This window comes from Barbus barbus (genome assembly GCF_936440315.1).
Source record: "Barbus barbus genome assembly, chromosome: 13".
Classification (NCBI taxonomy): domain Eukaryota; kingdom Metazoa; phylum Chordata; class Actinopteri; order Cypriniformes; family Cyprinidae; genus Barbus; species Barbus barbus.
Window position 1 is genome coordinate 7,110,939 of NC_136741.1, and position 236,637 is coordinate 7,347,575.

The 236,637-nt window shown below is 38.5% G+C and overlaps 6 protein-coding genes across 21 annotated transcripts; 3 read left to right on the plus strand and 3 right to left on the minus strand.

Moving 5' to 3' along the window:
* Positions 1-17,220: 17,220 nt before the first annotated feature.
* LOC306878871 (E3 ubiquitin-protein ligase Zswim2-like) lies at positions 17,221-23,392 on the plus strand. The gene is made up of 10 exons (XM_079431447.1): positions 17,221-17,571; positions 17,657-17,733; positions 18,068-18,108; positions 18,806-19,031; positions 19,353-19,491; positions 19,586-19,698; positions 20,262-20,346; positions 20,576-20,658; positions 20,790-20,967; positions 21,062-23,392. Exons 1-10 carry the CDS (start codon positions 17,422-17,424, stop codon positions 21,746-21,748), a joined length of 1,779 nt encoding a protein of 592 aa, XP_079287573.1. The 5' UTR covers positions 17,221-17,421; the 3' UTR covers positions 21,749-23,392.
* On the minus strand, positions 22,257-29,370 carry LOC306878870 (protein FAM171B-like). Its single transcript, XM_079431446.1, has 8 exons — positions 29,013-29,370; positions 27,258-27,491; positions 26,762-26,854; positions 26,399-26,554; positions 25,809-25,979; positions 25,211-25,324; positions 24,902-25,025; positions 22,257-24,723 (listed from the first exon to the last, which is right to left on the minus strand). The coding sequence occupies exons 1-8, from the start codon at positions 29,185-29,187 to the stop codon at positions 23,505-23,507; spliced, it is 2,286 nt and encodes a 761-aa protein (XP_079287572.1). The 5' UTR covers positions 29,188-29,370; the 3' UTR covers positions 22,257-23,504.
* Positions 29,371-31,269: 1,899 nt separating this feature from the next.
* LOC306879474 (E3 ubiquitin-protein ligase MARCHF7-like) lies at positions 31,270-61,909 on the minus strand. 5 transcript variants are annotated; one of them, XM_079432449.1, is made up of 12 exons: positions 61,823-61,909; positions 57,692-57,882; positions 44,722-44,917; positions 40,467-40,613; positions 39,930-40,086; positions 39,626-39,808; positions 36,714-37,821; positions 35,391-35,560; positions 34,763-34,866; positions 32,691-32,792; positions 32,500-32,548; positions 31,270-32,056 (listed from the first exon to the last, which is right to left on the minus strand). In XM_079432449.1, the coding sequence occupies exons 2-12, from the start codon at positions 57,787-57,789 to the stop codon at positions 31,956-31,958; spliced, it is 2,415 nt and encodes an 804-aa protein (XP_079288575.1). In that variant the 5' UTR covers positions 57,790-57,882; positions 61,823-61,909; the 3' UTR covers positions 31,270-31,955. The 5 variants fall into 5 exon arrangements, with proteins under 5 accessions (XP_079288575.1, XP_079288576.1, XP_079288579.1 ...); XM_079432450.1 differs by lacking the exons at positions 57,692-57,882; positions 61,823-61,909 and adding an exon at positions 47,706-47,785; XM_079432453.1 differs by lacking the exons at positions 57,692-57,882; positions 61,823-61,909 and adding an exon at positions 47,706-47,745 and having other exon boundaries at positions 44,722-44,911.
* LOC306879471 (bromodomain adjacent to zinc finger domain protein 2B-like) lies at positions 59,889-141,729 on the plus strand. 12 transcript variants are annotated; one of them, XM_079432434.1, is made up of 37 exons: positions 59,889-60,298; positions 72,661-72,704; positions 102,923-103,090; positions 109,654-109,854; positions 110,538-110,693; positions 111,015-111,220; positions 111,364-111,576; positions 112,444-113,040; positions 115,887-116,478; positions 116,819-117,109; positions 119,122-119,182; positions 119,915-120,023; positions 120,939-121,155; positions 121,243-121,335; positions 121,420-121,481; positions 121,663-121,728; positions 122,567-122,632; positions 125,066-125,110; positions 125,509-125,541; positions 127,962-128,027; positions 128,299-128,439; positions 129,587-129,838; positions 130,161-130,384; positions 131,355-131,429; positions 132,043-132,271; positions 132,385-132,447; positions 133,267-133,411; positions 133,511-134,289; positions 135,386-135,653; positions 135,825-135,980; positions 137,116-137,276; positions 137,363-137,664; positions 138,181-138,316; positions 138,418-138,564; positions 138,792-139,078; positions 139,169-139,312; positions 140,294-141,729. In XM_079432434.1, exons 3-37 carry the CDS (start codon positions 102,925-102,927, stop codon positions 140,448-140,450), a joined length of 6,906 nt encoding a protein of 2,301 aa, XP_079288560.1. In that variant the 5' UTR covers positions 59,889-60,298; positions 72,661-72,704; positions 102,923-102,924; the 3' UTR covers positions 140,451-141,729. The 12 variants fall into 12 exon arrangements, with proteins under 12 accessions (XP_079288560.1, XP_079288571.1, XP_079288564.1 ...); XM_079432445.1 differs by having other exon boundaries at positions 137,363-137,559; XM_079432438.1 differs by having other exon boundaries at positions 125,509-125,535.
* Positions 141,730-145,512: 3,783 nt separating this feature from the next.
* Positions 145,513-158,382, plus strand: LOC306879033 (WD repeat, SAM and U-box domain-containing protein 1). Its single transcript, XM_079431711.1, has 13 exons — positions 145,513-145,543; positions 145,852-146,282; positions 147,949-148,136; positions 149,059-149,148; positions 149,234-149,327; positions 149,795-149,828; positions 149,949-149,989; positions 150,075-150,181; positions 151,182-151,196; positions 151,527-151,556; positions 153,358-153,537; positions 157,201-157,335; positions 157,420-158,382. The coding sequence occupies exons 2-13, from the start codon at positions 145,885-145,887 to the stop codon at positions 157,569-157,571; spliced, it is 1,464 nt and encodes a 487-aa protein (XP_079287837.1). The 5' UTR covers positions 145,513-145,543; positions 145,852-145,884; the 3' UTR covers positions 157,572-158,382.
* Positions 158,383-163,467: 5,085 nt separating this feature from the next.
* On the minus strand, positions 163,468-228,464 carry LOC306879477 (protein TANC1-like; the record flags this gene model as incomplete). Its single annotated transcript, XM_079432457.1, has 25 exons — positions 163,468-165,439; positions 167,628-167,728; positions 168,447-168,593; positions 168,898-168,989; positions 170,830-170,962; positions 171,048-171,223; positions 171,778-171,901; positions 171,980-172,113; positions 172,741-172,822; positions 173,152-173,316; positions 174,255-174,491; positions 176,693-176,815; positions 176,911-177,019; positions 180,993-181,600; positions 183,363-183,529; positions 185,200-185,431; positions 188,761-188,894; positions 189,148-189,435; positions 189,844-189,969; positions 193,772-194,044; positions 196,068-196,278; positions 199,062-199,183; positions 211,641-211,733; positions 217,001-217,222; positions 228,401-228,464. The coding sequence occupies 25 exons, from the start codon at positions 228,462-228,464 to the stop codon at positions 164,251-164,253; spliced, it is 5,352 nt and encodes a 1,783-aa protein (XP_079288583.1). The 3' UTR covers positions 163,468-164,250.
* Between the last annotated feature and the right edge of the window lie 8,173 nt (positions 228,465-236,637).

Genomic DNA, 236,637 nt, shown 5'->3' on the forward strand with positions numbered 1-236,637 from the left:
GGTGTACGGGCCCAGAGGGAAAAACCCTCCCTTGTCATCAGCTCTACTGTCAGCAGATGAATTGCACGCACAAGGACCTGCAGCAAATGCAGGCAAAATAGTTAATGTTTTTTTTGGCATGTAAATTAATCATTTTAAATGAATTGTTGAGGGAAAAGATCAAAGATAATCTATAAACCTATAATAGAAATATATTTTCTTTGTTTGCCCTACTGAAAAAAAAACCCTGCTTAAAATACCCTGAGCTGGTTTTCTGGTTTAAAAAGGTCTCGCAGCCTGGCCAAGCTGATCTTTAGCTGCTCTAGCTGGTCTCTGACCTGGTTTAGTTTTGTGGCAAGCTCATCTCTCAGCTTGACCCGCTAAAAGTGCCTAGGGTGTCCATTCGCATCTGTGGAGTGATAAATAGGCTACAAAGTTCTGGCATGAAACTCTATGAAACGCAGTCCAATATATCTAACTCAATATGACATAATGACATCATTATCACATGTCACAGCTGATTGGTTCTCTTCTGTATTGGTTGCCAATGAGCTCGCTGCTCAACATTCATATACTTAGCTAGTGTTTGCTGTAGCAGTAGCAGAGAACTTCAGAAACCCTCCACCTTCCTTAGCTCCACCTGTATAGATCTGCTATCAGCACAGAGAAGGTTCTTTTCCATTCTTTAATCAAATCTTTTGGCAGAGAACATCACTTCCCTTTTCTATAAGTGTACTGTGTGAACTTCTGCACCCATCCCACAACACTCTGGTTTCACTGGGCCAACAGTCTTAGACATACCAGCCAACAGAAAACAAAGCGATTTTAATGATCTAAATTAATTTGTGAATTTGCTGTATGTCAAGAGTCTACTTATAGATTAAAAACAACAGTGAACAGCTCATCATCAAGTTTGGCTGATGGCTGAAATATTTTAAAATTATTCATTGATTTATTGTAGTGTTCTCATTCTGAGAGACTTCCAAACATTGTAATCCAAATACTAGAAAATGTCTAGATAAACCCACAAACAATCATTGACTTGTTTCCTTCAATATGAGTGTTTTTTTTTTTTGTTTTTTTTTTGTAGTTTCACTGGAATTGTTCAAATATTTGTGGTATCATTTTTTCAGACCAACACTGTGAATCCATTCTTGCTGGTCTGAGTAGCAGGATAGTACTGCATTCATAAAGAATAGTGACATATTCTGAAATTCCCTTTGTGTTTTTATTACTCATTATTAATGAATGATTGAGTAATTGTGAGGATAAAAGTGATATGACAAAAATAAACCACAAGTAAGTTAAGCCAAAAGTTGATAGTGATCTTCCTCTGATTGTGTGTGCTTACTGGCAGTCTGCTCTTTTTTCAAAGAACACTGATTACTAAGCACCCACCTCATTGTTTGCTTAAAAGGATTTAGAAGTGGTCAAGTTTCCTGCTGCGTTCTTAGTATTAATTAATTAATTTGTGGTCCGTGCGCTGAAGCACTGTGCATTTCCCATGAACCTTGAACAAGGTACACCAAAGGCATTCATCCTAAAGAAACTTTCTCATGTAAAGTAGCACATTTTGTTCAAGGAAAAAATACAAAGTCACACCTGAAAAAGGATATTATACTCAACAACAACAACAACATTTAATTCCATTTTCTAAATTGCCAAAGTAAATATCTGACTTTACATGAGTAATATATGGGAGACTGGGGCAATGTGTCACAAGGGTTTTATCTCAGTTAGTTAAAAGCCAAATAATACAAATGTATATATATATATATATATAGGCCTACAGTATATGGTTGAAAACCATGTTAAATTGGGACAAAATATGCCTTTTTCGAGGTTTTTAATTTTGTAAAATGTTATGTTGTATAATGTTATATATATAATGTTAAGTAATATATCTCATTGTTATATATTAAACTTTATAATTGTAGTCCTTTCAGTAATTCTTTCATTAATTGTTTAAATAATTGTGCTGTAGAATATTTATAAAATAATATACTGATTAAATAAATTTAATAAAATGAAAACTCGTGACAGCTTGTCCCAATTAAAGGTGGTTTTCAATTTTGTGTTTATAATTGTTGCTGTTGCATTAATTGTTTTATTGATTAAACTTAGATGAAAAGCCTCTCATTGTGACAATGTACCCCATATTGTGTGGAACCTTAACGGTAGAAAAGTTCAGTAGGTTTTTTTTTTTTTTTTGACCCAATCTCTCTATATATAACAAAATCTGCAAACATCATGAAAACCAATCACAAACAACATACGTTGATGCCAATGGACTGTACCAACCAACCACACATCTGGAAAACCCAGTGCAGGAAAGGAATGGGATTCCAGCACTAAAGAACAATGGCCCGTTTTCCAAGACCAGGGACAGGCCACATTTGGCTCAAGGATGAGGACAGCTCAAAGACTCCTGCTGGACTTGTCAGTTCCTGATGGACATTTGTAATTCCTTTCTTGCCAGGAATATTACTCCAACACATTCTACATTTGGCTTCACATGCTGCTTGCAAAAAATGATGCCTTGGAACAGAGAAGAGATTTACATAATAGATTAATAAATAAATATTTCAAGAAAACACAATGACATAATTAACTAAGTAATGAACTAAAGCATCAGTACACTGTACTGTAAATTTCTGAGAACAAAAACTTTAAAAGCACAAAAGGGACTGCATGTGTGTTCTGCTGTTCATCAGGAAACGGAATCTTAAGAGCAGGAAGTCCTTGTCCCAGTGAGCGAACAGGCCAGTTTAGGCACATGCTGTCAGAGGCCCATGATGCACCTCTCATTTTCTCCACTCACCCCTTTTTCTGTATTAGTCTCTCTCTCGCTCTCTCTTTGCTCTTCATCCTTTGCTCTCTCATAGGTACGCCTGTAGTGTCTTCTAGAGAGAGCACGTTTTCATCATTTGCAGTTTCCTGCGATTGTTCTCTTCTAGGCTAGCAGAGCCCCACCAGGGCCGTGGCGTTATCTGGGAAAAAGGTGGAATGTTAAATCACAGCCTTTCCTGTCTGTCAGCGGGAACGCCAGCCAAACACCACAGCCATAGACGGGGCCGCCCATGAACTCTGACCTTCACAACGAAGCCCAGGGGAAGAGGCTGGTGCGTTTGGATCGCAGACCGCAATAATCCACAGCTCTTAATAATTCTTCAACCAGGACAGAAGATGGATAAACGAGCCAGCAGAATCAATTCTTTGAGGGATTCACAGATGCGCAATGGACCGCGCATCCTTTTTAGGTCAAACTGGTTGCGTTGTTACCGATTGCGACAAACGCTGCGGTCATAAATAATATTAACTGTCTTTTTTTTCTTTTTTTTATCAGACATGTAAGCACCATCTGGTGAGAGAGGAATTCTCTAACGTTGTGTGCGGGCAGTTTACAAACAGCTGCGGCGATGGAAAGCGGCTGTAACACATTTACGTCTGTGATTCTTTCGCATGCATACATTTATGGTTGGCTAATATCAAGAACTCCACACCATACCATCTATTTTTTTTCTGCAATTAACTGAAGCTTTACTCACTGTGTGAGAATTTCCCACACTGCCTTTGGAGGAGAGTAACACGCACAAACATGCTCCCATAACAGTTTGGTTTTTTCATACAAGTACAGTTTACATATGCTGTCTGCTCTTTGTCTTTAGCACCGTTGTTCTTTCAAGACACTGGGTGGTAATAAGTCAGCAAATTATGTAAGATTCGACAACCCTGACGCATTATTTGTTTTCATCATTTAAGAGAAGACAGATGTTTAGAACTGGCTTGAGTTCAGAACTCTTACAACACAACATATTAAATGTTTTGAGCTCTGCAGCATGGCTCGGAAAGGAGAGCATCAAAACACACACTGCGCAAGGTGAACTCCTTGAAAGGGTGGGAAAAAATCCTTCTTAGAGTCCTTCAGGGCATTCAGAGTCAGGAAGGATAAGGAGGGTAGCTGGGAAAGGTTGAGACGCTACAGACACACACACTTGCACGCATACACACGCACACCGTGGCATGATGAAGGAGCCTCCTGCCAGCGTGTTGCCGTCACTGTGGGCGAGGCGTGAGGAAGGTCACGGGCCTGGTGGGGTGACTTAGCCCGCACTGGACGGCCCGTAAAGTCTGCCCTGGGAATCGAGCGGAGATTGAACAGATTTAGCCGTGGCTATATTCGCTTCCCCGGGAAACTAGAAATATTTACCTCCCTGTAGGGCAGTTGGGGGTGGGGTAGAGAGGGGTCTGGGTGGGGTTTTCACTGGAGACGGACTCACTGACCCACAGCCTAGCATGTCTGCTGAAGTCGCCGCTACCTCGAGCAGGCCGTCATCCTCCCAGATCCTTCAGGATTAATTATCTCCATCTCTAACTGCGCTTACCATATGTTGCTTCATGCTGCGCTTTTATGGCATCCCAGCAGTCATTGTTATTTGCAGGACTTTTCAACGATCTACTTTGATTTATTTAACGAGAAACACTGGTTGAGCCGTATTGGACAAAAAAGTGGAAAGTTCAGTCTCCCACATCGCTGGGATCATTTCTGCACTGCACAATGATCTAAACTGTCCACAGTACACAAGACGCACACCACTAATTTGTTATTTAGCTTGGGCTTTATTCCACAGCATTTTACAGTGCAGCATTTTACTAACCACCCTGAAACAAATGAACACCCACACACTGTTTTGGCTAAAATCTTCCTCTTTCTTCCAGAATCACAATTAAAGAGTTAGCTCCCCAAAAAGGAAAATCACCCTTGTGTCATTTCAAATCAATCTTTCGTTAATCTTCAAAATGCACATGAAGATATTTTAATGAAACCCGATTTCCATCCATCTCCCAAAACTTTTGTGCTTCAAAAAGTTCATAATGAGATTGTAAATTCCTCAATTCTTATGGATTTCTTTTACGATGTCTTTCAACTGAGTTTTCATTTGTATTTCAAAGCTGAGCAACTAATTGGTTTTGAACAACATGAGGGTGAGTATTTTTGGGTACTTTAAGAATGGAAGAGGGGTGATAGAAAAAACAACAGCCTTTAACATTGACAGTGTCATGTATTGAAATTGCTATATTCTACAGGAAATAAGTGTAAAGCTCTATAAAATTAGAAAAGGAGCACCGCATGAACATAATGCAATTGTCAGAGAATTTAGACAATGCAATGGAATGAAAATTGTAATTAAGTAACTTTATCTTCCCTGCTGAAAAAACAGCAAATGCTGGTTAGTTACGAAGCACGACTTACGAAGCCATGCTTCAAAACATACCTAACCTGCATATACTGTTTTTTTTCAACAGGGTTGTGAATGTCTGTGATGTGTATTTTATCCCTTCAGGGGTAGTATTTTAGGTTTCCTTTAAAAACAAAAACAAAAAAGAAGTACATTGAAAAAACAGTGGTTTCACCTAATCTTTTTCATACATCTCACAGAGCTGTGGCACACTTATCCCAACATTTTGTGTTCATGCATGGGGAGCCAAACTTGAGTCTGGCCTGGGTCATGTCATTTACATTTATGCCAAAACAACCTGCATTCAAGATACACTTCACTTTATGCATTCCCAGGAATCAAGCCCATGATCTTGGCATAGATCATTTTGGGACAGGGTCCTGTTCCTAGTCCTGTTCCCCTTCTCTCTCCCTGCACCCAGCTAACAGTGAACCTTCTCAAAACTTTGGCTAACATTCTGGCAAGGTTCTCTCAAAGTTACAAATAAACATTCTTTCAGTTATGTTAGTAGAATGTTTTTCATTCAGAGTTACTTGGTCTTTAATAATGTTTCAGAACATTACCACAAAAACTTTATTGATTCATTGTTCGTTTGTTCATGGAACATTTTCATGGAACAGGTTTATTTGGACATTAATTAGGGTCCAAGCCACTATGGCGCAGGGCCCTCTTGTTTTTCTAAGGATTTTTTTTTTTTTTACTATTCAGGGGTTTTTAGGGGCTTAACGTGCTCAAAAACTCTTGAAAATGGGCACACACGTTGGAATCTGCTCCCATTAGGACGCCGCAGAGATCGCATAGATGTGACTATTAGGAGTCAAAGTTATAGCACCACCAACTGGCAGCAGGAAGTGTGTCATTTTCAAAATGCTTTGAATTCAGCATCTTATTTTTACTCGATTTGCTTCAAACGTCATCAGAATAATGACAAAACACGGCTGATGTAAAACTGTTGAGGGGATATTCATATCTAATTGAATATTCCTTTCCAGTGATTTTAAGGCAGATAACATGCTTAGATTTTCATGAAACGCAACACACATATCAGTATTAATGATAGATAGACACTGGCAAAAGCTCATAAAAGGGCGTGGAGGAGGCACTCTGTAGCGCCACCTTTTGACAAAAGTTGGGGGGTTAGTTTTAGCTACAATCACCAAACTTGGTACATACATTGTTCTCATCAAAGTGGACAACTTTCTAATTTACACTTATTAGCTACGACCAACAGGAAGCCGGCTATATTGTTTTTTATGTAAATTTTTGGAAAAATCAGGCAAAACTTCAAACCAAACTTGGTCAACATGATGCCAATATACTGAAGATGTTAAATTGCGAACGGATTTAGGATATCTTGAACAGTGTGGCAATGATGATTTATTAAAGTAACAGTAAAAAAAAGAAAGCAGTAATTTTATTGTTTCTTTAAAGTGCAGCTTCCAAACACTTCAAAAAAAATGTACATACATCATTGTGAGGAAATATGATTAATTTCATGAATATACAATACACTATGGATAGCAGAAAATTTAAAAACTATCAGACATCTGATGCCACTCTGTCTCTGTGTATGTGGGGGGATGGATGAGTGTGTGTGTTGAGTGTGAGGGTGAGGAGGTGGGTGAGAGAGAGAGAGATAGAGAGAGAGAGACTTTTAAACATCTCTTTAATCACTAGAAAAAAAATCAATCAGTATTTTAATTTAATTTTTTGCATTACAGCTTAATAAATCTCTTAGGCCTTATCTGTTTCTGTCAGTCTTAGGGACAAAAAAATAAAATCCAAGAACCAGTTCATTTGTAGGGCACTGACAACATAATTGTATATAATTAGGTTAATAATTATGTTAATTACAACATTAAAAATCTAAAGATACATACACGTGGTCTTATAAATTTTTGTGCTGCAAATAATACAGGGCCTTTTCAAAAAATTAACATATTGTGATAAAGTTCATTATTTTCTGTAATGTACTGATAAACATTAGACTTTCATATATTTTAGATTCATTACAACACAACTGAAGTAGTTCAAGCCTTTTATTGTTTTAATATTGATGATTTTGGCATACAGCTCATGAAAACCCAAAATTCCTATCTCAAAAAATTAGCATATTTCATCCGACCAATAAAAGAAAAGTGTTTTTAATACAAAAAAGGTCAACCTTCAAATAATTATGTTCAGTTATGCACTCAATACTTGGTCGGGAATCCTTTTGCAGAAATGACTGCTTCAATGCGGCGTGGCATGGAGGCAATCAGCCTGTGGCACTGCTGAGGTGTTATGGAGGCCCAGGATGCTTCGATAGCGGCCTTAAGCTCATCCAGAGTGTTGGGTCTTGCGTCTCTCAACTTTCTCTTCACAATATCCCACAGATTCTCTATGGGGTTCAGGTCAGGAGAGTTGGCAGGCCAATTGAGCACAGTAATACCATGGTCAGTAAACCATTTACCAGTGGTTTTGGCACTGTGAGCAGGTGCCAGGTCGTGCTGAAAAATGAAATCTTCATCTCCATAAAGCTTTTCAGCAGATGGAAGCATGAAGTGCTCCAAAATCTCCTGATAGCTAGCTGCATTGACCCTGCCCTTGATAAAACACAGTGGACCAACACCAGCATCACTGACTGTGGGTACTTGACACTGGACTTCAGGCATTTCCCTCTCCCCAGTCTTCCTCCAGACTCTGGCACCTTGATTTCCGAATGACATGCAAAATTTGCTTTCATCCGAAAAAAGTACTTTGGACCACTGAGCAACAGTCCAGTGCTGCTTCTCTGTAGCCCAGGTCAGGCGCTTCTGCCGCTGTTTCTGGTTCAAAAGTGGCTTGACCTGGGGAATGCGGCACCTGTAGCCCATTTCCTGCACACGCCTGTACACGGTGGCTCTGGATGTTTCTACTCCAGACTCAGTCCACTGCTTCCGCAGGTCCCCCAAGGTCTGGAATCGGTCCTTCTCCACAATCTTCCTCAGGGTCCGGTCACCTCTTCTCGTTGTGCTGCGTTTTCTGCCACACTTTTTCCTTCCCACAGACTTCCCACTGAGGTGCCTTGATACAGCACTCTGGGAACAGCCTATTCGTTCAGAAATGTCTTTCTGTGTCTTACCCTCTTGCTTGAGGGTGTCAATGATGGCCTTCTGGACAGCAGTCAGGTCGGCAGTCTTACCCATGATTGCGGTTTTGAGTAATGAACCAGGCTGGGAGTTTTTAAAAGCCTCAGGAATCTTTTGCAGGTGTTTAGAGTTAATTAGTTGATTCAGATGATTAGGTTAATAGCTCGTTTAGAGAACCTTTTCATGATATGCTAATTTTTTGAGATTTTGGGTTTTCATGAGCTGTATGCCAAAATCATCAATATTAAAACAATAAAAGGCTTGAACTACTTCAGTTGTGTTGTAATGAATCTAAAATATATGAAAGTCTAATGTTTATCAGTACATTACAGAAAATAATGAACTTTATCACAATATGCTAATTTTTTGAGAAGGACCTGTAATTTGACACTAATTTGATACTGACCTTTGACATCCTGTGAAATGATATTCTTCTGAATTTACATCATCTCATGAATGTAACAGTAAAACAGTTCAGCTCACAAATGAAGACTAAGCTGCAAGCAAAATATTTCACAAATGCTTATAAATCAATAAAACCTTTAAAAATGCTTATAAATCATTAAAGGTTTAGGTAACACTATATAATAAGGTCTCATTTGTTAACCTTAGGGAATGCATTAACTAACTTGAATAACTAATTTTCTCAATGATGTATGAATGTGTAGAACCATAATGAAAGCTGCATCATGTGTTTTGAACAACTATAATGATTGTACTAACAACTAAACTGTGAAACTATGGGTATCTTGTGTGTGTGGGTGATCTAAAGTAATGTTCTTATGATATTTCATGATAAATTAGTATTTTGAACCAATGCTTCTGCAAATGCAAGGCTTCTTTAAAGATATGAACACAATATGCAAAATTTTGAACATTGGATAGCCTGTGTTAAAAATAATGACTGTTTTGAGTTTTGTGTTTAGAGTTTTGAAAAATGACATGAAGGTTCTATTACTGTATTAGTGCAAAAATTATTGTAAAAACTGTAGTAAAAATAGTCGTGTTCAAAAGATACAACTTTAAATTTTAATAATGTATTAATACATTTTGGACTTAATATTAATTAACATTAATAAATGGTATATAAATATTGTTGATGTTAATTAACAGTTAAATAATATAGTTTTTTAACATTGGTTAATTCACAACTAACATAAACTAAATATGAACAAGATATTTTTACTTTATTTATTTGTGTTAGTAAAAATTATTCATGTTAGTTCATGGAAAAGTAAATTGTTAAAAAAGGCTTATAAATCATTAAAAGCTTTGGTAACACTATAATAATGTCTCATTTGTTAACATTAGTAAATGCATTAACTAACATGAACTACCAATGAAAGCATTTATTAATGTTTGTTGATGTCAGTTAATCAAAATGTTAACTATGTTAACGAAATGTTAATGCATTAACTAATGTTAACAGATAAAACTTTAAATTTTAATAATGTTTAAGTTTTGAATATTAACTAACGTTAATACATACTAAATACTTACTGTTCATGTTAATTAATATAGTTAATGTTAAAAACTGAAATCTTAACACATAAAATTTGTCAGACCTAAAACACATTAAAAAATATATATATATTTTTTTTTTTTTTCTCTAAAGTTTTCTACAGACCCCCAAACACTCCTCTACCCCCAGGTTTAAAACAACTGCCGCAGGCTATATCATATCAATGTCTTGTGCCAGAAGCCACAGGCAGCCTTTGCCTCACGAGTCGTCTGTGTCAGTGGGTGGTTGAGTGGGTGTGTGGCTGCTGGGTTTACGTGACCTGAGCAGCGCCTGTGCTCTGCTCCGGGATCTGAGAGGATGGAAGGGGGCCAGATGACTTGGAGTGTCTGAGCTAGATGTCCAGATGTTCCTGCTTGTCTCTGGTCCTCCTCTCTCACCTCTTCAGATAAGAACAACCATCTGAAATCTTTGTAAGAAATGTTCCTCTGTGAATGGAGAGATGATTCCGAGTCGAAAGGGATGATATGACTAAATATAAACAATAAATTGAAGGATTAGTTGTCAAGCCTTTCTTTATGTACCATTTATTCAATTAATTGTGACAAAGATGGACATCCCAAAAACATTTTTGTGAAGCATAAACTGGGGAAGTCCATTCCTGCAGATATATTGTGACCAGGAAACAATAGGAGCAGAAACATAGAGAATAAAAAAAGATGAGCTGATGATCCACCCGCAGGCCTGTTCAGGGATGGGGCAAGTTCAAGACAAGTTCATACAGTGGAAATTTCCACCTTGATTTAATCTGTATGGAGAATTTTCTGTCAAACCTCAAGTGTTACAGGTATTGATATAGCTGCTCTCTGTGATTCTATGGGCATGTATCTGCATTAGACCTTAGCTTCATTTGAAAGAGGCCAAAGAAAATGAAAACAGGCAATGAAAACTCTGAGCAGCGCTGTAGGGCCGAGCTACTTCCTTTGATTCAATAATACTATTCTCTTGTGTTTGCTCTGGGCGAAATGGCACCTTGCAGCGGGCGTTTGTTCAAAAGGTTGTTCACACACTCCCCTGCTCTTGAGGGAGCACTCAGGAAGTAAGCATTCCAGATGGAAACCCACGACTCACGAGCACTTGACGATCCATCAACGTGCGTCAAACATTAACACGAACAGCCATTTCTTGCAGATAAAAATCTTGTGCCAGTGGGATTTTGCCCATTTCTTTTTTTTTTTTTTTGCAGAGAACTTGTAAAACATTAAAGAACCTGTTTTTAATCACTTTTAACATTTTCTTACAATAGATTTTTGACATTATTTAAATATTTTATTTTTTTATATGTATGTATTTTTTCTAAAATGGCTCAAAAACATTTTTTTAAAAGTAAAACAACCACTTTTTTAACTAAGAAGATTCAAATCTTTTAAAAAGAATCAAGGCATGTGATCTACACTAGCTGCTTTTCACTAAATTAACACAAAGAATATTTATTTGTTTTTATTATTATTTATATGCACCAATATAACAGCACAAAATAAATAGCAATATTTATCCACATCAATTTTTAATAAACAGTTTTTCTAAATGTAAAGGGTGGGGACTTCAGTTAATATTGCAGCTATATAAAAATGATTCATTGAACCTGAATTAAACTGATTTATCAAAATGGACAGTTTGAACAGATTCACAGAAATTAATAAAACTTTACAACCATATAATATAATATATTATATTTTATATATACTGTGTGTGTGTGTGTGTGTATATATATATACATACATACAATCTTTATCATTTTCAATGTTGTAATTGTACAGTACTACACCCAAAATAAATGATTAAAATTTTTTTTTTTTTTTTAAATATTATAAACAATTAGTAATGATTTATATAGTTCATAATAATTCAAATTTAAATTACATTTTTTGTATACCATTAGTCGTAAACCAAAGTAACCAATTTTTACATTTTAAATTTTTTTTCTCTCTGAAATTTTCTATGTATGCCTGGAATACATTTCCAATACAGTCTGAATATTTCAAGCTCTAATGCTTGTCTGCGCCTCGGTAAACACGCTAACAACAAAACAAAGCATTATTGTGCACAGCGATGCTGTTTAGAATCATAATCTCTGTGTTACATTTTGAGTCATTCCAAAGATCGCTACACTGATCTGTTCTCATGTCCCTAATGTTAATAGTGCACTTTGCCAACATTTTAAATAGACCAGGATTCTAAAAATGTGTGTGTGCCTGTACAAGAGCCCATGAGAAAGCAAAGCAGAAACTGAGGTTTTTGTTGGTGCTGAATGGGGTGGTGACCCTGTAACATGTGCTGAATGAACCCTTACCCCTTTCTCTTCCTGTGCCGGTCCTTCCTCTAAAAAAACAGAGATCACACCATGTAAGAAACGAAAGGTGAGGAGAAGAAAAATAAATAAACATAAGCCCTCGAAAGGTCACTTTTCTGGGTGTAACCGCCAGCGAGTCTAAACGGCGCTGTTGGTTTTGCCAGACCCAACTTATCAGAAGTATTATCAATATTTCACTTGAGTATATCAAAAAGTGAAGGGTTCAGTAGTGAAGGCAGGGAGCTTCTCACACAGTCACACACATTTTCCATTTCAATCCCTATTTTAAAGACTTCAGTATAAAAATCGTGGCGAGCTCAGTGTGTGTGATTGGAGGGGGTGAAATGGCTGTGCTGGGAGGAAAGCTCCATTATGATCCGCATGATTTAGAGGCACTGATTTAGTGTTCACTTACAGCATGGCTGACACAAACAGGAATCAGGGATCACAGCTCTCTTCCTGACCCTCCTCTCTTAACTCTTTCAGTACTTTATCTCACTGTCGCTCTCTCTCTCTCGTTCTGTTGCTCTTCTCCTCTCTTTCCTGCTCACCCCCTCCCAGCATTTTAATAGTGGCATGATGAAGCTACAGTCTTTAAATATTAAAAATATTCAATTTTACTACATTTTTCAAAAATATGATGTATTCACCACGAGTGAAATAATCTAACCATTTTAATAAATATTGAATGGATATTATGTATATCAATTTGAAACAAATTGGCCTTTAGCTCTATCATTACCAAGATTTTCCTCTAAAAAATTGCATCGTTTGTTTGTTTTTTTACAGTGTGAAGATCATTCTTCAAATGGAATATGAGATGTGTGATGTGTGAAGAAAACAAACAGAAATCAAGGTAAACAGAACATGCAAGCATAATAATTTTATTAAATAATTTCAATCAAGCTGTAGTTTTGGCAAATTATTCTAAATAAATGAAGGATACTTAAAATCTTAGCTATGAAATTAGCCTTAACAGGGCAAAGGAGTAATCCTTTTTAAATCTGAAATATTTCCAATTTAATTTCCACCGCAGATTGCTATTAAACACTGGAAATGATTGGAAATGTTCATGACTTTCAGAACAAAATTATATTGATATCCACTGTTATAAACCAGTAGTGATTTATGATGGAAAGCCAAAGAAAGGCGATGCTGCTTCAAAAATGGGTTGTTAGATGGCATAAGATATGTGTGAGACTTCACCTCTATTGTATCTTATTTGATGCAAAGTTTCTAAGGCTTCTAAATCAACAACATATTCAAAACATTGCTGAAAAATCTATTGTACACAATCCACTACATGCCTTCTGCCATCTGATTAATATTTACTTAATATTCTAAACAAGACCTTTTAATATAATTAAGTAAACTGAGGAATACATTTTTGATATTGTTTGCAATATTTCAAGGCATACACTTGCTTGACTCACTAGAAGGTTTAGGTTTACTTGATTGTCCATACATCAATATGTCAATGCACTGATGGAGATTGTTAGTAGACAAAAAAAAATACTTTAAAAAATGTGTTTTAAAGGGAGTTTATTTTCTAAAACTCACCTCGGCCAAGAGTGTCCACAGTTTTAACACTGGATTAGCTTTTAATACCCACTTTTTACTCTGGGTTAGCAATGACACCCCCAATGATCAAGTCATCCATTGTTGTTACACTTAAGTCTCCAAGTAGACCCAGAAAGCTCTCAGATGCAGTCCATTTCAATATAATTTCCCAAGTGTGTCAGCAAGTTAAATATTCCAACTAATATCCAACTATAAGTCATCTAACCACAAAGTGTCAATGTGCTTGTGTAGACCAGTGTTGGGAAAGTTTATTGAAATCATCCCGTGTCTGGTTCAGAGGGAATAGTGTGATGTCAACACTTTTTATGTACGCAAGCTGCGTCAGAGGTGATGAAAAGACTGTACTACAGTTTTGGAACAGGCAACTGTTTCACTTCAACCTGCAGATTAAAAACCAATGTGTGGCAATAGTATAAAACAGTATAAAATCATGGAGTTTAGGGTTTAGGATGTGTGTATTCTTGAAGAGCCATCAATCAGCATTGTCATGATGTCAGGTGATTGATTCAAAATGTCACCAAAATATCTGTGCCAGTGAGCAAAGATTTTTATATACTTTACATTATCATGCTTACAAAAATGTGTATATACTCTAATCAGATTCAGTACTATGCATGACCAACCCATTTGAGATGATAATTCTTGGCTTAGCAGGGTCTGTTTTTTTTTTTTTTCTGACAGGCTTTGCAAAAACAGCCTGTTTTTAGACTGGCTTTGCAGTGCAAAGACCAAACGAGATCCATTGGTACATGCCAAAAACACTCTGTCCTGTTGCCATTGGGTATTTACAGCACAACTACCAAATGTAGGCACCTCAATTTTCTGTCGTGCACACAAATTCAAGCTTCCCATGTCACATTTCATTTACTGTATAATAAATTCCATGTCATATAAATGAAAACACGTGAAATCAGTGGACAGATGAAGGACAAAAGGGTACATTGATTGAAATGGATGGGAATCTCACGGGCAATAAAAACAGGCGTTGTCACACTGAAATGCCTGAAGTGATATGTGCATTATGAAGCATGCATGGGTCAACAGATGTTTTGATGATGTAATCCATTACAAACTACTTCACGTAGGGGTGGAATCTGCAGAGTGATTGGAGAGCAGTTTGTCATGCTCCAATGCAATGATGCATCAGCAATGCGCAGTTTGTTTTATAGGATTTACTTTATGACTGTATACAGACACTGCAAAATATATACAGCGTGTTCATACATATTTGCAATCCTTACAAAATCACATGCAATAACTGTTTTTGTATACATGTAAATGGGAGGATAATACATGGTTTGCTAGTATATGTGTCGATGCAGCTTTAGTCTTGTGCCACATGTGAATTGTCTTATGATTTATGATTGTGCAACAGAGCAGCAGCTTTTATGCAATATCAGATCTTTTGTACCATATCAACACATATCGCATACGCAGAAGCGCACATGATAGACTGAATGTTCTGCACACAAATCATGACCTCCCACTGCAAGACTCTAATATGAACCATGCAGTGATGATGTGGGATGCAAGGCCAAGGAAGGCGATAGCGCTTCAAAAATGTGGAAGGCATCACTCTCACTAGTAAGCTGAACCCCAAGGCACATGGTGTGTGTTATGGATTTCAGAGGGCCTTTAGATGACAGTAGATATAAGGGGGGAAGTCGTGGCCTAATGGTTAGAGAGTCGGACTTGTAATCCAAAGGTTGCGGGTTCGAGTCTCCGGCCGGCAGGAATTGTAGGTGGGGGAAGTGAATGTCCAGCGCTCTCTCCACCCTCAATAACACGACTGAGGTGCCCTTGAGCAAGGCACCGAACCCCCAACTGCTCCCCGGGCGCTGCAGCATAAATGGCTGCCCACTGCTCTGGGTGTGTGTTCATGGTGTGTGTGTGTTCACTGCTGTGTGTGTGCACGTTGGATGGGTTAAATGCAGAGCACGAATTCCGAGTATGGGTCACCATACTTGGCTGAATGTCACTTCACTTAATAAGTGAGAATCTAAAGACCAGCAAGAGCTACATGTTCAGGCAGTCACATATTTTGATGATCATTATCTGTGTCACACTGATTTTGATTGAAATCAAAATAATCTGTTTGCTGTTTAAAAAGGGAGTTCACTGCATGATACTAATGATAACAGTCATGTATTGAGGCCAGTTCCCACAGATCAAAATTTGACCAAAATACAGAAAGCGATTACCATTATTATACCCAGATGTCTTGAACACTTGATTGTGATTGTTCGATCTCAGCATTCTGCTGTCACAAGCAGTCAACTGGTATTTTTGACATATAATAAATTTTAATTAAGGCTTGAGCCCCAGTGCCCAGTAAAATATTACTGATAAATGCCTGTCTGAAGATGGAGATTATCATATATATACCATCCTGAAAATTATTTTCCTTGATATTCCAGTAATCATGTTGCATGTTTTCTATCAAGTGTTTAGAATCAGAACTAGTGACGTCAGATAGTAGTGACGTGAATAAATCACTCTTTTCACAATTTACATTTTTGCAAAAAGGTCTATATTTGTTCAAGGTTCATTTTCATTCATTTGGACAGTTGTCACACTGAAATTGTAACGGGATATTTCCTCCTTACCTCAGCCAGAGCACTGAAGATGGGTCATGGATGGGTTTTCCAGCATGACAATGACCCAAAACACACGCCAAGGCATCAAAGGAGTGGCTCAAGAAGAAGCACATTAAGGTCCTGGAGTGGCCTAGCCAGTCTCCAGACCTTAATCCTATGAAAAAAAATCTGTGGAGGGAGCTGAATCTCCAAGAAACAGCCAAGAAACCTTAATGGTTTAGAGAGAATATGTAAAGAGGAGTGGACCAAAATCTCTCCTGAGATGTGTGCAAACCTTTTGACCAACTACAAGAAACGTCTGACCTCTGTGATTGCCAACAAGGGTTTTGCTTGGGGATCAAATACTTATTTGACTTACTAGAATGTAAATCTTTTTTAACATTTGTATTCTGCTTTTTTCTGGATTTTTTGTTTGATATTCTGTCTCTATCACATCTACCATACAAATGATAAACACTTATTTATTTTTTTAAGTGGGCAAACTTACAAAATCAGCAGGGGATCCAATAATTATTTTCTCCACTGTATGGTTTCCAATGATGTATGGTTTGTTAGGATAGGACAATATTTGGCTGAGATACAACTATTTGAATATCAGGAATCTGAGGATGCAAAAAAAAAATCTAAAGATTGAGAAAATCGTCTTTAAATTTGTCCAAATGAAGTTCTTAGCAATGCATACTAATACAAAAAATTAAGTTTTGATATATTTACGGTAGGAAATTTACAAAATATCTTCATGGAATATGATCTTCACTTAATATCCTAATAAAAATAAATCTACAATTTTAACCCATACAATGTATTATTGGCTTGGGTAACTGCACACACTTGGGTAAGTGCAGTTATGCGCAGGAGACAACAGAGACTCAATACCGCCATCTAGCGCTGATACGCATCCACTGTTTTTGAGCGGAGCTTGTTGCTATAGAAACACCAGATACAATAGCAACACCTGATTCGAGACAGAAAGTTTCAGACTGCCAGCCAACGCGTTCATGTAACGACTTAACGTTTTTATGAAACGTCTAGAAGCGTACATTGTTAATTTAAAAAGTTTACTAAACATATACGCGCATTTTTGAACGAAATTGGGTTAAAAATGTTCCGGAAAACAATGTGGAGGAAAGCAGTGAGTGATACGGTCAGCTCTCATCAACACCGAGCCCTCAATACCACCATTTTTATCCTCAAAGAGTTTGGACCGATTGGATTTCTCCTGAAAGAGGATGGAGACAGCAAACATTATAAAGTAAGCTAGCATGGCTTTGTTGTTGTGGTTTAATTACATTTTTAATATTTTTTGTGCAAATTAACAATGCCATTTCTTATTTAAGGTTTGTTTGGGCGATCCACACACGTGTACCTGCCCTATGTTTCAGAAAGAGAAGGATCTTTGTACACACATCTGCTGGTAAATATGCTTTGGGTTGAACATTGGGTTGAATAGATGTTTCTTCAACAATGGGCACGTTTTACCTAGTTTTGTTTTTAAATGAAAGTGTAGGTCTTGCCATCTGGGGTAAGGGTAACGTACAACAATAAAATCTGCATGACAGGTAGCTTAAATAAATAATCTAGGCATTTTATAACATGTCAAAGTTTTAATGTTACCTAATCTGTTAGTTTTAATAAATAACAACCCATAGGACAGAAAAGTGCACATAGTTGAAGAAACACATATACAGTTTGGATGTTGAGATATCATGTAAATTTATCTCATACCTTACTTATCCACTTCATTCTAGGATTTTAATGCGTAAATTTCGACTGCCACGAGATCATGAATGTAAGTACACAAACTTTATAAGGTGTAGGCGTCATCAAACAATCCGTTCCAATGATATCTTGCAAACATATGCACATAAAGGCACATACCACCTGTACATTAAAGGGATAGTTCACCCAAAAATGTTTATCCAAGATGTAGGTGACTTTGTTTCCAACAAAGATTTTTAACTCAAACCGTTGCAGTCTGTCAGTCATATAATGGCAGTCAATGGGACCCACGGCTTTGAGAGACAAAAAAAACATACACAGACAAAACCAAATTAAACCCTGCGGCTTGTGACGATACATTGAGGTCTTAAGACACGAAACAATCAGTCTGTGCAAGAAACCGCGTTCACAACATCTGGCGCGTGACGCATCAACATGCTCTGGCATAGTAGAAGCATGCGTCTACTATACCAGAGCCTCAGTGACCTCAGTTTATCGTCACAAGCCACAGGGTTTAATTTGGTTTTGTCTGTGCATGTTTTTTTGGACTCTCAAAGCCGTGGGTCCCATTGACTGCCATTATATGACTGACAGACTGCAACAGTTTGAGTTAAAAAATCTTTGTTTGTGTTCTACTGAAGAAACAAAGTCACCTACATCTTGGATGCTTTGGAGGTAAGCAGATAAACATCAAATTCATTTTTGGGTGAACTATCCCTTTAATGTTTGAGCTACAAGTGTCTTTCTGGTCATTTGTTCTTTTTCAGACTGTTTTCAGTACGGTCTTGCGGAGAGACAGATCCTAGAGCTGTTACAAGGGCTTCATGTGACCCAAACTACGTCTCCTAATGACAGGAGGAGCTCAGAGCCATCATGTCCTGAGCCTAGTGAGGAAGACGGAAGCATTAGACAGAAAGGCATTGAGAAAGATGATATATGTCCAATCTGTCAAGAAGAACTTTTGCTGAAAAAATTGCCTGTAACCTATTGCAAGTAGGAGAACTTATTTAGAATTAATCTTATTTAGAATATTAAATGGATACTCTTTGAATATTTATCTAAAATATGTAAATATATGTAGAATTTAATGATAAATATTGTATTAAACAGCAAGTGAATATGTTCCATAGCTGAAACATTTGAAATCAATACATTTTTAAACATAGAAATGTAGTAATTTTGCCTTTTCTCAAACGCATCACACTCACCCAAGTTTCCATTTAAACTCAAAAAGCTATTAGTGCTCCTCAATGACATGAAATTTCTATGCTGTGGTGGTGACTGGTTGCAATGTAATTATGCATAATTTTTAAGGTTCAGTTGTGGAAACAACATCCACATTTCCTGCATGAAGGTATGGGCTGATCATCAAACAAAGAGGGACCCACGTGGCCTGCTTAAGTGTCCACTCTGTAGGGAGGACTTCGGCACTTTTAAGCAGCTGATTGAACAGGTACGTCTTTCCAAGACGAAGTTAATTAAATTTTCTTTACTACCCTTTATTTAAACTTAAATCATCTCGGGTTTAAATGTGTTATCTTTGGCAGGTGAAAAATGCAGGTGAACTGTTAACCTGCTATGAAAAGGACTGTCTGGACAAACATCTGGGTGTTATGTGCAACAGCTGCAGGGTTTGTCCAATCATCGGCAAATGTTTCAAGTAGGCATCTGTTACACAGTACAGACATATGCTATTGTTCAGAAGTTTGGGGTTGGTAAGATTTTTTTAATGTTTTTTTTGGAAGAAGTGTCCTATGATCACCAACGCTGCATCTATTTGATCAAAAATACAGTAAAAGCAGTTGTACTATGGAATGTGAGTTTTCAGCAGCCAGTACTCCAGTGTCACAGGATCCTTCAGAAATCACTGCAATATGCAGTTTAAAAAAAAAAAAATTAAAACAGTTAAAATAAGCAATGCTTATTATTCCTGTGAAAACTGTGATGCATTTTTACAGAATTCTTTAAGGAATAGAACATTCAAAAGATTATAATTTATTTTAAATAGAATTTTGTTTTGGAAACAAATTTGTAACTGTGTAAAACTCTTTGTTTTGGTCAGTTTAATGCATCTTTGCTGAATAAAAGTATTAGTATTGATAAAACTTTTCAAAAGAAAAAACCTGCTGAGCCCAAATGTTTGAACGGTAATCTATATATTCTGATTCTGACTAATGTTGGATTGGAGTGTCATATTCAGTGTCTTAAATCTGATATTCATAGATGCACAGACTGCAGTTATTTTCATCTGTGTGAGGACTGCTTTAGGAGAACAGTACATCCACAACATTGCTTCATGGTTCGAATGGTGAGATTTCAAGATTCACGTGAGCAGGACACATGCTATTCATAACTGCAGAATGTAGTTATTTATAGCATAAATTGTGGCACTATCAAACGATATAATGAACAGCATTATTTTAATGTTTAAATGGATGTTTAGGTTGTTACAGTGATTAATGTGTAGTAATGATTTATAGAATTACTGATAGAATTTAGTAATAAAATTGTATTTCTTTATTGTTGTAATTGTGCAGAAAAGAGGTCAGCCATGGCAGACAGCAGAACCTCATGCCTCTGAGGACACACAGAAAATGGAAAACCACTCAGTGGGCAGTAGGTTCGTCTGCTCCATTCTAGATTCTGTGCAACATAGTTCTTTTTTTAATTCCAAACCCACTTTAAGGAGTTTTTTTTTTTGGGGGGGGGGAGTTATTGGAACATATTACTCTATTTTATTCTACATTACAGCTCCAGCAGCATGTCTGGTGTGACGTGTGATATCATCCCAAACTATGTAATGAAGAGTTTGCCGATGGTGAGAGTTCGAAAAGAGTCCAGACTGCTTTATCCAGGTGTTCAGTGTAGAATCTGCCTCTCAAGATTTCAACTGGGTCAGCATGTCAGAACACTTCCCTGCAAACACAAGGTAACATCTCAAGTTCAGCTCATTCAAGGTGTGTTGAATACTGATAATTAATATATTTTTTATTATCTATTTTTCTTTCCTGAATCTGACCCAGTTCCATACTGGCTGTATTGATCCATTGCTCCGCAAGTCTAACTGCTGCCCACTGGACTGGCACGTCATCTACAATCCTCTTATGTGGAATCCCAAAAGCGGCAGAAAAGAAAGATCCCTGGCTCCATCTAGTGATGATCTGAGCAAGCATACTGATGACCAGATCTCAGAGTTCTTTCTACCAGGTATTGGCTTGCACGTAAAAAGAGATAGTGCTCCATCTCGGTTGAAAACAGTGACATCTGAACCAGGGTATTCCAGTCCTTCCTCTGTGGATGCACTCAGTGAGGGTTTTCGGGATCTCTGCATCAATAGTTCCTATGTAGAACCATATAACAGAATGTCCAACATAAAGCAGAATTATACAAATAAACGTCATAGGAGCTTATCAGTTGGGAAGGAAAAAGTTGCACAGAGGAGAGAGTCCGTCCCAAATAGGCCCTCAGCAATTAGTCTAACTTGTTTGAACGTCCAGTCAGCTTTAGCCAGAACACAAACTGACCAGGAAAGACTCACTGTGGACATTAATGGGTCATCCAGCATGACTCCAGCTTTCGGCAGGATCAGACCACTGAGGAATGGTCGCTTAAGACAGAGACCAAGGCCAAACATGGTGGATGTGAAGGATCTTCATCTCTGGATGACAAACAATCCTGTCAAAGTTATACTTCTGAGAAAACACAAGTAAAGTGAACAAAAATGCAATCAAAAAATAATGGTATTGGGTGTTTGGATTACCTCCACAGTCCAGGTACCAAGAATTGAAGACACTCAAATGTGTAATATTGAAAAGCTTTAATTAAAATGCGGCTATAATATTAAAAACCAGAAACACTGTGAGAAAGGCTCTTTTTAATGTTATTGCCCTGTTTTAAAATGGGCTTTTTAATGTTATACCTCATATGAGTGCCTTAAATTTCTTGCTTTATAAAATCAAGCATGTTAGGTTTTCTTGTATTTAGCTATTTCAGAATCTTTAAACTCAAAATTAACAGTGCGTGATCTTTGCTGAAAGCAAAAGCAAAGGCAAAGACGGGCCATTTTTGACATTTATGTTGGTATAAGAGACAGTACTTTTATTATTGCCTTTTACATTTAAGTATTTAATGTTTATTTATATGGTTAAAATAATCAAGAATGAAATGTATGCTTTCATTAATTCTAGGTACATAAAACTCGTGAGTATTTTTATTTTTGGTCAAGTACCTTTATTAAATGTGCACAAAAAGGCAGATTACAAGTTGTACTTTAAAGCATCCAGGAATGGCTCATGAGCCATTTAAACCAGTGTGTTGAGAAATCATTCAAATATATTACAATTAATTAAATAATAAATGCTACAATACAACATAAATTACGTAAAAAAAAATTCAGCTGACACAATGCAATCTCTCCTCTGTCATACTTCATTTAAAATGTCAAACCATCTTAGTTCAAATTTGCTGCCTGACAACAAGAAGCTGGGTGTTTTATTGTAACTGTCAATAAGAATTAAACAGTTACAATTAACTGTCCAAAATAATAAAGCTAAAAAAGCTCCAACACATTCAATACATGAGTTGATAATGATTTGTTGTCAATTTGTGAAGAAATATTTCACACACAAAACACATTATCACAAGAAACATCTTAATATGCTAGGTTTATGACCTGTACAGCTGTGCTTCCAGCACTGGCCTTGGTAAGGTAAACCATAACCTGAGACATATCGTTGATGTTTTTGGGTACTACATTCTTAAACAGGAAAACATTGAATGATAAACGCATCACAATGGACGGCATGCAAATGTGACTAGCAATAATACATTAAATAAGTACAGTGTGTTAAAACGGCATATGACCTCAAAGGCCTTAGTCGCTCCCTCAGAAAACTCTTTGCAACGCACTGGTGCTCTTTCTGAATTGGAGAATATATAGTGCTTAGCTTAACAGTGTTAATTTTTTCCACAATTTATTTTAGAATTGTTTATGGCAATGTGTGGCAGCTCCTTGCATTACATTTTAATGTCTGTAGAACTGAATTGAAGATCAAAAACTGATTCCAAGCAAGTCGAGATCCAAATTGATAGCATTTAAACAGTTTTTAATACTCGCTAGAAGAGCATTGTGGGTACAAGCATTGTGCTCACAGGGCAACAAATATTTAAAAATACTTAGATATATAGATATATACATACTTTTACAATGTACTTTTGAAGGTAAACAAATATGTTCTGTCAAAGAAGTTTGTAAAAACATTGTATGTACAATGTACATACATTGTACACTGTATTGTGTGGTTGGGAAATTGTGTACAAATAAACTGCACAATAATTGACTGAGCTACGGCAGGTAAGACAGGCATTTTTGTTTTATTCATTCTTCCTGATGTTTATGTTGTAAGGCAATTTGATCAAAACCATTTTCAGACACCAAAAAGCTACGGCTACACGCAGGTTATTCAGTTAGTGTTTCATTTGGGGTCTCTCCTCCCTCATGTGTCGAGATGTCTTCTTGTCTCGAACCTTCCGCAGTCTCCGTGGTGGAGGGGTGGATTTGGACTCGCTAGAGGTGTCCCCTCCATCCCTGTCCTCCGGGATGTTGGGAATGGCTGCACTACTGCCTTCCAGGGTGTTCCTCAGGGATGTGTCCTCGGGACTCCCAATTTCACTGCTGCTCAAATCCTGCTCTTGATTTCCACTTATTTTAGCCATGCTAGAGCTTGAAGCTTCCTTGCTTTTCCGCAGAGGCTGCTGCAGCTCGTTCATGTCCACTCCAGAGTCCAAGCTTGTGTCATTGCTGCTGCCTGGACGATGTCTTCCCTGAAGTTCAATCACAGAGTGACGAACCTGGGCTGCTGGTTTACCATCAAGAGACACAAACCAGGCCCGGGGCGGGTGAATGGACGGCTTACCCTTGGAGAGCTCCAGCAAGGTTTGCTCTGATATTCCCTGGAGTTCCCCCCGGAAAGGCCCCATTCTGGCTGCTTCGTTCAAAGTTCCTGGGACAGATACGGATTCCAGGAGATGACTGTAGCGGCCCCATAACCCTGGGTTTGCAGCAGCAGCTTGCGCTCCTTCCAGAGCCTGCTGCTCGTCACTGTCCTGCTGGGGAACTTTAGGTAATGTCTGAGTGAAACTGTCTTTTAAGTTACGCTCTGCCTGAGCTCCATGCTCCATGCCATTCCGTGGGAAAGTGGCAGATCTACTTCCAGATGGGTCAGCTTGTCCCTGGGAAGTGAACAACTCTGGGGCCGGTACAATTGCCACGGACTGGTTATAGATGTGGAACAACTTGTCTCTGAAAACTACATTCTCCGCACCATTTTGGCGTGAGCCATTCTGTTCAGATTTTTCCTGTAGCTTTGCAACTTCGTCACTATTAACATAGAGATTAGACACTGGGGCTCTGAAGCTTTCTAATCCCACAGCTCCAATATTCTCATACAGATTGCCCGCTGGCCGGCCAATATTTTCCACATAAATGTTGTAGTTGGCTTGGTGTCGTGGGGAGTCTGATGCATTGTGGCCGATGCCTCTTGCAGCCAGAGAGTAAGACCGATCCCCATTATGAAAGAAAAGTTCTTGAACCTCATCAGAGCTGGTGGAAGTGGTCTGGTCTTTCTTCAGTACAGTGAGCCTGGTGGAATTCCATCGCTTTCTTCCAGCCTCGTAGTTTAAATCTCTGTAAAACAAGATAGGAAAGGACATATTTTTTGCTACAGATTTTGATCATTGCCATTCACATGAAAATATGGTTAAGATTAAATATTCAAGTTAGGCAATTCAATGTTGCTCATTGGTGTTTTAAAAAGTTTTAGAAAGTTATACAATGATGTTTGCATGGCTGAATAAGCTCTTACCTGCAGTGAAATACAATCACAAATAAAAATCCAATGACTATCACAAGACTTCCTCCCAAGATACCCACAAGAAGGTATGTGTGGTAGGAAATGAAATCCATTGAGCTTGCGAGTCCCATATAACCTAGATTTACACAAACATAAATCTGGTTAGAGGGCTGCACATGAACATAAGAAGATACGGATTTCAGTGTTGAATTAAGTAATGAAAGTGGAATGCATTTGGATTGACAAATAGTTTGATGGGCTGAGTAAGAGAGATTTTACAATACGTATTTTAATTACATCTTAAATATGACTGATTCCTACCTGATGATGGTGGTGATGCAGCAATCCAGTTACCAAGTTGAGGTGCTACGTAATTCCAGACTAGGCCGTTTGTCTCCATCTGAACAGTGCCTATACCTTTATTTACCCAGGTACCTGTGATAAAATATATCATTAAGTGCTTCTATTGGACACAATCACAAAGATCTCCAAACCTTGATATACATGGTATTGTGTAAAAGCATGGAGCTTCTACTTGAAGTCGTTTAAAATCACTAGGACCCATTTCTCAATAATTAGGTCACTTTTTTAAAACTCTACACATGGTTCTCCTAATCAACTAAGCTTGGTACAGCAGTTAATTTCACATTCAGTATACACTAAAACTTCATTGATGTCTCAGATCAAGTAATTTTCCATAACACTAGCAAAGTGTTGTCACTCAACAAACACACTTCCATTCAATGTCATTTCTATGCATCTATCCCCCATTAGGGTCCATTAAGTGTTAAGTGTTGCTTAAGAACTTTAATGATGATAGTTCATAGTCCCCACTTCAAGAAAACAGTGGAAGATCTGACAAGCTTCTTCTGAATGGGCAAGTTTGCAGTCTTTAAATGCTGAAATGTTTTTCAATCACCTATGGTCATGTCGAAGGTCCAAGCAGGCAGCGAGTCAGACGGTCGGATGTGGGTGTTGTAGGGAAGTGGTATTTTGAGCTGAATGGGTCCTTTGACATCAACCTCTTTTCCATTAGACACTAACTGGGCACTGATCATAGCCAAGGGGTTTAACTTGACATTCCTATAACCTGTAATTGGGGATACAATTATAACTGAGATTCATTTTATCATCTGCAGAAAATACATTAGAAAACTGTGTAAAGGTGTGTGGTTTCGAGGATCGATATTATGTGTACAATGTGCCATCATGTTAGCGCTTGCTTAAATCTGGTTATCCTAGTAGCCTGATATTGCCTAATCAATAACATTAACTAATCAATGCAATATCGAGTCTAAACAGTAATGGAGTTTGTAGCTTTCATTGACTAAAATTGCTCTACAATATACTCCCCTCACTTACAGATCATAAGCATTCAGTGAAACACAAAGGGTTAGCATTCACTCAATGATAAGATGTGATAAGGAATAAGACAACTGTTTAGATTTGCCTGCACCACCATGTAGTCAGATGCAAAAGAATTTATCCTTTTTTTCAAATTCATCTTACCTCCTTTACCGCTCAGGTTTAGAGTAAAGAAATTTGAGTCTTTTTCTGTAGGCAGGGTTGGAACTGTCAGATAGGCTGATAACATGGAGATGGTAGTGTTCTCAGACAGTTTGAGGAGACTTTTGGGAAACTGTACACTCGGTTGAAATGACAGATCTGTAATGTGAAAATATATAGATAATACAACAGTAGAAATTTTGTGTGTTGGTATTATATTCCGAGTAGGGCTCCATGCAGCAGATGTATATAGGTACTGCATTAAATTATAGATTATAACATTTTTAAAACTGCTCTCAATGTAAAAATAGCAGTATGGATAATTGAATAAAATAATAGGTAATAGGGTTGTTTTATCTGACATACCAGATGCTTTTCGAGTTATCAGCACAGTATCATCAAAGAGCCAGATGTTCCCTTGTGTTTGAGGGCGCAGGGACATTGTAATAACAGAAAAAACTAGGAAATAGCATAAAAACAAACACTCAAACCTCATTTCAGCAGCCAAGTTTCTCACATTAAAGTGACAGTTGTTGTTCTCCGTATGTTTGAAGGTAATTTCTTTAGAGCGCTAGTTGGGTGTTATAAAACAAGCCAGGGCCAGGGTGAGATCACATGGTTCACAGCTTTCTTGCTGCCTAGTCATCTATTCTCACTATTTATTTATTTTATCTCATTGAGGTGTTTATTGAGCATAACTCGCTAAAATATAGAGATTAAAAGTAAACTTAAAAATGCCATAAAAAATACATAATTTATTACATGCCTATAAAAATATCATAGCCTGATGTCATCAAATCATATAAAATACACAATAACCTAATAAATTAAATAATATACTAAATTCAAGTTATGAACTTACTGGGCATCTTGGTGGTTTTCCAAGGCAGCTGGGTGAGCACATAACCCTCCATGCTGGCCACCAGAGTGAGGGTCAGGCCAAGGTGGTATGGGACAGTGACCGTGACCTCCCCATTCTCCAGCGTCTGGCTGGAGTGAATCTGGGATCCATTCAAAAACACACCCACCAGAGCTCCTTTCAGGAACCTCTGGCTAGATGCATCTTTAACCCAAATCTTCAGGGTCAGGAGCGACTCTGGAGAGAGAGAAAATGTCAGATTTTTGTGGAAATGAAAAAAAAAAAAAAAGTGCATAAATTTATATTATGCATAAAAATGAACATAGGATATTATGGTCATTTTAATGCTAAATTTTGCCTCAAGCACTTGTAATATGAGTCAAAGAGAGAACTATAAAAAAAAAAAACAATGAAACTAATTAAATGGATTTTAAGGTTAACCACATGCATGTTTATAAGTTTGTTGAAGAAACTGAATTGTAATTGCTCAACGCATTAAAAACCAATACAGCCAGCACTGAAAAAAATTGGTTGGTGACAGTAAAATCTTTGCCTTGAAATAGTAATGACCATTGGACCCACGGCTCAGGCAGAGCGACTTAAAAATAGATCAAAGTGCCAAATGTCGGATGAGCACATCAGTGAAAAGCTGAGGCTTGAGAAACCTTGAAAATCTTCTTTGAAATGTCTCTCAATACTAAAAAGAAGTCAATCTCTTGTTCTTCGCACGTGCAGATCCTCAAAACAACAATATAACCAGGATGAATCAATGGCAGACACAAAAGTTAGTCAAATAAAGCAGATTTATTTTTCTTCAAAATGCTTTGGTCTTAATTTCAGGCCCTGATATTTAAACAACATTAAAAGATCACCATTACATATAACTAGATATATAACTATAACACAACCATGACCTGGTACTTAACCAGACGTGTAACAGGAAATGTGCTACTATAGCACTGTAACATTGATTATGAAATTAGGTGTTACTCTTTATGCTGTTCTAGAGTCTAGAACAGCACAATGAGTAACACCTAATATCATAATATAAAGAATCTAGACCCATCTGTGAATGGCAATGGCAGGTGCATTCAAGCTGAGGTCCAAGAATCCCCAGCGGTCAGCAGAAAATTTAGAGGAATTAAAGGTTTAAAAATAATCTCAATTATTAACATTTATTTTGAATTAATAATCTATAATTTATTTTGATCTATGTGCAATGTAAATGGCAACTGTTAAACATGTTGTCTTTGCAAAATCACATACTATTTTTTTTTCAAAAGCATATATATATAGATATATATAGTGGCCTCACATTTTAGGATCATTGGCATCAAAAAGTTGAAAATCCCTGACATTAAAAGCCTAATGGATTTGATTATACCATCTCAAACAGAAAGGTCTTGGATGATTCTAGCTCTAAACTAATCCCACCTTAAATGCATAACGACTCTGTACATTCAAGATAAACATCGTAATGTTGCTCCACCATATCAGCTATTCACCTTTAAATAATGTAGACATGGCTGTCCTAAATAAAGTCTGAAATAGGTGGCCTTACTGCGCATGGCCCTGTAAAAGCGCTCCGCACTCACAAATAATAGACATAATGAACGCTTTTTTTAGGCCAATGTTATGAGACAGCAAGCACAGCGGTCAACAGCGCACCCCTGTCCTTTGTTGTCATGTACCCCATCATGAAAATATCCCTATTATTCACGAGCACGCAGCATGCGGAGCGGGTGCCATGACTGTTACCTGATGGAGGCACCGTCGCATCCCCCTGTCCCTTGAGCGAGGACGTCTGTGTGTTGCTGGCATTGTCCTCCTCCGACAGCGAGCCGAGCACCCCACCCTCCGCTCTCCTCACGAACCCATCCTCGCAGAAAATCAGCAGCGCGGCGAGGAGCACACACCCCGAAAGATCTGGCATGGCGTCTCAGACATAACTGCACTCAGTGACACGGAGAAGGAGAATGTTGTTGTCTTTCTGTCTTTAGGTGGCTGTGTATGTCACGGTCACATCATGCTTCTCGGGTGGAGCGATGGATATCTGAGGGAGTTGCTGGAGTCAGACTGGTGCGCGTGTTGCGTCATAGCTCACGCGATGTCATCTGCTGGCTCAGTGTTTTTCCTCTTTGTTAAAGCGCACGCAATTACGCAATGCTCTTTTCATGCGTAGGTAAAAACTATTTACCAAGATATTTCAATTGGTTTACATAATATTTTAAAATATGTCTCGAAAAAATAGTTATCGTTAAAAATCGTCAATACACACATGTGGACATTGCATAGACTTCAATTAATTTTCTATCAGGCTAATGATGTTTTCTATCACCTAACTCCTGTTACCCCTAAATTTACCCATCACAGAAACATGTGCAGAACATTAGATTTATATAAAAACACCATTTGGCTGGATTTATAAGCCTAAACCAGTGAGGTAAAATGACCAGCAAAATCCTCAGACCTCAGTCATAAAATTATTAGGACATCCTCAGACCTCAGTGATAAAATTAAACGGTGTCGTGCCTCAGACTGAAAGGCTTCAGGTGTACATTTTAGGACATCCTCAGACCTCAGTTATAAAATTAAACGGTGTCGTGCCTCAGACTGAAAGGCTTCAGGTGTACATTTTAGGACATCCTCAGACCTCAGTCATAAAATTATTCGGTGTCGTGCCTCAGACTGAAAGGCTTCAGGTGTCAGGAAAAACGACATCAGGTCTCATACAATTAGGCATCAGGCAAAACGGACTCAGATTAAAAGGCATCAGATTAAAAGGCATCAGGCGAAACGGACTCAGATTAAAAGGCATCAGATTAAAAGGCATCAGGCGAAACGGACTCAGGTAGAGTGTGACGTGTCGCGCTGCCCCGCCCCATGTGACGTCACACGCACGCGGTTCAAAACAAGTGGTGTGGAATGGTTGAGGATGGCGGAAGGAGGTAAGCCGCTCCTGATATATTCTAACAGTTTCAGTTAAATGTTAAACTAATGGGGCGGGGCGAGGCAGCGCGACACGTCACACTCTACCTGAGCCCGTTTCGCCTGATGTCTTTTAATCTGAGTCCGTTTCGCCTGATGCCTTTTAATCTGAGTCCGTTTCGCCTGATGCCTTTTAATCTGATGCCTTTTAATCTGAGTCCGTTTTGCCTGATGCCTAATTGTACGAGACCTGATGTCGTTTTTCCTGACACCTGAAGCCTTTCAGTCTGAGGCACGACACCGAATAATTTTATGACTGAGGTCTGAGGATGTCCTAAAATGTACACCGTAGTACGACTAGTGGGTTGTCAAAGGGAGGACATTTGTGACCCTGGACCTCAAAACGGTCATTTTTTTGAAATTGAGATTTAACATCATCTTAAAGCAGAAAAAAAAAATAACCTTTCGATTGATGTATGGTTTGTTAGGATAAGACAATATTTGGCGGAGATATTTGAAAATCTGGAATCTGAGAGTGCAAAAAAAAAAAAAATATATATATATATAAATAAAAATATCGAGAAAATTGCCTTTACGGTTGTCCAAAATGGAAGTCCTTAAAGCAGATTACAAATAATAATAATAATAATAATAAAAATAAAAAAAAATCGATATTTACGCTAGGAAATTTGCTAAATATATGATCTTTATGAACTATCCTAACGATTTTTGGCATAGAAGAAAAATCGATAATGTTGACCCATACAATGTGTTGTTGGCTATTGCTACAAATATACCCGTGCTACTTCAGACTGGTTTTGTGGTTCAGGGTCACATTTGGTTCTCACAAGTGGTCAAAACAAGTACTGTACACACACCTAAAGCCATCAAATTGAAGAAATACCACAAATGGAAGTTAATGAATTATGCAATGACAAAAAAAAAAAAAAAAAAAAAAAAAAAAAAAATCACATTTATCTTAAAACAAAAAAAAAAAATATATAAAAAGCCATTTTAACTTTCATGAACAGAATCATTGATCATTAGCTTTAAGACATCTGAAGGACAAAGCAGGTTTTTTTTTTTTTGAGATACTGAAATACCTCCATTTTATTGTAATAATTCAAGCGAATTACACCGTTATAATGTACAACATACAAACAGACTGTGGAAAAGGTCTTCTGAAAAGAGAGTCTTGAAAGAAAAGTGATCACATTTTCCGCACTCACCCATTCTCCAAAAACAAAAAAAAAAATAAATGTATTAACATAAAACCAGGAAATTAAGGGTCTTATTTTTTTTAAAATCATAAAGACATTGAAAACAGACATCTTTTTAAGCAACCCTATACATGAGTGGATGAACGTTCCTCAACTGCACCATGTAAGAGTACGAATCTTCCAAGATCCTCTTTTTCCCTAAACCAGCTTCTAAGCATAGTTAAAGCACTCATGGTGGTCATCAGTTCACCAGACTTTTTTTTTTTTTTTCTTTTAAACTGAATAAAGCTTTAGAGTGCTCACCAACCTGATGCAGCAAAAAAAAATGAAAAAAAAAAAATGAAATCATAACAGGAACCAAACAGCTCCCATAAACTTTGTAGAATTATCTGCATATTATGAAAGCCTTGTGATAGGCTAAGAACAGTGGTTACACTGCCAATCAGACATTGGCTAAAGTCACTTCAAGCAGGAGGACACAGGTCAAGAAAAGCAAGTGGGAGGAGACGGAGACCGACTGCTAAGCCATGCCTCCTTCCTCCCTGCCAACACATTAAACCTCCTCTTCATCATCATCATCATCCTCCAAGTCACAGAAGTCGATGGATGGTCTGCTGTCCTCCGCCTCATCTTCATCAGATTCTGCGTATGAACCTTCGAGTCCAAACATAAGAGATATGCAGAAATATTAAAAAAAAAAAAACCTGAAGGGGAAGAGGGAGGAAGAAAGCCAAATGCCAACTTCTGGTGGAGAATTAAACATAAGCAAGCAATTTTAACACCAATGAGGCACTGGTTATTCCTTCTATGCATTCAACAACCAATGACGACTCCGTTCAATAAATAAACAGATGTAGTGAATGCCATGCAAACAAATCGTAACATTTGCTTACACTTTAAAAATCATCCAGTTTTTTAAAAACAAGCACACATTTTTGCTTAAGTAATACAAACTCCAGAAGAAACGATGGATTATCTATACTTACCTATGCATATATGTTGATATCAATTATATCAAGTTTAATATTCATGAACTAACAAGATTTAGGGGTTTTATGATGCAGTACCAAAATAAATGGAAGTAATTCATAACGTACTTTCAAGATTGTCCATGTGCTCGTGTAGAGTTCTCGCCAAGTTGAAAAACTGAGCGAGAGAGGGGAGAACGTTTTGATTTTCAAATCACAACAGCTTATAATGAACACTTTCATATTGACTAACGCACCGAGTCAATGCACTGAACTAAAGGACAGTGAACAAAGCAACAGGAAAGATGTAGAAGTCTTACCCCAGCATCATTTACTGCACCCAGGACATCAGAAAACCTCTGCTCACACAGGTGCAGGAGCACCACCAGATACAGCCCACAGCTGATGAACTCGTACTCCGACTGAGGAATCAAACACACGAGCATGAAACTAAAGATAAAGTTAAAAATATAATAATGTAACTGATAGATATGACATTGCTTGCTTAAAGTCTTTGAAGATGTTCCTTATTCCACAGACTCAGTAAAGAGTCTGATCAACAGTGATGGGATTTTAAGCAAATACTAGTTCTGATTCATTGTTTTTCTATATAAATATGCTAGACAGATGTGGAGCTCAAGTTAAAAAGTTAAACATTTCTAGACTAGCATTTTCCCCTGATGCCCTGACCCTGTCTCTCACATTTTAATGCAAGAATGCATTCTTGGTGTAAACAGACTTTTTAAGAGCCATTCACAAAAGACAAACGCTCAGTGTTACAATAGACATTTTAAATGGACTACTAATGCGTCTGATCAGGACAACTCTAACATTGACATTAGGGGTGTCGCGATATACCGGTATTGACGATAACCGCATTATTTTAAATGAACAGGACTGATAACACCACATGTAAATACTCCAGCGCCAGTACCTGGTTGACCTCCAGGTGGCAGTATTGACCTTTAACCCCGACACCTGTCAAACAAGACGACGCAGCGCTCGCAGCTACTCGAGAAGAGTCATGCTCCGAGTAAGTTGCCATTATTTTACTTGTCATAGAATGGGAAATGTTACATTAACCTGAGGTTTTCTGTGTTCATATATTTAAGAAAAGGCTGATTATTTTAAAAAGTACCGCGTTTTCTTTACTAGTCTTATTTTTGTATTTGCAATCAATACGGCCTGTGCGTAGTAACATTATTTCTTTGTTCAAATCTGTTAATAGTTACACGATTAAAACTGATCTTGAAAAACTGAGCGACCACATTAAACTTTTACTGCATGACTTCAATGACGCCGGGGTTAAAGAGCTTAAAATACGGGTACGCAAGTTAACAGGTTAAAGTATCAGTTCAGATGTTAATATGGCAACACTTTACTATAAGGTTTATTAGTTAATTACATTAGTTAACAAGAAATAAGAATGAACAATACTTCCACAGCATTTATTAATCCTAGTTCATGTTAATTTCAGCATTTACTAGTGCGTTATTAAAATCACAAGTTGTGTTTGTATACATTAATGCACTGTGAACTAACATGAACGACTATTTATCAACATGAACAAAGATTAATAATTTGTGTAATAAGTGTATTGTTAGTTAATACATTAATTTTAAGAAATTACATCTTATTGTAAAGTGTTACCATTAATATTTATTACTCTTGAACTTGACAGTATTTTCTCTCGTTATTTCATAGGAGCTCCAAAGAAGACAGAAAGCCAGAGTCTTGTGCCCTGCGTTTATCAGTATCCTTATGTTCGTTGGGTGAAAAAGAAAAACTCAAAGTAAAAAATAATTTGACTGATATTCCCCCCCCCCCCCCCACACTTTATAACATGCAATTCTGAGGGATAAAAAAAAAAAAAGTCAGAAATTAGAGTTTAAATCTTGTAATGGAGTTTCTCTAATAAATAATTGCGAGTTTAGATCATGCAATTCTAAGAAAAAAAAAATTGCAAGAAAGAAATTTAAAAAAGCAGCAATTAAAACTATGGTGACGCTTATGAAAAGTTGAAAAATTTTGCTAAGCGACAGTGAACAGCAGAGGAAGAATCCAAAACGGATTCCTGTGCCTCTGAACTGCTGTATTCAGCATTGTTTGATAAACACCATAGCACATACACAAACCTCAACATCTTTTTGAAAAGATGTCAATTCTGTTTGACTTCCTTTCTTCTTTGTGAAAAGTGAGAGTAATTGTCAGAAGTGCTGCTTTTTGGTGTGAACGGGCCTTAATTCCATGTAATAATTCTTGTTCCTTGGAGATTCTTTAAAAACCATAACCACACAAACTGCAAATTAACTGGCAAGTACATTCTGACCTTAAAAATAATAGGTCATCTATACAATGTGCTTTATTGTATACATATTGGGTTGACACTTACCCTTTCATGAGATCTGTAGAGCTCATTGATGTCAAAGTTCTCAATGTTCAAGTGCAGTTTTTCCTTACAAAGTTCACAGGTAGTGATGGCTTCCAAGTTAGAACCTGTGTATGAAAGCACACATACTCAATATGAATGAAAAATAGCTGCATCTCTTATTAGCAAATGTAGCCCTCAACGTGTTTTTGAAATCCAGTTTGTCTGTACCTTGGTAATACCATGTTGCTTTTGGGAAATGGTAGAGCCATAGTATTCCCTTAAATATTCTCAAAGTAAATACTTTATACAGTTCAGAATGACTACCATAATTATGTACCAATGGCACTGCCACAGCATTCTTCCATAATGGCTTGTAGCCTTCTTAATGTCAAAAGTTATTCAGAAAAGTAAAAAAAAACAGACAGTTAACAAATGAGCTTTTTCACGACTTCACATGTCAAACGTGTGCTTTTTATCAGTCTGCTTTCACACTATGTTATGCATCAGTAGTCCTGCAGGAAATGAACCCCAAATCCTCCTTGTCAGACTGAAATTGAAAGCAGTTCCTTTCTCAGTGCACATCAAACAAATTAATATACACTATATAAACACCTAATTTACTCCTGCCCTCAGGAAAAGACATCCATACCAGAGCTGATTTTGGAGCGAAGCCATTTCTTAATGCAGTCCTGGTGCACATACTGCAGGCTGCCGGTGCACTTGCAGGGTTCAATCAGAGGGTTGGAACTCGACTGCTCCCCCATCTGACAAATTCGGCACAGATCACCTTCCTCCTCATCAGAGTCCTCCAACAGCAGGCTAAAAGTAGGAAGGTGCGGTTACAATCAGCAAATTAAATTATGAACATTTGTTCCTATTACACTAAGGGTGCCCAATCATTCAGAATTTAGACCCATTTCTACTTGACCACAACTGAAGAAGCCAATCAATTTTTTTTGGTGAAAGATGCACGCAGTTGTTTTGGATGGCATTAAAATGAATAGCATTATTAAAAGTGGCATAAAATCATGCATGCATGCATGTACTGAAAGTCCAAGTGCTAATTCTTGAATTAAAGAGTTCACCTTAAAATTACCATAAACAAGAAAATTCTGAGTTAAGACGGTCACATTTACCATTGTTGAGTTGTTCTTTTCATTAGTAATTTACATGATTATGCGTGAGGGCAAAAGATTTCCCCAAGCAGATTGCGCAACGGATTCAAGTTGCTGCACTGACCAACAGAAAGCTGCTTTGTTTAAAAGCGACTTCTGCAGGAATTCATACGTCGCTACATTCTTGACAACAGATTTTTTTGTCAATGTAACTATACCTTTATATAGGGCTGGACGATATGGCCAAAATTTATATCACTATACATTTCTTAATTTCGGTGGATACGATATAATTCCGATGTGACTATGAACAATATAAACATTTTTTAAGAAAGCCTCAGAAAAACTGCCAAGAACTCCCTCAATGGATGTCTCTGTACATACAAACTTCTAAAACATGAATTTGCCAAGTCTATGAAACCCCCTCCTATGAAGCCATATAATATTTTAGAAATTAAAATGGTACAAATAAATGTTCAGCTTTTATTTGCATTTAGGCTGATAATTCTTATAGATTGAAACAAAAGTATATGATAAAGAATATGAAAAGTGCTCAGAGTTGCAGCAGCAAAAAAAATAAATAAAAGATAAATAAAAAAAACGTCTGGAAACAGGCTTATTGAACATGCAAATTCATTCTCTGCCAGCAGGAGGCGCTTTTGGAACGGCTGTACACAAAGTATTGGTAATGTATATAGAAATATCAGAAAGGTTTAAAAATCATTTAACCCTTAATGAAAAAAAATTTATATATTGCTTTATATATTGATATTGAATTATTGTCCAGCCCTACCTTTAAATGTAATTTTTCTCTCACCACAATAACTAAGTTAGAGAATTAAAAATCACCCTCTGACCTCTCCTGAATCTTTCGCAGTCTCTCTGGGTCTCTGGAGGGGGCAGGCTTGTCTTTTGCCTGCTCATCAGTTTGACTCCTCCCTTCTGCTCCCACTCCTACGCCAATTATCATATTCTCAGGCATACGGAAGAGCGGGGTGGTCATCACCCTGCCCATGCCATGGCTCCGTCCCACCAGACGGGCTCCACCCTGCAATATCGACGCAGAGAGACCCGAGGCTCCAACAGAAGGCGCTGCCGTGGCGCCTTCTGAGGACTCCTCTTCATCATCATCATCATCATCATCATCTTCACAATCCGTGCCCCGGTCAGGTGTTTTTTGGCCATCGCGATCACCAAGAGGGAATTGGGGTGAATGTTGAGGGCCCATGCGGGCACTTTCGTCACGCCCTTCCCTCCTGCGACGAGAGAACAGCGGGGTACAGCGGTTCCAGTTCAGCCAGGACAGGCCTGCTGGAGATCTGAGCGATTCTTGTCCGTGCTCTACTAGATCAGCTCTCTCCTGGACAGGAGCAAGAGATGGTCCTCGTCTGCGCAAGAACGAAAACGCCTGAACGGGGTCCGAGTTCCTCAGCTCTGCTTCCAAATTTTCTCTGCTGACTAGAGGAGGGACTTCAGAGGGCGGGGCTTCATCTGGGCTTGAGTCAAATGACCGAGAATCAGAGGCAGAGCTGACAGTAGAGTTTGATTCCTGACTGGAGCGTCGGGAGAAAAGCCGAGATAGCAGACGCCTGGTTGTTCGCCTGCCATCTGAGTCGCCGCCATTCTGAGTAGGAAGTGGAGTGGGAGCGGGGCTGGAGGAAGGTGGGCTTGAGCTACAGCCAGTAAGTGGTGTGTAAGGTGTGGAGCTCCAGGATGAGAGCTGTGATGGGGCAGAGACAGAGGCAGAAGTTCTGGTGGAGCTAGAGCTGGAGCGTGGCGTATCACGAGAGAATGGACCAGACTGGTAATCCGAGGTCAGCCTGTGGGAGCTGCGCTCCAGAGGAGAAGGAAGGTACTCGGCTGAGATACGCCGACTAGATGAACCATTCTCTCTGTGGGATGAATACTGGCTCTCTTTGGGTCGAGCACCTTGTGCATAGGTGGAGGTAACACGCTCTGAACGGTCTGAAGCGCAAAAAGAAAGGTAGAGTTACCATGATGGGCAACAACAATGCATTAGATCAGTGGTTTTGGACCAGAGACCATTAGACCACAGTCTCTACTAATGAGCTGATCAGGTGTTTGATTAAGACGACACTTAACTCGTCTCCAGGTACAGGGCTGAAAGCCACTGCAAAAGGCTACGTCCACATTAATTTGACTATATCAAGTCACGAAAAACAGCATTTTTGTTTCAAAATGCCCTCCAGTTCACACTAGAATTTTTAAACATTTTCCGAAAAGTTGCTCGTCCACACTGACACGTCTGAAAGCAAGTACAATATTCTTCCTATCAAGTCATCATTTTAAAATATCTCTATTTTCTCAGTCCACCCAACAACACAAAAACACGGTTTATAAAATTAACCACTTGGGAGAAAGTCTTCAAAAACCTGTTTTCGCTGGTAAAAATGTTGTCTGTGTGTGTGACAAAATGTAGAAAAAAAGATGGATTTTCAAATGTATCAATTAATGCAGACGTATTCTAAGGCTAAGGATGACAATGTTAGAGGAAATGCCAAGACAGCAGCAATAAAAAAAAAATAAAAATTATAAAAAAAAAAAAGAAATTTTGTAACTATAGTTTGCAATAACGCATCTCCATCCCAAGTGTTCATAAAATTTAAAGGGGTCATCGGATGGCCATTTTGCTCAAGTTGATATGATCGTTTAGGGTCTTAAAAGTCTAACATACTTGGGTTTAAAAAGGTCTTTTTTACACTACCATTGAGAAATTTTAAACAGTCAAAATCAGCTCTGTTTTTAGCAAGCCATTTTAGTCCATGTTGCTTTAAATGCTAATGAACTCTGCTGACCCCGCCCCTCTCTTCCGTGGAGTGACGAGCAGTACTGTTTACTTCAGCCGCGAAACTGGCTAACTAGTACATTATTAGGAAAAGCGATTTGCAAAGAATCATAAAAAACCCTTATACTCACTTCTTCTGTAGGTGAGGCTGGATCACGAATGATTCACACAAACAGACGCATTTAGGCAGATTGGGGATCATCGCATTCACTTCAAAGCGAAATTAACGTTAATCCTCTGCATCTTCAGTGGCTCAGATGTCGGGAATAAATGGCGACTGCTATATTCATTACTACATCCAACAACAAAACACCTCAATTGCTTAATCGGAGACATCTTGTCCTCCCCTGGCCGGAGTCGACACAATGGCGGACAGCTCTCAGCTCGCTCAGGACGGGTCTAAGGTAAGACGGTCTTGTCAATCAATTATCGTGGGAGCGGTCTGTACAGAACTACGTCATTCTGACAGGACTCTCAGAACAGCCTGATTTGAGAGAGGGGATTTTAAAATGGGGATTTAAAAAAAATAAATAAAAAAAACACTGGGTGGATTGTTATCATAGGATGGATGTGTACACACACTTCCAACACACATTTATGTTCAAACAACTTGTAAAGTGAATTTTGCATCCGATGACCCCTTTAAAGCTATTGGCCCAATCCAATGCAAAATATTCAATCACTTTAAACATTTTTTTGGCTTTGTACTGAATTTTACATAACTTAATATTAAATTATGAACAGAATAAATTATAAAGCTCAAGCAAGCATTTTATTCAGTTTTCATTCAGCATTTTTAGGCAATATCCCAACTTTTTATAAAAATACTTGAGTTGAAGTCATCCAATCATGCCTAGAACCAATCAAAGAAAGAAAACCAGAACAGAAAGTGAACTACAACAGCAGGGCTAGACTGGTCGTGGATGACTGTGTCTGTGTAAATTTGAATGTGTGCACACATACACAGTGAAGATGTCAGCCCACTAGGCCGGTAACTAGACTCCCCCAGTGAGGTCAGTCCTGAATCCCCCCTCTTCTCCAAATCTCTGCGGGCCCAAAGACCCTCTGATGGCGTGGTCGAAGATGAAGAAGAGGAAGAAGAGGATGATCTAGACAAAGGACCGATGGAGGACTTCCATGAAGAATCTAAACACAAGAACAAGGTGTTAATCCACCATATCTCCAAACATTGAAGAGATACCCAATATTAACTATAGCATTTTATCATTTTTAAATATTTTTGCAATTACTCATTACTGTGACATACTTCCTAAAGTGGAGTAAGAGCTGGCAGGTTTAGATGTGGAAGGGGATCTGGAATATGCTGCTCTATTGGTGTAGGAAAGTTTTGCTCGTTTAGACTCGCTGTCTTGGGATGTGCCAAGAAGTCCACAGTAAGTTCCCTGTTTTCTCTCGGAGTCGGTCTAAAATTCAAACACACAAACAGATGTGATGCATGCCTGGGTTGGTTTCTAAACAGCCTCTATGATTCTTGGACTGTTCATGTCACAAAAGAGCCCTCAAATCAGATTTTTTGTTAAGGTTTTTACATAAAAATGAAAGTATGTACACATCACAACAAATTTCATACTTAATACACAATTGTGCTGTGCAACTTTATAAAACTAAAAGAACTTTGGACATCCAATCTTTGTCTAATGCTACGGCATAGATATCCTCCTCATGGTTTAAAATGTATGTTATGCAATTAATGTAATAATTCTTATTACTACTACGACTACTACTACAAAACCCCTTTATATAACTTGCATATACATATCAAATTTATACACAAAATATTTACAAGTCTGCCTCGTCCCCCACTGGCAGATCCGGTCCATGTTCGATCACAGGAAGATGAAGACAGAGAGACAGGAGTGGAGAACTTCCAGTTGGAGTGACGGCTTTCAGTTGAATTGTAACCTCTTGTTGAGCTGAGCAGACGGGAGCTCTAGAACATGAACACAACATGTGAACGTTAGAACATGTGACAGTAAGAGATGCAACAAGAGTCATTTAACTACTGTCTGTTCTACATCATTAAAGAGATACATGGGCCAATATTCAAACAAACAACCAAGCACAAAGCAAATGGTTTCCTTCCTAAAGCATATGGGTGGTTTGCTGCTTTGTTATGTTGAGAAATCCCCTGTGGCAAGCCATCTACGGATGAGCTGACGGTGGCTAACATTTTTTAATGTCCACTTCAACACTGACTAATGTAGTGATGTAGCCAAGTTCTCAGATGTGATCTTCAAAACACTCTTGGAGTCAAAAACAACTCTGGAAGTTTCAGTAACTTTTATCTAGCAAGACAGATCTTGACAGTTTGATGGGATACACCAAGGCCAGGAATCTAGTGTGCACTATAAAAAGCCCAGTGAGCCAAATCAATGTAACACGAAGACCTTTCCAGAGCCCCAGCAGTGCTGCGGAATATGAGATGCTAATAGAGATAGCACACTGATCTCCATAGTCCCTCTCTCATGCTTCGAGAATCTTCATGAAGTTTTACTGACTGAAGGGGGTGGAGAAAAATCAACTTACACAGTAATGTAAAAAAAAAAAAAAAAAAAAAAAACTATTACAATTGTTAATAATAATAATAATAATAATAATAAATATTAACATCAATACTACTATTGATAATTCTCAGAGATCTAGCATAATAGAACTGTAATGCTTGCATAAAGCAATCAAATACCTAATTTTCACTAAATGTGGGTAAAAACTACACATAACAGTAGGTGACACTGAAATTTATCTACACATCTGGTGTGGGGGAAAAAAATTAAAATTGCATTACTAAAGTCTACTTTACTAAAAATTATTAAATTAGCAAAACAGCACTGACCAGCTGATAAATCAATTATTTGAGAACAAATTTAACTAACTTTTCTATTCCATCATATACATGTCTATCAACTTAAACTAGCCAAATATCAAATCTCAATCTGGAAAAAAAATAAAATAAATTGTGTGGGTTAAAAGTTTGAAATATTACACAAATTCTATACCCTTTATAAAAACGGACAAATGTGAAAAAACAAACTATAATGCATAAGTGATGGCAAAATATGCATCCGAGTACAAGAGCAGCATTTTGAGATTTGATGTTTGGCTACTTTTTTGCTTTACCATCTGGCTTTTTATTTTTTATTTTTTTTGTAAACCTGGCAACCCTGATGTTGGGCAAAAAGCCAGCCTATTCAATAATTGTTACAAAAATATTCAGAATCTTTTTCAGCTGTTTACTAACCATTTTGTCAAGTCTCTCTCTTTTTTTTTTAATTAAACTAAAATCCCCACATTATATTTAAAATATGCTCGTTATAAAAGTGACAGTATTTGAGTAAGCTCGAATAATGAACCTTCATTATTTTTCATGACCATTCTCGCTGTTTGAAATATTCAAATATACAGGTGCATTTCAATTAGAATATCGTGAAAGTGTTTTTTTTTTTTTTTTCTTATTTCAAAAAGTGAAACTTTGATATTTTCTAGATTCATTACATGTAAAGTAAAACATGAAAAAAAATTGTGTTTTCATTTTGATGATTAGAGCTTACAGCTCATGAAAGTCAAAAATCCAGTATCTCTCTCAAAATATTAGAATATTTGAGTTTCAATAAGTTACCATCCCTACAGTATAAATTCCGGGTATCTCTTGTTGTTTGAAACCACGATAATGGGGAAGACTGCTGACTTGGCAATAGTCCAGAAGACGATCATTGACACCCTCCACAAAGAGGGTAAGTCACAGAGGGTCATTACTGAAAGGGGTGGCAGTTCACAGAGTGCTGTATCAAAGCATTTTAAATGCAAAGTTGACTGGAAGGAAGAAAATGGGTAGGAAAAGGTGCACAAGCAACAGGGATGACCGTAAGCTTGAGAATACGGTCAAGAAAAGCCGATTTAAACACTTGGGAGAGCTTCACAAGGAGTGGACTGAAGCTGGAGTCAGTGCATCAAGAGTCACCACGCTCAGACGTCTTCAGTAATAGGGCTACCAAGCCACTTCTGAAACAGAAACAATGTCAGAAGCATCTTACATGCGCTAAAGAGAAAAAGAACTGGGCCCGTATTCCTAAAGATTCTAAGAATCATTTTAGAGAGCTCCTATTTTAGCTTAAAAATGTCTAACTAGGAGTCTTTGCTTAAAAGTGATTCAGGACCAATCTGAGAGCAACCCTGAGCGAGGAAAAGACAAAAACTTTTATCTTAGTGAGGAGGCGGGGCCCCGTTGCTAGCTATGACAGTCTTTTGAAGACTGTGATCGGTTGGTTGTCCAAGAAGGAAATAAAAGCGCTTTTAAAAGTAGGGTTTATTATAAGCCTTCACTTGTAATTTTTCCTGTTTTACCATACTCCCTCTCTCTCACACACATTATATATGTATATATTCTTTATTTTTATTTACCATGCTGTCATACGTAACGTATTTTATAGGAAATGAACAGAGACATAGCCTAATAAGTGCTGTAACAGAGCCAAATCATCACTGATGCATAGTTGCATTTTTCCAGTTGCCAAATATGTTAATGTAGTGATTACGTCCATTCCTGGCGCTATGGCATTTCAGTGCGGTGTCGGAGATGTTAGCATGTCTTTAATAAGATCGGTCACAAACATGATCCCTGCACGATCTAATGTGTCGCGTCTTATTAACTCACTGTCATGCATTGCGTGCAACATTTCTTCTCCCTCTTCATGTTTCGTCCATTTTCTCCGCTGCTAAAGAAACTCTTAAGCCCCTTAAAAGTCCTCGTCATGGATTCCTTTTGCATTTCATTTGGAAATCAAGGTCTGGAGTCTGGAGGAAGACTGGAGAGGCACAGAACCCAAGCTGCTTGAAGTCCAGTGTGAAGTTTCCGAAGTCAGAGATGATTTGGGGTGCTGTGACGTCTGCTGGTGTTGGTCCATTGTGTTTTATCAAGTCCAAAGTCAATGCAGCCATCTACCAGGAGATTATGGAGCACTTTATGCTTCCATCTGCTGACAAGCTTTATGGAGATGCTGATTTCCTTTTCCAGCAGGACCTTAGCACCTGCCCACAGTGCCAAAACCACTTCCAAGTGCTTTGCTGACCATGATATTACTGTGCTTGATTGGCCACCCAACATGCCTGACCTGAACCCCATATAGAGTCTATGGGATATTTTCAAGAGAAAGATGAGAAACAGTCGATCCCACAATACAGACGAGCTGAAGGCTCAATAGTGCCTCAGCAGAGCCACAGACTGACTGCTTCCATGCCATTCCTCACTGATGCTGGATTTTGTGCTAAAGGAGCCCCGACCAAGTATTGAGTGTAGAAATGAACATACTTTAAAGAACTTGAACTTTTCTGTTTGGCAAATCCTTTTTTTTTTTTTTTTTTTAAATGGATCTTAGGAAATATTCTAATATTTTGAGATACTGGGTTTTTGACTTTCATGAGCTGTAAATTCGAATCAAAATAAAAAAAAAAAAAAAATTTTTTTTTGAAATGTTTCACTTTACATGTAATGAATCTAGAAAATATGAAAGTTTCACTTTTTGAAACTTTTTCACGATATTCTAATTTTTTGAGATGCACCTGTATGTGTTCTGCATTATTGTGAATGGACAACTTGGGTGACATTTTGCAACCCCAATTGCACATTGCTGTATTTTGCAATGTTTTTCAAACCGTGTATCCAAATTTTGCCTAAAAATTTTTTTTTTCCTAAAAAGACAGGTTTAAGAGCGGGGGGGGGGGGGAGGGGGTAATATAGATACTTAGGTTTTTTAGGGATACATATCATTGCCCCACATACTTTCTTTTAATCTAAAAGACAGAGTCAAATTTATTTTCTGAGGTAATCAATATTAAACCACAGATGTTGTCGATTGAACTACAAAATATTGAACCTAAAGCACTCCTTTAACTATGCTGGGTTACACAGGAAAATAATATGGATTTCTAGGTGACGGGTTCACGGATTCAAAGATGGCAGTCCTCTACCGAGAGAGACTTAAGCTGCACTACCTGTGGATGTGAACGCAGACACTACGGAAATGAATGTGTCACTGTAATACCTGATAGTCTGAGTCTAATTTGACAGAAGCTTCTCTGCTAAAGCGATCTCTTCCCAAGACGCTCCCTCTGCCATAGAGCAGACTCGCACTGAGCGCTGAAGATGAGGAGGAGAGGGAGGTGGGCGATGACAGCGACGAAGAGCTGGAGACAGCAAATGGAAAGCGACGGGACTTCGAATCCATCTCTAAACTGCACCTTGAGAGACAGAGAGAGACACAACGTTACAGCCATGACAGCAATCACCGCTAAATTCCACTTAAAAACAGGACTGGTAATGAGATGTTTCAGGCGTGTCTTTAGTCATGTACTTCCATAGCCTGTCAAGCATTACAAGTTGCCTCCAGCAGTATGAGACATAGTTCACCAAAAAATGAAAGTGTGTCATGTCCTCAACAATGCATTGCTCCAAACCTGTATGACTTACTGCTTCAGACGCCCTTCATCATAATTACATGTTAAAGAACTATTAGCACATTATTAAAGGTTTAGTTCATGCAGAAATTAACATTCTGTCATCATTTACTCACTCTCATGACGCTCCCAAAGCCTATAAGCCTTCCGTTCACCTTTGATATATTAAAATATATTATTCTCTCAGCAGACCATGCAACAAAAATTTGTATGCTTCAAAAACGTACACCATACAAATAGCTTACAGCACTTTAATCTCTTTATTTGAGGAACAGATTTTAATTTAGGCTTTTAATTACATATAAACATTGATCAACGCATTGAGCACATCAAATATGGTAAAAATAAGCTCAAACATTGTTTAAAATGTGAAAACCAATCAAATTTGTTCTTGTGCATCACACAAGCAAGCCACTGTGGTTGAGCTTCCGTTTACCATATTTGATGTGCATTAAACAATGTCTATAAATAAAAACCAAGAGACTTACACCGCTCAATTCATTTGGATTAGTTCTACAATCTCGATGTACTTAAGTGAGCATATTTTGGTTGCAGGCTTTCAATGCATGGACAACAATTATGTATCATTTGTAAATAATATATTCATTTATATTCCAAAGTCTTATGGGCTTAATGATATGGTGGGGAGTAAATGACGACATCTTAATTTTTGGGTGAATGATTCCACTTAAATAAGCAGCTTTATCCTCCTGTGTTTCGTAAAACAAAGAAAGTCACATGGGTTAGGACATCATTTACTCACCAGCACAAGCGAGTAAATGTCTACGTTTTTCAATGAATTAATCTTCAAATTGGCCCAGAGCACAGCCTTAAATACCTGACAATAATCAGTAACACAGGGGGGGGTCCTGGTCCATACACAGACAGTATGGACCAGGACCACCTCAACCTTTCGTTTTCTATCATAGCACGTTCCAATCTGCATACACATCTTCCCACAGCACCCTTCATCAAGCCCTCTATAAATACCCACCCCTCTACAGTAGAGTATCAAAATAGCACCTTCCTGCAATGAAAGCTCTCTGCTGTATGTCAAGCTTTTTCCAAATCATATTTGCCAAGTGAGAACACTGCTAAACTTAACCTGGAGGCACTAAAGCACTGCTTCAGTCAGGTGTCAGACAGAAAAACAGCAAGTGAGAGAGGGGCTATTGCAGGCTTAAGCCTGTACTTCACATATATACTCGTTTAGACACAGAATGTTGTTGAGAACCTATATAGCAGGCCTCAAAGTTTAGACACTTAAAAGCAACAATTTTATTGCATCATATCATATGAAGTGGCTTGCTGCATCTCTTGCATCATTTTAAACTTCCTTCTGAATAGCTGTGCTGCTCTCTTCCATACAGCAAAAGCGGAAAAAAATTATACTGCATTATGGCTCCTGAATATTTGGAATATATGACGGCTTTGTTTGAGGACGAGACTGAAATTTGCCATGAGCACGATTCACATTCATTTTATGGAAATGAAAAGCCAAGACAGGCTGCTGGAGAACTCTTTTCTGTTTGACAGAAGCAAGAAACTGTTTCGAAAGACATGACTGTGAGGAAATAAGCATCCATTTTCTTTCAGGATGTTTTTCATAGATCAACATTTGCAAAGGTACTAAAGGTGAATGACAAGCAGAATAAGAAATACATTAACATCAGGGCGTGTATCATATGTAACAAGAGAAAGAGCAAAAACACCCGTGTGAAACCCTCTGGCTTTGTTTGGCAAATATGCAACCAGTGCTGGTACATTTTGTTAAACCCAGGCTTGTACACGCAACACAAATCCCAAAACACACTAATAAAATGAGACGACATTTTAAGTTAATGTCTCTCTGCAGCTTCCTCATCTTGAGGTTTCTAAATGCGTTTAGCACATATTTGCTCTTCCTTGATTCCACGCGCATCAGTTAGTACTTCAAATATATTAAGTGTAAACGGGTGTAAATTTGGACTATTTTGAAACAGATTGGAGATTATATTTATGGTCCACATTTAAGATTATAATATGACCTATTAAATGTTTCTCCGGCCTCCAGGTCACAATGTTCAAGTCCTTTTTGTTGCACTTGCATGAACTTTAGAGCACACAAACAGCAAAACTTTGATTGTAAACCACAGCTGATGCATATCAAACAGGTGAGATGTCAGGGATTTGCATTAGCTCAGCACAGCTCTCGGGTTACAAGCACATTAAAAAAAACAAACGGCTCGCAGAGGAGGTAAACACGGAGTATTTATCCTGAACAAAAGCTTTCACTCCAATCAGACGGATTTAACTCAATGCGTTCAAAAAAGGACATGTTCATGACATGCGCCACTGACCCGTTAAACTAGACGCTCTAGGTTGCATGTGATCCCAGGAGTCAGTCGCATTAATAAACCAGCACTCTGCCAGATGTCTAGGCCTTGTTTTTGTTTGCCAGGACACTTCGGGTAATAGAATGCAATTAAATCGTACGCGTTTATATTAACACTTAGCAAAAGCTAGCCGTTAAAACGCACCAATTTCTCCGTGTTAAAATGCTCCGATTGGCATCACTTCCGTGTGAACTCACCTCTGATTTTCCGTCTCTCTGCCTTTAATATTAATGGCGTCCGTGTGTTGATATAGGGAGGGTCACGTGGTTTAAAGTGTAAGCGGACACCCGCGTACGTTGCTCACGGCGGCTGATTGTCAGCTGCCCCAGCCAATGAATGACAGTGTAGCGAAATACGCCCCGCCCTCTCTCTCTCTCTCTCTCTCTCTCAAGATTCAAATAGCTTCATTGGCATGGTGAAATAAATCTTTACATTGCCAAAGCTTTAATAACACTATACAATAAAAATAAATAAATAATAATGAAAAAGAAATAATAATTTTTTTTATAGAAGTGCCTCTAGGCATATAGTGGTAGTTGGTATTTCTGTCCCGCTGGAGGCTCTTTCGTCGTGACAGGACCTCACATACCTGGCGGCCAGGTTTGAGCTTGCTGGGCCTTCTCCTAGCAGGTATGGGAGTTTGTCCATATTTGGTTTCTGAAGGAAGTCTTTGTGGTGAGTTGTGAAATGGGGATAGAATGTGTCCCTAATTTGTGCATATTTAGGGCAGGATGTCAGGAAGTGTAGTTCTGTTTCCACTTCATTTCCTGTGCAGTGGGGACACAGCCAGTCTTCTTTTGGTAGCCAGGTCTGTCTGTGTCTGCCGGTCTCTATGGTGAGATTGTGTTGACTGAGTTTGTACATGCTCAGGACTTTTCTCAGTTTAGGGTCACTCACTGTACTCAGGTATCCTGCCAATTCATATTCTCTATTTAGGGCCAAATAGCATTCCAATTTACTTTGTAGGGCTGTTGCGTCTCTCCAATGTTTTAGGTATTTTTCTTTTTGTGTTTTAATTATTTGGTTTGGTCTAGCTAAGTTTTTATTCTCAGTCAGACATGTTGTGGTTTGTGTAGTCAGCTCTAAGACCAATTGGCTGAGGGTGTTTCTTTCTGGTGTCAGCTCTTGGTAGTTCAGGGCTTTGTGATGGAGAGCCTGTTTATCACTATTTTTTAGGTGGGCATGGAATTTAATGGCCCTTTTTTGAATTGTGATTATAAGTGGGTATAATCCTAATTCTGCTCTGCAGGCATTATTTGGGGTTTTGCGCTGTACTCGGAGCAAAACTTTGCATAGTTCGGTCTGCAGAGTCTCTATTGGGTGTTTGTCCCATTTAGTGAACTCTTGGTTTGTGAGTGGGCCCCAGACTTCACACCCGTAGAGTGCGATGGGTTCTATTACTTATTTGATTATTTTTATCCAGATTCTGATTGGGATGTCAATTTTGATATTTCTCTTAATAGCGTAAAAAGCTCTCCGTGCCTTGTCTCTCAGGTCGTTCACAGTTTTGATAAAATTCCCTGTGTTGTTAATATTTATGCCAAGATAAGTGTAGTTCTGAGTGTGCTCAAGGAGCATGTTGTCTAACTTAAAACTATGATGTTGGTCTTGGTTGCTGGCTCTTTTTCGGAAAATCATTATTTTTGTCTTTTTGGGGTTAACTGACAGGGCCCATGGCTGACAGAAGCTGTGCAGGAGTCTAGATGCTGCTATAGACCCTCTTTAGTGGGAGACAGCAGCACCAGATCATCAGCAAACAGGAGGCATTTGACTTCAGTGACTAGTAGAGTAAGACCGGGTGCTGCAGACTGATCCAGAGCCCTGGCTAACTCATTTATGTATATATTGAACAGTGTAGGACTTAAGCTGCAGCCCTGTCTCACTCCACGACACTGAGGGAGGAATTCTGTGTGTTTGTTACCAATCTTAACAGCAAATTTGTTGTTTTTGTACATTGATTTGATGATGTCATATGTTTTTCCTCCGATGCCGCACTGAATTAATTGAAGAAAAAGACCTTCATGCCAAATGGAGTCAAAAGCTTTTTTGAAGTCAATAAAGCATGAGAAAATTTAGCTTTTGTTTTGGTTGATTTGCTTATCGATTAAGGTATGGAGAGTGTATATATGTTCTGATGTGCAATATTTTGGTTGGAAGCCAATTTGACACTTGCTCAGGACATTTCTGTCTCTAAGAATATGGGCTAAGCTGCTGTTTAGGATGTTGCAGAAAAGTTTGCTGTTTACACATGTCTCAACAGGTCACATGTCTGTTTACACATCTCTCGCTCTCTCTCTCTCTATATATATATATTTTTTTTTTTTTTTTTTTTTTTTTTTTTTTTCTAAATTACATGCATATAAAAGTAGCCTAAATTTACTAATACACAACTTAGGGTCTTACTAAGTGAAACCAGCCAGTAAATTGACAATATTAACACTTTGGTTAAAAAATAAAACATCAAGGCCTGGTTTCACAGACAGGGTTTAGACTAAGCCAGGATTAGGCTATAGTTCAATTAGGACATTTAAGTAATTTTTTTATAAACGTGCCTTAGAAAAAACATGACTGGTGTGCATTTTGAGACTAAATAAAGGCACTGAGCTAATTTCTCTCAGTTGAAACAGCTCAGACTTAGGTTTTAGTCTCTGATTAAGCTTAAGCCTTGTCTGTGAAACCGGGGGCAATACTTTAAATATTTGTGAGCTTCATTATTTAAATAGTTTACTTTGCTCAGAATTTTGTCTGCATGTTGCGTACTTATTCTTGTTTTTTTTTTTGTTTTTTTCTGTTAGTTCTTACTCAGTGTTGTATGATGTTGTTCACTGAATAATTAAAAAGTTATGCTGTAAAATTAAAAAAATGCAGGTGGCATACAAAGTCAGTAATGTGAAATGAATTCTGGTAGATAATTGTACTTTTTTAGCGGCATTCAAATAAAATTAAAATACCAATCCAATAAATAAAACACTAAACTGAGCAAATTGAAAAAGATGGCATTTGTGAAAGAAAGATTTATGGTTTTTATAGCTGCTATTTGTTTATGTGTCCAGTAGAGGGCGGCATAATGCATCTGATCCAGTAATAACCGCACCGTTTCACTCGTGTTTGCTCACAGCCACATGACATTTGTTCTGTCACTGTAGTAATTAAAATATTTCGAAGTGTAATAAGACATTAATTTGAACAACGCAAACAAAAATGTTGCTTTACAATTTACAATGTCTTAAAATACACTAACTATATTCATATAGCTATTTGATTAACTGAAGCAAACAATGTCATTATGCACACAAGCTTAGAAAAAAAAATCAATTTCTGAGTCTGGGAAGACTGATTGCTGATACAAAATGCGTTTTCAATTGCATCCATTTTTTGAATGAACAGTTAAATTAATTAAACAGCAGGCTTTTTGACTTTATTTCTTGAGAATATTAAATTAATTCTTTATAATTGGGTCATTGATCATGGCCAGAGATAAGCTACATAAGAACTATACTTTATTTAATAACTGGTTTACTTTACAGAAGTCCACCACTGTGTACTCAAATCCATTTTTAAAGAGCAGGATGAGAGGAAGCAAATATAAAAGATCACTGCCACATGCCCTGATGTGCACATATGGAAGAGTGTTTTATTAGGAGATAGATTTGAACCCTGCCTAACAGAGGAAGAGCTCTCTTTCACTCTTAATCCTTGCATGGTGACAAAGGCCCTATAATGAAGAGGTCACCATCAGAACAAAGACGGAACACAAGCACCACCCCCACCCGTGTTTGCCTTGGCCGTCTGCTGTCATGTTCGGCCTCCCACCGTTGGATGACTGGATTAAGGAAGGGTTCTGAGGTTTATGTTTGCAAAAGAGGAAGGAAGCACTGCACATGGGTGCCCGGCATTGAAATCTCATATCTTTTTCGAGAGCAAGGACATAAGTTTCCACTCCCTGCTTGATTTTTTTTTGGTAGCCTACTTTAAATCCAAGCACAGAAGTTGAAAGGGGCTGATTCAGACCCAGTCATGCTCTTGTATTAGGAAACAAGAGTCTGCAGTCACCAAATAAAACGTTCACAGCTGAGTTTTTCTTTTTTTACTGATAAGAAAAAAACAACAGAGAAGCAATCAAGGGTAGAAGTCAGCAGCTTCAGACATGGCTGAAAGAATGTCTCTTTCTCCACAGATGTGTAATCACAAAGGAATGCCTGCAGACCACCGGCCTCCGTTCGCCAGTTCTTCAGTCGCTTTCCCACGCCTTCCCCTGGTCTCCAGCCTCTTGCAGTTTTCTTCTTGTTCACAGCACATGAGCGTACCTCAGAGGGCCATGCTTGCACAAAGGACACAATGCCACTTCAGTCAGCAAAGCAGCGCACAGACCCTAAAATAGAACTGGTTGTGAGAATAAGTTTGTCTGCCCTCCCATTCATGTGATTGTCGTTACTCACTCACACTTCCCCAACATCGAGAGTCGCTCTCTTCTGAGCATCTGTTTGGTGCATTTTCCATCCGAAATATCAGTCTGTGAAATTAGCAGAGGTTTCAGCCACTTTTGTTTGCTCTACGTGATTGCAATTGGGATAATCAAGAAGTGTCGCAATCCAAAACGAGCAAAAACACATGGTGTAGTTTACTTTCGTTTTGAAGCTCACGGACGTTAATCCAGCACAAGTGCATAATGTGGTGTATTCCAGCTAATTTTCTCTTGATTAATGTAATATTGCTGCGTAAACATTCCTTCTTTTCCTTTTTTCTCGAGTGCCTGGGAAAGTATAGAGAACTGACGGGAAAAACTGCCTGTTTGTTGTTTATTGTTTTCCAGTCCTCCAGGTGTATAGTGACTGCTGTGATTATCCGTGCTCCACCCAAAACCACCCTGCTGAGTGGAGATGGATGGCTCATGGGGGATAAAAACACACTTGAACACACACTCTCGCATGTTGCTGATGGCCTAGTTTTGATCATACAAAAAGGAGGTTCCTCCGAGTGTGTGACCCCGCTTGCCGCCTGGAGCACAGACAGCAGTGAGGCGAAATGACTAATTAAAGCAGACGTTGTTTTTGCATAAATCAAGGTTTGATACGGACTGACAGTTGGCGTGAAAATGGAAATAGATTTCCTGAGAGGGAAAAGGGAGAACAAATGCGAGCGTTCAGTTGGCATTATGCAATTTGGCGTTAGCCAAACAGGAAAGGGGAGGTCCGCAGGAAGGTGTTTTGAAATGAGATCATTAAAAAGTAGTTGAAGGTGAAGAAGACTGAGGAATGCTTATAGCTTTGTCTCTTCGTTTGGGGTTGTCAGATGTCTGTCTTTGAAGGCGCACAACAAAAGCCAAGCTATCGTTTTTCAGGTGGAACCCAGCATCGGCTGCATGGGCTCTACCTGATCTATCGTCGCACTGCTCCTTTGCACATTCTTAAATTGATTCAATAACATCCCTGTTTTCTATGTCCTTGGCACCAATGCTCGAAGCCATAAATAGCTTCCGTAGGACATTCGTAACAGCGCATATATGCGCAATAAAGCGCCGTGCTAGCATCGTTCCATTTGAGCAGAATGTAATTGAGAACAGCGCATCAAGGCCAGGGAGAATCATTTATGCACACTCCTTTAATTTCAGAATAATTCTTACAACTGTTGTTTAAGGCGTAATTTTTTAAAGGGAATTGATGTTAAATATTTCCATTAGCGCCTTGCACTGTAGGCAGTATGATAATTTAAATAGTCACCCAAAAGGGTTATTAAATAATATTATCTTTACAAATGGAAGTGGGCACAGCCGCTGAAAGCTAATCTCGGGAAATTGATCAGCCGCACGGGCTGTCCTCTGTTTTTCCTTCCTTCCATCCATGAAAATGTACCTCTGTCTTTTTTCCCCACAGGATGGATGTTGCAGGGTTGCTTGACAGATCCTATTTTACTGATCTTGGTGAACACTCAATCTATTTTCCTCCCCCCCTTTATTAATCCTCCTAATGTTTTCTCTCCTCCTCCGGCGGGCGATGCACTCTTTGGTATATCATTGCTGAAGGGAGCGAGGGAAAATGTCAATTACGACTGTTAAATGTGAACATTTAACTACTGTACGGATGTTGGAACCGCTGCTGTAGTTTAATAAGAGGGCTGGTGTTGGTGAAGAGAACGAAAAAGCGGATAATTTTCTCGGTTTATTGGTCAGGTTAAATTGAACCCTGCTACCACTTAAGGGAGCTACTCTCAAATAAAATCTAAAAAGTACCCTTTCCCCCTCCAAACAGTGCTTTAATGATAAAATGATGTATTTTGTCTCCTAAATGGAGGAATTAAAAGCTTCATTGTGCGGTTCTCCTGTGAGATCTGCAGCCTGACTCAGACCCGTTAGGAATGATTGCATCTCTATGAGAAGATACTCCATTTTAAAGCCATGACTGGATTCGCTTTTTTTCCCCCTCACATTAATGACCCCTTCCTGGAAATGAGTGTGTGTGGGGAAGAGAGAGATGGAGAGAGCAAGCGAGCGAGCAAGAGAACAAGGGCTGATTTCAGTGGTCTGTCACCCCTCATGTGGTTATCCCCCGTGGGTCTGCCACTCCATCACTTCCTATCTGTTTACCTCATCGCCGCCATATTAACAAGACTTTCCCCACATAGGGATGATGCACCTACAGTAAACAGCGAAAACAATTAGGTTAGCATCTGTTGGCATGCCTTTGCAGGAACATTACATCCATAGGTCAAAGGTCAGCGCATGTGCAGCCATTATGATAATGATGCTATAAGCACTAATAATAATGGCTGGGGTGCAAAATTTTGGCTGACATTGAAACTGCATCTTGCATTATTTTTTATTTTATTTATTTTCACTATAAAAATGTGGCTTTTTTCTTTTACTAAGCAGGTTGTGTTGAAGCTGTCAACAGCACCTGTCACAAAAGCAATTTTCTTAACATATATGTTGTTTTGAGTGATTAATGCAGGGAATATTCCACATGGATTAGAGACAGGAAAACAACACAGGGCTCCAAACTGCGACTAAAATGGTCGCATTTGCGACCAAAAATATTAATTTGCGAGTGAAGTTTTTGCTGAGGTCGCCACTGGCGACTATATATAATTTGCATGAAAGGACTTTTTTCCCGATTGTTTTGCGCTCACATCTTTTGTTATGTTCACGTATTAAACTTACATAAGACGATGCGCATCAAAGTTTTACTGAAAAGAGTTTCAAACAGTCCTGGTCTCTGCCGCACACAGTCTGCTGAACGCAGTGAGAGAGACCTGAAAGGGCCTGTTTACACCTGGTCACTTCATGCATGTTCTCTGATCGGATATCTATACGATTTGTTAAAACGTTTCCCCATTTACACTTGGCCACATAAATGTGTCTTCGCACAACGGATATAAATCCGTTCTTCAATTCCCGCTTCATATGCAAATATAACGGAGTTCACGTCAATGAAAGCAATGGATAATTTTATTAATTATCAGCTAATTTCAATATCACAGATCTTCTTATCGAGACCTTAGTCTATATGCTGTGTTCTGTTAATGCATGGACTTCCTGTTATTTGAAGCGCACTTGCCATCCAGTAATCGCAAAAAGCTTTGTGCTGTCTTACTTTTTAATAAACAAAGTATCAGCTTTAAAATGCTACAAAATTCAAATGATGCGGTTTGGGTGCTCTTTAATGCGGACCACAAGCGCACACTTTCGGTAATATAAACACCAATACCCCGCGTCCACACGGTCCGTGTATGCGTCCGGATCGCGCGAGCGGAGAGTATCGCACTTAATGCTCAGGCGCGATCTCTTTAGCACCTCAGTTAAAGCAGCAAGTGAACCCATTATATATTTCGATTTACTACTATAGTATGAAATGAACATGATCAAAAGGTAGGCAATAAGAAAGCCTATAGTACAACTTACTGAAATGTTTTATGTAAAAGCTGTGTTTCAGTGTTTCAAACTGAGGAAATGTATAAAGCTTGTAAACATTGCATTGTAATACATTTACCTCAGAATAACCACTCAGTGTCCATAAACTCATCAGTCAGCTAGAAAAATAACTATAAAGAGAAGCGGTTTGCTATATTTATGCGCTGTTGCATATTAATATTTTTACTTATTCTGTTGTACATGATTCAACTCCTCCTATAAAATTGCATTTTACTAATGAAGAAAAACAGACTGAATGTGTGAAAGACGTGACAACATTTATAGGATGCACTGCACTCAGTTGCCAAGTGATGCTTATGGTCCATGATATTGGTACAGATTCTGTGTAACGAACAATTCTTTGTGACTGTATATTTCAAGTTGTAAAAGACATTTAATTCACACTTTAAGTGACCCTTAGTCCCCCGGTCGACCTGCTCATCTACAAGATGGATTAAAATGCTGATAAAGCCTAGAAAAGATAAGACATAAACACATGACAAAATGATTGAAATGTTAAAATAGGGGGGAAAAATAAAATGATAATAATAAAATAAACCACTTTTATTCTGTGGCACCTAAAAAAATAATTTGGCGCCTAAGTTTTTCTTTTATAGGAGCCAATGGCTCCTTACTCGATTTTTTTGTCTGGAGCCCTGCAACATATGTCCTAAATACATTTTCCACCAATATAAAGACTCTTGAGTTATTTTCTTTAGCAGACGGCTTGTAAGCGTTTCATTTGAATCACACACTTACATCAGTAAGGTCAGACTAACATTCAACCAGTCAATTAAAACCATGTAATGTTGCAGTTTCTGATAAATTTACCAGCTAACTACAGAGTAATCTGTTTTAATTTTATATACTTGTAATGAATGATGTAATAATTTGTAACCTGATGAGCTGCACTGTAACCCATGTTCATTTTAAAAGCCAAAATTACAGTTTTTATGTCTTCTAAATATAACTAAACACTTTCTAAGTGTTAAAACTAGTCTCTCTAAATATATATGCTTAATCAATGAGTAGGTAGAGGAGACAGCCTCTGCCCCAGTCAAATATAAAAATAGTTTTCATTGCTGACTCACATACAGGTGTGTGTATATCACACCAGACAGCCTTTAACTCGACTATGAACCATAATCAAGCAGCTCGCTCTCTCATTTGGAGTCAGATATATTAAGAATTTATGGCTGTATAAATTATGTAAACATTTAAAGGTCATCTTTTATTTATGGATACAAACAGCAGCCCTGACAGAAGAACAAACAGCTTGAATACCTAACAGAAACATTTCTGGTCGCATCGGTGTTCGAAGCCATTCTAGTCTAATTATCAGTTTCTGGCGTGAGCGTCAGTTCTTCCAAAGTCAGTCGGAAGAAAAACGCTCTTTACTCTTTTAAAACAGGCTAATAAGGCAAAGCGAAGAAACTATTGTCTCTTTTGTACTGATTAGCTCTTTGCCTAGCGATTTTATGCAAGACTAAGTGAGAGGATCGCAATTCAATTATTACAGAAAGCAAAACCTTAAGGCCACCAAATTGCGTAAAGACACTATTTGAGTCTCTTGGAGAGAAATTTGTGTCATTGGAAATTAAACGCTTTTGTGGCGCTGGAAGGTTAGTGTTGTTAATGGTATTAGGGAATGTGGTGTTCTGAGATTATTAAAATCTGTGTTGGAGAGAGAAAGAGAGAGGGGTGAGAAAGAAATCAATAGCTGCAAGCACAGCTCCCGCTCTAGATGGACATCTCCTCTGTCTTTATGCACCCTAATAGAAAAATAACAATTAAATCCAAATCGCCACATTAATTTGGTTTCAGTCAGTCTCAGGGGAGATCATCTTTACCAGTTATTATTCGCTAGGTTATTATATCTTCTAATCAAGCCCCTTAAGAAAAAAAACAGTCCAATGGAAGAGACAGGCTGTGTTCCCTCCACTTCCCCCCTCCCCCAGCAGGCTTGCATTGCACTCATTGTACTTGTGCTTATTATGTTTCAAATGACCGAGGTACGGCTGACATTCTGGCTGCATGCAGAGAGGCCCAGCCTCCGTTAATGACGCAGCTCATAGTCCTAAGAGCCTCAGCTCCTCACCCACCCACGCCCCAACCCCCAACACATACACACACACACACACACACAGGCTCTAATGAAGAACCACCAACACAATTACAAATCCCGGTGTGCCTCTGCTGGAAGAGGGGAGGAGGTTATACACATAGTCACTCGGAGGGAGGAATATTGCCATCACACACAAATATACACACAATTACCGTTTTCTTACTGTGGCCGGGGTGGTCTGACGATCACAGATAAACATGGACTGTATGCACACATGTTCAGATGCACGTCTTGCACACCATCGTCTCATTTTGTCCTCCCACTCTCCGGAGCTATGATCCCCGGAGGTCTGCCTGCCTGTCCGTGTCCCTCCATAAGCATCCCTTTTCACCCGGCTTCATCTCTACAGGTAAGGAGGGGGTCAGAGAGGATCAATGAACGCATGCATAAATTGGTAAACGAATGTGTGTGTCCTCTGTATGCTCTGATGCTTCCAAAAAGACCGGTGACTGGTTCTCCTATGAACAATCAAATTTAGTTTCATTACACGCACATTAAAATGACAGCAGCGGTATTTAGTGGTAAAGTCACAAACTGTCTGCAATTATAATCAGGATTAGCTCATCAGTTGTAATTACACGACTATAACACTAGTACTTTCTGACAACAGAGTAAGGTTAAATTATTAAAAAGTATAAACATGTTAGTTATCCACAGTTTTTCTCTCTAGCATTAACATGTTTATATCCCTCATTATTAGGGTTATTATAGGCTAGTTATCTAAAACTGAAAGTCAAATTAAGACCATCAAAAAAACATTTTTGTTAATGGAAATAAATGTTAACTGAAATAAAATAAAATATAAAATCTTTTTGTTTCAGGTAGTTGTCAAAGCAAACATTTGATTTTAGTTTAACTTCATATACTAAACTACAACTGAAATAAAAATTAATAAAAGCTAAATAGATGCATATAGAAAACAAAAACTACTAAAAAATCTCAGATGAAACTAAAATGAAAATGTAAAACAAAAATTTAATCTAAATGTTGTCTAAATAGATTATATTATATTAAAAAAACACTACTCATTTTTACTGTAGTGAAACTTACAAAGAGAAACCAAAACTGGCCAAAAAAATAATAATAAATATATATATATATATATATATATATATATATATATATATATATATATATATATATATAAAATATATATTTGAATAAATACAAAACAATTATTTTTTAAATGTAAATTCAAATATTTTAATGAAAATTAAGTGTACACATAAACACATGCATATTATACATATAAGCATACATATCTGGTCTCAGTGAGAAAAGCAGCTTTCCGCTTAACACACAAAAGTAAAACCTCAATGCACGCAAGTCTCACATAATCTGAAGCGTGAAGCTAAACTCCAAAGAGTTGCCCCACTCTTGCTCCTCTTTCCCCCTCGTGCTACTCCCCTCTCCCACTAAGGAGTGGCAGCATGTCTCTCCTCGCCCCCCTTGTTGTTGTTTTCTTGCTCAATGAAATAATCTCCCACCCCCTTCATCCCTCACCCCATGCCACCCCCCCCTGGCCCAGTCTAGGTCAGAGGGCCCCCCTCAGCCTGTTGCTGATTGTGAGTGCAGCGGCAGGGAGAAAAAGCACACAATTAGGCACAGATGGCTGTCTGCCTCGTGGTGCCCAGCTCGGCTCCTGCTGCAAAGGGCCATTCTGCCGTCATACTAAAAGTAACAGTTCCAATTATTCTGCCTTTTATTTTCTGTTCCTCCTGAGCGTCACGGGGGCAGATCCTCTTTTTCTCTTTTCACCATGAGACGACATCGGCTCAAATGATGCCACTATCTTTTGGATTACGGAAATTCTGTTGTCAAATCGGAACGTTATCACCTTGTCTCACTCCCCTGATGATTTGAGGGGAAACAGGGTCAGATTAGCCAGGTTAATCCATAATCCCTGAATTTAGCTATTGAGGTAACTGGAGACAAATGCAATCAAGTTTGATCAAGCATCGCTGACTTGCGGTTTATCTGACAGCTTTTGAATGACATGTAACCAATCTTAGAATTAAATTTCTAGGGCCCCATATTATCAGATTTCCACTGCTATTGTACAGCATAATGTCTTCACATTCATTTGCAAGCACAATCTCATTAACACGTGCTGCCTTGTAACTTTTATACACTACGATCACATAACATGATTAAAAAAAAGTTTTTCAGCCCAGACGATTTTAAAACAATGCTCAGCCATGATGCAAATGTGAATTATTAATATCAATAACGAGTAAAAACTGTTTGCACTTCTGAAATCGTCTTAAATGAGAGAGAGAGAGAGAGAGAGAGAGAGAGATGACATAACACAACAAAACACAACCAAAAGCGTAAAAAAAAAACAGCCTTACAGCGTTTTCGGCTCTTCGTCAATGACAGATGTTTTGTAAACAGTAAGCGTGCAATGTGCATAATTCGGGCACTTACACACTTTTGCCTTTTCACGGCGAATAAAAGTTTTATCGTTTAAGTATTGTCCGCTGACGTCACTTTGATTCCTTGAAGTGAGGCAGAATAAACCTTGAAAGGACTCTCCTTCAATCTGCTGTTCGTAACTAACACACACACACACAAACACGCAGTCACTCACTCACACACACACCGAGACTCAATTACTGCCCAATTCCCTTCTTCATCATCTCCTGCTACACCGGCCTCTTCCAAAAGCAAATCGAAAAAGGAAAACAAAGAGCAACGTTACCTGAAGTGATACTTCGAACCCGACCGAGGCGGAATTACGCGAAGTGTCAAAAATAAGGGTAAGTTTTGAATTTATTGAGAGCTGGATCAGTTATTTAATTGGCGAATCAATGTTGTGTCGCGGGCTGGCTTGATTTCTTAGCGAGGGCAGCTAACTCGATAGTTTCTTTAGGTTGGCTACGCGTGTCCCTCGAGCGCAAAAAGCGCAAAACTTGTCAAAAGCATTTCAACGGCGTTGTCGGGAAAAGCCGATCGAGAGAAATATTCCGTTGCGACTGCGAATATCGCAAAACTTTACGAGCGGACACAATGTTGCGCGCGGGGGTTGTGACTTCATAATAGGAATCTGCCTTTGTGCCATCTCGCGTGCGCTTTAACTGCTACGTTTTTAAATGTAAACACTCCTTAATGTATCCAAACGTGTTTCAAAGGAGCAAGCGCTTCCCCGTCGTTCGTTTGGGTATGTAAAAATGTAACATTTGATTTTAGAGGGCTTATTTGATGCGGGAGAGTCACTTGGAGGAGCTGACGCTACCTTTGGTCTGTTTAATGTCCGTCTCTCAGATGATGGCAAAAGCTAACAGCTCTTCATTGAGACAACATGATAAAAGCATTTACTTTACAATTCCTTTTGATAAAAGCTGTTAAAAGTATACGGTTTCGTATTATCGATGGGGAAATCGCCTGCTCAGTCGGAGCGGGTCGCTGGCGTTGAGTTGGAGCGTCGCGTTGCTCTTATCTTTGTTGCTTCCTTAAAGAGCAGCAGCTGCCGCCTGGCCGAGTTGTTGAAATTTATCCCTTTGTGTATATTACAATATCCTCCATTTTTTCTGCCCTCTAAACAACAAGCCTCACGCCATCTTGGTTAATTTGAACTGGCGGATCCGTGTATTCTTAGGACTCGACCTGCTCGTCTCTTTACAGGCGGAAAGTTTAGAAATGTCTTATGTGGTAGCGGTGACGTCATGTGAAGTTTAAGTCAAATGTGATGTTTTGCCAAGAAAGCGTCGAATTTGTTATCTCGCTTGACATTGCTGGAAAACTCTGCTTTTCGGTTAGTTTTGCTGTCGGAATGACTCCGGATGCATAAAAATAAACATTTTGATGTGATCTTGATCTTGTGTTCGCGATGTTTAGTGATTCGCTGTTTACAGGTGGAATGACATCAGCACGTAATGATGTCATTTAGTGAGGTGAACTGTTTATTGTCTTTTCTTTGTCTAAAATTGAGATGAAATTTTTTAAGTTTAAACATTTCATAATTCCCATGAAGCATTTCTTAAGAATGCTGTAATGATGAATCAGTGAACTATGGTTTCACATCCATTTTCCTGGAATGAACAGAATCGCATTTTAATCCTTTCAGACATATTTGAGTTTGTCACATGAATTTTTATTGCTCACGAGGTTAATAATTATGGCCTCACTGTACAGTCATTTCCTCATTTAAAAGACTTCAGATGTTCTAGTTAGATCATGATATGCATATGTAGCCTACTTTTGTATAGATCCTGTGTGTTTTAATTACACGCACGCACGCACGCACACACACACACACACAAAAAAACTAAAGATAGTTTTACCTCAGTAAATTTGTAGTGGTTTGTGAATGAACAGTCCTCTCCACCTTCAAAAAAAGCAAGTGTTACATATTTGAAAGTTTCTGTTATGCAAGTCATGAACTTTTTACAATTAGTGGTCAGCCATGCAAAACCCGCAGGCTCTCCATAGGCTGGTTAAATGGCTGGTCTGTGTGTTTTGTATCAGTAGGGCTCTGTCTCATCTAGCCCAGTGCCCTAGTCATTATGCATGGAGCAGGCTGTTGTTTTTACAGAATGCCTCAGATGGAGAAGTCAGTGTTTCCACCTCCCATCTCTTTGTCTGAGTATGTGCTTCTGCTAAAGCCATGAGAGCAGGGGAGCAGATGTTTAGCCAAACATCCTGAAGCGATGCGTTTCTCTTGTGGGAATGCCGCCTTTTCCTCCCTGTTCCCGATGCATCATCGCCTTGACAGCTGCTTGATTTCATGGAACCGCTAAGAAGCCATTAGCGGTATCAGTGAATTGAAACGGAACAGTCTCACCCACTCTCTTCTTCCATTAGAAGTGACTATTGTTGGGATTTTTTTCCCCCCCTTTTTTTGTGAGAGTGTTTGTGTGTGTGTTTGTGCTTATTGTAAGCACACAGAAGATCTCTTATAAACTTGTGCTGTTTTTCTTACCATGAATTAGAGAGAGCAAATCTGTCAGGGCCTGTTTGTGTTGTTGAGGTTTGAAGGGATCGCACACTGTGCTCTCTCAAGCACACCCAGACCACTGGATGTCTGTAGCTGCAAAGACAGAAAAAAAGAACTTTGCTCGGGGTTAGAGTGTCAGCCACACGTTTCTGTCCAGGATGTTTGTTGTTTTCCCAACAGGATATGGGTTAGGCTTGTGAGAAGATGTTCGTATCTAGGAATTAGTTTAATTTGGGATCTTTAGAAGGATCTTGTTTAAGCTCTGTTTGTATGTCTTTGTTGTGCGTACAACAACAAATGATTGTGGTGTAATGAGCTGATTACGAGAAAATGTGGGCTGTAAGAAATGGGTCTCGAGTGCAGAAGCTGTCGAATGCAAGTTTAGCTCAGGCAATCCCAAATGCACGAGTTTGGGTTTATAATCACACTTCCTCTGAAACCGGGCACTGATCAGCGTTGTTCATTTAAAGATGATTTGAATTTATTGGATGTTCCACTCATTCTGTTACATATGAATGACTGGAGAGCAGTTAACACACACAGCCCTGCCTGTGTCTCATAGTCTAAATGGCTCTATGGGGTTTCATTCTACATCTTATTGGATTAGATGATATTATAGTCAACTGCAGTGTATAACATTGTGCTTTCACTTTAACAACTTACTTGACACCCTTTCTAGAAGATTACTTATGCCTTGGTTATGTTTGATAAATGAACCCTCTATTTTTAGCATTGTAAAACCCAATTCAGATGATTTCAAACCTTTGCAATGATTTAAATTATAAAATATATTTAGATACACATATATATATATATATATGTCTGTATGTTTTTGCATTGGCACAAAAACCACAGCAAGGTGGACTATTGAAAAACATAGTTCATTCTAGATAGAGACATTATTTGCAGCATCTTCCGTGATAACCCATTGATTTAGGTTTTTAAACATGCATCAATCATTGCGCCATTAATGGCAAAATTGATTTCAATGAACTTTGGAAAGCTCAGCCTAGAGTTTCTAGATTGTCGTTTGATTTAACCGTCCTATAAAAGTCAGAGGCAGCGAGAAGTTCTCACCTGATCATAACACCTGTCATTTAAAGAGCTAGAACGCAAGTGCGGACTTGATTATACAAGCTCTGGTGTGCCACATGTGTGGCCACGGCCAGTAACTGCCAAATGAATCAGCCCCGAATACTCAATGCTGGAAGGTCAGCGGTGAATTTGTTTTGCGAGCAGGTTGTGTCCTTGCACTCATAACGACTTGGCAAATCACCTTGTAAATACTGACAGATACTCTTCCCCGAGCTGCTTTGCGAGAAGACAGTTGGCATGACGCTAAACGGTATCGTGGATAAGTGCATCTCTATCTTGACTGACTTGGCTAATGATTTATTTTGTCGTTAGCAAACAGCTTTGATTGTAGAATTTCCTCTCAACAGTTGGCTCTTACATAATAGCGGGTTATGTGGGTTGCTGTTTAGCGTGAACATTAGCGCTCAGGAGACAACTGTTTGTGTCAGCAGAAGCGCAAGTCGGTCGCAGCAGACTTGATAATTGTGTCGCAAACATGATCTTCTTTACCTTTAGCCTGCCGGTCCGTGGTAACGAGGCAGAGGAGCTGGAGATTCGCGTTTCGGCAGACAGTTAAATGAATGGGCTTTTCTACCAGCAGCTGAAGCGGGTCACACCAAACTGACTCTGTTTTCAGATAAACACAGAGAGGACACAGGGGCCGAATTTCAGAGGCAGGCAATTAGCTGCTTTTTGGTTCAGTGTCCCTCGGGCCTCTGTTTATCATTCAATGTGAGAATATCCCTGATGAAACTCAAGGTTATTTTTGTTGGGCTGTCTGAGCGCTTGTTTTTTACAGACAAGGTGAAAGGGTTGGTTTTTCCCTCAAGAAAGGCTTCATATTGAGACTTGAGAAAGAAAAATCTCCTTTGCTGTAACTTCACAGTAAGGAATTAAGCTTCGGGAAGTGTATATTCAGAATACGTGTGTATCTTTCCGCCAGCCTCTGCTGTTAATCAACGAGGCCGATCTTGTGCTCGACACCTGAAGGTCGTCATTCTGAAACCTTTCTGTGCGCCTGTTGTTCTGCTTTCCATCTGCCCCCCCTCTCTCTTTCTTTCTATCTATCTATCTCTCTCAGCTCCTCTATGAGGGTTTGAGTGCATTAGTGATTCCGGGCAGAGGAGTATTCTGGAGAGATGAGGGCTGTTTTTTCCACCCTGCGCCGGTTGTGTCTCCGGTGTTGTTTGCCCTCCAGGAGACTGTCATGTTGCCTGTGCTGTGGGTTGCCACTGCGGTGCTCCATTCCCCCCGCTGAGATAATGGAGCCGTGTTTGAAATGCCAGTAGTTTGGCCTATTTGTTCTAGTGCTTATCGCTATATTTGCATCCAGAGTAGAAATAGCCATGATTTCAGGAATGGCTGGAATGATGCTCCTCTTGTGGGAGAGGGCAGAAGGGAGGCTGGGTGGGATTTGGCGAGAGCTGTGGGATGGGAGAGAATCTACTGCACTGTGACAGCTGACTGCAGGACATGCAGCATTTGACCCTCGCACACACATACGCACTCAAAGACATTCAGAGATTGTGCTCAAGCAGCCCCCTCTTATTTATTGATCTCGCTGCATTTAAAATCTGGTCACTGCCACCACAAAGCCTTTTCATTTTAGCTGTGCTGGCAAAGAGCACCTCAGCGCAGCAAGAATTTCTAAATTTTTAATTTGCGCAGAAAGGCCCACGAAATGACAAGGATGAGATGGAGACAGAGAGACAGAAAAAAGGATTGAAAATAGAATCGTTTCAGCTGACACTGTAATGTGCTTTAGAAACCGAAGCCCTTTTTGTTTTGTGTAAATTTGCTTGCTCTCACATTTTACATAAGCTTTTATTTAATCTCTTAAAACATTAACATGGATAGTAGGGCAGTTTAGTGAAGGACACCAGCATTTAACCCTGACATGACACATGAAGAAGTAAGGTTTTTGTTTTTCAGTAAAACAATCTAGCCTGGTTTTAACTAGGTCTTGAACAGTAAACGAACCAATGTTGGATTAGCTGTGAGGTTTTATAAAAAAGATCTCCAGATTGAGAGAGCTGGATTAAGTGTTCTAATCTGCGATCGCGTGAAGGTGCATCATGGTGTGTTCCTGGAGTCTACAGACGCGGGATTAGGCGCTTCAGTAGGCCTCATGCCTGCCGACCCGCAACAAATGTGTGTGCGTGTGGGTTTTTTTTGGGGGGGGGGGGGGGGGGGGGGGGGGGTCTGTCTCGGTCATTAGAAATTAGGCTGAGGCTGCTTTGTTTAAGGTTGGAACGGACGGGTGATTCTTTGTTTAAATAATGCAATCAGTTGAAGAGATAAGGTTAAGGACTGCAGGTTGTTTAGGTAGCAAAAGAGTGTTTGTGTCATCAGATTGTTCAGTGAAACAGTCTGTGGTGTGGTTGTTTCACATGACACACAAAATGAGAGGAAAAACACTGCATGTGCTCTGTCTTTCTCTCAGTTTCTATCTCTCTGTATTATCTCTGTTAGATGGGTAGAAAGCTGTGAAACCCGTCTGTAATATGAGCAGTCAGTAAACTTACAATAGCACTAGAAGAAGCCTGATCCGGAGGCTTCTGTATGTTTGTTCTGATGGCAAAGGATCATATGGACGCATTCTAGGGAGAAGGATGAAATGAATGGTAGAGTGAGCAGTGCATCCTTATTTGACCATGGTGTATGTGTGCGAGCGCCTCCGTAACCGAAAGCCTTGTTTTGTGCTCTTAGGGTTTTATCTGAGTTTGTGTTAGTGTGTGTGCACATGCATATGGGTGACTGTGCATCTATGTGTGTTTGTGTATGTGTAGAGATGGAAATATCCTTTGCTCCTGCAGGCTAGAATAAATCCTGTGTAAGATGCTCCCTGGTGTAATCCAAACACTGCCAGCTAATTTAAGCGTGCAGCAGGAGCAACAGCATCTTTCGTGAAAACAATGCATTCAGTCTAGAGCTCATCTTCACTTCCTTCAGTCATCTATTCAGCCATCACCTTGACTTCAATGTTACAGCTCAAAACACAACCCAACACAACTGCTCAAAACACCACCACACCCCAACAGAGCAGCTCAACACGCCACTTTATTGAGCATTCCAATAACATAGCTCAACAAACCACCGTACTACCTAATGCTACCTCTCAACATACTATCATAACCCAATATTACAGGCCCAACACTACACCTTAACATGCCACATTGACTGAAAATCCCAACACAATGCTCAGTCCACCACCATAACCACATACACTTTAGCTCATTGCAGGCTCAACACACCACCGGATGAACATACTATCATAACCCAACATACTATTATAACCCAATATTACAGGCCCAACACTACACCTTAACCTGCCACTTGGCAGAACATCCCAACACAATGCTCAGTGCACCACCATAACCCAATACAGCTACAAACCACCACACAACCCAACACTACAGCTAAATATGCTACCGATGACCTGAAATAACAGCCCAATACACAACTTGACTGAACATCCTAACAAAAGTCTGAACACACCATCACAGCTCAACACTGCATCTCAGTACCCAACAGACACAGCAGCTTAACAAACTAATACACAATCTAATAACTCACCAACTATGTAAGTATAATAGAGTTGAGAGTTAAAGAGTTAAGTATAATAACTTAACTCACCAACATTGCCCAACGTTCCACCAGGTGATCCAACACCTCAACATGGCACTTGACTGAACATTCCAACACAATGCTCAACACACCACCATACCCCAATACTGCACACCCAATAGACCACCACACAATGACCTAATACTGCAGCTCAACCCCCCCCCCCCCCACCACCAAAAACACTTAAGCCCAGCACACCACCAGGTGACCCAAAATAACAGCTCAATACACCACTTGACAGAACATCCCAACTACATGCTCAACACACCAACACAACTCAACATTATCTCTCACACAATCTCAGAACAACAAATCAACACCACCAGATGACTCAACACAACACTTGACTAAACATCCAAGCACCATAGCTCAACACAACACCATAACTTAGCAATACAGCTCAACTCCAGACCCGATTACCCTCCGCAACAGCTCAATTCACCACTTTTGTAAACATCCCAAAACCATGCTCAGCACACCCACTACAAGTCAACACTATACACTTAGCAAAGCACCATGACTTGGCACAACAGCTTAAATCACTACCACAACCCACACTACAGCTCAACACGCCACTTGACTGAACATCCCAACTCCACCCTAAAGGCCCCGATATACTTCAAACGAAATCGAACAACGAACAGATATGACGTCATTTCGAACAAAATCAGGCCGAAACTAAGTTTGTTTTGAGTTTGTTTCGGCAGTTCGATATAGCTCGCCAAAGCGAACTTTCTGGTGAGTTCATTTGGCTCCTAAACACCTTTGAGCTACCATTGGTTTGTGGTGATTGCGCATTCGGTGGGTGTGTTCTGGAACCCCACCTCCTTTGACGCGCAATTTTTTTTTCCCTCGGCTCGTTTCTCATTCAACAATGGTCAGGCAGGAGAACACCATCTCCAAGTCACTAGCAACATAATTACACTGTGTCGAATAGCTGAGCTGCCACAAATATATCTGCACCTGTACAATCACTTGCGGGGAGACTTTAAAGATTCAGAGAAAGCATTTAATTCCTAGAAAGAAATTGCAACGAAGCTTGGTGTCGACGACCCAGAGTTATGCAAAAAGTGATGTAGAGAAACATCGGATGCAAGTTTTCCAAAGCCATGAAAAGAATTAAACAAAAGTGTGAAGATAAAAGGTATCAAGTCCCAAATACATGCGTTTCAAATAAATGTTACACCATACTGCTGCTGCTGTTCTTTCAATAAGTGAATTTAAAAGGTATACAGTAAATGAAATGCCATAACATGCAATAATAAACCTTTGTTTTTATCAAATTAGGACAACACAAAATATAAAAACGTGTTATAATTTATCCAGTTTAATAAAAGACCTAGATACACCATCATTGCATCGTTGTTGTGTTTAGGGTAAACGCGCGAGCGTCGCAACACGTTTACGTTAATCAATACCCCATCTCCAGCAGCGCAGGGGTGTTGGAATGTTCAAAAACAGTATACCGTCGCTCAGTCTTTTCTAACTTCTTTTTGCCCCTAAACGAAGAACGAAAACGAACTTTGTTTGAAGTATATCGGGGCCTTAACCCAACACTACACATCCAATAGACCACCACATGACCCAACACAACAGCTCAACGTGCCATTTCTAACATCTCAACAAACTACCATAACCCATGACCCCAACACAACAACTCAACCTACACCATGACCCCAAATTATACCCAGCTCTACAGCCCAAGGGATAGTCCACACAAAAAGGAAAATTTTGTCATTTACTCACCCTCATGTTGTTCCAAACCTGTATGGCTTACTTTCTTTTCTGAAAAACGTTAGGAACCAAACAATATTGGTGCCCACTGGCATTGGCTACTCTCATTTCTCAGAATATGGCTCCACAGAAGAATATAGCTAAGTCACACAGCTTTGAAGTAACATGAGGGTGAGTAAATGATGACAGAAGATTTACCAGAACAACAACTGCAATCACCTTCCTCAGCATACTTTAGACCAAGTGACATCATGTCCCTAATATATTGTAATATTTGTTGGAAACATATTTCATATTTATTTTAAAAGGCAGGCATTTTTTGTCATTGTTGCTGCTTCACTGGATTGATGTCAGGTTGATGGCGAGAGCTTTCACGTTGGGTGTGTTGAGCTTAGGGATGATAGATGACTATCTGGTTCGTTTGTGTGTGTCAGTGTGTTTGTTCGTATGTGTGCGTGTGTTTGAGAGGAAGGCGTGACAGCTGCATAGGCAGCAGGATTGACCTTCACACAGAGAAATCTCAAGGCCTGTTTGATTACACGGTATTCTGCTGCTTCACGTTCTTTAGCGCTTAACTTAATTCGTGGACAGCGTTTAATCTGTGATCGGCTTCTTTAGACTGCCAGTGTTATTGTTCAGGGCTCTCAATTAGGGTACATGTTGTTCAAATAATATGGTCACATGTAAGGCTGTTATCTTTGTTTTATTAAATGTTGGTATTGTGCCAGTATATACTTGGCTTGATATAAAGTGGCCTTAAAGAGTTTAAAATGATGTTTGGACATTGTTTATTTTATTTTTCATAAAAAAAAAAAAATAAGAGCGCGTAACAATGCATTTACAAATAGATTCCACAAAACAAAATAATAACTGAACTTACTCAAATAATTACCTTGTTTCATAATACCATATGTTGCCTCTACAAGCATCAGTGACTCTATGTACACTTAATAGTTGTACATAAGTCTCTGGTTTGTTCAGGGAAGTGAAAACTACCCACTGTTCTTTGCAAGTTCTTGGGTTTCTCATCATGGATTGCACATTTGGCTATATGATGCTTGAGGAGTCAACAACAGATGATATTAAGAGCAGGATGAAACACCTTACATTACCCTTTTTTCTCATATTTCCTTTAACATGTTGCACTTATAACTTTGTAATATCATCATAGAGACAATTAAAAGTGTGTGTGTGACAATTCTCAACTATCATTGAAATGTTTTAAAATATGACATTGGACTGACTAGTGAACAAACCTTTCAAGTGTTCTCAAAATCTCTTGTAAGGCTTTGCATTTCACATGCATTTTACAGGATTTCACTTAAAGGCTAACCTAAAGTAAAGCCTCTGATCATTTTGCCATTAGTTTGTTTGTTTTCATATCTGGGAGTGCCTAAAACATGTTTTCTGTTCCTGCCGTGTCTGGCGATGACTGCAGAGCTTCAGAAACTTTCCCACATGTTCTACCTTTGTTTAAAATGCGCTCCATTTCATTTTTTTCTCTCTCTCTTTCGTTCACTCTTGTTCTTCCTTTTGCTTCCATCTGGTCTTCATTTCCACCAGACTTCAAAGGTGAAGGAAATCGAGGATAGGAAATGGGTTGAATATTAATTTGAGTTGCTGTGTTCTGCACAGATGAACTTTTACCACAAATGTAAAGTTAAATTACCGCAGTGTTTAGCAATCCGTTCAAAGATGATTGCTGTGTCCTTGTGTTAGAGAGAGCGACTCTTTGTGTGTGTGCGTGTGTAGCACGGTTCTTCCATTAGCGTGTGAGTGATGACCTCCTGTGTGGGCAGTTTAAGTTATAGCGCACCCCCTCCCCTCTCTCAGATGGAGCTAATTGTCTAGTGGCCATTTTTGAGGAAGTGTTTCCAGGTATGAGGGAGTTTTTTTTGCCCTCTGGATGGCCATGTCCTTTTTTTCCCTCTTTGTTTATCTTTTTTCCCATCCCTCCTTTTCTCCTGGATAAACCGCAATCGGCCTAATGATGAAAGAAAAAGATTATCAACAAGAGAGAAAGAGATCTGGTCCAAGGCTGTTTTTTTTCGCAGTCACAGAACTCACAGATTCCATTTTGTCAGCTTTCAGCTGGGCATAATACAGCGATAAAAGACTCTGCCCTGCAGCCACACTGAATCATAGAGAGCAAAGAGAGGGAGAGAGAGCAAGAAAGACATGAGAAAGCGAGAGAAAAGGAAAAAGAAGTCTCTTTGTGCTGTGTGTGCTCATATTGTATGAAAAAAGATGAATCACTTCTATTTAGGGATCAGTTTCCTGAAACTGGACGGGTGAGACGATTCCACAGGAGATAGATTGTCGGGACTTGCCTGTTTCTCTGAAGGGTTGGAGCTAAACGTCTGCAGTCGTGGCAAGGTGCTCCCTAAAGGACCGGCTCCTCCGACAGGAAGTATCAACCTGGAGCAAAAAGAACAAAAAGGAAAAAAAAAACTCCCCTCCCGTCTTTCTCCTTGCACACCATCCTCACAGCTGCGCACACTTTGCAGTCTATCCGAAGGGGGTGCGTTATCATTTCATCTAAATTCCTCCCCCTAGGCAAGTCAATAAAAAAAGTAGCGTCAAGACGTTTTTGATTAGCTGGTCCTCAGGATAGATGAAGATGTTTGGGGAGAGCTCAGTGCTCGCAGAGCGAGCTTTGAGTCACTACGCACAAATTCTGGCCTTCGTTTGCAGTAGCGCCGTGTTATTGTGGTAATGATCAGGCCGTGTCGTATCGTGTAGGAAATGATCAACCCCACCAGCGCACTCGCCATTATCTCAGACTTCGTCTCTGCGAGCTGTCATTACGGCTGAACCCCCCCCCCCCCCCCCCCCCCCCAGTGACATCAGCTCTAACGCCGCGCGTGTCCTTGGCCAATGTGGCGATGGAGCGCCTCCACTGTAGACGGATGAGTCGGATTTTGATTGACGTGCGGATGCTGTCAGTCACAGCCTGGCTCAGTGTGTAGCAAACAGTGGTAAACTGTTCCAGACATCTAACTCTGCCCAGATGGAATTGTTTTAAAGAAATAAAAAGAGGAACTAACTGCCCAGCCACAGATTACTCGGAGTGCGTCTGCTGTTTGTTTGTGGTGGTAATTTAAGTTTTTTTCCTCATTGTGCATGTGGTGTTTGTTTCTGAGCAGTGTGTGTATGTGCAACTTGTTATCTGTGCAGATTGAGGAGATAGGAAACCGAATCTGATTTGTGTGTCTGTTTCACCTTTGTCTCACTGCTGTGATGTTCCTGATAATTCTCTCACACACACAAACAAACAGACAGAAACGCACACAAATGCTGTGAGAAAACTGGAGCAGGCTGGTTTTCTGCACAAGACAGTGTGTGTGCTTAGAAAAACGTCCCACACACCCTGGGTTTTAAAGCCGTACTGTAATTCCAACAGGTTTAGCAGGAAAAAAGAAGGAACCGGGTGCGTGTATGAGCATTCACACATTTATGTGTTTTTGCTTTACTTGTGTGGGCATGTGAAAAGTGGTTGTCAGTGTCTTTGTGTACGTATGCGAGTGTTTTTCTTACTTTAAAACCATTGGCAGCCACAGGTTGGGTGTAAACACACTGTATTACTCCAGCCGCAGCGCTGAAACTATTCCCGTTGACTTTTTGCCTTGAGGCCGAAGCTTATTATTAAGTGTAATTTAGGACAGTTTACCTCAGTTTTGCTTCTGTTTAGTGACCAAATGTGCCATTAAAACACTTTCCTTTCTGTTTCTTTTTCCCGGTCTCCTATAGGTGGACAAGCAGTGATGTCACACAGCTGAGGACATTCCCACTCAGTGAGTATTTGCTCCATAATTCTCACTTTTTGTTTTTAAAACCTTCCTGTGACTTTGCATTTTTTGCAAGACCAGTTTTCCAGTTTTGAAGTCATTTGTCACGGTTATGCACCTCTGTGTTTGTTTCGGGTAATTGGAAGCTGTAACCGAAAAGGGTGAACACAGATTCAGCCGATTTAAACCTAATTTAATTTCATTCTTAGGATGTGAGCCCCTCTTCTCACCCCTCTCCCTCCCAATTAGCTGAAACAAAGCTCTCCAAAGGCAATTGTTAGGTTGACATTTCTTAAGCGTGCTTTGTTTTTTTGTTGAATTTGTTAAGATCTTTAATTTGGCCATTCATTTTCACAGCCGAGTCTCTCGAACGAACCGCAGCCGTGGAGAGAGCTTGTGCTTTGGAACAAACAAATCAGCTGGTTTCTCTCTCTCCCTGTGTGGGCTCAGGCTAATTGGTAGCGCGGATGCTGGTCGTGGTGTTAGTGGTGACGCTAGGCGGGCGGCAGCCTCTCAGGGCTCTCTGCTCGGCTGCATCGTTTCATTCCCCAGCTCCCTGGTGGTTTCAGAGAGTGACAGAAATACAAGGACGTTTCTTTCCACTCTCTTCTCCCTCTCATTCTCTCTGTCTATACCACTAACAAGTGACAATGTAGAGTTTGAGTTCTGGAGTGCTTAAAGACTGAGAAACGGACTGCAGCTGCCTCAGGTGAACATGCAGCTGTGTGTAGACCAAGTGCTTCCTCAGATGTGCGTGTGTGTGAGAGAGAGTGCGTGTGTGTCTGTGTGGTGGCTTACAGATGACTTTTATTAGAAAAGCGTTCCATTCACACTCCAGAGGAAACTATATATATGGAAAGAAATATAAGGATGGCAAGAGAGAGAGAATGAGATAGGGAAAAACAGAGACAGACAAAGACAGCGAGACAAAGACAGGCTCTCAGCTCCTCAGCTACACATCACTGCGGCCTCTCGCATTGGCAGCAGTCTCAGCCATCAATAATGGTAATGGAAGCTCCATCCGAGCATTGATTTCTGGGAATTGTAGGAAGGCGTGAAGGGTCATCAGTGCTCAACAGCTCTGCTCGTTTAGTGAAGGCGAGACGGGTCAGGATTTCAGCATGAATCACACTAACATTCCTGTATGTCTGACTTACAAGGTAATCATGCTTTGAGGCAGCACCGTGCACGTCTTTTAATGCCAAGGCATTGCCCTAGAAAAACAAATTGGAGAAAAACTTGTTTTGGGGGCTGTCAGTTTAACACCTTCATTTACTACAATTAATTACAAAAAATAAGGTGTTAAAAGAATTGGCACATTTAATCATGCCCTCTGACTTACAGGCAGCGTGCTTCATCAAACCGCATTAGCAGGTGGCAATGAACAACTATGAAACAGAGATACGTCTATAGTAGTGTTGTTACTATAGTAGTAAGCATAGCATAAAACTGTTTAAAATAAATATAGAAAAAAAAATTAAAGATGAAAAACTTTAATTAAAAATAAGAAGTATAATTTGAAGTAAACTAACAATAAATTAAAGCTGAACAGAAATAATAATAAAATAAAACTAATAATAATGACAAAGCACATGGCAAAATTACTAAAATGTAAACTGAAATTTGAATGACAACTAAAAAGAAATACTGTACAATTAGAGAAATAATAAAATAACATTGTTCTTTAAAAGTCCTTATGTCTAGTTCAGACAGATTGGTGACTTAATTACAGAATACATCTTTTTTTGTCTCTTCAGTGGTTTACTTATCTACCACAATAATTTAACCTGTTTGATTTATTTTAATTTGGTAACTTTTCTCAGCAAATATTGATATATGCAGTTAATTGTGACATGTATAACATGTGACAGATTTATGATCTCCATAACATGCAATCAATTCATTTAGTTTATTTTATGATTTGATGTCATTAAAAAAGGAAATGTTACTAGAATGTAACTAGAATGTTACATCCAGCATTTCAAATTAAGGATATACAGGTTTAAAATTTGAGATTCGAGAAAATGTAAAATAAGTTGCTTAGCAAAAGTCTCTGCCAAGTTCATAAAAGTAAATATAGTGTTAACTGATAGTAGAAACTAAACAAAAGCATACTGAAGCCTCGCAAGAGCATCGGTTATAGGGATGAACTTTTGTTTCTCATGAAAAAAAAGAAAGGAAGGAACAAAACAAAACACTGCTTGGACACCCAGAGGGAATTACAAAAGTTTATGGATGGAGAGAATATCAACCAGTCTCTTTGGAGAGTTGAAATTGTAAAGTGAAATCAGGTCTGTCAGGACATATTGCGGAAAAACACACTCCTCTATCCTTTTCGTTTTGAAATGGAGGTTATAAGTTGTAGTCACTGAAAATGCTGGAGACTATACGGAAGAGAGAGAACTGAGCTCTTGCAATCTTGCCCAGGGGCAAACCGGCTCTTTATTAGCGCACATGTTAAACCCTCTCTCTTCAAAGCAAACTTTCCTCCCAGCCTCCCACAGAGGGGATAAGAGAATAATAAAGCAAAGGAAATGGCATTTCTCTGCACAAAGTGGATATGAGTGTGTTCAGTGTAACCAAGTACTCTTTATTTCGAGTAGAGAAAGAAACGGAAAATAAAAGCAAAGGAAGACAAAAGAGGGTGGTGAAAGGGAAAAAAGAGGCAAGAGAGCATGTTTGAGCATAGATCATGGCCAGGCAGTGTCAGGCTCCTGGCCTCTCTCTTTCTCTTTCCTGCGTCCCTTGGGACGGCTCATAGCTCATACTTCCTGCTGGAGAGATCTTGAGCAGGAATCATGGTAGAGGGGTCTGTTTTCATTGCTGGTGCTGTACAGTAGGAGTGTGTCTGTACTTGTGCGTCAGAGGCAAAACATACCGGTTGTTTGATACAAATAATGCAGGCCTGCTGGATTCTGTGTGCGCACGTGTGTGTGTGTGTGTGTGTGAAAGGTGTAATGGACCCCTACCTGAACTCTGCTGGGCCCTCCAGATCCCCGGTGAGAGTTATTACCTCAGTACAAAATGCTGGACACACACACATATGCACCCACACAGTGAAGGAGAGAGTTTGAAATGGGGTGCCTCAAGTGTTTGTCATTGGCCCTTTTTGTTTTCTCTCTCTCTTTGTCCCTCTGCTTGGCATTTGTAATTTTACTGTTCCTTCTTGCCTTAAATATTTATGCCCGGCCAGGGTACGAGGCCATGCTGATTCCAAATGTTCTGGAGGATACAGCAATAAATACTGAATCTTCCATAGAGAGAAAGAATGAGTCAGTTATGAGTGCAGTTAATATTGAGAGTACATCATAAACATAATCTCCTATTATCTTGCCTTAGCCAGGCCCCCCCCCCCCCCACTTATCATCTATGGCTTTACACACACAATACACATATGCAGGTTCTACAAAGTGGATAGACGCTATTAATTTGCTGTTGTCATTGTGTTTTAAAGTGGCAGCGCAATGACAACATAAGCCAAAAATAACAGGAACATGTAGGCACTCCTGTATCCATCACAACTAGAAAGATGGATAAATGAATACAGAAAATAGAAGATGGGGCTGAGAGAGCGGAAGGGAGAGAGCGAGAAAAGGAGAGGGGAAAAACATCCAGAAGGTCAGGATCAGCGGGTGGCCATCTAAGGGAGCGACATGGAGAGACACCGATTGAGTTTCACCCGCCCCGTTACCGTGGAGATCCATCCAGTAATACCACCCTATCCACAGAAGAATCAGTATAATACACTACACCTACAACAGACTGACAAATAGTGCACTGGCTAAACTGAGACAACCACAGCAGGCAGTGCTCAAATCTGAAGCAATATCTCGCTAATGCTCCGTATGAATCCACGTATTTTGCTTCAGCAGCACAAATGTTTTAACTCGGCCCAACCCTAAGACAGGTGTCCTTTTGAAATAATGAAAACTACCTATTTGTTGGTTGTGGTTCAGCTAAACATGGTGGAACCATGTGGGAGTGTCAATGTGGTTACCATGAGCCTTGGGGCTTTTCAGAGCAACTTGGCATAAAAGGACAAGCGCTTTATCGGCACTGCTCTTACAAACATACTGAAATGGCTCAAAATTAACCAGCAGTCACCTTCAGGCATTCGCCACGCGGCCACTTATGCCATTAAGCAAGCAACAGTTGACTGAAAAATATCTGATTTTGAGTAATTTTCCTCTCTCCTGAGTGGGTAAATGACCATTCGCTGCCACCGCTGTCTCCCTTTAAATGGCTTTTCCTTAGATGAAGATGAATCATGAAAAAGTCATTTTAAAATGTTTTCAAGTCAACGACAAGTTGAAATGGCAGATACTATCTTTTAGATGCTACTTACACCACTTTGTAAGTTCTTTCAGGCCTCTTCCAAAACTTTATCAATGTTAAATAAATCTTCTCATGAACAATACACATTGAAAGTCATTAGACAATAATACGTTCAAAGTACCTAGTCAACACTAGACCAGATTAAAAATAGGATCCATGAGGCCTAGGTTCTGAGAAAGACCATATAATCAGTGAATCATCTAAAAAAAATAAAAATAAATAGAAAACTAAATGCTGAACTCTGTACAGCTTAGGACATTTCTGGGACTTTCCACAAATAGGGCTTTTTTCAGTAAATGCTGATGGAGGTTATCTTCAGAAAGTGATTGTAAACTTTAGGAGGTCTAACTAAACATTATACGAGTTGTTCGTTTTCATTTCATTTTGAATGAGGTTTGCAATTCTTGCAACCATGATATCAAAAATTCTGGTTATGTCTAAATGCAGTTTAAAACCTCCATTAGTATGAGTTTTTTTGTTTAGCAATAACATTAAATAATCATCAAAATAATATAGTCAAAATGTATAAAATAACAACATACAAATAACAGTAACATACAATACGAGTAACAGTGTTCAAATATGGCATTTGTGCCAGTTTTTAATGTTTTTTTTTTCATGGGTCAAATGCACTGCATTTGTTAAAAGCGCCATAGAATTCATGCAAATTCTTTGCAATAGCAAAGACCTTAAGAACACTTAAGAATACAGACTTATGTATTTTTTGAGACTTGAGACTGAGATCAAGGGCTCAAGACCAAGTGCACACGAGACCCCAACTCTAATATATTTTCATTTATGCAATTCTACAATTATCATCCCTCAAAACGTCTTGACTTTAGCACGTACGTGATGTAATTAGTCTGGGCAAACTTATTTCCGGAATCAGCAAGTAGGGTTTATTGTGTCATTTGTAAAGACAAGAGGTTGAGATGATTTGGTAGATGGGCGAAACACATCGAACATAGCTACTTTCTTTCTAATGCTGGTGTACGTGTTTGTGTGTATGTGTGTTTTGCCGTGCTGACGCTAAAAGCGGCGTGAGGACGGATCTGAAGGAGTGAACGCTGGAATACTAATGAACACACAGAAGAAGAGGCTGTGTGCTCCCGTCTACCTCTCTGTAGTGGGCTCACTCACTCGCTCCTCTCTCTCTCTCTCTCTCTCTCTCTCTCTCTCTCTCCCTTCATCTGCACCTCTCGCTCACACAGAGGATAAACTGTGTACATGATGACATTTACACCGCAGTTGCACGCAGAGGGAGTGTGTGTGTGCACGCGTGCATGTGTGTGTGTGAGCCCTCTCATTCCTCTCCCCTCTGTTTTTTCCCTGCTCTTCCTTCATTTTGCTCTGTGCTCATCTTCTCTCCATCTCTCCTTCTCTCGCTGTGTGTGTTCAGCACAGGATGCGCACCTCAAGGGAGCACACACACACACACAGGCCATTATTTATGTCTTTTTTGAAGGGCAAATATAAAAAGGAGTGGCTTTACTTTATTGCCACAAATTTGACGCGCTGACTGTGGTTCCAAACACACACTTACGACTCTTATTGAACAGTAGCCATAAACTCTGTGTGTGTGTGTGTGTGAGAAAGGAAAAGCAGCATCACAGCTTACATGCTTTACTCTGTAGGGTTTATGTTCCATTTAGAGTGTAAAAACGTGTGTGTACGAGGTGCAATGAGGGGGGGTGTGTTTTTGAGGTGGGCCGACGGGCGTCTCTCCCTTCTCTCAGAGGAATCGGGCGGTTAAGGGCAGTTAGAGGGGCTCTTGGGGAGTTTGGGGCCCTCAAAGAAGGTTAAAGAGATTCTATTGAATCTAACTGCCCCCCTTTCTCACACACCAAGATTTGATCCCTCATAAACACACCTTTCACACCAACCACACACTTTCTCACACCTATCTCATTCACACTCCTAGACATAAACACACACACACACACACACACACAAGCCCTAGAATAGCAAGCCACCCAGGGGTCTCCCTCCCTCAACCCAGGGTATTTAGAGAGAACCCGCGGTAGGCCCTGAGCTCAGAACAGGAGCCGAGACGATCAGGATCCAAGGTGGTCCGGGGAGATTCTCTGAGCATATCAGGAGCTTTTTGTATTCTGGGTGTCCAGGGAGAGCTCATTACGCTGGGTGTGCGTTCACAGAACCTCCCTCACCTCTTGGAAATAGAGAGAGCTGCGATACTGGACCTCAGGGAGGTCATTACAGAAAGAGAGGCTGAGATAGAGAAAAAAAAACAGGGAGAGAGGTAGGTATGAAGTCTTAGAAACAGAAGTGATGAAGTTTGCTGATTCGTGCCCACGGTGGAGGTCTCTGAGTGCGATTTTGGGCTTTTTTGCAGCTTCTGTTGATAGCGGTAGTGGAGAAAGGATGCACAGAAGAAAGGAACAGGATTGGCAAATGATGTCAGGCAGACTCAAACCTGCATCATCCACATGAGCACCAAAGCTCAATGGCTACATGCACCCAAATAGTAATCAGATTGATGGCTCAATCTTCATGTAAACGCCTCAGTCAATCCAATTGATCTCAATCTGAATGAAATGTAAACCTGAAATAATAGGATCAATTGGAAGAAAATGAGCATGTAAATGCATGAATCTGGCTGACTTCTCAATTGGATTTAAAAATGCCTTGTCACGTTTCTTTTTACATATGTAATCAAGGTAAAACGACAAGTAATTACGTATTTGTGGGACACGTTATCACTACGGCTTTCTTGTTTTGCTACACCATGACACTGACTCGCAGGATGAGGTTTCAGAGCAATTTACAAATATATGCTGAAATTTGCTGATTTATTTCACACAACATTGACTCCAAAACATTAAAAAAGTGCTATTTAGAAGTGACACAAGGTAGAACTTCAACATGATTATTATTGGGAAATGGCCAAATATCGTCTGATTTATCTGTCTGTCATTTATCAGGGTGGTGGTTTAGAGCGGTTGATACAACAAGAGCGTTTCTCAGTCATATCTGGCTATTGTTTACAGCTCACAAGGGTCTTGAGTGTCAGGGGGGAGGGACGGATTGTTTGGCGTGCAGATGGTCTAGGGAAGAGGGGGGCATTGTGTCTGTGTGTGGGTGATGTGCAGTGAGATATTTAGTATTTTATTGGTCTGTTCCAGAGGACCCAGCTGCTAGGTCATTCCCTGCTGGCACACCCGGAGAGGGAGAGGGATGGCGAAAGAAAATACAGAGAAAGAGGGGGCATTAGTGTAGATGTCGATGTGAGCAGAGAGGATTTAAAGCGCAGAGGAGAGAAGAAAAGTGAAAAATCAGAGCTAGGATGAGAGAGAGAGATACGGAGAGGAAAAAAGGGAGGGAAGGAGTGGGAGAGAAAAGAAAAGAGAGAGGAGAAAAAGAGGGAAAGAGAGATAAGCAGCGAGCGAGTGAAATGTGTCCGCCGTGATCCATCAGCCCTGCAGCCACACTAATCACAGGTGGAATTCAGCGAGCTCTTTAAAACGCTGCCTCTCATTTCAAACCCTGCCCTCAGGCTCTCTGTGTGTGTGTTTAGAAGTGTGTCAAAATCTCTCTGCTTGCCCTATTTTGTGTCTGTTTGTGTGTGTATTCTACAACATGTGTGTGTGCGCTTTTTAAGAGAAAGACAGGGATCTCACGAGACGGCGCGTGTAGGTTTGTGTGTATGCGTGCATATTTCTGCATGTGTGTGCACCTGTTTGTGTGTGTAAATCCCCCAGAAACGATATCTGGCTCAAACAGCTCCAGTGATCACAGATTGTGCCGTTACTCTGTGCGTTTGTGAGCGAGCAGAAAAGAGATGGAGTGCAGAGGAGAGAGGTGTGAGTGTGTGTGTGTGTGTGTGTGGGAGAGAGGGCAGAGCGTCTTTGTGTCTCTACCTATCCCATCATCCCGTTCAGCTCAGCAGAGGTGACACCAAGGTGAGCGTGAGCGCTCTCTCTCCTTCTCCATCACACCAGCACTGCCTCTTGCCCTCCCTCCCTTCCTCCTCTCCTTCTCTCTCTCTCTCTCTCTCTCTCACTGTGCCTCTCTGCACGGCTCAGTGGCAGATGGAGGCTGTGTCAGCAGGGAGAAATGGCCATTCACACACTCCTTACACACACACTCTCCCTCTCTCTTGCTCTATCAGGATGAAAAATTTTGGACGATACGGATAGCTGATAATTAACTGATACTGAAAAAAGAAAAGACCTCTTACATTGGCTGATATCAATATTATTTGTCTGTATATCCATCTCTAGATCTGTCCGTCCGTCCATCTGTCTGTCTATCCGTCTCTCTACCTCCATTTATCTGTCTGTTCATCCATCCATCTAACTGTCTGTCTATCCATCTCTCCACCTCTATCTATCTATCTGTCTGTCTGTCTGTCTATCTGTCTGTCTGTCTGTAATGAATAAAAATACTTGTAATTAATAAAGGCAATTATTTAAATGTTGTGGCAGATGTTTAGTTCTTCTGAAACCTACAAACAAAGATTATACTGTTCGAAATGGTAAAAATAAGACCTGACATCATCTGTTTTCAACGTCCAGTCAGACCAGTGCACTATATATGTGGCTGATATCAATATGTTCACCGTTACATATCTGTCTATCTGTCAGCTGCTTATAATTAGTTGGTCCTTGTATTAGTGGTTGGCTTCTTTTGGTTTAGCAAACATTAGTAGATACTGTCACATTTTTCTTAGTTACGTCACTACAGTCACAGCGTATCTGGGTCTGACCTCTTTGCACAGGTGTGTGAGTGTGTCACGCAGGTCAAAGAAGTGGAAATGTGCGATCATCATTTTGTGTTAATACAGCTATTAAAACTCAAGGTGAGAGCAAGATAGAAAGGTCGGAAAGAGTGGGGGAGAGGGAGACTGAGGAGACGGCAGGAGGAACAAACGATGCACAAAGCGAGTGACAGCGCAAGCTGCTTTAATATGTATGTATTGCAGGTTGATGGTTGATTTCATTAGCAAATCTCATTGTTATGCATGGATTGTTCTCCTGCAGCAAAATGAATATTGCATTCACGCCGCCCGTAGGTTTGGACAAAAACGTTTGGATTTTTAACTGCAGCCTTAAGGAAAAAAACAAAACGTGTTTTATGAGGTTTTCCCTCCGTTTTTCTCTAGATCCAATTGATGGCAATTAAAAGCATTTAGCGCGTTGTCATTCACTATAGATGAGGCCTTGCGTAGAGAAAGAGGGTTTAATGTGTTTGCCCCTGGTTTTCTGTCTCTGACATGTTTAATTGTAACCAAATGCCCGTCTTTGTCTTTCAGTGTGTGTGTATATGTGTGTGTGTGTTTTGCTCTTTCAGCTAGGTGTTTCTATGGAGGTAGTATGTGTTGTATGCCTGTTTGAGATCGTGTGAGATAAGGGGTTGATGCTAGTGCGTGTGAAAATGTGTGATATTAGAGTGTGTGTTAATGACAAGTCTGTATAGCCAATCTCAGGTTGTATAACAGGACTTTTGAGCTGTGCTCGGTCTCTGGTGAATATAGAGGTCTGTGTGTGTGTGTGTGTCTCAGAGGTATTAATAGCCTGACCAGGCACAGGAAAAAAAGACGGTTTTTCCATCTGTTTTCACAGGAAACAGTCAGGACGGATTATCTTTTACACACACACACAAACACACACACACACAAACTCTCTTTCTCTCTCTATTTTTCTTTGGGCTAATGATCTGATGTCTATTGCAGCACATCTCTGGTTTTCTATGTGGATTATGGAATCGTTTGAAATATGGATGTTACACTTTCCATTCGGATATTCTGGTTTCTCTGTCATATTCATCAGAGTGATTCAAGGAGAAATAAAATCATTTCTGGACTGATATTTTCTGCAAATCTCAGTGAAGCTGATCAAACTGATGGAGGTCTGGAGTTCGTGGATCAAAAGCACATAACGGCCACACACACTCAAAACCACCATGTTATTTGCTTTCAGGCAAAACACACATTTTTGTTTGAGAAATAAGAGAGAGCTCAGACTCTCTTTAGCCACTCTGACTAAAGGTTAGTCACGCACTCAAACAAATTCACAGGTGGGAATACAGAAAGGTGTGTGGAGATGACTGTTCACTGGGTGAGTAAGCACACCCAAACAGACACAAGAACATTGTGTGCACAGGAACACACACACAGAGAATGGGCTTAATAGTCTGTGACCACAAGTAAAATGCTTATATTTTACAACTTTTTGAATTGAGTGAAATTGTTACTGAAATCACAGTTAATCACATACATTTACTGAGAACAATATTGATGCAGATTAATGCATTGACTGCAAAAAGTGGCTTCAAAATTAATAATATAATTTATGTTTGCATAAGTCGATAACTGGGCTTGTATTCTCTCTCATTTTAATTGTTGATTTTGTACATACTGTTGGACACCTCTTGCTATTACATCACATCCTGTTGTTTTTAGGGTCTTGTGCAATGATTGACACTTAAGATTTTTTTTTTTTTTTAAGATTTAAAAATTATATCATCATTATAATAACAATCAGAGAGAAAAGTTAAATTGTGAGAAAATTAACATGAACTTAATGAGAGCAGCACTAGAGCTGATAATCATGATTTGAGAATGATCCAAAGAGCATCTTGAGCTTCAGCGGAATCAAGAACATCAATTTTGCTTCATTTTTATTAATGATCTAGAAATAGGCTAGTGCGAAATCTAAATGTATCTTCATATGTTGTGTAAAAAAAAAAAAAAAAAAAAAAAAAAAAAAAAAAAATATATATATATATATATATATATATATATATATATATATATATATATATATATATATATATTCCCAGGGTTAAAAAAAAATCCTATATTTTCAGTGTGGTCTCAGACTTTTGGACTCCACTTTAGATACACAGACTCTCATTGGTCTGTTGATATCTTTTGCAGAAAAGGCGCAGATTGTGTCCAGCCATCTGCTAATGAAAGAGCACATGCTACAGTGTCTGTCAGTGCATGTGTTTTAGAGCTGAGCGGAGAAATAGAGAGAGAGACCTGTCACATGCAGCCACATTCAACAAACCCAGACACTTTTGCTTCATATTATTTGAACAGTTTAGCAGATGAGTGTTTTTTTAAAAGTGATCGCCTGTTGCTTCATAGGACTCCAGCACCTGTGTGTGTGTGGATAATGGTCTGTGCCATTAGTGTCTCTCTGCGTGAACAAATATACACGCATTCTCAGTTTCTCAGTGATTTGCAGCATTGTAGCAGTATACAGGAAGTGCAGAATCCACTTGCGGTCAATAGTGAAAGTAAATGTGTGTGTGTGTGTGTGGCAGGTGCTTGCTTTGCTGTACTTAAGGTAAAAAAAAGAAGCCAAATCAAACAAAACCATACCTTGGGGTAAGCTTAAAATCACTGATAATTAATAAATAATAAATTATGGTTACACTTTAGTTTGGGGACCAATTATCACTATTAACTACTTTTAATGACATTAGCCTCAATTAACTCCTAATTTGCTGTTTATTAATAGTTTGTCAATACTAATACAACTAGTTAATACATTTACATTTAATCATTTAGCAGATGCTTTTATCCAAAGTGACTTACAAATGAGGACAATAGTGAGAATTGGTATATACTAGTATAAACAGTTTAAAATATAAAAGCCCGAAAAAGGCCCAAAAATTCCTGGATAGTAAGAAGTTTGTGTGTGTGTGTGTGTGTGTGTGTGTATGTGTGTGTACTTACACCTTAACCATATTTTGGGTTCAAATATTTAACCTGAAGTGGGCTATGTGTAAAAACAGTGTAAAAAGAAAGTAAATAAAGTTTTTGTTTTTAAGTTGTAAAAATACAGAAAGTTTTCTGTTAGGGTTTGGGTAACGGTTAGGTTAGGTTACAGTATTTTTAACTTGCTGTGTATAAAAACAATAGATGTCTTTGCAATGTCCCCATTTAGACAGATAAGTAAAGGTGTGTGTGTGTGTGTAGCATTTCAAAGCCAGTCATTTTTTGTCAAATGTACAGAGACTAAACACTCTGTCACAATCAAAGCAGGAGACATGAATACCGTTGTAAGCTGTGTGTGTGTGTGTGTGTGTGTGTGTGTTTGTGAGATAGTCGTGTGTCATGTTCTCTGATAACGTCTTGAAAGGATCAGCACGAACTGAATGTTTAAACAGTGAGAGAATATTTACAGGTACATCTGTAAGACACACAGCTGCAACCGCTGTGTGTGTGATGGAGATGTGGCTGTTTGGCTGTCAGGGGATTTAGGAGACCATTAAGGGGTGTAAACCATCAGCTAATTTTACCACCACAGTCTATTACATTCATTAAACTACATCAGGATGATTCAATCAAATGCATCAAACAGGTCCATCTGTGGAGACGAGTGTGTGTGTGTTTTCTCTTCCCTCCTGGTGCTGTGGTTTTTCGCGAGGTATCGGGTAATAGTACACTTTAAACTAACAGCAACCTGCGCTCTTCCCCTGATCTGATCGTCTGTAATGGCAGACACACACTCACAGCTCTCAAAGATGGCCGCCTCCTCGAGGATGACAGTGCGTTTGTTGATCTCGCTCCGAGGAGATTGGAATGTCAGGATACGTGAGCCGAGCAAGAGAGAGAGAGAGAGAGAGACTGCTGTGTTTTCTCTCGCTCTGTATCTCTGCAGGCTGTCTTCCTGGTTGTGAGTGAGGCGTGAAGGATGTGTGCTGCCCCTCCCCTCCTTCCCCTCCTCTTCCTCCCGCCCCACACTCGTCTGATTGGCTAAAGGGACAGAAATGGAAACATTATTCGATTCCGTCTCCTCAGAGGTCAGCGACCTCTCTGAACGCTCTAAAGACTGAGCTCAGCATTTGGCTGTGGGACGGCTCAATGTTAATGAATGTTTAAAGAATAGCTAAAAAGCTCAGAGAGAGAGAGCTAGGAGACAACAGAGTCCAAGTTAAGTAAAGTGCAAAGAAACCTGTCTGTGTACGAAATGGAACGCAACCCTTCTGCTTCTAGATAATGCACAGCACATACTGTTTACTGTCTAATAACATTTTAAAAAATATATACGAAACTGTAGTATTGTAATATTTATGAGAGGTAAATAGCTCTGCTTGACATGGGGGAAAAAAACTAATTGGTAATAATTCCTGATTTTTTTTTTAAGCTCCAGATTTGCTGTGTTTTTGTGTAATGCTGCACAATTATTTCATGTGTATTTGCATACTATACATGGTATACTGACTGCATCCTACAGAAATATCAATGCTGTTCTGAACATGTCGATGTATCCTGTGAGCTTTGCAGGATTCATTTTAAGTAACAGCTGACTGGAAAAGTACATTGCCTGGTTTAACCCCATACAAGATGTGTTACGTCTTCTAAAAGCAGAATAGAAACAAGTTTAATCCCCAGTACATAACACAGGAGCAGAAAAGCCAGAGCCCTGCTCTGTGGCCGTTTTACCCTTCAGCAAGGATTTTAACCCCAGGTTTCTCCAGTGGGACTGTGGCTGTAATTAGTCTACACTTTGGATAAAACAAGTCTGCTAAATACACAAATTTGGTATTTTATGCTTGCCCTTCAGGTTTGCTTCCATACCTCATTGGGGTGATGTGGAGTATAGGTTAAAGATCTGGGCTAGTAACCGAAAGGTCATAGGTTTGAACTTCTCAAGAGGTGATCCATGAGATATTTCCAGTTTATAGCACTGGCGCTTAACCTCAGGTTTCTCCAGTGGGACTGTCCTTGTAATATGACTCATGTCAACATTACCAACTCTACACACTTTTAAGGTTCTTTATTGACATCTGTGGTTCAGTGGAGAACCTTTAACCTCCATGGGACCTTTTCATTCCACAAAATGTTCTTTATAGTTTCTAAAAGTTCTTTAGATTAGAAAAATAGTTGTTTAGGAACTGTTCTTTGGGGAACCAAAAATGGATCTTCTATGGTATAACTGGGAAACTCTTCTTTTGGAACATTTATTTTTCAGAATGTATGGGGTGGTGCCAGTATATATATATATATATATATATATATATATATATATATCAAGATCTGCCATCTGACTTCCATTTTGTCATCTGCTGGGCATGTCTTTAAGCTAAGTAATAAAACAATAATAGCCTAAATAAAGAGTTTCACTAATGTTCTTACGTCATTTTTGTGTATGACAATCAGAAATTTTTACCCATTCATAATTCTTTGTTGTGAACTAGACTGACTCACATGGTGAACTAATCAAACGTCGTCAATCAGTCAGTCAGCAGATCCTCGTTCACAAACGAAACGCCCCAGTTCATTCAGTCTCGTTCAGTGCCGCTCTGAGACAGAATCAAAACAGTGAAGTGGGCATATTTGTTTAGTTTGTCTAACCCAGGGCTGTCCAAACTCGGTCCTGGAGGGCCGGTGTCCTGCAGAGTTTAGCTTCAACTTGCCTTAACACACCTGCATGGAAGCTTCTAGTATGCCAAGTAAGAGCTTGATTAGGTGCTTCAGGTGTGTTTAATTGGGTTGGAGCTAAACTCTGCAGGACACCGAGTTTGGAAAACCAAGACCGAGTTTGGACACCCCTGGTCTAACCAATAAAATGTGCCTTCATAGCCTGTTTGCTGAAGTCAGTCAGTCTACATAGGCAAGAAAGCAGGGAGTGAAAATTTGTTCAGAAACACTTATTTGTATGCTGTATAATCATTTTTTGCACATTATATGTTCTATGTAAATTAATAAATAATAAAATAACCCTTTGATGTCCAAAACTTTTCATGTGGAGGGAAAAGTGGGGTGTGATCCGAGGTGCATTGGTGTCTTAGACACTTTGGATTATAGCGTCTCCTAAATGGCTACTTGCCTGCAATGGATCATATACTGAGTACATAAGAAAGCAGGTCTGAATATGGCTGGTGTTTTTTTTGCTTTTTTGTTTTTTTACATGGCCAGGGTTTAGAGCTCCTTATCACCTCACATCACCAAGGATTGATTGGGAGCAGGATTTGTTTGGGGCAGGATTCGGTTTAGTTTGGATTAATTCATTTGGAAATAGATAAAACAGGCCAATAGTAAGTTCTTATGGTGCAGTCCACAGCAGAGAACGTCTGTTATTCCTCAAATTGAATTCTAAGTGTCTTGCTATCGCACAGAGAGGAGCTTATCAAAACTGTGTAGATGGACACAATGTATGAACTGTGTGTGTGTGTGTGTGTGTGAGAAAGGGACGACAATGTGTGTTTTAAAGAGAGTGTGAGCATTTTAGCTATTTGTTGTTTCCAATGTCACACGCAGCTGCTTCAAGGTTTATTCTCTCGCTTTCTCTCTCTCTCAAGCCTGAATTGGGTTCAGTGTCCACATCTGTGTGTGGCAGCTGTGAGGGACCTTGATTGGATGAAATGATCAGATGAGAGGGGGAGGACAGGGAAATAGTATATAGAAGGAGGGATGAGGAGTAATCAGAGGGAACTCTTGTCTGTTTCTTTTGATTTGTCTGTCTCTCACTGTTTCTCCCTTCAGGTAAAGCTCAGTGTAAAATCATTTTTAGATTATATTGACCTCAGCTTGATTTTCCCTGCTGGTTTGTATTTGGCTCCGAAGGCGATTTAAGTGATTCTTCGAAAGAGAGAAATATTGTCAGAGCCTTGGCTTGGCAGTTAGCGCACATAGGCATTTATCGGCTTGCATTTCCTGAAACTTGCACCTTTAGAGGCCATTTACACATTTTCAACACAAAAATGCATAATGTGAGCAGTGGAATGAAAAAATGCAGAAAAAGACGTGAGATGTGAACACAGTGGTCAAATATGTCCATCTACTGCATGCTTATATAGAAATAATGGAAAAGTAATGCAGTGGAATGCATTATCTGTGTATATGCTTTTCCCATGTATATTAGTGACAGCTATAACAGATAAACTCAATAAACATGACAAAACTATATTTGTAAAAAGTACAAGTAAAGAGTGCTCATGTAATTCAGAAGTGGCCGAGTCTGATTTGACGGATGTGTGAAAGTGAAAGGTTACCAGTTAAAGTGTCGCTCCATTGGTTGTTTTGTAACGATATAAACTCGATAAACTTCACAACCGAGTCACACAGTCCGCTGTTTGAGCAAGAGTTCCCTGAGGATAATCTCTCTCCCAAGAGAGAGATAGACGGTCGGATTTCCGCTCGAGTTTGTTCAGATGCAGACCTTCACTTGTTAACTCTCTCGTATTTGAGCAGAAACAGCTTTCATGTCATCCCGCGCTGTGGTTTTTAGCTCTCGCAGGAGGACGTGGTGGATGCACGCAGTGTGTTGCGCGGCCTAGATTTAGCGTGTTTGTGTGTTTACCTCATCTGTGTGTGTTGTCTTACCTCTCTGTGTTATTGTTGGGGGCTGTGAGTCACTGGATGTTAATCATTTCCCACACGGGCAAAGTACACACACACGATCCCAAACACACACGCTCACACGAACAAACTGGCAGGATCAGCCGTGATTACTCATTGCTACACAGGGCTAGTTTTATTAAGAGCGTGTTTACAGCCTGACTTTTAGTCATTAGTCTATGCCTGTAAACACTTCAAAATCTCATAAACAAACAAAGAGTGATTGAACGGCCGTAAATTGTGTTAAAGAAAATCTTTTTTGGAGGAAGCTTTGTAATCGGTCCAGGATTATTTTTAGCTACCATTAAACCAATGAAACAGCGTAATGCTAATGCTACCGTGTTTACATTTGGTTAACAAACGTGTACAGGCAAAGAGCAGGTGCCAATGAACCGGTGAGGGGCGCCTGAAGATCTCTCTCCTCCACGGCCCTCCGAGGGTTTCACACCGGAGGAGCTCCTGATAATTAAAAGACAATTTTGTGAAATTGATTAGATTATGCTAATCAGGGGAGATAATATGTAGAGAAGACTGCGAGTGTGTTAGTGTGTGTATGAGTGGGTGGATAAGTGTGTGTGTGTGTGTGTGTGTGGATTTGAGTGATTATGAAGAGATGGCAGCCTGGTCGCCATTTCAAACCCCTGAATCCACCACACTTGTGTGTGTGTATGTGTGTGTGTGTCTGGAGATCACGCTCACGCCGCCATTTCACACAGCTCCGCTCGGCTGTCTCTGCTGCTCCTGAAATGTCAGAGCGATGTTCCCTGGACTAGGCGTGAGGATATGACAGCTGGCTGCTCACCTGCTGCGTGTGTGTCCGCATGCTGGGTGCTTTCAGCTGATCCGGTGCCTTTAATGCATTCCATCGCTGATAGATAATCTCTGTCTTGAATAAAAAAATAAACCGAACTGAACGGTGTCCAGTACAAATTGTTTGAGATGAGGCAGGTCATTGTTGCAGACTGACACTGGAACGGCCAATCAGATTCAAACTCCCCAAGCTGACTGTCAGTGACCTTTGACCTACTAGATTTGGAAGAGGAACAGGAATTTTTTCGCAGCAGCGGTCTTGATCAAAAAGTATTCATAGTTTCAGAGTTGTGTATAAGTAAACGACAAATAAATAAGCAACATTCATCTCATTAGATGCACCGTGGGTGTCTTTATAACTTCACACACACACACACACAGATTATGACTCATGCATGTTATCATAAGAGATGAACGGTCTTGCCTATATTTGGCTGGCAAAGCCACACAAACGTCACATAATTGGCTTTCTGTTGGGAAGGAAAGAGCCGTGCGGAAGAATGCATAAAGCTAAATGAAGACTATCTCTTTAAACGAACGCTTAATTATGCCATTACATTAACTAAAGAAAGAAGCTCTGTTCTAAAAAGAACAAGGAAAAACAAAGACAGCATTTTAGGTGGAGAGAGAGGTGGATGGAAAAGTCCGAGACAGAGAGTGAGAGAGATGGTGCCTTCAGGCTTTATTTAGCTGGGACAACAGAACATGAGCTCATTACACAAATACACTGCGGCTACTACACCTCCAGCGCACAACTACACATTTAATATGATCTCTCTGTCTAGGCTTTTAGACCCTCTCCTTTAGCTCGATCTCTCCATCCAGATCAGCACATCTTTGATGGAGCCTTGCAGTAACTGATCACCGTAGCTCAGTTTTAAAACCCTTTCTGCCTTGCTATCTAATGTCTGAATAGGCAGCTGCATTCTAACAGAAATGGAACCTCGTAAGTGGCTGATTTGGACAAATCTGTTCTCTTGGCTGCCATACACTCTCAGGGAAAGTGTGTAAAAATTGTACCTTAAGGGCATAGCAGCTTGTCACCGGGGCAGTACCCTCTAAAGAACATCTTTGTACCATATTTATCCCTAAAAGGTTAATCACAGTAGTAATTTAATACTACTAATATGCACCTTTTAGGAGTAGATAAGGTACAAAGTTGTCCCTTTAAGTGTACTGCATCAGTGATAAGTTGTTGTACTCCTAAAGATATAATTTTATAATTATTATTTTATTTTTTTATGACAGTGTGAATGGATAGCTAATAACTACTTGAATGGGGTAAGACCGAAATCTCCAAAACTATTTGTCAAATTTACTATTCTAGAATTTTATATTGGCGATTAAAAACATTTAACTGAATCACAAATTTAGATTATCCAGTTCCAAAAACTTAATTAATTAAAACAACTGTATGTGTTTCAGGCTAGTCATACTAGTTAATGCACATGCACAGTCTAGTACAAATAAACCAGCGATTGGCTCTTAACTATAAGCTTGTACTCAAATGGTTAAATGGCTTCCAAGATTCCAAAAATACATGTGACAGACATTTTACAAAACCATGGCACCACTAGCGAGGCTTCTGATGTTGTAGGTTACATGCTAGCAATGCTATGTCTGGATTGTATTTATAACACTAACACACCTCTGAATACTTATAGAACACTTTTTTTTTAACAGTTCTTTATCATATGCACTACATACAAATTTGTATGCAGCTATTTTCTTTATTTAGTGTTAGCATGGTGTTAAGCACACACAAATATTGGGTAAAAAGTCATGAAATGATTATCTATAATAAACATTTCTGTTGACTTATCTGTCATGTTTTTAGTGAGCTTGTCACAATCCATCAGTTACACACTTCGGTATCACGGCAGAAATGGTAGGTTATCGGGTTAGGCTTTCCTTTTCACCTCCTGTCTTTTGAATACTATGAGTTTAAAAATACTACTCATTTCACATAGTATTTTTCACCTAATATATGGAAGTAGGCGCATTTGCACGCAAGTCTAGGTAGGCAGCTTACTAGGTTTTGGAACAAAGCCTGTGTGTGTGTGTGTGTGTGTGTGTGTGTCTGTTTAGGATTGAAGGATTTGGGCCAGTCCAGTCTGCTTTACCTCAACTCACTCCTGCTGTCCCACTCAAACCACGCAGCCCACAGAAAAATCACGCAAGGAGCTATTCTCATCTTCTCTCGCTATGTTTCTGTCCTTTCCGCCCCTTCTTGTTCTTTCTACTTTCTTTCCTGTCAGCTTCTCTTTCTTTCTCTGGAGGGAGAGAGGCTGATGCAAACGGGTGGGCTGTGGTGTAATCCAGGGCCTGGGAAGGTCTGCAGATCAAAATCCATGTTCCGTATCCTCCACGTGTCCCTCGGCCTTGACGCCCCCCGACCCGCCTGCTAGCCTGCAGTCCTTGACGATGCCATCATACCCTCATAAATTCCGACCGCATCCTCCCTGACCCCGCGGCTGACTCCTCCCACACGCCGGATGATTGACAGCTCGCAGCAGAAGCACTGATTCCATTTAGTCCTCACAGATTAGTCGCGCGTTCGCCTCGTGTGTACACGTTTTGTACATGTGTGTGGGATTCCTCACAGTTTCCACGGCTTAGCCTACCTTTGTTTTAAAGATCAGGCACAGTGACGGCGTAATCCCACGCCTGATTGTCGCCAGAGCTCTTGTTAATCGTAATCGCCTTGAAATATTGTTGCGGTTGTCGCCATGTGTTCATCCTGGCACTTGGAGAATTCTCTGGAAGGCTGCCGGTACAGTCAAACAGGCCCAGACTCAGAGATGGGCGGCAGGGAGCATGTTTGGGTGCGCAGATGTGGGCCGTTTTTTAGACTGGTCTGTCTGAGGAGGTCACGGCTGAATAAAAGGATCATATGACAGGGGTGTGATGCACAGAGCGGAGGAGGAAACTTCAGTGTGCATTCTAAGCTAATATTAGGCAGATGGTTAGACAGCTCTGGATTAAGTCTGGAGGCCGTAGAGAGAGAAAGAGAGAGACAGGGTGTGAAAGAGAGAGTGACAATATTTAAAACAAAAATTGCTCAAGCAGCCATAGTTCTTGTTTAATTTGCAACTCTGTCTGCCTGTCTCTGAGACTGTATTCCTCACCACACACACATACCCTAGAACAACACAAATGACTTGAGTAAATTGAACTTGACTGGTATTTAATTACGTGAAGTGTCACTGTTTGTTTGTGTGTGTGTTTTGATTTATAGACAAGGGGTTGTACTGAAAGAGTCTAGGTTTACCTCTAGTTGACGCTTGGAGCCTGTGTTAACTAGTCAAGGCCACATGACCTCAGTGTCAGTTGTTTTATATGGTGACAGCAGGAGGAAAATTCCCCTGCCTGCAAACTTTGTCCCAGTGTCTTTGTGTTTTTATCTTTGTATGGTTACCCGTCCAAAGGTCTTGGACCATATTGAAAATCTAGGGAAAAAAATTCCCTTGCATTTCTCCCCCAATATCTAGATTAAATATTTTAGTGTTTTGAAAAAAGAAGAAGAAATAAAAAGATTTAGCACTAATCAGATTTGTGAAATTGAGCATATGAACTTGTATGGAAGAACATGATTCTGAGTTTGCATTTCACTGTTTTAATTCATTTTGATGAATACTAAATCTGTTTTTTGCGAGTGGGATGAATTCATTCACATTAGATCTATAGTAACAGCATGCTCACACAGCGCACTGTCAGTCAATAAATGGGGAAAAAGTAACTGCTGTTACTTTTTTGAAAAAGTAACTCAGATATTTTCTTGTAAATTAAAAAGTAGTGCGTTACTTTACTAGTTACTTGAAAAAAGTAATATTATTACGTAACTCGTGTTACTTGTAATGCGTTAACCCCAACACTGCTTGTATGTCAACATCACAGCAGACTTCTGAGATGGAACAGAGTTCATTTGGTATGTTCACATACAAACAAAAACTATAGAGAACTGCTCTGAGATCCCTAACATAAACAAAAATATCATGCAAAGAAACTGTTTTTAGCATTGTCTGTAGGGCTGGGCAAAAAAAAATTAGATTTTTTGAGTAATCGTTTTTTTTAATAACGTCGAATCGATATCGATTCTCAAAAGGCGCGAATCGATATTTTCCAGTATTTATTTCAGCATACATTTAAAACGAGATCTGATTAATGTGATTCTTATCATTAGTTTTCTCCACTAGATGTCACCATTATTTACCGTGCGCGATGTTACAACAGAAAGCCTGTCATTCATTCAGTGCTTATCATGGCGGAGATACTGTTGATAAGAACCAAAAACAAAGCCATACTCGTGATTCGTAATGCTCAGGTGAAATGCTATAATACTATAAATCTGTGGAAGCATTTGATATCACGCATAAGGCGCCATGATTTCCACAATGAATGAATGAATGGTGGATGGCGCGACGCACTGTTGTGTTTACTACACACATACTAAAGCGCGGACGACGCTCGCGGTGTTTTCATCTTCTGCCGTCTCAATATATGATGATATTAACACACGATTATCATCTCCAGCTGCTCTGAGAGTCATTTCATTAGCATTTTACCGTTTAATTTGAGAAAACTACCGTCATATCACGATTACACAGCAGCTGCAAGTTCCTCACGGCAACCCGTCAACATAAAAGTTTAGTTTAACGTTAAGAAACTGTTCGAATATTACTATTTAGCAGTCTTAAGACTCAATGCTACTACTACTAATAAATATTAATAAATCTTTATTTTTAAAGGAATAATCCCATTTGTTTTCTTTTTAATTTTAACCGTAAACCTCTGTTGTGCAGCACTTTGTTTGCCAAAAAAAATAAAGGGGTTTAATTTTCATTTGATTAGGATAAATTAATGTTTTATGTCTTCATATGATTACCAGAAAAATTAAGAAGAACATTTTATAGGGCCCTACTATTGTTTAAGAAAGGACCCTGTACAAAAAAAGAATAGGTTTAAAATACAGGCCTGTGGTTCTTAATTTCTTTTTATTAATTCACCATTTGTAAACTTATGTTCACTATTCATTTTTTAGAAATATCAATAGGTTTTGTATTAAAACTATATTCACTGAATGTAATAAAAAAAAAATCGAGAATCGAGAGCTCGAATCGAAATCGAATCAAATCGGCACATCCGAATCGATATATGCAAGCTTTCATGGTTCACCTTTCCAACTTTTCTGGATAACCATCTGTTTGCTGTTTTTCATGAATCACTTTGCTCTTTTTTTAAGTGCATTTTTTATTTTGTTAATGATACAAACATGGGATTTTATTATTATTATTATATAACTGTTATGTGTAGTCTACAGAAAAAGTAATAAAAACCAAAAAACCTTAAACTTAAGGCATGATCAGTGGTTCTCTCTATGGGCCCACAGCAAACTTCCAAAGGGGCTGTAGAACGGCATAAATTCTAAATATTATATTATTAGTATTATTATTAATATTAATATTAGTTTTATATTAAAATACAAAAAAAGATGTTAAGATGTAAAATGAACTAATATTGTGACCCTCCCAGCTTCTGTTAATAAGATATTATAGTTAATTATATTCTGTCCTAGATAGATAAACTTACAAGATGCTAGGAGATGTGAACGATATGAATTGCTCACATCACTCATACCTTAGAAAGTTTAACTTTTTTTTTTTACTCGCTTTTGGAACTTGGTGTAAGTGTGACGTTTGCAAGGACTGGAACGTTTTGGTGTAGTAGGACTGGCGTCTCAATGCATCACCTCATACACTCTCTCCCCTCTGTCTTTCTCTCTCTCTTTAGCTGAAAATGAATCTCTAATTTCACAGTTATCATCATAACCCCACAATGAATAATGCAAAGTTATTCAAAGAACCAATCTATAACTTATTAATTGCTGCCTTTTCTCATTCAGTTTTCTCTCTTCCCACAGTCTCTCTCTTTTTACTCCTCTCTCTCTCTCTCTCCTTTTGCACACTTTTATTTGAGATGCCACTTCCATCACCCTTTCCATGTAGAAATATGATGACTCTTGTGTTATAGTACTGACACGCTGATTTTACTCCCTTTTGAATGTTTAAATCATCCCTAGAGCGAGACACTGTTATACACACACACACACACACACACACACACACATTACAGAGTCTACGGGGAGAGTGGTGCGGAACTGCACGCCTGTCTCGCCAATCATGGCTGTTTTCTTAGCTGATGGTTGTTTTGCAGTGATCAATAGAAGATATTTCTGCTCTGTCCGATCTGAAACAGGAGATGGATTTTCTCATCAGGTTTATGCTTTTGTCAATGTAAACACACACACACACACGTACAAACACAGGACATGAGGGGAGGGCAGGATGTGTGTTCCTCTTTTGCGGAGCTGTAAATCATGTTTATGAAGGTAATACAGGTATAGATCAGTGTGTAGATGGAGAGAAGAATTAAAGTGATGAAACCGTATGTAGTGTAATTATGTTTCTGTCTGTTTGTGTGCATATGTGTGTTGTAATGTGAACGCTAATGGATATATGAATGCGCTTTTGTGTGTGAAGACTTTTTGGATGGAACATGTGTCCGTGTGTGTTCATTTGTGTAGATTTTCTGAATGTGTTTGTGTAGATGTTAATGGAGATGGTACAGGGACATTGAGCATGTCACACACACACACACACACACACACACAGCTCTCTCTGTAATGGAGTGTCTAAATATATCCGGTTTTTGCCGGATCCGCTGCCTCCGGAGTGAATAAGAAATGGGCTTCAGTAAAGGACAGAATATCTCTCTTTCACTCACACACACATTCACACTCACACTCTTTCTCGTCTTTCCCTCTAACACTGTCGTCGATGTATCGCTGCTCACTTGCAGTGTATGACAAACCTAGATCAGTAGTTTTTGTGAAAACTAGAACGATCTAGTTTTGTTGGATCGCTTGCTTGTAGATGGGATGTAAGACACCTGCACACACACTTATATTACAGCACAAACATATACACACACACTTTGAACGTGCTGTGGCAAGCTAAACATCTAATGATCCTCAATGGTCCCACTGGGATCTTGCGGAGGTCAAAGAATGCCGCTGAATCCTGTGAGACACTTTACGCTTCTCTGAACTGACCAATCAGCATGCATGTCTCATTGGTGGTCAGCCAGCTGATTATCTGTGCGTCAGACTCATATTTTGTAATAAGAGGTCATGCAGTCATTAAGTAGACAGGAATGGAACTCATAAATTAACATTGATCTTTTAGTTCATCGCAGACTGTAAATACTTTTTTGTGTGTTTCCTAAACAAATGACTTAGTATAGAGAGAACAGGAAAACGATGGGGTGAAGAGGGGCAGATGGCATAGCAGGCTTTTTCAGTGCATCCGTGCAAGTGAGAAACCGATTGTGTACAAGCTCCAAAAATTTGATAAAGCCTGTATCAAGTATGCAAGAGGAAATCAATTGCCTGAAATTGTTTAACATATTTATTAACACACAAATTTAAATTTGACATTTTTCTCAAAGCACTTTCTTTGCATGCATTATTATAAAAATACATAATTTATTATAAAATAAATGTATAAATTATATTTATTATAATTTATTAAAATATAATCTTTATACTTTTAAAATAATAAAATTGATAATTCTAAATAATTTTTATGTAACTTTTTAATTAGTCTTGTTCGGCATAGATTTGTAATAAAATACATTATTAGAAAATTACTTATTTTCATAAATTTACTTTATATTAAAAGACAATGTAAATTTTCATAAAAATATCATTTATAAATAAAACTAAAATTTTAAGTTTATATATTTTTCTGAAAGCATTGCATACTAATATTAATATTATTATTATTATTATTATTAGTATATGATAAAGATATATGATATAGATATATAATAAAAACATTTAAACGTATAAATTTTTCATTAAATTGTATTTATTTTAGTTTAATTAATTTAAAATATAATGTATATAATGATTTCTAATTTTTGTAATGAATTCTTGTTAATGATATATTTCAAAGCTTTTGTTTGCATAGCTGACATAGTAGAAATGCCATAGAAGTAAACTGAATTTAAACTGACAGCAAGTCATTCTTATGAGTACCATAGTTCAATGTGACAGACCATATGTACCAAAACAAAATAGAACCTGTTTATTTGATAGATTTATTAGTTCTTAAACTCATAAATGTATTGTTTTACAAGGCAGAGGGCAGTGCTGTTATAGTAGTTCAGTGTGTGTGTGTGTGTGTGTGTGTGTGTGTGTGTGTGTGTGTGTGTGTTTGTGAAAAGTTTCGAGAGATTGTGTGTGTGTGAATGGATCCGTCTTTGGCTTAGGGCTAAATGTAGCTGCTTTATATGTACTACAACAACTACAAGTGTGGGCGTGACCAGCAGTTTGTGTTTTGTGTGTGTGTCAGCACCAGCTGGCCTAAAGGAATGTGTGTGTGATGCTTTCCAGTTGACTTCAAGAAGACTGAGAGATCATGAGATCAGAACAAAAGCATCCGCCATTTCACTGCACGACCGCTATGCTTATGAAGACAAGTTAATTCTTCCTTTAACATACACTTCAGAGTGTGACATTTTAGGAGATGTTCGCTTGTCGGACAGCGGTGTGCATGCGCGCGTGTGTGTGTGTCTGTGGACATCAGGTCTCATTTTGCATTGTTTGTGTGGCATTGTTTGGGCAGATGATCTGCTCGGTATATCTGCTGATCTGTGTTGCTGTGGAAGCGAATCTGGTGACTCCTCATTGGACCACAGAACAGCTCACGGACGAAAGGCCGAAGTATCCCAGCATGCAGCTTTCTACCATCTGTCACGGGCTCTTTGTTTGGGTGTGGGTTGAGCTGCTGGTCTCTGGTTACTCATAACACGCAAAGACACACACATACACACACACATACACATATTACAGCTTTAAATCACGTTCCCATCCTTTGAATTTCAACTCTCTGATACTGTGTACCACAAGACTGATGTTTGTTACGGTTGAAAGACGCATTGACTTGATCAATGGCATCTGTCTCCTTGAGTTAGTATAAACTGGACAGTCTGGCTCACGATCAGAGTTGTAGAATTTCCCATTTTGCTCGAATGGACACGGATGCACGGAGCCGTGGAGAAACTCGCAGCTTTTAGCGCTCGGAAATCAATTTTATCAGTCTGACCCTGCCGTCCTGTTTTTCTTAAAGACCTCTAGATTATTCATCCATGTGGCAGGACACACACACACACACATAAAATCTAATACCCTCTCACTCACAACTGAGACGGCTGAAGAAAGAAAGGTGAATCCCACACCTCTTTGTACAGGCCACCGCCCACATATCATTTCTCCTCACCATTCGCCTTCCCCTCCTTGATTTAGAGACTGGTGTTTTTAACACGACGCCGCACATGCTCTCTTTCTCTCTCTCTCTGTGCATCCTGGGACGCTGATGGTGGTGTGACTGCCAGTGTCACCAAGCAACCGTGTCTTGCGACAGGCGAAGCCATCTCATGCTTCAGGAAAGCTGCTCCAGCCAATGGCAACGCAGCACTGCGACCAATCAATGAGTCATAAGGGCCGAGGAGATGGATGCATTTGGACACTCGTTAACCACAATCTCACGCCCTTGTGAAAATAGCATGTATTCCGTGTGCTGTGTACTTACCGGTTGTTGGAATGAGCGTTTATGCCGCTGCAGCTGGGAATAAGCAGCGATATGAGGTCAAAGGTCGCTGTTCCCCTGCCACAGGTCACCGGGAAGGTGACGGGCCTGTGCTGAGCGTGCTCTGGTTGAGGAAAATGGAGTCTTTGTGTCGGTGTGGTTGCTGGCGCGCTCTGATTAGCACTGATCCATGCTGACGACTCTGTTGGCAGATTAGCGTGACTAGCATTGGCCATCTGTTACCACGGGCCATAACAAGTGAGAAGTGTTGGTCATGTGCGCGTTTGGAGACAGATACGAGGCATTATGAGTAACACACACACACACATAGAAACTTAAATTACACTCACACACTCTCCCAAACACAGCAACCTCAGCAGTATATTTCACTGCCTCAGGAGTATATGATTGATTTTCAGGATAAATTAAATAACACACAGCTTTATGTAGTGTCTCTCTCTGGAAGCACGTTCATGGGAATCGAGTTCGCATTTCTCCCGGCTGGCTCGAGAACCGAAGGTGTCGTCCATATTGCACGGACTAAACGTATCCCACAAAGCACCCGGATCGCGATTAGCATATGATTCACTCATTCGCAGGATCCAGGACCTGCTGTTTTTTCCAACATTCTCATTGGCCGCGTGCACCAAGTCAAATTAATTATGCTGCTCACGGAGATTATGATGCCTGCCTTCCAGTGCCACAGTGGAAGATGGCTAATTAGCTATAAAATCAGACTAATTCTGATGCTAAAGCTGTTTTAATTTCTGATAATTGAGTCAGGATTGGATCCTTAAATACCCTGGCATACCATTATTGCAGTAATCATGGTTGTTGTTATGAATTATTTTAAGACCCTCGTCTGTTAACGTTGATGTTTAAGGTAATCATGCTAAGTGAATAGCTGTAGAGAGGTAGATGATATAACCTATATACAGTACCATTCAAAAGTTTGGGGTCTGTAAGATCTTTTTTTTAAGAACTTGATGCATTTATTCAGCAAGGATACACTGAATTGATCAAAAGTGACAGTCAAGGCATTTATAATGCTACAAAAGATTTATTCTTTTAAACTGCTGTTTTGTTCAAACTTTCTATTAATCAAAGAATCCTGAAAACTTTCATCATGGTTTCCATAAAGATATTAAAAATCACAACTGTCTTCAGCAATGTTTATAATAAGAAATACTTGAGCAGCAAATCAGCATATTAGAATAATTTTGGAAGATGCTGAAGACTGAAGTAATGTCCGCTGAAAATTCAAGTTGCATCACGAGAATAAATTCCATTTTAAAAATGATCATAAATAAATAAAATATATATGAAAAATAATTTAAACTGCAATGATTTTTCTACTTTCTGCTGAAAATTCTATTCCATCACAGGAATAAATTAGTTTAATATATTAAAATAGAAAATATTTTAAATTGTAATATTATTTCATTATTGTTTTACTATATTTTTTTATCAAATAAATGCAGCCTTGATGAGCATAAGAGACTTTCAAAAACATTACAAACTCCAAACTTTTTAACAGTAGTGTATAATTATAAATGTAACATTATTTAATTCAGACATATTACACACAATTATATGATTTACTTTAAACATAATTTAAAATGAATTTATATTGTATATCTTATATGTGAGACATGGTTGTGCATTTTAGAAAACCTCCCCTTAGTCTTTCACATTTTCTGTATGTGTTTCTGTAAATGAAGTGACTTGCAAATTTCTTTTCACTATTTTATTACTGTGTCTGTGTTAGAATGTGTTATCTGATTGAATGTTCATTTGTGATTTACTTCTCAGCAATTTCACCAAGATATATTCAAGCACTGTGTATAATTCAGTTGTTGTTTGGGCGGTTATTTAGGGCTGAATTTCAAGCTAGCATTCATTTAGCGTAACCTGCCATGAACTTAAATTGGCAGGGTCATGACCTGGTGACCTTTGACCTTTGGAGACAGGGTATGAGTGAGGGGAAAATGGTTAGAAAGCGGAGAGAGGGATGATACGAAAGATGAGGAAGCGAAGAACAGGTGGAGCGAAAGAAGGGGGGGTTAACAACTGCAGTGGCAGACTTTGGCCTCTGCTGCTGTTTACTCCAATATTCAGACACTTTCATTGTGTGTGTGTGTGTGTGTGTGTGTGTGTGTGTGTGTGTTAGTTTCGGCAGTGCTCTCAGGCGAGGGCTGTTAGTTGATATTCCATGGACACTTCCATCTCTGAGATCTAATCGCTGTGTGTATGCATGTGTGTGTGTGTGTGTAGCACAGACATACAAGAAGGAGAGCCACTCAGGGGACAGGCCATAAGTGTTTATATATAATGACAGAATAACAAAGCTATGTGTGCTACACCGTGGCGCGCTCTGCCACTTCCCCCATCAAAATCTCATCATGACATTAGCATCCATGCGGACTTCAAGATTTCCAAACACATAAAACGTTTAACTTGTCTTCAGCAGTCAGGTTTTTTCTGCTTGAATCACACGCTAACAGCTGCTAATTGAATTTTCATGCGTTTAAAGTACGTACAGATATGGTATGTTTTGAGGAGGGAAAAAATAAATTCAAGAAGGCTTGTGGGGTTTTGTGTGTGTATATGTTGGCTGCGTGCGACTGTCTTTAATATGCGTCTCTCCAAACTGTGAAATCTCCACAGAAACAGTTAAAGGCATAATTTGCCTGTTAAGCACATCAAGTGTGAGAACGCTTGTTTTACGCTGTGTAAAAATGGCTGTGAATAGTCTTGTAAATCAGTGCGCTGCTCACTTTGTTTGTGTGTGTGCGAAAGTGTGTGAGCCCGTGTCAGTCTCTCTTTTATCCTATTGAAGGGGGTCTCGACAGTGAATGAAAGGTTAACGTGACAAGCCGAACAAACCCTCTGCCCAAACGGGACGTTAATGTGTGGTCCTGTAGAAATATGCTCGTGCGGTTGGTTCGTCTTGCGAGCAGACGTGTGTGTGTGTGTGTGTGAAGGAGACTGACTGGAGACTGACTGTTAAATAGAAATATTGTTCATGACAAGTGAAATGTGAAAGGAAGAGTGGCAGGCCGTGTGTGCGTGCAAGAGCTTGCTCTAATTATCGATTGGGTTGTGCTTGACAGGTATGGAGTCTGGAGAACGGCTGGCCTCGCCTTCTTCCACCATGGCCTCCATCCACACCGCCACCTCTGCGTCAACATCTTCCTCCTCTTCCTCTTCCTCATCCACAGCAGCCTCCAATACCAAGAGCAGCCTGAACCATGGAGCCACGGCCTCGCTCGGCGCATGCGGTAAGAACTCGTGCACACACACACACACACACGCTCTTTCATGCCCTGACGCAAGGGTTGCTTATTGTTACAGTGTGAAAAGTGCTCAGTCAAAACTCACACACAATCACACGCCAGCACATTTCCACACACACACACACACACCACCGAGTGTCACACAGGCACGCTTTGAGCCCGTCTCCAAGTTTAGACTGCGTGGTTGGCGGAAGATTGGAGACTGATGTCATCAGGGACCTCTCTTCCTGTCTGATGAAGCATCTTTTTTTCCCCTCTGAGTGACATGTGATAAAGCGCAAATCTTCTCTGCTGATTGAGTCTTGTCTGATAAGGCACAAGTGTTCACTTTCTCAGGTTCTGTTCTGTTAAAGGGATAGTTCTGCCAAAAGTGAAAGTTCTGTCATCATGTACTGTTCCTCATGTCGTTCCAAGCTCAAATTTATTTTTTTCTGGGGAACACAAAAGGTGATTTTTTGCAGAGAGTCCAGACTAATCTTTTTTTGTAATTAGAGCTGGGGCTGTCAAGAGCCAAACAATATATAAATAACAACATAAAAGCACCTTAAAGGTAGTGCACATGACTCTATATTAAAATATTTGCTTGATGTGTAATCTCAAGCAAGTACGGTTGCTATCCCTTTAAGTCATTTAAAGCCATACAATAGCTTTATGTGAGCAAGATGTGTGTTGATTTGACATCAGTGATATATTTGATGCTATTATGTAATCATATTTAAACTTGATATAATCATGAATGAGATTTGAGAGTTATGGCGGTGGGGAAGATTTTCAGCAGTTAATGACTTTAAAATATGCATGAACTACCCCTTGAAAGTTAGTGTTACGCAGTAGCATCACTGTAAATAGCGAATCTATTAGTTTAACAACATTTCTTTGTAACAGAGTGATACTACTTTTTAAATTAATTTGCTTTGCATTAGAAGAACTGTTTTAGCAAGCTAGCAAAACTACCGCGTTACATTTTATTCCTGACAATATTTAAGAAATTAAGTCACATATCTGGTGGCTGTTTTTTTTTTATCAGAACTAGCGATGGCTAATTTTCAAATCAATCACTCTTTTCAATGAATCGTTGAACAGCTTAAGAAAATCGATTACTTGTGGAGCTTGAAACCCTTGTGTTTCACCGAAGAAAGAAAACACAGGTTTGAAATTATATTAGGGTAGGTAAAAAAAGGATTTTTGGATGAACTGAATCGCTTTTCCAACTGTCCATAGTCTTTCTATCTGATAAAGCATCTCTTCTCCCTCTCTCTTGTGTTTTGTTCATTCTGTGGCGCAGTCAGGGCTGAAGAAAGCCACCGACTTGCTCCTGTCATAATTACCGACTTATTGTTCAGTATGTGAAAACACCGTCCAGGATTTAGCACTCACAGTTTTGGCTGCAAATTGAAAAGCTGCTGCATTAATGAATCTCAACCAATTAACTAGGCCTTTGTTAATACTGCTGTCATCTCACTCTCCACCCCCCTTCACATAAACACACGCGCACACGTGAACGCACAGGCACAATAACACAGCTTTCCCTCCATCCTTCCTGACACTCTTAAATATCCTCCTCTCCTCTATAAACTCTGAAGTTTGTAAGGCTCCACTGACTCTTTCCTGTTTGTAATTCGCTCTGTCTGCTCTGGTTTCGTTTTTTGGCCCTGTGTCGTTTTCTGACGAGACTCTCATTAACAGTTGATAGCTTTCCACTCTTCTACTTCCTCACCAGCCCCGACAAGGGGAGTCGCGGTGAAGGGAGACCCTTTGTTTTTGCTATTTTTCCCTTCAGAGTTTGGGATTTTTGAATATGTAATTCCAGCTCCGGCTCGTCTCTCTTGAAATTCAAGTACCCAGCAAAATTCGGGTTCAAGTACTCACCAACTCTTTGTTGTTCTGTTTTCACTGAAATAAAATATAAAGCTCTGGTTTTAGTCAGAGCCATGGCTTAGTGGTTACTGCAGATACTTCTGACAAGTTGAGCCATGGTGCTCATGTGGATAATGTAGGTTCAATTCTGGCTTCTAACTTGCACTAAATCCATTCGAATTGTCATTATATCTCTCTATTGTACAGTAGTTAGCTTCCACTTAGAAAAAGTGGCATTCCATGTAGGGATGGGTCATGATGCAGGACTAGTTGACTAGTCATCTAACAGCTGACTATTCAGTTGGTGGTGCTGGTGTTATTTTTATATATATATATATATATAATTTTTCAATTTTGATATTTTTAGTACCAACAATGCTTTAAACCATGCTATAAGCCTAAAACTCATTTCTTTTAGAAGTTTAGTCTTTAAATTTAACGCATCACTGCTTCAGCCAAACATGGATTCAAATATTTTTGTTGCTATTTTTGATCATCTTGCAGTAATCTCATTGTGTTTTTTTTTTTTTAAGACAGTGTGTCTCAACAAAAATAAGTAATTTTTTTCTGCTTCACTGATGAACCTGAAACCGGCCTTATTATTCTGGGCATTCTGAAGACCAGTTAGCCAGCTAGTTTCAAGTTTTCAAATTCCAAGAGTGCTGAGCTTCATAAAATAGGACTGGGACAGTTTGCATCACTCCACTTGTCTGTGATTGCTACATTGAATTCCATCACTTGATCCTGCTTTGTCCTCTTTTGGGACTATTTTTGTTGGCTGTGCAAAAATAAAATAGCTGGCCATATTGTGTCTGGTACTTTTTGTTTATAGAACAGTTTTATCTAAAACAATATTTCAGAAGCAAGAGTGCTGTATTACTGAATATCACTATGGCTGTGATTACCTGTAATATTCTGTACAATATGCATTCCTGCTCATGTGATATAAAATGGGAAGAAATCCAAAAACAAAGAATGATCCATTTAAAAAACAAAAAAACCGTGATTTACTTGGGTTAAACAGACAAGAGGACCTTGGTAATTCAGTCCTAGTTGAGCTGATTAACGTTCAGAATGAGACTATCCCTCGACAGGTTCTCACAGCGCTATCATTACCGCTTTAAACGCAATTAACACTTTGTCCCACTAAATCACCGGCCCACAAGCGTGCCAGAGCGATAGATGATGTTCAGGTCGAGAACGAGGTGCATCTGGGCTTAAACAGAGAATATTTTAACCTCTCGCAGAACAAACGGTGGCCACATGTTCGCACTTTTTCTCGCCGTCCCCCTCAGACACACAGACAATTAAGTCGGCTGTCAGATCTGTCTGTAGAAATGTGATTGATGCAAACGGAGGGCACATTAATCGGCTTCCGCCGCATCCCACATAAGAGAGCGAACGAGGAGACAGGTGGGGGAGGACAGTGCCGCTTTTCAAGATGGCTCGGTTTGTCAGAAGATGGAGAACATGGGAAGGTGTGTTGGTGGGGGGGGGTGGGGGACAAGCAAAGAAAGGGAAAGACGGTGAGAGAGAACGAAGGAGAAAGATAAAATAAGAAGGATATCAGGTAATCCGGTAATTCTGCTCTGCTCCTCTCAGAGGCTGATTTAATTATTGCCGGCTGAAAGCGCATTAATATGAAACTGGCGTTTCTGCCACTGTGTGTGTTTGTGTGTGTGTATGTGTGCCAGCAGGAGCAGATGATGGTCTTTGGGGGAATATTTCCTCTCATTTATCTTCACATCCGCCTCTCTCCTTCTCAAGCTCCTTCTTTTCGCCCTTTTTTTCCTTCTTTCGTTGCCACTATATCAGGACAAACCCACGAAACACACTGAGATATGTGTGTGTGAGAGTTAAAAAGGACAGGCCTTAAGCTCGGGAACTGAAAGCTGTCTGTCGTATTCTTTCTTCTCTTTTCCATTTTAGAGCCTAATTAAAAGAAGACACATCATGCAAAACAGGATTTTCCTGCTCTTTTGAAATAAGAGTTAACTGGCTGTGTGCAAAAACAAAAATACAGTGTGACCAGTATAGTCCGATTCAAAAACAAACAACTCTTTGAACCAGTTCTTTTAATGAATCTGGCAAAAAAGAATCACAGATTAACAAGTTGCTGTAATAAATACCAATGTGATAAATAAAACATTAAAATGTGTCTCACACACAGTGGGGATTTTACTGATTTATCTAGTCTCACATGCAGGAAAACTTTCATCACTTACAAATGATACTTTACATTTGTAGTTTTCAATTGATTCTGGGTGAATATTGCACATCATCCAGAATTGAAACATGCCCTTGCTGTTTTACTGAGTGAGAAACTGCTCACTATACAATTCAGATGGAATCACCAATTCAATTGAACACGTTCAAACCCATTATTCACAAAACTAGCGTCACTAGTACTGATTCTAAATGGCTGTCAGAAAATAGCAGACATGTGACATGCTTAAATATTATCAGTCAAATGTAACATACTCTCTGTTAATGTGTGTACCTTGCTTCAAAATCAATAAAATAACGTCACTATGTTTTTTGGTGGCAACGCTACTGCGCAACTCTGGCTTTTCAAGGAATAGTAACCCAAACTGTCATTGTTTACTCACCCTCATGTCTTTTTTGCTTCTGTGGAAGATAAAAGGAGAAGTTTTGAGAAATGCTTACACTGGTGACCAGCGTTGTGTGAAGATGAAATGACGACAAAGAATCATAAATGCAGCTGACATGAGTTGGCACTGTGGGTGCACTATATTCCAAGTCTTAAGGTGCCGTCACAAAATTGTGCGGGCAAGAAATGGTCCATTTGTCTGTTGTCAAACGTGTTGTATGAAGCACAGCTCACACAGAAGTTACTTTCAAAACAAGCAGCTTTCTGTTTATAACGCAAAATTCCCAATTGCGTGAATTCCTAATGAAATGACTGGATTTCGTCCTCGAATATTAACAGAACAACAGTAAATATGACTGAAGGAACAGACTGAAATTTATATATAATGGAGAATGTGGGTTTTGACAGACAAGAAAGTAGTTTTTTAAAGGTACAATAATAAAAACAGCTAGTTTTTAAGGGTCAGAGAGAGTGGAAAATAGCCATGTAAGACTAAATTATGACTGTTTTCTTGGACTTTTTTAAATGGACAAACATTCGAAGTGGACTCCAGGGAAAAATGCTGCAAAAAATCTGCATTCAGCAGACAGTTCCTACAGTCTTCAAACATAAACAACAGCAAAGGGAAGTCAAGGCCCTCTCCTCCTCTCTGTCCCTCCTGGAGTTATAGCTATCTGCAAAAATCCTGCATTTCCCATCATCACTTTTCTGTGTGTGTGTGCGCGAGAGAGCTGGCGCGGTGCTGCGCTGGCGGAACGGTGCGCTCAAGCCTTTCTTTTCTGTGCTCCCTAATGGAAATTGAATTTGCATGAAATATGCGGCTTAGAAATTACATGCGACTCCTGAAGGAGACAATGGGCAGCATCAGCGCTGCCAGAGGAGATCGATCCCAGAAAGGATGCAATCTGGATGATGATGACGACAACGATGATTAATACGAGGAGCTCTGTGTTTACATGTATACCGAGAGCCTATACAATGTCAAACAAGAGATTGAAGTGATTTATCGAACTCAGAGAGGGTGTTGTGATATCTTGTAGAATATTGTGGAAATGCAGGAGCGCTTTGGGCGTCTTCTCTCCCACTTCTTCCTTGTTCTGTCATGCGGAGACTTTCATTTGGTCTGATCATAGTTATTAATCAAATACTGTCAGAAAGCCTGTGATTACATTAACATTAACAGCCATCAAACTATCTCTCATTGAGTCTCTCACACATTTACTTAGCGGCCTAAATGAAGACATAACATAGACTGTTGTGCTTTTTATAAATATATAATTTTAATGCATTATTTAATTATACATACAATAGACTATCCCTACCCCTAACAGAAAACTTTCAGTATTTTAGCTTAAAAAAAGAGATTGACTCATTTTATAAGATGTCCCCAAATTAACCCAAGGGGAGGTTTCGCCATGTTTAGCTAACTTCTGGGGACATGCAGGGAAACTCCTCCATGTCTGCTCTTGTGTATATTACAGACAAACAATACAAATCAGAAACTGCTCATGCTGTTTCCTTTATTGGACGTGCAAACATAAACGTCTCTGGCCTTTGTGGCTGAAAATGCAGCTTCATGAGCATTGCTCATAGTCATTTCCAGATATGTGGCTTCAGGGGCTAATGCAGCACTACGAGTCTATAGGCATACACACACAGAAACCTATACAACATCCTGAACCTCTCTTTGATACACACACAAGCCCACACACCTCGTCAAAATGCTTTAAACACTCAAGCTCTCACTGAACTCAACACTCACTCTCATTCTCATACAAATAACTTTCCTCTATATACCTAGAGTGTCACTAGAGGCAGAGAGATTTATATTCTTACTACATTCAATGCAAAAAATAAAAATCTTAACCAGTTTTTTTTTACCAGTTTATTTTAGAAGCAAACCTTGGTACGATATTAATACTTACTGTAGGTTATATAGAATATAATTAGTTTTTTGTTTATTTTTCCCACAGTGTGCCAAATCTTTTTTTTATTTTGCATTAACTTTTTAAAATATTCTGGTTTGTATGATTACCTAATGCTAAAGGTGTAGTGGTTTTGTGTGTGCTTGATGGGGCAGGTCCTCTGTTTGGGATGACGGGCAGTGACCAGCCCTTCAGTGTCAGCTCAGTGACCTCTGTGCCCAGCGCGTATCCGCTCATGGCCCACCCAGCCTTTGGTCTGCTATCACCGGCGACGGCCCGCCCAGAGTTTGGGGGTCTAGGAGGACTGGGGGTCTCTGCTGCCCTCGCAGCTCACCCACAACTAGGAGCCTTCACAGGTATGTGTGTGAACAAAAGCCTGATGACACAAACTCCTATGTAACCAAATTATATAATATAATATAAAACCATAACCAGTATAACCATAATTCTGTAATAGCAACAACAACAATAAACCATAGTATAACCATAATACATAATTGTATTATTATTATGAATAATAACAACAATGTGTATTGCTGTTTATTAATCACTGAAGCCCTGATGATACCAAGTCGTATATACCTAAATTACATAAAAGTATAATATTCATAAACAAATATTAAGTAAAAATATTATATGAGAATAATAAAATAATTAAGAATAAGAATAATGCTTACAATGTTTGTGGGTGTTTATTCATGACTGAAGGCCTGATAACACAAAGTCTTTTCAGAAAATTTTAACTAAACCGATCAATACATATGGATTTGTTTTACGGTCTGTTTATGCGTCAAAGTGGTAGTTGCATATACGTAGATGGAGGGACAGAAATCTCTCAGATTTCATTAAAATATCTTCATTTGTCTATCCATTTAACTATAAAACGATCCCTTTAAGTAATAGTTTTATTATAATACTATATAACAGTATAACCATAATTCTATAATAATAAGAATATCATCAAATATTTATTTCAGTTCGGTCTCATTAAGATTGTCTGCCGTAAAATGATGAGGTAATTTACTCTTTCCTTTCTCAGAATGGTGGAGAGCAGCAGAAGCACATGGACGGAGTCCTCCAGCCTTCTTTACGCCTTTTCTAGGTCTGCCGCCCATGTTTGCCCCGCCACTTCACAACCACGAGGCCAATCCTTACACATCCAAAACACCCAGCAAGAGCAGTCAGGCCTCCAAAGGTATTACTCTGTAAACCCCTAGTCTACATCTGAAATGTATGCTATCCCTTGGAGGCAGACTTAAAGTTAAACAAAAGTAATGCAGCAGTAATGTAGCCTTCAGGCTGGTGTACTCACAGTAATCATCGCCTTGAGCAGTCGCCTCTAGTGCTGAATTCATAAGGAGATCTTGAGCAGCTTAAACTCCAGAAATCCATGACGGAGGCTATTTGACTTAGTGTATATGTTGATGGAAATCTTTATTTGTTTCTGTAACTTGTAGCAGTAATTTGCATCGTTTAAAAGCATCTGATTGGTTCATGTGAACTCTTTTGTGCGCAGGTGTGAACGGAGCTGTGAATGGTCGTTCACTGTCTCCATCTGCAGCTAAAGGAACGGTTTCGGCTTCTGCCTCCCCCTCCCCCGCGCTCCGGCCCCCTGAACACAGCCGGACACTCAACGCCAAAGCCCGCGACCGCAAGGCCAGTCACCATAGCAACAGCACAGGGGAGCTTCAGGAGAAACCCTCACAGAAACCTAAAGAGAAGGTACAACATCATGACATACGAGGGACAGACATGCAGTTTGCAGTCTAAACGCACAAACACTTCTTATACACTAGCAAATATTTAACTGTTTGTTGAATTCAGTAAAATTGACTCATGATTGACATCTGTGCTAACCCATGCAGAAAGCCCGAAAGAAGCACGTAGAGGGGTCTGGCGTAAGCGAGAGTGAATCTGGATCATCGCTGGATACTGACAGCGACGGCGTGAGCAGCAGCGATATCGATGATCTTGGAGAGGAAGAAGATGATGATGATGATGAAGACGAAGATGAGCAGAGTAAAGACAGTGAGGAGTCGGACTCAGAAAAGGAACGGCAGAAAAAAAAGAAAATTAAAGTAAGATGCTGCTCATATTAGCTTAGTACTGTTTCTGGGAAGGAAACCAAAAGATTGTAGGTTCGAACCTTACCATTGCACCACTGATCCACTGAGTAAACCACTTAAACCCAGATTGCTCCAGTGCATTGGAAGTCACTTTCGAAAAAAGTAACATAAGAGGTCAGTCAAAAATATTTAGGCCTAAATTTAAGGTTTTTGGATTTGAATTGAATGTAAAATTTGAATTACATGATTGTAACATAAACCCAATAAACATAATGTAATGCATATTTGTCAGTCATGCATAAATAAAATTTTAAATAAACCAGGGAACAGTTCAATAATATTACTAACAAACAGAATGAGTTTTACATAATATATTTATCATCAATAAATCAAATTAGTTTCAGTCTCAAACATTTTAACTAAATGAAATATCCCATAGATGGCCATATTTTAACCACATTTAATAATTATAATAATTTGACTAAATATATTTAATTGTTTCCACAGTGGACAGGTTTATGCTTATTCTAAGTAAACTGAATAAATGCATTTAAAAAAATTTAATTAATGTATTTAAATAAATTGTCATGATTTTATTTGAGTGCAGAAATCTTACTTTGTTTCTTACTCATTTCATTTACGTATGACTGACAAATATGCATCACATTATGTTTATTTATTTTTTTAATTTCAATGGAATTAAAATGCACTAATCTTAAAATAAGGCCTAAATATTTTTTGAGTGTCTTAAAGTTAGAGTAACAAAAACAAACTGTTTAATGCTGAGGTTCAGTGAGAGTGAACGTTGACTGGTTTTAGTGTAAAAAAAAAAAAAACCTTTACTCAACAAATTAACTTCTCTCTGTCTTGTTTGCTCAGATTGTGACGTCAAACTCTGGGCTCAGTAAGAAGGAAAAGACCAGGCTGTTGGCAGCCAAAGACTTCCACGGAGGCCTGCCGGGCAGTGCACCTTTAGAGCCCTCTCTTCCAGTGCACCTGCATCGCTCTCCACCTCGTCCAGGCCTGTCTCAACCCCCTCTGCTGTCTCTATCGGGCAGCAGAGCCAGGGAAAGACCCCTCCACACCAGCGTCATCCAGTCCACAGGCCTGGCTGCAGCCGCTAAACCGTTAGCACTAATCGCACAGTCACGCCGAGACGTTTCTCCCAAACATTCTCCACAGCATCGCACCTCCTCTCCAAAAACCACATCAGCCACTACCAAGCCCCTTACTTCCGCACCTCAGCCCCTCCCACTCTCATTATGCTCCTCCCCCAAACCACTCTCAGTCCCCTCCCCTTCAAAACCCCTACCCCTGTCTTCTTCCCCCAAACCGCCCCCTCTCACCCCTTCCCTCAAAGCGCAATCTCAAGCTTCCTCCCAGAAGTCCCAATCTCCAGTGCTGGACGCTCTGACCAGCAGGAAGTTTCTGGAAAGTTCTCTGGCACAAGTCACTGCTGACTACAGACTGAAACAGGTGAGTAGACAGTCTTCCACGGTCTGGCAGGAGAAATGTGAGACTGTTCATCCTTCAAGTCCATACATTAATCCCGCTTTTCCCTCAAGGCCGGTGTCCACATTTTCATTTTCCAGCAGCAAACCAGCTAAAGCAAATTCTCCACAGTTTGTGTCCATATCTTTTAATCCAATTTAGGATTATCGCTTTTAGGGTGCTGTTGGTATTCAGGACGTGTCTCTCCTTATTGACCAGCCTATTTGAAAAGGTCAGAGTAACGGAGAGGGAGAATGTGAGGGGGAGAGAGAATTATTTGTGTGTGCGTGTGTGTGTGTTTGTGTTTGTTAGTGTGTTGAAGACAGAAATGCAGAGAGAAGGACAGAAAGGACAGCTCCATTCTCTTATCAGTAGGACTGGCTTCCCTACTGCGTGGCTTTAGTTGGTAAATGAAAGTGACAATATGCATCGCTTTATTAGAATTACTGAAGCTAAACCAACAGGCAATTAACTCCTTGACTTCTTAAGGTTCCAGATTTCAGCAAATGAGTGTAATAAATGTGCCTTTTCCTCACCTCTTCTTTTGTTGCCTTGAAATTGCTGTTGAAGAGGTTAATATATTTTTCTTCTACTTGTAATTAACCAGAGTGGTTTTATTATTATGTTACAGTGAGGAACAGTTTCATAACATTTAGATTTTATTAGTGGCGCTTACTAAGGCAACTAACAATGTTACTCTTGCTCATACATGAGGATATGGTGTTTATGTTGTCTGAATGCTTCCTGAAAACATGTGGCTTGTTGAGGTGCTATTACTTTCTTAAGTGATCAGATTTTCTTCCAGCGGTTAATAAAACGGCATGAAATTAAAGTTTACCAAATCTTTTTTCCTAAATGCATGATTTTAATAATTGATCTTACTATGAATGATTGTATACAATTTTTTTTTTTTACTTCAAAATTTAACAAAAGGTCACAAGACAAATCTTCTGTGAAATCGCAGACTTCTCTCTCTCAACTCCTAGCTTGTATTGCTATCTGCCTCCATCCAATCAACAACTGATGGATTGAAGTTCCCCGGCCTACTTTTTTCTTTTGAAAATCTGTTTCACTTTGAGTCCACAATATGAAATAAAACTTGATCTGTTGTTGCTCCTGTTACATACTTAAGGAGTTTATTACAATGCTTCAGAACTTCATAGACACTTGGAGGTGAGCAATACCGGTCCATTTAGAATTCCCTAGCAACCTCATAAAACAAAAATGAAGTTTCGGTTTATTATTCTAATACATTCATGGTCATGAGTCTGGAAACTATAATGGTACTATGAAGATTTCAAGTGTTTGTGCTGAGCGGTTGAAGGCAGGCAGTGTTCTGATTCTGATTCTGTTTGAGCATTCCTTATTTCTTAATGAATGTTGTGGAGCTGATAGAGTCATGGCCGTGCTGTTGTTCTCTCTTTTAGTGAGTCAGAGCAGCATTATGCTCACTCACACTCTTTCTCCACCGGCACTTAGGCCACATGACAACCAGTGCAATTACCACATCTCCACCCCTCCCTCTCTGCTGTTTTTCCCCTCTCTCTTTGTTTATCAGTCAATTTGTTGTTTCTTGCTCATCTCGTCTTTGTTCTCAGTATACATATCTCACTTTCTCTGAAGATGTGCTTTGTTCAAGGAAATCATGTCCCAAAGTTTCACTTTGTTTCAAACACAGTGCAGCTGTAATATTGATTATGAGAAATAGATACATAGATTAATAGTATAAGGGTGGAAAGGAAAGGGAAGTGGTGTGTGGCCAAGTATGGCGACCCATACTCGGAATTTGTGCTCTGCATTTAACCCATCCAAGTGTACACACAGTAGTGAACATACACCCGGAGCAGAGATAGATAGATAGATAGATAGATAGATAGATAGATAGATAGATAGATAGATAGATAGATAGATAGATAGATAGATAGATAGATAGATAGATAGATAGATAGATAGATAGAAAAATAAATAAATATAAAATAAATAAAAAATGTGTTTTATTCACTTATATATCAGATGTACCCATACTCCCATTTGGAATGTTGATTTAAAAAAAGTTTTAAAAATGTGATTCCAACAATATTGTTCCTCTGTGTCGTTATCATTATAGATGAGGTGTGCAGTTCACTATTCTCATAAAATTAAATGTGCTAAAACTTTATATTTATAGCTTTATATTTATAGGCACTTTAAAATAGAGGCATTTCAGCATCATTAGTCCAGTCTTCAGTGTCACTTGATTCGTCAGAAATCACTCTAATATGCTGATGTTGAAATTTGTGCAAAGCTGTGTTTTTTCATATATTTGTGGAGACTGTGATGCTCTACCGTTTGCAGTAAGAACATTTATAATATTACAAAAGATTTTACTGTTCTTTTTGAACTTCCTATTAATCAAAGAAACGAAAATATTATCCAGCAAAAACTTTTTCAGCTTTGATAATAAAAACCATTATTAATAATTTAGCAGCAATAATCACTGAGCATCAAATCTGTATATTTGAAGGATTTCTGTGACACTGCAGATGAAGTAATGGCTGCTGAATATTCAGCTTTGCCATCACAGGCATGATTTACATTTAAAATGATAAAAAATATTTAAATTGTAATATTTTACATTTTTCACTTTAATATTTTTTTTATCATATAACTGAAATAAAGAACAAATACATGTGCATATTCACCTGCTGTCCAGTGAAAATATTGCACTTGAACCTGTTCTATTAATGTAACTTTGAAACTTGTGTGCAGCTTTTTAGTAAATGAGACTGGATGTGATATAGACTTGTTTTAGTTTCTTTCCATCATCATTCTCTTTGTTTTTCCTTCTGCAGTCTTTCCTGTCCCAGGACCAGACGTTTCCTCTCCAGTTAAAGAAACAGCAGGACCCATATAAGATAAAAAAGAAGGCGGGGGCACTCACGTCCTCTTCCTCACCTTCATCCTCCGCGCTCCCTCTTAAGCTCAGCTCTGAAGCGTCAGGTAGGACCAAGCCCCCTGCAGCGCAAAGTGTGTCCTCCTCCAGTCTGCCTTTCTCTCATGGCCTGCTGGGTCTGGGCCAGCCTAACGGAATCATCCTGAGCACCCAGGATGTGCCGTTGGCCCTCACCACCAAACCTCGCTCAGACGTGCCTGTCAACCTCAGTACAGGAGGCCGTAAGAGCCCCGCCTCCGCGTCTCCCACTCCTAACCGCACCCGTGAGCCCCGGAAGAGCAAGACTCCCAAAGCGTTAGAAGCCTGGAGGGGTTTATCCCAGAACCACCTGGTGCAGTCTCTGGTGGACCTGTTTCAACACAGCGGAGCTGAACAAAAGCTGCCCAGCAGCAAAGACTCAGATGACTCTGCTGAGGACGAAGACGATGAGGATGATGATGTGGAGGATGAAGAGGATGATGATGAAGAGGATTCAGATGACAGTCTCTCAGGTGAGATGCTTAAGGAGAGAGGTTTTGTAAGTGCATTAAAGAAATAGATTGTTCAGAAATTAAAATGAGTTAATTATTTACTCACTCCAAACACAGAAACATCCATTGAACACAAAAGAGTTCAATGGATGTTTGTTTTAAGAATATCCTGTTTTTGTCCTTACAATGTCAAGTCAATACAAACCACTCAAGGTGAGTAAATGATGACAGAATTTTCATTGTTGCGTGAACTATTCCTTTAATTTGGTTCCTTGGTGCAACCAATGACACAAGACATGTTATAATGATCAATTCTATAAACATCGTCTCATGTTCTCTCCTGTCGCCTTCTATTTCTCAGAGTCAGACAGTAATTCAGACAGTGAGATGAACGGCTCAGAGGGTGGTAAAAAGAAGCGCAAGGATGGAGTCACGGAGATGGACACCGATGGAGAGAAGACTCCTCAGAAACTCAGCAAGGGGTTTTCCCATCTCAACTCCTCCACCAATCACGGCCTGTCTGACTGTCTGCCACTAAACCTCCAAGTCATTAAGCCCTCCAGTGTGGCCACGCCCACCATTGTGAGCAGCTCCAGTGCCTTGACCTATCACAGCTCTCCCTCCTCATCGTACTCTGTTGGCACCTCTCCAGGTAACCACAGGCAACGTCATTACTAAACTAAACCTGGATATGCTTGACACCTTCCTTTGGAGCTCTGTCAGTGTCAAAGTGTGCATGGGGCTGAATATGTGTCGTGTGTACATGTATGCCCTTTTGTTTGTGTATTTGTCTGTGTGCAAGCTGTCACACTCGGGTGACGGAGTGTCTATTTTTAGAAAGATAAATGGGGGCGTCTGGCATCACTCGGCTCCCTTTGTGCCCGTCTATTTGGGTGTGCGTCCTTGGTCCTTGCCGTTGTGTCTGAGCTCTGTTTGGCCTGTATTCCAGGAAAAAACCTAAACAGAATTAATATTAAACTCTTTCCATTAATTGTGTGTTTGGTTTATACAGGGTCAGGTTTAGGGTTAGGTAAATGTAGCTGGTAACAAGAGCTCTTTGTGTGGTGTCTGGGTTAACCCCGGTACCTGTGTTTGCCTTAACCTGTTAGCTGAGGCACATCAACCAACACTGTTTGGCTGACTTAATCTGTTTTTCCTTCTGAAGCTAACAGACATTTGTTAAACAAAACACTCACAAATCCAGCAAACATGGCACACAAGTGCATCTGCTCTTGGACGGCGTTCAGCATCCCTCACCGCGATGGAATGAAACGCTTTTTCTAATGAAGCCGAAGTGTGTCCGTTAAAAAGCGTGAGGAATCTGTAATAAGCTGAGAGGAGTTACTGTGATGATTTGTTTTTGGAGCATTATTTGAGCTGCTGAGAGATCCGTTTAACTCCCGTTTTGTTTGCAGACTTCATTTCGCGAAAGGCGATAGATTAGAGTGATGATTTTGTTTGTTTCTTCCTGTGGTTTTGTTAGTGTCACTATTGCTATTACTCGTATTTTGAACAACACCCTGTCCCTAAGCGTTAAATTTGAGCATCTAGCTTGTCTTGCATCGTTTGTGCAACAGACATGAATGATACCTCAAATCACGCGGCTTGTTTAGGAAAGTTATTAGTTTGCTATTATTTGATCAGATGTGTACCTGCCTAAAAGTCAGGCTATATCCCCCATAAATTTACTCTATGAGAGAGAGGTTCCCAAGTCAAATCTAAGTACCTAAATACCATATTTGAGAACTGGAAGTGGGTTCTTTTGACACATAAACTAGGTAAACATAATATGCATATAATGGCTGTTCTCCTTTTCTTTTTTTTTTTTTTTTCTTTTTTTTAAGTAATGGTACAGGTTTTGATGCACTACTGTTTAAAAGTTTGGGGTTGGTAAGATTTTTATTAAATGCTTTTGTCTCTGCTGCAAGGCTGCATTTATTTAATCAAAATACTGAAAAATAATATTGTGAAGTATCGTTACAAATTAAAATATCTGTTTAATAACTGCTAATCTTTTTTTAAATTTAAATTTATTCCTAAAGCTGAAAAGTAATAATTTAAAAACAATTGCACGAACCCAAACTTTTGAACATACGTTCATGTATCGGTCAATAATGTGTATCTATTTGTTGTTGCTCATTTGTCCTATTTTTTTACATGCAATTTCTTTTACTTAATTTATTTTTACTCTTTAAAAACAATAATTTAATAACTATATTAAGCAAATATTAGAATTATTATCTATTTTTCATACTGTAAATTAGAATGATGGCTAAACTTACTTGATTTCAGTTTTTAAGTGTTTAATTTTTAATTTATTTAAAAATATTTTATAATTTAAATCATCATTACAAATCTTCCATTAGCATATGAAACTATTTTGGTTTTTCAGTATTGGCCAGAATTTTAATATCTCTGAACCCCTAGGAACCACAATTCAGGATGCCTTAGCTACCGAATTGAAATGCCCTGGCATTTTAGAGGCAAGATGTATGCATGCAGGCACCATCAAAAGCAGAACAAATAGAAATCAAGGTTTTATTTGATGATGTTTGCTCATTATGTGAGTTGTAATTTGTATGAGATGATAAAACGGCTTGCTTAAAGTGTGTGTGTGTGTGTGTGTGTTATAATGCGTTTTGTCTGGCTGTTGTCTTGTCTCAGGCTCTGCGAAGAGAAAGCGAGTGATGAATGAAGATGATTTACGGATTCCGCTGGAAATGGGGTACGTTTAAATATGACACACGCTGGTGGCAGCATGACTCAACACCTGTTAACCGCAGCTCTGCATTCTGTGCTTCTAAAGCAGCAGAGCACACGGTCTCATACAAACATCGCATTAAAGCTGCAGATGTTTAAATACTCTGCTCAAATCAGAATTCTTTGTTCTATTATTGCAAACCAGTTCAAAAAGCAAAGTAGCGGCAGCATTGCACAGTAATGGTGTAAAGGCATTGTACTTTGAATGATTGTCATATTCACATTCATAATTCATATTCAACATATTTGCATGATATCATGGTATTATCAAGGTACATGTGAATGCCACAGCAAAAAGTTATATGAAATAAATTCTAGAAAAGTTTTTTTTAGTTAATTCAAATCTACATTGATTATTAACATTTACACATTGTTGAAACTTGATGAACCAACATCATGCCTTCCTATGACTTTTAAACCTATTTTACTTGAATTTTGGTGATTTTTATGATTCAGTTTGTTCTTGCCTGGAAAATAGGCTTCTTGCCTCCATGCTTTTAAATAATCAATCAATCAAAGTACATGTATTACCAATCCCACTATCATATAAAATAAAATTAGTATTAAAAATGGCATAAAAATGTAATGATATTGCATTAAAATAAATGTTTTAGTTTATCAAGCAGTTTTTGAAGGTTTGTGCGAGTGTGTTGTATAATGCACTACTTCTTCTTCAACATGTTTGTTGTTGTTCTAGCTGGCAAAGAGAGACCAGGATGAAAACAGTGGGCGGTCGGCTGCAGGGAGACGTTGCGTATTATGCCCCGTGTGGCAAGCGAATGCGACAGTACCCGGATGTCGTAAAGGTAACCTTTACCCATCTTCCCCGCGGCCTCACGCTTAGACCCCCCAAAACGCTCAGGAAGCCCCACTCCCCACCCCTTTCCTCTCCCAGTGCACCTTTAACAGTTATTGGTGTAAGATCCAGCAGTTTATTTAGGTGATCTGGTCACTTTTAGCTAGCTGTGCACTGTTATGGCAAGTGTGCTAGGCTGCTTTCAGTTTGGTACCATTATAGTGCTAATGGCTCTCTGGATGTCCTGTCTGACAAAATCACTATTATTCTCTCTTCTGTAGTATCTGTCCAGATACGGAATAACTGACATCACACGTGATAATTTTAGCTTCAGTGCAAAAATAAGGGTTGGTGACTTCTATGAAGCCAGAGAAGGACCCCAGGTGAATGCCTTTCATCTCCTCTTTTTCTTTTTTGTTCATGTTCTTTTTTTCTCTCTGTTTCTCTCGCTCGTATTCTTTCGCTCTCCCTGTATCTCTCTTTCATCTTGAACAGGGCAGGGAATTTGATTGAACCCCGATAGCTTGAATTTCCCCGTTTAAACTGTAGGGAGTCTGTGCAATAATCAGCGCTCGTTGTTTCCACAGGGTGTTACTTCATGTTTTGTCTGTCATGAGTGTTGAAAGAGATTCTTTAGATTAAAGATACAGTGGAGCAAACGTTGGGACAGTTTATTGATTAAAATTTAAAATTGACTCTCTTGTTTTTTTAATTTACTTCATTTCATGCTTTTTAATTTGTTTGCTTAAATTGGATTTACATTGAGAATAACATTTCAGAATATTACCAAGTAAAAATTAAAGTGATTATAGACTCACATGATCGTTAGTGATGTGACGCTTCTCTGGGGAACCAGACTAAAATAGGAAACTTTCTACCATCATCTTCATAAGTCTGACCCTCCTCTGTCCCCTGCTTCCCTCAGGGTCTGCAGTGGACCCTTTTGAAAGAGGAAGAGGTCATCCCCCATATCTTGGCCATGGAAGGTCGGCGAGGTCGTCCACCCAACTCTGAGCGGCAGTCGAGGGGCAGCAGCGAGGTTTCAGGCAGCCGGCGGCGAAAGGGCCGCACCCCGAATCTAGGAGAGAGCGAATTCCCAAGTCCCTCCGAGGCCAAACTGCTGCGCAAGCTGGAGGCTCAGGGTAAAGTGCTTCTTTCTGACTTATTCACCTCATTCATAGATAATAACGCATGTATTGATGGAAGAGATTTGTCCGTTTTCCTAACAGAAATCGCCCGACAGGCGACTCAGATGAAGCTCATGAGGAAACTAGAAAAACAGGCGCTCGCACGGGCTGCCAAGGAGGCCCGCAAACAGCAAGGTACTGCAGGCTTATGAATACCACTCTATTACTCACAATGGCGTTCAGACATCTCGCTTAAGCCTCGTTCTATCTCTCATTCAGCTATTATGGCTGCAGAAGAGAGGAGGAAGCAAAAGGAACAGTTGAAGATTCTCAAACAGCAGGTGAGTTTGAGAAGGAAACCGGTTTTCGGTCAGTCTGCGGGTCACTTGGTATGAGATTATAAGCGTTAATTCAGAACGAAGACCACCGGTGCTTCTACGGCTGCAGCTCGGCTGCCAGTCGACTTTTTTAAATGCACAGCAGCACTTTCAATTAACAGACTTCCTCCTCCTCTCCTACCAGGAAAAGATAAAGCGCATTCAGCAAATCCGTATGGAGAAGGAACTCCGCGCACAGCAGATTCTCGAGGTACGGAGTGACTGCGGAAAGAAAATAATAAATTAAAAGAGTTGAAATAGGCTTAACATTCTTAAAATACACGCCAGCCCCTTCATTTCCTGTTTAACATGGAGCCTGGACCACAGCAGAATCACTCACCAGCATTTTGGGGCTCTGAGTTCTGCATAATTTTCATCAGGACTAATGCTAAATTGGTTTTGGTGGACAGTTTTTGAATATTAAATTTGCTGCCTCCTGTGTTTCAAACCAGAGGTAAATTAGACATAAAAGATTTTTTTCCATCAGACAATGGCAGTTCTTGCATAAGTAGCAGGAGGAAGACACTGTTTACTTTACTCGCCCAATTATAGAGGCTTCAAAAGTGTTTTAGCCGGGAAAAATCAAATTGGAGCTGACACGCTTGGCAAGCCATTCTGAACAGGATTTCTTGTTGTTTGTAATTACGTATTTAAATTTTCAGCTAATTCGCCTTTGCTTTATTTTTATATTGCCGTTGTCAGAGCCCGAGGAATATTGAATAGTTTTGAAGATCTCGGGGCTGATTCTGACACGGACTTGAAGAGAAAACATTCTCAATCACTGACTCAGTGATCTGTAGCTAGAGAAAGCACAACAATGGCAAGACGTGAGGCAGAAGGGCTTTCCTGTGTGTGTGTGTGTGTGTGTGTGTGTGTGTGTGTGTGTGTGAATGTTTCGATGCCAGCTCTCGCTTTTCCTCTCGCAGACACATCAATCAAAGTGTTAGTATAAGTTATAAATAAAACAGATGTTTGTTTAGCATGTTTAATTTAGGTTTATACCCAGCACGGTAGCACTGGTCTGACCCAGACCTGTTTTGCATTGGCAGGCAAAGCGGAAAAAGAGAGAGGAGGCTGCCAATGCCAAAATGTTGGAGGCGGAAAAGCGAATAAAGGTCAGTTTGTGAGTGAGAAGAGATGCTACACACCTACTCTTGCGCACTATGAATCATCGCCGTGGAAACCCCCACCCCACACCCGAGAAAACTTCCCTTGCTCTCACCTACCCCGGCAAACCATTAACATTCCTCGGCCACAACAAAGGAGCAGAGCCTCTGTTTGACTGATGTCTGGTGGCCTGTGGGGGAAAATTAGCTTGACATCTGGATTTTTGCTGTTGTTGTTTAAAATGAAAAATGCACAGTGCATCTTTTTATGTCTTGTACACATGGGGCCCTCACTAGAATATACAATCTGTTCTAAATAGCCTCCCTTATTTAAATAAAGTTTTTTGTCGAGTATTATGCTTTTAGTCTCGTCCGTTAACTTTGTAGCAATCTTGTGGGCTTTCTTAGGGCAGTATGATGAAAGTGTTGTACGGTATAAATAATTTTATCTCACAATAACAGTATACCATGATCTAGTTATTTTGTGGTAAATTCCATGTATAAATTGTCAATGTATGGGGTCATTTATTCATTTATTTTTTAAGAAATTAATTACTTATAAATTCCTTTACATTCTTTAAAAAGTAAATAACGTTGATAAAAAGTGACAGTACAGACTTTTACATTTATACAAGAAATTTAAATTAATCCTTTTTGTACAAAATTTTAAGCTCATAATAAGACTATTAATAAAAAAAGTTATATTCAATTCACATTACCATTTTTACAGTTTTCATACTTTTAATCAAATAAATATGAGCATATAAGACTTTTAAAAAAATGTACTGACCCCTTTTAAACAGTAGTGTATTAAATCAGGAATTTTTCACCTGCGATATATTAATGAAGCATCTTTAATTTTCAATTTCTTTTTTCTTTTCTTTGGTAAAATAACAAGGTTTCCTTAATAAAGTAAAAAATATAAATTTGTTATCTTTACAACATCCCACATAATTTTTCCCTTGCAAGGAGAGATCATCATATTTGGGGATCCATGGTATCAAAAAAACTATTTTTGTCTCTTTTTCGATTAATTGTACTCAGTATCGTAGAGTACTAATGGCCAGTTTTACTAACAGCTTGCGCCAGCGCAAACCGTCTTTTGGCATTAAAATAGTACTGTCAGGTTTTACTAAAGACGCGCAGTGACGATTTAGCGCTGAAAAGGTGTGGCCACAGTCATTTTTGACCTTATTGAATATGCATTTTTAGGAGTTTCCCTTTCAGACACAAAATTTATAGGAGGAGAGTATTCAAATGAATCCCGCAACGAGATTTACTAACGTTTGCGTTCGTCAAATGACTGGCATTTGTGCCATTAGGCTATTTAACGCCCCCAAAAAGCATGTCTTAAACTATTTTGCGCTTGAAGTGGATGCAATTTGTTGCTAGGAGAAGGCACCGCAGAGATCAGAGAGCATAGGGTCGAAGGGAGAGGATTTTTCCACACGTATTAATTTATTTGGAAAGAACACATTATCCGATATGTAAATGAGATGTTGCGTCTGTGTTCCTTAATTTTTGCGTTGTTAGTAAATGACCCGCAGAAAATTTCCCCTCCCATCGGCGCTGTTTTGGAATTGTGCTCTCGTGCTAATTTGCCCTGTTTAGTAAAACTGGCCCTAAATATTTTATTTATTTATTTATTGCCAAAAAACATAATTGTCTGGAATTTCTTGGTGAGAAATTTGTACATGCATGCATAAATTATTCAAACCATTATAAAGAATGAAATACAGATGCATAAGTTCCAGAAGAATTTAAAACATGGACCATCCTACAATAGGTACTGTTCAAAAAGCGTGTAGACTTGGTTTTAAATGCTTTAAGTCGTCTGCCTTAGGGTAAAGGAATAAAAAAAAATGTCTGGCCGGATGTGTGGAATCTCTAAGAATTGTTAAGCCTTTTTCTGCAAATGTGAGACATAAATGTCATCAATGGTGGGCAGATCACATCCTATAATATTTGAGGCAGTCCGCACTATATTACGAATCTGACTTTTTTGTTGAACTGTAGAGCTGCCAAACCACACTATTATTGAGAAAGTCAGCACACTTTCTATGACAGCTCTATAAAACCTGATCATACCAGCTTTAGATACTCCAAAATCTTTATGCCACAATACCACTCAGCACTAGTCTTTCTCTTAAGGGAAAATGAAACCAAAGTTGATGACTCATCTTGTTTGCAGGGGCATGTACGATTGTGTAGATGGTTGACTTGTTCTGTAAAACTCTTCATTTGCTGATAGCATGTTTAGGTACAATATTACATATATCTTGCATGATTTGAGTCACCATTTATACACAGATTACTGCATTCTTAGGCCTCATGGTTAGGACAGAAGGCCCAGACAGGATTCTGATTGATGGTTTCATTTTAGACTGTCATAATGAGTGTTTTGGTATAGCATTGAATTTTTTTTATGTTTTGTGTTTGTAGGAGAAGGAGATGAGACGCCAACAGGCTGTTATTCTCAAGCACCAGGTCAGTCACCACTCTCATAAATAATAGGTCTCATGATGGCCATTTATATAGTAGTAGTAATTTTTTGCTACACAATGCAGGAGAAAGGGAGGCAAAGAGCATTTTTTTCTTGTCTAGTTCACAGTGACGATGTGAAATGCAGTGCGTTATGGATTAAAAACTGTCCTTAAATAGATTTGTTCAGTCTTTGCCCGTGTAAGAAGTGGCGAGTTTCATGTGGTTGTTTTTAACTTTCTTCTGTTTCTCTCTGGTTAATTTCCATGCTTTTTTTGGGAGTGGGATCTGTCTCTTTGGGGTTACAGGCTAAAGTTTTGAGTTTGTTTATTTTTTCTTTTCTTTTTAAATGACGCTGTGATTTTTTTTCTGTCTCATAATACTCTGCCAACTCTCTCTCTCAGGAGATGGAGAGGCATAGACTAGATATGGTATGGGTATGTTTCATCTTCTGTACATCTAACACTCGCATCGTGAATCCTGGTTGTGATATGATGTCATAGCAGCACATTTTTAAATGTAGCACTGGCTGCTGTCAAAACTACATTTTCCTTCTGCATGGCTTTTCAAGCAAAAAAAGAGAACAAAAGAAAAAAACTGCATCGCCTACATCTGCTATGTGTGTCAATGAGAGAAAACCGGCTTTGATGCAGCAGGCCTGTGCCTGTGTCTGTGTGTAAGCGTGAGTGTGTGTCTATGGAGCCTGTTGAGTACATACTTTCATTGGTGGAAAGTGCCACACACCCTCATTCCACGTGTAAAGTCACCCCAATATTGTGTAATATCATTGTCGCTGTGAAAATGTGAGTGTGTGTGTGTGTGTGTGCGTGTATGTATGTTGTGGCAGACTCTTTGTCAAGATGTTGCATTTGCACTGTGCTGATTGTCCTGCCTGTGAGGTCATCAGTACAGGTCATAGTGCCTGACCAATGAGAGAATTTGAGGAAACTCGTACTTCTCTCTGTTGTACATTCCATGCCATCTGTGGGTCAGATATGAAAATTTCACACTAATTGGCTTTGTCCTTAAAGTCAACATGAGACAGTATTCACAACCCATTTTGCTTCCTTGATGTGATGTTTTTCAGAGTAAAATATTTAGCAAATTTGTGCAGCACTTAATTTTTCTTGATTAGACTGTAAAAAGTGGACATTCCATACCAGAATGGAGCCAAACCTGAATGCAAGTTTGCTAAAAAATGAATAAATATTTTGGCTATTAGTTAGAGGTGCACTCTGCAATTTTTAGAATTTAAAGAAATGAATAATACTTTTGTTCCCGTGGGCTCACCACCTACAGGAGGGACCGTAAGGGGCCGGTGCAAAGAGGATCGGGCAGCAGTCGAAGGCGGGGGCCTCGACGACCCGATCCCTGGACACAGAAGCTAGCTCTAGGGACGTGGAAAGAGCTGGAGGAAGTGTCTAGGGAGAGGGAAGTCTGGGCATCTCTGCTTAGACTGCTGCCCCCGCGACCCGGCCCCGGATAAGCGGAAGAAGATGGATGGATGGATGGATGGAATAATACTTTTGAAAAATATATATTTAAAAATCATGTACACTCACATAAGATAAAGACTCTATTCATATCAGTAGTGCAATAAAACTTAAGATCATCACACATAACGAGCCAAATACTGCTCACGTCATCTTGATTAAAGGGATAGTTCACCCAAAAATGAAAATTCTGTCATTAATTACTCACCCTCATGTCATTCCAAAGCCGTAAGACCCTTAAGAAGATATTTTTGTTGAAACCCGAGAGCTTTCTGACTCTGCATAGACAGCAACACAACTGACACGTTCAAGGCCCAGAAAGGTAGTAAGAATATCGTTAAAATAGTCCATGTGACATCAGTGGTTCAACTGTAATTTCGACTGACAAGGAAGAGAAGAAATGGTTGAATAAAGTAGCTATTTCTGTTTTCTTTGCGCAAAAAAAAGTATTCTCGTAGCTTCATTAAATTAAGCTTGAACCACTGATGTCACATGGACTATTTTAACGATGCCCTTACTACCTTTCTGGGCCTTAAACATGTCAGTTGCATTGTTGTCTATGCAAGGTCAGAAAGCTCTCAAAATTCATAAAAAATATTTTAATTTGTGTTCTGAAGATGAACAAAGTTTTTACTTTTGGGTTAAGGATCTCTTTATCACCCTTGTATTTAAACAATTCAATTTGTAGATCTTTTCATCTAACTGAAACTGAAACTCACGTGATGCTACATCCACACCACTAGATGTCAGTATGAATCCAAGACATTGGTAGCGCAATATAAACAACAAATTACTGAGTGCACATTTTACATTATCCAGCAGTCTGAGTTCTTGGTAATCTCAGCCATAAATTAGTTATTTGCCAGTTTTACATTTTAAAGAAAGATACTCCGTAAGATACCTGAAAAGTGTATTAAGAAAGTAAATTGGGTCAGTTATGATTTCATGTTGACTTTAAATTCATAATAACAGTGACATAACAACGTGCTTCACTGTAAGGACAGGACATTGAGGCTAAAGGGAAATCTGATGTATTTTCCCTTGTTAGCTTCTAACAGTAGCTACGCTAATCTAACTCAAGATGCACCGACAGCTTTCCTCCTCTGACCTGCCCATTACATCTGTGGCTTTTCTTTTCGCTCTTTTGTTCCCGTCTGATCAGCTGTAACACACGTTTTTGTGGCTGCCTCATCCTGGCCATAGCAATGTTTTTTCTTTCTCTCTCTCTTTCTGTGCAACATGCTAAACCACGCTGATCAGTTCTATCGTCTGTCTCTGGCTTTTATATTTTGTTTGTTTTCTCTGTGTGGATCTGTATGCTCTGCTTTCCTCCACTGAACGATGGAATCATTCTGTCTTTTCAGGAGAGGGAGAGGAGGAGACAGCACGTTATGCTAATGAAAGCTGTGGAGGCTCGCAAAAAAGCTGAGGTGTGCAAAACGAAATAAATAAATAAAAAACACTGTCCCTCACCACTCCGCTCTCCTCTCTGCACCTCAAGGCTTTCTCACGTCACGTCTACTTGCTCTGCTACATTCCCTGAATGTGCTTCACCAAATAATTTTGATGTAGTTTGATAAAGTTCCCTAAACATTCCTCATTCTCCAAAACAAAGTTTTCTTGTAGAACATAATACCCTAATGTCAAACACACCTGATGAGGCATCCAACTGGTTAGTAAAGTCTTTCTTTCACCCCGCAGGAGCGTGAACGCCTCAGGCAAGAGAAACGTGATGAGAAACGCCTCAACAAGGAGCGGAAAATGGAGCTCCGGAGGCTGGAGCTGGAGCTGATCCGTGAGATGAAGAAACCCAATGAAGACATGTGTTTGACGGATCACAAGGTAATGGAACTGGATTTCAGACAAGTTTTGCATTGTTTAAAAATCAACTTTAACGATCATTTATGAACCCTTTATTTAGAATAAGATTGTTTTTGTAAGATTATCTTTTCTTTAATGAGCCATTAACATAAAGACTCATCCAATCAGAACTCTCAGAGATATGATGTCATACACATATCCTAATCTTACCAAAGCACTTCACAGTGAAGACAGAATACTGCCACCTAGTGGTGATAAAGATAGCATTATGATGAAAGTTAGCAGCCTTGAATCTTAGACCAGGAGTTTTCAAACTTTTTGATGCTTATGGGGAAAGACCTCATTCTTAAAATATAATGGCTGCTGCATAAAGTATAAAGACCCATTTTTACAGTGTACAGTGTTTACAGACAACATGTTTCTATAATAAAGTAAGTGGTTTTTATATTGTAACTGTACTAAAGACAACTCATTTATTATATCATTATCTAAAGCTGGGGTTTGTGAGGGAACTGCAGGGGGTTCATGGGTTGATGAAAAGCTTAATTATATCTTATGTAAAATTAAAATAAATAAATGGTGCTGCGCAATAATTGCGATATAACTTAGTGTGATTATCAAGTCAAAGGCTGCAATTTACTTAAATAACTGATTGTAATAATCTGATGTGCTGTGTGTTTCAGAGTAAAGGATGCAGTGCATTTAATTATTATAATTATGAAATTTATTTTACAGTACAATTGTAATTTACAGCAGTAATTGAATTTTGTCTTAATTTTTTATAATTAGAGTTACTAATGCTACTGCTACTACAAATAATAATAATTATTATTATTATTACAACACCTAAGATGTATTTTTTACTTAAGTAAATTGTTTTTATTTATTATATATGTATTGATCTGAGTTGGAAACATCCTGGCTTGGACAATAGGCAGTAAGGTGAAAGGCCACTCATAAACAAACAATCAAATATACGAATAAATAAATATTTAACGAAATGTTGAATCACATGAACTAAATCAGCTTGAAAGACATTTTTTGCATGATTTGAGCAAAAGTAGCAGACTTGATACTATTCTTGTCAGATTTCATTGCTCATTTGAAACATAATGTTTACAAACATTTTGTCTCACTTGTTTCTCTATATTTCTCTGTCGTTCTATAGCCCCTTCCTGAGATTCCTCGTATCCATGGTCTGGTTCTTCCCGGGAGTGTGTTTGCGGACTGCCTGATGGTGGTGCAGTTCCTGCGGAGCTTCGGGAAGGTCCTGGGCATAGATGCCTCAGAATTGCCCACTCTGGGTATACTGCAGGAGGGACTGCTCAACCTGGGCAACAGCATGGGGCAAGTGCAGGACCTGTTGGTCCGACTACTCTCGTCTGCTGTGTCTGACCCAGGATTGCCTCAAGGACACAGGGTGAGGAGGAAATGCCTGGAGGTTACTCCAGTGTGATTGTCAATGTAATAAGTGTACTTTCAGGCCTGTTTACACCTGCTATTAACATCTGTCTCAAGTGACCCTCTCACAAGTGCTCAGCAGAGACACATTTCTGTTTACATCTGGTATTAACATGCGTCTCCTGTGGGTGCTTGTGATCAAATTTAATCGAGGAAAGGGTCTCTGGTTTAATTAACACATAAATCACTTACTAAGTCAGTGTGCCACTGCATATAAATGATCTGTCTATCTTTGGTTAAAAGGGTTAGCAAAATTGCAACTGTTCCTTTTTCTCCATCAGGCTAAGTCTATCTTAGGTGACCACCTGACCAGTGTGGGTATGAATCGGGACAATGTGTCTGAGGTTTTGCAGCTGTACATGGAGGCTCACTGCTCTCAGACTGAGCTAGCTGATCTTTCTCTGAGTCTGAGGACCAAAGCCTTTCAGGCCCACACACCGGCTCAGAAAGCCGCTGTCCTGGCCTTCCTGGTAAATGAGCTGTCCTGCAGTAAAAGCGTGGTCAGGTAAGAACCAATAGATTCCACTTATATTTTCAAAGTTCAGCTGCAGTGATTCTTGATTACTTGATAGATGTTTACATTGGTACAGAGCACAACTGTTTATACAAGGCTTTTTTTTTTTTTTGTTATCACAATATATACATTACAGCACACATTTTCAACCTTGATAAAATAATAATCCTTAAAGAACAGTTAACTTAATAGCATGCTAACAAGACCTTTTAAAATGATGCAATTAAATACTTTATTTACTTTAAACAAACAACATATTTTTGGAGAAATATGTCACATATTTTAAACATTAATTCAAAATCAACTAATTACACCTATGCAAGACATTCTCAAACACAAATGATTCATTTGGACTAGAGATTACATTATAAAAGTGATACATGCTTATATTCTGTCAGGCCTGCCTGGGTAATATGAAATATGCATCTTGAAATAATAGGGCATAAAGAGGCGGTGGAGGGGTCACACAGTATGACGTTCACAGAGCTTTTAATACGCCATATGAACACAGGAACCTCAACAGCTTGTGTTCATCATGTGACATTATCACACATGTATATCTGGAATCTACTGGGGTTATTAACATTACCTAAAACTATCAAAATCTTATTGTTAAAAAAAGCTGGAATAACATTTAAAATATAAATGGGGGATTGAAATATTTAAACTTAATAAAAACTGGAAATGAAGTTAAAGCACTAAAATTAATAACTGGGAATAAAACTTAAACTGAAAAAAGAGAAATTAAACCTTGGTAATATAATTTTAATATATCATTTTTGTAGTATAAAAAATGAAAAAGCACATAAATGTAATAAAAATAAAAATTAATTTTAACATTTATTAAACTATAATAAGTTAATTAAACTAAATAATAAAATTAATAGTCAATTAAACATAAGTAATGCTAAAATAACACTGGTATCTACAGCAGTACGAAACGGTTTGTGTGTTTTTGCAGTGAGATCGACAAAAGCCTGGAGCATATGAACGTGCTGAGGAAGGACGAGTGTATTGTGGAGGGCAAATTGAAGAAGTGAGTATCAACATTTATGCCTGATTCATGCAAACATAATGGCTGTATTTCAGGACTTCTCTATCTAGAGACAGCATTTTCAGCTATAATAGATGTAGTGAAGTGAAGGAGTGAAGTGACATTCAGCCAAGTATGGTGACCCATACTCGGAATTCGTGCTCTGCATTTAACCCATCCAACGTGCACACACACAGCAGTGAACACACACACACACACACACACACACACAGCAGTGAACACACACACACCGTGAACATACACTCGGAGCAGTGGGCAGCCATTTTATGCTGCAGCACCCGGGGAGCAGTTGGGGGTTCGGTGCCTTGCTCAAGGGCACCTCAGTCGTGGTATTGAGGGTGGAGAGAGCGCTGTTCATTCACTCCCCCCACCTACAATTCCTGCCGGCCGGAGACTCGAACCCGCAACCTTCGGATTACAAGTTCGACTCTCTAACCATTAGGCCACGACTTCCCCTGAAATGTATTCAAACATTTGAATCTTACTAGGCGTTAAACACAACCAATGTTTCCCTTTACTGACTGTTATAGCGGTGCATTAAATGCAAATATCTTAGTTTTGTCACTAATCAGTATTTATGCATATGTTCATGCAGAATGAAAACAATCTACGCTAAACGGACAGGGAAACGTGAAGCAATCACTGGAGGGGAGGAGCCTCAGGCTGTGGGCGGCTCCGCCATTGGTCACAAGCGCAAGAGGAAGGCCGGGGATAGTGATGACGACGATGATGAAGATGAGGACAGTGAAGATGCTGGGGATGAGGATGAAGATGAGGAGGAGGAAGAGGCTAAAAAGGGAAAAAAGGTGGAAACGTGTGATGAGGTAAAAGGCATTCATTCATTCCTTTCAAGTGTACTGTAGTTTCCATATAGCAATTACTCTGTCTTTAGCAGATATTTTTATATTGATTGAGTCTGCATATGTGTGTGTGTCAGGATGAAGGAGACCCAGCCACAAGTGTTGAAGAGCTGGAGAAACAGATTGAGAAATTATCAAAGGTAAATTCAGATGTCATGATTTATGGCTGCATGATTTGTGGAAAAAATCTAATTGAGAATATTTTTTTATTTTTTTTTGATAAAATTTGTGATCGCAGTTTAAAATGTTTGGTTGTTATTTTTTATTATTTGATTTGATTTGATTTGATTTTTAAAGGTCCAGGTTTACTGTGCTTGTTTTTATGGTTATGCGATTTTGTAATTATATATCAATATAACTATAAATATAAATAATGAAAATGATATATTATTAACAATATATTATTATTATATTTATTATAATAATTATATTGTTAGTAATAGTACTAAATAAAAATATTAAACAAAATAAGAAATATTACTATTGTGTTATTTTATTTAAAAAAACAAGCAAATAAGAAAATTAGTACTACTACTAATAATAATGATAATAATTACAAGTAGAAATGTACAACTTATATTTATGTTTTAAACATTAAACCATCAAGTTTTTATTTTGGAAGAAAAACACAGGGTGCTTGTATAGCTGCTCATTTGCTGAAAACAGTTTATAAGTTTATAATATGGTTGGTGCATATTGTGTCTTAAATGTGCATTATAAACGACCAAACTGAGAGCAGATCTGGAAATGAGGTGCTTCAAGACACTGAAAACACCAGATCATGCTTGCGTGTAAATGAACACAGTGCCACACTTCACTCTGAAACACGCAGTGCATATATTTATTTAAATAAATGGCAGCCTTTGTGATTTTATAATTGCACAAATCCATTTTGCAATTTCAATTAATTGTGCTGCCCCGTTAGTCCCTCAAAAATGTGTATTTCTGTGTGAGTACAGCAGCAAAACCTGATCCGTCGGAAGCTGTTTGAGTCGTCTCACGCCCTGCGGTCCATGTCGTATGGGCAGGACCGGTACCGCCGCAGATACTGGGTCCTCCCGCAGTGTGGAGGAGTTTACATAGAGGGGTTAGAGAGTGGAGAAGGTGAGTCTCTCGACCCATCCCTCTATCTATAAATGCATTTGCATACAGCCACACCATTAATTTTACACTAATTATGTTTTCCTTCTGTCTCTCATGCAGGGGTCGAGGAGCTGGAGAAAGAGCGTGAGAGGTTGATAAACTTTCCAGTGCAGGTCAAAGAGGAGCCTAAGGAGGACGTTCTGCAGCATCATCAGCATGAGGAGATACAGAGGGCTGTGAAGGAGGAGGTGGAACAGGAGGAGGAGAAGCCCATCGATCCTGATCAGGAGGCAAATAACGAGATGCGCTTCTCCCCACTAAAAGAACAGCAGGAAACAGAGGTTGCGACCACACCCCCTCAACCACCAGAGCTCCGCCCCTCACAAAGCCCTCAGTGTCAGGAACTGTCTCGCACACCTGTTGGGGCCAAGGGGCTCTGCCACACCCACAACGGCTGCCCGGCAACAGTCGCTATGGAAACTACATCAGCATCATCTCCAGCTCACTCTCCAACTACCTCCAAGCTGACAGAGGCCAGCAGCCCGAGCGCAGAGCACACAATCCCTCCTCCTCTGCAGCTGGGCATCCCTGCGCACATCCTGCAGCCGCAGCAGCTGGCGCAGACTCAGCTCCTGGCCAACGACCAGCTGCTCAAGGTCCTCAGTGAGCGCAGCGGGCACTGGTTTAGCCTGCTGCCTCGCTCGCCTTGCGACGACACCTCCCTCATCCAGCCGTCTGCACACCCGCAGTCCTCACCCAGCAGCAACACCCCCAGCACACGGCCCAAAACGCCACCTCCACCATCTACCTCCTCTCCGCACCATCACCTGCTTCCTCTTTCTGCATCTGCAAGCCCTCTGAACCCCTCACCTGGTGGGATCAGCAATCTCAGTTGGCAGGTAATTACCCATCCTACTTGAAATATATATATCATATTTACAGTGTCCAACATGATAAAGTGAGAAGCACTTCTGCTAGCACTTTTGTCCTAACCAAGATATTTTGTAGTTGTTTGCATTCTATTTCTTTCACGTGACTTTAGGTTGCTCCGCACACAGTGATATCTCAGTGGTTCAAAGTCTTGCATCACATGGCTATATGAAATATGCCTAAGTGTTGTGATGATGTGAATGTTCAAATATGTTCTGATTGGTTGTGATTGTTTTATGTTGCACCGAACTGAAAATCTGAAGCCAAAAATTCTGAAACTAAAATACAATTGATGTTATAATAACATACAGTTAATTGATTGATTGTTAACTGTATGTTAAAAAAACATTTCCTTACAATTTCTACCTGATAAAATGTTTTAGCTTGGAATAACCAGAAAAAATCGTTTTACGATTTTGTTCATTTACATGACTTTTTTTCCAGGTCTAGAAATCACACATTCAGAATTAGACTTCTTCGTATATACAGGTTTTTCCAAACAGTTGTACAGTAGGGGAATTAAAATAAGAAATATCTTGATTTTAATGTTTGCTTTCTCTTTTAAATAATTTGAAGTCATTTTGACACCTCCTTGGTAGTGATGGGAAGTTCGGATCATTTTACTGACTCGGATCTTTGAATCTCTTTCATCAAACTGAACAAATCTTTTTTCAAGTAATTTCGTTAATTTCAGCAGAATATAATTAAAATGTTACATGTTAATAGCCAAGTTCCACAACACATACGCGACGTTACGAATAAGGCTGTTAATGCATTAAAACTAATCCAATCAAGGCCAAATTAAGAAGAAACAGAGAAACAGAGATTAATTCATTGTTTCAGGTTATGCAGTCTGTTAGTTTTCCTCGCCTCCCGATCTCGTTAGTTCTTTTGTTACGTCACATCCCCTTAAACTGAAGCTATGCAGTCTGTACCGGAAACAGAATTGATTTGTTCATCTCTTGAGTCTCGAGTTCGAGTCATTCGTTCCCAGCCCCATAGCACTGATCTAAATGATATGGATGCTCATCATGTATCTCATGGATTTTCATGATCTCCTCCCAGGTAAAGCCAGGTGGAACTCTGATTGGTTTACCTTTGGGCAACTGGTCCGCTGGGGTCATCAGCCCCAATCTCCCCCTGTGCAGCAGCCCCCTGCACATATATCCCTCAGTGGAGGGCAGCGTCAGCCCCCTGCTGGCACCCAGCGTCTCAACCAGCAAAAGTGGTTCTCCCGTTCCCACTGGGGAGAAGCTTACATCTGCTCCTTCTCCAGTGGCACTGGACCTTCCTAGGAATCACGACCACACTGAACCCCAGCCCATACCAGAGGGTGAGTGAAGTACCATCAACTAATTTACTCAGAAATAATGCAAACAAATGCTACTCCACCTAGCTGTTAAGTAATAATGTTGCACTTTTAGTTTTTTCTTTTCTCAACAACGAGTCATTAGTTGAGTTTTGTTTGCGGTTGTTGATGGAAATGGTTTTGGCTGATTGGCAGACATGCTGCTGGGCTGGTGGAAGGTGACAGACATGGAGGAGCTTAAAGCGCTAGTGAACACTCTCCACAGCAGAGGCATCCGAGAGAGAGCCCTGCAGAAACAGCTGCAGAAATCCATGGAGCTCATAGCGCAGACATGTAACAAGAACCGAGAGGGTGAGTTGAATCACTCAGTATGCTTGTGTGTGTTTTATCTTACAGATTTAGCCATGAAACAGTTCAAGCAGACCAAAGTCTGCCAGAGATTGTTTATTGATCATTGTTAACCCATTTTAACATATTACCACATTTACATGATTTGTCATGAAATGATGGAAAAAGACCTTCACACTGCATATTTCTTTTTAGATTAAATCCAAGGAAGACTTATAACGAAACAAAATTTCATTAACTTAAAATTTTTACTTGTTTTACTTGTTCCAAACCTGAGTTTCTTTCTTCTGTTAAAAAATACTATGGAAGTCAACAGCTACCGTCAGTTTGATTTAATAATTTTAGTAAACGCTGACAGAGCTTGCAGGTTACTTGTTACAGTGCAAGTACTGAGTAATATTAATTAACAACATGTACTTGGTTTTGGGTGAGCTGCATGTAATTATGCATAAATTACTGAAGTATATTAAATTTTATTTTAAAAAGATGGTTCCCCAAAAAATGAAAATTGTCATAATTTGCTTGCCTTTTACTTGTTCCAAACCTGAATGAGTTTCTTTCTTCAATTAAAAATGAAAAAAGATATTTTGAAAAATGCTTGTAACCAAACAGTTGACAGTAGCCATTGACTTCCATAGTATGGAAAAAAATACTATGGAAGTCAATGGCTACCGTGAACTACTTGGTTAATTATTTTAGTAAATGATGACAGAACTTGCAGTGTTACAGCATAATTATACATTAAGTACTGGGTAATATTAATTAACAACATATACTTGTTTAGGGTTAGTTGCATGTAATTATGCATAAATTACTGTTATAACTGATGTAAGAACAAGTAACAAGCATACTGTAAAATAAAGTGTTTCCCAGTATATTTTTTAAAGAATAGAAATGTGAGCACATTTCGCCAAATTCAGATTTGAGGTTAACTGATTTAGAATGCAAATAAAATAAATCAGAATAACCACAATTTACTATCTGACTTGTTTGCAGTCATAAATAATATTCATAAGACACTGTCTAACTGACTCAGCCGAGCATGCAGTTGTCAGAACGAGCTGAATTGTGCTGTGCTGTGCTTTACGGGTGTGATTTTCTCCTGGGGTCTTATGGCTGTCTTATTTTTTGTTTGCAGTGGCAGTTATGGAGGTCTCAGAGCTCGACGAGGGCCAGGTTTCCGTGGAGACACTGCAGGAGTGGTGTGTGGAGGAGCAGGCCATGGAGACCGACATCGCTCTGCTGCAACAGGTGGAGGAGCTAGAGCGCAAAGTCACATCCGCCAGCCTGCAGGTCAAGGTGAGCGTTATTACAGCTTCCAGAAATGCATCAAATCATTGTAATTTCTTCTACTAACCTATACCCCACAATCCTTTGCTTTTCAGGGCTGGACGTATCCTGAACCACAGTCTGAAAGAGAGGACCTAGTCTATTATGAGCACAAGCCCCTCCCCAAGCCCCGCCCTGGGGCGGAGTCTCAGGAGGAGCGAAGCTCAGAGAAAGGCCTGATCCGTCGACCCAGCAATCCGCTGGACATCGCAGTGACGCGATTGGCAGAGCTGGAGCGTCACATTGAGAGAAGGTACCTGCGGAGCCCCTTAGGGACCACCATCCAGATCAAACTGGATAATGTGGGTACAGTCACTGTCCCCGCACCTGCTCCATCCACTAGCGCTGGAGGGGAAGGGTAGGTCATCCAGACTGCCAGCCTTCGTCTCTGCTCCTCCTCATCCTCCCCCTCCCCCTCTCTCTGCTGACTGGGGCTTCTCTGCTCGTCCGTCCATCCGTTCTCACCTTGGCTCTGGTTTCAGATTTTGGTTTTCGTGCTGTGTGTTTCTTTTTTTTTCTTCTTCCTCTCGCTCCCTTGCCTGCACTTTTCCTGTTTTTGGCTGCATGGTTTTAATCAGCAGTGCACTGACGGAGTTCGAAAACATCACAACTTGATTTGTTTTCTAATACTTCTTAGTGCATGGTACACACAGCTCTCCATCCTCATGTGTGGCTGTGAAGTCATGCCACAGAATTGTATCACACTATATAGTCTGTGTGTGTGTGTGTGTGTGTGTGTGTGTGTGTGTTTATGTGTGTGCTGTTGAAAGCTCAGAGTCTCAGCCTCTCAATTTGAAATAGACATTAAGAACAAATTACAGGTTTGAAATAAACCCCCTCTCTGATCTGTGCATTGTGTTTTTGTGTGTCACAGGGGAGAGGAAGAGATTGCTCCGGGGATGAAGCTGTGGCGGAAGGCGCTGAGCGAGGTACGCAGCTCCTCTCAGCTGGCCATGTGTCTACAGCAGCTCCAGAAATCCATCGCCTGGGAGAGGTCCATCATGAAAGTGGTAAGTCATGTCATGCACAAACCACAGGGTTCACTTTTTTGGTTATGCATCTACAATATTTGTTGCAGTCCATATGCTTATATGCCTGTTTGTGTTTGCAGTACTGTCAGATGTGCCGAAAGGGTGATAATGAAGACCTGCTTTTGCTGTGTGATGGCTGTGATAAGGGGTGTCACACCTATTGCCACAAACCCAAGATAACCAACATCCCAGAGGGAGACTGGTACTGCCCTGCTTGCATCTCCAAGGTAACCGCCTCCAGTTCACATCATCATGAGTACAAGTGCTCATTTGCTGAGGGGCATGTTTTCAGAGCTATGTCTCTGAGATGATGAGCTTATATGCACTGTGAGCAGTGATGTGTTCTGTGTTCATTGACTTATTTGGAGTGTTAAGTGTATTCATATATGTTAATGTGTTGTAAACGTAGCATTATGAACCTGTAAATCTGAACTTGTCCTGAACACTCTTTCAGGCAAGCGGTCAGTCACCTAAATCTAAGAAGAATCCCAATCGTGCACCACCAGCCACTGGAGGAAAAAAAGCAACAGAAGCAGCCAAGAAAAGCAAGAAGCAGACTGAGACGTGTGAAGAAGAAGAAGCCACCAGCAGCAACAACAGCACCCCAAAGAAAGCAGCCTCCACCTCCAGCCAGGCCAAGAAGAACACCTCCACGCCCCCAGCACCCAAACCAGACAACCCTGCCTGTGTAAAAAGAGCCAAAACAGCCAGAGACAACAACCGGGACCTGGGCCTCTGCAGGTTCCGTCCACATTCTATTACTTTCTGTGTGTATTCCAGGATTTAAATGTTTGTTTTAATGCAGCTCTCATGTATGTTTGTATCTTTCAGGATTCTGTTAGCTGAACTGGAACGTCATCAGGATGCCTGGCCCTTCCTCACACCGGTTAACCTCAAATCTGTCCCAGGCTACCGCAAAGTCATTAAAAAACCCATGGACTTCTCCACTATCCGTGAGAAACTCGTCAGCAGCCAGTAAGTGAAAAATGTGAAAAAGAAAAAGCTGGGAAGGTGGCATGAAATACGGGAAGATGAAAATTAACCAAAATTAAATTTTAATAATTATTAATTGTTTTTTTAATTATTAAAATAAATACTTTTATAAATTGTATAAAACAAATATGTATAGTTAAAAGCATATTTTATTTGTGCATTTTATTTTGAAAATTATTATTTATTAAGATTTTAAATTAATGCTCTGGAATAAAATTTATGACTCAAATAAATCTTAATGAGCATAAATATAAATGTATAAATAAATACATGAACAAATAAATAAATACACAAAAATATACACTATACAAATTAACATATCCACATATACTCTTTTAAACCCTTTCCACCAAACTAAATGACTAAAATATTAATAAAGATAATAAAGCAAAAATATTAACTTTATAAATTAACATAATATCCATGACCATAAAATCACAATAAATATAGGGTATGTATCCTAAAATAAAATACTTTCAACTTTAAAATATAAAAATTGCATTCATAAAAACTTAATTTCTTAAATTATTTTCTTCTTAACAATACAAATAAAATATAGATAGCACTGTCTTCCATTATGTGTAACACATACTTATCTTAACATAAAAAGAAAAAAAGGTAACACTTTTAGTATAGGGACCAATTCTCACTATTAACTAGTTGCTTATTAGCATGTCTATTATTAACATATCGGCTGTTTATCAGTACTTATAAAGCGCGTATTCTGCATGACCATATTCTACACCCCTAATCCTACCCAATACTTAAACTTAACAACTACCTTACTAACTATTAATAAGCAGCAAATTAGGAGTTTATTAAGGCAATAGTCAAAGTTAATGGTTTAATAGCGAGACTTGGACCTTAAAATAAAGTGTGACCGAAAAATTTAAGTATTTTATGATTCTTTAATAATGAGATGCAGATGCAGTTACTGATTTCTTCTTTTTTTCTGTTCTTTAGGTATCAGAATTTAGAAACGTTCATCATCGATGTCAACCTGGTGTTCGACAACTGCGAGAAGTTCAACGAGGACAACTCTGACATCGGCCGGGCCGGGCACAACATGAGGAAGTTCTTTGAGAAGCGGTGGACTGAGCTGCTGAAGCAGACTAACTGAGGTGGTCTCGGACCACCACGGGCTGTCATTTCAAACCTGCGACCGGGGCTCAAAAGCAGAGGAGTCGCAGCTCTCTGCGACACAGAGCCTTCAGGACCGACCAATCCCACATCAACACCCAAAGAGACACAAGACAGCGGGTGTCTTTGTGCAATACCATTTCCTTCTAAAAAAGAGAAATCGCACTGAAATTTCAACCATCAGAGCTGTACTAAGGAGAAAATTCCCTTTCCACTACTTGTAAATATCTTTTTATTTTAGTTTTGTATTTTTACTTTATCGTTAATATTATAGTGAATGTATTTAATTTTTTAAATGATTATTTATGACTAAATAAAAGAAAGGTCCACTCTTCATTTTCTATGAAAAGGAAGAAACAGCAAAACTGCTTTAAATCTAAAGGAATGTTTATTTGTTTGTGTTTTTCCTCTCCAAATATGAAACAAAGCCAAGAAAAAAAAGAAACTGTTTACACTGTTCTGTGCCATATGGCATCAGAGTATTCAACCCTCTGAACGTGAACTAACGGCATCACTGTACACACACACACACACACACACACACACACACACAGACAAGCAGGAGGCACCCATGTGTACATACTGTCTATTAATGTCAATATATTGAGTCTTGTTTGGAATGATGTGTACATATTGTTTCGGACATTGGATATTGTTTATGCCTTAGAACGTTTGTAGCAATTAATTTTAGTCTTAAAGTGATTAATAATATACATTTATTGTTTGTACAGTATATACATATCCTCTACAAAACACTGTGGTCTCCTTAATCTTAGTAGTGCCTGCCCTTCAGAACAGGGTATAGGGAAGATAATTTGTTCTTTTTTGTTTGGTTTCGTTTTTTCCCTTTTTTGTAACATTATTGTTTTCTTATATACAACACATCAAGGCCTCCGCTCAAAGGCATACTGTACGAAACTCATATCTGAACCCATATGAAAGCTGTCGGAGTATTCTTCAGTATCCCAGGCCCCAGAGGTGCTCAGAGATGGACAGCAGGCGTTCTGTAAGCACCCGTGTGCGTCATGGCCCACTGGAGGCAGCTAGAACAGAGTTTTTTTGTACCTGCGTCAGAGTACTTGAAGTTATTTTATTTAAAGATATTGTGGGAAACAAATGGTAGCGTTCTTTTTGTAGGAGCATTATTTTTCACTAGTGTGTGCTTGTATGTGTGTGTGTATGTGAGAGTGCGAGCGTGTGTTTGTGCGAGTGTGTGGATGTTTGGCACGGACTTATTAAAAGGATGTTTTTAAATCCAGACAGTGTCTAATGTGTTGTTTTATTTCTTTTCCGTGGGCTGTGGGCTCATTTTCTTTCATTTTACAGGTCATGTTATTAGTGAAAAATGCATTTTTAAATTAATATTTTACTAAATTAATGCCTTTACTCACCATTTTTATTCGTCTTTAACCCATATATAGGCAGCATTTTTTTTTTTTGAAAACAGTAGGACTTAAATATTTAAATATTAAGATTCTTCTAAATATTTTTTTCTTTCATTCATTCTTTTTCTTTTTTTCTTTTACTGTTTGTATCTTTTCATGAAAATAACTTAAAGATATCAGATTTATTTAAGGTCCTTATCGAAAGCTACTTTCAGATAAAGATAGTGAGTTGATGCCAGTCGGTGAGATATATATATATAAATGTATATACAGTATCTCACAAAAGTGAGTAAAAGCCATGCATCAATATTGATTGAACAGAATGAAGAGGAGTATATTTTTCTTATTTTGCCTAAATATCATATTTTTTTCATTTAGTACTGCCCTTCAGAAGCGTGTTTTCCAGAAGACAAATTAAGTTAAATTTACCTTGATCTTCAAATTCAAAAAGTTTTCACGCCTCAGCCCTTAATGCATGGCTTTTCCTTCTGGAGCATCAGTGAGCATTTGAACCTTCTTATATATGGGTCATTCTAGAATTGGGGGTACATTTTGCGTCTCCTAGATAAACCTTTTATTATTTTTCAAAAACAAAAAATTTATTGAAACAGTTTTGAATAATTACACAAATTATATCAAGCTATCACTAAAAATAATATTTATGTGTATTTAGGAACATTTTTGTCTTGAAAATATTAAATTAAAGATTCCCTCTATACCTATTTTTGACTGTCTATGCCGCCTGAATCATACATTCAGCTTCAATTATCATGAAATAATTACGTCTAATTTTTATCTTTTTTGTGTGATTACTCTACTAATTTATGTAAACAGTTGCATAATACATCTATTTTCTGTATTATTTGTAATTTTAGTAATTAAAAAATACATTTTGTGTCTGTCCCTACGTTCTGGTCAACTCTGTTAACTCTGTTATAAAAAGGCATAACAATCTTTAAAGCACTGATAGAAAAAGCATGTGACTTGCTCCAAGTGATGTCACTACCTCTGGTGGGAAAATCTGAAAGGCACTGAGGTATGTCATTATTCCTCTCTCATTAATTTGTACAAAATGTTTAGGATACACCAATAGTAGATTAAATATTTGTCAAATCTGTTATTGTGATATTTCAGTGAATCTCTCATTCACTTTTTTAAAAACAATAATATGATGAAAATGCATAAATTTCTGTTTTAGACATGCCATGTGGTATCTGGTTTGAGGTTAGCATCTTGAGCTAAAGCACAAAATGGAGGAAAATGTCAACTCTGTTATTGTCAACTCTGTTATCATTAAACTTTTTAGACCACTAACAGAGTTGACAATGATTAACAGAGTCAAATGTTCCCTATCACATTTAAGCGTTTTATATTATTTTACAAATATGGATTCATTTTACTGTAAATTATACATTTGTTGTTGTATATCATTCCAGGTTAAGGAAAAAAAAAGATAGGTAAATGAAGCTGTCAGCAGCAGAAAGGCAGCGGCAATACAGGGCACGGCGAGATGCCAACCCTGTAAGGCAGGCAGAAAATTTGAGAAAGGACAGAAAAAGATGGCACAAAAGGGAAAATGCAGGGCAGACAAATGAAGTGTCTGATCTGTGTGAAAGGGAGAAAAGGTACAAGCGCAGGTATTGGAGAGAGGCACAGCAGAGGTGCAGAGCAAAAAGGCAGAGACTTGTAAAGATGACACCACCACAAAGTCCTGAACCAGACCCTGAACCACAGATATCCAGATAACATTAGGTCCAAGAGTAGAATTTTATTTAGGTTATGTAGACACATGCAGATTGAGGAAAGTTAAGTTCTGTGATAGGACTGTCAACATAATAACTGAACTGTTTCCTCCAAGATGTTGTGTCTTAAAGGTATACTCCATAATTTCGCATGGTCTGTTTACACATTTTAATTAATAGTGCACTGTGCAACTTTGGAACTGCATAGGAATTCTCACCCCACCATTACTTAAAGGGTTACTCCACCCCAAAATGAAAATGTTGTCATTATTCACTTACCCCTATGTCGTTCCAGACCCGCTGGAGCTTCGTTCGTTCTCGGAAAACAATTTAAGATATTTTAGATGAAATCATTGTTAAATAACACTGTCAAGGTCCAGAAAAGTAGTAAAGACATCGTCAGAATACTCTATGCTGGATTTCATCTAAAATATCTTAAATTGTGTTCAGAAGACAAACAAAGCTTTTACGGGTTTGGAACTACATGGGGGTAAGTGATTAATGCCAAAATTTGCATTTTGGGGTGGGGTATCCATTTTAAAGACAAGCCTGTTTTGTTCTAATGTTTATAAATACAAATGTAAACATATGGCTTACAAGTAAATCTAAAATTCTAGCAAACTGCTATTTCTTAGGTTCAACAGTGCAGATTTAAATACTAAATACCAAAATATGAATTTAAATTAATGAATGAAAAAATTTGCAGACAAAGGCAGTCAGGACGAAGAAAAATAAAACGGGAAAACTCCAAATTATACAGAGAAATTGAAAAATTGAAGATTTTGCTGAAAAAGAAAACTACTGTCCGCAAATACCAGAAACGCCTCCAGAGACTGACGTGTGTGTCTGAATCCCCTCGATCAAAAACACAGAAGCAGTTAGGAAGACAAAGTCCCTGCAGAGATTCAAAAATCCCTCTTGTTTCATAATGCAGAAATAAACAAAGACATATGGGCAGAAATTGCCAATAATTGATGTGCATGCCCAGATTGAGAGCAGCTGTTGAATTTTATTTTCCAGACACATGCAGTTAATTTTCAAGTTCATGAAAGATCTGTAATTTGTATTTGTTAAGATTAAATAGTTGTTTTTACATTTAAAATGGTTTCAAAAGTTTCAGAGTGTGACAGAAAACGTTGTTGTTTTTGGACTTATAACTATGGGTGGTCAACTCTGTTATTGATATCAACTCTGTTACCATCAGTGTCAGCTCTGTTTGTTTAAGATTTTGCTTTAAAAATATCATTATATGTGTTTTATTGTTAAAAAAAATTATTAGAAGCTGATTAGCCTAAATAGTGTTCTTACTACATGAAATGTTGTAGAATTTCAGTCATTTTTAAAGCTATTTTTAGAGAAAATGCACAATATCTTGGCAACGTTTCAGTTAAAGGTGTTGATATTTTTTACTCTAAAATAAAAAGTCAAACATTTATCAGGCTTAAAGTTGAATTAATTGATGAAAAGACAGAAGTTCTCTTAGTGTAGAGAGTGTTTTAAATTTTTTCACATTTGTTAACTGTATATATTTGACCCAGTTTGTCTATAACAGAGTTGACAGATTTTTCTGTTCGTACTTAGATTTTCAGAATAAATTTTAAAAATCTTACAAGTTTAAGATCAGCAAATATTGAAAATATTAAATTTGAAGTGTGTTCTATGAAAATAAAAAAGTTTAACATAAAAAGAAAATCCTATTTTTTGTCTTCTTTTTCTATTTGAAATGTACCCGCAATTCTAGAATGACCCATATATATATATATATATATATATATATATATATATATACATACATACACACACATATATACATACATACACACACATACACATATATACATATATATACATATATATATAAAGTGACAACAAATACAGCACACTAAACAAAAAACACGTGGACAATTTGGAAGTCACGTGACTGAATCAGGAAGTGTTCGCGAAAGGTACGTCACGTCTTCTAACACCGCTTACATTTGACATAAACAATAAAAATACGTAAAATATATTGAAATGTAATACTAGATTATTAAACATGGTACTGTATAATTTCATAATGCTGTCTAAGAGTGACCAAAGGTATTGCAACACGTTTTTCGTCAGTTTAAACAACTTGCGAAGCACGTTTGTAATATCAAATGGTTTGTTTTGAACAATGTGTCAAAACTCCAGCTTTTAGCGCCAGACAAACTAAACGTGAATTCTATTGTTTTGTCCGTTATGTAAGACACTTCCGCTTGCTGTGTATTTAAAGGGACCAGTCAGACAAGAAGACATAAACACAAACATGGTGTCTCTGATCTGCACCTTACAAAGTCATCGGGACGATGTGAACTGCTGCGCGTTCTCCGGCGCTCTGCTGGCCACCTGCTCCGCAGATAAGACCGTCTGTGTTTACTCCGCACGAGACTTCAGCGAGCTGCCCTTCTCCCCGCTGTCCGGACACGGCTACGGGGTGCACTGTTGCTGCTTCAGCGCCTGCGGTCAGTACCTGGCCTCCTGCTCCACCGATGCCACCACCGTGGTGTGGTCGATGGACACCGGAGAGATCGAGGCCGTCCTGGAGCATCCGGGCCGGAGTCCGGTGAGGGTGTGCGCCTTCTCTCCAGACTCATCTTTTCTGGTGTCTGGAGGCTCCGATGGGACTATCGCACTGTGGGACTTTACCTCCAGGACCCTGCGGAGGTACATCAGCTTCCCATTACTGATCTAGACATTCAATGAGCAGTGCACGACTCGATTTGTGAAGTGAAGTGAAGTGACATACTGCCAAGTATGGTGACCCATACTCGGAATTCCTGCTCTGCATTTAATCCATCCAACGTGCACACACACACAGCAGTGAACACACACCCGTTGCAGTGGGCAGCCATTTATGCTGCAGCTGCCTTGCTCAAGGGCACCTCAGTCGTGGTATTGAGGGTGGAGAGAGCGCTGGACATTCACTCCCCCACTCCCTGCAGGCCCGAGACTCGAACCCGCAACCTTTGGATTACGAGTCCGACTCTCTAACCATTTGGCCACGACTTCCCCACGATTTGTTTATAGATGAATAAATAAAAATGTTGCAATAAATAAATGGCAAGTCAGGTCAACATTTGAAGTGCTATAATATATGTTTCAAAACAGCTTCATAATAAAGGAAAGGGAAGTGGTGTGTGGCCAAGTATGGGGACCCATACTCGGAATTTGTGCTCTGCATTTAACCCATCCAAGTGTTCACACAGTAGTGAACATGCACCCGGAGCAGTGGGCAGCCAATGTTGCAGCGCCCGGGGAGCAGTTGGGGGTTCGGTGGCTTGCTCAAGGGTCTCACCTCAGTCGTGGTATTGAGAAGTGTTGGTTATTCACTCCCCCACCTACAATCCCTGCCGGACCTGAAACTTGAACCCACGATCTTCAGGTTACAAGTCCGACTCCCTATCCATTAGGCCACGACTGACCAACGACCCTATTATTACATATATGTAATTAGACATGAAAATCAATGCAAACTCAAATTCAAGTTCTGCTCTAAAGCAGCTCTTTAAAATAAGACCATTTCATTCAGCTCAAGTCAGTTCAGTGTTGATTTAGTTCAGTTCAGTAACAGTGTTAATGTTGCAAAATTCGTCAATTATTAAATCAATTTGATTAAGTTTTCAAGCAATTCTACAGAAGGCAACATCATCAGCAGTGTTGGGAGGAACGCATTGCAAAAGTACTTCTGTGGTTATTTTGGTGAAAGTAACGTAAAAGTAGTGTAACTTACATTTCAGAGACAGTAATATTGTAAATATAAATAATTACTTTCAATTACAGTAACTAATAATATATAATGTATTACATATACATAATGCAACTTGCCCAACACTGATCAGTGTCATCATCCAGCTCAATTCAGTTCAAGTTTTGTTTTCCAGTAATGTCAGTCTAGTCAATGAATATTTGTCAGTTCAGTAATATTTATAAATGTGGCAGTATTTAAATATGGAAATATTTGTGGGAATAAATAAAGTAAAATAAGTCAAAACTTTAATAAATCTAAATAAATAAATACAGAAAAGATTAAATACAGAAAATAAATAAATGAAGGGGAAAAGAATCTAAAGAGAGGAATTTAATTAAAAATGATTTGTTAATTACCATGTTAATAATTATTGTGTTTCATCAACTAATATATTCCTTTCTTTCTTTCTTTTCTTTTTCTAATTTCTGGTTCAGGTTTGGACCATTATATGTTGTTGAAAATGATGTTAAATAGAGAATCAAGCCATTCCTTTTGTATGATAGTGTTAGATTTAAGTCAGATTTATTTTGCACTGCACCAGATCAAACTGTTTGATTGACACTTGTGTATGTTGATGTTTAGGACGGGTGCAGTGACGGACACCAGTATAGTGGCCTGCTCTTTCACTCCCTGCGGTCAGCTGTTCATCACCGGCTCCACATATGGTGACCTGCGGCTGTGGGACCTGAATATGAACCATCTCCATGCGGAGAAGAACGCCCATGACCTCGGGGTCTACTGCTGTCAGTTTGCTCCCAAGATAATGAAGGGTACGATTCCTGGATTTCAATTATTCAGACAAGTTACAAAACACTACCTTGTTGTATCTGATTAAAATGAAGTAATATTTAGACACACTCTCCTAAATGTAAATTCATGTAAAGTCAGATGCATTTTAGATTCACTGATCAAAAATGTCTTTATTTTAGCAAAATATTTAGTTGTTGCTGTTCATCATTTTATATATTCATCATTATATACAAGATATACATTTACATTTTTGCATTTAGCAGACACTTTTTTCCAACTGACTTACATTGCATTCAAGTTACAGTTTTTACATTTTTATCAGCACTTGCTTTCCCTGGGAATCGAACCCATGACCTTGGTGTTGCTAGCGCCATGCTCTACTATTTGAGCTACAGGATATAGTCACAAATGTTTAAATATCAAATGTTTGGCATCAGAGTTTTTTTAATGAATAATTTTAATTAACAAGGGCACATTAAATTGACCAAAAGTGACAGTGAAGACATTTATAATGTTACAAAGATTACTATTTCAAATAAATATTTTTCTTTTGAATGAAATAATCCTGAAAAATCACCGTTTTCCACAAAAATAGTAAGCAGCCAACTGCTGAAAATTCCATTTTGCAATCACATAAGGACATTTTAAAATAACAGTTATTTAAAATTGTAATAATTTCACAATATTACAGTTTTTATTGTATTTTTTATCTAATAAATAAAGCCTTGCTGAACATAAGAAACTTATTTTAGAAACATCAATCAATCAATCAAATCTTACTAAGATTAGTAGCTAGTAGTAGCTACCTCAAAAGTGTAGCTTCACCGCTTCGAATTATGCAAAATAGTTTCCAAATAGATTTTGTAACATTTCTTCTTAGGATGAATCGCTTGTTAAATGAACAAAAGTAAACTATTAACTCTCTCTGTTTCTCTTTCACAGGCACAGATGGCTGTGTTCAGTTTCGGCTGGCCTCATGTGGACAGGACAGTCTGGTGAAGATATGGATTGTTTCTCTTTTGTCTGCTGCAGGTAGCTCCATCTGATACCTGTCCACCTGTGTCTTCTGTGTGTTTAGCGAGTGTGTTTGTGATTAATGATGTTTGTTGATCCACAGGCATTAAGATGCAGCTCGCTCACACTCTAACGGGTCAGTCTGCTCCCGTTCTGTCCTGTGCTTACTCTGCTGATGGACAGATGTTGGTGTCAGGGTCAGTAATGCACACACATACCTGCATAATTATTTACTTTAATTCAAAAAGTATTTTAGCAACACCGAAAATGACAAACTTTAAGTTAAAATGATCTGACCTTACTTTGCTCAGCATGCCACTCAAAAAAACAAAGATCATGGGTTTGATTCCCAGGGAATGCATAAACTGAAACAAAATGTACAAGCTGCTTTGAATAAAAGCGTCTGCCAAATGCATAAATGTTCATGAACGTTGATCCATTCCTGGCAGTTCCACTATTATCCACTGGGTTGTGCTGTGTAATCACAGACAGCAGCAGTGTGGTCATGATCGATGAGAGCTGGTTTGCTAATAATCTCTGCTGAAACTGATTCTTCATCCACAGTGTGTCAGCAGACAGAGAGGCTCAGTTTTACTGCACATAAAGGCCATAGAGGCTCGTCTGACTCATGCCTTTTAAATGTCACTCTCTCTTTTTCCCACAGATCGGTGGATAAGACCGTGACTGTGTATCAAGCTGTGAGTCTCATTCATATTCATCATATATTTCTGTCTAACCAATAAAAATCATATATGATTGACAGCTGGGATGTCATTAGCATAACGGTTGCATTTATAAAAACTAGTCGTTCTTTGCAGAACGAAGGTGTCTTACTCTACACACTTAATCAACATGACAGGTGAGTTGTGAGTTATGATTTCTGAAGTCTGAACTCTCAGTGGAAGTCGTTGAACACTGTCGATCGGTCTCTTCCTGTTGGGCAGGTATGTGACGGCCTGTGCCTTTTCCCCCACGGCCCCTCTCATCGCCACCGGCTCCATGGACAAAACTGTCAATATCTGGAGAGTAGAGGACGGCAGCGGTGCTCAGGGTGGGTTCCTATTCAAACTGCATTACAAAGTAACATTTATAATGAATATGGGTCATTCCTGCTATACAATACCTTTTCAAATCTGTAACCTCCTTTAAAATGTTTCTATAAAAGGGCAACTCGTTTGTTTTTTTAATATGCTCTGGTCAAGCTCAGGCACATAAGGGTGTCAACTTAATTTTCGTAGTTTACAAAATTGTCTAGATTTATATAATTATATGAAACCGAATGGAATGTTGCTCATTCTTTCTTCAAAATATCTTTTGTTAAAGGGACATTGTCAGAAGACTAACAGGGTGCTAAATAAAATTGAGGACAAAGAGGAAACTTATAAAATCATTACCTATTAAAATGTTTTTTTGTGCTATTAAAATAATAAATTGCCAGTGTATTATGTTAAAAGGGACATGGCAAAAACAGAAACATCTACTCAAAACAAAATAGTAAAATACTTTCAAATTAATTCCATGCTAAATTAATTGCATTTAATGTTTTTAATAAAAACTAATTAATGATTCACTATGTAAAGGGATAGTTTACCCTAAAATCTAAATTCTGTCATCATATGCGCACCTTCACGTTGTTCCAAACCTGTTTGTATTTCTTTCTTCTTCTAAAACAAAAAAAATCAATGGGAACTGAAGCTATTTAGACATCTACATTCTTCTAAATATCTTCTTTTATGTGCCACATAATTTATGTTCTCATTAGTAAATTATGAGAATCTTCATTTTGGGGTGGACTGTCCCTTTAATGGGAAAAAAAACTGAGTTTAATATTTTATATAGTATATTAAATCATATATGATGGGGGTAAAAAAAAACTACTGCAGAGAAGGAATGACTCACACACAGGAAGTACAAATTCCTATTTGCTTTGGAAAATTCCTTTTCTGTTTTATTTGTTCTAAGAATGATAATGATTGTTTGTTTGTTCAACAAAATGATTGTTTGTTTTTCTTCATTTGTCATTTTCTCCTGTTTGATTCCTGAAACTGAAGGCAAATCTCTTCCTGGTGAGTGTATATTACAAGTTTTTATCGTTTGTTTTGGCTGTAACTAACAAACAGTATGCACAAACTGGCTCAGGGCACACACACACACACACACACACAAAAACACTCAACAAACAAACACTTGACAACAAAAATACAAACTGAGCAGTGTTTGCATTGTTCTGTTACACTGCTAAAGCTTGTGTTTACTGCTGTTACGGAGCTCAAGAGATACAAATAGTATAATATGTTACAAACAAACCATAACCTAACTATGACGTCTGCTTCTAACCTGAAAACTGTCCCAGACTTCATGTTCAGTTATGCTTGTTCCTGTCTTCCTCTTTTCAGATGAAGCTGCTTCAGTTTCAAGCAGTGGAGGTAAGAAAAATCCAGACCATGCAGTACATTGGTAGTGGGTAAAGCATTACACAACACCACCAAGGTCATGGATTTGATCTGCAGGGAACATATGTACTGATAAAAAATACATACCTTGACTAGTAGCAAAATGAATAAATGAAACCTCTGGGGACCGTTTTGTTATGTTTGGTATCTGCTTGTAATACTGCTGACCATGTTCAGTAATTACTCACCGTTACTCAAAGACACAAAAGACACAGGAGAGGTGTAGTATCCAACCGAATGCACAAAGAAGAAGAATGAGATGTATTCTTCTCACGGCCTTCAGAAGTTTCTCTGGGGTGATGGATCACAGCTGCAGCCTTCAGTCCAAACACAGTGCAGTCTGTGAGCTCTAGTGGGCTTTATATACTCTGACTGGTTTATCTGCATGTGTGTGTGGAGGAAAGCTGATGAGATCTGCATTATGAATAGCAAAATAACAGCTTTCACACACGAGGAAGTCAAAGTACTGCAAATGATCTGACTGCATCCTGAGCGGAAACATGCTGTAGAACATTCCACCTCATGATTTATGCATTAGATGCAGTGTGAGAAGTGTTGACCTGCAGTCTCATTAAGGATTCACTCTTCGTCTTTGGATTAATTCATATTAGTTTTGCTGATACATTTCACATGAGATGTTAGATTGTTCATGATAAAAAAGGATTTTTTTTTCTTTCTTCAAATTGGTCTTTTTGTTTTTCAAGCGGAAAAGCTTTAGTACTAGTGCTGGGCAATGATTAATCGCGATTAATCGCATCCAAAATAAAGGTTTTTGTGAACATAATATGTGTGTGTGTACTGTGTTTATTTATGTATATATAAAGACACACACATACAGCATATGTTTAGAAAATATTTACATGTATATATTTATAGTCAATTTATTTTATATATGAATATTTAATCTATAAACATAAAAATGTTCTTAAATATACATGCATGTGTGTGTATTTATATATACATAATATATGTGTGTGTACTGTGTATATTTATTATGTACACAAAATCTTTTATTTTATTTAATCACAATTAATCATTGCCCAGCACTATTTAGTACAATTTCCAATATTTTTTTATATTACTAAAAATGTCAAATAAGTAAAATGTGATAAAAGTTTCATACAGCAATTTTTCAGTAATCAGTATTTATTTTTTTCAGTTTTTTTATTGCAAATGTCATGAATTATTATTCATATAATTCAAAGATTTATCGGGAGTGTCAAAAAAAAGGTAAATGAAAAGGTAGCATTATCTGATATTTTAAGATATTTGCATGCAATCACGAGGGGTCCTCTCTATGTCATTTGCTATCGCATGTTTTTGATTTGGTGGGGGAAAATTTTTTAAAACTTATGCTTATTTAATACAATTTTCCTTTTAAGATACAAATTTTTTTCTCATTTTATCGTCAGGACAGTTATCTTCCAAACATCCCAAAAATTTTAGTTCAGAAATTAAGAACATATTCATCACAGAATAGGTGTATTCCCATCATTATATGTATGAATTGCATTTTTAAAGTTGAATTTTTTTGGCCTTTTATGCCTTTGTTAGAGTGGACAGTCTAGATGAGACCGGAAACAACGGAGAGAGAGAGAGAGAGAGAGAGAGACTCTGCTTGCCTGAGGCGCAGCTGCATTATTTGTCAAAGGCTATTGCTTCAACTCAAATTACATTTTATTCATGTATTTTTGACTAAATTAATAGATGGGACAAAAAAAGTGCATGTCATTGACCATATCCAGGTAACATATGTCCTGTTGCTGTCTGTCAGGCAGGAAGTCGAGTGGACACTCCAGACTGATGGTGAGCGAGTGGTCTGAGGAGGATGTGTTGGCATGGTTACGTGAGGAGGGGCTAGAGGCTGTGATTGACGTGTTTAAATCCAATAACATCGATGGAGAGGAGCTGCTCTCTCTCACCAAGGAAACCCTCAGCTCTGAGCTGCACATTGGTAAAATTACCAGCACACATTCCAGATCTGTATTCATCTCTCATAACATGCTGTAGACTCTGGATGTACTCTACATATAAATTATGTATCTCTCTATGTATATATTACAAAGGAGTGTGTATATGAATGTATATATCTATATCTATATATACAGGTGCATCTAAAAAAAAAAAGTTCTTTTTTTTTGGTAACATTTCAAAAAGTTAAACTTTCATATATTCTAGATTCATTACATATAAAAGTAAAACATTTCAAATATTTTTTGTTTTAATTTTGATGATTACAGCTCATGAAAATCAAAAATCCAGTATCTCAAAATATTAGAATATTTCCTAAGATCAATCAAAAAAAGGATCTGCAAAACAGATACGTTCAAGTTCTTTAAAGTATGTTAATTTCTGCACTCAATACTTGGTCGTGGCTCCTGTAGCACATATTCCAGCATCAGTGAGGAATGGCATGGAAGCAGTCAGTCTGTGGCTCTGCTGAGGCACTATTGAGCCTTCAGCTCATCTGTATTGTTAGATTGACTGTTTCTCATCTTTCTCTTGAAAATATCCCATAGACTCTATATGGGGTTCAGGTCAGGCATGTTGGCTGGCCAATCAAGCACAGTAATATCATGGTCAGCAAAGCACTTGGAAGTGGTTTTAGCACTGTGGGCAGGTGCTAAAGTCCTGCTGGAAAAGGAAATCAGCATCTCCATAAAGCTTGTCAGCAGATAGAAGCATAAAGTGCTCCAAAATCTCCTGGTAGATGACTGCATTGACTTTGGACTTGATAAAACACAATGGACCAACACAAGCAGATGTCACAGCGTCCCAAATCATCTCTGACTTCGGAAACTTCACACTGGACTTCAAGCAGCTTGGGTTCTGTGTCTCTCCAGTCTTCCTCCAGACTCCAGACCTTGATTTCCAAATGAAATGCAAAATTGACTTATCTGAAAAGAGGACTTTGGGTCACTTAGCAACAGTCCAGTTCTTTTTCTCCTTAGCCCAGGTAAGATACTTCTGATGATGTTTCTGTTTCAGAAGTGGCTTGGTAGCCCTTTTCCTGAAGACGTCTGAGCGTGGTGACTCTTGATGCACTGACTCCATCTTCAGTCCACTCCTTGTGAAGCTCTCCCAAGTGTTTGAATCGGCTTTGCTTGACAGTATTCTCAATCCCTGTTGCGTGTGCACCTTTTTCTACCCAATTTCTTCCTTCCAGTCAACTTTGCATGTAATATGCTTTGATACAGCACTCTGTAAACAGCCACCCCTTTCAGTAATGACCCTCTGTGACTTACCCTCTTTGTGGAGGGTGTCAGTGATTTGTCTTCTGGACCATTGCCAAGTCAGCAGTCTTCCCCATTATTGTGGTTTCAAAGAAAAAGAGATGGTAACACTTTATTTTAGGGTGTCTTAACTAGTTGCTTATTAGCATGCATATTACTAGAATATTAGCCATTTATTACTACTAATTAAGCACATATTAATGCCTTATTCTACATGATCTTATTCTACATCCTTAATCCTACCCAATACCTAAACTTAACACCTCCCTTACTAACTCTTAATAAGCAGCAAATTAGGAATTTATTGAGGGAAAAGTCGTAGTTAATAGTGAATAAGCGTTCCCTATTCTAAAGTGTTACCAGAGATACCCGGAATTTGTACTGTAGGGATGGTCATTTAATGAATCTCAAATGTAAATATTCTAATATTTTGAGATACTGGCTTTTTGACTCATGAGCTGTAAGCTCAAAATTAAAACAAAAACTTGTGAAATATTTTACTTTACATGTAATGAATCTAGAATATATGAAAGTTTCACTTTTGGAAATCTTACAAAAAAAAAAAAGATATATATGTATATATACACACACATAAAATATAGTGCTGGACTTGGTAGAAATCACATCATAGTGTAGGAATTACCTTAACCTCTAAATGTTATGTCATGAGGAGTTATATAAAAGTAACAAGGAATTTCCCATGTCTTTTATACATTACCTAACAGGAAGTCTTGATTGAGTTAGAAAAAGTGGCCAACATAATGTGTAATCCTAGAGATTGTAGGGAATGTAAACATGGGATTTGTTGAGTTATGTAAAGCATTGCGTGTGTGGCATCCAGAGAAGAGTTTGTGTGCATTAAAGCTGATTATTTCTGCTTTAGTCCTAAAACCAGCAGCTATTTACATAAAAAAATCCAGTCCTAAATGTGCACTTCTGAAAACAAAATCCCTGTCCAATTCACTATGACAGTAAAATCACCACATTTAATTTAGCATGACATTTGAACAGACTTTACTTCATTTGATTTCTCTGCTGCCCACTGTGACATCAGGCCATTGTGTCTGCTTTTGTGGTGGGCTGCAATAATGAGAAGGCAAAGTCCACTCTCTGAGTTTGAGTTTGTAATTTAGTCCTATGGAAGGTCTTGTGTATGCACACAAAAGTAACTGTAGCTGAGCACATAGTAAATCAGTAATTTATAAGTACTTATATGTTTGACAGAAGTAAAGTCATTCTGAGTCTCTGCATGGTGGATTTGAACTATCACCAGCAAGTGAAGCTCTGTCAAGTAAATAGTTCACACAAATAGTAACAGGGACTTATGAATCTTTACATTTAATTATTATATTAAAAAATTTTTATATTAGAAATGTTTCATTTTCTGTGCAATTTGATACGGTTTGCTACAGAAATACTGAATCAATTTCAGCCTGACTATTTGCTAAACCTAATAATTCCTGTTATTTGTTATTTTTATTGAACTCAGTGTAAAATGCATATTTCATGTAGCTTTGAGTTATAATTGTTACATTTACTATTAAAATTCCATATGCATTTTGTACCAATATTTTCAATGTCCCACTTTGGGTCTTATTTAACAAATCTACAGTAAACATCAACAATGTAATAACTGTCTTGTCGCAGACAAAAAGGTGCATGTTTAATTTAACTGAGCTGTTAAATTTAAGTCTTTCTTGAACACAGATCAGCATCTAAAATTATACATCATTTTGATGTTAAATTTGATTCATATGTGACAGAATTTTGTAATGGTATACAGTAGTTGTTCACTTTTAATAAGTCTATTTTCACCAGTTAAGTCGGTTCAAGTTGATTTGCTGGGTTCTTGGCTGTTACCTTGCTCTTGGCCTTTATTTTACTGTTACCCATCAGATTCATGCTACACTTTAGGTGCTCAACACCAAGCAAGCTTGTTTCTGGCACAGGATTTAAAAAAAAAGGTCATTGTATCTGTCACAATTCTGACTTTTAAAAAAAAAAAAAAAAAACCAACTTAGAACTGCAAAAGAACATAACTGCAAAATGTAAATATTCAATTTCTGAGAACAAAGGTCAAACTTACAAGATGTATACTCAGAATTCAGCAAAATTGCTTATTTTGTTTTAAACTCATGATCATTTATTTATTGATTTATTTGTGCAATTCTTACAATAATATTATAGTGAATTGCTGTTTGTGCTGCACATTATGTCTACATTAGTTCCAGTTTCTGCCCAGCATTTACAGAAAGAGTGGGACACTCCTGAAATTGGAGGCCAAACCACCGCTCTTCTGTTAGCACAGATGTATTGATACCTGTACTTGAGGGTCCCACTTTTCTGTGATTGGGTGGTGCTGAAGTGTTCTTGTGCTCTCTCAGAGTCTCTGGGCCTGCGGAGTAAAGTCATGAAGAAGATTGAGGAGTTAAAAATGGCACCTGTCTGTAACGGCACTCCCGATGAGTACCTCTGTCCAATCACGCGCGAGATCATGAAGGACCCAGTGATCGCTGCCGGTGAGTGTCTGAAAGTCTGTTTACCTGCTTGACTGGGGATTTTGTTTTGAGTTGAAACATTTTCTTCTCGTTTTCCGCCTGCAGATGGCTACTCGTATGAACGGGAGGCCATTGAGAGCTGGATCAACACAAAGAGCCGCACCAGTCCTATGACCAACCTGCCCCTGCAGACCACTCTTCTGACACCCAACCGTACGCTCAAAATGGCCATTTTACGATGGACCACTTGTCAGTAATTTCAGATAATAATGAGCCCAGAACAGAGGTCTCTCTACAACTGGATCACCATGGCACTGATTTGAGTTCAGACTGGCTTTAGACATTAGCACGCTGTACATTTTAGCGCTTTCGCTTTTAACAAAGTGATGTCTCAGCTCTTGACTTGAGCTCAAGTTCAGCCTTAATCCTGAGAACGAGAGAGGTGTTCCATTAGATGTGATGGGAGCTTCATGCGATCCTCCATCTGAAAAGTAACAGTAGTTATGTCACAGGAAGCCTTCAAGAGCAAGTGGTCCATAATCAGGCTAAAACTACTAAATGCTTCTCCAGCATAACACAGCAGAGTGTTGAGTGGCCTTAAACATCATAATAAATGTTTATCATCCCCTTTCTTCTCTATAGCAGAGAGTTTGCTGGCATAATTATACTGTTTCTAGAACATAATTATTATTCTTCCTGCAGCTGTTCTCTATCTCTCATTGTGACTCACAGGTCTGAATATAGGTGAAATTCCTCAAGTGATTTAGTCTTATTCAATGATTTTTGGGATGAGCTATTAATCATTTAAAGGGGTTATGCGTGTCATATGATGTTGCTCATATGAAGTAGTTTACATGCTTAAAATCAGGTATATGTTTATTAATGGATGATCATTGTAGCCAGTTCAGTGACTGAATTTAAAGCTTCCCTGTGTAGCGCATGTATATGACTGCACTGATGACAGTCTGGACCTTTACCTACATGAGCTGGTGGGTGGTTCATGCTCGGATAAACCTGCTGTGAGACTGAAAGCCATGCAGAAATAAAATTAACCTGTTTGTACAGCTGACTTTTGGCTTGTGTGATTCATTTTAATATTAACTGCTGGTGATACATTGTTGTTCAGAAGTTGTATGACACGTAACTTGTCCCACACGATTGTGCAACTGTATGATAAATCATGCATTTTATTGAAGAAGAGTGTTATTTTAAGTAATCAGATTTAAAAATGAATGAGAACAAACAAACAAACAAACAAAAAAATCTCAGTGGTTTGCCAAATGCCTGTCCTAAAGTCTCAAAGCAGCCATCAGTTGTAACAAGTACACACAATATCCTATGGAAGCATATGTGCAGCAAAATAAAATTTGCAATGTAATATGCAAAATGGCAATGCAATATGTAAAATGGCTATTTATTTCTGTATTTAAACTGACATTTTCCCATCATATGTGCAACATTTAGTGCAAAATGAAAAATTCAATTATATAATATTAATTTGTCATTTTCTACACTAGTTTTAATATGCATATTAAAAACATATTTTAAAGCTTTATAAGTTGCAAAATGAAAATGTATTACCCAAATTGATTAGATGAGGGCTGTGCAAACTGGAGGGCCGGTGTCCTGCAGAGTTTAGCTCCAACCCTAATTAAACACACCTGAAGCAGCTAATCAAGCTCTTACTTGGCATACTAGAAACTTCCATCCAGGTGTGTTGAGGCAAGTTGGAGCTAAACTCTGCAGGACACCGGCCCTCCAGGACTGAGTTTGGACAGCCCTGGATTAGATGTTTACCATATCCAAGCAAAAACTGTAGCAAAATTATCATTTAAATGCTGTTTTCACTAAATGCATTTAGACTTAGGGGTAGGACACTTGGGATTGCATTTTCATCGTGATACTGCAGCATGGTGGCCAAGACCATACAGCGGTTTAACAGGACAGGTACCGCTCCGAACAGGTCTCGCGATGGTCGACCGAAGAAGTTGAGTGTACATGCTCAGCGTCATATCCAGAGGTTGTGTTTGGGAAATAGACGTATATGAGTGCTGCCAGCATTGCTGCAGAGGTTGGGGGGGGGGGGGGGGGGGGGGGGGGGGGGGGTCAGCCTGTCAGTGCTCAGACCATAAGCCGCACACTGCATCAAATTGGTCTGCATGGCTGTTGTCCCAGAAGGAAGCCTCTTCTAAAGATGATGCACAAGAAAGCCCACAAACAGTTTGCTGAAGACAAGCAGACTAAGGACATGGATTACTGGAATCGTGTCCTGTGGTCTGATGAGATCAAGATTAATTTATTTGGTTCAGATGGTGTCAAATGTGTGTGGCGGCAACCAGGCGAGGAGTACAAAGACAAGTGTGTCTTGCCTACAGTTAAGCATGGTGGTGGGAGTGTCATGGTCTGGGGCTGCATGAGTGCTGCTGGCACTGGGGAGCTACAGTTCATTGAGGGAACCATGAATGCCAACATGTACTGTGACATACTGAAGCAGAGACTGGGCCGCAGGGCAGTATTCCAACATGATAACGACCCCAAACACACCTCCAAGACGACCACTGCTTTGCTAAAGAAGCTGAGGGTAAAGATGATGGACTGGCCAAGCATGTCTCCAGACCTAAACCCTATTGAGCATCTGTGGGGCATCCTCAAATGGAAGGTGGAGGATCGCAAGGTCTCTAACACCCACCAGCTCTGTGATGTCGTCATGGAGTAGTGGAAGAGGACTCCAGTGGCAACCTGTGAAGCTCTGGTGAACTCCATGCCCAAGAGGGTTAAGGCAGTGCTGGAAAATAATGGTGGCCACACAAAATATTGACACTTTGGGCCTAATTTGGACATTTTCACTTAGGGGTGTACTCACTTTTGTGGCCAGCTGTTTAGACATTAATGGCTGTGTGTTGAGTTATTTTGAGGGGACAGCAAATTTACACTGTTATACAAGCAGTTATACACGCACTACTTTACATTGTAGCAAAGTGTCATTTCTTCAGTGTTGTCACATGAAAAGATAAAATCAAATATTTACAAAAATGTGAGGGGTGTACTCACTTCTGTGAAATACTGTATATGACGTTTCAGTCGCATTTTCATTAAATTCCCCACGATGAATACAGTTTAAGTCATTGTGGATTAGAAAATGTATTCCGAGCTGAGCACGCCCCCAGCTGTCAATCAAACGGCAACTAATCGCTCAAAAGTCAAAATTCCTGTTTATTTTTACATATCTGTCAATCTGAGGCATTGCTATGGGTTGCGTGCGCTTTGCTTGACTGACTGATATCCCAGTCTGTTTGAAATCTATAGGCTCTCAAGCCATAGCCTATGGTTCTTTCAGTGAGTGGGTCGACGGAAGGAAAAAAAAATAAACCAAACAATGTTTTAAACTTTTTTCCATCAATAATAACCAGGCCCAGACGGTGTGTCACCAGCCTGTCTAAAATCCTGTGCTGACCAGCTGGCCCCCCATCTTCACACAGATCTTCAACAGATCACTGGAGCTGTGCAAAGTCCCCTCATGCTTCAAACACTCCACCATCATCCCCGTCCGAAAGAAACCCAAAATTACTGGACTTAACTACAGACCTGTGGCTCTAACGTCTGTGGCCATAAAATCATTTGAACGACATTGAACAGTTTTGGCTTATCTGAAGGCCTCCACTGGACCCCCTACAGTTTGCCTACAGAGCAAGCAGGTCTGTGGATGATGCAGTCAACATGGGACTACACTTCATCCTGCAGCATCTGGACAGACCAGGGACTTATGCGAGGAACCTGTTCGTAGACTTCAGCTCCACTTTTAACACCATCATCCCTGACACCCTTCAGAATAAACTGACACAGCTCTCCGTCCCCACCTCTGTCTGTCAGTGGATCACCAGCTTCCTGACAGACAGGCAGCAGCTAGTGAGGCTGGGAAAATTCTCATCCAGCACCCGCACCATCAGCACTGGAGCTCCTCAGGGCTGCGTTCTCTCCCCACTGCTCTTCTCCCTCTTCACCAATGACTGCACATCTAAAAGACCCCTCTGTCAAGCTCCTTAAGTTTACAGACGACACTACACTGATCGGCCTCATCCAGGACGGTGACGAGTCTGCTTACAGATAGGAAGATAAGGAGCTGGCTGTCTGGTGCAGTCTTAACAACCTGAAGCTTAACACGCTCAAAACTGTGGAGTTGATCGTGGACTTCAGGAGAAACCCTCCTGCTCTCCCCCCAATCACCATCATGAACAGCACTGTGACTGCAGTGGAGTCATTCAGATTCCTGGGCACCACAATTTCTCAGGACCTGAAGTGGGACAATCACATCGAGTCCATTGTGAAAAAGGCCCAGCAGAGGTTGTACTTCCTTCGCCAGCTGAGGAAGTTCAACCTGCCACAGGAGCTGCTGAAACGGTTCTAATCCGCCATCATTGAATCTGTCCTCTGCACTTCAATAACTGTCTGGTTCAGCTCAGTTACCAAATCTGACCTCAGAACACTACGGAGCGTAGTGCGGACTGCTGAGCGAATCATTGGTACAACCCTCCCCACTCTCCAAGAACTGTACTTATCCAGAGTGAGCAAAAGGGCTGGTAAAATCACTCTAGACCCCTCACATCCAGCACACTCCCTCTTTGAACTGTTACCGTCTGGTCGACGCTACAGAGCTCTGAGCACCAGAACGACCAGACACAGGAACAGTTTCTTCCCTCAGGCAATCCATCTCACGAACACTTGACACTAAACGTGGAACACACAACTCTATTATACATTATTTACCACACATAGTTATTTTTTCATTTCAAATTTGCACATATCAGACCTGTACACACAATTGTCTATATTATATATTGTGTTTTTGCTATTTTGTACATTGCCTATTTGTATATTATTCTTTTATTATCTGTGTCCTGTCCTGTTGCTGTCTTTCTGTTGCACTGTGAAGCTTCTGTCACTAAAACAAATTCCTTGTATGTGTAAACATAACTTACCTGGCCAATAAAGCTCATTCTGATTCAGAGTTTTAGAGATTGCTACACTATTATTTCCCTTACCTGTCCAAGAAGCAGAAACAACTTGGGCATCACTACTCAATTTTCTCCATCATCAAATCTTTCCACCTTGTGTATGGCTGTTTTTGCTGGGGTCTATTTGTCTTTGTTGGTTTTTCCGTCTTCCGTCCTCTTCTGCTTCTTTGGCTGTACATTCTGAAAAACCTAATTAGGGAGGGTGCTCGCTGCAGAGCCAAATGGGAGGAGCTGGAGCTCTATCTCCCCCTCACTGGAAGTAATGGGTGGAGATAGACACCTAACCACACCCTAACCCTACCCCTTACCCTATCGCTAAACATAACTCCACCCATTACTTCAAACAGAGGTGGAGCTGGACCTCCAGAGAGGGGGAGCTGGAGGTCATTTGGCTCTGCAGTGAGCAGTACTTGCCTAATAACGATAATAGGACTGTTCCAGTGTCCAATTTTCGCTCTTATCTAGCTTACAGAGGTGGCAACCAATGAGAGTGAGGCTTCTCTGTGACGTTTACTTAAAGGGATAATTCACCCAATAATGAAAATTACCCCATGATTTGCTCACCCTCAAGCCATCCTTGGTGTATGACTTTCTTCTTTCAGAATACAATCAGAGATTTATCAAAAAATGTCCAGGTTCCTCCAAGTTTTATAGAGGAAGTAATAGGGGTTGACAAGGTTTTGTTTTGCTCTGTCCTCTGTGCTTCCATGTTCGTCACTTTTCACTGGAGCTTAATATCAGAAATATTGTGGTAATTAATTTATTTTATCACTTTAAACATCAGAGTGTGATAAGATAAAGATTCCAACAGAAAAACAAATCTACACAAAGCTACAATCGTAAACCACTCAGCAGCACAGCAGACAGGAACCGGAAAGCGCATATATGTATTTATAACTCCGAACAGTATTTATAATATAACTCCAATTTTATTCGTCTGAAAGAAGAAAGTCAACTTAGGGTGGCTTGAGGGTGAGCAAATCTTTAAACCTTTAATTTACTATCCCTTTAACTCTTTATGATTAATGCTACCATTAAACGTTAACTGGCTCTCATAGTATTTTTTCTATAGTTGTGCAGTAACAGTCACTTTATGACTTTATAAAAATAAGAGAAATGTAATAAACTAATAACTAAACAGAAGTCTTAAACTGGGGTTTATTGTATATGTTGCTGAAATATTCAAATACAATACGTAACAGCCCTATACATGAAATAAATTGCAAATAATGTACATACGAAATAACATCTATGTCCTCATAGACACCTGAATATGGTTCACCAAAACATGCATGTAAACCTGGTCTCCTTTATACAGTTCATATCAATCTCACAATCATAGTGGCATTTCATAATATATAGCTGTGCAAAAATAACTAATATATATAAAATATAATATTGTTTTAATCAGACAACCAAGCCATAAATAAATTAGTCCAAACAGTGAGTAGTTCATGAAGAAACACGACACGCTTCTCCTCAAACACACACACAAACACACACAGACTCACCACCATTCAAACAGGAAATGCTTTTGAATACACACAGGACCGGTCCACAATCCTACTGTAAGAGACAGTGTTTCATCTTGGTAGACGTCCTATGTCCTTACTGAAGTCTAAAGTCAGGTCAGGTATCTTAATACATTATTAATAAATCATCTGTATCATATTTCAGCTCTCTTTTAATGTGCAGATGCAGCGTTGCACATTTAAAATGTGCTTAAATACCTCTCAAGCTGTAGTTGTAAACAGAAATGCAAGGCAATCTTTTACTCGTGTGCGCTTTCCTGGAGCACACACAAAAAGCTTTAAATTTCATCTTCAATACGACTCAAATAACATTGGGCTTGTTGATGAAAACCACAGCTCCTATATTAAAGACTATAAATAACTTGTGCTTAACGTAAAGTACGAGTTTGTAGCTACACGTTGGACTCGATAAAGGAGCGTTTAGGTTTGATGGAGCTGATCAGGATGGGGTTGTCCCGGGCCAGGCTGGCCTGCTTATGTTTGGTGTCATTGTAGTGCTGCTGGATGGGGTTACTGTCCTTGTATCCAGATCCAGGATGAAACTTGTCTGGGTGAAACTCGGGTGTATGTGTGCTGTTATGGATGGGCTCCTGATAAGCGCTCGTTTTAGTGTACTGGAGGTCACTGCTCAGTCCCTGTGAGTGCGTGTTCATGACAACACCTACATTGTGACCTACGAGCCCTTCTGGCACAAGTCCTTGCCAGCCGTAACCGGACACCAAGTTGCCATGATGACCTTGCTGCTGCTGGAAACGTGCAGTCTTGTCAACAATGCCCATAAATGGGCGTGGCTTATGCTCCGATTGCCTCGTGCCACTGTCGGCACTCGCCACAGAATTGCGCATGCGGCTGGTTTCTGCCAGGTTTACGCTGGAGGAGCTGGACACTCTCACGCTGCTACTCCTGCAGAATTCCCCCCTTGGCTCGATGTTGCCTTCGGCCTTCTCTGCATGACCAAACTGAGTGCTGCCCTCTCTGGTACCACCGAGCGGACCCCTCTCAACACTGCCAATGTCAATGCAGGGCCCTGCTCGCAGTGAGCCGGGCCGGTGGCGGCTGGGCATGGGGCTAGACCCAGCGCTCTGGGGCGTCCTGCCCTCGGCATGAAGCGAGCTGCTGTACTCTCGGTTTTTCATGCTTTGAGCCTGTCTGGATGGAAGACGCCCGTGGGCGGCCCGTCCGGGGGCAGCAGTCGAGACGGCGGACTGGGCATCCGATATCGCCAGGCCGAGAGAATCAGGCAAGGTGCGGCTTTGATGCCAGCTCTCCTTCCTCTTCTCCTGCCTAGAGGATTCTTGCTCACACCGCTCCTCCTCCTCATCTGCCTGCAACATGTTTATGCTGAGACTGTCTGGGCTTTTCTCCAAACTCTCAATGTCCTGGTCATCATCGTCGTCTTCTTCCTCGTCGTTGTCTTCCTCATGGTGTGAGGGGTTGCAGTGAGAGGTAGGGTGTTTAGAACCCTGTCGCTGCAGGTGTTGGCACTCTTCCTCTACACGTGCCAGCAGACGTCTGATCTCTCGGTTACTGGGGCACAGACACGACGCTTCATAAAGATCAGCCAGCGCGGCTGCAAACTGCCTGAAAGAGTGAAAAACAGAGGAACTGGTAAATAATTAATCATTATCAAACTATATGCAGTAGATGGTATAGATATATGCTCTCTCTCTCTCTCTCTCTGAACCTAGTAAGCTGCCTCACTGTCTACTTCCTACACAGGAAGCAGCCTACATAAACAGGATCTGGAATCACAATGGAACCTTATAAATGACTAATGTAAGACTCTCGTCATAGACAGCAGCTTTGGTTAACATTCATATTTGATTGACAATTATACACTGGCACGTGGAAGGGTTAACACTGGCCTGTGAGCATTAGTTTAATGGTCTGTTAACAGGCATCAACTTAACTTTTTAAATGGTCATGACTCATCCTGACCCTAACCCAGGATAAAAAAACGTGCTATTTAATACAAGTTCAACAGAACACTATAGACAGAGCCCTCTTTATTAACAATGTTGAGAAGGTAGCTGTTACAGAAGTAGGTGTTCAGTGCAACGTCAGTAACTACATGATAATTCAATCTTTGAGTGATAAGAAGATACTGTATAGCCTGGGGACATAGTCATGTGTTCCTTATGTGCCATATAAATCGTAGTACCCTGGGAACATGGGAGTCACTCTGTCATGCAGGCTGTTTTAATACGTTTGAGCTATAAATAGTAAAAAAGTGTGATTAACTATACTACTCAACGAAGCACACGGCTAAACCATTTGCATGACCACTGTGCATTACAACCAAGTGCATGACGGTTCCCAGTTTGTTCTGCTGTATTTGTTGCTCTTAGCTTTCAGAAAAATGTTACAGATTTAAGTGTTGGATGTTTGCAAAAATATACAAAAATTTGTAAATTGATTAACTGTAAAAATAAAAAATAACACTTCATAGCAAATAGGTTATAACCCTGGCACTATAATAAAGCGCAAAAAAAAAAAAAAAAAAAAAAACCTTTTCATAATGTAAATACAATTAAATTACTATAATAAACTCAAAATATAGTGTTATGCATCTAAACATGGCTTATGTACAACCAGCTGATTAGGCCAGCCTTAAAGGGATAGTTCATTCAAAAATAAAAATTCAGTCATTAATTAATTACACTCATGTCGTTCTAAACCCATAAGACATTTGTTCATCTTCGGAACACAAATTAAGATATTTTTGATCAAATCTGAGAGCTTTCTGACAGCAATGCAACTGACATTCTAGGCCCAGAATAGTAGTAAGGACATCGTTAAAATAGTCCAAGTGACATCAGTGGTTCAACCGCATTCTTATGAAGCTATGAGAATATTTTTTGTGCACAAAGAAAACAAAAACAATCACTTTATTCAACAATTTCTTCTCTTCCATGTCAGTCTCCAATGCGCATTCATGACAACGTATGCGTGCGATGCTCCCGATGCAGGAGCCAGTGTTCAACAGCATCGCACGCATGCATTATGGTTCTCTTATAAAAGCACGTCAAAGACTGACATGGAAGAGAATAAATTGTTGAATAAAGCTATTTTTGTTTTCTTTGTGCACAAAAGTATTCTTGTAGATTCATAACATGACGGTTGGACCACTGATGTCACATGGAATATTTTAATGATGTCCTTACTACCTTTCTGGGCCTTGAATGTGGTAGTTGCATTGCTGTCTATGGAGGGTCAGAAAGCTCTCGGATTTCATAAATATATCTTAATTTGTGTTCTGAAGATGAATTAAGTTCTTAGAGGTTTGGAACGACATGAGGGTGAGTAATTAACAAGAGAATTTTCATTTTTGGGTGAACTATCCCTTTAAATTTTTTCCCCGGGCGCCGCAGCAATGGCTGCCCACTGCTCCGGGTGTATGTTCACTACTGTGTGTACACTTGGATGGGTTAAATGCAGAGCACAAATTCCGAGTATGGGTCACCACTTCCCTTTCCCCTTTCCCTAAATGTTAGACTAACCTACTGTACAAACTAGCTTTTTAAAACATTGTGTTCAAAAACAGAAATACATATTAGCAATCCATGACATTTCAAGTTTGTAGGTAATCAGAGATGTCTCAGCACATGAATCAGACCAGTGACTCCTGTATTGCATTTTGTCCAATTTTCCAATTGAGAATTTTGTTGCGCTGTATGTTTGGTTTTGAAGAGACAGTACAAATAACCGAAGTGATTCTCTTTTATCAGAAAGAATTCACATGTTCCAGGCCAGCATGAAGGTTCTTTACCTGCTGCTCCTTTTGGCTCTGGCACGTGCATAAAATGCCTCATAGGACTTAGGCTTGAGCTCGAGAGCCTTGGTGGCAAACTCCTCAGCCATGCCAAAATCCTGTCAAGAACAATTATGAAAGGAAGAAGAGAGAATTTGAGTGACAGGAAGAAGGAACCGGGGAAAAAATGAAGACCAAATATCAATCACGCAAGTTTTAACACTTTGTCTTAACTAGACTCATGAGAGCGGTTAGTGCACTCATGGCAGCACTGCTGCATTCTGGTGGTGATTTGTGCATACCAAGGGGCTGAATTTACTTGCTCACATTCTACCTCAGTCCTTCATTCTGTTCTGGTGCATGAATCTGAAATCAGGAGACTCGTTTAAATTCTGTCCTTGAGTCTGAGGTCAGAGTTTCAATGAAGAGCCATAACTGTCAGCCTTAATGATGCACTTTAAATGTTTAATAGTGGCAGATCCTATTAAAATAACCATTAGAACTTCAGGTTGCCTGTGTAATTAGGAAACACGTAGCAGGACACATAGTGACTCTCTCTTTATCTCTCTCTCACATTCACATAATCTGCTGCCTAATTGCACTCAAAACACTTCTACGAACAGCCTGTGAGGCTCATCTCCTGAACCTAGACAAACCATAACAATTATCCTGGAGGAGAAAATGAGTGTGCATGTGATCAATATAAAATGCCTATAGCCATTTAATATACTTAATTCTGTTTGTTAAGGTACATATCGTAGAGAAGTATTGTCATCTAACAATTGTTAGGGATGTTATTGAACAACTGAAGTTAAACATATACTTTGGTTGACATACATTGGTTTTGCGGCGGCAGCGGGACAGGTTGAGATACAGGGAAACCCGGAGCTCCCTGAATGCCTTCAGGTCTTCCCCAAAACCTTCCCTCGGAAACTTCCTCAGTGCATACTGATACCTCTGAGCGGCTTCCTTCATCTTCCCTTTCTGGGAAAGAAGGAGGGAAAGAATACATGAAAAAAATTAAAGTTTCAGAAAGTCTCAGAGAACCTTCATTGAAATTTACTGCTCATAGTTTAAATGTGGTATTTCCAAGAGCACACTATAGTAACTACAGGTAAAAACCATAGATGGCTCTTCAATACCATGGCTAGATCAATCCAACTGTGGTTTATGTAAAGTAAATCTAGCATTTGTTATTAAAAATAATAGCCTAAACACTTCACAGACATTTAAAAAAATTATATATGTACATTAAAAAAATAATAACTCTATTTTTATATCTACAGACCTTATAAAGCAGGTTTCCCTCCTCCATGAGTCTCTGCAGAAGTATGATGAGGATGTCAGGTTTGGAGGTGGCCATGGCCCAGGCAGCGTTACCTTCAAGAGAGAAAGAGAGACGTCAGTCCTGACAGTCAATAACACAGACTGACTCAGAGTATGACTTTCCTAATGCTTGTACCTGATCGTTCATAAGGAGATGTTCTGTAGCCTTTAGCAGTGATAGTGACAGCAGAACAGAAAGAAAGAAAAAGAAAAAAAGAGAAATAAAGCATAAAGAACAAATGCAAGGAAAACTCAAGAAGAATAGATGTGTATTGGAATTTGGAAGAAATATAAACTACCATTCAAAATTTGGGGTTGGTACAATGTTTTTGAAAGAAGTCTGTTATGCTGAATTTATTTGATAAAAAATACAGTAAAAACAGTAATACTCTGAAAATATATTTATTCCTGTGATGGCAAAGCTGAATTTTTAGCAGACATTACTCCAGTCTTCAGTGTCACATGATCCTTCAGAAATAATTCTTATGCTGATTTGGTTCTCCGGAAACATTACTTATTACTATCAGCACTAAAAGAGTTGTGCTGCTTAATATTTTGTTGGAAAAAGAGATTTTTTTTAAAAGATTATATGATGACTAGTTCAGAAACATTTAATTAAATGTAAATATTCATCTTTTTTATTTTTATTTTACTGACCCCAAACATTTAAATAGTAGTGTATATACCAAAGCAATTAAGTTAAGCGATAAGGTATGAGAAACTGTGACTATATTCACAATATACAGTACCACAGCTTCGAGTGCAGTTATAAAATATTAACTACATAAAACCAGTTTCAAAAAAACTATATAAAGCGGTTTCAGAAAGAATATCCATCATGTGCCATCCTTCCACTAGACTATATAATTCATAATGTGTAATCTATGGCTAATAGTTACACAGCTACTAGGCAAACTGGTGGTTTGCATAACAGTTCTGACTATATCAAGTATTTTAGAACAGCTGAAATATTGTATCAACCAATCAGCGTCCAGGAATGTAATTGTCTGTTTATAATAATGAACTAAATGTTAAAACTGCAGAAGTTCCACTTCAGGCTTACTTTAGGACAACTACACTAACTAAATTATAAAAATATTCATTGGCAGACTTTATAAAACAGAAAACCTCTTGAGATGGTTTGGATGGGAGTTTGACAAAAAAAAAAAATGCTTTTTGCTTGTTCTGCAGTATTATTTGTATACCAAGAGGAAATGAGCAAGCAAAAAATAGCTAACCTCTACATTGCTCCTTTCTAGTGGCTAACTGGAAATATCAGCTAATGCTAATTTAAAACATGGGTCATTTTTCAGTGGTTATGGAGCTTGCTCACAAAAGTGGGAGATTTTTCTTTTCCCCAATCCACACAGGAGATTTTGGTATGTAGACAAGACAAATCGCACCACAACGTCATTAAAATGTGTCTGGCAAAGTCGTTGGCATCATCAACCCCAGACTGGCAGAGACTGTCTCTGTTTCAGATGTAATTAGACGTTTTTAAACTGGAGGGGGAATATGCTCTCCTAAGGTTTGCACTCTGACTTTTGAGTAGAAAGCTGAGTGGACTTCGCTATAAAAGTCTTTGCCCTGACGCTGAGTGTGAATGACAGTCCCATACATCATCAACGTCCTACTTAACTGTGGGCTAACAGTCCTGCACGGCTCTTCTGCGAATATGGCCTGGTTTCAATTGCATTTAGAACTCAGCAAAGGAACGCTGTGCTTTTACTCTCAGAGAAAAGGGGAGAACAAATGGAACTCACTACATTCTAGATTTAGAATGGACAAGCCCCTCCTGAGAACCTGACTGTGGCGATCTAGATTCTAGAGGACGGCACATGAACCCAGGAGATATAAAAGAATGTGTGTCATGATGTTCTGAGGTGAGACTCACCAAGTTTAGCCCCTTTCTTCAGCAGAGTGACCACGACTGAGGTGTTTTTGCTACCGATGGCCCGGTCAAGAGGTCTCATGCCGCTGTAGTCCATGTGTTCAATTGCCGCTCCGCACTCGACCAGGTAATGCACCTGAAAACAGATTGTTCACATATGAACCTGGAATAATACTGAGATAAAAGTGTCTATGTGTCTATGAAAGGTCATCTCGGCTTACTATGTCCGCGTCTCCGTAGAAAGCAGCCAGGTCCAGCGGGGTGCGCCCGTGCTTATCTGTGTGGTCAATCTGAGCTCCCCTCTCCACCAGAAACTCAACCACTTTCTTCTGCCCTTTCAAACATGCCCACCCAAGCGGGGTTAGACCTTCTTTATCCACTGCTGTCATACATGCTCCTATAATAAAAACACAATCCTTATAGACTTCATTTGATAAAAAAAAACAACAACCTTGAGACACACAGTGGAATGGGGGAAAACAACACAAAGCCTCAAGATGCATTTTTTTTAAACGTTGAATGTTTTTTATTTAACTTGCACCACTTTTTTACAACACCGTCATGGGTGAGATGCTGCAAAAGTTACAAGACGCAAGTGAAACAGTCAAAGATGTCAATCTAGCATGTATTTACATAGAAAAACATTGGAAAAGTAGTGCAGTGGAATGAAAAAACACGTTCTGTGAGAACCAGCCCTTAAATTTACAAAACATTTTTTTTTTTTAAATCAGAAAAGATTTCACAGCAAAAACACATGTACCATGACTTAAAGGTGGATATTTTACAGGTATACTAAAAGGAAATTAGATGAAAGAAGGGATGTAGTAGATTCTGTACATTTTCAGCAAAGTTTTGATCATGTTGATAATTGAGAAGCCTTAGAAATTTGCATATCAAATATGATACAGCAGGCTAAGCTAGATAAGGACATAAGGAGTCATAATTACTGACCCTGTGAGAGCAAGAAGTCCACGGTCTCCAGGTGTCCCTCACTTGCAGACACCATCAGCAGAGAGCGACCATGTTTATCACTACAATTCACATCTGCGCCACGCTGCAGAAACAACTCCGCTATCTAGAAAAGTAAGAGAGATGTCAATGTAAAATGACTTTTTTCTAAATAAAATATTTTCTGTGTAATAATGGGTCTTACCTGCGTGTGTCCATGTCGGACTGCATTAAAGATGGGTGCCACCCCTCTGCGGTTAGTCTGTGCTACACTGGCACCTTGATCCAACAGGAACACACACCCCTCTAGTTTGCCCCGGCCAGCAGCAGCGGTTAGAGCTGGAGAAGACGAGGATGCTCAAAATGATGATCTAAACAGCACAGCAGACTCTATCGCTGGTAAACTATCAGTGTGTCCGAATATGACTACTTCCCTATTATACAGATTGTGAACAGTATGCTAAAACTGTGGTATGTCTGAATTCATAGTATTCGAAAAACAGTAGGCCAAAAGTAGATGATCTACAACTTCCGCTGATTGTGGAGTTTACACTCGATGGACATTTTACTGTCCCATGAAGCCACGGGAGATGAGTTGTGAATAGCAACGAAGTGATGCAACTGACGCTGGTCGGTCATGTGACAGCAACAATATGGAGGATAGTAGTAGCATGTATGAATTTTATTTATAGTACTCACATTCATACTATAGAACATACTCTTTTAACAACTTTGAAGTAAGTTTTAAACCAAACGAAGTACATACTAGACAGTATGAGATTACGGACACAATTTATGTCTGTGTTTTTTTTAAATCTTTCAATACTGCATTAAATGACAACTTTTACATGTCAATTATCTAATAGAATAATTACTATTTTTACACTAAGACATTAATTGTATTTTAACTACAGTAAAAGTAAAATGACAATAACAAATGCAGTGTAATGTGGTATATTAACAAACCTGTTTCACCCCACAAAGTGTCATAACCGTCAATCTGCACCGAAAATTCTTCATTGTCCAATGCAAGCATCCTTTTTACCACCTTTAAATACAAATTAATATGCGTGATGTACAAATTAATGTAGTGATGATTCAAGATAGTATGTATTCAATATCTGGGTGTTGAGTGTGTTTGGATTTAGTATTTGTTTCTAATTTAGCTTTACTTAAGAAAAATGCTGAATAATCAGAAAACCTCTCTATTATTTATCTATAGTGGTCTCATTCTTACTTAATATAAAAACAGTAGACAATAGTCTATGGTATATGCCTATTTTGATAGCTAAACAAGGGTGTGTGTGTTTGGTAACTATTTGCCGTGTGTATGTGTGGTGTGGGGTATCTTGTGTGTAGAGAGTGCGTCTTCAATACCTGTGTGTGTCCCATGCTGGAGGCAGCAATCAGTGCCTGCTGCAATGCCTTGTTTTTGAGGTCTGAACTCCACTCCTGCTCCAGAAGATACTGCACAATCTCAGCATGACCCCGCAGAGCAGCGTGAACCAGTGCACACTGACCGCTCTTATCAGCATGATCCACCTAATGCACATAACAAACACATACTGCATGTATACATTTTTACTTATAAACCTGCACTGAACACATTAATGATAATAAAAATAAATGCATTTCCAAATTACTTTCATCTTTTTGAGCAGCAATCATCCAGTTTGTCATACTGCATTGTGTCTTCTTATTGACAAGCTCCTGTTAATAAATAAGTGGTAAAGTTCCTGCAGTTCATCTGTAATACTTGCAGAAGGTAAAACCGAGGAACACCTTGCACACTATATAGTACACGGTGTAAAAATGCTTTAAAAAATGTAATAATATAAACTTTTCAGAGTTTGAAAACAGCCGAATTGTTTATAACCAAAATTACCAAACCACAAAATAACTGCACTCTCTTTTTGTTGAGTTCAGTTTGATTGACATTTACGTGCACACTCTATGAAGTATTTAAAGTTAACGAGGACAGCAGCATTTAATGACCGTCTAACATTTTCCCTCATTCTAACAAAACAAAATAAAATCTTTTTTTTTTCCTCTCCATAAAAATGCATTTCCCATTACTATATGGGGGTTTTCACAGTAGTTTTTGATGTGTGCCCAGTTGTATTTGACATCAGAATTAAGTTCGATTGGATAAAGTGAACACTGTTTTCTGAACTTGAGTTTGCACCTGTGCCTAAAAAGGGTGCTCTATTCTTCCACGTATATGCAGTAGCTATATTGCTTGTTTTATTAAAAGTGTACATAAAGTGTATTTTGTACGTCTATTTTATTTTATTATTCCTTTTCTAGCAAATATAGAATACTGTGACAAAATTGTGTCAGATTTTTTAATTATGCTTTTTTTGTCTCCCAATTTAACCCCTGAATATCTTTTACTGAAATACAGAGGTTTAGGTTTGAGTCTGGTGAAGTGTTTGAATCATTTATAGCCGGTTTGTGAATTAAAAGGGGGATCAACTGACCTTTGCCCCTTTTTTGCATAGTAAGGTGACAAGTGGCAGATGTCCAGCAGCTGAGGCGTAACAGAGAGAGGTCATGCCGTTCTCCGACTGCCCATCCACTGGTGCCCCACACTCCAGGAACAAAGCAGCCATCTCCAGGTGGCCCAGGTGAGACTGCACACACAGCACTGGTGCACTGTTCAACACCTCAGTACGGTAACACACACTCGCCCCTCCCAGAATCAGCAACCGGGACACCTGGGGACAAAGGTAAAACTGGATTTAACAAGAAATTAAGTAACTGGTTCAATTTTGAAGGTTCAGTTATTAATTATTCAAACTGTTCAATTATTATCATGCTTTAAAAATCATTGTCACAATGTATAGTCTCAGTTACAGTTATTCACTTGCAATTTACAATAACTTCGATTTGATTTGATTTCAGCACTCAAACCTCAATTTACAATCTACAGCTTCAGTCTACAGAATCAATCTACATCCACAATCTACATATTCCATCTATATCAATTTACATATTCAATCTATAGCCTCAGTCTAGATGCAATCTCAGTTTACAGTCTACATCCTCAATCTACAATTTCTAGGTTAAATCTACAGCCTATCTGCATCTTCTACAATCTTAATATTGAGGCTGTAGATTTTAGATTAAGGCTGTAGTCGATTATAAATAGATGTAAAACAACAGCTTCAATTTACAGCCTCAATCTATATTTTATACATAATCTATAACCCAAATCCATAATCTACAACTTTAATTTGCATATAATTAATTTATAGCTTCATTGTATAGCAGGGGTGGCGAACTCCAGTCCTGGTGAGCCACAGCCCTGCACAGTTCAGCTCCAACCCTAATTAAAACTCACCTGCCTGCAGCTTTCTAGTAACCCTTCAGACCTTGATTAGCTTGTTCAGGTGTGTTTGATTAGGGTTGGAGCTGAACTGTGCAGGGCTGCGGCTCTCCAGGACCGACGTTCGCTAACCCTGGTGTATAGCTTTAGTAAACAGTCTTTATCTATAATCTACAGTTATAATTCAACAGAATTAGATTTAATCTATAGCCTCAATCTGCAACATTAATCTACATGTGCAGTCTACATACCAAAATATGTATCTTCAATCCACAGCCTATATCTACAATTTACAAATGCAAGCAAATCAACAGCCAATCTATGCCTTCATCTACAGTACATATTCAATATACAGCTTCAATCTGTAATCTACAGTATCGATCTACTTATGCGCTCTATAGACTCAATGTATAGCCTCAATCTCAATCACTCTACCACAGTTTCCTGCCCAGCATTTAAATATTACTTTTAATTTGCTCAGTAAAGATTTGTCATTTCTAATCACAAAACCAAACCACAAAATAGGTATATAATAAACACATACATCTTCATTTTGTGAATAGGTGGTTCGGGAAATTCATCCAAAATGTTACAAAATATAAATTTTTAGCCTTCTGTGAAAATGACTTTACTGATTAACCAAACTCAGACTACAATAGGTCATGAAGGACGCCAGGTATGAAGGATTTCAAAAAACAGCCTCTGATTCACAAAATGCGCTGTCAAAAGCTGATAGGATAAGATGCAGTTAAGGTCTAATATTCTTAATATTCTGGAATAGCAAAAGTAAATGCATTAGTGCATGTTCTCACTTCAATAATTCATATCAAGTATATAAATGGATATAAAAGACACTGCAACAATTTTTAAAGTGAAAGCTTAAGTAAAGTTTTATTATACTTAATAATAGATATTTTTATTTGGGGTTTGTGGTTTTTTGTTACTTAATGCGTGACGCTTCTGCATGAATTCATAGTCGCCAGTTGGGGCGAAAAGAACGCAACTTGGCATTATTTCTTTTTTGTGGACATGGGCAGTGTGGTAATGGAAGCTTGATTAAGATGCTGGATGAAACGAGAACACATTAAAAGCAAAGGAAGCAGAATCACATTTATTTATACAAACAGCAGGAATTAATGAGCAGCTCTCCAGCCAAATGGCTGTCAAGGACGCTGGTGTGCACACATGGACTCAGAGTGACGCTCGTTTGATTAAAACTCCGTAGGAGAGGAAATTGCAGGGAGAGCGGAGTCTAGACTGCAATTAACATATAATAGATTTAATAAATAAATGTAGTCATTACGTAAGGCATTTTCAGTAAGCCTCAGTGCTAATTACTATGTTCTATGTGACTTATTAAATCTCGTTCATTGTGGATGACTCAGAACTCTGTAAGGCTATAGCTCTTCTTGTGCGGTTGAATGCGTCAGCCACGGTAATTGTTGGAGCAGTGTTCTACAATTCAGGAGTGCAACGCAGTTGTTAATTTTTATTCTTTACTCAAGATTGACGCTGCTTTTTATTAGTGATGGTCTCATTGGCACATTGTGGACAAGTATGTTTGTTTTTTGTGTGTGCATATCCTCAAACCTTGACATTGGGTGTGTAGAGGTTTCTGAGGGAGGAAAGAGCTGCAGAGAGGCTGTCTGTACTGTAGCTGATCCACAATGGTTGCAGAATACTTGACGAAACCCCAGTTCTCTTACCGTGACCCTGAGGACAGAGGAGGAGAGGCAGGAAGAGTTCAAATGCAGGTCATATCACTCAAGGAAACAGAGAGAAGGATTTTGAGCATCTGAGTTTCCTACCTTGAATATGTGAGCTTTAAGAATGTGGTGGCCAAGCTCCATAGTTTGCTGGCGGTTGAGTTTTCCTTCTTGACGTGAAAGCATGAAGGCCATCAGAGCGTGGCCACTTCTGTTCACCAACATCAATAACAATTCATTAGAAATCACAATCATAATGAACACCATCCAGATTTATCATAAAAGCGCCTCTCTTGAAAGGTCTCTCGAGTAGAGAATGGTTCCTTTTAAAGGTGGACATATGTGACCCTGGACCACAAAACCAGTTCCAAGTGTAAATTTTTCAAAATTGAGATTTATACATCATCTGAAAGCTTTCCATTGATGTATGGTTTGTTAGGATAGGACAATATTTGGCCGAGATACAACTATTTGAGGGTGCAAAAAAAAAAAAAAAAAAAAAAAAAAAAAAAAAAAAAACAATCGAAATATTGAGGGAAAATCACCTTTAAAGTTGTCCAAATTAAGTTCTTAATGCATATTACTAATCAAAAATGAAGTTTTGATACATTTATGATAAGAAATTTACAAAATATCTTCATGGAACATGATCTTTACTTAATATCCTAATGATTTTTGGCATTAAAAAAAAATCAATAATTTTGACCCATACAATGTATTTTTGGCTATTGTTACAATTATACCCCAGCGACTTAAGACTGCTTTTGTGGTTCAGGGCCACATATTTCCTTTCTTCCATTCTGATTAACAGTCTAAATCAATGCAGTAAACATGTCTTGAATATTTCTTTTTGATATGCAAAATTCCTTTTTATCCAAAGGAATTATGTGAATAGAGGATTTAAATGAATTTAAGAGAATTAAGATCGAGAAGAACAGTGAAAGAACAAGAATGATTTGTTTTGGTAATTAATTTTAATTAATTGCAAATAACATTTTTATTCACTTTTCTCTGTAAGCTAAATAAGTGAAAATTTCAAAACAAAAGTGTTTCTTGTCGTCACATTAATTTATGCATTACATGAAGAGTGTAAATGATTTAGCCATTAATTGTTTTTTTTCAAGAATGTGAAATTTCACCCAAAAATTAGTAGTTTGGATCACTGGATATTACTGTTGGTCATTTAAAATTTCTATTAAATGTTTAGCTACTTACATCAGACCATCTTGCACTCTTTCACTGTTAAAAACTAAAGCATCATGCTGGAATTCATGTTTGGTATCTGTGAATATTAAAGCCAGCCATCTTTGATTTGATTGGCCATCTCAGTCACTTTGACATTGAGCGTTGTTCGACTGCTGAGGCAGAGCAGTATAAAAATGTAACTTAAAACTTTGTCATAACAACAAACAGAGCAGCATCAAAAATATCAAATATTGGGGAGGGGCTTGTCCCCCCCCCCCTCAATGCCTCTAATGGTTACAGCCCTGGTCTAAATGGCCCTACAGATGCTCAATGTTGTCCTTACAGACAGCAAAGTTGTTGTTTTTTTCTCTCTGAATCACGGTCCATGAACTTTTATTTTTATGAGTGCAAGTTTGATCTGTGTTAAGTGGGTCACTCTTCAGTTTATAACAGTGATGAGGCCTTTCTAAATGAGAACACAGAGTAATGTGTTTAGTTGGAGAGATAATTGAAGTGTCTATAAAAAAAAAAAAAAAAAAAAGAACTACACAACAGTAATTTCATGTTCAAAGGCTACACACACTCAAATGCATTTTAGTTACTCCCTTTCTGAACTCAATTAACAAACCAAAGAATCCCACATAATAGATGGCTGACCTGTACAAATACTTCACACATGCTATGTGGTTGCTAAGGTTTTCTGATCAGCTGTAGCACATTGGTATTAACTTTCTAAGGTGTTTTGAGTAGTCTTAGTTGTCCGGTGGTCCGGTGTAGTCCGGTGTCATTAATAACAAAGGTTTTCAGATTCTTACATGTAATATCTTTAACCACAAACCTCTCTCCGCATCTGATTGTAAAGATTGCATTAGTCAATTCACTTGCTAGTTTTATAGCATTGCTATTTGCTTGCAAAAAATCTTCCAAGTAGTTTAACACATTGCTGTTTAGCTGCTGAAGTGCTTTAATAGTTTTAACGCATTGCAACTCAGTTGCTTGGGTTTCTGAGTAGTTTTATCACATTGATATTTGCATGCTCGGGTGTTCCAAACAGTTTTAACGCATTGCAAGTCACTTAAAGAGATAAAATGAAAATTATATCATCCTTTACTCACCCTCAAGTTGTTTCAAACCTGTATGAATAGGGACTTTCACACTGGAGGAAAATTTCATATAACTTCCTATAACAATTCACGGAATTAACAGCTTTTTGGCATGTTTGCACCACGGGAACAAGGAACGTTTATAGGAACACCTTTTGAGTAAATTAGCATCTACTTCAGAGTAGGTTCTAACTCAGCACAACAGGAACTACTAGCGACGCAAGTGTTCTACCAGTGATGTAAGTGATTAGCCAAAGGCATACCATACGAAACAGACACTTGCCATTTTTAAAAAGCCTTATAAACACAGTTTAAATGTATACAAAATAACTCCACGAGCATAGAAAATAAAACAAGATGGGCTGATGCCAAAGTCCAGGCACTTCTCTGTCCTCCATCCACCAATTGTTGACATTTTTGAATTCTGTGCTTAGGGCAGGGACACACCAAACTGACGCCAAAGAACTAGCGCTGAGGAAAGCCAACTGTGCCATTGCCTCGCATTGCCTGCGTCGGGGCAAAAAAAAGTTGCACTAGAACACACTGGACAGACTACAGCCAACGGCCAACTAGCATGTACGCTCTGCACTTGCGTGAGACAACAGATCTCTGCCATACCAGCAGGTGGTAGCAGTCTGTAATCGGCATTCAAACAGAGAAACTGGAAGAGCAAGAACTGTGGATATACAAAGCAGGCAAGCACCAGTGGCAGCCTCTCCTCGATCATGTTGATTAGCTGGTCTTCGACATCTTGATTCCATAAAGCCATGGTATTATTGTAATAATCCTCTGGTCAAATCAGGTGACAAGAATGACAAGTGTCTGTGCATTTCATCTTTACTCCATCTTTGGTTTGCTTTTTTCAGTTCTGTTTTTTTCTTGTGCACTCATTTGCTAAGCTGGATAGCCAATCAGAGTTCTCTTTCTTGCCAACAGGCTCTGCCGCCTATTCGACATTCAGAATCGGATGAAAAATAGCAACTACAGCCAATGGTGTGGAACACACCAAAAAAAACTAAAGCTGACAGACGCTCAAAAACCACCTGACATTGCCCAACGGCCAACTGTCAGTTTGGTGTGTCCCAGGCTTTAAATCAGTGGTCTCAAACTCAATTCCTGGAGGGCCGCAGCTCTGCAGAGTTTAGCTCCAACCAGCTCCAAATCACACCTGCTTGCAAGTTTCTAGTGATCCTGAAGACCTTGATTAGTTGGATCAGGTGTGTTTGATTAGGGATGGAGAGAAACTGTGCAGAGCTGTGGCCCTCCAGGAATTGAGTTTGAGACCAATGCTTTAAATGATGTTGCTGTTAGCCGGCTTATGTCACTTCAAAATTTCTACTGCCTGTGAAAATGCAACCAGGAAAATTGCCCTAGGGAAAAAATGGTTGCTAGTTCTTGTAACCGAGTTCCTATAACTATCCAGTGTAAAAGCCCCTAATTTATTTCTTCTGCTGAATACAAAAGATGATTTTTGGAAGAATATGGGTAACCAAACAGTTGCTGGTCCCCAATGACTTCCATAGTATGGAAAAGACGACTATGGGAATCTGCTATGGAAGAATACTATAGAAATGATGACAAAATTTTCATTTTTGGGTGAACTATGTCTTTAAGGTTGCCCAAGCTAGTTAAGACCTTCAGGAACACTTGATAGTTACAAACAGGTACGTTGTAGCAGAGTTGCAACTGAACTCTGCAGAAAGGTAGATTTCCAGAAAAAGGGACTGGGCACTCCTACTGGATATTTACCGTATTTCTATGCACTTTCTGCAAAAATGGCAATGCGCTACAACTACTGTGAACACCTTAGCAACTTCATCCTTGCCTTAACAAGCACCAACAACACCAAACTGAACTACTCTTATTTGTGTCAGACAAAATGTCATCACTGATTACCTTGGGTCACAGAAGAAGTCAGTGCTCTCACCATCCGCCCTCCATACAAGCCACTCCCTAAAGGAGGGGTGGCAGAACATGCGTGTTCTGTCTCGACGGCCAATCAGAAAGCAGGAAAGAGAGTCCATGCGCTGTTGGAAGTCCTCCCACTCCAGTTCTCCTCTCATGGACCCGGAGTTTAGTGCCCGGAAGAGCTGTTCATCCGTCAGAGGGTGCAAAGATGCCAGAGCCACATTTAGCAGTGGCAATACTCGCTCAAATGCCGAGGCCGATGGGAATTTCATGTTGCACTGCAGCAGGTAGAGCTCAGACAGAGACACAGGTATAACCTTATAGCTGGAGCTTTTAATGACCAGGTGACCCTTCTCAAACAGGTCGAGGGTTAATTTCAAATAAAGATATGAGCCTTGGCTGCGGGCGACCAGGTGGGCACTGAGTTTAGATATGTTTGCCGGGTCGGCTTTGCCATTGATGGCAATGTTGCTGAGGATATCAGGGCTGTGGTCTATACGGTGGTGGATGTAGGAGGTGAGGTCAGAGGTTATATCCTTGTTGTCATGGAAATCATCCATAGAGATGATGGGAAAGGGAAGGAGACTGGTGACTTCCTGTGATGATCAACAAAAAAGCCAATGCAAAGTGTTATAAAATAACATGCACCAAGTTCTTGAAAAGGTACTCTTTGTATTTATGTTTATATGTTCATATGATTTTGAGAAACCTTTATACCTTTAAGAAAATTTTAAAACCTTAAAAAACAACAAAAAACACTTAAAATGTACACTACTGATTTTTAAATTTTGAAAGAAGTCTCTTATACTTAAATCCTGCTTTTATCATGCCAAAAATAAACAGCAATAACAGTAATATTGCCAAATATTATTACAATTTAAATCAACTGTTTTCTATTTGAATATTTTAGTGTCATTTATTACTGTGATGGCAAAGCTGTTTTTCAGCAGTCATTTCTCCAGTCTTCAGGGTCACATTATGATTGTTCAGAAATCATTTTAATATGCTGATATGGAGCTCAAGAAACATTTCTTATTATTATCATTATTAAAAACCGTTTTTGCTGCAGCACGATTTCCACAAAAATATTAAGCAGCAAAAACAGGAATACAATTCATTTTAAAATATATAAAATTAGAAAATGTTTTCTAAACTGTAATAATATTTCACAATATTACTGTTCATTGTATTTTTGATCAAATAAATTTGGTCAAATTTGGACCTTGGTGAGCTTTCAAAAACATTTTGAAAAACTCAATTATTCCAAACTTTTGATCGGTACTGTATATTTCAAGGTTTTGTTTTCAATATAAACATCACAAATTGTTAATTTAAGTTTTTGTGGAGTCACACCACATGACATTTTACAATCTGAACTCACCTTCCCATGTGATAAAAGGTCAAATTATCTGATTTGTCTAAAAAGGCTTGGCACACAGTCATGGGGGTCTGCAGGGGTCCTCCCTATGACACCATGTTGATTGCACCTCATGACTTTGATCAATAAATTATATAATAAAAAAAAAAATAAATAAAAAAAAACTACACAAAATGGCCATTTTTTGAAACTGCCTGCATAATTCAGATACTGGTAATACAGCTTTCTGCCTGCTGCAATGGAAAGACATGCAATTAAATATGAAAAAAGGCCCTATTTTAAGGGATGAAACTTCACTGGCTGTTCTGCACCACAGCACAAGAGTAACGACCACCATCTTTCCCAAAGAACTCCTATTTCTTGAATAATTATAGTTCCTTTCAGATTACAGTTTTGTGCTGTAACCACTGACAACATGCTGCCCTTGAAGACTGCAAGAGGGAAAATTAATGAATACTACAAGGACCACAAAAGTTAATTTTTACCTTCTGCACATCCTCATCATCATCTGTATGCGAATCACGACAAATGTTTTTCAATCAAAACAACTGCAGGATTAATTTTGTAGAATAAACACCAGGAGCCTGGTTGTGTGGGTTGTCTGGCACTTTTAGGTCACTGCTCCGAGAAGTAGTGAGTGAGAGAGAAAGAGACAGTGTACGTGTGTGAAATGTGTATAGGGACACGCGTAGCATCTGCGGTGTTGCATCACAGCCCTTATCCCCTCTTATATAAGCTTGGTTCCTACAGGCCGGAGTCCAGCTCCAGCTCTCCAGATCAGACATGGATTACACACACCCACCCTACAACACTAGCCACTGACCAGCATCCAAAACTCACCACCGCAACCATTCTGAAAGCTCAAATCGCAAAAGGCACATCAGGACACTGAACATTTTAAACCTTCTCAGTAGTCTTACCTCGTATTAAAACAAGCAAAACAGCCTATGCAAAAATAAATAAATAAAATAAATACTTACCACTAGGTTGACCCTGACGGTCACAATCAGTTTAAGCCAAATAGGAAATTTGGAGATTATTTTGGTGATGAAAGATGCAATGGTGTCTCCATAGTCTGGTTTGTGGAACTCTGCCTCATTAAGACCATCCACTAGGATGATGTAATCTTCTTCTGGAATCTTCCGCTCTGCAAAACACAAAAGAAACACCATGGTTAGACAAACTAGAAATCAAAAGTGTTACGAGTTGGGCATTACGTGGGTGTGCTCAGGTTTTTCTTTTGTAAAGTTAACAGGAACAATGTGTACTGCTGAATTCATGTACTAGGTGATTTTAGAACGCCCAGCACAATAAAACCCTGCATGCTGCTTTCTTTCACCATATGTTGAGTAGGAAAAAGTGCCTGCAGTCTGTAGTGAAACTCACTCTCATAGTTTTTGAGTACTTGCCATTTGACAAATAGCTGCACTCTTCAGAATACAATTTGCTGAAGGAATAATTCACATAAAAATGAAAAATATTTGATATTTGGAGCTCCGCAGCACCTATCCACATTCACTTTCATTGTATAGAGTAAATTAAACTTCTTACCTAACATCTGCTTTTGAGTTCCACAGAAGAAAATAAATCAGGTTTCGAACAGCATGAGGGTGAATAAATGATGGCACAATATTAATTTTGGGGTGAATTATTCACTTGAAGTGTGATGCTTGAAATAAGATCTTTAACAAGAAAAATAAATGTAGGGCAGGACCTGATTTTATCAATCAACAATTGATTGGATCATGAAATGAGGGCATTCAATACCAGAATAGAGGAAAACCTGAATGCAATTCGGCATTCAATTCAGAGGATTGAAATACAGCCAATACCTGTTTTTTTTTTTTTTACTGGAACATGGATGCTGAAAGTCACGGTTACTATTGAAAGCATCTCAACATATACTAAACAAAATTTCTTTCAAATCTATCATTATTTGTTAATATTGCCGCAATAAAAAAAAATCTATTACACCCAGGCCATTAATCAGAATTAAATTAATAAATTAACTACTGGTATAATTAAAGTAATGCTGCATTAGCTACAACAGTAGCTTAAAACAATGCCTAATTAGCTGTTTGGCTATAAATTAATTTTAAAATCAACTAATGGCCAGCGGAGCAGACTTTGACAACAGCCACGTTAACACATTTTGACAAAAGACTACATTAACTCCTTTTTGGAAGAAAACACCTGACAAGTGGCATTGAGTTTATCACAGTGAAAAATTCACCTGCTTGTCTTGTATGTCTAAAGTTTTTCATCTAATTTTCGCCACAATAAGCTACCAAATCAAAACGTTGATAAGCACATGTGAAAGGTGCAGTTTCACGAGACAGAGACTGACTCGTCTTGTATATGATCTGCACTATATAAGAAAGCAACAGCTAAATAAACCCACTGTCATAAAGACAAAATTTATTAGTTTTAATACAAAATCATGCATGTATTATGATCAGAAATATTTTCACCCTGGTTTTCAAGTACATAAGAATTAGAGTAATGTTGATTTTACCCAACATTATTAATATAAAGGCTGTTTTCTCTACTTTTTTATCAAGAGTTCAGAGTGACAGTTCTATGTCTTCATTTCCATAATCGAAATTTGCTCTAGCCTCATTCTCTAAAATTCCTGTTAAGTCCTTCATCTGTCGTTCCTTGTGATCCAAGCCGTTTCTGAGGACCATCTGTTCACATCCGTACTGGGCCAAATTAAATGAGGCAAGAGCGCTCTTCTCCCCCCATTACCCCAGAGTAAACATATTTAGTTTTTATGTGATGGTGTGATTAATGACAGTAGCATGTGATGCGTCTCACCTTTGCGTAGAAGTGTGAGGGGCTCCAGGACTCCCTTACGGAAAGCAGCGGCAGGGTCCTGGACGCAGGAGCGTAAGCTGAGCAGGCTCTGCAGGTGCGTCTCTCTGAGCAAGAGCTCTCGATAAGCATTGAGGCGTGGAGCTCGGCACAGTAAAGCAGACACACTGTGCACAAACTCTGGGACCAGGCATGTGTATGTGTTATCAGCCTGACAATAGTGATAGGCCACCACCTACAACAGAAGAAACAGGGGTGAGAGAGGTAAAAATAGAAAACAGATAGGAAATCATTGAAAGTGGGAGATTTGGACAGGTCAAAAACAAAAAGAAAAGAGCTGTTCAAAGGGATTGTTCACCCGAAAATGTCATTTCTGTCATTATTTACTACTCTTTGGATTCTCTGGAACCCTAAAAGCGAATTAAATGGGGAAAAAAATATCCTGACAGCTCTGGGCTGTATTTCCTAAAAGCATTGTAAACCTAAGTAGATAGACACAATTGAAAATAATGGCCTAGATGATCTACTTTTGCTTGCAATGCTTTGGGAAACAGCATGGATTGGTGTGGTCAAGACTCGAAGGTGACAAAAAAATACCATAAAGTACCATAAAAATGGTCCATGTGACTTGTGTGCTATATTATGCTATATGATGGCTTTGATGAGGAACAGACTGAAATTTATATTCACTGAAAATCTATACATCTTTATGGCGTATTCATAAGGGAAGTAGAAATGGCTGTTTTATGAATGAATCAAATATTTTATTAATTTGTTGATCCATTTACAACAATAATCTGAATGATTTCTTAATTAATCTGAATGATCCAGTTCAGTTCAGTTCACTCAGTGACTCAATGATCCAATTGCAGCAGAGGGGAAGGTTATCAGTGAACAACAAATTAAATTTCAGTCTGTTTTCACATTACTAATTTAACTTAGAAGACTTGGAATATGAAAAAGTCATTTAGATGACTTTTATAATTAATAATCCCTCTTCCCTCACCAAGATTAAATAAACGTCATTAATGCGTCAATGTGGGCAGTCATGTGTCGAAATCGTTATCTTTGCAGTAGGTACAACAGTCTATTTTGGAGCTTAGTTTAATTGCTCTTCCACTGGGGAGGAGGTTTTAGGTTCTGAACGTTACTACACTGTAGGTTTTCAAAGCACATGGAGCTCTTTTATTTCAAAAGATCAAGGAAAATCTGATTTCTCATTATATAACCCCTTTAAGGTTTGTTTGAATATCATGAGTCTCAAATCGTTCTGAAATACCCGAGAATCCAAGCTTCTGAACAGAAGTGAGAATGAAATCGTGGCCTGAAACGACTTTCTACTGACAGATGGCTGATTAAAAAGACGTGACTAGAAGGCTCAACAGAGAAGGTTCAGGTCCAGATGTAAACGGAAAACACGCGCACATACTGGCACACAGAGCAAAGTGTTGAATATGCATGTGGCATGCAGTTTGCCTCCATCACGGAATGACACATCTAAAACATCGCACAAAACATCATGTGTATTTATAAATAAACATGAGAGCTGCTCGGTGGAAATTGCTGTAAAAACTTTTGAAGGGCTTCCATTTTTAAAATCACCCAATCAAAAAAAAAAAAAAAAAAAAAAAAAAAAAAAAAAAAAGTCTATTGTCTGGAAGTGGGCGTTATTAAAGTTCATGCGTGTCAAAGCCCATTGAAATAAACAATAATTATATATGTAATATAATTAGAACATTATTCACATAATTAACGGAAGCAATTGATTAAAATGCAGATCAAATCTAACCTAACTACAGTGCCCAGAGACAGGAATCACTTATTACTTGACTATCAACTGTTATTTACCCAAACAAATAAATAATCCATAGCACACTCATAGCACATTTTCTTCAGGATTCTTTGATAAATAGAAAAGAACAACAGTTATTTGAAATATAAACCTTTCGTAACATTATGCATGTCTTTACGGTCACTTTTGAGCAGTTTAATGCATCATTTTTAAATAAAAGTCACAATGAGTGCGTACATTTTTTTTCAGTTTAATGCATTAAAATGATTTAACGCCGTTAATGCAGGGGCGGAGCCTAGGGTTGGCCACTCGACTCATATCTGCTGTTTCTGTCTGTTTTTACTTGACAAGAAGTGCATTTATTCAGTCGAAGAACGTATTTTCAATCACATCAATCTGAAGATGTTTCAGACGTGCGCTCCAGCTTCACTTCAGCGGCAGGCGCGAGTCAAACAGCACGGTAACCGGTGCGCGCTATAGCCTATATCAATTCATATCAAAGCGTGAAATAAACTACGTGCAATGTCGTGGTCAGTTAAGGCATGAAGTTACCAAAAAGGCAATTAAAGCTGCCTTAAAACTGTGTGTGCATGTAATATGTTATATTCAATTCAAGATTTTATTTGTCACATACAATCTTGAATTGAATATAACATTACATGATTACATATATATGAGTTATATTAAGAACATGTCTCTGAAATGGTTTTCAAAACTGTCTTGGAGCATCCCAGCACTGTCTCCCTAATCTAACACAGTCGATTCAACAGGCCAGTTCATTAGTAGAGACTGAAATGGGTGAGAAAAGGTAAAGAGAATTGAGAGAAAACACGATGCGTGTCAGATCCGCATCATGTTCAGCAGCGGCAGCTCTTAAAGAAATAGCAGCCAAAAACAACCTAATAACCCAGCTGGTGTGATGTCTGTTCATCAAGAACAAAAGAAAAAAAAGAGGAAATCAATAACTTATATAGCTGTAAGTATTTATCTGTATTTAGTTTAGAACTTAGTGTTTGATAACTTCTGTATATATTTCTGCTGAGGGGCACAGGTAGCCTAAATAAATATAACATTTATTATAATGGGTTTATGTGAAGATTGTTTTAAGTTCACTTAAATTAGAAGTTATTTTTAAAGTCTTATGTTTATAAATTATAATGTAATGTTTAATGACTATAGTCAATGGTTAAATGTTATAGGGATTTTTTTTTATAGGGAAATCAGTATTACTTGGTATCAGTGATACTGGCCTTCAGTCATAAAGAAGATGCCATTAAACAAATATTAAAAATATGTTGTTTGTACATTAATTTGAAGATTGAATTTTAAATTATTGCAATTTAAAAAGTATATTTAAAAACTTTAATGTTAGGTGGGATTAATCACGATTAATTTCAGAAAAAAATATGCAATTAATAAAAAATATTTTCATAGATTGACAGCCCTAATATATATACATCTAACTGACTTGAAACAGTAGCAGTGTAGCAAGTCATTTAACTTCAGTAATGGAATTAAGGGAAAATAAAATAAAATTGATGTGAAAATTGGAAATACCACAAACTACAGATATTCCTAGATGTAGATGATATCAGATTTTGTATAGGAAGGTTAAGTTTGTCAGAAAAAACATTGCAATTTGCTCTGTATTATTCATAGAGGTTGTATCAGAAATATACACTTTAATACGGACAAGTATGTCTGTGAAACACAGACTTACCTGACCTCCTCAGTGAAAACTAATCCTGTCCAAATGAACGTAAAGTGTGTACCTTGCTAGCCAGGCGTTTGACTGCCCCCTCTCTGTGCCGGTGTGTGTCTGGGGTCGGGGGGCAGCTGTTGCTGTGAAGGGGACTCTGTGAGGGGGGGTTCAGCTGATTGGTTTGATGAGCATCAGCCCCTCGATCTACAACACACACAATTCCTCTATTATTTTACATAAATTCAATGAATATAGGTATTGCAGCAGGTCTGAAAATCTGAGATAGTAACATCTCAGTTGAAGTTTACATTTTCAACAAAAGCCTCAAGTCTATGTGATCAAGCACTTCTTCAAATTTCTACTTTTGAGTTGAGTTTAAACTTTTTCATACAGTTTTGCAATGACATGAGGGTGAGTAAATACAAAATGTTAAACTATTCCTAAAGGGACATCTTACTCTGGGGTGTAGCTTCAGGGCTGTTGGAAGCAATCTGTCTCATTCGTCCACCATGACAGCTGAGAGCCACCAGCCGTGAGATCACTGCCGTTTTTCCGAAACCGACGTTACCTATGATGACAGCCCCTCTACCCATCTCATGACCATCTCCTCCCCCCGTAAGCACCACCTCCAGCCGCTGAAACAGCCAATCACGACCCACAAACACTGCATCCATAGAGACGCTGGGCACCTCAAACAGCAGGGGTTTGAGCATGATGTCCACTGGTTTGTAGGGCGTGAGACGAGCTGCAGGATTCAAACAACAGAGGTGTTAAAGAGATAGTTCACCAAAAATGAAATTTATCCCATGATTTACCCCCGGAGCTGTGTGGAGTACTTTTTATGATGGATTTATACACTTCATTTGAAAGAAGAAAGTCATACACCTACAGTAGGATGACTTGAGGGTGAGTAAATCATGGGCTAACTCACGCAGGCACATCAATGCAGGACATAAATTAAAAGAAATGAGAATGAATCATAAGGCCTTGAAGTACTTGAATTGAAAACATAAATGAAGCCCAAACCCTATTTTTTTCTTTATAAATGTCCCTTATATATGAGGTTAGATGCTGTTTTTTAGGGTAAATGTATTAATAAAAGTTACTGTAGTGTTTGCATTTAATTTGGCAAGTTGTAGGGGTTAGTCAGCACCTTTAGATTCTTGACTGCGACCCCCTGTATGAGCTCCATGCCACTGTAAGCGCATGGAGGAGCGCTGGGGAGCGTTCCTCTGTTCATTCAGATACCGCAGCTCCTCCAGTTTAGTACTGCTTGTGGCTGCAGGGAGAGAGACAGAATGAGAGAAAGAGAGTCATTTAAGGTTGTGTTTGGCTCACAGACAGCGGAGAGATTACATGCCACCTCTGTGATCTCTGTGAAGAACAAACACAATCTGCTGCTGTGTGTGGAGGAACACGTGTGCCCAACACCCCCACCCACCAAAATTCATTCACACACACGCAGCGTTTAAAGATGGAAATAAACAAAATAAGTATATGGGGAGAGTAAGGAAAGCTGTTCTACTTATTACATCCTCTAGGCAAGGAAAAAAGAAAAAAATATTAGTCTTAAATATGTTTCAGGATGCCCGGTATACATTGCATTAATAAGAAAGCATCCATTACATAAAAACATGACTTAATATACTTGTCCAATGACAACCGGCAAGGAAAAGGTTTAACATTCAAAATATTTGGACTCCGAAAATCTAATTTTCAACATTTTTGGATAAAGTCTTTTAGCTTGTACACCCCGTCACTAGGGCGGTACTAATATATAATAGGTATAATAGGTACTAATATATAGATTTTGAGTACTAAAGCCCCAGACACACTAGACTTTGAGCATACAAAATTTCCTCGGATGCTGCAACGGTCGTGATATGATGTCATGCTCTGTGGCATCTTTTTAAAATGTTAAATTCAACACGACAAATAATAATACATCTAAAATGTTAAAAACATACAATCTACTACACTTTCCAGAGGCGCTGCAGTTTTAAATTTATGTTCTTTTAAATTAGCTACGAGGTCATGCTGTGACGTATCGATCTGGCGTTGGTCACACGGTGTCACGTGATGCGAATTCGCAGGGCAGAGTTCACCAAGATTAAACTTTGGAACGTAGCGAAATGCGAAAACTTTTCACACGGGCTTGCGTTTCCGGTCTAACGCATTCACATTCGTATGAATGGATGTCAGTGGAAGGAAAAGTGCAGTGTGACTGCACCTTAACATTAACCTCTAAAGTACCAATATGCACCCTTTTAGGGTGTACCTTTTAAAAGATTACCACCCAAGTTGTACCTTTTTTCTGAGAGTGTATTACCAATCATAATTCTTCCATTCCATCAATGGCTCATTTCATTAATCTTTTTCATTGCCCGCCACACTACACCCCTCCCATTCCACTCATCCCTGTACAATCTTCCATCCTGTCCCATAATCTAATCTACTTGAAACCCATAATCTCTGCAGATGGGCATAAACACAGGGATGATGATTGTCATTTGTCACGTTGCATTCGTTTGTGAAGGGACTCAAAAGTGAAATCATGATCCAGCCTTTTGAAGCTGCACAGATATAAATACATTAGCTTCCTTTTTCACTGCTCTGTAGGACAAAGATCACTCCATACAGGCACTTGCGAGATATTTTGCTTTGTTGGAGTCATTCTGTATATCTGACAGCAATTTCCCTATTTAGCTTTACAGCAAGAGGAAATCAAAGCCACCCGCTTGCAGAGCTTTCCACAAGCCGCAGGAGGAGAGGCAGCCAGGCGATATAGTGCACTGAGCTCTTCCCTTCCAGGACATGCTACTGTGTTTAGGAAACAACACACACACACACACACACAGACTGCAAACCTTTTTACAAGCTAGCTTGAAGACGCAAATATACCATTCAAAAAATTGGGGTCAGTAAGGTTTTTTCTTCAAAGAAATTAACACTTTTCTTCAGCAAGATTGCATTAAACTGAACAAAAGTTACAGTAAAAATGTTTATATTGTCACAAAAAAAAGAAGACTTCCAAAAAATGCTGTTCATTGATCTTTGTATTCAAAGAATCCTGAAAAAATGGGTGCCACTTTATAAGTTTGTATTAGTTAACGCATTAGTTAACATGACCTAATGTAATGAACAACGCATCTGTTCAGCATTACCTAATCTTTGTTAATGTTAACTTATGCATATACTAATGTGTTAGTTAATGCATTAGTTATCATGAACTAAGAATGAACAAAGCCACTGCTCAGGATTACTTTATTTTTTGTTAATATTAACTTACACATATACTAATGCATTTATTCACATTAACAGCTTAATTAGTTAACATTGGTTAATGTACTAGTAAACTTGAACTAACAATGAACCATTCCTGTAAATAGCTTTATTTAATGGGTTACACTTTATTTTAAGGTGTCCTTGTGACGGTGTAGTTATACATTTAAGTACATGTACTTACTATATGGTTAGGGTTAGGGTTACTTGCATGTAATATGTATAATTTTTAAAAAAGTATAATAGTAAGTACATGTAACGTGTAACAACGACACCGTAAAATAAAGTATTACTGAAAACTGTTATTTTATATTGTGATTTTCGCAATATTACTGCTTTCACTGTGTTTCTGATCAAATTAATGCAGGCTTGGTGATCAAAGGCAGGGGGCGGCGTTTCCGTATGGCAGAGTATGGCAGTTGCCATACACAAACCCAGTCAGGTGTGCCGTGGAAAATTATCCAAACTTCATCTCTCTATTATATTTCATTGTTATTATTTTAAATCAGTGGGTTTTTACAAATATTTAACCAATGATAAGCATTAAAAAGAGCTTGTCAGTAAAACTTTGTAACGCCATTGCATCCTCAAGCTCAGCGAAACTTCACCCCGCCTCCATTCAGATTGACGCGCCGCGCACAGCCTGGAGGAGACAGATCTCTGCTTTTTCGCAATGCTAGGGTAAATAACTGATGTTTGAATGGTACAGAGTTTTTACTCAAACACCGTGTCTGTAAAGGTTAATGTTTTTTGTGTTTGAAGAGCGGAGAAGTAGGCGGCTAGGCTATTTGCCATTTAGTTGTAGGTGTACGTTTTAAATATCCTGTGCATATAGCGCTTCATCGTTTATATCATTAGATTTTGGCCAAGTGTATTAAACAAGAAAAACTAAGTGCCCATATAGCTACAATAAACATTACACCCTGTAAAAGTTGATGAAAGCGTATAATGCCATGCACTTGCTCCGATACAGCTGTTCTACTCGCAGACAAAACGCAGATCTCTGTCATTCGCTGGTCAAAAACCTTGTAATCTCCATTTGAGCTTGATTCTCATATAAATGTGAAGTTCAAGTGTCTGATACAATACCAACACTGATGACACAGTGGTTCAATTATTGATTTTTTAATCAATAATTGAATTTAAAAAAATAAATTGGACCCCTCCCCCTATTTTGATTTTAAAAAAGTGAGTTGTCACCTAAAGGTGAGGAGTTTTCATCTATGTGCTGTCCCCTGTAGGGCTAGATTGAGTCGTCCCACCCCCCACATGCCATATACTATGGTTTTTTGAAACACCACCACTGATCAAAGGGACTTTAAAACGTTAAACAATTACCCAAGCCCAAACTTTTAAAAAAAAAGTTTATTTTCCAAAATACATATACAAATAATAGTATTTTGCTAACATACTTTTAATGTTTTAAAGAATGCTTTTATAGTTTAATGTAGTAACATTTTAGCATCAGTCAGTTTATTCAAATAGAAATTTTTGAGTTTAAGAGTATTTCTGAGTAATTCATTGCAAAAAGACTACTAAGAGTCATTCGTTTATGAATCCAGCAAAGAAAAAGCAGCCGAAAGAAATACTATCTTCATGTTATTTTGCTGTACACAGCATTTTTATCTAATCACATTCGGTTCAGATAGCAAGCTCACATCTTGGTTAAAATTGTGCCACAGATTTCGCAGGGGTGGAATGATGAACAATAGTGCAAAAACACTAAAGGTACTAAACTCCTCATCCAAATTCTATAAGCCAATGATAAATAGTACAGCATGTGATGATTCATTACTCACCTGCCACAGAATTTGGCCGTGGCATAACCAAAGAAGTGCTGTGGTACGTGATTGGTCCATCCATAGGTGATGTCACGACAAGTGCTGCCCCTCCTGTGGTGCCGGTCCTCACCTGGGCTTCACCAGACACCGCCGGCTCCTCTGGGGTGATGGGAGTGCAGGACGGATTAGCGCTACGCCCGCTCTCGCCCCTTACACCCGCACCACCATCTTTCGCCCACTCCAGACTAGAGCCACAGCGCTCTTCATTCTCACTGGAACTGGTGACTGTTGCTGCAGAATGGAGAGAAAGAGAGAGATGAAGGTGAATGAGGTATGGGGGAGGGGCCAGATATTAAAGGGAAGGATACAAGAGGCGAGAACGCCACAGAAGGTCAAGCCAGAACATCACGGAAAAGAAAACAGGAATTAACCATCAAAGGCAGTTTTGGGGATACGGTCAACAAACAATGATCTTAGTGTGTAAAGACATAAAATAAAACTCGTTCAGGTAATTGCTGTCAGACGTTTTGCTTTAATGCAGCTGTCTTTGACCTTTCTTTGCTGCAACCAAATAGAAAAACACTATTTTGGGCTGTAGAAAAACCTACTGATGTCCTACTTCAAGAAACCTCCGGCAGACCTGAAATAAAGACACAACGCTGTCCCAGTTTTGATAGAGTGTATCTCAGACTCATGATCATTAACAGCACAGGCCAACAAAAACACTTCAAGAAAGTTAACAAACAATAAACAGCTTTGATAAGTCAGTATCAGGAAGTCTAGCGCTCGCTTCCTCTCTTCCTCACGGGCCTGGTGCTGTTTTTTAATGGTGCGGAAATGTTAGTCGTGCATAAACATACACACCTCTGTGAGCATCTCCAAATGTGCTGTAACATGTTAGAGATGCCAAAAACTCATGAACAGCACTGAGAAACAGAAGAAAAGCAGAAGGAAAATGGGGGAGTGAAACTGACCCCTTATAAAAGTAGTAAATAATTCTGACATTTATTATTAATAAACAGAATTAACTCCTCAAGTACTCTACGCACTAAACTACACTCTTAAAAATAAAGGTGCTTCACGATGCCATAGGAGTACCTTTTTTGTCTAAATGGTTCCATAAAGAACCTTTAACATCTGAAGAATGTACTTTATTTTTAAGAATGTAAACAAACCAATCATGAATCAGCAGTTTTATGAAGTCATTTAGACTGGAGATGAACATTTACTGTACTTGTTGGCAATTGGCAATGAAAACATACCAAACAATAAGATTTGAGGTTATGGAGTTGCTGCAACTATACATATAAAAGCATTTGGTAACGTTAATGCATTCAAAGTTGTTTTGCTAGCTAAGGGAAACTCCACGCAAAATTTTAAATTCTCTTACCATTTATTAACGCTCATGTCATTCCAGATATATACACTATTTCGTTCAATGAACAAACAAAGATTTTATAGAAAAATAATCAGTTAGGGTTGTATGGATTACGGTCATGTTCACTTTGTGTGGTTTTTGAAGTGTCAACTTAAAAAAAAAAACAAAACAAAAAAAAAGTTTGTTTGTGTTTATAAAGTCATATATATCTGGGATGGCATAAGGATGAGTAAATGATGAAAGAATTTGGTTTAGCATCCCTTTAATCACCAGGTTTAAAACAGACACTGGAGATTGAAGTGTACTGCTGTCTTTGCAATCAAAAAACCTGAAAACTACTCTAAATAAAATGTTTGGAGCTCACAAACCTTTTGAATAAATCATTAGGCATGATTAGCGAGCTGTTTGTAAAAAAAATATTCCATAAGCAAGCACACTTTTGAAACAAATACCTTTTTATTAAACAAAACAGTTCTGTCAAAGACAAAAAAATACAACAACGCTTCATGGACTTTATCTTCCCTTTTATACCAGCATTCTTCCTGCTGAAATTCAATGGTAAAATTCTACCAAACAAAAAACACAAATGACTTGAATTTAGTTAAATGTCATTTCTGTAATTTCAGCAATAAAAATGAAAAATGAGACAATGTACTGAACATTTTCTCTTGTGCTTCTGACAGCTGGATGGCGGACCAGCTTTTAATTGAGCTCGACAGATATGCTTTCACGCTTGGCTTGAATAGACCATTCATCAGTGAGTTGTTTCTCCTTTTGTTTTGTGTTCAATGTGAAAGAGCCTTAACTCTGAAATTATCGAAAAAAAGTCTGTATGGAGCCTATGTGCTGTAAGCAATTGTTTTAATATCATGGAAAAATGGTAGCCAATAAAAGTGGACTTTGAGATGGAGGACTTTGCAAGGAGGTTGATGTTACCTATGATCCCGCTGTCCTTGCTCTCCAGGGTGGAGCTGGGTGTGGTGATGATGGTGGAGATGGCAGTGGAGCAGGTGCTGGAGCAGATGACAGGAGCCCTGCTGTTGGATGAGGTCTCAGGTAAAGTGGAACAGGGGCTCTCAGCGCTGGGAGACGCCGTACTGCTGGTCAGAGTGGAGCAGGGACTCACGCCTTGACTGGACACTATACACTACAGAGTGAGAGAGAGAGAGAGAGAGAGAGAGGAATGAAGCAAAATAAGCAATAAATAAATAAACATTGCATGAAGGGAAAAAAAGAGACAGAGGAGGAAAAGCAAAAAGGCAGCGAGGAGATAAAGTGATAGATGGAAACTGTTAAACTCCGCTCTTATGTCCATACAAGGGCAAGGCCAAAAATACTCCAAGCCCTCCAGTCTGCTTTTGTTCCAATATAAGCAACCAATAAGATGTTTTTAGAACCAGATTCAACCCTGCAATGGCGACAGTAACCAACACACAGACAAATGTACATCCGCATTTTACCAGTGTTTACACCGGCAATACTTTAAGAATAAGAATCTGAAAATCTAATAAAACAAGCCAACAAGTAAAGATGAAAAGGAAAGAACAAAAACAACTGTTGGATTAAAGGTTGAGACCTAAATGTTTCTTAATGCTGGTCTTATTGTAAAAAATCCATCTGTGATGACAACCTTCCCAAACTGAATCAAGTCAAGATGGAAACAATTAAGTCCAATTCTACATTTTCTTCCCAAATACACCACATTACAGAAATAAAATAGGGTGCAAACAGTTTCATGTTGACTTTAACAGTAGTTCTCAACCTTTCTGACCCAAAGCCCCCTCATTCCCCAACACAATATTCAAAGCCAATATAAGCCAAGATATTTTTGGTATTTCCGCTCTAATTATGACAAAGCTGCAAACTAGTAGTATTTATATATTAAATAATAAACCACGATTAAGTTTGTGACGCCAGACGTTTCAAGAACTCCATGTTCTTCAATAAAAGCCTTAGCTATTACACCTAATGCTTTTGTTTTAGCACTGTAATTCAGTTATAGAGGTAAACTTTTTATTAATGTATTAATTTAAATACTTTGACATCATCCATTGGCCCTTGGAAGTTTACTGCGGGCTGGCCCCAGTTGAAAACTAATTCTTTAAAAGAGCTGAATGCAGATTAGCCCAAAGAACTAGCATAATGTTGGTGTGAGAAATTATGGGTAAACTACCTGCTGCATAATCTGAAAGAAGTGCTTACAGAGCATAAACCAACACTTAAGAATTCTGCTTGACTTTTATTATAATATTGTACAGAGTACATCAAATCCTAGATACTACTCTGTCCTGTCCTCTCCTCTTACCTCTCTACGCACTCTATATAGGTCAGGGAGAGTGATGGTGTGTGTGCGTGCGTGTGTGCGTGTGTGTGTGTGTGTGTGAGGGGAATCAGTGTACCAGTGTATCACTGCCCTGGTCCCCAGAGAACTGTTGCCTGCCAGCCGCTCTCATCTCTCCACACACACACACACAAACACACATCAGGGTAAAGCAGAGCTCAAGCTTTCAGGTAGAGCTTCATGCACCTGTTCAATAATTTCCTCAGTGCTGCAATAGCGCTAGATGAGCGTGCATAAGAGGGACACTGTTGCTCCACCCGCATCATTCGTTTTCCTGCGGAGAAACTGCATTACTCACCGGCAGCAACATCTCCAGGGTGCTTCACCACATCAAGATAGTTTCTACCCTTATAAAGCGGCTGTGCACGTACAAGGCAGAAAACAAGCAGAAACCAGCATTCATACTTAATGCGTTGCATTTGAAAAGCCAGAAGGGAAAGTCAGAAACTGGCCAATCAGAAAGCAGCTTCTCATTTGTGATAATACACGACAGATGAAGCATATATGTGGATGAATTCAGCAACTAGTAGCTTTGTGGGCAGCAATCCATAAAAACGCTACGTAAGCCTCTTAAGAGCGACTTAGATACATCATACAGAGGTTTTGAGGCATTTATATGGGAACTATTTTATGATGTGGACAAACCAATGCAAATATCTTTGAACATCAGAAACAAATAGAAAAAGACACTGAATGAAAATCAAAGCCAGAGTTTAGTAATCAGGAACTAGTATATTACAGCCATACACTGACACAACAAAGCAAAAATCTAAGTCGCCACACACAAGTAAATAAATACATAAATGAATAAAATTTAAATAATTTTAAATAAAGCTTCTTTTATCTGAGAATCACTTACAATGTCAACGTGAACTCTTTTTCCATGTCACCTGTACTCAAATGCTTGTCAACTAAAGCAAAACATGTCATGCAGTGGACTTTTGACAGCTTTTGTGAAAATTACAGTGTAATTCCACATTTTTGTAGTAGTGCGTTATGGGTGTTGAAGTTTACCTACCTTTTTGACAGCCTGTTTTCTCTAGTCATGTCGCAACAATTTATATATTATATATATATATATATATATATATATATATATATATATATATATATATATATATATATATATATATATATATATATATATATATATATATATATATATATATATATATATATATATATATATATATATATATATATATATATATATATATATATATAAAAAACTGTGCTTCTACTGCAAAGATTTATTAAAAGCCAGTCTTGCCAGCAGGGAAGAGTGCGAACAACCTTTTTTATAGTGGAATCTAAAACCAAGCTCCTCCAGTAGTGTGTCTGTAGTGGAAGTGTGATTCTGAGGGCAGAACAGCTCCAGCAGTGTAATCGATCTCTCTGATAAATGACCTCTGGTATCTAAGGCTGATTGGGTGTAACTTGACTGAAAATAAAATTCTTCCTGTTTCTAAGGTTGTTATCGTCCTAATCTTACAATCAGCAGTGACATGATGCAGCAGGCAGGTTGTTTATGTATCAGATTGCATATCTGTCGGAGTTTGGGTGTTTAGACCTGTAGGGTTCATGCTTACCTGTTTCTCCTCCATGTTAGTTTGTGATGAGGTGGGGATGGCGTCTCCCAGCAGGAAGCCCAACCGTGTCATGAGCTCCTGGACAGCTGGGGAGGAGCCAGACTCAGCCGGCGAGAGCAGCTCTGCACACACACACACACACACACACACACACACACATAAAGGTTAGAGGATGCACACAAAAAGCCCACACCCAAAAGCAACATGCCTACAGGTACTCAAACACACAAAGGATACATTCACATTGACAATACATCTACCACATTTATATTCAAACCCTACATTCAGTCTAATGACATATTCAACGCTATTCCTCCAGGACGTATGGCAAATCTGTCCCAACTCACCAAGATCCAAAGGACTGGTGTGGCACTTCCTGTGCTCTCCTTTCCTCTCCTCTCGCTGCCTTTCACAGTCTCCTATGCTCTCTCGCAATCTGCGTCCCTCCCTCCCTCTCTCTCTCTCTCTCTCTCGCAACTGTTCTCTCTCTTTCAGTCTCAATTCCTCCCTCTCTCCCCCTCCTTTCTGTTGCCCTGTATCTCTCGCTCTGTAGTACAACACACAGTCTTTACAGTGCTCCGCACAGCTTCAAAAAGCCTAGGTTTGAGATGCGGTTATTATGACAACCAAGTTTCCATCCATTCAGAGGCTGTGTTTGTGTGTGTGTGTGAGAGAGACAGAGAGGACAGGGTGTGAATGTGAATGAGCAGAGATCGTGCTCACTGCAATCACTGGGCTAGTACAACTGACTAGACACACACACACATTCATTCACTCTCTCCCTTTTCACGTGCACCAACACCATACCACAATTCTACATTGCCAGATATAAAAATAAACATTCATTCTACATTAATTTAACATTGGATACTGACATTTTAGGGATTTAATTCATAGATGTCCGTTGAGTTGTGTTGAAAATCAGTTAGATTTGGAAAAGAGACCAATTGGCTAAACAATAAAAGACATCAAGAAATCAAAATGACTGGTTTAATAAATCTCTGCACATGATTCATCAGTGCATGTCATTCTAAAGAATAAAAAGGTGGGGGAAAATATTAACCATTAACATTATAAACCTAATGGATAGAGAGTCTGACTTGTAACCCAAAGGTTGCGGGTTCGAATCTCAGGTCCGGCAGGGATTGTAGGTATCGGGAGTGAATGTCCAGCGCTCTCTCCACCCTCAATATCATGACTGAAGTGAGACCCTTGAGCAAGGCACCGAACCCCCCCAACTGCTCCCCAGGCGCCGCAACATAAATGGCTGCCCACTGTTCACGGTGTGTGTGTGTGTGTTTTTGTTCACTACTCACTGCTGTGTGCGCACTTGGATGGGTTAAATGCAGAGCACAAATTCCGAGTATGGGTCACCATACTTGGCCACACATCACGTCCTTTCCTTTAAAAGCATATGTGAACCAAACCTTGTTTAAAAAAATAAATAAAAATACATAAATAAATAAATAAATAAAATGCATTAGTTCAAATCTACTAACATTTACTGACATATTGCTTGAGACTTGCTGATATAAAAATGATAATTAAACTTTATTTGTAGTACTACTTGGGCACAATGCACATGTCTTAATATTAAGCCTAAAATGTATTTTAATGTCACTACTGATGAAGATTGTATGATCTTTGAATAATATCGGTCTTTAAACACAAGACAATTTAAGTGTACTAAAGTATACCTTCAATAGTTCCCTTTTAGCATATTCAAATACACTTCAGTATATCTTTCGTGGGACTTCCGCACAATTAAAGTGCATTGCCTACAAAATGAATTGTTCCAACTTAGCAGACTTTAAGGCCCGGTTTCACAGACAGGGCTTAGACTAAACCAGGATTAGGTCATTGTTCAATTAGGAAATTTCAGGAATTTTTATTAACATGCCTTAGAAAAAAAACATTCCTGGTGTGCATCTTGCGACAAAACAAAAAGGCACTGATATATTTTAAGATCAGTCAGTGCAAGTTTATTTCAGTTAAAACAGCTCAGACTTACACTTTAGTCTGGGAATATAGTCTTAAGCCTTGTCTGTGAAACCAGGTTTCTTGTAACCACCTAGCAACTGCAAAGAACCCACTTTTAACTCTTATTCATATGCTGTTCTCTTTGTCATTTTCTTCAACCATTTTGTTGTCCACTATAGGTGAAAATCTGATCTCTTAGAGTAAGTGTAATTGCACCACTCTCCACCACATGCAACACCATCTGAGGTAATTCATGTCTGTAGCGCAATTTATGTCCAATAAGTTGCCAACGTTCAATACTTCGAGGTAAGGGTTTTGCAAGTCAATACAAGCTACAGTAGTGATGGTTGCCTTAGCAAGAATCACTAACTAGATCAGTTTTCTTTTTTTGTTGACATATGTCTATTGAAACAAGAAGTTATGGTAGGATATTTCAAAGGTCTATAAGACGTTCCTGAATTAATTAAATAATGAGTTTAATAAATAACTAATTGACTCACTAGATACATTCAGTTTTAAAAATAATTTCAGTATTCAAAATATTATTTTTTTAAAACAATCTCTTTGCATCGATGCAACAGCAGTGTAAATACATCTAAATACCGCTTTAAATGCAGTCTGAGCCCCCTCCGAGGTGCAAAAATAGATTTTGTGGATACTGATTTTATTTGATTGGTAATAGCCTATAACTTTATTCAAATTGAATTTATTGATTAAAATGTAAGAATTTGACAAAAATAAGAATAATCACACAACAATAATACTAACAGGCACATAAACTAAATGCTACAAAACTCTACTTTATACAAATCAGCCAACTGATACCAAGACACAAAAGCATGCAAACAAATGTGTTATATTTACACAATTACGATATGTAAATGAGCAGGGCAGTCGCGTGTAGCATCCCTGAGGGGGTGACAGGGCAACAGGCCAGAGTATATTAGCATACTGCACTCCGTCAGCAACACCCTGTCCTGCTCCCTCCCTCCCTTGTTAACATCTCCTGCCATCAATCCAGCTTTACACAAATCACTTCACGATCGATTGACTCTGCTGGTCAGGTAGTGTTGTTTTTGCTTTCGACTGATGGCAGATTTTACAGACAACCCAAAGGCAGAATCTATATTTAATACATTGTTCATTAAACATTTATTAACATGCAATGAAATGCACCATTTGCACACTTGTCCTTATTCAAAGGCATATAAAAGCATGTTAATCTAGATAAACATTCCCTTATTAAACTATTTATTCAGCTTTTCTTCACATACAGTACAGACATTAGGACAGTGAAATGAGGGTGAATTGTTTCCAAGCATGTTTACGGTGGTCCACAAGTCTGCAGCCAGCTCCCCTCAGCTGGTCTCCAGTTGATCTATGTTTGCCAAAGGACATAGACCTCCCAATGAGTTCACACATTTCACTCCCCTTTTGCTTATGAAGACTACATACACCGAACAATTTCCTCCACACGCAAACACACAGAGTTAGACATGGCTTGTTTTTGTAGAGCACTCAAGCAGTAGTGTATTGGTGCCTTCTCATTTTGGCAGGCCAGAAGTCTAGAAGTCTAGTAACACTTGTGCATGCGCGCGCATGCGTGTGTGTGTGTGAAAATCACTTCAGAACTCTTGCCAAATTGTTTGAATGAGCTGCGTAAATCTAAACTCTAAATGTGTGATGTACAGCAAACTGAAATATGTAATGAATTTGATGCCATAGAAAGACAAGCAGCAGCACCAATTATAGCATCAGATGTTACTCATTAAAACAACTGCACAGTTTATAAAGTAATTCAATGTCTCTCAAACATTTCAGGCCAAGTACCATGTTTGTTAAAATCAGAACATCCAAGTACCACCAAGTCCACCAAATATCCTCTCTTTATGATTTCAGCACTGATTAAACCGAGATCATAATATTGGACTGCATTTAAAAACTGCAAGCAACATATACCATATATGCTGATTAATATCAGTAATCCTGTATATAAGTCATGCAAGAGCATCCACAATGTGTTGAATTGCATTTTGCAAATCTGTGGAAGGACCTTACACTAAGAACACACATTTAAAACAGTACTAACATTTATAAAGGATTACAGTGTAACTGAATGTGTTGATTTTGCAGTTCAAGCAAACATTGATATTAAATATTTTTAATCTGATATGAATTTGATTTTTAAACTTCTCCCATCTGTCAAAAGCACATGGAAATCCTCAGGGGTACCGTTATGTGGGGTGCAGTGTTTATGGGCAATAAGGGCCCACCGACCTGGAAAATTCCATAATTTGGGGGCCCCCCTTGCGACCTGCAAGGGGGGCCCCCAAATTATGGAATTATGTTTAAATGGTTTTCTGTTTTTATCTTGCATACACAAACACGTTTACACTATTAATAATGTATTAAAATAAAAATAAATAAATAATGTTGGTAACACTTTAGTATAGGGACCAATTCTCACTATTAACTAATTGCTTATTAGCATGCATATTACCAGCATCTTGGCTGTTTATTAGTACTTATAAAGTACACATTCTACATGACCATATTCTACATCCTTAATCCTACCCAATATCTAAACTTAACAACTACTTTACTAACTATTAATAAGCAGTAATTAGGAGTTTATTAAGGCAAAAGTCATAGTTAATATTGAGAACTGGACCTTAAAATAAAGTGCGACCAGAATTTAAAAAAATAGCAATGAAGAGGTTGAAAGTTTCCCTTACAAATTGGATGCCTTATAAACAGAATATTCTGATTACGATATATATATATATATATATATATATATATATATATATACATACATATACACATACACACACACACACATAATCTATATAGTATATAATACTATATAGATATATTATACTAAATCTATATAGTGTTTATAATGTTTATAAATGCTTTGTTATATTTACTGGTATTTAATATACATATAAATTAATGCCATTGTTTGCAATTATAAGGTTAAAGGGTGTTTTTCGAGCAAGATCAATTTCTCCTTCATGAGATTACTTCCTCTTTTTGGCCAGGTTTAGTTTCTCAGTGTCGTAAAAAATCTAGGGGCGAAGCTTCTAAACCGGGGTGTTTTTAGGGGCGTGATATTCAAACGACGATTGTTTTCTGCCACCACATTTATCAACGTACGATCTTTCGTACGATGGGATTGGCGGCATACGAATAAATCACACGAGCTCTGCCGTAAGTTGATTTGTGCGCTCGTTTCTACGTTAGATTGATAAATGAGGCCCAATACGTTATTAGGATAACAAAGAAAAAAAAAAAAAGTTTACAAAATTTAGGCTGGACTGCTTTGTAGTAGTCTAGCAGTATTCGACGATCTCAAAATGATGACCAATTAAATCAAAGGCAGCGGGCATGAATTCCAGTGTGATGCTTTGATTATAAAAGTGAAAGAGTGCAAGGTAAGATATGAGAGAGCGCTAAACATCTGACAGCTGTTTTACAATAGAAATGTCTTCAACTCAGTAACACAAACTATTTGACTTAGTCCAATTTAGCCATTTTTAATGTAAAATATAATTTGCGTGATTCATGTCATTTGTAATAGTAACGAGAAAATCAATTAACTGTTTTTGCCATATTAGGCATATGATTAAGAGTGAATGTGTGGACATTTGAAAATAAATAATTACTTGCAAATAGTTCAAAGCATTACAACAAATTATAGTTCTTGATTTACAGGACCCATTTAAGTCCTGTAAATACCAATTCTGTCTTGAATACCCCCCCTTAAAACTGCTCATGGCACCCCCGGAAATCTTGTCAGATCCAGTGCAGTCTTAAAGCTTACCTTCATGAAACGGAGCACAATCAGCCAATTTGGGATGTTTTTAATTCAAAAATATAATTCAAGGATTACAAATATAAGTCAAGGACATTTCTTAGAAAAATGTACAACTGCCTTATTAAAATGTATGGTGTATAACCCTTTTCTTTAGATTTTCAAGTATATTCTAACCAGCAACCTAGAGGTCCCACCCATAGTAAAGAAATGTTTCTTAAAAATAAATCTTGACCTCTATGATTCCATGAACAATCTTGGACAAAATTGACAATTTAAATTTTTAAGACCTATTTGCAAAAAAGTTATTTGTGAATACAAAAACGATTCTTCTGCGACAACCTCCTTTTAAAACCTTTATTTTAAAGAGTGCATTATAAGGATTTATGTGTTTTTTCAGTACCAGATTTGAAAAGGTATAATTATCCATCTTTCATACTGTGCATTTTAACAATGTTATGCCTAAATTCTCTTGTAGCACTATTTTTTAAGTATATTTTATTTAAAATAAAAATGTTAGCATTAAAATATATTTTTCCAGTCACATTGGACCCCTGGATATTTTTGGTTTGAGAACCAGGTAATGAATCAGATACTGGGGTAAATCAAACAATTCCTCCGAATTCCAAATTCCTGTCTCTCAGACTGAATCAAACAATCTCACTTGTCTCATTCGGCCCGTCGTTTTCATTTTCTAGAGACTAAAATCTATTTGCATGCTAAAAAGCTCGGGAACACCATTCCCCTCCCCCTGTCCACACATCTCCACTCAGTCCCTTTTCATCAGATGGCCTTGTTTTCCCACATACAGTTCATGAAATAAAAGTGTGAGTTTGTGTACTCTAAAGCTATTTGCTTTATCACAATTTTCATTGGGAGCATGTGCATGTATGTGAGAGACAAACAGAGAAAGATCCTCAAAAGGACAGACAGTGAGAGATATGAGAGAGGGAGAGGTATGTAACTATGTATGGAGGAGTGTGAAAAAAGAGGGGGAGGTGGAGAAGAGGACGATGGGGACAGAGCAAGAGAGCGAGAGAGAGAGAGAGAGAGAGAGAGAAAGAGAGTGTGAAAGAAAATACAGTAGCCATGGAGAGGAGAGCGTGTGTCACTCAGAGAGAGAGAGAGAGAGACAGACAGGGTGGAGGTCTGGAGTTCCACAGACAGCTCTGAGGGGTCCAGCATTAGTAAATACACAATTCAGTAATAACTAAGCTGACTATTAACCTTAGTTTTCATAGCACCTTCTATATGTTCAAATGGAAGGGTGACATTTTATGAATTTGCTTTAGAAAGCAACACAGTAAATTTCCTGGTGTTAAATCAACACCGTTCGGTGTATATATGGGAACTGGTTCCCACACCGAGCAGTGTTGATTTAACACTGGAGAATTTACCGTGAATGTTTTTCGAAAATTTGTTATAATCTGTACTGTAATAGTCGTTTTATACTGACATATCTAACAAAAATTCAAAAATCAAACAATCATATTTTAAGTCAGTTTATGAATACAATCAAAAACATGAATAAAAAAAAAAAGATTAATAAACAAACTAAATAATTAAAATAAATTATAAACAAATACTAAATAAAAATAAATACCAAAAATAATAAAGTAAAAAAAAAAAAAAAAAAAAAAGTATTTATATAAATAAAATAAAAACAAATAAAACCAAACAAAAAAAAAAAGTTAAAAGTAAAAGAAAAACTAAGATGCACTCAACTAAGATGCTTTACAACACAATCCTGTGCCTCTACAATGTTTCTAAATTGCATGACATGTTTCACTGGCCACCAAATATAATTAGCTGTAGCTTTAATGACCCTTGTTGCATCGGAACAAACCAAAGCAATAATCAAAAGATTAAGGGCTTAAGAACTGAGATGTGCTGAATTTGATCATAAATACCAGAGGGACAAACTCTTCCAGAGTGATCTTTAGTGCTGAGGCCGCCTAAATTAACTTAGACACAAATGCACGTCTTACTAATATGATGATGAATAAGACAAACCACTTAACTAACAAATGGTAAGAGACAAAATGAGAGGATCAGAAAAACATTTACACCTTAAAATTGAACACTGGTACCCTTCCTGATAAACATCAGCAGCTATGTACTAACTATAATGCTAAAATTAACTGAACATGTGACGAACATTCACTCTGTCCTCGCAGTCTCTATAGCAGCCAGTGCCTGCTTAGTCATAATAGTTATTTGTCAAAAATAAATGTTTATATGCCACACAAATTTAAGATCCTTTCAGATCAGTTTAGACAATGAGTAGCCTTTTTATCTCCGGCAATAGCACTTATTAATAAAACTGTCATCAAACTTTGATTATGGGTTTTTGAAAGCAATCCCACACATGGGTAATAACAGGCTATATCTTGTTGCTCTAACTTTGATGTTATCCCAGTGCCACCCTTGAAAACTTAAAATTAAACATTTTCCTACAAACACTGACAGCAACTGCACCCACGAACCCTTACAACAACTTTTTGTTGTAAATGTTACATTTAATTTATTAATTACAGCATGTGCATGCCAGAATGTGTGATGTCGTGATACGAAGTAGCAAAAAACAAGTGATTCATTCAATAAATCATTAGTGACATTAATCTTATTTGTTAATTTTATATATTTATATAAAAGCATGTACACCTCCATGCTAGCCATTGTTTGAGCCAGTGCACACTTTTCATTAAAAGAAGGACCCATTAAACGTTATTACATTTGCTTTGGCCAAGTATCTATTTCAGACGGTCATAACAACTGGCATAAGTCAACCTGGCCAAGTCTGGTGATTTTTTTCCGTCAAACGAGTCAAAGTTTTTCCTGTAAAATGACATCTAAATTACAGCTCTGTCGATCCAAGGTTTATTTTTGCAGCTAATGACTGAAACACGTGTAACAGGGGAGAAAGCACGGATCGGGAAAGCAACGGGCAGCGGTATGGCGTAAACGGCGGGATGCGGTGCGGTATTATCGGCCTGTGATGAGAGATCTGTGCTGGGTAAATCATTAGTGCTCATTAGAATTGAATCATGGAGATTATGCTCGGAAGAGATCAGTGGAAAACGCTGGTCATGGCTCAAAGAGAGCAGACATGTTGCCATAGAGATTTGTCAGCTCAAACGAAACGCTGCAACTCTAATATTCGAGAGCTCCGCATTAGTCCACACTATGGGCTGTGCGTTTTAGGACGTGTCTAAGGCTAAGACTGAGTAAATTTGAGTACTGCTTCATCTCTTGTTCAAAATGTGGATGCTGACGGGTCTATATTATAGCAAACTATAAATAGCATTGCACTTGTCACTGGTCTCTGCCTGTCAACCTTGTGTTACCTTTCATTCTTTTAAAATAGTAATTTCTTAGGCAACTAGGAATAGGAAACTAATAAACTAATATCATCCTATGTAACAAGATTTTCAAAGGTTTACACCACCTGAATTAAATTTTAAATAATAATGGATCAAATTCTGACCATTAGCCAATAAATATTTGTATGTCATGGTCAATATTCTGAATTCTACACCTACACTAATTTATGAAGAAAAAAAAAATCAATTTTTATAATATAAATTACATACTATATATTTAAAAAAAACAAAAACAAATTTGAATTGCTGTAAATGTTACAAATAAATTAAGGTATGACAATGCACAGCATAAATTATATATTTTTATAAATATATTTGATAAATATTACATTTATCAGTGTTATTAAATTATTTACATTTTCAAAGATTGACTTTGTGACTTAATGTGGTATAATGCTAAGGGAAAGGAAAAGGGAAGTAGTGTGTGGCCAAGTATGGTGGCCCATACTCAGAATTTGTGCTCTGCATTTAACCCATCCAAGTGTACACACAGTAGTGAACACACACCCGGAGCAGTGAGCAGCCAATGCTGCGGTTCCTGGGGAGCAGTTGGGGGTCCGGTGCCTTGCTCAAGGGTCTCACGTCAGTCGTGGTATTGAGGGTGGAGAGAGTGTTGGTTATTCACTCCCCCACCTACAATCCCTGCAGTACCTGAGACTCGAACCCACGACCTTCGGTTTACAAGTCCAACTCTCTATCCATTAGGCCCCAATAAGATAATCAACATGTGAAAAAAATATGGAAATGACTTTGCATAATTAAAAACCCAACATTGGCTGATATATGGAAACAATACTTAAAGAAAAACTAATATATAACCTATATGGTATCAATATTGTGCATCTTTAATTACTGTGGGTTCCATGCAAACACAGCTAGTGTGAACATCTCTTAATGCACATAACATGTTAATGAAGGTGCCAATAGCCTCGTGGGCAGCGTGCCGACATATAGCGCCATTGCACTTCAGGCATCCTGTCCCCGATCCCCTGCCCCCTCTCTGTCTCCCACTTCGCTTCCTGTCTACATACTGTCCTAGCCTAATAAAGAAAAAAAACATGCCAAAAATAAACCAAAATGTATCATAACACAATTCATGATGCAATACATATTGAATGCAGCAGAGGTGACATATTAGCGCTTCCAGTTCCATTGTCCTGCAGTCAGGGTTTTAATTTTTTTTTTTAATGGGTTTTTAGTTAAATGCCAGACTTTGTTGACAACAGCGCTTATTTTCTGCAATAATCCAAAAGCCAATGGAAAAATCATCGGTTGTCACAGTAATGCAAGCATGCATGTTAAGTATGGACAACGGAAATGTGCACTTGCAATGTATGTCCAACATTTGCATCTGCATTACTTGCGTAGAGCATGTTTCTGGCCTAAGAGTTTACAAAGGAAGTGGACTAATGCCAATTTCAAATCAACCCAAGTAACCGTGCACTCGCCCTCTATTTACAGAGTAAGAACAGAGATCAGGAGAAAATGCCCAGCATTTGTGAGAAACACTCCAATCCAATCCACTAGATGTAATTACATCACAGGATGAAATCATTAAATCTACACAGCACTTTGCCCAATCATAGGTGGATGTGCTGGCAGCTGCAATGACTTCAAAGTTTTTTTTTTTTGTCCTTGCTGGAAACAGTAAGTGAGCACAGAGAGATGATAATTGCCTTTTACACAGGAATAGTCAGACTCTAATGCACTTCATAGACATTTGTTTTGGAGGCAAGCGGTGGGTGTATTTCTAAAGTCCGATTTACTCATTCTCCCATGATTCTCGATTCTTTGATCTGTAAAGAAAAGCTGTGTGACCCAGAGTCCATTTTGAGCTCAGTTTGTAGTACACACAGGTATGGAGATCATTCATTTGCATCTACATCAGGTTCATCCCGTGTGGGCCACCGCATCTGGTGCATTCTCACGATTTGCATTAGAGATCATCAAACGGGTGGAGGTGTGACTGCTTCATAATTAATATTTTGTAGATGCACCAATATTCTAGATGTATGAAATTAATGGAAGGCCAAAGCAACCATAATGATTGCCTGAAATAGAACAGAGGTGTCTAGGGAGAGGGTCCAAAAATAACAAATGACTTTTAATTAGGGGACATTTGTTAATGTGTCATCTGTGTAATTCTGCATGCGTTTAAATGTGAAAACAACTGCTGTCTAAATGGCAATATTTGCAAACGTTTGAGACTACACAGAATCTGGGATTTTTTCCTGTTCACCAGGAAATCAACTTTTTTTGGATTAAAAAAGTTATGTAAACTGCCATTCAAATGAATTCTTTTATTCAGAAAGGACTCAAAAAGTAACAGTAAAAAGTTATGGTGATACAAAAAAAAAAAAAAAATGTATTTCAAATTCTCCTGAAGTGCTATACATCAAAGAATCCTGAAAAAAAGTCTCATGGTTTCCAGAAAAACATTAAGCAGCACGACTGCTTTCAACATTGATGATAAAAAATGCTTCTTGAGCCTCAAATCAGCATCCTGGAATAAAGGATCATGTGACACTGAAGACAGGAGTAATGACTGCTGAAAATTCAGCTTTGCCATCACAGGAATAAGTTACATTGTAAAATATATTAAAATAAAAAACAGTTTAAAATGTAATAATATTTAACAATATTACCGTTACATTTCTGATTATATAAACACAGCCTTTTAAGAAAAAAATCTAACAAGCATTTTGTGACTTTTTCTTTGCGTGCCCACTTGTAACCCTCCAGATTTCACACATTTTCCAATTAAATTTTACAATGCAGAGCTGAAATCTGCCATCCTAACTGGCTTCCTCAGCATCATATCACCAAAAATGACAGATTGAGTAATTCTCTGAGCGCACCAACACATACAAGCACAGGTCAGCATTCTACAGAGAAAATTAATTGCAAGTAGGAGAAAAGATTGGCGCTAGAAGACAGAAGTATACCAAGTAAAAAAAGGGGAGGAGGAATGCGGTTTAATGGACTGCTGGATTTACTGAAGTCTCAGCTGTAAATTCATGTAACTCCCCACATCTTAAAAACACCATCCCTCAGCTTACGACAAGGGCAAATTTCACTCAAAGACTGTGGGGACTTTCCATCGACTTCTATGGCTTTTATATTGAGGTAATGATATTTTATATCCCCTTAACTTAACCCTAAAACAAACATTTTCATTAAGGAAGCAATTAATATTTATTTATTCATAAAACGTAGGTTATGTCTAGTTATCTCTTTACTATCCTTGTGAGGACATCTGGTACCCACAATGTAACAAAACTTGACCCACAGATAAAAATCAATGAAACTACAAATGCAAACGTTCACATAAAAGAATACATTTCATAACAGACCGACTGGTCCATACACACACACACACACACTCACAGAAGTACTCACCAGTATTGTTCTTCTTCCTGTTCTTCAGAGCACAGGTGACAGGATCTCCAGAAACACAAGGATTCTCCACATATTTGGGTGTCCTGATTGAACCTGCAGACAGAACAAAAATGAGAGAAAGACTGGAGCAGAGAGAGTGAGAGAAAGAGAGGGAGAGAGAGGGAGGAGAAAGAGAGACGCACATATACACAAAGAGACAGTTAAGTCTTTCCAGATGGGATTTTGAAGCTGGCGATCTGAATCTCTGGGCAGAGCTGCATGTGAATCTGCTTGTGCTTGTGTGTGTAACAGTTGTGATCGGCTGTCCTGTACTCCCAGAGAGATTCCAGTATAAATGAGTCGCCTGTAATGATTTTAATCTCCCTGAGCAGTTCCTCCTGTGTCTGCTGAGTCAGAGTCAAGCTTTATTGGCATGATTGTCAACATATACAATTTTGCCAAAGCATAAAAGTATTTAGAGTAGAGAAATAGGCAATAAATAACTAAAAATTAAAAGTTTTGATGTTGGTACGATTCAGTGTTTTTGAAAGAAGTCTCTTATGCTCACCAAGGCTGCATTTATGTGATCAAAAATGCAGTAAAAAGTGCAATATTGCAAATTAGTATTGCAATTTTAAGTTTTGTATTCGAATATATTTTAAAGTGCATTTATTCCTGTGATGACAAAGCTGAATTTTCACCATTCATTTCTCCAGTCTCCACTTTCACATGATACTTCAGAAATCAGTCTAATATGCTGATTTGGTGCTCAAGAAACATTCTTTATCATTAGCGTTTAAAATGGTTCCTTAATTTTTGTGGAAACCTTGATATAGTTTATACAAGATTCTTACATGAATAGAAAGTTTAAAACAGCATTTATTTGAAATGGATATTTTTAGAACAATGTAAATGTTTTTATTGCACTTTTGATCATTTTAATGCATCCATGCTGAAAAAGAGTATTAGTTTCTTCTGACCGCAATCTATTATAATATTTTATTATTTGGTCTAATACTAGATCAAATTGGATCTAAAACAATAAAATAAAACTGAAAACACAGTCTCAGGGTTACTTCAGAGCACAAACCACTAGCTGAATCAGCTCATTCACAGCCCCGACTCGCCTGCAAGAACATTTGTTCCATTTAACTTCACAGCGGTTCCTCACACAAAGCCTCAAACATCAGAAAGAAGCCTGAAATGAGAATAAAGACTGACATCTCTACTGGCACACAGATTTGGAAGTAATACTCAAGACTATAGCAACTGACGCGTCTTTCCCACTTTCAGAAATCAAGTTCATCCCTACCCACTTATATATTTGATAAAAATCATTATATTTTAAGAGCTTTGTGTTGATCAGACAAAAAACAAAAAGTAGGCAGCCAATGTGAAATGATGAAAAAGCAGATGCACTTATGAAAATTAGTTTGGACTTTGTTTGGGCAATGTGTCACCTCGACTTTTCAGACTCTTCTCGAACCTAATATTACATTACACAGTTAATGATTGGATTAGCGCGGTCACAGCTCTATCACTACTACATCCTGGAGTTTGGCAGTTAACAACAGGTTGTCTGATAGGGACTGTCATGTAATTACATGTAACTTTCAGTACAATGCTTTGGATGAAAAGTGTTTGCTACAAGGTAACGACCTAAAAAGGTTTGGTATGTGATGGTCTTGAATGGCATAGTTGAAAACTCATTTCATTTTGAAAAAAAAATACTTTTTTCCCTTTGGAATAATGTGAATGAATTGTGTGGAACAAGAGTAAAAGCAAATTTTAGGTTCATGTTGACTTGGATGAAAAGTGGTGTGTACTGCCACCTACAGGAACACACAGAATTACAGGCACAGAAAATCTTCCATTAGCATTATGGGAAATGCTTACAGCAGGAGGTAAATAGATGATTTTGGGAAATGTAATGACAGATAATAAACCAAAATATTATGAAATAAGAATGTGAATGTTGCTAATTGCTACATAAACATTAGAATGGACCTAAAAAAAAAAAATTATATAATTCTAATCTAAATCGAGTTGATTAAATGGTAACTTGTTGCATTTCTCAGTTTTTCTTTTTTTTCCAAAATGTGTTCTGTAAAGCATTCGAACTAAAAACAGCTTTAATTCAGCAGCACATAGGGCTGATGTGGGTATGGTCACACAACCTGAGGTGCAAGACTGTGGGAAGAACAATCACCAAACGTTGCCAGAATACTGAGCGAGTTCCTGCCAAATGTTTCTCTTGCCATGTAATTGGCAGCTCTCATCTCAGCTATCAGTGTGAATCAGCAACCAATGACACAATGATAACGTAATGCATTTTACATAGTATATATGATACTGTTTCATTCATCAGTTCTCAAATAATTAAAGCAGCTACCAAAATATACAGTTTATCTAATCACACATTTGGAAAAAAAAAAACTGCATTTTACCAAAGATTTTACATCAGAAACATGTCAATGAACGAACTCACTCAAGTTCACCTTGACCTACACTCATCCTAAAGTCTGACAATCAACTGAACCTACACTTTGACCCCTGACTTGTTTCATAATGGGATTCCTTTCCTTAAGTACACACAGTGATGCTGGTGGTTGCGCAGACCACTGGATCACAAATGGTTTGCTTTAGAACTCTCATTTGATATTGAGCATCACAGAAACATTATTAATTGTACAAAAGTTACCAAATATGTCCTTAAATCAAACATGAAATCTATTCATATGTAAATATATATGTATATATATAAAAAACTGGAACACTAATTTACTGCACAATACATTTGAATATAATAATTTGCTCTAAAATAGTTCAGGGTGCAGAGTTTTATTATATGCAAAATAGTGCAAAGTTTAAAAAGTAAACTTTAAAGTATAATACACACACCTTTTAATGTTTTTTTATCTTTTAAAAGTAAAAAAATATATACTGTATATGTTGCTGTCATACTCTGCATAATTATACAGTTATAATAAATGTTTGAATATTTGCATTTTGCTTTTTGTTTTTTTTGTCCTGCTGTCCAGGGCCAGAACAGTCCTGTGAAACATCAGTTGAGAATTGCTTGTACAGACTGAGAGGTAGTCTGTTGTTCCTAATCAAGGGGCAAGTGGGCCTCCATTTTTTTACCCCCTCAAACTATTGTTTTTTTAAAGTACATACTGTTGTGAAATCACAAAATAAATAATTAAATACACTTAATATAGTGACATTCTCAGTTTCTTATAAAATGTTTGAAAACAGCAGAGGAGTTACAGGAGGAAATATAAATGGGGGCCTTTGAATGTTAGACAATGAAGGGCTTTCGAGTCAAGAAAAAGTTAAGAAACATTGGTCTACAGTACACTGTGAAGTTGGCACCAATAGATGGCACAGTTTGTGCATTAGAGAAATCACAGCTGCAGAACTTCTAAAAGAGGACAAGCCATGGCACTGTAAACTTGACTGATGTGTCCATTGTATAGGATATATAGGTGCATCTCAGAAAATTACAATATGGTGAAAAAGTAAATTTTTTCTTGTAACTTATTTCAAAAAGTGAAACTTATATGTTTTAGATTCATTACATATGAAGTAAAACACTTCAAAATTTGTGTTTTAATTTTGATGATTAGAGCTTACAGCTCATGAAAGTCAAAAATAAGTATCTTAAAATATTAGAATATTTCGTAAGATCAAAAAAAAAAAAAAAAAAAAAGGATTTGCCTTGGTCGGGGGGCTCCTTTAGCACAAATTCCAGCATCAGTGAGGTGTGGCATGGAAGTGATCAGCCTGTGGCACTGCTGAGGCACTATTGAGCCTTCAGCTCATCTGTATTGTTGGATCGACTGTTTCTCATCTTTCTCTTGAAAATATCCCATAGACTCTATATGGGGTTCAGGTCAGGCATATTGGGTGGCCAATCAAGCACATTAATATCATGGTCAGCAAAGCACTTGGAAATGGTTTTGGCACTGTGGGCAGGTGCTAAAGTCCTGCTGGAAAAGGAAATCAGCATCTCCATAAAGCTTGTCAGCAGATGGAAGCATAAAGTGCTCTAAAATCTCCTGGTAGACGGCTGCATTGACTTTGGACTTGATAAAACACAATGTACCAACACAAGCAGACGTCACGGCACCCCAAATCATCACTGACTGTGGAAACTTCACACTGGACTTCAAGCAGCTTGGATTCTGTGCCTCTCCAGACTCCAGACCTTGATTTCCAAATGAAAAGCAAAATTTACTTTTATCTGAAAAGAGGACTTTGGACCACTGAGCAACAGTTCCAGTTCTTTTTCTCCTTAGCCCAGGTAAGATGATTCTGACGATGTTTCTGTTTCAGAAGTGGCTTGGTAGCCCTTTTCCTGAAGACGTCTGAGCGTGGTCACTCTTGATGCACTGACTCCATCTTCAGTCCACTCCTTGTGAAGCTCTCCCAAGTGTTTGAATCGGCTTTGCTTGACAGTATTCTCAAGCTTGCAGTCATCCCTGTTGCTTGTGCATATTTTCCTACCCAATTTCTTCCTTCCAGTCAACTTTGCATTTAATATGCTGATACAGCACTCCTTTCAGTAATGACCCTCTGTGACTTACCCTCTTTGTGGAGGGTGTCAATGATCGTCTTCTGGACAATTGCCAAGTCAGCAGTGTTCCCCATTATTGTGGTTTCAAAGAACAAGAGATACCCAGAATTTATATTGTAGGGATGGTAATTTATTGAAACTCAAATGTAAACATTCTAATATTTTGAGATACTGATTTTTGACTTTCATGAGCTGTAAACTCTAATCATCAAAATGAAGACAAAAAAAACTTGAATCTAAAATATATGAAAGTTTAACTTTTTGAAATAAGAAAAAAAATGAACTTTTTCACCATATTCTAATTTTCTGAGATGCACCTGTACAGCATACTACTTGAACCAGAAGTACTATTTGGATAGTACCCAAACTTACCCATTAGGATAGATATTAAATCACCATTCCAACTGACAAAGATTAAAATGTAAACATTTTGCTATCCCTTTTTCTATTATCGTAAATATATATTTACTTTTTTATCTTTAATGTTATCTCACATTCTAAAAATGCATTTTTCATCAGCTCTGAATGGATGTGTAGTGTATGTAATGTGAAACCTGAAATTACTTGAATGATACACATAACAACCAGGGGTCTAAAAAATGCATAGTCTATGATAAGTCTAGGATAATATTGCATAGTATATGATATCACAATTATTGTTGTAAAAATGTGTATTAATAATCAGCTGAGTACTAATGTATTAAAAGTATCAATGTATTAATGAGTTGAGTCGAGTGATTTATTCAAACTGTCAATAATCGCATACTCCAAGTAAGTACATTTAAAAAAGTGACTTATGTACCTGGTGACTTGTTGGACCGGACTGGAGAAAGATAGGGTTGGCGGGGAGGGAGCAGGGGGGAGGAAGGGAGGGAGACGGACACTCCTCTTGTCAAACTTGGCCTAAGCATCTCCTCTGCAGGGTACGGCTGTACTGGCAGCGGCCCACTCCCATGATTCTGAACACCTACAATCCCCTCTTCCTGAACTCTGTGATGGAAACTGGGGCTGAGAGATTGACTTCCTAAGCAAAAATAAGAAAGACAAGAAAAAAAAGAATATTTATTTGTTTTGGCCTCTCTTTTGAACTCTTGATTAGAATTATATCTGCATGCAAATAATTTTGCACTTTTTAAACAAAACCGAACATCAGTGATCCATTCAACATGAGTCACTTATACAGCCACAATAACAAACACTGAACATTTAGAATGGGTTGAGTCTCTTAAACTCTCAAACTCTTAATTCGATTCAATGAGAAGTGAAATAAAAAAAAAGTCTGTATGCTTTCCAGTTGGACGTCAGAAATCCAATTAGCTAGGTATCATTACCAATGGCTTTCTGTATCCAAGCCTTCAAAACCACTATAAAAACATACAGACAAACTACTAAGCCTGTCTCATGACCAACAGTAATATTATACATCTTTCTCCTCCTATATAATAAGCCCTTTCGAAGAAAGCTGAGAATAATTTAAGCTCTTTTAACATTCCAAACCAAACATACAAGGCCTAAAGTTCCTCTTACCGCAATAGGGTTTACTGCTGATCTTTACTGCCAAAACGAAGCTGGTTTTAAACAAAAAGCCAACAGAATGCAGATTTTCACAGGATAATCCACCATATTATGTAGAGGACATCCCTGCGGTCATTTTGGAGAAAGACTGATTAAAGAGACCAAAATGTAAAACTACTTTGCGTGTAAATGAAACGAACAAAATAAATAAATAAATAGGCTGACACCAATTCACAGCTTTACTGAAAACTTGCATTGTTTTTGAAATTAATGAACAGAATATACATAAAATCAATTTGCTACTCCTGTTCAACTAGTCAGTTTCCACAATGGGGGCGGTTGTGGCCTAATGGAGAGTTGGACTTGTAACCTGAAGGTTGTGGGTTCGAGTCTCAGGTACTGCAGGGATTGTAGGTGGGGGAGTGAATAACCAACACTCTCTCCACCCTCAATACCACGACTGAGGTGAGACCCTTGAGCAAGGCACCGAACCCCCAACTGCTCCCCGGGCGCCGCAGCATTGGCTGCCCACTGCTCCGGGTGCATGTTCACTACTGTGTGTACACTTGGATGGGCTAAATGCAGAGCACAAATTCCGAGTATGGGCCACCATACTTGGTCACACACTACTTCCCTTTCCCTTTTTTTTCCCTTTCAATAATCATATTGCTTTCCTGTCCGTGACTGCACCATTGTTTAAAGACTTTGTCTAAGGCTGTCTAAAACATTTGTTTTGCAAGATGCATTTTATTTTTAGAATTTAAAATTCTAGCCAATATTGATAACTATTTTCATGTTGTGGCTAAAAACAAACAAACAAAAACTGATAGTTGTACAAAACCTAATACTTTTACTAAAACAAATAGTTTTACAAAGTAAATCTAGGTATCACTAGATTATGATGTACAATATAAGAAGGATATTCATTCTAAGATTTGAAGATTATTTTTAATAGTAACTTAAAGTAATTAGTAATCAAAAATGGACCAACTTTGTTTGCATTTTTTGTTTTATCCCTTGTGCATCAATAAAAAAAAAAAAAAGTTACACTCAGGTCCATAGTGGACAAAAATGTCCATGTCAAAAAAATTGTCATAAAAATTGGAAGCTTGGGAGCAGAGAGTTAAGTGTGGTCTCATTTTAAAGACGACCCATGGCAGATTGTTGTTGAAGTAAAAAAAAAAAAGTTTAAAAAGTGAAACCAAAAAAAAGTTATACAGGTTTAAGTTTATGAAAATGATTTATAAACAATATTTGATATTTTATTTTATGAATATTTTATATATGAAACATGTTGAACTCTAAACCTGCTAGGAAATCAAAACCATAAATCTAAACAAGTTGTGTTCCAAATTTGAGGTTGATATCAGTAAAATATCTTTCAGTAAAATTTTGTTTGGGCGCAGTACCAAATTGTCCCCATTAGATGGCAGCAAAACTCTGCTGGTGCACACAGTGCTTGGATTTGTGATTTACAGTAGAGTTTCTCTTTCTCAAATATTACAAGCACACACAATCATTTTTTTTATGACACATACAAACCACATTCTGACCTATACCAACACACCTACACAATTATAGCTACATTATTTATTCAATTGGCTCTTTAATAAACAGAAGCAGAAAACAGGAATAAAGTGCTTGTATTTGCTTTATAGACCCTTTATAGACCAAACCTGAAAAAAAGGCACCATCTGGTAAACAATAGTAAAAAATAATAATTTTGAAGCCTTGCCAAAAGAATGAAAGCATATTAACAAAATTTGCATAATTTTACAGTTAAACGGCGCTGCGATTAAAAATAGCAGTTTTAATGGGTTTTAATGGGGACATTTTTGTCTAAAAGGTCCTGAGTGTAACAATTGTGTACCTAGTGTAAAATAGATTTATTAAAGGAAATGAGCGTGGAGTATTAAAATTCCAATAAAAATACACACCTGAGCCAACATTTATGCAGTTAGCATTAACAGGCAAAATGCTAAAAAAAAAAAAAAAACTAAAATGGACAAATGTCCATAAGGTCGCACAAGGGTTAAAAGAAAATGATTTTCAGGATTCAAATGATACTTGACCACAGGGTAAGGTTTCACTCCAGTATGGAGCCTATGTAACATTGGCCATAGGGTGGAAAATGTGCCGGCATGGCTTTCTTCTTCCCTTTTATTGCAGATTTGTGGTCAGTCGCCTCTTAACACAGCCCAGCAAATCAGGTCTGACTAATGACAGTCTACTCCAGAGAGCTCTGATATAATTACAGCCCTGCATTCATAACACTGAGGCCTGACCAAAATACCAACCAGAGACTCCATTCATCAGACATCAAATATTTATCAGAATATAAATTCAGTCGAAATGAGGGTTTGGAGCTGGACAGAGGCTTTGCTGAATCCTATATTTAGTCAAATGTGGACAGACCGAACCAGACAGAAAAAAAAAAAAAATTCATGCTGCTGTAAATGGACTCTTAATGTACATGTAGAGTAAATCAGGTATGCTGGCGTTTTGGCATCATCATAAGTACGTGGCATAAATCAGGTACGCTGGAGTTCAGCAACACCATGGGAAAAAGCGAATGACTGAAGTGACGGCAGCTCAACTTCTGAAGGAAATTAAGTAACAGAACACATGGACAGGGGTAGAAACGTACAGTAGATGAAAACAAAGACAATAAACCTCAACCCCAGATGGTACCAACTCTTCTTCACACAAACAGGAAGTCACCACAAGCAAGGACAGATGAAGGATGACAACAAAGAGGAAGGAAGGGAAACAAATTCCATTTCAAATAAATTAACTTCTTTGAACTTTTCACTCATTCGTCAAGGTTTCCACAAACATAGCCGTTTTCAACATTGATAAGAAATGTTTCTTGAGCACCAAATTAACATATTAGGATGATTTCTCTGATGTGACACTGAAGACTGGAATAATGGCTGCTGAAAATTTTAAATATATTTAAATAGAAAACACTTATAAATTGCAATGATGTTTTACACTGTTTTTACTGCATTTTGGTCAAATAAATGTCTTGGTGCGCATAAGACTATGGAGGACCAAACCTGCATAAAGAAATATGAATAAATGAATATATTAATGAATAAATAGATAAATAAATGTGATAATAGGTAAATAAATGAATAAATGACTTGATAAAATAAATGATTAATTTGTAATAAAATTCATTTTTCCCCCCTTAATTTATTTTCTGCTTTTATACATTTATAAAAAAAACAATTTTTTTTTATTTCACTAATTCTTTAATGCATTTTTATATTATTTAAACATTAAGTTTTAGATTTATTTATATATTTATGCATTGATTTTTTTTTTTAGAATGATTTATTCCCACATGTATTTATTTTTAGATTTATTTATTCATTCATTTATTTTATCGACGGTTCCAGACTCGATGACGACGATGCTGTGGGAGATCACATAAGTAGCGTCAGCTTCCTGTTTTTATTTCTGGAAAATATTTTAAATATTTCGGCACTAATGCGAATAACGTTAGGTGAAAATAACTTACAACTCTCCAGCTGATCTGCCACATCCCGTAGCAAACTGGACAACGAATTACTACTTGCTGCCATTTTCTTTGAAAACTCATCTCTATCGCTTAGCTGGCCTGATGATTTTACGCGTGAGCTCTCAACCAATGATGCACTGAAGCTACACAAGGACCACCTTCCTCATTTCCATGTTACACACGGAAAAGTAAAAATAAATACATGTGGGAATAAATCATTCTAAAAAAAAAAAAATTAATGCATAAATATATAAATCTAAAAATAAATGTATAAATAATAAAAAAAACACATTAAAAACGACTTAGTGAAAAAATAAAAAGTTAAAAAAGTGTTTAAAAATGTATAAAAGCAGAAAATAAATTAAGGGGGGAAAAATTTATTTTATTACAAATTAATCATTTAATCAAATTGTTTATTCATTTATTTATTTTCCTATTATCACATTTATCCATTTATACATTAAATATGAATGAATGAATAAATAAATATATTAATTTATGCAGGTTTGGTCCTCCATACAAGACACTTTTCAAAAACAAAGATCTTACCAACCAATGTGCAATGTTTACAAGTCTTCAGTTTCCATGTTGAAAATTAAGGATTTTAAAAAAATCTAATTTAAACCTGAATATAAACAATTTTAGGTTTTCTGGGGGAAAAATTAAACAAAGAAATTACAAAAATAAATAAAAAATTCTGGACTATTTCTAGGTCACCAATAAAAATAATTTCACTTAAATCGTTACCTATAATTTAGCACAAAAAGCACAACTTATAAACAGTACTGTATACAGTATACAAAGCAAGAACAGATTGGGTGATGACTAATATAATGCAGACTCTTAAAGTGAAAGAAATGGTTGACAAATGTATTTTGTCCCCAATCAAAACATGCAAAACCACAGATTGATGACAACATCTTGGAGTTATTAGCCGGATAAAATCAATCATCCCTAACCTACAGCAACTTTAACTGTTACATGACTCCGCATCAGCATCCTTTTGTAATTTAGCCTCACTTTTATATTTTGCTCCCAAATTTTCAGCATTTCCTAAATCCTGATTCTCTTCCTGATGGCAGAATTCCAGAGGTTGCTGAACTCAGACACTGCAGCCCATGCCTGTTGTGTTTCCTGACATACAGTCTCATGGTATATCTGTCAGATTAGTGCACATGCTGACTGATCACTGATGGAACTTCTTAGGCATTTCAAAGAATGTCATCCATGATTAGCTCACTCATCTGAGAGAGAGGCCAGCTGTGTTTCTAGTAATGAGATTAGGCCTTGTGCTACTGGAATTCAAACATACAATCTCAGAGAAGATCATTACTATCTAATATGCTCCAGCAGCAGTTTTTAATTAGATAACATCTCAAATATTTACTTGAAAAAAGGCAAATTATATTTTGACTGGCCTATTTTTATGGTTAAAGATTTGGGAAAATGACCAAAAGGTTTCAATTTTGCTATAAATAAAAAATTGTCCCCTAAACAAGAAAAAATAAATAAATAAAAAAATAAAAGATAGTTTTCAAGACTTGAGTGAGAAAGATTTTTGATTTTGTTATTGAAATTAATACTTTTATTCAAAAAGTACACAATTTGATTTAAAATGACAAAACACATTTATAATGATCTGAAAGATTTCTATATCAAATAAATGCTGTTCAAGAATCCTGAAAAAAAAAAGAAAAAAAGTTAACTGAGCACTAAATCAGCATATTAGAATGATTTCTGAAGGCTCATGTGACACTGAAGACTGGAATAATGTATATGTATAAAAATCTTACCGACCCTAAACATTTGAATGGTAATGCATGACTGCACAATACTTATAGAACACAGAAGTCACATGAACTGTTTTTAATGGAGATTTTGTGTCCATTTCAGAGCTTCACATCTCACGTTCCTGTTCACTTTCCTTGTATGGAAAAGAGCAGCCTGGACAATCTGCAAATTAACTCCTTTTAAAGGGATAGTTCATCCAAAAATGAAAATTCGGTCATCATTTTCTCCCCCTCAAGTAGTTCCAAACCTGTATGAATGTCTTTGTTCTGCTGAACACAAAGGACGATATTCTGAAGAATGTGGGAAACAGAGCAGTTCTGGGGCACCATTGACTTCCATAGTATTTTTTTCCTACTATGGAAGTCAATGGTGCCCCAAAACAGCCTGGTTACAAACTTTCTTCAAAATATCTTCCTTTGTCTTCAGCTGAACAAAGAAACTCATACAGGTTTGGAACTACTTGAGGGTGAATAAATGATGGTAGAATTGAAATTTTTGGGCGAACTATCCCTTTAAGTTCCACAAAAGGAAGCAAGTCATTCATGTTTGGAATAAAGGAGAGGAAATACCACAATTTTCTTTTTTGGGTTTGCAATAATTGAAAGCATTAACGGAGTAAATTTGCTAGCTAAAACAACAATTAAAATCTGGTTGCAAGTGTGTTTTAATAGGTGGACAGACAATAATATCATGTGTCTTTATAAACAATCTGACTAAATAACATGAGGAGCCCTTGCTGAGTAAGGAGAAACTGGACACTAGAGCAGCTGAGATAACACAAGAGAACCCTTCAGAAACGTGTGCGCACACACACACACACACACACAACTGGCCTCAAAACATAAACCTTACCCTGTCACACACAATGCAGATGGATCAACTTTCTGAATGTCACTCTACTCCTACAGATTTATACCTGAGGACAGTAAAAACTCACACACGTTGTAAACTCAACATCTCAGGCCGGAGTCATGCTGTCTCACTCTGCACTGTAAACCAGCATCAAACAGACTCTGTTTTTAAAGTTAAATCCTTTGTGATCCGACTTTTACAAGGCCTCAGTTCAAAGGCAGGAGGCATACTTCAATCTGGAGAAAAAGGGTCAATCCATTAAAGCAGAAATCACCACCAAAGTATGCTTCTTAGGGATTAAAGAGTTCAAATGCACAAAAAAGGAGAGAGAAAAAAAATAAAAAAATAAAAAATAAAAAAAAGCAGCGCTCACTGAAACTGATTTTAGAAAGTTTTGGCCCATCATTGGTGTCAATTCTACTGGATGGGAAAAAGAGTGTATGGGATATCCAAAGCTGTATTACAGAAACATCCTCACTCAGAATCTTATCCTATCTGCTTAAAGCTGGAATGCACTACATGACTTTTAAAATCTGAACAGATTTTAAAACACTAGGCATCATAAACATTACTAAATAACTGATCCCACACTACTTTCAAGATTTTCTGAACACAACCTTTTCGGGGCAAACATCTGGGTAAAAAGTGTGTAGTGTATTCCAGCACTTAGTAACTAACCATGGTAATTTTACTTAAATATAACCTTTTTCAAAACTTAAATCAAGAATTGAGATAATAAGTTTCTGTAATACAGCCTCAGGTTCCATGGTTAGACATCGGAGCTGGTTATAGGTTTCAATCCCACAATGGGATCCATTATCCATCTCCATTGTGGCACTAAGCAAGACAAATTCGCTAAGGGGTCCATCCAAGTTTTTTAAAAACTTGTTCGTTAAATGACTACTTAGCAAAATCTGTGAATCAATAGTTCTGTACTTCCAACATATATATTTTAGATACCAAATTCTAATGCGGCACTGCTTGTACTGTATATGTACTTCACTGAAAAGGCAATCCTACAATGCCTAGTAAACTTTCAGCAAAAATTCTGATTCCATTCCATACGGAGTCTAGGGAAATGTCATTCAATAGTGCAGAGTATCAAAAAAAGATGTCAATTTAATTAAAAACGGACTCTTTTATTCAATATTCATGTGTGCTACATATTTTTATGCTTTGTGTCAATTGCTTAGCAACATGCAAATGTCAAACTCTATTGTAATCAATTGTGAGTAGAGTCTTCTGTGTGCCATTTCTGTAGCTGCACATGTACAGCATTCCAAATAAGTTAATTATGAGGTTGAAATCATTTAGGCTGCTGTATTAGAAGGACGCTGCTTATGAAGTGAATAGACAGCAAGGCAGCTCACTAAGGTTTTGAATATGAATATATAGCTATTTGCTAGTCTTGTGTGCCTCACTACATTTTACAGTTTTTCTCAATTGCTCTAAAATCTATAAATCCATAAAAGAATATTCACACACACACACACACACAAAAAAAAGTAAATTCAGTTATTTATTAACCACATTTCATTCCACAACAGATATGAATTTAAATGGAACACAAATGTTAAATTTTTTTAAACATCCTGGCTTCTTGTTTTAATGTAATCAAAATGAATGGGGACTGGGTTGGTCAAGCTACATAAAAAAAACAACAACCTCAATTGCTCTAAAATCTACAGTATAAATAACTAAACCATAACACCATATTGAAATGAAACCTTTCAAAACATTAAACATTCCTGTGATTCACACAAGATGCAAATCTGTTAAACTTTTTCCTTTTATTTCCTCAAAACACTACACAATTTCAGCATTTACACCAAGCTCTCAATGTGCAAAATTGTTCTTACACCGGATAAATTCATTGTCTTGGGATACAAACAATGCAAAAAAAAAAAAGTGCTCAAATTAGAGGATGAGTACAAGGACAAAAATGTGGAGGAGGAAGAGGAGGGGAACGTAGGCCAGATTTGTTTCTTATGAGATGAACGATGAGAGGTATATGAAATACATCAGTATGAGCAGAAAAATGTTTCTCGCCATGGTAGGTTGTTTTTGAGAACAGACACAGTGGCTTTTCAATATTTCATAAGCACTGAATTAGCATATTAGAATGATTTCTAATGGCTTGGTTTGATCAAATAAATGAGTATTTCCAATCAAATAAATGCAGACTTAGCAAGTAAGCATAAGAGAGCATAATATGCTCAAAAATGCAAAAAAAATAAAAAAGTGCATCCCCAAACTTTTGCATGGTACAGTAGTATACTAGTTGCTGGTAACCTTTATCATTTGACGGCAAAGTTTAATTTATATTAAAGATAAATTAGTTTCAAACAGCGTTTGATTTTGTCTTAAAAGTTTGTAAAATTGTGTTTTTGTATGTTAAACTGTAGCTTTTAGGAAATGTGTCTTTTGAGAAAAACTACATAAATCACATGTACACAGCTTTCTGAAATCCAGCTTCCTCAAACACTAATAACAACAGATTTGACTGAACAAAAATGGTCATATTTGACACCAGAAAGGTTTCTCATGACCTCACTACATGTGTATCTGGTGCTCTTTATTACCTTTGCAACTGAGAACAGAGCTTCCAGGCAGATGATCAGCCACAAAGAGTGGCACTGTAGAGTGTAAGAGTGGCGTCTGATCTCTCATGTGTGCTGGATTACTCCCTCCATACCCCTGCAGCTAACATAAGGTGTCGTAAATACTTCATGAGCAATGTCTCTTTAGAGAACACAAGTGTTGTTTCTAACCGACAGAGACTTCATCGGCTGTCAGCATGAAAACCAGAGGGAGTTCACCGAAGTTAGTAGAGCAGATTTGCACATCAGAGAATGAACAAAGTGACAATCAACTACATTGAAGAGAGGAGGATATACAAGGGAAATGATTTATTTGCAGTCTCCTGACTTAGAAGACATTGAGATAAATTAACAGATGAAAAGTTTCTTGTATGTGGGTCAGGTAGTGTTTGTTTGGCAGCTCTCAAACTTGTCTTGACATACTTAAGTGAGTGAGTGGAGCAGAGATGAATGAGGCTAATTGGAACACGGCTCCATTGAGAAGCTCCATTGGGAGAGATGTATCGGGCCAGCGAAGGTGCTGAATTCAGCAAGAAGCCGAGCGGATACAAGGGCGATCTTGTGGAACTGGGTGTCATGGTAACGTGACATCATTAATGAAGTAACTCTTATTTGTCGCAGTCGTTGACGTTTCAAGAGTGACGCAAGAAAGAAAGGGTAGAGACTCTCGAAGGCATACTCATACAAAATTGAAAAGTCAGTTATTTACTCTCATGTCTCTCCATAGCTCATATGACTTTTGTGGAACACAAATTTTATTTTTGAAGAATATCCTGGCCCCTTGTCTTAATATAATGAAAGTGAATGGGGAACTGGCTCAATACAGCTACAACATTACACAAAAAGTACCATAAAAGTAGTCCACATTACTTATATTTTGAGTCTTCTGAAGTTATTTGATGATTTTGTGATGACCAGACCAAAACGTATGTCATTATTTAATAAAAATAATAATAATAAAGAACTTCGAGTTCTTCCCTTAGCTCTCCTGGATGCATAAATAAGAAAAGTAAAGTTTGTGATTCTTGACATCCAAGTCGGGAAAGAATAACTATTTAGAGTCTTTTTTTCCTTCAGTAAATCAATTGCTCCAGTTCGATTGCTTCATAATTCATTTATGAATCTGACTCCTCACAACAGCCCACCAGAAAGTAGAATTTTCAGTGAAAAGACAAAATTTGGGCCTATTTATCACAAGTATTATATGGCTTTTGTAGATATGGAATATAGCGTACTAGTCATATGGACTACTTGTTTATTTTCATAATGAATTTGCATGCTTTTTGAGAGTTCCAATCTCCATTCATTATTCAAAATTCCTTTTGTGTTCCATAAAAAAAATATATATTGCACACACACATAGACAATTTTTTGTGTGTATTTTTTATTTATATATATATATATATATATATATATATATATATATATATATATATATATATATATATATATATATATATATATATATATATATATATATATATATATATATATATATATATATATATATATATATATATATATATATATATATATATACACATACATATATACATACATACACACACACACACACACATTACATGCATACATAATATATATATATATATATATATATATATATATTTGGGTGACTATTATTCTATAAAATCATTTGTTAATGATTGTGAAATTTTAATTTCAGATCATTTTCAATGACAAGTCACAGCCTGAGTTGGAATAACGGAAAAAAAACTAAAAACTAAATCTCATTTGGCCAATCCCAGCACAGCTCTGTAAATCTCTTTGGAGGCTATAAGCCAATTATGCAATTAAATTAAGCATACACACAATAGCCAAAAGCAAAGTACAGTTCAAAAGGTTTCAGCAACAGTTTATTAATATAATTTTCCTTCCTTCTGGGAATAAAGCAGCTTACCTGCGTCTCTTTTGCCAGTTCTTCCTCCTCCCTCTCGCCCTTTCTTCAGCACTCCCTTAAACATGGTACAGTTCCCACTTTTACCGCAGTCCTTTGTTCCTGCAGAAACACAAATTTATTGAAGAAGAGCACACTGTTAGCAATTGATCAAGGAACAAGATCTGGTCAATAATACCACAATGCTTTGGACGAGTAATTTAAACATGTTACCAACAACACAATGGAAAACAAAACTCCCTATTCATTTCACGTACGTGTGTGTTGCCACCTCGTGACAGAAGGAATTGGTTGATGAAATTCCCACATTCCACATCTAATTAACGCTCTGCTGCCTGGTTTTAGGCATATAAACAAATAAATAAAGAAACAGTGAGTGCCAGCGGTACCCACACACTGTAAACTGTTGCACGCCACTAACATAATCCATTAAATGTGAAATAAAAATACATTTAACAGCTTAAACTGAAAGACCTTAGTAGGCAAGGAAAGACCAGCTGCTATAAACCACTCAAAATAAAGAGGGAAACTAGTGTGCCACTGTCCTTCATGAGTCCATTCCATGTGTCCACACGGCAGCTGTCCACACTGACACGTCTTTCAGACAATAGCAGGAAATACCGGCCCGTCTACCAAACCTCCACCTCGTTCTAAAATAGCAGAATGGATCTGTCTGCTTATCTGGATATCCAGGCCTGCAGGCTGGTCTCACAGTGACAGGCAGGTCAGAGGTGGATATTTGCTCATTAAGAGACACATGAAGAGTGTCCATTCCAGGGTTCTGTTGGAATTCAGCTGTAGATGTTTAACTGGGCCATTACAACTAAACTACTAGTGGATCAAGTCATTTCACACTACACTGAATATCCAAAGAGTAGCATAGAAATGGATAGGGCTGGGTATTGAGGAATGAAAACGAATGAAATTGACTGGAACAGAACCAGAAACGAAATCAAATTTTATTTTTCCGAACAGAATCGAAAGTTTGAAATGGCCATTAACCGGTTAATAACGTTATTTTATCGTTCCATTTAATATTTGAATTTTGCGGTCAACCAATCAGGAATTCAAGTAGTAAAGACTACGCAAATGTGATGCTGACGCATCCAGCGAGTGAAATGCTCGCCCGCGCTCAGCTGTGAACTCTTGGTAAATCGCATAAGGCACCGGCGTTAGAGTTTATCCGAGGATAGTAGCCTATAAAATGGATTCAACAGATCTTACGCACATGCAACGCTTCTTTGAACAGAGAAAACACAATAAAACTATAGGCTTACATAAAAAGAAATGTATATGCCTATACACTAAATATATTTCACGTAAATATTTGACAGATTAACAAAACGAAAGAAAAAATATGCTGAGTTAGGCCTACGGTTCATTGTGACACATTCCAACGTTCTTGGAAAGGAACACGAGACGCAGAAAGTAGTTTTCTTTATTTTGCAAAAGCTTGACAGTTTTGAATTATGTCTTGCATCTGTATAACCAACCAGCGTTGGTATGGCCATATCGCGCTGGTGCCTCATGTGCACAGACACATATTTTTGCGACATTGAAGCCAGTTCATTATCAAAATAAAATACAGTTAAAGGTGTAAAAAGTTACAGTGCTCTGTTGTCCAATCTGTTGCGTTCAGCGTGACCACCGCCTCACTGTGCTGTTATTGCCGATGTGAAGGATGATGTTTTACGTCGATGAAAGTAAAAGCCTATAATAAATAGGCTAAAATTTTAGTAGATAAGTCGCGAATATAGAAACATTTGGATTCGTGCCGAGTGAGAAAAGGTAGGCATCAGTTTCACCTTTAATTTTTTTTTGGAATGACGTCTTTATAGCCTTTTACAGCTATAGCCTTAAATTTAGAGGATTTGTTGTGGAGAGAAACTAATAACCGTTTATAATAATTGCCAGCATTTTAGCCTACATTTCTGAATAATAACCTAATAAAATGCGACGGGCTTAGCCTATGTTTTTTTCCTCAAAATCGCAATTTTATACAAGTAGCGTTTTTTTTTAACAATGCAGCAAACATTTTTAAATATATTTAAAAAAAATACTTTAATGTCTTTAAAGCATTAATAGATTTTTTTCTTTTGTTTAGTAGCCTACATTTAGAAATTTAAAAATCTAGAAAGGCACTTTTTTTTTTTTTTTTTTTGTGCAACAAACCCCCACTACTTTAATAATAATAATAATAATAATAATAATAATAATAATAATAGTAATATAGGCAAAGACAATTTTAAAAATAATGTTATTAACCGTTATTTTTTCTACTCGAACCGGTTTCGGAACGTTAATAATACAGAGGAACGCAGGAACGGAAACGTTAAAATATCGATTCTGCTCGGAGTGAACAAATTAACTTTTTTTCGTTTTCAAGCCCTGCTTTTTCGGCACCGACCTAATTGCCTTGATACCATCGAGTATCGAAAAATGTCTTGTCGTTCGGTACCAAATTTTGATACCCAAGGAGTTAATCTCATCAACGTCAGTGAGCCAATAAGCCTGCAGGTGACTGTTGAGGCCATTTGAGAAAAGTGAACTCATTGTCATGTTCAAGAAACCAGTCTGAGATGATTTGAGCTTCGTAGCATGGTGCATTATCCTGCTGGAAGTAGCCATCAGAAGATGGGTACACTGTAGTCATAAAGGGATGGACATGGTCAGCAACAATACTCAGGTAGGCTGTGGCGTTTAAACGATGCTCAATTGGTACTAAGGGGCCCAAAGTGTGCCAGGAAAATATCCCCCACACCATTACACCACCACCACCACCCTGAACCGTTGAGACAAGGCAGGATGGATCCATGCTTTCATGTTCTTAATGCCAAATTCTGACCCTACCATCTGAATGTCGCAGCAGAAATCGAGACTCATCAGACCAAGCAACGTTTATCCAATCTTCTATTGTTCAATTTTGGTGAGCCTGTGTGAATTGTAGCCTCCGTTTCCTGTTCTTAGCTGACAGGAGCGGCACCCGGTGTGGTCTTCTGCTGCTGTAGCCCATCTGCTTCAGGGTTCGATGTGTTGTGCGTTCAGAGATGGTATTCTGCATACCTTGGTTGTAACGAGTGGTTATTGGAGTTACTGTTGCCTTTCTATCATCTCTAACCAGTCTGCCCATTCTCCTCTGACATCAACAAGACATTTTCGTCCACACAACTGGATTCACTGGATATTTTCTCTTTTTCGGACCATTCTCTGTAAACCCTAGAGATGGTTGTGCGTGAAAATCCCAGTAGATCAGCAGTTTTTGAAATACTCAGACCAGCCCATCTGGCACCAACAACCATTCCACGTTCAAAGTCACTTAAATCCCCTTTCTTCCCCATTCTGATGCTCGGTTTGAACTTCAGCAAGTCGTCTTCACCACATCTAGATGATTAAATGCATTGAGTTGCTGCCATGTGATTGGCTGATTAGCAATTTGTGTTATTATTACCAAGCAATTGAACAGGTGTACCTAATAAAGTGGCCGGTGAGTGTATACACACACACACACACACACACACACACACTAATGGAGATTCTATTGCAAAAGTGTGTGTAGAGACTTGCAACCTCATAAATATGCAGATAATACATTTATTTTCAAACATATACACTGAAATTCAAAACCTGAGATTAATTTATAACTAATGATTTAAATAACCAACGGAATGAGACATTAACCCAGGGTCATTTTTAAGCTTTTGAACCATGTTGTTCAAAAGCCCAAATGACTGATGGACTCACTAATACTTTGTTTTCTGCCTAAACAATCCTTTTCTTGGAACACCACAGAAAAGCAGAAAAAAGGAAACTGAGTAGCTGTAGGCAGCATGCAATATATTTTTGTGGACAAATGACTTGGGATTTTAAGACATGGGTCTGACTGTTGGTTTGCGCTTAAAAACTGTCACCATCAGCCCTTTCATACAGCGCAGCCAATTTTACCGATTCTTTCCCTCTGCCACAGGACTGCTGGCCACAACCAACCAGAAACAATCAAATAAAAAAAAAAAAACAAATGAGAGGAAATAAAACCATATAAGGGTAGATTATGAAATTTTTTTGAGATTTTTATAATTTGAGACAAACTCTGGGATTGATTAGTTTGTGTTCTGTTAAATGTTAAAATTAATTGTCGCCAAGCCTAAAAAGCAGCACTGGTTCAATGGATTCAATACTAATTGCCTGGATTTGAAAGGAGCCACATCCTGTCATTCAGAGACATGGTTTTGAAACACAAGCCTAAATGACATCATGAAAAACACAGAGATATTGTGCCCATCTCATTTTCTCATCAGCCATCATTTCCTTTCATATACAGGTCCTTCTCAAAAAATTAGCATATTGTGATAAAGTTCATTATTTTCTGTAATGTACTGATAAACATTATACTTTCATATATTTTAGATTCATTACAACACAATTGAAGTAGTTCAAGCCTTTTATTGTTTTAATATTGATGATTTTGGCATACAGCTCATGAAAACCCAAAATTCCTATCTCAAAAAATTTGCATATTTCATCCGACCAATAAAAGAATGGCCATTATGTTCATTTATGCACTCAATACTTGGTCGGGAATCCTTTTGCAGAAATGACTGCTTCAAAGCGGCGTGGCATGGAGGCAATCAGCCTGTGGCACTGCTGAGGTGTTATGGAGGCCCAGGATGCTTCGATAGCGGCCTTAAGCTCATCCAGAGTGTTGGGTCTTGCGTCTCTCAACTTTCTCTTCACAATATCCCACAGATTCTCTATGGGGTTCAGGTCAGGAGAGTTGGCAGGCCAATTGAGCACAGTAATACCATGGTCAGTAAACCATTTTTACCACTCACGACCATTCACGACTGGGGAAGTCGTGGCCTAATGGTTAGAGAGTTGGACTTGTAATCCGAAGGTTGCGGGTTCGAGTCTCCGGCCGGCAGGAATTGTAGGTGGGGGGAGGGAATGTCCAGCGCTCTCTCCACCCTCAATACCACGACTGAGGTGCCCTTGAGCAAGGCACCGAACCCCCAACTGCTCCCCGGGCGCTGCAGCATAAAATGGCTGCCCACTGCTCCGGGTGTGTGTTCACGGTGTGTGTGTGTGTGTTCACTGCTGTGTGTGTGCACGTTGGATGGGTTAAATGCAGAGCACGAATTCCGAGTATGGGTCACCATACTTGGCTGAATGTCACTTCACTTCATTTACCAGTGGTTTTGGCACTGTGAGCAGGTGCCAGGTCGTGCTGAAAAATGAAATCTTCATCTCCATAAAGTTTTTTCAGCAGATGGAAGCATGAAGTGCTCCAAAATCTCCTGATAGCTAGCTGCATTGACCCTGCCCTTGATAAAACACAGTGGACCAACACCAGCATCACTGACTGTGGGTACTTGACACTGGACTTCAGGCATTTTGGCATTTCCCTCTCCCCAGTCTTCATCCAGACTCTGGCACCTTGATTTCCGAATGACATGCAAAATTTGCTTTCATCCGAAAAAAGTACTTTGGACCACTGAGCAACAGTCCAGTGCTGCTTCTCTGTAGCCCAGGTCAGGCGCTTCTGCCGCTGTTTCTGGTTCAAAAGTGGCTTGACCTGGGGAATGCGGCACCTGTAGCCCATTTCCTGCACACGCCTGTACACGGTGGCTCTGGATGTTTCTACTCCAGACTCAGTCCACTGCTTCCGCAGGTCCCCCAAGGTCTGGAATCGGTCCTTCTCCACAATCTTCCTCAGGGTCCGGTCACCTCTTCTCGTTGTGCTGCGTTTTCTGCCACACTTTTTCCTTCCCACAGACTTCCCACTGAGGTGCCTTGATACAGCACTCTGGGAACAGCCTATTCGTTCAGAAATTTCTTTCTGTGTCTTACCCTCTTGCTTGAGGGTGTCAATGATGGCCTTCTGGACAGCAGTCAGGTCGGCAGTCTTACCCATGATTGCGGTTTTGAGTAATGAACCAGGCTGGGAGTTTTTAAAAGCCTCAGGAATCTTTTGCAGGTGTTTAGAGTTAATTAGTTGATTCAGATGATTAGGTTAATAGCTCGTTTAGAGAACCTTTTCATGATATGCTAATTTTTTGAGATTTTGGGTTTTCATGAGCTGTATGCCAAAATCATCAATATTAAAACAATAAAAGGCTTGAACTACTTCAGTTGTGTTGTAATGAATCTAAAATATATGAAAGTCTAATGTTTATCAGTACATTACAGAAAATAATGAACTTTATCACAATATGCTAATTTTTTGAGAAGGACCTGTACACTGGCACATGTGAACCCCAGGAACATGAAGCAGGGTCACACAGATATGTACAAAATGGAATTCATAACGCCTGGCTTGTCAAGCCACATACTGTACAGATTTGCAGAGAAACTGATGTCACAGAGGTGATGTCACATAACTAACTCCATCTGGATGGTGCTGGATATAGGGAAAACAGAGACAAAGCACATACAGGCAGAACTTTATAAAATAAGAGTTAACTTCACTAAGAAACATTTATATCTTCTTAAGTCAGTTTTTTCCAATACTAAAAAGATTACAAAAACCCTCTAATTTTGTACTAATGATAGTGTTTTTGTAGATATTGCATATTGGCTACCAATTCACCGTCACAAGTGATATCAATAATGGTCGTTCTACTTTTAAAGTCACTGATTTCTGTTTGAGAAGCTAAAAAAAAAGACCAGAGAAAATCATCCCTGTGCGTGACTGAAAATCAAATTACAGACTCCATAAGTGCGCATTAGAGCTTCACCGTGGTGTGTTTGCCAGAGTTGGAACCAAGCAACTGGAAAGCTCTGGTTTGACCACCACTGGCCCTCCACCGTGAATAAAGTTAAGTTGTACTTTCTAGTAATAGCAGGTTTCTGTGGGCCATGACTGCTGCCTAAATGTACATTTAATTGGATGAAAGCTGAGATTTATCAGAGGGTGGAGGAAAAAAAAAATGGAGAATGACAAGAAATAAGGTGGTGACTGGGGCGGATGCTGAGGGATGAAAGCAAAACATGAAAAAGTATAGGAAACAGAAAACCATGCATTTAGGATAACACTGGAGTACATTTAGTCTCATAATGCTGTAGAGTTTAAGTGCTATAGTCAGTGCTCGAATTGAATCAAGTCTTATGGGGGGTCCCCACCATCAGACTTTTTTTTTTTTTTGGTGGGGGTGGGGGTTAGTCTCGCAATATACAATTTATACAAAATAAACAATATATTTGATCATAATATGCATAACTATATACTATTTAATGTTGCATAACAAAGAGAGATAAGCTACTATTCTTCTTTTAAATGGCTTACTCCAAGTAAAAATGTCTGAGGGACCCCCCTAAGTCTATTTTTTACTTCTTATGGGGGGTCCCTAATGCCTTATGGGGGGTCCCGGATCCCCCCAGCCCCCCTTCAATTCGAGCAGTGGCTATAGTATATGAAAATCTAAAAGAGCTGAATGGGAATTTTTCATTCAAATTACACATTCAGAGATACATTCACAGCACAAATGAACGACTCGTCTTAGGGGTTTCAGAATTGACCGTGCTCATTCAGTGAGCGGGAAATGAGGACATCTTTTTCTAAATAGGTTTTATGGCTGAAACCTAAGGGAAAATGGCCTTGTTTCCTTTTATGGACAATCTGGCCTAAATCTCCTCCCGACTTTACCATTTGAATAAGACATATGACACATGGGGGGGGGGGGGTCTTATTCAAATGTGCAGCCCTCACAAAGCTGTCAAGCTTTTCAGGCCTAACAAGAGCAGATTTTTAGACAGAAGGTTAATGGTTTTGTGAGCAAGAACTAGTTTCCGTGATCCTCCAGAAGTATACACTTGTCAGATTCATTCATTTCCACGATAAGCAGTGAGATGGTGAATCTCACCAAGAGGTGTACAGATCATAATTTACTCCAAAATCAATCAAAAACAAACAAACGAGAAATATAATGAAGTATAAATCATAACAGTCATCAACTGACTGATATAATATAAATTTCTGAAACGCCGTGAAAACGGCAGTGCAGACGAGGATTGTTTTCATTTTAAAACGCCGTTTTAACAAAAACGCACTAGTGTAAACAGGGCCTAAGCCAGGATTAGGCAATAGTTAAATTAGTACATTTAAGTAATTTTTATAAATGTGCCTTGGAAAAAAATAACATTACTTGTGTACATCTTAAGACAAAACAAAGGCACTGATATATTTTAAAATCAGTCTGTGCAAGTTTCTTTCAGTTGAAACAGCTCACACTTTTTAGTCTAGGACT

Excerpts from the sequence above, each read along its gene's own strand:
- LOC306878871 (XM_079431447.1), top strand. The coding sequence starts at position 17,422 with ATGTTCCGGAAAACAATGTGGAGGAAAGCAGTGAGTGATACGGTCAGC. Across the intron at positions 19,032-19,352 it reads TTGCCTGTAACCTATTGCAA|GTTCAGTTGTGGAAACAACA; the intron begins GTAGGAGAACTT and ends ATAATTTTTAAG. Across the intron at positions 20,347-20,575 it reads ATTGCTTCATGGTTCGAATG|AAAAGAGGTCAGCCATGGCA; the intron begins GTGAGATTTCAA and ends GTAATTGTGCAG.
- LOC306878870 (XM_079431446.1), bottom strand. The coding sequence starts at position 29,187 with ATGCCAGATCTTTCGGGGTGTGTGCTCCTCGCCGCGCTGCTGATTTTC. Across the intron at positions 25,980-26,398 it reads AAACCTGAGCGGTAAAGGAG|GTTATAGGAATGTCAAGTTA; the intron begins GTAAGATGAATT and ends CCCCAATTACAG. Across the intron at positions 24,724-24,901 it reads GTGATTGTATTTCACTGCAG|AGATTTAAACTACGAGGCTG; the intron begins GTAAGAGCTTAT and ends CTTGTTTTACAG.
- LOC306879474 (XM_079432449.1), bottom strand. The coding sequence starts at position 57,789 with ATGAGACGATGGTGTGCAAGACGTGCATCTGAACATGTGTGCATACAG. Across the intron at positions 37,822-39,625 it reads TGGGCTGACATCTTCACTGT|ACCGTTCAGAGCGTGTTACC; the intron begins GTATGTGTGCAC and ends TTTGCGCTTCAG. Across the intron at positions 32,057-32,499 it reads GCACATGGACAATCTTGAAA|GTTCATACGCAGAATCTGAT; the intron begins GTACGTTATGAA and ends TTGGACTCGAAG.
- LOC306879471 (XM_079432434.1), top strand. The coding sequence starts at position 102,925 with ATGGAGTCTGGAGAACGGCTGGCCTCGCCTTCTTCCACCATGGCCTCC. Across the intron at positions 121,156-121,242 it reads GCGCAAGCTGGAGGCTCAGG|AAATCGCCCGACAGGCGACT; the intron begins GTAAAGTGCTTC and ends TTTTCCTAACAG. Across the intron at positions 130,385-131,354 it reads TGCAGTAAAAGCGTGGTCAG|TGAGATCGACAAAAGCCTGG; the intron begins GTAAGAACCAAT and ends GTGTTTTTGCAG.
- LOC306879033 (XM_079431711.1), top strand. The coding sequence starts at position 145,885 with ATGGTGTCTCTGATCTGCACCTTACAAAGTCATCGGGACGATGTGAAC. Across the intron at positions 146,283-147,948 it reads ACCTCCAGGACCCTGCGGAG|GACGGGTGCAGTGACGGACA; the intron begins GTACATCAGCTT and ends GTTGATGTTTAG. Across the intron at positions 148,137-149,058 it reads TGCTCCCAAGATAATGAAGG|GCACAGATGGCTGTGTTCAG; the intron begins GTACGATTCCTG and ends TCTCTTTCACAG.